The 288,358-nt window shown below is 42.8% G+C and overlaps 2 protein-coding genes across 7 annotated transcripts; one reads left to right on the forward strand and one right to left on the reverse strand.

Moving 5' to 3' along the window:
- The first annotated feature begins 41,445 nt into the window (after positions 1–41,445).
- On the forward strand, positions 41,446–205,119 carry TSPAN18 (tetraspanin 18). 6 transcript variants are annotated; one of them, XM_088669159.1, is made up of 13 exons: positions 41,513–41,755; positions 72,136–72,223; positions 118,847–118,930; positions 145,734–145,832; positions 166,845–166,922; positions 167,258–167,358; positions 174,779–174,871; positions 175,982–176,176; positions 178,648–178,722; positions 196,296–196,394; positions 197,837–198,016; positions 199,868–199,951; positions 201,105–205,119. In XM_088669159.1, the coding sequence occupies exons 7-13, from the start codon at positions 174,809–174,811 to the stop codon at positions 201,150–201,152; spliced, it is 744 nt and encodes a 247-aa protein (XP_088525285.1). In that variant the 5' UTR covers positions 41,513–41,755; positions 72,136–72,223; positions 118,847–118,930; positions 145,734–145,832; positions 166,845–166,922; positions 167,258–167,358; positions 174,779–174,808; the 3' UTR covers positions 201,153–205,119. The 6 variants fall into 6 exon arrangements, with proteins under 6 accessions (XP_034971777.1, XP_034971771.1, XP_034971785.1 ...); XM_035115886.3 differs by lacking the exon at positions 145,734–145,832 and having other exon boundaries at positions 41,446–41,755; XM_088669153.1 differs by lacking the exon at positions 167,258–167,358.
- A 3,115-nt stretch (positions 205,120–208,234) lies between these two features.
- On the reverse strand, positions 208,235–261,675 carry TP53I11 (tumor protein p53 inducible protein 11). The gene is made up of 7 exons (XM_035115860.3): positions 261,482–261,675; positions 224,052–224,215; positions 218,360–218,418; positions 215,992–216,040; positions 215,243–215,339; positions 212,218–212,319; positions 208,235–210,925 (listed from the first exon to the last, which is right to left on the reverse strand). The coding sequence occupies exons 2-7, from the start codon at positions 224,178–224,180 to the stop codon at positions 210,792–210,794; spliced, it is 570 nt and encodes a 189-aa protein (XP_034971751.1). The 5' UTR covers positions 224,181–224,215; positions 261,482–261,675; the 3' UTR covers positions 208,235–210,791.
- Between the last annotated feature and the right edge of the window lie 26,683 nt (positions 261,676–288,358).

Below are 288,358 nucleotides of genomic sequence, written 5' to 3' on the forward strand. Positions count from 1 at the left end.
AAGAAAAAAATATATGTTGAAACAAGTTCACTAGCTAAAAACCACAACTTTTGTTAGCTCTCCTCATTGAGGACTGGCAACTTGACTTGAACAAAACAACAGAGAACAAAGAAATCATGCAGTTGCTCTGTATCCACCTTCAGACTAATCTAATATGGGAGAAAATTACAACAATAAAAAACCATGAAAGAAGCTAGATTAAAAAAATTAGACATGTTAACCAATTTTAATACCACCAAAGACTAAATAGGAAAATTACAGCCAACAATCATATTCAACACTGCTGAAACATTACCTAGAAGAAAAACATGTTATTTAGCATTAAAATAAATTCCCTTCATGTATTTTCCTGGAAGTTAGAGGAATCAGGACCTGCTCTTTAAACACCAGTTACAGCATCCTAAAATATCATACATCATATCAATAGAAGAAGTTATCAAACATTTATCAGCAAATAAAAGATTAAGAACCAAAATTCTGAAGATAACGCTAGAGTAAATAGTTACTGTGGGTAAAAAACATCATTAACCCATAACTTTGTCACTGGAGATTCCTTTTAAGAAGAAACCACAATCCGAGGGTGCTTGAGCATGTGCAGAGAGTAAATCTATGAAATGAGAACAAAGAACCAACATCTCACACACAAAGAAGAGGAACTTAAATGCATGTCCCAGTCTGATAACATCTCACTCAGTGCTAGGAGAAAAGAATAATTAAGTCTTTGAGGAAAAACATTAACCATTAATTTTTGATGCTGGGATTCCTTAGAAATGAAATTTAAGTCAGAGAACATTTAGGCATTCTGAAAAGAAAAAATTTGTAAAAAAAAAACCAATCCTCAATTTTTCTCTCACCCACATATAGATAGAAAAAAGATTTAAACTAAATACATAGAGCAGAATTGAGCCTATAAATTTACTCTCATGCTCATGTCTGCATATCTAAACATAAAAATACATGAAGCTAAACAATACTGCTATCAAGAGATAAGTATTAAAACTCAAAACCAATTCACTGCATGTATGTTATGTAGAATTTACTTCAATGCAGCAAAAATAACAAATTTCCATTTTTCCAGTCTGGTTGCTGGTAAGCAGATATTTTAAAACCAACTGAAAACTAAAGAATTAAAACTTTAACAAGCGTTTCTAACAAAGAGAGTTCTGGTTAGCTGGGAAATAAAAACCATCCACTAGCAAAACTTTTCTGGTAGCCAAACAAAAAAATTTGCCTCAAGGAAAGACATGCAAATTTAAATCTTCCCTTCAATCTGGTTCATATGCAGCAATTTCAAAAGATCTTCTACTAACTGAAACACGGCAGAGCTGCTCTGGAAAAAAGATTTTCCCTAAACTGCTTTGAAAAGTACTAAACTCAAAAATTTCCTGCAGAAACCTTTTTACCATGCATGACAAGTTTTGATGCTTACTGGAAGCAGGAAAAGAGTCTCCAGCATATTTTGTAACAACCAAAAAGTGTTGTTGTGGAGTATCAAACAATTCCTGCCAGCCATCTTCAACAATGCATGTTTGCTCATTCAAGACAGGAAAAAAATCATTGGCCTTGCTTACATTAACAGAGATTGGCAACTCAGTGAAATCAGGGCTAGAGAGCTTTCTCAGTGGAGGTCTGCTCTCATTTGCATCCAAACAACTATCATCAGCAGCAACTTGCTGCTCTCTTTCAGTCAAAATCAATGGAATAACAGGCAACTCTTGAGATTTTACCATGACTATTTGCTCATTTGGAAGGTTAGCCATTAAAGGCAGAACATCCAAAGTTACCTCACCATCACCTTCCTTTAAATCCTGACTAACCATCTGTTGCACTGCCATTTGTGGTACCTCAGAATGAGAACCCACAGAATAAGAAGGTGACATTACTTCTAAACCAGACCCAGGCAACAGGGAGCTGGCAGAAGGCAGGGGCGCTGGAGGAGCTGAAGCTGCCTTTAAAACAAAGTCTCCCCCAAAACCTGGAGGCTGCGAAGGGGGCAAAATTCTTGGAGATGCTGAGGAAGCATCTTGAAGCTGAAGCAATGGATTAGCCACTCTAGCTACAGCTGATCGGCATAGTTTCCACGTATGTAGGATTTGAACAGAAGGTCGGTCAGATTTACTCAAAACCAAACCCACTTTGTCCCATTTTTCTAAATCTAGGGTACCTTCCTCAGGGAAGAAGGACGCAACATGAGAAATCTCATGCAATAACTGGTCAATCAGTGGGGACATCACCTGATTGTGACCATGAGGACTTAACAAAAAGAGCAAATCTCTTTTATGTTTTTTCTGCAAAATACTTAGATCCCCCCCCATTCTTACCTATTTTCTGTGCGCACAGGTTCTGTCCAAGGTTCCGGACGATAAGAATCTTTCAGTCTAAAAGCACTCTATTTGCAGATAGAGTCAAACAGCACCTAGGGGAGCTTTGTTAAGCCCAAAATCAGAAGAGCGATCATTTACCTGATCCTCTTTTCATGGATGCCTCAGAGAAGCTGCATTGGCATTCCAATTGCCTCAGAGAAGGCACCAAAATGTGGCAAAACCACATTGGAAATAAGACAAAGGAACAGAGCTCTTGACCAGCAAGTAGCCTGAGAGAGAGAAGGAAAGGAATGAATCTCTCTTCCTTCCTCTCCAGGCCATTTTTATTATAATTAAGGTGACACCAAGATTCAAATGCTCCAATAAGATTCTAGTACAGTGAATAATTAACAGAGACTATCCTGAAATCCTACCCCCTTCTCACATTCCCCTGATTAACACTACAAAGCATGTGAACAGGAGCAGAAGCAGGAAATTGTAAAAGCAGTAAACACACACAGGAATCTGTGAAAGATAGTAGAGTAGATCTACATCAAAGACACTTTGGGAGGATGTTGGCAGAGAGGAATGCAGAATGCCCTTTTGGTCAACCACCAAATGTTTATGGCAGCTGGAAGACAAACAGGTACAGATGCCTGGTCTTTTGAACCCAGCTTGGAAACGTGATTCCAGCACCAAGAGTAATGGAATTTAGCAAGGAATTTAATTCTCAGAAATCAGAATCCCTCAACCCAGGCAGAAAAAGTCTGTCCGAAGAACCCTTGGTTCTAGACCTCCTTCTCAACCACCACTTGGTTAAGTTTTCCTGATTTCCTACATTAAATTCCTAAAAGAGAACACTACAAATGGGGTGCAGTCTAAATGGACCGAGGGACCTATATATACCTATGCATGTGACCCAGAGCTTCCTCTTTCAGCGTGTGCATCGGAACACCTGCCCACCTCTCCCTATATTTAGGGCATTTCCTTGCTATGCCATTGTGTGTTGTCTGTTGTTGGGACAGGGGCACGGCAGGAATTTCCCCACTTGGCTGATTGGCTGTCGCCATTTGGGTTTCGCCTGCCACGTAGCAAATCGTCACAACTTGTAAGGTTGCGGAAAGGCACTGGTTCATGTGATAGGGGTGGGAGAAGGGTCTCGCCATCCCTATGTGAAGGGTATTCTGTTAAAGGAATCCAGGGACTCAACTTGGTTTGGTCAACCCCCGAGAGGGGGTTGTGCCCGTGCCCGAGTCCAGGGGAGCATCTGGGGGAGTGGACATAGTCTGTTCCTGGGCTTTCTACCTACCTCAGGTGTTCACCCTTGGCTGACCTATGATAGAGCTCTGGGTCAGTGCTACCTGCAAGGGTGTAGGCAGCTAGTCGAATCAGAGCCTATGCAACCACTCACTTTTTGTAATCAAAAAAGTTGTGGCCTAAATTCTGCCAAAAACCAAAACTAAAATTTGAGTCAAATGTGTGTTTATTTAGGGGGGAGGTCTCTGGGTCTGAACATGCAACTATTTTTTCATGGCTTTATGAACCTCCATGGAAGCACTGCTAAAGGATGGTACTGTATTTCCTTTCTTTCTTTCCTTTCTTTTAAAAAAAGGTGTTTGAAAATGTTAGCTCCATCACCAGGCAATGGGTTCAACTCTCCTCACAGTTAGTACATACCGTAGGTAGGTTTAGATGTAGAACTGAAACACAAAAATTGCCGGATGACTGATTGGCAGTAGTACGGTAGCAGCCATTATGGCTTGCACTTAGAAGGGTTTTCATGGGGTGATGTTAGATCTATGGTGTCAGAGAGTATGGCAGGTTGCTCCTTCTTTTGGAAAAATTAACACAACAATTAAGGGTGGCCTGTGGGCAGACAAAGGACATTTTCAAATCAGTTTGGTTCCCGTTTATTAACTTTGCTAATATAGTAGAACACAGTTGCTCACTGCTGTCAGCATATGCTTGCCTTTGGGCATACCAACTGATTTTTGCTACTCTTTGATATCATTATGCACCTAAATGGAAGAAAAAGGGACTATATATATGTTAGCAGTACAGCTGTGCTGAACTCTGAGAAAATGTATTGCACTTGCTTTCCATTTACTTGCAACTTAACCTTAATTGTCTGTATGCTTATGGTGCTTCCCTCCCAATTATAGTAAAATAGGGAAGATGTAATGGAACTGAAATTAAGGACAAAGGGGAGCTCTTTCTGGGTGAACAATTCCGAGCCTCACTCTGGACACAGCTTTCATTTTCAATAAAGCTTTGTTGGAGGCATGTCTTGTGCTTTATCTTTTGCAACATAAACACTTACTTTCCCCATAATTTCAGCAGCAAAGTTGTGCTATATTATCACATGTAGATAATTTGTTCATTAGATGCAAGCTGGGATATTCACAAGTTTGGCTGCAAGTTGTTTTAAAATGTGGGGTTGGGGAGACAAAACCAAACAACTTGGGGGAATCCAATCATTCCAGAAAAAAATGGGATGGGCCCTCAAAAGTGGAAAATGGGCTAGGGCAGGTAGGAAGACATATTTTTGCCATATACATCAAACACCCCACTTTTGTGCACCCACGTGAATCCACCATAACCACCACCAACTGCTTCTGCATTCACTGTCACCCCACATGTTAGAAAGAAGATCAGACTCAGCCTTTGACCACTCCTGAACGTGAGGAAAGGGGCAGAGGGAGAGATAAAATGTGTGTGAAAGGATAATCAATCACCATTAAGTGATCTCGAGCATACAGTCTTACACCGAAGATGTTTAAAGAGAGACAAACTTGGCCATCTGCCACTCAGCACTAGGAATGGGTATCTCTCAGCAAAAATAAGGACGCACTGAGAAATTTGTTGTTCCATTTGGCATGCTTCTATACACTTCTGCTGTGCAGGGGGATGCTTCCTCTGGTGTGCCCCCCCCCCCATGCTGAAGCAAGCTTGCTGCACTTGGCCTTATAAGTACATTTGCTGAGGTTGTATGCTTGTAATCCTAGAAGCAGAACAAGAGTCATTTAAAGTCGGAGAAATGAGATTTTTCACTGTGACTAACAAGAGGCAGAAGACAATAAGTATTTTAGTGTTGCATAGACTAGCTGTTTTCTTGTGACATGACCCTTCACAGGCAACAGCCTACTTCCAACAGACACACAAAGGAGGGTGTTGATCCAAATTCACAGAAAGGGCAAACACTCTGGATGTTGACAGAAGGACTGGGGTTTGGGGTCATGAAATCCCCCATGTATAAACAGAAAATACTATTGTAAAAGTTAAATATTCCAGGAGTGGTATTAAATCCAGCCACGCCTGGAATATTTAATCATAAAGACGGGAACACACATTTTAGCTAGAATTATCAGCTCCTTATTTGAAGACACTGCCCACACTCTTAAGTTGTTGTTGTTTAGTCATTAAGTCATGTCTGACTCTTCGTGACCCCATGGACCAGAGCACGCCAGGCACTCCTGTCTTCCACTGCCTCCCGCAGTTTGGTCAGACTCATGTTGGTAGCTTCGAGAACACTGTCCAACCATCTCGTCCTCTGCCGTCCCCTTCTCCTAGTGCCCTCAATCTTTCCCAACATCAGGGTCTTTTCCAAGTATTCTTCTCTTCTCATGAGGTGGCCAAAGTGTTGGAGCCTCAGCTTCATGATCTGTCCTTCCAGTGAGCACTCAGGGCTGATTTCCTTAAGAATGGATAGGTTTGATCTTCTTGCAGTCCATGAGCCTCTCAAGAGTCTCCTCCAGCACCATAATTCAAAAGCATCAATTCTTCGGCGATCAGCCTTATTTATGGTCCAGCTCTCACTTCCATGCATCACTACTGGGAAAACCATAGCTTTAACTATACGGATCTTTGTCAACAAGGTGATGTCTCTGCTTTTTAAGATGCTGTCTAGGACACTCTACAACCCTATACACGTTCACCTGAGAGTTTATTCCTTTGAAGTTGATGGAGGTTTGAGAATTGTGCAGCTGCAGGTTGCAGTCACAGGTAATCTCACCCTGATCTTCCATATATGTCCATTCAGCCCCTGTGTTCTCTAAGCTGTACTGTCAGAAATGAACCAGTGCATCCATTTTCAAATGAGGGTTATACGAGTTCTGAATGGAACCTCAGCTGCTGAATCTGGCTGCTGAATTTTGAACCAGTTGAAGTTTCTGAGTCCTAATCAAGGGCACCCCAAAGTGCATTGGAATAATTAAGTCTGGAAGTTACTAGAGAATGGGGTACACTTATCTAGCCATCTCTATCCAAAAGGAGCCACAGCTGAGGATCCATGGCTGGAAATAGGCACTCTTGGTGCCCGAGGCCATCTGAGCCTACTGTTGGACCCAGAAGTACCCCCAAGCTGTGGGGCTGCTCCTTCCAGGGGCACTTCAACTGTTAAGATGAAACAGGGAGATAGAACTGGGTGTTATTAGCATATTGTTGTCACCCTGCTCCAAGTTTCTTGATGGCAACTCCTAGTTGTCTTTAGGTAGATGTTCAATAGCATGGGAAACAAGATGGAACCCTGTGGAATACCGCAGGACAGCTCCCATGGTGCCAAATAGTGCCCCCAGTAACTACTTTCTGAAAATGAACTGGAGGTAGAAGCAGAACCACTGAAGGACAAGGCACCCAATCCCCTCCCCCCTGAGCTGCTCCAGAAGTATACTGTGGTCAACACTATCAAAAGCCACAGAGATGTCAAGGAGAACAAGCAGTGTTGCCCTGCCCCCCACTCAGTGCCACCAGCTGGGGCAACCCTGCAGCAGACAGGAAAGAAAAATCAAGAAAGGAAACAGCTTGAGGAACAGTGATTGGCATCTTGTTTCATGTTTTGATTGAAGGTCTAAACACCATCCATCTCTAGTCAAGGACTAAGCAACCCTGTCTTTGGCCTCTCTGTCTCCCACACAATCAGACTCTCAATTCTCTGAAGGAGGCCGGTCTGTTGCACTCCCATTGTGTGCATGTCTCCATTTGTTTAGCCTTTTTAAACATTTCAGCAATCACAAAAACACACAGAGGTTTCCGGGTTTCCCCCTTTTTCAGTCCTGGCAGGACATTCAGTGGAAGGAAAGATAGCAACAAATGTGGGAGTGAGAGAGACTTTCTTGAACCAGGGCTTTGCTGCCTTGACTTTAAACACTAGAAGAATGGGAGGAAGCAGCCTCAGAGACCATAGAAGGTAAACGTCTATTAATAGCGCATTTTATGTGATCCCAAGGCATTGTTGAGAGAGCAAGGAATTCCTACGAGCAAAGTTGAATCTTAAGGTCTTTTCATTTCAGATTTTATCAGCACTGACCAGCCAGCAGGCAGAATTCCTCACTGCTTGTGCCTCCTGCCTTAAGGCTGTTCCAGGCTTGCTTGCATGGGACATGAATTGGTTCTCATTCGAGACACCTGCCATGCACATCTGTGCAACATGATTTGCTCTGACAGTATCCAGAGTGTTGGGGGAGCTGAAAATTGGCCCCCTGCTGCCTTTAACCCGAAAGCCCTATATGGCTTGGAGCATGGGTGTCTGAAGGACTCCTACTTCAACATAAATCTGCCTGATAGATCAAGATCTCAGGCCTTTCCCTGGGTGCCCCCTGTCACCAGAGATTAGGTAATGGGCGTCAACAACCACCAAATGTAATGATCTTTAGGCACTGGACAGAGGTCTTTTTATTTACTCTGACCTTTTAAAAAACCCTTTAACCCTTAATTCTGATGTTGCTTCCACTGGGTGATTTATTGTCTTCAACCTGCTTTGTTGTTTTAGCATTGTGTTGTATTCTTAAGATAAAGGGAGGAATACAGCATAGAGCTATGGCAAACATACTGTCCAGGCAAGCATTTCAGCTTGCCAAATGGAATGATCACCTTTCCTCCTCCTCCCCACTCTATACACAGAGGGCTTAGCCCTTTGAAGACCAAGCAGTGGGATACTTACAGAATCATAAGAGTTGGACGCAGGGGCATAGGAAGGCGGGGGCGATAGGGGCGCTCTGCCCTGGGCAGCGCGATCCCGAGGGCGCCATCGCGGCTGCCCCCCTGCCCGCACTGGGCGCCCACCCCCAGAACATGCACCACGCCCCTACAGGTGGCGCACCATGCCCCCAGAACGCACACCACGTCCCTACGGGCGGCGCGGCACACCCCCCCCCCCGAATACGTGTCACGTCCCTACGGGCAGCGTGCCACGCTCCCAGAATGCACGCCAGCCCCGCCCCCGCCTGCTCTCCGCCCCCGGTGCCAGAGCATGAAGCTCCGCCACTGGTTGGACAGGACCCTGAGGGTTATCTTGTTCAACCCCCTGCAATGCAGGAATCTCGGTTAAAGCATCCATGACAGATGGGCATCCAACCTCTGCATCAAAACCTCAGAGGAAGGAGAGTCCAACACTTTCCGAGGGAGTCCGTTCCACCGTTGAGCAGCTCTTACTGTAAAAAAAGTTCTTCCTGATGTTTTGTTGGAATCTCCTTTCCTGTAACTTGAATGCATCGGTTTGGGTCCTACCTTCCAGAGCAGGAAAAAACAAGCTCGTTTCATCTCCCACATGACACCCTTTTAGGTATTAGAAGATGGCTATCATATCTCCTCTCAGTCTCCTGTAAACATACCCAACTCCTTCAATCGTTCCTCATAAGGCTTGGTTTCCAGACCTTTGATCATCTTGGTCATGCTCCTTGTGTGCATCCTTACTGCACAAGTGATTCCTTATATGAAATACTTACGATGGCCATGTGTCCACATAGTTCAGCATTGTCTATGGCATCCAGATGATGTTAGACTGTGATTCCCATAAGCCCTAACCACTGGCTATGCTGGCTTCTGTATAGCAGCATGTTGGCTAGCTCTGGTTTACAATGACAACCCTGACTTCACAGTAGGACTAGAAGGGTCCAGGTCTACCTGGATATGTCAGGAATTGAGAATGGAACCATTAGCATTGAAAACAAGTGTCCCCAGCACACCTGTATGTGAGTGGAGAAAGTGGAAAGCATTTGGTGTAGCATTTATTGATGCTGATGCTGCAAAGTGAGGGACGGCTACAAGTTTTGTCCTAGTTCTTAATCTTGATGTTATCTTTTATTAACAGTTGCTCTCTGGATGAAGCTAAATGTGCAATGACATGCATGTGGCAGAACGCCTCAATTTTGAACAACTCCCATAGTCACAGAGGCCTTTCAGTCTTCCTGCATTAGCATAGTTACATTTAAAGGCAGCCTACTTCCCCTCAACCTATGGAGTAATGCACTGTATAATTTAAGGGGAAGCAACACTGCAGAAGATAAACTTCCATGTTAAAAAAAAAAAAGCAGGAGGAGGAGGAGAGGTAAAAGGGTCTAGCAAGAAAAGCTTTTAACTAGCTAAAGAAATAAGAGAAGCCGCAAACTCCTTGGACTGTTCTCAATCTGAACCAGCTGTGGTATTTAGAACTGAATTTCACCATGTAAGCAAAACAGTAAAATGGCACACTTGCACACATGCCACATCTATGCCAGATCTCCATCTGACAGACTCTTTTCATCCACCCCATTGGGCCTTGTAGCTTATTGTGCCCCAAGAGTGGAGTGGCAAGGCCTGTGTGTGCTTTAAAATGGAATTTTGTGCTGAGCAACGTCTTGTCAGTTTATGAAGGAGCGTCTCCACCCTCATCGTTCAGCCCAGACACTGAAGTCCAGCGCCGAGGGCTTGGCGGTTCCCACACTGCGAGAAGTGAGGTTACAGGGAACCAGGCAGAGGGCCTTCTTGGTAATGGTGCCCACCCTGTGGAACACCCTCCCAGCAGATGTCAAATAAACAACTATCTGACTTTTAGAAGAGATCTGAAAGCAGCCCTGTTTAAGGAAGTTTTAATGTTTGGTGTTTTACCATGTTTTTAATACTCTGTTGGGAGCCGCCCAGAGTGGCTGAGGAAACCCCGCCAGATGGGTGGGGTATAAATAATAAATTATTATTTTTTATTATTGTGCTGAAGTCTGTCAGTTCTAGGCAAGGAGTTACACAAGGTGGTGAAGCCACATCCTTTCCCATTGAGTATCCAGGCTTCTGAGGGCTCAGCTTGAACCAGGGTCCTTAGCTCCAACAGTCAGTTCCTGAGCTGCCAAGACATGCCAAAAGGACTCTGCCTTCCAGTCCTGGGCCTCTTAGTCCTGGGTTGTAGTTCAGTTGTAGGGCATGTACTTGGCACACAAAATATCCCAGGCTCAATCCCTGGTGTCTCCAGGTAGGGCTGGGAAAGAGAATTGTCTGAAGCCCTGGAAAGCTTCTGCCACTCAGTGTCAACACTAAGGACCTAGTCGTCAGATTTGGTATAAGGCAGCTTCCCAAAAAGAACCCACACAAAAAATCATATGACAGTAATGTAGAAATTGGGATAGTTCCACCGTGAATCAGGGCTTCTTCCCCACTCACTTGGAAAGTGAAATAGCATCCTACATTGTCCAATAGTAATAACATCTTTCCCTTAAAATGATGCCAGATAAAGACTAGGTTGTAATCAAAGCTCAAAAATTAAAATCTGGGGAAAAAACCAAAGAAGAGTCCTTAGTAAGGAGAAGTTCTTCATTGGCTAAAAAGATGCTCTAATTGCCTATGTTGCTGTGCTTTAATATTCTCAATGTTAATAGTTCACTATTGTCTACAATGATTGGCAGCAACTCTCCAGGATTTCCGACAGCAACTCTCTCTACCTGGAGATGCTAGGAATTGAACCTGGGATCTTCTGCATGCAAAGGAGATGCTCTGTCAATGAGCTACAGTTCTTCTCCTCTAGCATCAGCTTGTTACGAAGGCCACACATTTGCTAGTCCAAAAGAATGCTTTCGTTACTAACATATACCTGTGTTTAAAAAACTTGTGTTGAATTAGCTGCCCAGAAGTTGAAGAATGAAAGAAGAAGAGGAGTTTGGATTTGATATCCCACTTTTTCACTCCCAAAGGAGTCTCAAAGTGGCTAACATTCTCCTTTCCCTTCCTCCCCCACAACAAAGACTCTGTGAGGTGAGTGGGGCTGAGAGACTTCAAAGAAGTGTGACTAGCCCAAGGTCACCCAGCAGCTGCGTGTGGAGGAGAGGAGACACGAACCCAGTCACCAGATTACGAGTCTACCACTCTTAACCACTACACCACACTGGCTCTCAACTCTGTCCCCAAATTGAGGTACATTCAGATGTGGGGGTTAGTTTTCCTGGTTATAATGGTGGCACTGCTGTCCCAGTTTCTAACATTCCTTTCATACTGCATTACCTGTTGCATTATGGGAAGGTGGCAATTTGTTCAATATGCCGCCATGTCATGTCAAATTTCATTCACACCAAGTGGGCCGTGTGTGACACAACAAAGGACCACCCCACCACCCTTTTGTGTGTGTGTGTGTGTGTGCTCTTCTCTTCCCCAATTATCCCCCCATGAAAATGGTGGAAAATAACTGCTTGCCAGGATGCCACCCCAAATTTCTTCCCACAGTTTTCTAGGTTAGCAGGGTTGTAAATAGATTTCTTCTGGAAGCAATGAACATGGACATTAAACTTCCACTAGGTTTCTGGAAGTGGCTTTTTTATTGTGTGAAAGATCACAGAAAACATGAAACAAAAAATGCTGGGGAAGTGGAATTAAGGGCTATCTGAATGCAACCTTGCTTTCTTGGGGGTAATTCTTCCTTATCACAGGTGACCAGGCTAGTGGCTATTTAAGTGCCTATATTGTTCTCAGATGTCCAGTTAATTCCACGTTTAAGCTAGAGTTGGCATGGACTATGTCTGTATTCACAGTGATGGATCATCAATTTTTAAACTGAGGTTTAAAGTAGTACCTCCCTCCCTCCAGATCAGTTCAGTCAACTGCCAGAGATAGTCACAAATGCATCATAACTTTTCATATCTTGTAATTCTCCTTCAGACAGTATTGTTCCCCTGTTTTCCAGAAACCATTGCACAGACAAAAAGAGAGTCTGGATTACTGGCCAAGTGTTGAACAGGAAGAAAAATCAGCAGGTCTATTGTTCATATTATTGATATTGTCTTAGAGTGATGGAGTAAATACAGCAGAATCAGCCCTGTAATTCTGGAGCAATCAAAACAGTCATTAAGTCTCAGTAAAGTTGAGTGACTCATCCTGTTCTGTAAATATTTGCGGATAATGATTCTCCTGTCAATTCCAGCTTATTCTAAATATAGCAATTACAGAGATTCACTGGGGAGGTGAGGGCTTTATCTCTCACAGGGTGTCCTCCATTGGAAATTAGTTTCCCAAAATTTGTTGTTGAAGACTGTTTTCCTAAGACACTGTGGCTTTCATGGTCCCTTGTGTTCATTATGTTAGTGCAGTAAGTGATTGGCCCATTCTAAATCCATCAGAGCAGTACATACAAGTCTGTTAAATGGGAAATTGTTCTGAATGATGCCCGGAATTAAGAAGCCACCCTAGTTGCTAATTTCCCTCCAGATGCTGTGGAATCCAACTCCCACCAGCCCCAGCCAGCATGGCCAGTGGTCAGGGTTGATATGAGTTGTATCTGAAGGACCACAGGATAGCCACGCCGCTTGAGTCTTTTGCCCTATACCAACAACAAACACTAAACTTTGTTGTTGTTGTTGTTGTTGTTGTTGTTGTTGTTGTTGTTGTTGTTGTTGTTGTTGTTTCAATTTATATACCAGCCAGGGTGGTTGAAATGCACTAGATGTTGGTCATGCCATTTAGCTAAATTCCATTTTTTAAAATTAGCAGCCCAGGCACTCAGATATCAAAATCAGCTAAATGCAAGGCAGCTCCCTGATTTATTCTCTCTGGCAGGTGTTCCCTTTCGAATTTGGACAAATACTTGCAATGGCTTTGCGCCTAGGAAGCTCTGTGGATGTACACCTCCACTCTCTGGAGCACCAGATGGTGACTTTGGCTGGTATGCTTTGCACAGAGCTTGGCTGCCTCTTGAGCTTCTTAACCCTTTACTTTAACTCATCAAATTTGCTTCTGAGTGCCTTTTACTTTCGATTAGGTCAACTGAGAAAGAGCAGGGGCACTTCCAGGCCGTCATTGGTTTTTCTTTTGGGGGGGGGGGTGTTCAATGGCAAATTTGAACAAGGCAAATACTGGCAAATTTACCTTGCACAATTAAATTTTGTTTGATACTCTTATGCAATGAACCTGCTTCCCCCCAAATTTGGACTCTGTGATAAGGAAAGAGATGGGGAAATGCACTGGAAAGTATCATAGAATCATAGAGTTGGAAGAGACCGCAAGGGTCATCCAGTCCAACCCCCTGCCAAGCAGGAAACACCATCAAAGCATTCTTGACATATGCCTGTCAAGCCTCTGCTTAAAGACCTCCAAAGAAGGAGACTCCACCACACTTCTTGGTAGCAAATTTCACTGCCGAACAGCTCTTACTGTGAGGAAGTTCTTCCTAATGTTTAGGTGGAATCATCTAGTGTCCCTGCAAACAAATCAGGACGAATGCTCCTTAAGCAGGACACCTGGAAGCACTCTGAATCTTAAAGCCACTGGCTTTTCCAAAGTTCCCTTTTTCCAGCTCTGGACCTCCAATCCTTTGCATGCTTCAGATTTTTTTTTTTAGGTTTTCCTTGCGAGAAAAGGGAAAACTTGACAGCTATGCTGTTTTGTGGCATCTCAAGGGATTTATTTATTTATGATTCCTAAAGTATATTATTGTTTGTTTTACCTAATGGACCAGCCCTACCATTAGGCAAAGTGGGGTGGTTGCCTCAGGCAGCTGTATTCGGGTTGACATGGGAAAACACAGGAATTGTTAGTTTGTAAAAATTATTGTGATTGGATTCTCAGACTCAGGAAGATACATTTATGGGACTTTCTGCCTCAGGTGCCAAAAGAAATTTCTCAGTAGCATTGAGTACTATGCAGCTGACAGCAACACAAACATTTTTTGTTCATCCTTGGGCAACAAAGTGTTTCGGGCTACTTCTCTGCTTTATAACAAGTAAAACAGAGCTGCATGCACCCTTAACAAATGATAGTTCCAAGGATTCTTTCAAGAGAGAGTAATGTGATGTAAATGTGCTTTAAATGTATGCTGTGTACGCAGCCCCTTGTTTTCACCCTGAGGGCTCAAAGTCTAAATACATAAGAAAAGATGGAGGCTGAGAGGGTTTCTTCTGATTTTTGATTTGCTGAAAAGCACCGGTTTGGGGACTGGGGAGATACGTAAGCACAGAATTAACTCTTCTATACACCAGGCCATCAAATAGGAGCAGGCACTTCAGGGTATAAAAGTTTCCAAGAGTGAAGAAGCATTTGAGTTACCTGTTCATCCCTTGATCATCAAACCCTCTAGTGGGCTTATGTGTTTCCATATATTGTGTAATAATTTTGTTGTTGCTGCTGATCTTCACCATCACATTGTCTTTGGGATGAGAATTGAGAGTGGAAGCTTTCATCGCACCCTACCCCCAAGACTACACCACAATGTGTAAATACACCAAATACCACAAAATGGCAGATTTCCAGTAACTTCATTCCAAGGAAACCCAAACCTGAGGAAGTGCTGGAGCCTCACAACCCAGAGAATTGAGGCATACATAATAACACTGTTTTAAAAGCAGCAAGCATGGTTTAAAAGTACTTTCACTCTGATCAGTATACCCCGCCTCCCGGTTGCTGTTCTGGGTTGAATTTGTTAAGCATGTTTCTCTGCCCAAGCTGACTGGTGTATGGTTAAATCAGGCATTCATTTGATTGTCTTGCAGTTCATAGTTTGTTCTCTTTTGTGTCTCGTGCACACATTTGTTCACACACCCTTTACCATGTCCAACACACTGTCGTTTCTAGCACTGTACCTTCATTCACTTTTCTCCTCAAATAGGTTTTTAATGTCCGTACTTTAAGGAAAGGTTTACTTTGATCTATCTGCCTTCTTATTCCTGTTTTTTACATGCTGTTTGTTCATGATATAGGCACTAATATGAGCAGCAGCATGGGACGCAGGTGGCGCTGTGGGTTAAACCACAGAGCCTAGGGCTTGCCGATCAGAAGGTCGGCGGTTCGAATCCCCACGACAGGGTGAGCTCCCGTTGCTCAGTCCCAGCTCCTGCCAACCTAGCAGTTCGAAAGCATGTCCAAGTGCAAGTAGATAAATAGGTACCACTCCGGCAGGAAGGTAAACGGCATTCCTGTGCGCTACTCTGGTTTGCCAAAAGCGGCTTAGTTATGCTGGCCACATGACCTGGAAGCTGTACGCCGGCTCCCTCGGCCAATAACGCGAGATGAGCGCTGCAACCCCAGAGTCGGTCACGACTGGACCTAATGGTCAGGGGTCCCTTTACCTTTATGAGCAGCAGCATTTGGAAACTTCCAGATATTCTGGATCTTCTTGATATATTGGGGTTGCAAGGGGGGGGTGGAGAACAAATTGAATGAAAAATATGAACTCCAGAGCAGATGGCCCCCAGCACAGTCGCAATTGTGTTGGGTTAGTGCTGTCTAAAAATCAAGGGCTTCAAATAGAAGTAAAAAAGGGGGGAACATAATTGCTCCTCTGGTAGTGATCCAAAAGAAGTCCCTCTTATGGTAAACTCAACCAGGAGCTGATGTTAACACCACCCCTATGAAGACACCTGAATGGAGCCCATATGCTGAAAATGAAATATCCCAGGTTGTTCTAGGACATATGTACAGGTTAGTCATGTTGAATATTTTAAAAAACTTGGTGGGGAAAATACTTGCTGGTAATTTATTAACTGGAGCAAGAATGCATCTTGGAAGAAAAGAAGTAATAAGAATTGAAATAAGACATTAAAAAAAGACAGAAGTGGAAGAAAATACTGATAATGTGCAAATTGAAGGCCATTGTCAAGTCACAGCAGGGCAGTGATAATTGCAATGGCTTATTTTGTGGATAAAAAAATTAATCAAACATTGGCATAGAAAACTCCTTTAGGAAAGAAATTCTCACGAATTTCTCTCACATCTGAAGAAGTGTGCATGCACACGAAAGCTCATACCAAAATAAAAACTTACCGGTAGTTGGTCTTTAAGGTGCTACTGAAGGAATTTTTTTAGTTAATATCTTGACCCTCCTCCATGAAAATAATGGTTTACTTGACCGTTTTCCTATGCATTTCCCAGGCATCCTATTTTCATCTTCTTTTCAATTAATTGAAGTTCTTTCGCTTTACCAGATTTCTAGCAAGCCAGTTTATCGGCACCAGCTGCCCCCAACCTGGTGCCCTCCAGATGTTTGGGGTTACAGCTTCCACAGCACATTTCTTTAAACTGCATCACTATTACTAAAAGGATATTATATTTGTTTCATTCAAAGCTGCATAGATCGAACTCACTGGAGATCTTCCCTCTGACTGCTTTCATTAAAGCACAAGAGATGAGGCAAGGGGAAATACCTTTCTGTTCCTTCCAACTTTTGTTTCAAGGACTTTCAAGTTCTATAAGCTTGAAGAGTCCCATTTAAGTCTCTTGCTTTCACTCTCTCTGTGTTAAGCATCAAGAAAAACAACTAGCCCATTTTCTGAAATGTGTGAGCTCTCTGAATGCAAAGATGCTGCTTGTCAAAACCCAACATTTTAATTCTGATTAAAATTTTGGTTGACCCTATGTATGTTTTATCATGCTTTGAGAGGCTAGGTGCAAATGAATGGACTATTGTTCCAGATACAGAAAGACTGCACCAGGAAACATTTTCGAGTGCTATCCAAACAGCGCTGGATTTAGGGCTGTGCAGGCAGTTCCACAGCACAGGGTGCCACGCCAGCAGGTATAATAATGATGATGATGATGATGATAAAATAAAAATATCCATAAAAAGCAATTGTACCAAAAGGAATTGTGGTGAAAATAAGAAATATTGTGGTGGTGGTGAGATTTTGCTTTTGCTCAGGATGCCGTATTACCAAAGTCCACCCCAATCAAACATTAGTTTTACGCTAGTACAAAAATAGGCTGCTCATTCAAGGTGAAACATCTGATTTTCACCAATCTACCCTACCTACTGTAGCCCCCACAACAGCTTCTGAGAGTTAGGGGACCCTCTAGAACAGTTTAGGATATGGTGAGGAGGGCTACAATAGAAAGGGGCTATGACAAAGTCAGGATCCTTGCCGTGCACAACCAGAAACACTTTCAGCTAGCACAATGCCACCCTTAAATGTAACCCATTGTATTATTTGTCTGTTACCTACATCCTGACAATCCTATAATTAGCAAAAATACAGAACAAGATACATACATATGAGAAGGGACTCCAACTCAACTGCAATTCATGTTTTGCGTATGGGACCCTTTGTTTAATCAATTAAGTGCATTATTGAGAAGGGACTCCAACTCAATGGCAACTCATGTTTTGCATATGGGACCCTTTGTTTCATCGATTAAGTGCATCATTGTGAGTTTGGTAATTAATCAGCATCTCAGACTGGGACTGGAACAAGTCTAGCTACCTTCCTAACATCGCAGTGAACATAGCTGTGAAGTGATTGGGGAATACTTGAAGTGGTTTATTCAAGCCTGATTAAAGCCATTTTGAGATTTCTCTTGTCAAGGAGGCACCAGCATCACTGACTATTATTAACTACTTGAAGCTCTTTCTTTGCTGTGATGGGAAGGGGAAGATACAAAATGAAGCAGCTCTTCCATCCAACTGAAGTGGAGAAAATCAGAGATCAGAGACAGAAGGCATTGCTCCGAAAGAATGGTGCATGGAAGTAATGGGCCCACCTCTTAGACTGGTGTCTTTCCGCTTCCCTCTTGATGGGTTCACTTGAGTTTCCCCCTCATTGTTGGGGAATAAAACCACCTGCTACCCCCAAAATTCTTTACTGACAACCAGTAAATCTAGATTTTACATTCTCTTCGAGATAGGTGACATATAACCACCTAAGCAAACTAAGCATGTGTTGCTATTCAACTTTACCTTTGGCAAGAGGAGTAAAACACGTCTGGTATCTTCTACAATGATCCATTTGCTTGCTGAAAACCAGCAAAATTTTATGCAAGAGCTCTAAAGCACTTGCCAGTGAATGAAGAGCTGTATATTTCTATAATCCAGCCATGTTAGAATCCACTTACTTTCTCTCCATGACAAAACTTGTTTGATTTTCACCAGGAAATAACACTTAGGTAGGCAAGAGAGATTCTGGACAATAACTGTAGATGATTTCAACATTCAGGTAGAGGCTGCCATTGGATCAGCTCAGGATTGAATGGTAGTGTTTAGATGGGTCCTTGCACTATGATTCCCCCCCCCCTTTCTAACCAATATTTTGTTGTTGTTCTTACTGATACTTTTACTGATTTTATTATAATCTTGTATGTTGTGTATTGCCTTCTTATGCTTGTATGAAAGTGAAGATTCCGAATACTTCAATAAATAAAAATAAAACTGTAGTGAGGATAAAATGGGCAGGGAGAGAAGGGAACCATGGATGCCACCCTGAGCTCACAAAGAGAAAACATTATGTTCCTCACAGATATTTCCAGTAAGCAATCTGTATCCTGGAGTGCAGAAGCTACAATGTGCATTTACCTCAGGGTGGGAGAAAGGTGAACAATACCTCGGATCCTTCTTCCTTCCTGACCATTGTTCCATTTTTAATTTTCCTTTTAGAACCTGATTGTTATTACACACATATTGAAGGGGGGGGGAGAGGGTTAGCAAAATCCCTGGGAATTTTTCTCTGAAATCTACCACCTCATCATCAAATACACTCTTTCTCTTTAGATGATCTCTGGAGGTTTGGCCAGAATAGTGTGTAATATTCAGGATGCTGAATTACTATGTGACATCTTCTCTTGACTTACTATTAGGGATGGAGAAAAAAAATCAACTGAATTCATATTTAATGGTGAGCCTCCATTAAATGCTGGTGAATTTTCATGATTTTTTATTTATTTATTGCAAACCGATGTAGAAATGTGGAGACTCAACTTAAAATATTGGAAAAATGAGAAAGTGGGAGAAACCAAAATTGATAGCCTTCCCTTCTTACTATTATGTTAACCAGAGGGAAGAGTAGACAGGACTCCTGTACCTTTCATAGTTAAGTGGAATGCCTTTTCTTGTGAAAAAGGCATTAAGGGGGGGGTGAGATACCACCTGACATTATGTTGCACGGCTACACAGCTAAGAGGAGATCTTTATTAAGCTGTTCACAGTCCTCTTGGGATTTTATCACCCTGAATTGTTTTGGTGGCTTCTGAAAACTTGACAGCCTCACTGTGTACTTATTATCCTTAATAAACATGTTAATATCCTTAATATCCTTAATAAACATGTTAATTAGCACCAGTCCCAGTGCAGATCCTGGGGGGCGGGGGGGGGGCGGGAATCTAGACAGGTTTCTTTCCTTTTAAACACATTGCCTAAATTGTTTATCATAATGTCATCAGCACTCTTTACGGGAAGTGAGCCGACTTTAAAATTTAGATTTTTTAAATCACATATATATGAATAATGATTAGTGCATTAATTAGCAACTCACATTTCAGCCCTACATTGATTGCCCCTGCTTGTTGTGATCCAGCCCCCGAAAATGCTAACACGGTTCAGAAAAGGATGATTTATGCTTCCTGTCAAATCCCATCACACTACAGAACTGATAAATACTGATAAAAACTGACTAATACTGATAAATACTGGCACGGATATAAGGAAAGCACAAGGGAATAGTGATAGACTGCAGTCCTAAGCATACTTTAATTTGCTGGGTGGCTCTGCAACAGAATGGCAGATTATTCAAGCATAAAAGCAATCTGTCCCTTCTGGTTTCTCTCTGTTTCTGATTTCCCCCCCACTCTTAAATTCCTTTGCCACATTTTCACATCAGTTTGTGACTTGCTTTTTTTTTAATGTTCTTATTAAAATTCATCTGCATTTTGGTGCTTTCTCCTGATATGCATAGTTTACATGCATTTTTGTATAATATACACATTTTTTCAAAGAAATTTGTCCCCATTTTTGTGACTATTATTCACCCCAATATATGCATTTTAATGCACGCTTTTGTATATGCATTATTTTTACCCATCGCTTGGCTGAAGAACTGCATTGCAAAATTCAGAGGTGTGAAAATTTTGAAGGATGACTGCTTCAGTTTGTGGATTTCCCCCCAGAAAGTGTAAATCAGGTAGCTTTGCCCTTAAATGCAAACTGAATTGGCTTTCTCCCCACATCCCTACAGCATGCTGCTGGAAGTCTTTCCATGGGCTCAAGGCCTGCAACTGCATGAATGAGGCCAGCTGCAGGGGTGTTTGCATTGAACTGCATCCTAAAAATTGATGACCCATAAACATAACACCAGCCCATAGAAAAGGGCCTCTCATAGCATTGCTACAATATTTAATCATCTGCCTTAATGTTTAAGAAGGAACTCAATCATCTGCCTTATTGTGTCGCACACTGTCTTGGAAGATATGAGACTACACATTGACTTGTTCAGGGAGCTAATGAAGACTAATCTGAGTATAACTACACTAGGTGCAGTACTAAAGGTGAAGTGAATCATTGGTATTCCTTTCATCTCAGTCTATGTGAGCAACGGAGTCCATTAATTTCCTAGGACCTTGCTGATTCCTAATTCTCACTGATGGTTTAAACTGAAGAGTTCTCCACACACTGCTTTGGCAATTGCTCCTAAAATGTATAGTGACCCCAACTAAGAAAAAGTGGAAACAGCTGGGGGTAGCTATCAGGAGATACCAGGACTGAGAGTTTGCCCTTGTCTTCCTGTGTTTGCTTGACCTACTTACTACCTCCTCTTAGGACCTTCAGCTAATGGAAGTTACTTCCCTGAGTAGGAATGGGGGGAAACCCACAGCAGCATCACTTCTGAAACCTTAGAAACTATGCTTCCCATGCTGGCCTCACATTGGTTCCTGTTTGCAGGTTGGGAAGCAGAACGAGCTAAAATGGTGACACGCCCACAGAAGTAAGTGTCCGCAAAAGACTGGTGCTAACTTGGCAGGCAGTCTTCATGATAAAGTGGTTGGAAAGAGAATTTGTTCCTGCCGTGTCTGAGCTGTTGACTGGTATATGAAATATCCTCTCTTCCCCTGGAGCCCCCATTCCCATAAAGGCAGTGACATATTAGCTAAGAGGAAGCAATGAATCGCAGATCCATTGTTTGTATTGAACATAGCACTAGGGTCTGCGGCAGCCAGGTCTCTGGGACTTGAGGTTTCTTCTTCTGCTTAGCTGGAAGGATTAATGCAGTGTCCCTGTGGGGGTTCTGCTTCAATTCTCAGCTCCATCATCTCTCTAATTTCTTCCATTTGTGTTTGTGCAAGGCTGCATGTCAGCCCAGGTCGGCAGGTGGCATAATGACCTCTTGGTTTACCAGATGTTGCAGGAATGAACTAAGCAGACAGCCGTATGGAGAATGTAAACATCCAGTAACCTGGACAGTCTAACTTTCTGCTGTGAGCGAAAGAGTATCGCTTTTTCATTCTTCTCCCTCTCCCCTCCCGCTTTGTGTGATGTGAGTTGAATTCTTGACACAGTGACATAGTGAAAAGTAGGAAAGCTTGCGATTCACAGGTAATCCCTGTACATTTCTTAAAGGGTTTAAAGCTTAATGTCAACCTGGTGCCCTTTGGATGTTTTGGAGTGTGGCTCCCATCAGCTCAAGGGGCTAATGGAAACTGTGGTCCAAATATCCAGAGGGCACCAGGTTGGTGAAAGTGGCTTGAGAAGGAACAACAAACACATTATTCCAGAGCAGGCATCCCCAAACTTCGGCCCTCCAGATGTTTTGGACTACAATTCCCATCTTCTCCATCCTGGTCCTGTTAGCTAGGGATCATGGGAGTTGTAGGCCAAAACATCTGGAGGGCCGAAGTTTGGGGATGCCTGTTCCAGAGTATTTATAAATGTGCTATTTTTGGAAGGCGGGTGAGGATGAGGTACAAATACTGAGATACAAATTGGGTATGTGTAAGTTATGGACTTCTTGATTAGAGATTGCACAAGCAGTCTTGTAAATATTCTCAGTGTTCCTATTCAATCACTCTGAAAATTGTAGCTCTGTCAGGAGATTAGGGATCTCCTATCAACTCTCCCTTAACAAACTACAGTTCTCAGACTTCTTTGAAGGAGGCTAGGAGTATTTAAAGTGATATGATACTGCTTTAAATGTAAAATGCATTTAGGGCCTAGCGTTCAACTGCGCGTCTAGTAATCTTCTGTACGTAGGATGGTGTGGAGAAGCCATTTCCTCTTCCACCTTGGGCAGCAAAATGTCTTGGACCAGCCAGTTATGTTTGCTGCTATAATCAATGCTTTTAAAAGGAAGGAAGGGAGGAAAAGTTTAGATCAGGGATAGGAAACTTGTGGCCCTCCAAGTTCTATTGGATTCCAACTCCTGTTGGCCTCAGCTAGCATGCCCAGAGGTCAGGGATGCTGAGAATTTGTAGTCCAGTGATATCTGGACAGCCAATACCCCAGTTTAGGTACCTAGAAGGAGCTGATTGCTTGGAATAAAAACTCTGTGTTCAGTGTAACCAGTTACCAAACTCTGAGTACAAACAATCTCTATCATGTCCTGCTTGTGAGTCATTATGGAACTTGATAGACCTTGGCCTCTTGCAACAAGGCAGCTCATATGCTTTTAAACGAACAATGCAAAACATTAACACAGACGAGAGACACAACAGCCTAGACACCATAGTGGCAAGATGAATACTGGGCATGAGAGCAAAAGCTAAGCTATACTCATTCGTTTTGTGTGTGGGGGGGGGAGGAATCAATAGAGAAATCCTTTCATTTGTCTGCTGGAAATTGCCGCAGGCTAATTTATAGGGCGAAATCAGCAGCACTGCCACGTGGTTCTGAGGGAGGATGTTTTATCTGTCCCAGTAACCCCCCCCCCTCTTAAATATCCTGACTAGCTTCAGGCAAGGCCAGCTTCCCCTACATAGACAACATAGAGCAAGCTTGGCATCTTGTCCTACAGGAGAGAAGCAGTGTGAGGAATCGCAGGGAGTCCCTAATTGCTTCTCCATAATGGAAAGACATGATTGCTTTGACAGGGTCTGGGACTGAATATGGCAAAATTAGCCCCCCTCCCTGCCCTCATGAAGCTGGCTGGAGATATCTCACATTGGCCCTTGCAATTTGAAAAAGAGAGAAATAGAAATGGAGAAGCAGGGTGCTGTGTATGCAAGTGACAATTGACTGCATCAGAAGTTGGTTGTCATTCCTTAAATTAGGTCATCTTTATGGGCAGCACTAAAGAGTAAGGCAGATCCCTCCAAAACGGGCCAAATTTTTCATAGGTCGCTTCTGCTCTTTGTTCAAGAATGACTTAAAGATGCATGCTAGTTGGGATAGAATGTCATATGGTATCAACAAGACTTGGAGCAATTGGGTTGCCACACAGGGGCTAAATACTCTCTTGATTTGATAGATTTTTGTCTTGCAAAGGAAATCCCAGGAAGCAGTAACCTACTGCATTTTGAGGATTACAGAATTGCAGTCGCAGCCATTGTAAAATCAGATGGGGATGGTTTTTCAAAAGCAATACTTCAAAACGTGGCACTTTTCAACACAAAATAAGGGATATTTCTAAAGGTGTGTTATAATTTCACAGAAGATCAGAAATATATGAGCCCCGCCTTCTATACTGGTACAGTCCCTGATTGTCTCTGATGTGTTATTCACAGAGCATCTGTGCAGAATAAGGGTCCATCTGTATCTGGCATCAGTGATGCTGGAGTTTGTTCAATGACAGATTCTCTGGCCACTTATTTTCTTAATTTTGCAAAAGCAAGTAGAAAGGGTTTGAGGGAGATCTCAGAAGTCCATAGCGCTAATCCTTGTCTTCTTCTGCCTTGAAGGTCACTGCCCCAGTGTCTATAGCCTTCCTGCTACTGTCCCATGTGCAAACCTGGCACCCCTCCCATGTTATATATTGAATTATATGTATACTAAATGAGCTGTCTTTTCTCTCTGTTTGCTTTTAATGCATACAGTATTTCAATGGCAAACCAAAATATTTCGTAAAAGTGGGGAGGGTGGGTGCTGTTCTCTCTAACCCGTTCTCTTCTTTCCCCACCTTTTCTGGCCTTCCTGAAGTTTCCTGGACAGGTGTCCTCTTTATAGGTTACTTGCCTATAGAGGGTAAGCATGTTGAATGGGCATTTGGGGCTGCACATTTCACCAAGCTGCTCCTCCATGAACAGAGAAAGCTCCCCGCTGCAGACATTATGCTCAACATGACAGCTCCAAAATCATAAGAACACAAGAAAAGCCTGCTGGATCAGGCCAATGGCCCACCTCATTCAGCAACTTGTTCTCACAGTGGCCAAGCAGATGTCTACTCCTACATGTGGAGACATACTGTCTCCAGCAGTGGAGACACAGCCTTGCCATTGATAGCCTCATCTTCCATGAATTTGTCTAATTCTTTTTTTAAGCCATCCCTCTTGGTGGTCATCACTACCTTGCGTGGAAGTGAATTGCATAGCTATGTGCATTTGACAATTGTATTTGACAATTATCGTGTGCTTCAGAATTCCTGGAATCCTAGAATTGTAGAGTTGGAAGGGACCCTGAGGGTCATCTCACCCAACCCTCTGCAATGCAGGAATCTCAATTAAAGCATCCATGACAGATGGCCATCCAGCCTCTGTTTAAAAACATCAAAGGGAGGGGAGTCCCCAATCTCCCGAGGGAGAATGTTCCACTATCAAACTGCTCTTACCATTAGAAAGTTCTTCCTGATGTTTAAATGGAATCTCCTTTCTTGTAACTTGAACCCGTTGGTTGAGGTCCTACCCTCCAGAACAAGAGAAAACAAGCTTGCTCCATCTTCCACATGACAGCCCTTAAGATATTTGAAGATGGCTATCATAGCTCCTCCTCTTTACCAAGCTAAATATACCCAACTTCCTCAATTGTTCCTCCTAAGACATGGTTCCCAGACCCTTGATCATCTTGATCGCCCTACTCTGTACATGTTCCAGCTTATCAATATCCTTCTTCTTTCCAAAGGAAGTTGTCAGTAAAAAGATCAATTATTTCAACAGTTGAAAATGTGTATCATCTGCATCAGGTGATTCAGATCCCTGCCTGTGGAGATTCTCTGGGACTGGCAGTGCCAGTTCATTGTTCACTGAGGCAGATGGAGTGGAATAACTTTTTCATTTTCTTACATATTGTGGGTGCAGCAATACAGAACAAGTACTGTACTGGGATGTCACCCCCCCCCCCAAAAAAAAATTGTGAGTCCATTAGATGTCTCTGTTTATGGGAGGCATTGGTGGCACAGTCCCTGAATGGTGGCCTGCGGCAAAGTTTCCATGTCCACAATAGGCATCCACTGCTTCTGGTCACGTCCACACCATATATTTAAAGCACTCTTATACCACTTTAACAGTCATGACTTCCCCCAAAGAAGCCTGGCAACTGTAGTTTGTTAAGGATGTTGACCTCACAGGCCAAGTGTATGATCCCTTTTTATTACATTCCAGTGCACTCATTTTTTTATATTATACTTCTCCGTATTGTTGTATGCCTCTCTGAGTCCTTTGTGGTATAAGGCAACAAATAAAGAAACAGGATGATGATGATGATGATTGCTGGAGAATCCAAATGCAATGAAGATCTCTTTTGTTCGCCAAGCTCTGGATGTCTTTTGCTTCTTTTCTGCTACATCCATTCGGACCATCATGATCTTTTGACTCAAGCACATCTTTGCTGCAGTGCCTCCCTCCCACCAACACAATCTCCACCCTGGATTCCTGGAACATTCTTACTGCATGCTGTCAAAAGTCAAAACATCATTTGCACAACTGGGAGAAATTCCAAACTACAACCGCACAAGTAGAGCAATAGTCACAAAGACAAAAATGTACACACACAAAACAGAGACTTACCCAAACATCTCGGAGCCTGCAATCTGTTGCTTGCTTTCAGAGATGAGTAAGACTGTCAACTAATTTTTATTTTGTAGCTGTATTAATTTAAGGTCCATCAGTTCAAGTCTACAGGGAGATGTGGATTTGTCGCTGAGCACTGCTGCTAAAAGTGAATTATTTATTGAGAAATGCTGAGGAAGATTTGTCTTAGAACTTAGCTCTGGGTTGGTGGCCTGCCTACTGCTTAAAAGCTTCTTCCTAACTCATTCTATATGCCGTGCCCATTCTTCTGACTGCCTGGGGCAGAGCATTTCAGAAACTTGGGAGAGGAAATATAGATCTAGATATAGTTCACAAAGTTAATCTTGTGTAGAAAAGCAGCCATGTAATACTGTATTTTGTATTATATGTTGTGTTGTCCCCTGGGTGTAATTAAAATTCAAGTGAAGATTATATTATATGTGCCTTTATGCACACAAAACCACACACACACATATATGAAATTTTATTTCAAATTCTTCTTGCTATTCCTTCCTCCTTCCTACCCTGCTGCTTCTTCTCTCAAGGGGCCATTAGGCTTCACTCTTAATAGCTTGCCTCCCTCCTTCCTCTGTAGGCCTCGTTGCACAGACGACTCTGCTTTTACTGACCAATGAAGGGTGAAGCCTCTTCAGTGAGCCCTCAGATAGAGGCTGCAATTTTCACTGGCTCAAAGCAACGAGGAAAGCTTCTCCTTGGCCTGATGCACTTGGGTCCAGTGTGATGATGAAGAGTTCATTTCCTGCATGGTTTTGTCCCTTACTGTTACACAATGGGATCTCTCTAGGAAAAGATCAGGCTGTACGCCAAAAGATGGTTGTACGCCAATAAGCTTTGGTCCTATATTCATCCTGATTTCCATGTGGTCTGGTCTTGCTGCTAATCGGTTGGTCGCCCCACACATTTCAATGCATTTCCCCATCACTTTCTAAGCCTTTAAAGTTTTTGGTGTTTTTTTTGTAAGCGGATTTGTTTATCCACTTTAACTGTGCTAACCTGAAGTTCTGGTGTGCAGTTTAATTTCTCCTGCAAAATAGTGACAACCTGGAAGCATCCTGTGTCCCTCAAACCCATCTTAAAATGACACGTGCTGTTCCTATTTGTGAATGTCCAGTGACAAGTGACTGACTGCTTTAGGAAATAGAATGTGGGATTAGCTAGAACCGAGTTTGATCCAGCAAGGCGGTTTTTAATATTCTTCTCTGATGCAGCTTAGCTCAAGTTTCAAATTTCCAGTGCGGCTATTCTGCTTTCTGACAGGCTTATGGTGGCATCCCATGAGAATCTTGATTGCCAGTTTGTGAAACACTCAGAGTGGCTTAAGCAGTAAACTTAAGAGTTGGTAAGGAGTAAACCGTGCACAAATCTAGATGGAGTCCATAAGACAGTTGGATGGTATGTCTCCTTCTGGCAACTCCTGCAGCCAAGCTCTGTGCCAAATGTATTGCTCTGCTTTCCTTTGGGTCACATCAGTGAGGCCAAGAAGGGGGTGTTTTTGTCTGGGTAACCCAGGACTTCCATACACACTGCACAGGTTTGCACCGGGGGGGGGGGTCACTTCAATTCTGCTAACACAGTGGTTAGACTTCACCCCCTTAAGCACACTCCATTGTCTCTAGAGACAGACAGATACCAACAACAAAAGCGGGGCTTCACTGTTTTATTCTTTTGGCTTCCATAGATTACACAAGAAGTTGCCTTATTCTAAGCTGGACCATGTCCATTTTGCTCAATACTGTTTATGATGACTTTCAACAGCTCCCTAGATTTTGGATAGGGGTGTTTCCCTGCTGTCCTTTGAGATGCTAGGGATTGAACCTGGAACTTCCTGCATGCAAATTATGTGCACTGATGTATGGCTCATCCATCTCCTAAGGCTTTTAGAGATGTTTATTGTTGATGTTATAGTCTGTTTGCTGGGTATTTTTCTTTTAGTAAACCAGAGCATCTTCCAACATATGAAAAGTGGCATAAAAATGTGCTGAACAAAGAATATGCTTTTGTCTATGTCAGTATCTCATCTGTACCACTGTTTATAAACACATAGACTGTAAACGAGACAAGGCAAATGAACAAAATAGTGCTACCTCTAACAGACACAAGGAAGGATGCAGTTCATATAGTGTGGGTTTTTGGGTTTTTTTTTGCAAATCTGTCTGTGGTTGGCTTGAGGCCTCCTACTGATGCTTCCATTCAAGTTGGCTGCCACCCATGGTGTTCTGTGAGTCTTGAAACTACAGGAGCAAAGAGGGTTGCTCTGATTTCCACATGAAGGTTAAAAGTAACCATAGCAACCTGGCAATAGTGGGAATGAAACACATCAAAGGCGGTGACAAGATCCCCAGAGCTATGGTTTTCCAGATACCAAAACCGATGTACGGTCCCCTGAATTTTCCTGTCATGAACCCTTTAAGAACTGTATACTCAGTTATTTCAGGGCCCAGGAAAGAACCATACTCTATCACAGAAAAGCGGCTGTTCTCTCATTCTTCATATCAACTCAAACACTGCAAAATAGGCATGACAGATGTCAAGGGATGACTGGCCAGCAGGAAATGGGGCAAATCAGAACAACCATCCAGGACTACATGCCAGTGATTATTTCCAGGGTTTGTGTTTAGGTCCAAACCACAAGGAAAACAAATCATGCTGTTTGCCAACCTTCTTCCCCTTGGTATCAGTGGCAGGTCTAGCCAGCCTTGGGCACCACCTGCATTATACATTTAAAGCAGTACTACACCACATTCATTTAAGAATCCCCTCCAAATACTTTTCCATGATCACACCCCTCTCATTACATAAAGCTATATCTCACACGTCCCTTAACTATTTACTTGATCTAGGTAGGCTGTTGGCCTGATCCAGCTGGGCTTTTCTTATGCTATTAGGCTTCCCACTGGAAGGCTCCCTATTTCTTAGCAAGTGTCGAGGGACTGGGACCAACATCGGCACAAATGGCCACGTTGACATAAATGGCTGGGGCAGAATCTCGGTGCTTTTAAGATGAGACCTGAAGTTTTTCAACAGCTTTTTTCACCACAGCAGCTCTCATTTTCCCTGTGGGTAACAGAGTGCTTTGAGCTTTTATTTAATGTCGTTTACTGTCAAAAACAGCTGTGGGGGGGGGACTTGAAAGTGTCTAACAAAATGCAATTTGGTTTGAAGCTTTTGAATGAGAGGTAGATTTAAAAGATATGCTTCTTCTTTTTTTCTAAATGGGGTAGAAGTTACTCTAACGCTTTAAAGGTCAGCAACAATGGGATATTTTGTTGTCCTTTCATGGGATTGATGCCAACATAATGCCAGAATATGGAAAAGGAAATTGTCTTATAGCAATGGCACTACATTGCGGATGAGAAGTTGACATCCCTAGTGGTCCTTATCCTAGTCCATCCGTAGTAATCTTGACTTCATTAATATTTATAGATTTAATAGCTCAGCTGTGTTACATCAGGAGCACACATAACCTTGCTGTATATAGGATTAGGAAGTAGGTGATTATATGGGGTGACAAAGGGGGAGTGCCACTGCTTTCCTGGCTTCTAAACATAGTGAGTTGCTGGTGCTTTCTGGAGGGAGACTGGTGAGCTGACCAGTGCTCAGTGCCGTGCAGTGCATTGGAGCCAATCCATCCATCTTGCCATTATGCACCTGCACAATGCTGAGCTCCCCAAGCCTCACCCCTCACCGCGTTCCAGCAAGTGGAGAGTAGCGAAACCTCACCTTTGCTTCTGTACCAGCCACTACTGGAATTTGGAGCCTTTCTGGTCACTTTACATGACACCCTATGGATCTTGCTTCATGGGACTCTGGATGGGATAGATTACTCTGTTTCTAATATGTGTCATATTTGCACACATTCATTCATAAATCTATCTTTACAGGAATAGCTGCATGAAAATTTACACTTAAGTATGCAGTTAAACAGTACATTTTACCTTCAGGTATCCTGTAAGTATACAGGAAAACAAGTAACTGTTAATCTGAATCAGCATTGTTAATGGGAACTTGAACGGGCTTCCATGGTTGCCTTTTCATAAACTTCACCTTTTTGCAATCTTTACTAGGACTTGTAGATACTGACTGGTCTACATCACCAGAGATGGATGGTCACCATTTCTCTATACTTGCAGATTTTAGATCTTGAAAAGAGGTGGGATACATAAGTTTGAAGTATACCTGATGCATGGTAGTCAACTCGTAGGGGCTGAGTCGCTTCAGCCCCCCCACAATAAAATATTTGAGGGGCCTGCCCCCCAAGTTGATGGGCATTGCCATTCAAAAGGTGTGCTGTGTCATGTGATCGATTATGTGGGGCAGGGCTTACCTGGCCTCCCCCAAGATATTTTATTCAAGTTGGCACCTCTGAGTCCTGGTGCCTGTGTAGGTGACACAGGAGCTGTCTGGGGTTGCTCCAGGATGGGTCTTGTCATTTTAATTTAGACAATTTGAATTCCCCTTGAACAGGAGCATGCACATACGGTATTAAAAGTAGGACAGAAAGGAAGCTGCAGAGTCAATCATTTGTTTTTCTAAATTTTACACTCTTTTTCCACCTCTCGTTATTAAAACCAACTGGGTTAGCCTGTAGTATAATTATTTAATAATTTTCTAGTGAGGAAACACAGAAACTACTTTTAAAGTCAGGGAAAAACAAGGGATAGGCTTCTAACTGAATGAAAATCTATTATTCTTTTTAAGTTCAGCCTATATAAGATGCAGACTGTTCCCTGGGTTTCAGTGTTTCAGGATCAAGACATGATGGTCAGGCAGGTGATAAAGGATCTGTGTATCTTTCTGCTTTGGATGGAGCGAATATGAGCAGAGGAGAGAACATTGTTTACAGTCGTACCTTGGTTCTCGAACGGAATCTGTTCCAGAAGTCTGTTCGACTTTTGAATACCAAGGCGTGGCTTCCGATTGGCTACAGGAGCTTCCTGCACTCAATCAAAAGTTGCAGAAGCTGCATCGGATGTTCGGGTTCCAAAGAACGTTTGCAAACTGGAACACTCACTTCTGGGTTTGCGGCATTCGGGAGCCAAAACTTTTGAGTCACAAGGCATTCATCAACCAAGGTATGAATGTATATGAAAAAGCCTAGGATGATTTTCAGGATTCACTCATGCCCAATGTATTAATTTTCTTTATAGTATTAATACAGATAAAAATTGTTTCTGCAGCCCTGTACTGATTTAATTATCTCCTTGTGGTGTTGTTTATACTTTTTATTGTTGTGCCATTTTATTTTTGCTGTTGTAAACTACCTCATGTTGACTTTGCAGAGAAGGGTGGGACATACATTTTATTATAAATCATTCCCAATTTGTTACTCTGATCTGCACAGTGAACGATGAAGTGCTTCAGAAATTTCTAGAGATTAATTGTTATGCCACTCTTGTAATGCTACATTGTTTCCTTTGCTTAGGTCTCAAATCTTCTCTCTTTGTTTCTGGGACATCCGTTTCTTTGTCAGATGCTTTCATCTCACTAGTTCCCAACTTCAAAAGGAAGGAAAAGGAAAAACTAGGGGCAAGATTATTTCATGAAAATATAGAAACACACATAGCTATCTTTATTACTGTTGCTGATATGTCATGCTTTTAGCACTAGATCTTCAAAAATAGTTGCTGCAGAATCCATAACTATAAATTTAGCTTTTAACCTGCATGTTTACCTCCTGGTGAAGAAATTCTTCACACATGCAGGGAGAGGCTCAGTGGTAGAGGATTTGCTTTGCATGCAGAACATCCTAGGTTTGATTCCTCTCATCTCTAGGTAGTGCTCGGTGAGAGCCCTTTCTAAAATCCTGGAGAGCCACTGCCAGTCAATGTAGACCTGAGCTTTCCAAACTTTTCTTGTTGGTGACACACTTTTTAGACCCGCATCATTTCATGACACAGTAATTCAGTTTTACTAGCAAGACAGAGGTTAAACTAATCCCTTTCCAGCCCCGGGAGGAGCACAGGGAGTGTTTGCGCGACACAGCTACATACTGCAGCTGACACACTAACATGTCACGACACACAGTTTGGAAAGCTCTGGTGTAGACTAATGGTCTGATTCAGTATAAAGCAGCTTCCTAAATATGTTTAGACACATGGGAGCAATTTTAGCTACTGGAAAGAAATGGAATGGCATGCAGCACCATCTGAGATAATTCCTTCCTGCAATAATACTAGCTTAACAGAGCAATCTTCTACTTGCATTATAACAGGATTGGAGACCAGGTGGGAAAGAGGAAAACAAGAAAATTAAAACTGGCATAAGAATAACAAACATTACTCTGGAATGTCTACCTCAGTCCACCAACCTATGTTTTGTGAAGTAGCAGCAACACATTAACATCAAGGGGGGTGGGCACTGGGGCTGTCAATGGGACTGCCAAATCCTATCACCTCTCTGTTGATGTAACTCCAGCATAGGATTGCATCCGAAGAGCTCCCAAAGCCATCCCTAAAAGCTAGGATTGTCAACCATGTGGGAATGTTCAGGGTGGCACAAGAGGATATATTGTTTATTAATATCCTTCCTAACTTGCGGTAGCAAGTTCTTTTATGTAGCAGAGTTACATTCCCCCTTTTATATGCACAGCAGATAGCTGGTTGCAGGCTCGTGTAAGCCTCTCACTAATATATAATTCAATCTGTCTCAGATTGAATTGTAAATTCCCTTGAATCCCTCTTAAAAGAATAAAGACGTAACAATCTTATTCAAAGTCAATAAAAGAAGTTTACTCACATCAGTTCACAGTTGGATTCCTGAAAGCAGACTTGGCTACAAATATTTACATGTGGATCTGCCCCATATGGGGGAACAATCCCAGTGTGCAGAGCTAGCAGAGCAGTCCTAGTTAGAAACTGGTCAAACAAAGAAGGAAGTCAAAAAGAGAGGGGTGTGCTGCGTGACTCATCCTTTTGATACCTGGACAGGTTAGGTCATGCCCACCTTCTATCACATGCAAAAGGAAGGATGTTCCAGCCAGGAGGAAGAGGAAGTTTTGACTGGCTGGACCAAACATTCCCTCACATGTCTTCTCTAGCATTACAAGGAATGTAACTGCCTCTCATAGATCACATCCCACAAACCATCCATTATTTTACTGGTCCAACAAGTACAGCTCCATCCTGGCAAGTAATCAGCATCAAGGTTTAACAAAATTCAGAAGCAGCCTGGCAAAGTATTGCTAACAATCTAGTGTTGAAATTAGTAAATTTTAGATCCTGGACTTAATAGTTTCATGAGAGTCTTCCTCTTTAGAGTCTTACTTTACTTACTGCAAAACATGGTAAGCTGGTCCTGTTGTGTCTGGGGGTTCTCCAGCTCATTCTGCTGAGTGGACCCTAGAAGTCCTGGCCTGATGGCCCCTCTGCATTGATCTCACTAGGCGCTGATTCTGCCTCTGACCTACCCGGTTGCATTCCAGCCCCAGCCCCAGGCAAGGAAGGCAGTATTGTATACTGTGTTTTGTATTAACTCTGTACTAAGGAATGATGAGAACAAGGTTGAGAGCACACAAAGTGCGCCTGAAGAATCACTATGGCTATCTTAAGCTCAGATAAAACAGTATTAGGAAAAAGTTTATGTGAGACTTGTGAGATTCAACATACACATACTGTATAACTATAAGCGATTTAGTCTCAGATTCTCTCCAGCTGAACCTGGGAAAACAGAGCAAGAGGAGGGTGTCATCAAGGTTTAATTGCAAATGTAATAGAATGGAGTTTTTAACAGCCTCCCTGCAACTTGTATATCAGGCACACTTCACTCTGATTTCCCGGAGTCTCTGATCTTTCTGCCAGGATCTGGATAAACTGTGTAGATTACTAATCAGCACAGCTACAGACAGGGCTGCTGGCACTTTGAAAATTAGGTCACTTAAGTGTTGCTTTAATGTGCGTTTAGATTCGCAATTTAAAGGACTCGCCTTTGAAAGACTGGGTTCAATTTTGAAGGAGGCATATCTAGGCGCTTCATGAAAATCGCAGCATAGATGTAAGCATAATGTTAACATAGTTGCTTTCCAAAGAACACAGATTGGTCCTGGATCACACATATTTCTGGGAAAAGGCAAGCATTTAGGTTCCAGCAAACAGCAGCACCCGGGGTGCTTCTTTTTGCCAATCTGCCCAGGCACTGGACTGTGTTAACTGCAAGTGTGTGGAAAGGAACTGGAGCCAAACTACTCTCTGCTGTCAGGTCACATGATTCTTGGTCTCTTTAGAAAAGACATGAGTGGAAATAGCAGAGGGAAATAAAAAGGGCAGAGAAGATGAATTTAACAGTATGGGAAATGGTGGAAGGGGGAAGCACAGTAAGCAGTGGCCACAAAATAAGAAGAGGCGAGAAGGGGGGTGGGGATAGTACATCATATTCACACAGCAAAATGCATCCCTAAGAGAGCCACCAGAAATGAACAATTACATTTATCATCTATTTTACTCATGCTTTTTTTTCCTGAGGAGGGATTAATTAATTAATGGGCAGCGATTATTCATGTAATCAGAATATCATATAAACAGAAAGGAAAGTAGTGGTTGTAGAACTGAGAATTCAATGGGCTTTCAAAAATCGTGAAGAGGAGGACATGAGTGATTTGTGATGGAAAAATTAGCACTATGGAGCATCTCTCTTTATAGTGGTCAATTATTTTTAAGGCACAGAATTTGTAATTGCAAAGAAAGAAAGAAAAAAATATATATGGTAAAATATAATTTCTCTCAAATCACAGTTTTTCATACTTTTCGATTTGTAGGGAGCTATACAAAACCATTTTTATCTTTAGCTGCTGTCTTTTTTGTTTCAATTTGCCTTCTAAAATTAACCTGTGGCCCACCAGATGTTGTTGGCCATGCTGGCTGGATCTGATGGGAGTAGGAGTCCAGCAATGTCTGGGCAGCCACAGGTTCCCCACCCCTATTTGTTACAGAATGAATGGGATCTCTCTGCAGCCAAACATGCCCTGGTGGAAGATCCCAATGCAGTAGCGGCAGCCTTAGTTAACCTACCAAGACTCTGGCCTGATGAGCCTAATGGAAGGCAACTTGGCAGCTGGGTGTAAATGAGGAAAGGGGGAGATAAAAGAATTGGAGGCCAGAAAGGAGGAAAGACAGGAAAACAGATTAGGCCAAACCAAGAAAAGGAGAAGAGCAACCAGGAGAAGGAGAAGCACTGGCTCTTAGGGCAGGGAGAGGAGGCACTTCATAGGAAGAAGGAACTAATCCCAGTGTGAGACCAAGCAATGGGTGAGTTTCTTCCAGAAGGCACTCCAACTAGGGACGAGCTGGTGGGTTTCTGGAGAGCTCCTGGGCTGGAGCTCATGCCCAAAACACATGCAGACATAGGTTGTTATTTGTAAATAAGAAAGAGTATTTATTCAGGCCAGTAAATGGTACAGGCTTTTGTTGTTTAGTCATGTCTGACTCTTTGTGACAGTTTGGTCAAACTCATGTTCGTAGCTTCAAGAAAAACCGCCCAACCATCTCGTCCTCTGTCGTCCCCTTCTCTTAGTGCCCTCCATCTTTCCCAACATCAGGGTCTTTTCCAAGGATTCTTCTCTTCTCATGAGGTTGCCAAAGTATTGGAGCCTCAGCTTCACGATCTGTCCTTCCAGTGAGCACTCAGGGCTGATTTCCTTCAGAATGGATAGGTTTGATCTTCTTGCAGTCCATGGGACTCTCAAGAGTCTCCTCCAGCACCATAATTCAAAAGCATCAATTCTTCGGCGATCAGCCTTCTTTATGGTCCAGCTCTCACTTCCATACATCACTACTGGGAAGACCATAGCTTTAACTATACGGACCTTTGTCGGCAAGGTGATGTCTCTGCTTATTAAGATGCTGTCTAGGTTTGTCATTGCTTTTCTTCCAAGAAGCAGGTGTCTTTTAATTTCGTGACTGCTGTCACCAGACATAAGGTTCAGGAGTCATGATTCAGGAGTTCAGGAATCAGGCAAGATGTTCAGAACTGGGGAAAGAACCTACTTACATTGACTGTAATAATTAGCCAAGTGAAAAGTATCAATGGTACAGCTATAGAAGACATTGGTATAATTCAGGCCTACTTATGTTGTATGCTGCTCAGTGTAAAGTCCCCTCTTCTTCCCTGGGTGGGGTTTCCCACGATTTCGTGGTTTGCCTAAGGAGCCAAAATGCAGACTGGCCCTGAAACGCCTGTTCATTGTTCTAGAAATTCAGTCACTGGCATTTTTGCTATGGACCCAGTGTAGAAACTAGCTATATAAAATAGGAGCACCTGATTTCCGTGTGGTACAAGAATTAAGTATTCACATAAGTGTCGTTTGTGTATGTTTATCCTGAAAACATAAGACAATTATGTTGATTTTATATGAATCTGTAATCAGGGGGGAAATAACATATGGTAAACTGTACTCAGTAAAACTTCACTGAGCTCAATGTGACTTTATTTGACTGTGATGCTGTATTAGGCAGTATTGTGTTTTGGGTAGAAATGTTAAAAACTGAATGTATTCATGCATTGGAAAACAGAACCTCACCCTACATTTCAGCAGTTTAATACACTTCTATAATAAATCATGCTAAGCCCTAATACCACCTTATCTATAACTTTCCCCCAACACCTACTGTCAAAATAAATTGCTACCAATACTAGGAACTTAAGACTCTCAATCTTTTTGGATTATTAAAGTGCCGCAAAAACTTTTGGAGAGCAACTTAGTATGGGTAGGAAGGGTTATTGAAGCACAAAGTTGTAGCATTCTGAGTCTGCATGTGCCATGCAGGGCTGGTTTTCTGGGGAAGCCCATGGACAAGATGCTCTCAGTGGGTCTCCCTCTATGACTGCACCGGCCTCCTCACCATGCATGCCTCTCCTTTATGGGCCCAATCTACTCTATCTCTTTGCAGCTTTGATACTGTTGGTCACAGTATTCTTCTGGAGTGTTTCAGGAAGGTGGGGTTTGGGGGCACTGCATTTCAGTGGCTCCGATCCTACCTCTAGGAAAGTAGTTATGGGAGGCTACTGTTCAAGGGACGTGTGTGGCGGTGGCATTGTGGTCTAAACCACAGAGCCAAGGGCTTGCTGATCAGAAGGTCGGCGGTTCAAATCCCCGCAACGGGGTGAGCTCCCATTGTTCGGTCCCAGCTCCTGCCCACCTAGCAGTTCGAAAGCACATCAAAATGCAAGTAGATAAATAGATACCGCTCTGGTGGAATGGTAAATGGCATTTCCATGTGCTGCTCTGGTTCGCCAGAAGCTGCTTAGTCATGCTGTCTGCAAACAAATGCCGGCTCCCTCAGCCTATAGAGTGAGATGAGCACACAACCCGAGTCATGCATGACTGGACCTAACCGTCACGGGTACCTTTACCTTTTTACTGTTCAAGACCATGGGAGTTGCCCTGTGCTCAACAATAATTTTTACCCAGGGGGGAGGGAAAGGCTTGCTACTGCTCCTTCTTCTTACTTCTCTCACTGCAGGTGAACAGGCAAGGAACAACAATAGGGGCAGTGGCTGAAGAAACTGGCAATTGGACCCCTACTGGGGTGTAGATCTTAGCAGATGCCAGTTCCCTAGTACCATCACTGTATCTAAGAAAAGGGGATCTTATAACCATACCATTGTAATGGATGTTCCTTTGTGTCCTTGTACAATGAGTGAGCACTTCCCGGTTTCATCTATGCGGTCTACCTTGGACCAGCTTTGAGTTTGAGATGTTGCATGCAATCAGCACAAGCAGTGACGAAAGAGGTATGCTGATTTTTTTTGGGGGGGGGGCAAAGTGTTGAAACTTCATGGAATTCCCTGCTAGTGCTATACAGCCACAATAATCCCTTCCAGCCTTAAAACTGCTGACAGCTATAGCAATTTGTGCACATTGACTGATCTGCAACTTGTAGCCCTGTTCCCAGCACCTTTGGTTTCTTTCCTCCCACACTGCTTGGCATAGTGATTGATAATACACACAGATTTTTATGGGAAGCCAAACATTATTGCACATTCCTGTAAGCAAAGTACTAAATAATACACCCCACAGCAGGAAGAATCTGGAAACTCAATGTATGAAAGCTTCATGAGGGTGGGTGGGTGAAGTTATATGATGAACGAGCTTGGGCTAATACTCCCCCCCCAAAGTCTCTTCTCATTTTGGTTGCATCTGGATGCCAGATCGAATTTGCACAAGTAAGGGTAGTGTGGAGTTGCACTGCCCAAGCCTGTCAAGTGAACCTAATTTGAACCTAAATTTTAAGTTGCCCTCTGCCCCTTATTACTCTCGCAGTCTCTTGATTCTCACCATGTGGTTCTTTTGGCTTTCCCTGCAATAGTGTCTATTACAGATGGTGCTGCCTGCAAAACATTGCAGTGAAAGGGGTCTATACTCAGCTGCTTCCCATGCTCAGATCATTGCAGAACATGCAGATCTTTCAATCAACAAGCCCTTCCCTTGAACAAAATCCCACAGTACCCCATATAGTTTCTCTTAACTGCATTGTTCTGTAGGAAATCCTTATTATATGGCAGTATATTCCTGTTTGTCCCTCATGGTAGAGAATGTCCAGGTGATTTTCCTGAGAGGTCATGAGGTGATTTGGGGGCAGCATATTGGGGGCAGCATATTGGGAAGATGGGAAAAGGAGGCACGTGCTGGTTGGGCAGATTCCTTGTGTAGGAATTAAATTTTAGGAAACTTTAATTAGCTACCAGAGTTTGATCAGGAAGAGCCTAGGAAAATTATCTGTCACCTCTTTACTATTCATTGGAGCTTGGTCACTTGATGAACTTACAGTGCAGTCAGAACAAATAGGATTATGATTGGAACAGGTTTTATTGCAGTTGTAAGATAAATACACACAACTTTGCACAAGTATTAAAAGACTGCAATCATACAAGCATATAAAGAAGAAACAAGAAACATTTCTTACATAGTAGAGATGGTGATCTGTCAGCCCAGGATCCCATATTCTCCAACTCATAGCACAGAGTGTTGGTGGTCCAGGTCCAAAAGAATCATGCCTGCCCACAAGCTTATATTCTTACTCATTTTATATGACCTTTGGATTCCATATAAGGTGGTCCACCTCAAATGCAGAACCACACTAGCTCTCTAACTACTGTACTCCATTTCTCCACATGTGACTTTTACTTACACCCCAGCATTCTGGTAGCCTTTCCCACCATGAGCTCATCCTGGTTACGTATTCACCTGATCTTGTTGATAACTTCAAAATTGTACTACTTCCCTTTTCATGCCAACCCAAAATAGCTGAGGTCCAGAAATCTAGATGTTCTGGTCAAAAACCACAACATTAGAGCATCCTCGTGTGCTCCATGTAGATCTTGAGAGCAAAAAGAGTTTCTCAAGTATCGTAGCCTATGTTCCTCTTTTCTTACATGCCACTGTCACTTCCTTTTTCTTATTTTTAAAACAATAAGATGTCATATTCTAATGTCAGCTTGGTACTTTTCCACAGACAAATGACCTGCTAACCTGGATACTTGGTCATGCAACCTTGGACTTCCTCTTAGCTAATGTCTTAGAGGCACTTCTGAGTTTTTGGTAGCAAACATTAAATTTGGTGGTCTAACTTTCTCCTTCACTGTTTTTGTCACAACTCGGCATTTAATGTGGGTAACCAGTTAAAAACACATTTACTACCTTTGATAAGCACTCTGAAGTGCCAACAGTGTGAGTTATCTGGCCAACTGACTCCTGTTGCTGGGCAGCTCAGGTGGATTGCTTAGTTTGATGTTCTTGGGTCTGGGGAGCTCAACCAGTTGAATACTAAGCGGAAAGGGGGGTGAGTGGATCAATGGGTACCGTTTCCACTCATCTTCATGGTGAGTGGGCAATGGAGGCTTCGCACCATTCTGCCAAGGGATACTGGTAATCAAGCCAGGATTGTGTTGCTCGGATTAAGAAGGAGAGGGCTTTACCCATCCAGTATTATCAATTGTTCGGTTGCTTGCTTGAAGGTTTTATTTCCCTGTAGATCCATATTCAAGTTGTAGTTAATAAAGTTGTGACCTTTCTACCATAATTTTGTCGCATGTGTCTTCACTCCTGGGTGTGCAGGCAAAATTTGCACAAAGGTTACACGATGTCACTGTTTATTGAGCATCTGTTCCGATCTGCATGGAAGTTATATGATGTTACTATCACCACACACTTTTCTCCTGTCAATTTGTTGACCGCAAAAATTATGTTGTTTGGGAAGAGGGAAGGGATCTGTAGTGCCAAATTCACTTCAAATGTTCAGCTAAAATTGCCAGTATATCAAAATACTAAAAATAGACAATTTTGAAGTGGACTTTTGGGTCTCGCCAGACTAGTGTCTTTTATGGGTGTATTCTGCAACATCTTATTGATGCATAATAGTACATTCATGATAGATTTATCCTGAATGCATCCACACATAATTCCACTTTAACAGTTGTTCCACAATATTTCTCTGATGTTACCAGATTGTGACCATCTGGAGGGTCGCTCTTGCACTACAGTGCAACCAAAATCAGACAAAACCCCCCAACAACTGCAGAACAATTGTGGTATAAAAAGTTACAGGGTCCCAGTGGGAAGCTATAGGATGTACACTGATTGAAATTTTGGCAGGCACAAGCAATATCGAATGACCAGTGAGAGGAGCACAGGCAGAAGAAACACCATAATGTTTCATCTGCCTTCATCTGCCCAACTGCAACAAAACATGTCTCACCCCATCAGACTCTATAGCCACTATAACTCCCCATCAGTTTGACTTCACCCAAGACAGACGGGTGCCAACAACCAGCATGAGCACAATCATGAATGAGCTATACATAAAAAGTACACCTGGAGGTGCCCAAATGGCTTTTTTGTGGGTAGGTGTTGAGGAACCTCTAAAGCGTCCTCTGGGATACTACAGTGTACCCCCAACAATATGCAAGGTGCCCCCCGGCCCCCGCTCGGTGTTTCCAATTCCCTCTTTTCCCAACTGCCACTTCATAGATCTGGAAGGAGAGCTAAAAGTTTTCCGAGGGCAGGAGGCAGCCGAAGTCAAGAGCAGGGAACTTCATCAAGCTCTCCAGGAGGTCAAGCAACTGGTTGCAGGGCAAAGCCAAACCAAACCAAAGGGGTCCGAGGATATGCAAGAACCCAGGGCAGAAGGCGCGTGTGTGACCGAAGAGCCGAGAGACGCGCCTGCTCCTCTGCACAGCGAGGGAACAATGCAGCGCGAGGAAGGGAAGGCACGGCGGCTGGGAGGGAAAGGGATGGCGGCAGGGGAGGGGGGAGATAGGGAGGGGGCATGGGCTGGGAGGTGGAGCCGCGGCTGGCTGGAGCTGGCGACTCCAGCTCTCCCGGCTGCTGCGGGCAAAGGGATCTCTGCACACGCAGCGAGGGAACGTCGAGCGGCGGCTGCAGCGTCGGAACTAGCCGCACAGCCTCGCGCCACCTCGAGCGCCGGGGAAGCTCGGGCTGCAACTTGGGCGCCGCCTGAGAAGAGGCGCTGCTGCTGCCGCCGCCGCCGGCCTCTCGGCTCCTCGGAAAGTTACCACAGCTGCTCTGAAGAAGCTGCCGACGCGGAGGAAGGCGAGCCAGCGCGGCTGGGCTGCCTCCCGCTGCTCCGAGGGTAAGCCCGGGACTCCCGCTTGGCCCCGCCTCGAGCGCCTCGGCTCCGCGTGGCGGCGTCCGCGACTCGACTCCCCTCCCCACCCCAACCCGCGTCCCGAAAGCGCCCCCTTGGGAAGCCTCTACACGGCTGCAGGGCCGGTTTTGCCTCAGCTGCTGCTGCCCCGCCATTCAGCCTCCTCTCCGGCTCTGGGTCTTACAGCACCCCCCAGGGGGTTGAAGAAGCCCTCATTTAAATGCCCATAGAGTTCCGGTAGCTTTATTGCTCACCGCCAAATGGTGTTTTGGGTGCTACTGTTCGTCTCAGCTAGTCAGTCTCACTCACTCACTCACTCACTCACTCACTCACTCACTCACTCACTCACTCACTCAGGGTTTTGGCTCTTCATTAAACATCTTCAATTCCACACACACAGACACATCTACACAGGATCCCCCTTCGCCAGTGGACCATAGCATTCTGGTCATGTTAGTACTGGGGGTGCTGTAGTCCTGGCTCTGAGGCTTTGGGCACCCTCTAAATAATGGGGTGCTTTCCCCTGACTTGGCCTCCCTTGAGTTACACTCTTCCCCCTTCAAATGCCCTGCACTGCTGCTCTCCCTCAAGGGCTGCTTCCTTGATTCAGTTCCCTTCAGTGTCCCTGGATGACTCGCATCTCTTGCAAAACTTCCCCAGATGTGAAGTTTGGTGCTGTGCCCTCCTAAGTCCTGCTTTGGGGCTTCTGCTCCTTTCAGTGCTCCCTTCTTCTTTTTTGCTCATGTCCATCATGAGGGTGTTCATCCATCTTGAACTCATGCTGGTCTTCCTTGTACCTTCTTTAGTCCTGTTGTTTATTTATTTTTAAAGAAGGGGTGGAGCAGGCTGTACAGTTCGTTCCATCTCATCCATCCCAACAAAATGAGGAGGATGTTTTCAACCTGTGCTAGGTGGGAAGGTGAGGAATGTGCTACTGTCCTTCCCAGACAGTGAGTGTTGGGGGTGGGGGGAAGCAACATAATGCTCTATTTCTTGTCCTTTTGCATAGAAGGGAAGCTTTAGGAGGTGTTGAATTACTGGACCATGCTGGGTCTCTCTCTCTCTCTCTCTCCCCACCCCCAACTCAAGTGTACGTGCCTTCTTTCCAGTTAGCGTCCTTTGCCTGTGTTTGATGATAACAGAAAAGATGTGCTGAAAGGTTTTAGGTAATCCAAGCCAAACTAAACTTGCAGATCATAGTAAAACATTTCCTCAAGACGACTATCTCAGTGGGTGATCGCCTGTCTCAAATTCATATCTGTGCTTAACTTAGTGTTATCATCAAAGATCAGTTTAGTGGGTTGTCTCCTTTAATCCTCTCACTTTGCATTGCTTTGTTATTTTGCAAGAGAAGTAGCTGTATACAGAGTTTTCTTATAGATTTACCAGGAGGATTTTGAACCTTTTGTTAATAAATATTCCTACTCTTAGTTCTGGGCACACTGTAACTTGGGAAATTTCCAATGATCCAGGCGGCTCAGTTGCCTAAATATCTGATACAAGTCATGTACCAAATGTGTTGTTTATCTTTTGATAATATGCAAGAAATAACTAAAAAAAACACTGATCTGTGCAGCAACCAAAGCATTGTTTTAGCAAAGTATCCAGCTGACACTGCCTTATTTTAGTAAAATGTTATTCTAGTGCGATACATTTGTTTAAAGCTGGAATTTTTATTATCAGCTGTAGTTCTCAAAACATTTCCTCTTTCTTTTAGCATATTGATTGTTCTCCTTTTAACTCTTGGAATCTGTTCTGATTCTACTGTATCTCATTGCATTTGTCATGATATCGCAATATTCTGAAACAATGTACTATTATTCTTGGCACCTGCCACTGAGGTTAGGGGAACAGGCAAAGGTTAAACATCTGGAAAAATTCGTTATAAGATTTGTTGGGCAGTGGAGCAGTTTCTTACTTGGGGGGGTGTATTCTATATCTTGCCTGAGAGCTTATTCAAACATGAAGAAACAGGCTTGGCTGAACCACTTCAGGCTGCAGGTGTCTATAAATTTGAATGATCCCATATATGAAAAAGAGACCGTACACATGCCAAGGTTAGTATGCTGGAGAAAAGGAAGTTAGTCTAGTTTTCGCCCTTGTGGAGTAGCTTCCCATGTATGAGGAAAATTGTTTAAAATTAAAATAGGAGCGTACTGACACCTTTGAATCTTTCAATTAGTCCAAAGTGGTACAGTCCAGGAAGGGCATCCCTGTTACCTGCTACTAGGAAATGGCTGCAGAATTATTGAAATATTGTACTTTGGGAAGATGTTCATTTTCCATCCTTAGAGATTTTTAAAAGCTATGTTGGACTGACATCTCTCTGGGAGGTTGTCAGTTCTAGGGTACTTTGCCATCTGATGGTATTTCTCACTTGACAACTCATGGAAACGTATAAATATGTGATTCTGCTTTATAATACATTATTTTCTTGCTAGACTGAACATGTTTCATCATCTGGCAAATGGCTTTGAAATGAATGGTCATTGATACAGACTTGGATGACTTTTAAATGCCTTCCTGGATATTTATAATCTTATCAACCCTGTGCACACACAACACTTAATAATGATTAATGCTAACTATAGTTGATGTTGATACAACTACAGATGAAACTATGGTTTTGCAGGCAGAGCTTAACCATTCCCCAGCAGGGACATATAGGGAGAAATCTACTACACACCTTGCAAGCAGAGAAGCTGGAGAGAGAAAAACTTTCTTCACTATGGTTTGCTTGATGCAGATGTACCGGTAATCCTTAACTGTTGTTGTTGTTTAGTCGTTTAGTCGTGTCCGACTCTTCGTGACCCCATGGACCATAGCACGCCAGGCACTCCTGTCTTCTACTGCCTCCCGCAGTTTGCCAAACTCATGTTCGTAGCTTCGAGAACACTGTCCAACCATCTCGTCCTCTGTCGTCCCCTTCTCCTTGTGCCCTCAATCTTTCCCAACATCAGGGTCTTTTTCAGGGAGTCTTCTCTTCTCATGAGGTGGCCAAAGTATTGGAGCCTCAGCTTCACGATCTGTCCTTCCAGTGAGCATAGAATAGAATCATAGAATCGTAGAGTTGGAAGAGACCACAAGGGCCATCCAGTCCAACCCCCTGCCGAGCAGGAAACACCATCAAAGCACTCAGGGCTGATTTCCTTCAGAATAGATAGGTTTGATCTTCTCGCAGTCCATGGGACTCTCAAGAGTCTCCTCCAGCACCATAATTCAAAAGCATCAATTCTTCGGCGATCAGCCTTTAGTTTGGAAACCTATGTAAAAATAGGATTTCACATCTGGTTTGCAGCTGCCCAGTCCAGACAAAATGGGAAATCATGGGTTCCCACTATAAATGAGCTTTGGCAAACACTGGGCTTTTACACTGTCCCCCACCTCTCTTTTGTTCATCAGAGGAGACTGTAAGTTTCCTTTTCTAATTCTAAAGGAACTACAGTTATGTGTAAATTCCAGATGTGGAGAATTGTGATTTTTTTTTTTGGAAATTCTAATTAGTGAGAACAAGCATGAAGCTATGGTTTGATCTTGGTTTGATCATTCTTGCTAACTATAATTTAATGTATACTTTATAATCTAGGAGTGGGCGAATCATTCATTTTTCTTTCTTTCACAGATTGCATTTCCTTGGGTATAATCTGTCAGGGGCCAGTGGCAAGTGGGGCCAGAACTAAAAATGGCAAGGCCACCCACCGTCCCCTCTCTCCCTTTCTTTTCCCTCCCTCCCTTCTTCCTTCCTCATCCAGCTGCCTGCCAGGGGAAGGACAGTTCACTCTTATTAGAGTCCCGAACTCATCACTTGCTGGGGGCTTTCCCCCACACCTTCCATTGCTCTGTGCATCATGGCTTCCGTCCTTCCTGGTTTTCTCCTCCCATTCTCGTTTTCTCCCTCCCATGAAGTTCGCACAAGGACCACCTGTGGTTCTTGAGCTGCAGGTTTTCCACCCCTGCTTTAAAGAAACCACAGTGGCCCCCCCCATTTTTTTTAGATGTTATGCAAAACTCTGGTAAAAGCTACTGATCTTCCTTACGTGTGCAAATGAGCAGAGGGCAGAGGAGCATAAAAGCCCACAGCTCATTCATATAGAGTTGTTGCAATAATCAGGTCCTAATTGGTCCCAAGGTAGTCACATGATGGTCTGACAGATCCTAGGGCAGCTCGGCCCCTCTCCACATCATTTTTTCAGGGCTTATTGCTGGTTGCTACCTGTGGAGAGCGGCTGACAACATCACTTTCTCCCTCCTCTTTGGTGGGCAGAAGGGGGAGCTTGATGTCAACAGAGGGCAATAGGGCTGGGTAGAGCACGGGTGTCAAACCCAAGGTCCGCGGGCCTAATCCGGCCCGCCAGACCTCGTCATGTGGCCCGCGTGGCCACCAGCCTTCACCCCCGCTGCCGCCACTAGCGCTCGGCCCACGGCCGGATCGGGCCCCGCCGCCTCCGCTAGCGGCCTACTGCCTCCTTCAGCGCTTGGCCCATGGCCGGATCGGGCCCCTCCTCCAGTGCTAGCGGCCTCTCGCCGCCTCCAGCGCTCGGCCTATGGCCGGATCGGGCCCCTCCTCCAGCGCTAGCGGCCTCCCGTCGCCTCCAGCACCCGGCCTACGGCCAGATCGAGCCCTGCCTCCGCCGCTAGCGGCCTCCCGCCGCCTCTGGCACTCTGGCTACGGCCAGATCGGGCCCTGCCTCCGCCGCTAGCGGCCTCCCGCCACCTCCATCACTCGGCCTACGGCCGGATCGGGCCCCGCCTCCAGAGCTAGCGGCCTCCCACCGCCTCCAGAGCTCGGCCTACGGCCAGATCGGGCCCCGCCTCCAGCACAGGCAGCCTCCCGCCACCTCCATCGCTCGGCCTACGGCCGGATCGGGCCCTGCCTCCACCGCTAGCGGCCTCCCGCAGCCTCTGGCACTCGAGCTATGGCCGGATCGGGCCCTGCCTCCGTCGCTAGCGGCTTCCCGCCGCCGCCACTAGCCGGCCTCCCACCAGATCGCCGCCTCCCCCACTCGGCCTATGGCCGGATCAGGCCCCCGCCACTACCACTAACCTGCCGCCTCGCCGCCACCCACCCGCACTCCCTGCACAAAAAGGTAATGTTGCTGTGCATGCCTTTAAAGTCTTTTTTAAAAAAATAATTTTTATTGATTTTAATATAGACAAAACAGAACAAAACATAATATATATACTCCATCCTTCTTCCCTCCCCCCCCACAAGTCCACTTCTGCCACCAGTAGACCCCATGGGCATTGAGAGTCAAAGGTGGTCCATTTTAAAGCTGGGTTTGTCCTCCCCCCTCCTCCCCCCTGACCCCCCCCCCTGATACCTCTTTTAAAGGGTATTTTTCCTACAGATACAATCGGCCCTTTGAGGGTGACCAAAAATTCTGATGCGGCCCCCGATGAATTTGAGTTTGACACCCCTGGGGTAGAGAAACACCACAGCTCAGTCCAACCCTGCTACACACACCCCAGTCCAGTGCAAAGTGGAGGGATTGGATTGTGTCCCTAAGGATGAAAGCAAACTTGCATTGCTGTAAATAAGAACTTTCAAATCTTTCTGCTGGAAACTGTACATTTTGCTGTAGAGATCTACTTTCTCCTTGGATTTCCTCAGAGTGCTTGTGCGTCCTTGATGATTATTCAAAATTTTGATGGTCCCTAGAAGGCAGTTAATATTTTAGTATTTATTGCAGCTAAAGTGCTGTTTATGTTGTACATTGCTGACGTACTATACAACAGAATTACTTTAAAATAGAAAAGCTATTTAATAGAAATGAAATGGGTGATTTGTACTGAACAGCACAATTACTATAAAATGGAACAGCTATTTAACAGAAATGAAATGGGTGAGGGCGAGGAGAAATCCTGATTTTCTAAGATGTTGCACTTTAAACTTTCGATTTTGGTGGAATGTCTCCAGTTCTCAGAAAATTCAAGCCCGGGCTGAATGTTCTTGCCTATATTTTCCACTTGAGGGGGAATAATTTATTGTCAAATGATTTTTGGCATTTCCAACAGATATAATGAAAGACCCAAGAAGTGGATAAAGAACAGGGCTCTACTGCTGTCACTTAGAGCCAGAGCTGTGTGAATGGGAAATGCATCCAGTTTCTTGATCTGCCTTTTATTACCAATGAGTTTTCCTGCCATTAGCTTCATTCCACCAACCCCAGTGGGCACCAGTCCTCCACTTGCATGAGCCCCTTCAGTTGATATAAAGTGATACACAATGAAAGAACTAGAACAGACAGGAGGAAACATCTCTTGGTATATTCGCACACACTCATATGCAGTGGCTATACGTCAATTTGCTTGGGGGATTGTTTAGAGGGTGGCTGTGGGCAGAAGAAGAGGCTCCTGCAAAGTAGCAGGGTAGTAAGAGTCTTCGGTTTGTTACAAGGTCACTTGGCTCTACCGTATGCAGCCAATAGCATTCCATATATCGACTGATGCAGTGACGTATGATATTCCTAAATTTCAGGTGAGGCATTCAAACCTCATGAGTCATATCATCATGCCATGTTTGGAGTGACAATTCTCTGTAAAGCATGGCATAAGTATATCACCGCATTTGAGGGAAGGATCTTAAACAGAACATAGCTCACAACAATTAAAGATTGGGGGGGGCACCAAAATAATCTGGAGAAAGGTCATTGGGAGAGAATTAAAATATTTCAGTTAAAATCAAATATGGCAGCTGAAGACCTCCTATGTCCCACTCATTTTTGTCATGATTGTATTTTAAAATGCCACGAGTAAAATACACCGTACTGTATATTCCCGTCTATAAGACGCCCCCTTGTATAAGACGCCTATTTTGGGGGCCTCAAAATTTAGAAAATAGGGAGATTGAGCTTTTGGGGAGGATTATTTGGGGGGAATGCCGAAAATCACTCACCTGCCAGAATGCTCATGCTGCAGCTACCTGATCGCCGCCATTAATCATGCTGGTGGCGATCGGGGAGCTGATAGGTGGTTTCTGCGACACAAGCGGAACCAAAAGGTTGTGGTGGGGGAAGATTGATTGACTGGTTCCCCGCGTCCCCTGACAGAGACCCCAAGCGATTTTCATGCGCTCCTTGCAGAGAGGCCAAAGTTTGGGAGGAAGGCACAAGCCTGAACGGCACAACAGCAGTAAGCAGGCTCCTTTGCCCTGCCCAGGACAGGCGGGGTGCTGTCCCTTTAAGGAGGAGGGTGTCTGGCAAGGTGGTGGCTGGCTGTTTTGCATTCTCTCGCCAGGCCTGATCAGCCGCCTCCCTTCGCCGGGATCCGGCGGCCAGTTGGGCTGCCAGCCGTGGGAAGCTGGCGCAGCCCCTCCATGGCCATGCTCCGGCTAGAGCGGCCATGCACTCTGCCCTGGCGGGCTGCTGCAGGTAGCCGCTTCCCTGGAGGCAGAGCTCCTGCTGGAAACCTGCAGCAGCCTGCCGACGTTCTGGCGGGTGAGTGATTTTTGGGATCCCCCCCCCACAAAAAGCAAGCTGCGAATGCTGGAAATCGCTCACCTGCCAGAACGAAGCGTGAGCCTGAGTTTTTAAGCGGCAAATGGTCGCTTGATTGTTGGGGGGGGATCCCCCCTCAGCACTACCAGTGTATAAGACAAGCCTAAAATTTGAACCTCATTTTTGGGTCAAAAAATTCGTCTTATACATGGAAAAATACAGTAACTTATAAAGAGCATACAAGGGCTGGTTCTAAGAGCCTCCTGTTTTTCTCTGCCTCTCTTACGACGTCTTTATCCCAGGATGATATCATGTTTGGCTTGTTGCTTAGTGTTACAATTTTTGGGTTAGGGAGAAGAGATTGGAGGGGGGAATAATTGAGGCATGCTTATGAAACTGCTGATCAGTCCTAAACTTCCTGCCAAGTTCTGTATCTGTATATGTTTAATTGAAAACATGATTTAATACACTTTGCTTTACCTCTATTTTAAGCATCTGAAAAGGTACCGTATGAATGGAAAGGAGTGAAGCAGCTGAAAACAAGAGTAACACCTGCCTCTGTTATTTTAGTTCACTTGTTTTCTTTTGGGCTACTTGATTAGACAGTTTGGATTGTTACATTTTAACATCCTGCAACAAACCTTCTGTTTAGTCTTCCCTGCTGAATTGTAATTGTATTAGATCGATAAGGTGTCCCCCCCCCCCTTGCTCAACTACTATAGGAGGTGAGTAGATAGCTGAGTCATGTGTGCTGACCCAGAAAAACTGTCTGCGGAAGCAGACAAACGCCGGCTCCCTCGGCCTTTAAAGCGAGATGAGCGCCACAACCCCAGAGTCATTCGCGACTGGACTTCATTGTCAGGGGTCCCTTTATCTTTACCTAGATAGCCGAGAAGGATTTAAAATAGGGTTATTCCATGGAACTGGTCCTAGTAAACAGATGATGATAGTTGGGTTATGTATTTTTGTAGCTTAGTTCTGCCATTCAGGTCTGCCAATTTACAGTTTTTCATGCATCAGAAAAAACGGGCTGTCTGGTTTTCCATCATCCTATTCCTTAGAAAGCTTCTGGGTCCTTAGTCCTGCCAAAATTAGCTTGGATCAACTTACCAAGTGTGTCCATGTTTTTTCCAGGATGTATAGTGGATATGTGGGAACTGAAGTCACTCTGTGCTTTTAACTACATCAGTAAGCTATGCAGTATCTGTGTTTTGATCATTCTTGAGATGATTTTATCGGGTATTGTGGATGTGAAACTTGCACCTCTCCATGCCTGTTAAAAGCTGACTATTTACATTATTTATGCATGAATTGTAACTGTGGTGAGGTTTTGGAACTTTGTAGATTTGAGTTCATTTTAGGATATGATTGTGGCTGCATATAAGATCTCTGTGTTTGCAGTTTGCACACTATGCATGTAAATGCGCATGTAGAGCCAAAAGCAATTCCCATGTGTGTAAGTTATCTGCTGTAAGTCCCCTGCTGGAACAACAGGATGAAAAAATGAAATAGCACTTTGTATGGTTATTTCTATCAATGAATGTCTTCCTTTCCTTCTCTCATCAGCTTAATATTTAAGCATTCACATTGCCTTGTTGTGTGGTATTGGGTTCTTTAATGGTTAAACCTAGTATGGCTTTCATTGTGGTAGTACTTCACTTGGTATGATAAAAGAACATGCTCTACCCGCCCTTCCTCTCCTCCCAGTTACTGGCACTTGGATGGATGACATTTCACCAGCAAATACTTGCCCAATTTAAAAACACGTACACACACAGTTCGAAGACCATATGTGCAGATAATGAGTTTAAGCTGATAAATAGCTAACAGATTTCTATCAAATAAAGATCTCTCTACCAAGAATATCTATTTTACTTCAGAATAAATAATCAGATTTGTCTATTTTATTTAATTTTCTCTAGTCCTGCCTTCTCTCAACTTGTTGTAGGAAAACTGGCAGAGCCACATTGGACAGTCATGGTTGACAGAGCACTGCTGGTTCTCCTCCATAGAAAGGATTGCAATTAGAGGTTTAACTATCCATCAGAAGAAAAACTGATCAATAGAAAAATATATCAGTCCAGTTTAGGGGGTAAATGCACCCCAACAAAGCCATAAAAATAAAATACCTGCTGGATGGCATGGCATTAAGCATGACACATTAACACAATCTGCAGATTAAAAAAGGAAATGAAACCTTTTCAGTAAAACAGTATAGTTGCAAATAAGTAACCAGGTTAAATAATAATAATAATAATAATAATAATAATAATAATAATAATAATAATAATATTCATAAATGTACAAGAATGGTGTCTGAGGGCTAATTGACCTTGCAGGTTCTTAAAAACATAAAGCAGCATATTGTGCCATTAACATTCAACAGTTGTATAAAGCATAACAGTGCAATAATTATAGGTTGTTGACTTCGTCACCAGTAACTAAGAGTTACGAATTAAGCGTTATGAATTACTTGAAACAGCTGTGGCAACAACATAACTTAAAGCCATTGCACATGCTGCCTGAGTAGTCTAGGTACACATTTCAAAATTGTATGAGTTGGACAGTTGCATGAGCGTGTTGTTGCTGATATACAAGCCTTCTCGGTTCTGGGGCTATCTGTCCCAATATCCCAGGCAATGTCCCTAAACACATACCAGAGTTTGATCAACAATAAACCAAGGTCTGCTAGAAAGAGATGATACTTGGCTGGGCACTCAACCAGCACCACAAACACATGTTTTGCCACATTTTGTGCTTTTAGATGGCATGTACTGCCTTCAACTATATGATACTAATTCATCTGTTGTAATATTCTTACATTGTATAAACTATAAAGAGCCTTTTGTGGAGTCACTTTGATTCCTGCAGCCTTAAGATTTTTCAGTTTTCCAAGTCGTTCCATCAGGTTTTTTTTCTTCTTTGAACTAATTTTAGGATAGAATCTCCCTAAACTCAGTATAGCAATTCACAACTCACTTTTTTCAGTGCTATCACAGTACATTTGAACTCACGGGCTAATGGTGGGGTTACATATTATTGCAGTGAGTCATTTGGAGGGCACCAAATTGGGAAGGCTACTCTAGACCAGGGGTCAGCAAAATTTTTTAGCCTCAGGCTATTCCACTGTCCCTCAGACCTTGTGGCAAGCCAGAGAAGCGGCACTGGGGGTGGGGAGCTGGAAGAAGAGGCGAGGGGGGCAAGTAGTCCTCCTCACCCCCACCCCACCCCAGCCACTGTGCTTACCTTCCCAAGGACTGCTGCCACCAATGCTGCCGCCGCCGCTGCTTCTCATGGGTACTAGGCAGAGGGAGCTCATCCGCTCCACTCTCTGGCCCACAGGAGCACCAGGGTGGGGGGCGGTGGCAGTGGCGGAGGGAAGATGAGCAGTGCGAAAGGGCTGGCTCCGGAGAGGGGCTGCTTAAAATGGTGCTCAGCCAGCTCAGCCCAGCCCCCTTCCTCCTCTAGTTAGGGTGGGGAGAAGCCAGGAGGAGGAAGGGAGGAGGCGCCACCATGGTGTGTGTGAGGGAGGGGGGGAATGGAATGGTGCAGGGGGAAAAATAGTGCAGCTCAAACGAACAGAATCCCCATGCTGATCCATGGACAGTCCGTGGGCCGGATCCTGAAGGCAATTGGGCCTGATCCAGCCCCCGGGACTTAGTTTGCCGACCCCTGCTCTAGACCATAACAAGTCTCATGCTTTATAGCACTCCCTGGACTCTGTATAAGTCCAACGTATTTTCTGTTTCATAAGGCAAGTACCGGTATGTATTTTAGAAGATCTGCATCTTTTTAAAAGGAAAGTAAAAACTTCCTGTTTAGGTATACAGTGGTGCCTTGGTTTTTGAGAATCTCAGAAGCCAAACGTTTCGGTTTTCGAATGCCGAAAAACCAGAAGTAATTGCTTCCATTTTCAAACGCTCCTTGGAAGTCGGACGGCTTCTGCTGCGTGTTTTTCCATTTTTCCAATTGAACCTGCAGCCAGCCCTTTGCGCCTCGGTTTTTGAACGTTTCGTAAGTTAAACTGTCTTCTGGAACGGATTACATTTGAGAACTGAGGTACCACTGTATTCTTTTTAAAGTTGATGTTTTATCTGAATGGTGTTAAGCTTTTCTTTTTTTCTTTTTAATGGCACCAAAGAGGTCTTGAGCTAACCCAGCTAGATCTATTTGAACATGCACTGATCCTGCTGAATTTATAGGTGGTAATCTGTTAGCACTCAGCCTCTGAGTACATTTTCCCAAACGGCCTCAGCCACTTAAGAATAACAAGACGGAGCTGATAATCTTCATCTAAGGAAGACAACCAGTATGTACATTGGCCACGAAGCCAATAGCACATTTTAATTTCTGTTCTTTGCCACAGAACACATATGTTACAGCTTAAACTGAGATACCCTGAGAGAGTCACATTTCAGGAACTGGCATGCTGCCATTCTGTAAGCTTAGTATATTCCCCACAATAAGAATATTATGTAGATACATTCAGGCAGTGCAGCGTCTTTACTATTCATTTCTAAAATTATTTTGGCACTTAACTGTCATACATCAAAACCCTTTCATAAAAAGCAAGTCCATAATAACTGTAAGAAGATATAAGGGCGTGTGAGTGTGAGGAGGACAGTTTTAAATTCTGCAGATAAACCAGGACTGTAAAAATGTTGTGTATGGCAATAGGAACAAAACAGCCCTGCTTAAAACTGGGCATTATGCCACGTCAACTGCAGACCACTGCCTTTATTTCCAATATTCAGGCATGAGTGCCGCTGCTTATTTAGTCAAAATGGCAGCACACAGACACAAGATAGGGAGGTTTCTGCATGCTTGGGGGAATCCCAAAGTTTGCAGAAGTATGCAAATTCTTCAGAGAAAACACCCTGGGGGGTGGGGATGGGGATGAACCCACCTAAAGTCAAGTGAGGACTGAGCATGTTCATAGCCATGGAATGCTGCTGAGTGAGGGGTGGGGAAAACAGTAATGGGCAGAACAAGGAATGAATGGTATAGCTCTGAAGAAGGCATGGCTGAAATCCTGAACAGGAGCACTATGCAATATTCTGTTGCAGGGCCCACATGTACATTCTAGTGCAAAATGGACATTCTGCAGAAATCGTCAAAGCCTTGGTTTCATGTATTTTTTACTCTGCCATGTGTTAGGATTTATGATAGCAAGCAAATTACTTCAGCTTTTTGCAGTTTGCCTTATTTAGCTACATGGGGCTTCATAACATTAAAAACACCCAAGCCTTTCATGTGGGTTTAAATGAGTCTACAGTGTATATTATTGGCTAAAAACTGGCTTCAAACTAAAATAACATTTCCAGGGGATCTTCTGTTCTTTGATACAGTGGTGCCTCGACTTACGAATTCAATCTGTTCCGAAGGCACCTTTGTAGGTCGAAAAATACGTAAGTCGGAAAGCGCCATTTCTCATAGGAATGCATTGGAAACGGAAAAATTCGTAAGTCGAAGCAACCCCATCTAAAAATTCGTAAGTCGAAAAAACCCTATCTAAAACTGCCGCAGTTTCCGTTCGGATGTCGAAAAATTTGTAATTGTGCGGCCATTTGCCCCATTCGTAAGTCGAAAAATTCGGTTGTCGAGTCGTTCGTAAGTCGAGGTACCACTGTATTAGCTGCTGGGATGTGCACTTCTTAGTCCATAGTAAAGTGAAGGAATCAGCAATGGAATGTTGATAAACTGTACAGTTTCTATTTTTTAAAAAAGAATAACATGAAAGGTCATCATGTTATTGAAAAACCTCTTGCAGATAAGAGGTGCTGTATGTTCTATAAACAGGAAAACTGTAGCAAGGCAGTCAGGGACACTGAGCGCTGGAAGGCTTAATGGGAAGATGATCTAGACATAAGAGGCCCGAGGGGAAATGAATTGAAGGGGGCATTTGAATTAACAGGCTCAAAAAGAAAAATAGGCTAATGAGGAACCTTACATAGGGCCAGAACAGTGTGATTTGAGGTTTCCAGTTCCTATCTGCCTTAATGGAGGCAGCCCCCACGACATCGCAGGGATCAAAGAATGATAGAGGATAAATCATCATTGGAAATTCCTCCCAGGGAAGAGAGGAACGGACTTCACCATTCAGTCTGTTTCAGTACCTGGCTCTCACTCTGGCATGAAATGTAGAGGGCAGGGAGGTGCTGAGTGTAAAAGCACTTCACCTGGCGAAAACCCTCCTATGCCACCATTAAGAAGCGGCTGTTCTCCTATTAACTGTATTTTTAATTTTAATTCGCTTTAAAGTCAGGCACGCTCCATGAGAAGATGTCATCAAAATTGCGGAATTATCCAGCGGCATTGGGCAGTGGATAGCGGAGAGGGGAGCCTCTGGTTTCCTTTTTCCTTTGAGTTTCTTTATTAATGATTTGGCAACTGTCTCCAGACGCTAAATTTTAAAGATTAAAAAATGAGGTTGGATTGCAGCATGGAATAAAACTTATCTCTATTATTATTATTATTATCATCATCATCATCATCATCATTATGCAATTTAGTGAGCTAGACTCTTCAACCGCTGACTAGTGTTGCTTATTTGTTCTTGCAAATTATTAAGTTTTTATAGTTTTTGATCATTTTATTACACAAATTTTTAATGTAAACTGCTTTGAGAATATAGGTTGAGAAGTGGTATATCAGTGTTGTTAAAATCACTCTGCATAAGCTACAATTGCACAACAATTCTGGAGCAAGGAAAATATGCTTTGGGAGTGCTTTAAGTAGCATAGAAAATTTGCCCATGCCAAATGGTTATCTAAAAGCATTTGTTAAACTAGAGGTCATTTGTTTCTTGTTTTTAAAAGTACAGTGTACTTTTTCTCTTAGATCTTTTCCTCGTAATAACACTGTACTGACTTACAAATCAGTTTCTAAACTAAAGCCAGCTTGGAGGATTGCCCCTCTTTAGAAAGTCACTTTTAATGTTCAAGCAAAATTGAGATGTCATTCTTAGGTAGATTCCTTATCTTAAATTGTTGCAGATGGTTCCCATTGTCAAAAGAAATGGGTGACTATGGCATATTAGCCTGGTAGCAGACCATCGTTTTTAAGATAGTTGGAAGTGAATTCAGAGAGGCTTCATTTCCTGTAATGTGAGCACAAGCTTACATGTTTCTTCTGTCCCGCAGCTCTGGTAATAAAACAGATTCGGTGGGTTTTTGAAAGCGTAGAGTAACTTATGTAGAAAATAATTGGATATACATTTCTGGACAATCCTGCTGTTATATCAGCAATCCACTAATTTGGCATATTGTAGCTGGGATCTTATGCACTTCCAGCTGCAAAGTTGAAAGGAAAACAACAGAGAATATAGTGACGCTGGTGGACATTAGCTCAGCATCCACAACAGCTGGAGAAAATATTGTACATCAGAATGTATTGGTGACACACAGACATGAGCTATGCATAGAAAGGACTGGGGGTATGGAAGGGTAATAGAGGAATACATTCCAAGTTCATCCAATCCCCTCCATGCCCCAAACACACGCAACACAGCCAGTAGACACAATCTTCACCCACCTTTGTCCCAATCACTGATGCATTCCAGTCATCCCTACAGGTGGGATTCAAATCCCCTTATAATACAAACACACACTGCCTACTTTTGATAAGCAGACACACAGGGAAGGAAGAGCTGATAGTCCAATCTGATGCTTAGCCAGCTCTGCCGCTCACTAGGGAGAAGGCATGTTTGGAGTAAAATCCAGGAAAAGGCTTCCTGTTCTATCTGGAGAACAATGATCCTCTGAGGAGAAATGTTTTTTGTTAGGAAAGAGCAAAGGAAGACAGTAGGCTAAGCAACAATGGCAATTGCAGTTGAGCTGTCACAGGGGAAAAGCATGTGACCCCCCCTTTGATAGTTTACCAGGATAATGAAAAATGGGAAAGGGGAAGAGTCAAATCCCACCAGAGGAAATTAAAACAAAACTCTCATTTTGCAAGCCCAGCCAGCAATGAACTAGGGCTGCCATACGCCCAGACTGACATATCCAGAAGCTGTCCGTCGAAAATAGTGTTCAGGTGGTATTTCAAAAAATTGGTGAAAATATTCAGGAAAACCCAGGTGGATGGCAACCCATGTCGGAAGTGTTATTTTTATGGTGAATTTCCTTTAAAAACAGTGGAATCTCGCTTTTCGAACGTAATCCGTTCCAGAAGAATGTTTGACTTCCAAAAACCAAAAATCAAAGGGCTGTTGGCAATTTCAATGGGGGTAAAAGAGAAGCATGCCTCGGAAGCCATTTGAGTTCCACAAAACATTCGAAAACTGGAACACTTACTTCTGGGTTTTTGGCATTCGGGAGCCAAGATGTGACTGTAGCTCAAAAACTTCAATTGGGGGGGGGGATTTTGCAACAACTAACAACTTTGCCAAAAAAAAGTTCAACAACTTTAACCCTAAATGAACACAATGTGACAAAGACAACAAGAGAACACACTCACAGAGCAGCTCTGTGAAAGCAGCCATGAAAGCAGTGATGGGCACACATTTGGGGGCATCTGTAATCACCTTGTAGCACAGACCAAAACTTTAAACATAAGAAGTTGTTGTTGTTTAGTCATTTAGTCATGTCCGACTCTTCATGACCTCATGGACCAGAGCACGCCAGGCACTCCTGTCTTCCACTGCCTCCCGCATAAGAAGTAAGTAAGAAGTAAGAACTGCATATGCTGATAGGGCCTCGGGGAACAGCACAGGTTTTGGATGCATGAGGATCCACAGCTTAAATGTAGTATATTAGCTAAAAAAGGAAGGAGCACACTACAGTTCAGTGGCACAGCTATTTACAGGGAGTGGTTCATGGACCAATAACCTCATGAAGCTAATTGTTTTGCTCTTTTGTGCCTCAATATGCTTTTTGCTCTGCCCAGCATGCTTCATCTCACCCAAGAACATCCCTCTCATGTTCCATTTGCTTGGCTCTTCCTCCTGCTTACTGCAGGAGTCCTTATTATTAGTGCTCTCCTGAAACATTCTCCCACTTTATTTTAATCAGTTACTGAGAATATAATTTGTGTTCAAAAGTTATCAAAGGGGAGACAATTTCTTTGTGAAATTTTCATGAGTGGGGTGCAAGGTTGTGCTTCGCTTCCCTTTCAAGGAGGCTAGGGTGTGTTTGCGAGCATGCTTTCTACAAGTCCAGATGCTTGCCTTTCCCGAAAACCCCACAACATCCTTGGTTGGGCTTTCCTGGAAGACAAGAAGGCTTGGAGGCTGCCAACTCTGTTCCTTAATTATTATTATTTTAAATGCAAAGCCTTCTTTACTTGTAAAGAAATCAGTGTAGAAATACTTTTTTAAAGGTAAAAAAAAATTGCTTCCCTTAAAAATATGTTGAGTGCTTCATGTGATAGCTCCTCCCATGGGACCATTTCAGATTAGCAAGTACAGGATATATACTTTAATTCCAACGTGCATGTTTTCACACACCAACAGGAACCAGGGGAATTGTGTGCTGTTATTACTCTTACTAGAACCCATGTGGCTAGAATATTGTCAAGATGCAGATCCTGAGTCTAGTAGGGCATGGCCTGGATCCCTCTCTTTTGGTCCTATTCTGAGGCAGCTGAGGTAACTGGCAAATGGAGGTGGGAAGGACTATTGCTTGCTAATTCCTTACTAACATGACCAGCAGATTTCAAACAAGCAAAAGGGGGGAAAGGGTGGGGGGAGAAGAGCACAATGAAGGCGTAAAGTTCTTCCTTGTATGCAAGTCTGATCAATATAAAACCAGAGTCATGTAGACCTGTGAGCACAATCTCTCATCTGAGTTGTTGTTGTTGTTGTTTATTAAGCGCTCTCAATCATAACCTGATAACTGCCATTTGTCCAGATTTTAATTTGTCTGAATTAATTTTAATTTCTATTTTAATTAATTGATGCCTCTTTTTATATATACTGTGTTATTGATATGATGTTAGCCGCTCTGAGCCTGGCTCCGGCCAGGAAGGGCAGGGTACAAATAAAATTTATTATTATTATATTTATTATTATTATTATTCATTTGTGACTCACCTTCCACGTATGTGTTCCAAGGTGATTTGCAGACATATCCTTAAAAACAGCTAAAATAATTTTAAAAACGGTACAAGAACAACAGAGCATAGATTTAAAAAACAACACAAAGTTAACAACTAAGGCAGAGATCTTTTCATCTAGGTATAAAAGCTTGTCCTATCCAGCTGGGTTGCCTGGCAGGATTTATATACACCGTAGGTATGCCTACAAAGCCAGTGGAGTCTGAAGTGTAGGTGTTTATGACATCAGGCCTTGCAGCCCAGGAAGCATGGTTAGAATTGCTTCAGAAACTGGTTGTGAGTATGCCTGTTGGCATTTTTTTAAGAGAAAGAGATGCAGATTTGTTTGTTTGTTTGTTTGGGTATACTGCCCTTCTTCCGTATATCTCAAGGTGGTTCACAACAAATACAATATAAAAACACAAAATACATAATAAAAACAAGAACAGCTCCCCCTTCCCCTGCACAAACCAATAAACTCACCTCCCGCCACCTCCTCCCACAAACACGTTTATAAAAGGGGTATAACTTGTTAATCCACTGGTTGAAGAATTATTGTTTAAATCACATGATCAAAATCAATTAATGTTCCACAGCATTTTTGGATGATTTTTTTAAAAATGGGCACTAGCATATTGAATTTTGTTTCTTGAGTCAGAACATTTAAAACATCATTCCAATAATATTCCAAGTTAGTAGCCTAGATAATTTTTTCCTAGGCAGATCATGGCTGTAAGTGTACTAGTGAGTGCTTTGCCAATTAAATATGATACTTTTCCTTTCAAGTTGTATGACGGGGCATTCCAGTTGTGAGTGATGTAGTCTCAGGAGATTGAGAAGCATCAGTTTGTCTGAGTCTGAGAGGATTAAATGTTTTCCTCACAGTAGTGAAGAAAGGATCATAAGCTTTCAAGGCTTCTGTTTGGGAAACATTATGGTGTACTGGGAAGGATGAAAGCGGGGGATGCAGCAGAAATAACTTATTTCTAAGAACATTTTTCTAACATTTCATCTGTAGGTAAATACTGGTTAATTTCTGGTCTGGTCTAGTTAATGCTATTCTAAATTACTTCACAGTCCTTATTTTTATTAACCTAGGTTTTGTTGCGGGATTGTTTTGGTTTTTACAACCTGCCTTATAGCCGTATTTTTCCTCACATCAATCATGCATTATCAGAAGTTCTTTCATTCAGTGGTCCAGCTGTGGGCATCTGCAGGAATGTTCCATGAACAGTAATACTGCATTTACATTTCATTATTTATTAATAACCAAATGAACATAACTAGCATCAGAGAACTGATCTACCATTTTCGGTAGATCTGGTGATTGAGCAGCACTGAGGACTGAGTACACCTGGTCTCTGATAAAGGGGTCTATTGTTTCTCAACAGGTTTGGTAGACATATTGTTCATGAACAGATCTGACATACAAACCATTGTCCCACCACCCACAGCTAAAATCCTAATTTATTTTCTCCGACTCCCTCCAGCTCTTAATTGCACTGTGCTACAATCCGCTTTAAAGCGCCTATATTTTTCTTATCATAGTCTTAAATCCAGGCCCTTTTTTCAGCTGGAACTTGCCGGACCTCTCAGGTGGGTGACATTGCTATTATAAGAAAAGGATACATTAGTATACATGTAATATATAAGGTTATAATTATTAGTCAACACTGTCTTCAGGTTCAGTCATGATTACAGTCAAAAGCTGTCCTCTTCCTAAACCAAATTTCTACACCTCTAGCCAGAAAATATGCTGTCTGTTCCCATCATGTTATATGAGCAATACTGTACTCAGCGCATTTAAACAATGTTAAGTATTCTGGGATGCGGGTGGTCTAAACCACAGAGCCTAGGGCTTGCCGATCAGAAGGTTGGCGATTCGAATCACCGTGACGGGGTGAGCTCCCATTGCTCGGTCCCTGCTCCTGCCAACCTAGCACGTCAAAGTGCAAAGTTTCAAGTCTTTTTCTTTAAATATACTGTATGGTATGTGTCTCTGTGGGTAAAGGTAAAGGTAAAGGTACCCCTGACAATAAGTTCCAGTCGTGACCGACTCTGGGGTTGCGGTGCTCATCTCACATTATTGGCCGAGGGAGCCGGCGTACAGCTTCCAGGTCATGTGGCCAGCATGACAAAGCCGCTTCTGGCGAACCAGAGCAGCACATCGAAACACCGTTTACCTTCCCGCTTGAAGCAGTACCTATTTATCTACTTGCACTTTGATGTGCTTTCGAACTGCTAGGTTGGCAGGAGCTGGGACCAAGCAACGGGAACTCACCCTGTTGCAGGGATTCGAACCACCAACCTTCTGATCAGGAAGCCCTAGGCTCTGTGGTTTAACCCACAGCACCACCTGTATGTACACATACACATATAGCCTTACATTGCAGCCACATTCAGTCTCTGCTCAACAGCTGAATTCACATAGATAGCTCATTACCTTTGGTGACTGGCCACATGGCCCAAGCAAACTTGTTGTACACTCATTATCATGTGGAATTATTGGGACAGAGCAAGGCTGGCTTTATTACCTGAACACTCTCCATTGACAGCTGACTTGCTGTCCAGATGCAGCCACCATATGGTTCTGCAACGCCTAGATCCACCTTAACAATATTTCTTCAGTATGAAAGGCTAAGCAGGGTTTTGAATCCAAAGAGAAGGGGAGAGTTCATCTTGAAGCAGTAGCGAGGCATGTGCAGCTGCAAAAAGATCAATGGCAATAACTAGGTTGGAAAAAGGGGCCTTAGGAAATGAACTATACCAGCCGATGTTGATAGGGGAGGAAGAATGTGCCTTCGGAACCTAATAGGGTGGGGTATGTTTAGGTATGGACAGGAAAGGCAAGCCTGTAAGCTGTCTCTTCTCATTTGCTTTTACGGCTGCTGCTTAGAAGAATCACTTAAGCAGCCCAGGAAAATTCATCTGACAACTGATGATGTTTGTGTCTAGACCACAGAAATTGGCTAGGGGTCTGTAAAATGAAAGTGGGAAATTAGTTCTTGGAACTGGATAAGGCTTGTGTTTGTGATGTGGGGAAAAGAGTTGAGGCATAGTTTAGTTTGGTTATAGCATTGTACTCTTTTGGGACTTCTGATTTTACAATGCAGCTTGCTTTTTTGCAGCAGCAGGAGGATAAAAATGAGATCTGTTCATTTATTATGATTATTGGGTTAAATTAAATTGTGTAGTCTCTTTCCACTGCACCCCCCCCTCCAATTTATGTAAGACTGGAAGGAAAGAATTAACTTTTTGTTTTCCAATATATGGTTTTGCTCAAGTAGTATGTTTAACTGAAGAGGCCTTACCCTACATCTCAGGGTAACCCTGAGAGTCATTGAATTGTTTTAATGATTCATGGGATCATTCACCCCAACCTCTGGTTTAAATGGCAGCCATTGCTGTGGCCAACTCTAAAGGTTTTAGTTGGCTCAAATGGATTCTTTCACATATAGTTTGTAATAAACCCGAAGCTGTACTGTGCACACTGGGCTTTTACTTGAGCTGTGCTTGGATCAAAATTCCACACACCCCTTTTTGGAACGATGAACAAAATATGCCTGGTGGTTTTAAATTGCAGATTATAGGGGCTAAAACAAAACAGTCCTTTTAAAGACAAAGTATTTCAAGCTGTTGCTATGTAATTGAGTTAAGTAATAGCAATTCCAGTTTCTCTGTGGCAAAGTACAGTATATATAAAATATAGTTTGCTTTTGTTTTCAGAGTTTTTGTCTTCACTTTTTTCTATTTTTCTTGTCTTGATTTCAGTACATAGTTCACAAACCCACATTTTGAAGTTTCATTTTATGCCACTATCTCCCTCTCCACTTTGTGGAACAAGCATGTATGTGAAAAACAGGCCCTGTGGACCCACCCCTCCTGCAAATATTTGACAGATTGTGAAAACGAACAGCATATATTGGCTGGTGTTATCTGCCACACCAGACTCTCGTTTGCTCACATTGCAAAGGTGTCTGGCAAGCATGGGACAAAAAGCAGAATTCTGAAGGTTGGTTTTCTACCCGTAAACCACCCTCTTAACTTTAGGTTATTAGTCCTGCAAAATCTCAGTTCACTGGCTCAAGCAACACATAGCTGCCAAGTTTTCCCTTTTCTCGCGAGGAAGCCTATTCAGCATAAGGGAATTTCCCTTAAAAAAAGGCAACTCTCCAGCTCTCTTCCTATAGTCAGTATAACTGATGTAGGGAGAGTTCACTGATACCCTGTGCCTAGGGGCCCCCAGAAACCTGAAGCCAGTCCTGGCTGTATGCTTCACTGAGCTCTCTCTCTCTCTCTCTCTCTCTCTCTCTCTCTCTCTCTCTCTCTCTCTGCTTTAAAGGGGGACTATTCCACTTTATGTCCTTTGGACTTATGCAGCATATTGTTGTCATGTTTTTCTTCTAAGGCCTAATGATGTTTATGCATTGTTGATGTTAAGTATGGAGCATGTCTGGATAGGAGATTGCCTGGAAGCCCCATGTATCCCACTGACTTTCCTGGGTTTCCCCAAAGAAAAGTGGGATACATTTGTGATAACTGGTTATACATTTTGAGTATTGCTTCATCTTTTAGAAGGAACTGTTCATTTTCTATTCTTATCTGTCTTCCTGGCTCTCAGCATCTCTCTTTCTCTCTTTACAGTTCAGAATTATGACTTGTAGTAAAAGTAGAATCTGTCTAGACTTTGAATTGCTTAGTAAGGAGGTGGTGAAACAGATGCATCAATTGTAAGCTGATGATACAGTAATTTTCTGGCTCATCCAATAACTCTCTAAATGCATTTCAAAGAGGATTCAATTTATTAGCAGCCTTTGTTGCTAGGTATAAACCCCTGGACGTAAATCAAAGCATGGCTGGAAGTAATGAAATGGCACAGTACAGCTAGGCAAATGTCTGAGTAGGGATTGGAAGCTGTTGTGTCCTACCCATAGAAGAGAACCCCATCATTGGAGTCAGTGTTTTAGAAGATCTATCACCTGTGATGTAGTGCCTGCCCCCTTATTTAGAAATTGTCAGTTTATGGGGCCATTTGTTTTTCTTCATCCATGGTGACTTACTTTCTTGATAGAATGTGGAGAGGGTAAAGGAGGCATCTGAATGAATCCCAGCCTGACTTCTAATTTTTGTGCACTGTTACAAATGCTTCAAAATTATTGAAGTGACACACTAGGCGGGAAGCTTGGCCAGTGACTGAATACTCTGATGATTACTTCATACCCTCCTGCAGTCAGGCTGCGCCAGCTAAAAAACAACAACAGCAAAGTCCCAGAAGTGACTGTGATGCTCAGCCCCCAAGCAGGATCTGCACTGCTCACTGGATGAAGGTGAACTGTGCAGCCTTTTTTTGAACATCAGGGAAAGAGCCAGGTGTTGCAATGAAAAAGTCCCTTAAGGAAAGCCACATTGTTGGCTGTGCCACAGATGTGCTGCATGTGTTTTGTGCTTGCTTCCAAATCTCTTTGCCTCTTCTATTGGGTGAAGTCCAGTTCTCAGAGATGGTGCAGCTTTTCTCATCCCCTGTTGGCCACGTTGACAGGCTTGCATTGCACAGAAGGTAAAGGTAAAGGACCCCTGACAGTTAAGTCCAGTCACGAATGACTGGGGTTGCGACACTCATCTCGCTTTACTGGCCGAGGGAGCCAACGTTTGTCCGCAGACAGTTTTTCTGGGTCATGTGGCCAGCATGACTAAGCTGCTTCTGGCGAAACCAGAGCAGCGCATGGAAACGCCGTTTACCTTCCCACCAGAGCAGTACCTATTTATCTACTTGCACTTTGACGTGCTTTCGAACTGCTAGGTTGGCAGGAGCAGGAGCTGAGCAACGGGAGCTCACCCCATCATGGGGATTCGAACTGCCAACCTTCCGATCGGAGGGCCACTGAGGTGGCCAGTCTGAAAACTGGTTGGGGCTCATAGCTTTACAGTACCTGCAAAGCAGGAAGCTCAACTCTGGGAGCATGTGGGGCAGCAGAAGGGTAATAGGAGCAATGTGTAGTAGATCACACCCTTCAGCCTGCATTTCATTGTGCATACACCTCCATAAGCTGCAAGCTGTAAGGAGAGGTAACCACAGAGAGGGCAAGGACTCCTGTGCATGCCAGGAGCCTTAATCTGCTTCCCAATATGTAAGAGGGAAAATAGAATCGTAGAATTGTAAAGTTGGAAGGGGCCCTGAGGATTATCTAGTCCAACCCCCTGCAATGCAGGAATATGCAGCTGTCCCATACAGGGATCAAACCTGCAACCTTGGCATTATCAGCACCACATCCTAACCAACTGATATACTAAGCCTTAAATGGCTGACTAGGTCAGATTTTTCTCTATTGAAGTGAAAAGGCAGTATGTGGATAAGGAAGATTGAATATTCTCTAACAAAAATCAAAAGCCTGTGTGAAGAGTCAAGTGTGTTTCTGTATACACATGCCTGTAACTAACCCTTCCCTAAAGCTGTGTAATCCCCTCCCCTTTTGCATTCTGGCTGCTACCTAAAGGAGTGCCTCCTTCAGAGTCATAGGCAGGGACAATTACCAGTATCTGGGTCTCTCCCAGTAAGCGGAATTGCTACAAACTTGGCTTGGTATCATATTGAGTGGAGGGTTCTTCACTTAGAACCTTAGCAATGTGCGGGGCAGACAGGAACCAGAGATCATCTGACCCTTTCAGGCATGGTTGACCGCTTTTGAACATCCATTCCTATCTGCCTTTCCTTATGGGACTAGGGGAATACAATCAGACTTAACTGTACTGTAGATTTATTTTCTGACCTAATGGTGGAAAACTTAGTCCTCTATTTGTTGTATTATGCTTGTTTACTTAGTCAAGACACTGCTTGACAGAGGTGCTATGATGGAGTGTTCTTTAATAAGCCAGTCTTGAACTTTAATTTGCTGAAAGCTGTTTTGGGAGCTGTGCTCCATGGGGTACTGGGAGGGTTATGGGAGCTGAGTGGGCCAGTGGTACACATAATTTCCCAGATGCTGGATGCAGTGCTGTGAACTAGTTACGAGTGATAAAAGAGGGGTGTATACCTGGCAGTGTAAGGGGTGACGTTTTTCAATAAATTAGTGTGATGTTAAGTTGTGACTGACCACCCTGCAAATTTGGTGTATTCCTGGACAGAAAGCCGAGGGTAACTGCTTGGTAAGAAGGAGCATGTTCTTTTCTCATAACATTATGCATCTTACTTCTCTGTTTCCATCAAGGAACATAGGGAGATGCCTTCTATTGTGTCAGATCAGTAATGCCTACACTGAATGGCAGCAGTTCATCAGCTTTTGAGGGGGAGGGCTTTGGCCAAGGTGGTATTGTCAGAAGAATAAATATGTGCAACCCAATTGTATGCATGCATATTTACTTGGAATAATGCTCAATTGAATTTGGCCGAAGACTGTAGCTGAAACTGTTTCAAAGCATGCACCAGGCACAGGAACCACAATAATGTTCTCTAATTGTTATCTTCTGTATTTTTTGCAATCTGGTTTCTAAGGCTGTTGTTTATTTCTCCAGACAACTATGTTGGCTGCATAGTAATACTGCAACTTTCCCTTCAAGTCAATAGCAGACATTATGGGCTTCATGAATTTCTATAGATGATCAAGCTGTTAATAAAGACATATGTGGCAAGTGTTTTTGCTCTAAAGGAAGGCACCTTTTTCTGGAACTTTGCACATGAGGGACCTGAGACTTCCAGCCATAGCAGCCCCCTGGAGCATTATGTGTGTTTATAAAGGTATTAAGGAATAGAACGCTTGATAGCTGCCTCAAGCTGAGAAGGAAAGGCTGTAAGAGGAGGATTAATCTTAGGGCAATGAATTTTAAAGACTTACTTCTTTTATGTGTTGTGGAAAGCTATCAAAATGCTAATGGTCTGCTGCCTTAACCTTCAACAGACACTTTTTATTTCTTAATATGTTCAGTGTTTTGTAAACAACTAATTTAATGGTGGACTGTTGGGAAGATATTGGTTCCCTTGTACACATCATGGCATTAGTCATATTTGGAAGGTTTCTGCTGCTGTTTTCATCAACTACAAAGCCAGTGGAAATGGGTGGGTGGTTTTTTTTTTATGAGTTGGATGTGGTTGCCTACTTGTCACACTGATGCTGCCTTGTCTAGTCTCATGTCATGCCATTATTCTGGTTGTAGCTGCTTTGGCGTGTTCTTGGGCAGCAGCATATTGGTTTTGTGAGCTTCCAAGACACCATGACCAAATTTTCCATTGATTTACAATACTTTTACATAAATTCTGCAATAGTTTGAGTGTGAGGAGGAGGCTGAAAGATTCATCTGGAGCAATATGGACACCTACTCTTATATACATGTGGAAGGCATAGAACTAATCCATTTTAAAATAACAGTTTTATTTCCGCAGCTCCTGCTGCCGCTGCAGCCCAAACAGAAATGGTGGCAGCGTCTGCTGCGTGCTCCAAGGGCGCATCGACCTGGGAGCTGCTGAGGCGCTGCACCGCCGTGGGCTATTGTTGCAGCCGCCAGGAGTGGCCCATGTGCAGCCCTCGGAGTCGGGGCCAGTGGGGTTGGGCACACCGTCGGGTCGCGGCCGGCAGGAGCAGTAAGTGGCACCGCCGCCAGGGCTGGGCTGGGCTGGTTAGGGGCGCGGCTCCTGCGCTGCCCTCACGCTGGAGCTCGAGGAAGGGAGGGAGAAACGGAGAGGAGGAGGAAGCCGCTTCCCTGTCTCCATTGCTCCTCCTTTCCCTTTGTGTGGGTCCCTTCCTCCCAGCGGCATCGCTAGCCTTTATGCGCGCGACGGACGCCACGCCCCCCGGCGGGGTGCCTTCTGATTTGCCGCCCTGGGCAGCCAGAAGGCTAGCGATGCCGCTGCGCCTTGCTGAGCTGCTTCAGGCTCTTCTTGCGGGACCCCGACATGTCTCCAGCTCAGCTGCAGCCACCGTGAAGCAGGACAATTTTTATTTTTATTTTGCTTCTGGGGGGCAGCTGCCCCCCCTGCCCCATGCTGGGTACGCCCATGCCCACTTCTCCAAAAGTTCAGACTTTTGGTGATAAGGAAAGGGATGGGAGAGTGTGGCATAACATATGCTTTGATGCAACTAACCCCTCAGCAAACAGATTGGGATGCATGATCAATAAATAGGTTGTCTAGAAGCACCCCTCCTTGCTTAAGTGTGCCCTGGACTTTTGGAGAGACTTAAAATAATTAGTTGAAGGGAAATGCACAGCTAATGTGGAACTTTCTGACTGACAACTTCATTAACACTAGGCAACATTTGCACCTCTCTGATCCCTAATCATCTGAAATATTAAAAATATCTTTCTGAGAGTTAAAAGTAGCAAAGATAGATATCTAATGAAGCTAACAGCTGACTTAAGCATGTTGTTTACTCTCCTACAAGTTTATTACTTGTATAGTTCCATGAACTTTTGGGCAGCTAGCTATTCTGAACCAGGTTCTGTTTGCTATCTTTTATTAAAAATATCACCATGCACTTGGCTGTTTGGAGATGCTTCATGATACGTTTGTTTAAAAGAGATTTTGGCTACCATGTCATAGCCGTGTGGATGGTTTGGGTTGTTTTATTTTATGTTTTGTATTTGATCAAAAACTTTGTATCTCAGTGGTCTAAGTCAATATTTTGGATACTTTGGATCCAATATTTTGGATGCTTTCTGTTGGCTAATATATGCAAGATAATTGACCATTTTGTTTATTTTGTTTCTACTTACTGAAATGAAATTTATTATTATTATTATTATTATTATTATTATTATTATTATTATTTCTAAAACAAGGGGTGGGGAAAGAGATTTTGCTATATTGCATTTTGTAGGCAACATTGCGCTTCAGTCATCTTTGAGATATCAACATCAGTCAGATTCTGGTAATAAATATCTGAGACAGACATCCCATTACCCTTCTGTGAAATATTCTGGAACAATGGAGCTGCCTGTACTTACATGCATGACTACCGAGACATTTTTTGTTTTTTGTCTCTGTGGGGTGTTCTGTTACATAGAACTGCAGGCTTGAGGGTTGCAGTCACCATTGGGCCCTCCAGTGAGTATTTAAAAGTTATTTTTACCACTGAACAGTATCTTTATAGCAGCTACTTTCATCTTTTTCTGCTGCTCCAGTCACCACTCTTTGTTTTCTCACTTTTGATCGTTCTACTCTCAGAAAAGTTAAAAGGATGTTGTGTAATTTTGCTCCAAGGTTTGTGGCAATCCAGGGTAGGGAGAAAGAGAGATTATACAAAGCTTGGTCCTGGGGATCAAGTGGGTATATTTAAAGCACAACTATGGGAACAAAGGTTCTTAGAATAATGTGGTCTGTTCAGATTTGTTGTCCTTGAGGATGAGAGCTGCAAAATGTGTAAAGCTTTGATTGGTTCCATGTCTCTTGGTGAAAAAGGCTTGCCCTTAACTTGGTTTGGCATTTCCCCCTCCCAAATATACCACTACACAGGCAATCTTTCTGTGGGGCTGTTCTTTGCCAGATTTGACCTGGGCAACTTTGTGTTCATGTTGTTGTTGTTGTTGTTGTTGTTGTTGTTGTTGTTGTTGTTGTTGTTGTTGTGTTTTGTTTTAAAAAACATATGAGCTGGATAAACCACCAGCCACAACCAAGGATTTGTATGAGATTACAAATAACTGATACAGTAAGGACTGGCTGGCAGTAGCAGGGAATGCAATTTACACTGAGACTGAAGAAGTAACGACCAGCGAGCAGAGTGTTGGGTTTAGAGGAGAATTTAAATTGTGGGCAAGGCCTAAATGCAATTCATAGCCTTGGGCTTTTTCAGCTTTAGAACTTCATAAAATAAGAATACCATGGGCTTAATTTGCAAGATTGCCACAAAAAAACTATGAGGGTGTTATATGTTCTCTGAGCCATAGGAATAGTGTGAATTAAAAATCCTTAGCCTTGTAGAACTAAGAGTTTTCCCCCCATCACAGAATCACTCTTTGGAGTTGATAATGTCACTGAACTCTTGCTTCCAGGGATGAGTTTCCAAGAAAAACCATTACAGTACAGTATAAGCTAGGCAGGGCTTGCCCATGTCAAATGGTTGGGGGAAAAGTCAAATTCAAACTATGGACGTGTAGTGGGCAAAATATATATATTTTAATATGCATACATGTTGGCATCCGTCTGTCTCAAAAGACAATGGAGTGCGCCTCCGGGGGATGGTCAAACTGCTGGAGAATCACAGTGCCTGCTGTGGCTGCAGAGACCAGTAACTTGTAAATGCTACCTCCTGCATTGCTGTTGCAGCACTTAAGTGACCTCCTCTGGGCAGTGTGTATGGAGGTTCACATGATGAGGAGTGGGGGAGCTATCCTGGGATAGTGCAGAAGCTGGTTATCACAGTACAGTTTATCTTTATTCACCAGCTTTCCTGAAAGCATGACTTATATCTTCCATTATTCATTTCTTACAAAAGCAAACTTACTCTCTTGCCTTATGCCCTGCTCGGTCTGCCTCAAAACCTGGGATTGCTGCAGTTTGTTGCCATCTTCTCTTTGCATTGCTCTAGCAGCCACAGTCAGGATTTATTTCTCACACATGCCAGAGGTTTAGCATCTAGCATTTATGACATGGATCATGGCATACAGTGGAATATGGGTGCAGTCAAAATTCATATGCGCTTGGCTTTTCCTAAATAATGTAGATTTGATTCAATGGGAATTAGGATTAATACTGGATTTAAGTTTCTCATAGCTGGCTGGCAATAACCTAATCTTCTTAAGGGTTGCAGGCAGGCAACATTTCTCTGAATGCGTTTAACATTTTCAAAACCGATAAGAAAATGAAATTTGATACTGAGGGACTTTAACCCTAGAGCCATTGGAAATGCAGCACTTTACACTGCTATCTTTAAGGCAGTCTCTTAATTTCCTTAATATATGACATTCACCTAGGTTCCTATACTGGGTTCCTAGTATGCACTTAACAGTAATATTTGTTCACTTTACTTCGTTGAAGCATAGTGCCTGTGATGACTTTCAGAATCTGAATGGATTACATTTTTCAACTTGACAAAACGTAATCTTCAGATGCAGAGAAATGCTTGCATCAGGGCAGTGAATGCCTGGATGTTAGTCTCTTTGATTGGTGGTTTCTGTAGCTCCTGGGATTGTTAATGGCCCTTAGTAAAGAAAGATGGTTCCGTGTGAATCTGTATCTGGCATGCAGACACAATGAGTAAAACAATTCAGTTCTACTCTTTTAGTTTTTCTAAAGTTTCTCAGTTTGGTCTTGATCCATTTGGTAATGGCTTGGAGACTGTGCCTAGTCAACAGGGTCTGAGGGCTAGCGTGAAAAGCATCCTGGATTAAAGTTATTATTTTTAAAAGTTTACAGAATTTTGCTTCAGAAATACAGTACCATGCAGGGTTTGACTCTTTAGATATATCATATGTACAATACAAGTATTTCTGTGTGCATAATTCTACATGTAACTAGTCAGATTTTTGAAGGAAAAGCTAATAATACACAGGCAGCTTGGACATTAGTGGACACTCAGTGCAAGAGGTGTTCCAGTGTGGGCAAAGCTCAATTCTGCATTTAATTCCATTCAAAACAGATTACTCCTCCATGAGGAAGAGTAGAAGAGGAACTGGACTACCTCAGTTATTTTAGCAAATAAATAAAGTAACAACTTGATTAAGATTTGAGAGGTACCAACTTCCAGTATACTCCTGGTGTTAATCTGACTCGGTCTCTATGCTGCCAGCATCCACTCCTTGTTTAATATGACCAGGAAAGTGCAAATCATGTCCAGTTGATTTGGATTCAAGCAGAGGGTGCCCCAAGCAAAGCTTGGTCTGGGAAGAAAAAGCACATTTGGAGCTGTTGATTAAAGCAGAGGAAATCTAATCACATCGTTTCTTTCTCTCTCTTTTTATCCTGATCCACAGAAATTAATTGTGAGAAAAGATCGAGGGGGAAATAGGAAGATAACTGCAATTCCAGTGGAAGGAAAGGAAGTCATCACCAGGACACAAGGTTTGCCTATCTTAATTTACAGCAGTTATCTTCAACTGGTCCAGACTTGAGACCCACCTCAGACACCCAACTTACAACATGGGACCAACTTTCACATTTTCATCAGGCCTGAAATCCAGTGTACAGAAAATTAATCTGCAGAACATCCATTTCCCTTAGGTAGCAGTTGTCTTTTGTTAGATGCTGTAGTTCTCCTACTCTGGGCAGATTCTCCTACTCTGAAGCAAAACATTTCCCCCTTTCATTTTGCGATGCCTTTCCATTTTATGTTTTCGTTTTATCAATAACTAAATAAAAACTGGCTAGTTTTATCTCCAAATTCACACGGAGATATTAAGGTTATAGTCATGTGAACTTACTTGAGAGTAAGTTCTGTTAAAATAGAGGGGGAGGGGAAGAAGCCACACCAAGGCTTGCCCCACCCTTCTTCCCCCCATTGCAACTGCTAAGCCCTTTTTCACACACACCCAAATTCTGAAGCACCCAGCTTCTCTTTTTCTTCAGCCTCATCTGTACCTAGGCTATCACTTTCTCTCGTATTCCCACACTGCTTCCTTCCCTCTACTTTTCTGCCAACCCCTTGCCCAAAAAACCTTGCAAGGCTCCCTATGTGAAAAAGAGGCTCCCCTGAACATGTGCAGAATGTCTTTCTCTCCCCCCACTGATCTTTATATTCTCAATTTTCCTTCTCCATGCCCTCCCCTAGGATTCCCCTTTTGGCACACACTCACCATTTGCCTGTTTGGGGTTCTTCTTTCCCCAGTTCCTCCTTTGGTACATGCCCATTAGTCCCCCTCCATGATTGTATGTCCTTGGTACAGCCCACTTTCCCTTCTCCCTCCCCTTCTGGTAAACCCTACTTCCCACCCACCTCTAAAGACCTATGATTTAGAGGATTCAGTTTTATTTGTTCGAAGAGCTAGGCTGGATCTAGACACATCAAAGAAGCATTTCAGTTAGACGTGTTGTAAATTTAAACAGGGAAAACAGGTAGAGAAAAACGGGATTCCATAGTGCCGTCTGGTGGCACAATGTTATATCACATATACAATGCATATAAATCACTTTTTCTTTACCAATTTAGCTGAGTCCCTAGTTAGCACTCACCAGGAGTAGTGTACTTGTGATTCTGACATGCTTTTGGGGCTACAATCTCAACTGAGTAGAAAAATGTTTCAGTGATTAAAGTTCTGAGATCTGGTAACCTAGACATATATTTCCCATTTGGAAATTGATCAGGCACGTTCACTGTGTATAATTCATAGATGGATTTTATATTAATTTCACGGGATGGATTAGGATGTGAACAAGTCAATGCTGTGTAAGTAGTGCACATTTTTTCCAGAAAGTGTCACCTAATCAATACCAAACAAATTAGAATTCAGCTTCCCTATTGATCCAGTAATAAATTATTATAATGAAAACCTTTCAGGAAATAAAACATTTTTTGGTCAAGTTTTAGACTCAAACTACAATACTATGTTGAATGAAGAAAAAGATGGATTACAAGCAAGATACCTAAAGATTCCACTACTGTTTTCCATTGGAACAATTGGTTAATAACTATGTGACACAGCAGACACAGCATTTGTTGATTTTTGTTGCTGCTAATAGGCTGTGGGCAAAATGGACACAACATTGTATTGTGGAGCAGAGAATTGTGGAGTATTTTCAAAATAAATTGAGGATAATTCTTGATGTACCTAGATGTTTCCATATTTATTTCTGGTGACCAGAAACTGATAAAATATCTAGCAAGTCTATTATCCTTAGCAGAACTTTCAGTTACTGGCTTAGGCTGCAATCCAGCACCTGCCCCTCTCCTCCTTACATCAGGCTGTGTGCGGTTTGGATTGAGCAGGGACACCCCTCCAATTCTGTCTCAGACACACAGTGTCTGCCTGCCCAGCTCTCCTGCAGAACATGTACGGAGATGGAAGGCCTGCTGATGGTATCCCTGTCAGTGGAATCTGGTGGAAAGTCATAACATGGGGCATTCCAACAGAGGGGATGTCATCAGTGGGCCGGCCGGGGATCTGCTGGATTCTGAGCTGGTCTCACAGCTAGTGCTGGCCTGGAGATGGCACAAGGATCAAGCCTGATCTGCTTCTCCCCACCTGTGGCTGCCTTGAGCAGCCAGGCTGTGAATGCAGTGGAGGCTCAGTTGCTCTGCAGAGTCTTAGTGGGGGCAGCAGCAGCAGCAGCAGCAGCAGCAGGGAGTTAGGATTGCTCTGCCAAGGGGCTTTTACATTCAAATACTAGATTAGCTAAACTGTTTCTTGGAGCAAATGGGAGTTAAGTTGTTAAAAGGTTCAAATTGGCTCCAAAGTGTAGTTCATGAAGCATTATGGCTTTTCTTTGGAGGTTTCTCACCCTTTGAACCCTCTTCCAAGCAAACAGATTTTCAGTATTCAGGTTTGTAATGTCTGTTTTTATGTGCCATCGCAAGCCCCTTAGTATGCAGTGATGTAGGGGGAATTTTCTGCAAGATGTTCTGCTCAGGGTAGTCAATCACTATACAATTATTATCATAAAGAAACTCCCCCCCCCCCAATAGGTTTCTACTTTTGTTTCTTACACCTGCGCAAGAAACCTATTTACTTCATAACTTCATTGTGCAAGCAAATAGCAAGTGACTACTTATTTTTGGCTTCTTCTTTTCTTGAGTGAATATGCTGACTATACCGGTAACACATATGGGTTAGAACAATGCTGAATATATGCCTTTTTGTTAGAAAAACAGAAATGACCTAATGTTCTGTATTTGCTCTCCACCTACAATGATTAAATATAAATTTGAAGCTTATTACTAGTCCTGCTCTTAGAAATGCCTTAATTCATCTAATGATGCAACAGGTGCCAACTGCAGTTTTAGAATGACATTTTCTTTCTTTTTGTGTTTTACTTATTTGTTCCCAATACTTATGGACCACTTTTCACCATATTATTTATTATTACCATTACCATTATTATTATTATTACTATTAATTAAATTTATATACTGCCCTTCATCAAAAGATCTCATAGATGGTCACACTGCACTTTACAGAACAATTTTATATTTATTTATGGCGTTTCTACCCCAGCTTTTTCTCCAAGGAGTATGTGGTTCACCCCTCTCCTCAGTTAACCTGTGAGGTAGGTTAAGAGGCAGTGACTGGCCCAGTGTCACCCAGTGAGCTTTGTGGCAGAGTTGGGATTGGAACCCTGGTCTCTCAGGTCCTATTCTAACACTCGAGCTCGATACCGCACTGTCTCCCAATTAATAAAGTAATCAATCAATGCAAATAATATGGTGTTTAAAATATAAAATGCAGGTAGAAGCATAAGTTGAATAAATAGGCAAAGCTAAAGGTCAAAGTATGTATATGTCTGACTTGTATGTTTGGCAAACATTTTCTTTTGGCCTTGCTTTAATTAACAATATTGCTCATACTGTGATTATTTTGAAACTGCTGGCCTGACCACACCACCTAGTTGTTTCTTTTCATCCTTAAAAAGATAAAATACTTATTCAGGATATAATTAGCTTGTTTCTCATTTTTTTAAATAATCCCAGAATGGGTAACAAAAAGTAAAGGCACCTAGTTTTTTAAAAACACCTTTAAAAATACTTCAAATGACATCATAAAAACAGCAGAATGAGACAGGCTAAGAAATCTAAGACCCCAGCAGCAACAGAAAAGCCCAATGGTTGGTAAAACAGAGGAATGCAGAACCACCCAAAATGTCGAGGCAAATGGACTTGGCACACAAAACCTAATAGTGAGGATGTCAGGTGAGTCTCCCTGGGGGGAGAGTATTTTCTGTGAATGAGTCGCCACCACTAAAAGGCCCTTTCGGTGGTCTCTGCTCTGCAGGCAGGGACACTTGGAGAAGAGGAAAATGCTTTATCACTTCAGACTCTGCCCTCGTGGCAGTGATTCTGCACAAGATGTACCTTATTATTCATTTTTGTACTGCTTACAAAATTCTCAAATTCACCTCTTGAGGTAAAAACTCCAGTTTGTCTGAACTGAAGAAAATTGGTTTTCTGCTGGCTCCTTGCGACAGTGTGACTCTTAGCAGTAGTGGAAAGGATTTGCCTTGGTAGCTTCGAAAGTTTCACCCAATCTCCTGCCATCTCAGTAGCATGATAAATAAGCAAGACATTATAGCTATTGTGAATATTCTTTTTAAAATGTAATTGCTATTCCACATTTTGTTTTTTGCTGTGAGCCATGGCTGAAACAATAATGAATGACTGGCTGATTGGCCTGTCTGGTTGAGGCTGATGGGAATTGAAGTCCAACATCTTTCCCAGGTTTGGTCAAGGGCCAATCACAGACAATTTTAGGATTATGTTCTGTGAACATTAGATTTGGGAGCTAGAAATAGGTTTTTCTCATGTTTCTATGTCTTTAGGTTTATTTTCTTACTGTTTACACCTGACAAGTGTGCGATTTGAAGCAAAACCTTCAATATAAAAGATGCAGTCAGTGAACCCATGTGCTTAGTTTGCAGAAAACTTTCTTCTCTCTTGATAAAAACTCTTCTGCTTCCCACAGCAAATGCTTAAGGCACCACAGGAAGTGTTATCATTATCGCAGAGTGTGGAGATTTCATTGTTCTTTTACTCAGGGAAAAGGACGAGAGACAGGAGAATGAGAGGAAACTTGTAAACTTCTTAATTGCCTTTCTGGATATGATTTCAGTGGAGCAGGGTAAAGGGAGAGTATGGTTTTCCTGCAACAAATCAGATATCAGAATAACTCTCTCTCTCTCTCTCTCTCTCTCTCTCTCTCTCTCTCTCTCTCTCTCTCTCACACACACACACACACACACACACACACACACACACACACACACAATATCCCTTTGTTTCACAAATTACAACAGCATCCTTTTGAATTCATCTAGATGCATACAGTTAGTTTTTGTTGAATACATCTTCATAAAGAAGGGGGTTCTTAGTCATTTTTCTAAAACTCATATTTCCTTTGGTTCAATAGTCCTTACCTCAAGTTTGGAACCTCTTATCTATATACCCTCTGCTTCTACCTCTCCTTCCCTGCCCAGTGAGCTGCTGGTGGAAGAACAGCTTGTTCTTTCCAAAGTTCTGAACTGTTTGTAGAGGTTTTTCTCTCTCTGCTTCCACCTTCCTTTGTTGAGCTTGTGTGGAGCGGTTGTTGGGGAAGGGTCGCAGCCCATTAGCAGAGCATTTGCTTTTCATGCAGAAGGTTCCATTCCCAACATCTACAAGAAGGGCTAGGAGCATCCCCTGTCTAAAACCTTAGGGAGCCACTGCCAATTAGTGTACACAATTCTGAGTTAGGGTTAGATGGTATAAGGCTGCTTCCTAATGTTTCCTGATTGTAAGCTTCCTGTGTTCACCTAGAATTTCTATTTTATGTTGCTCCTTCAGTATTTCTCCTCTAAAACTGCCTTGCAAACTGGCTGTTTTTTTTTAGAAAAAATCCCATTAATTTCGTTGTTATGAAGTAGCCTGGTATGTGGATACAATTGCAGATTTAGTGGGAAATGCATTCTTCCAGGACACTAACATGGTTCCCACCTCACAGTAAGGCAAACTGTGGCTTGCCATGAATGAGCCAAGTGTGCCGGTGAATGCTGCTTAAATTGCACCCACCCCACTCCTCCCTGTCCCAAGCTAGGAGGGACAACCCAGAGTGCTGGCTTAGCATTATGTGCAACCCAGCACTCAGGGTTTGCTTTGCTCCAAACAGTCAAAAGGAAGCCAAGAACAAACCCAAGGCTTCCTCTCATACTTTGGAGAGAAACTAAGTGGTACGTAAGTACCAATATTTATACCATAACAAATGTATATGTGATAAAATACCTGAGGAAATTTGTTTCTAGTTGCTACTTTAATTAAAAATGACATAACGAGCATGAGATAAGCATCTCAGTGGTTGCTTTTTACTCCCACCCCCTGGAGATAATTTAACTAGGAAATGTAGCATGATTGGCAGTTCTTGCAGACTTCAAAGACCCAACAATCAGGGGCTTCACAGGAATACTACATCTGTTTAAAGGAAAGTTGAAGGAAGGAGCATTTTCACCCATCAAATTACTTCAGAAAACACCTTGTTTGACAGTGCCTAAGTTTGCTTTGCCTCTAAGCATTTCAATAGCAAGGACAGATGTATCTTATGACACTGAGGCAGTGATCTAAGGGTAGAGGAATGGAATGCAGGATGCAAGATCCCCCCCCCTGCCTTCAAAATTTATGTTAGACACTAGGCAAAATCCTCCTGTCGCTTATTTCTGAGTAGGGAGTTCCTGCAAAGGTTTTAGTTAAATTAGTTGTTTAAGAATTGTGGGTCTCTAACTTTATTTTATCTTCTGATACAGACTTCTTAGACAAAAAAAAACACCACTGAAACGTAAATGCTTTCTGCTGTGTACGTCTAGGGCAGTGGTTCCTAAACTCTCCCCTCCCACTTGAAAACTGCTGATGGTTTTGGCAGACCACTTAATGATTTTTTTCTCCTGCCTTTTGTAGCAGTTGCAATGTGCTGTGCTAGATGCTGCATGATCTTTAATTGTATTTTCATTGCTGCTTTTATTTCTTACATATTGTCTTTTATTGCATGTTTAATTCAAATTCAGATACAACAAAATACAATATAAAAATTAATGGAACAATAAAAGTTAATTAAAAATCAATATGAATATTTAAAGCAATGGATGTGCCATCTCCTGCCTTCAATCACAAATCCACAGACCACCTGAATTACAGACTGCAGTTTGGGAACCCATGACCTAGGCTGTTTTTGTTCACTAATGCTGCCTGAATCATAGCTGCCAAGTTTTCCCTTTTCTCGCGAGGAAGCCTATTCAGCATAAGGGAATTTCCCTTAAAAAAAGGGATAACTTGGCAGCTATGCCTGAATGCTTTCCTGTACTTGTCCACAGAGGGCTTTTTATTAGTTATCAGAGAAACTGCTCCTGCAGTGACCCAGAAACAAGTGGACAGAGCTGAACAGGCTTAAACTAAGTGCAGTTAGTTTACCATTCTTTGGAAAGATTAGATTCATGAAGACCTCAATATCAGTGTTCCTACCGGTAAGTGAGTACATGGTTGGCTTGGATATGCAGACATAAGTTCAGTGCCTAACTCAGAGAACATTGACTGATTTAGGACAAGCTCCTTCTCCTCAGCTTCACTGCCCTGTTGATAAAATAAAAATACTGCCTTCTTCCTTCACAGGGCTTTATGAACTTAAGTAAGAGAAGGGTTGTAAATAAAGAGTAGGTGTCCTCAGACTAGCAATGACAAACCTAGACAGCATCTTAAAAAGCAGAGACATCACCTTGCCGACAAAGGTCCGTATAGTTAAAGCTATGGTTTTCCCAGTAGCAATGTATGGAAGTGAGAGCTGGACCATAAAGAAGGCTGATCGCCGAAGAATTGATGCTTTTGAATTATGGTGCTGGAGGAGACTCTTGAGAGTCCCATGGACTGCAAGAAGATCAAACCTATCCATTCTGAAGGAAATCAGCCCTGAGTGCTCCCTGGAAGGACAGATCGTGAAGCTGAGGCTCCAATACTTTGGCCACCTCATGAGAAGAGAAGAATCCTTGGAAAAGACCCTGATGTTGGGAAAGATTGAGGGCACTAGGAGAAGGGGATGACAGAAGACAAGATGGTTGGACAGTGTTCTCGAAGCTACAAACATGAGTTTGACCAAACTGCGGGAGGCAGTGCAAGACAGGAGTGCCTGGCGTGCTATGGTCCATGGGGTCACGAAGAGTCGGACACGACTAAACGACTAAACAACAACAAGTCCTCAGACTATGTGAATAATTGTCTCCTTCTGAATTGTTGCATGCTTTTTCAACTCTTGAGGACCAAACTTTTTTTTGTCACATAGTTTAGTGCTGCATAGCTGTCATTTTAAAACACTAAATTGCCATTCTGGAGGAAAGTGAGTCGTATCAGGACTGGGGCATGTGCTGGGCAATAGATATTGGTCATAATATTGAAATGACAAAAGTCATTGTGGATTGTTGATATGAAATTTACTGTATATTATGGGATAAAAGAAAACTATATGAAAATGATGTATAGATGGTATCTGACTCCTAGTAAATTAGCAAAAACGTTAAGTCAGAATCAGATGCCTGTTGGGAGTGTAAGGAGAAAGAGGGTACCTTTTCTCATATGTGGTGGTCTTGCAAGGTACCAAAAGCATACTGTGAAATGATATATAATGATTGGAAAAAAATGCGGAAAATAACATTTGTAAAAAACAACAACCCCTAGTTCTTTTAGGAATAATAGGTTCAGAGGTACCCATAGAACAAAGGAAATCGTTTATGTATGTTTCCACGGCTGCTCGAACATTATATGCCCAGAGATGGAAAGAAGAAACAGTTCCAACTAAGGAAGATTGACACCAAAAACTGATGGAGTATGCATAAATGGCAAAACTTACTGGAAGATTAAGAAATCAAGAAGAGAGATGTTTTAATATAGAATGGGGAAAATTTATTGACTATCTGAAGAATTATTGTAAACAACTTACGGTAAATCGCTAGCAGGACTGATGTGAAAAACGTGCAGCGAGAATAACCTAAACAGAACATAAAGGACAAGTAGTAAATAGATATGAACAGTGGGGAAAGATATAAGTAACTGCAGAAGGTTTTTTTTTTTTAGGATTGGATGTCTTAATTGGATGTGTAAATTTAGATTTGTGATTCATCTGTAAAATGTGAAAATGAAAAATAAAATATGAAATAGCACTGGGGCATGTGGGGGGGGGCGACAGGAAGCTTGGATCCCTTCCGCCTGTCTCAGTTCCGATCAGAATTGGACACACCCCACACAAACACAGCTTGCTATTTGTAGTGGTAGGGAAAGATTCAATTGAGGGTTTCTTCCTACTGTGAAAAGCAAGTGTGGAAGGGGTGGGTTGAAAACTGATGGTGATTGGAATCATGCTCTGAGCTAAGCATTGAACCTTTGTCCCCCGCCCCCAAGTCTGGTCCCAATCCAGCTCAATTGCAGCAGCCAGCTGTTTGTTTGAGCAATGCAATGACAAATGCCATGTCTAGTTTTGCGCTCAGTATTTCTGAAAAGGCATCATTTTTCTAGTTTCATTCCTCTGAAAAGGAATCGCTTTTCTAGTTTCATTCCCCTGCCCTAGAAACCCTTACTTTCCAAGTTCCGGACTGCAGAATCCGGGACCGGCAGCCATTTTACACCGGAAGTTGCGTTGATGTAACTTCCGGTGTTGCTTTGCCCTTCTATGGGCACCCAAAATGGCCGCCGCCGGCTTCAAAAGTCGCTTGTACGCATGTCAGGAAGTGTGCCGACGCAACTTCCGGTGTCGCTTCGCCCATCTATGGGCACCAAAATGGCCGCCGCCAACACCGGAAGTCACGTCTATGCACTTCTGGACATGCGTAGGTGCGACTTTTGAAGCTGGCGGCTGCCATTTTTGGTGCCCATAGAAGGGCAAATCGGAAAGAAAAAAATGGTCGCCGGCAGGAGAAAATAATGGAGAAAAACGGGAGACGAAGTGATACGGGGGACCACCGGGAAAAGGTAAGAAAAAAGGGGTTTTCCCGGGGAAAACGGGAGACTTGGCAGCTATGGAAACCCCTGATAATTGTATTTCTGTGAGGAGGGGGGATGCTAGGGATCTCTGAGATTGTAGCACCCTCATCAAACTACAGTCCCTAAATAATAATAATAATTGTATTTATAAACAGGTGTGAGGGGAGTGTTATCTGTCTTGTCAGTGTTACAGTTATGCAGGCAAGTTATACAGCTTGGAGCCCACCAAACTTTGCAACCAGCTTGGTTCAGGGCTTGAAAAGCATTTGCTGCAATCATGATTTGCAGTGGAATAAGCTTGTAAATAAATAAGAGGGAGCACCCTGTCTCCTGCTCTTGCTAAGCTGTTTAGGTTTCATCTGAATAAATGTTTACTCTAGCCATATAAGTCTGGTGCTAATGAACCTAAATTCAAAATGCAAGGGATTCTGCTGAATGACTAATCCAAAGGGGCTCTAGATTCCTTCCTCTCAATAAATAAATAAAGCCCCATATATTAAAAAGTTTCTGGCTAAATAAATAACTGCTGTTTGTTCAAACAAGTGAAGCAGAATAGTAATAGCAGGCTTTTTTGTTTTTTTTAAAAAAGTTGTGCTTGCTTTGTTAATGTATTTTAATAGGATTCTTCAATAAGATATGATGCAAAGCTCATGATAATTATTAATTCACTAGACAGTCAGACTGCTGCAAGAACAAAATGCACCTCTGTCTTCTGGCCTTCCTGATTGGCAAGGGCGAGATGTAATGTTTCTTTTGCACTTGTCATAGTCAAAGGTTGCAGTTGTAGTTAGACCTGATTTTAGGGGTGCAAATTCAAGCAAGTATTTGTATTTCTGAAAAGCTGGCGCTTCTTAAACTAACAGACACGTAGCCAGACACCTTTAGATCTGTAGAATATTTTTCTTTTATTAACTCTGATCATAGCTGCCAAGTCTCCCGCTGGAAAATGCGGGATCAGCAGCGGCGCAGCACCGGAAGTTGCTTCTACGCATGTCTGGACATGCGTAGAAGCAACTTCCGGTGCCGCTCTGCCCGATTTTCGGTGCCCAGGCATCGGCGGAGCGGCACCGGAAGTCGCTTCTACTTCCAGTGCTGCACTACCCATGTCTGGGCACCGGAAATCAGGCGGCGCCAGGACCCAAAATGGAGCCTCCCTGGCAGGTAGGAAATCTGGGGGATTTACGGGATTTTTTCCAATCCGGGCTGCCAGCGGAAACGGTTTAAAATACGGGGGTTTCCCACGAAAAACGGGAGACTTGGCAGCTATGACTCTGACCAAAAGTTAAATGGGCATAACAATAAAAGTTCCTGCCTATGATGTCAAAGGCGTTGTTTCCCAGAAATACAAATAAGGGTATACTTTTTGTAACATCATCCAGGAAAATGGATATGCGAGACACCTAGAAATCAAAGCCATCAGAGCCCCATAACTTCCAAAGTCCTCAAAGAGAAGAGTAATAGATCTACCAGTATGTGTGCAGACTGAATTCCCATGCTCTCCAGTTAAAAGATATTGGATGGCTTACCTTAGATTTTGTGGAGACCCTTTTAGAGAGAGAGAAAAACATTTGTATCTGGACTTATTCCAATTTCAAAAAGTAAAATATAACAAGATAATACTGAAAAAGTTCCCAAACAGCATAAGTTTAGGTGTATAATGCCATCTTTTTAAAGTAGTGTTATCTGGTTTCTGAAATGCAGTCAACATCTGAGGCCTTTCTTCGGGTTTCCCATCCATGAGAGGTCTGGATGGTGTCAACATGAGAGCAGGCCTTTTTTCCGGTTGCTCCCCATTTGTGGAATGCTCTCCACAAGGAGGCTCACCTTTCACATATCTTTAGGCACCAGGTGAAAATGTTCCTCTGTAACCAGGCCTTTGGGTGATTAAACAGTCTATGACCTTTTAAATATATTTGTGGGAGGAGATTGTTGGGTTTTGTTTTGTTTCTTTATTTGTTTTGCTATTATTTATTATTTATGTGTTTTCTCTTTTCACTTTCAGAGGTCATCATTTTTTATATATTTTTATGCGGTAAAGTGCCCAGTGATCATCAGATGAAGTGCAGCATATAAATTTAAATAATATTAATAAATTGATAGTTGTTGTTGTTTAGTCGTTTAGTCGTGTCCGACTCTTCGTGACCCCATGGACCATAGCACGCCAGGCACTCCTGTCTTCCACTGCCTCCCGCAGTTTGGTCAAACTCATGTTCGTAGCTTCGAGAACACTGTCCAACCATCTCGTCCTCTGTCGTCCCCTTCTCCTAGTGCCCTCCATCTTTCCCAACATCAAGGTCTTTTCCAAGTATTCTTCTCTTCTCATGAGGTGGCCAGAGTATTGGAGCCTCAGCTTCACGATCTGTCCTTCCAGGGAGCATTCAGGGCTGATTTCCTTAAGAATGGATAGGTTTGATCTTCTTGCAGTCCATGGGACTCTCAAGAGTCTCCTCCAGCACCATAATTCAAAAGCATCAATTGAATTATGGTGCTGGAGGAGACTCTTGAGAGTCCCATGGACTGCAAGAAGATCAAACCTATCCATTCTTAAGGAAATCAGCCCTGAGTGCTCTCTGGAAGGACAGATCGTGAAGCTGAGGCTCCAATACTTTGGCCACCTCATGAGAAGAGAAGAATCCTTGGAAAAGACCTTGATGTTGGGAAAGATGGAGGGCACTAGGAGGGCACTAGGAGATGATAGTAGGGTGATGAATTTTCCACACTGCACTCTTTCTGCAGTAGTCCATTGAAATATTTAAACATTTCCAGCTGTTGCTGTTATAATGCACTTTCCACCTCTTATATCAGAAGTCAGTTGTCTTCTGGCTGCATTTATAAAAAGGTATTTTTGGCAGTTGTTAGTCCTTAATGTTCTTCCATATTTTAATTATAAATGCATGCATATTAAAATAACATTATTATATATCCATCTGAAAGTGTAGCACTCATTCTTTCTCTCAACCAACTTTTGTATCAAAGGTCTGGCTCTCTCCTTTCTTAACAATAGCTATTTAAAAACGAAGTCTTGCTAATTGCTTTTTTGCTTCTGCTGTTGTAGCGATTCCAAACTCTTCCCAAGGTGATTGCCTCTCTTTCCTGTGGTGCAGGCTAGGTATTAATGTGGTTTGCTAAATAACTACAGGTTGAGTTACTAAAGCCATTTATAGTATAAAATCAGCTATTTTTTTCATAGTCATTAATTTCATTTTAATAATTGACTGGCTTGCAAATTATGTAAACCTTTCCTTAAAGTGTCTAGCAGTCCTTTCTTTGTATGGAGCTTTACACAAATTATCTATTAATTTTCCATTTAACCTCTCTGCTACTGAGGGGATAGTACTAGAGTCTATTGTCTGTGCAATCCTATATATGTGTATTCAGAAGTAAATCTCAATGAGTCCAATGGAGATAACTCTCAGCTAAGTAAGTCCCGGATTGAAATATAAATACTGTAAATCTCATCCATAAGCCTGGTTGCTTGGACTAGGCTGGGGCTTCTAAATTCCACCAGTTCCTACATATCTACTCTTGATTTTTTTTGGAGGTGAAGGGTCAGCAAAATAGTCAAGTGGCACACTTAAGAAAGCCAGGGTTAGAATCTTCATTTCCCCCAAATTCTGTCTTATTTCACTCGGCTTTTAATTTGAGAGTGTTCTATAGAGTGAGTAGAAAAGTTGCACAATCAGCTACTGTATGGACCTGAATATAAGCCTCGCTTTTCCCTCAAATTCCAATCATGAAAAGTTAAAGTGCAGCTTATATTCATGACTTTATGGTATGCTGCCAGGAGCGCAGGAAAGTGGTGTCTGCCCCATGCATAGTCCCCTGTCCTCTTCCCCAAGGCTGGGAAGGGGGAGAGCGAGGAAGAGGAAAGACACCCCCCCCCCGGCCCAATATGCAGCCAGGAGCAGCAAGGAATGGAATGGCTTATATTCAGGTGTGGTCCCCCCCCCCAATTTTAAAGGTGCAGCTTATATTCGGGTGCGGCTTATTATATTTGGGCCAATATGTGAACTATTTGTTGCTGCTTGTACCGCTTCAGTTAGCATTGGGGGAATCAGATGTTTGCCGTTCATCCACACTATTTTTTTAAAAAAGTTTTTGCACAAGTATAAAAAGTTTGTACTCTAGCTTTCTTCCTGGAATGCTAGTTTTGTATATGGCATCAATTTTTAAATGGGCATGCATTTGAGAGGGCTGTCTCCACTGGTAATCTGAAGTGATCCAGTCGTCATTTGAGGCTGCTGTTCATGTATTGCAGCTCTCAGAAAGGTTGCTGATAGTTCAACTGTCAGAGGAGCCAGGACCTCCAAATCCTTATGTACCTGACTTCTAACACTTAAAAAGTCATGTCCCAGAACCCTTGAAATATAAAGTTAGAAGGTTTTGGTTAGGGTACTCTGGTTTAAAAGTTATGGAATCATAGAATTCACCCTCTGTTTTAATGATTTGATTTAAAACATGATATCTTACAGGTACAGCATTCCACGGGGTTTTCTTTCTTTCTGACTTCTCTTTAAAAAAATGAAAATATATGTCTCCACACACCCTTAGTAAAATAAACGCATGTGCAGGGCTTCACAAATGATCATAGTTTCTTCTAAATTGAGATATAGCCCAGTGCAGGAAAAATATGGAATACGAAGCTGTCCATATCTTTGATTTCTTCCTGTACAGTTATAAGAAATAGGTTCTGATTCATGTAACCTTTTAACACTCAATACCAGAGTTGTTATAAAAGAGACAGAGAGGAATGAATACACATGAGCAGTCAGTTTGCTACATTCTTTGAAGCTGCATTGAAATTTCTCAGTGGCACAGTTCTAACAGCACAATTGTGCGAAAACTGAGCAGAAGTATAGTAGTCTGCAAGTGGCTGGAGATACTTTCATTGCTTCTGCCAGCATCTGTACAAAGATTTACCAGACTCTGTTAGTGAATGAACAGAAGGGTTATCAGAGACTTCTCAGGACTAAAGTGTCACTAGGGACTTCCTCCATGCATTTGAGGAGAAATGTGACATTAGTGAGACATTCGTCTGTCAGGAGTGATCTGAGAGTGTGTCTCTCTGTTTCTCCTGGCTTCAGAAACTTTCCTGCCCCCCACCCCCTTGGGCAGTGAGAGAGATTTAGAGATCATCAAATGTTTTTCATCTTGCCGGGAACAATTCTGTTTAGTGAAGAGGATGAATGACCAAGTTGCAGTGGCAGCAGAAGCCATCAGTCTTGCGAAATAATAATTCGCAGAGGCGCTGTGTCTAAGATTTATTTGCAAGGTCTGCTTCTTATCCAGAAGGGAAATGCAACAGTTGTAAAGCCTGCAAATGAAAGAATGAGAGGAAGGGGAAAATGTGCATTAAGAGGTCTGGTCGTTTCATCCAGAGAGACAAAGGGGGGGGGTAGAAGAAAGGAAAAGTGGGAGAGACAAGATGAGCCCAGGCTTATAGAAGAGGCTCCTAGCTGGGTTTAAGCAAATAGTGTGGGAAGGCATGTGTTTGTTGGAATGTGATTGAACTGATCGTAGTATCCAAAAACCTAAGGTGGACGGAACTCCTCCAAATCAGATTGCTGTTTATGTCTTCATTCAATGATGCAGCCATTACTTGAATCCTCCCCGTGCTCTACAGGTTGTTTATCTGTTATTGGGAGTGGTATGGCTGTAGGAGCCGAGCTTCCCCTTGGCTCTTGACTATTGGCAGCAGGTGGGCAAAATAGCACCTGCACACAACAGGATCAACGGTGTGTTGGTGGATAGTTAACTTCCTTCACCTGGTGCTGACACAGCCATTCTCTGTTACTTGCACCTTCCCCCTGATTATCGGCTTACCCAGTGGTGACTGTGTAGCTGGGTGCTCCCTGCTTAGAGCTCCAAAAATACAGGGCATTTCGTTTTGAGGATTTAAGATGGCAGCTCCCTGTCCTTCTCAATTTGAGTAGGTTGGAGATGGTGGGTATTCAATTACATTTTGCAATCTGGCATCTACTTCAAGTGGCTCAGTGTGGCCAGATCTGGAACAGGCTTATGAGTGCTTACCCTTTGGGAGCGTTTACCAAGCTGTTTCATGACATGCAACATTGCATACAGTAATGGCAAATTATAGTTGGACAATAATGGCATCAGGTTATTGACAAGTAGGTAGCCCTGTCCACCTGTTATAATAGCCCATGAGAAGTGGGGTCCTGCTGGCTGGATCCTGCTCCCCCATCCCTGTATTCATGCATAACCCCCCTTTCAAGAAGGTCTAGGCATTGTGAGGGTGAGAAAAGTATACAAGGCCATAGTCTTTATTCTGGACTTCCTGTACCCAAATACTCTAGCCACCAAACCATCTTAATTTCCTCCCCAAGAACACTTTTTCACAATCACTTTTATGTCATTGAAATAGCTAGCATACACTTGCAGCAAACTGTTGATACCATTTCTAGTTTTTCAAGCATTTTAGTACAGCTTTTCACTGACAATGGAAATTAGAAATTGGAAACAAGGTCAATGGTCTCACATACTTGTTTCTTTCATACAAATTCAGCTGTGTATGAAAAGCATCGGCGCCTTTTGCAGAAGTAACAGATTCACCAGTAATTTTTCATTCACTGTTTATTGTTAAATCCCTAGGGACTAGGCCATGCCAAATGGCTTGCTGTTTGGGAAACTGAATGAGGAAGAATGCACACAGCTCTTTTGACATGTACAGATGCAAATATAATTCAGCCTGTGGGTAGAAAAGTTGGGAAGTGAAAAAACAAACTGTATAATATCTCCTTTCCATGCTGAAAGCCAAATATGCCCAGAGGAGTTATCTTTAATACAAACAGAGAATGCCAATAGCTTAGATTTGGACATTGGGAGGTTAGAATTTACAAACTGCTGTCCAATCCTTATAATTTCTGGTTCTGCTTACAAACTCATTTCTTTTCTCTTAAATTCCAGTACTAGGAGAATGTATGTTAGCTGGAAAGCTATAAAGCTCCGTTCACTCCATTTCATGTGACACTAAGCAGATCCTATTGTGACACTTCAGTAAGCTTCAACTTGAAATTCCTCTGATCTAACTACTCACTGAGTTGCCTGAGTAATGATTACTTATCTCTGGGAGACTCGTACACCCTGGATATTTAAAGATTATTTGTTGTTCCAAGATGTAGGAATTTGGAAGCATGGGGATTAAATTTATTTGAAGTCAGTGGCGTGTGGTTGCCTCTTAAACTCTGGGTTTGCCTGCTGTTCCACATCATCTGAAATGTTTCATTTTTCTGTATATCTTTCAAGGTGTTTGGTTGTATTGCAGAGTATAGTAGCTAATTATAAGCCAATTGCTTGCTCGGGTTGAGGAGATCCTATCAGGATTGTCTGGGATCAAAAGCACTAGTATCCTGGTGCCATTTGAGCTTTCAGAGTAGAGGACAGTTACGACAACTAGAAATTTGAGGAGGGTGTGAGGAGAAAGAGACAAGTCCTCAGAAATATTATATATATATATTTGGAAGGATATTTTGGACTTTTCCAAAAGATCCTTCCAAAACCGGCGAGGGCAACGCCAAATCTCAGGCGAGAGTAAAGGCCCTTTTGATGGAACTGGGTGTGTGGAGAGTGCAGCTGGATGGGACACAGCTGTGGGCAGCTTGAGGAAGCTCCAGCCACCTTTTTGCATGCCCATAAAAAGCAAGCATAGTGAGAGAACATGACTTTCACCCCACCATCAACCTAACAATGAACCAATCTATGCAAGAAATAATTTTTTTGGACACTACTATAAAAATACAGGATGGACGTATAGACACCACCTTATACAGAAAACCAACTGACTGACAAACATATCTACATGCTTCTAGCTACCATCCCAAACACACCAAACAATCCATCGTATACAGCCAGGCCCTACGTTACAACCGCATCTGTTCCAACTCTACAGACAGAGAATCTCACCTAAGAGATCTACAGCAAACCTTTAACTAAAATATCCACCGGATGAAGTTAAACAACAGATCAACAGAGCTAGACTGATACCTAGAGAGAACCTGCTGCAAGACAGACCCAAAAATGAAAATAACAGAACACCACTAGTCATCACATACAGCTCCCAAGTTAAAACAGTACAACGCGGGGGTGCTCTGAGGGGGGAGGAGGGGGTGGAGGGAAACCCAGACACAAAAATGGATCTCCTTTGGAAGGCCGCATCTCACGGGCTCCTCTCGTGGCAGGAGGGGACCCGTGGTGATGGGGCAAGAAGAAGGAGGAGGATAAAGTGATATTTTAAGGAAAAGATTTTGAGTTAAGATTAGAAAATCCACCATAATTTATATTAAGATACTAAGAATACCAGGAAGAAGAGATTTGAGGAAGTCACAAATACAATGTTAAGAAATAAGATTTGAAAAATTTATTTGTTTGTTTTATATGTGTGTCTTTTGTCTTTGTTTATACTAAAATTAATAAAAACTATTAAAAAAATAAAACAGTACAACGCATCATCAGAGATCTACAGCCTCTCCTGGACAATGACAGCTCCCTTTCTCAAGCTCTGGGAGGAAGACCTTTCATTGCCTACAGACAGCCACCCAATCTTAAACAACTCCTCACCCACAATAATACAACCACCAGACTTAACATGGACACTGGTACCAGAGCCTGCAATAAACCCAGATGCCAACTTTGCTGCCACATACACCCGGACAACACCATTACTGGCCCCAACAACATCCAACATACCATCTCAGGACTATTTAATTGCTCATCTTCTAACATTGTGTATGCCATCAAATGCCAACAGTGCCCTTCAGCTCTCTATATTGGACAAACAGGCCAAACCCTACGCCAAAGGATAAATGGACATAAATCTGACATCAGGAACCAGAAGACAGAAAAACCAGTAGGAGAACACTTCAATCTCCCAGGACATTCTATACAAGATCTCAAAGTAGCTGTCTTACTACAAAAGAATTTCAGAAATAGACTGGAAAGAGAAGTTGCTGAATTACAACTTATCACCAAGCTCAAAACCATGGAGGGACCTGGTTTGAACAGAGACATTGGATTCTTATCTCATTATACATGATAAAGCGATCTACAGCCATCTCAACCCTTGCTTTTTAATGCAAAACCATTTGCAGTCGTTTTCGGTCATCAACAGCTATCAGTCAGTCAATCACCCACTTCCACCACCCTTCTGAGTGATACCCCTCCCCTCCCCACCCCTTCTCTACATAAGCGCCTGGGGACTCCTATTTCAGTGTATCTGAAGAAGTGTGCATGCACACGAAAGCTCATACCAAAATAAAAACTTAGTTGGTCTTAAGGTGCTACTGAAGGAATTTTTTTATTTTACTTGAGAGACCATGGTTATGTCAGCAGTTTCCAGAAACATTATTTGTTGCAGCATTTTCTGGGTAAGCTGTTTCTTTGAACGCTGCCACTCAGGAAGGGTGGAGTCTCCTGGATCAGAGCCAGGAGGCTGAGACAGAAAGAATTACATACATTTACTTCACTATATTCATTATTAATTTGTATTAGTGTAGCACTTGTATATGTTAGTGTTTATTTTCCATTTGTTGTTTAAGTTGTCTGATGTTGCTTTAGTTTTCTGTACAGTCATACCTTGGGTTAAGTGCGCTTCAGGTTGAGTACTTTCAAGTTAAGTACTCTGTGGATCCGTCTGGAATGGATTAATCCACTTTCCATTACTTTCAATGGGAAAGTTCGCTTCAGCTTAAGTACGCCTCAGGTTAAGTATGGACTTCCAGAACCAATTAAGTACTTAACCTTAGAGATTTTTATTTATTAAGTGGCATAGAAATGGTGGAGGAGTTGTTAAGAGCTAAGCAAGAGCTTAATACAGAACTGGTTGTGTGACTGTACAGGTGGCTGTTTGAATAACTAAGTAAGTAGCTTGTTTTTACTTCAGTGGGGTTGCTGTGCGGTACTACATATAGGAAAATATCAAGATGACTGGACATAGAACAGGCCTTAGCAAAGCCTTTCCAAAGGAGGTGCATGCCCTAACCTGGACATAAGTCTGGAGAGTTGGGCAAACATAGGGGTCTGCCACTAGATAGCAGCAGGGCAAACATCTGGCACAGGAACCCTTTTAGAAAAGAAGCCTGCATAGACCTGAGGCATATGTTTTCAATAACTGAACTGAAAAATATTTAAAAAGAAGTAGCTGTGTCCTCATCCCATTTTTGGGATACAGTAGAGGCTGGTCATTCTGCTCAAATAATGGAACTTCATTGCAGATAAAACACATTTCAGTGAATGAATGTGGACCAAAGGGGCTCCCCGTGTATCACTGAAGGCTTTATGGAGAAACAAATATGAAACTACAGTATTCTCCATTTTTATCAGGTAGTTCTCCTGGTATACAGACATTGAGAATTACATGTTTCCAAGAATTAGGGCCGTTATTACATGGCAGGTGCTGCTAATAATTTCCTGCAACATGTGAGGTGAGTTGTACTTTGATTTGTTTTTCTTTTCCAAATGCTCCACAGCTGTGGCAATGTTTTGCTGAAAAAGACTTGAGACTAATTGCCTCATATTTTTAATTAATAACTGATGGATTTTGTCAGTCAAAAAGCCTCTAGAACATCAGTCTGGATCCTTAGTGATTTAAAACCTGGAAGTCCTACTTCTAATTAAGAAGCAGGCTATTGGAAACCTATTCCATTATGATTAATTATGGCTACATATTGCTTCTTCCTGTTTTTTCTCACAATGCCTAGAAACTAACACTTTTTATGAAAGAGGATATGAAATGTTATGTTATAATGTGGTATTTGGGTATATTTGTCCCCTTTTCTCCTTCCAAGTCCATCGGTTTGAGCATTTTGTGGAAGTGGATTAGTACCCACCAAGGAAGGCAACAACAGTCTTCTGCAGAATAGATGGCTTCAAAATACCCCCCTCCTTTTTTCCTTTGACTGCTGCATGTCTTCACGGACTTGAGGCAGGCTCCTAGACTTCAGAGTAGAGGATACTGTGTCTTTAAGCTGTACAGTTCTGAAATGTTATGACAGAGCATCTCACAGGGGGATGCGGTTTCCATGGCAACCCCACACTGTAAGATAAGCAAGCAGCTTTTTTTTTTTAAAAAAAAAGGTTCAGGAGTAGAGCAAGAGTGAGGTGATCTGTCAGCAGGCAATACTTGGAACAGAGAAAGCCATTTCTATTAATCCTACGGCCCCAACTGCTTTTTGTTTTAATTAGTGGACATTATTAAGACTTGAAGGAGTGGGTGCCTTTTACTATGAACATTTTTGTTTAAAAAAAGTCTTGGCAAGAATCTCCTCAGTTAAAGGAATAGGGTTGGTGGAAGGAACAGTGCTTGCTCCTCCTGTAAACATGCATCTTTAGTGAGATTCAGGGAAACGGCAACCTATCTGGGGCTCCGGTAGTATTCCTTGGCTGTATACAGGAATTCCATATGGAACAGAGTGATCTCATGCTGCAGCTTCTGTGTCCACGCCATCCCAGGATGCTCCCATGTTGCAGAAATTCCCTCTCTGACTTTCCTAGAAATTGAGATGCCATTGGAAAAATATTCTTGGGTTCAGTCATTGTTCTCCAAATTACTATAGGCCGCTATCTTGTACAGTGGTACCTTGGTTCTCAAACTTAATCCATTCCAGAAGTCGGTTCCCAAACCAAGGTGTGCCTTCCCATAGAAAGTAATGCAAAACAGATTAATACGTTCCAGACTTTTAAAAACAACCCCTAAAATGGCAATTTAACATGAATTTTACTATCTAATGAGACCACTGGCCCATAAAAAGAAAGCAGTAATCAATGTACTGTACTACAAAATAAATAAGACAGTATTGTAGATGATAAAAATAAAATATAATTCTTACTTGTACTGATGATAGTCATTCTTTGGATGGGGGGCTTTTATCCATTTCAGCAGTCACAATCAATCAATCAATCATTCAATCAATCAACCAACCAACCAATCAGTAGCTGAACTGGGTTCCACACAGTAACAAAAATAAATTAACCGAAAAAGCCTCAAAAACAAAAATGCAAAATAAATAGCAAAAACAAAAGCGCCAAACTTAATCCGTTCTGGAAGTCCGTTTGACTTCAGAAATGTTCGAAAACCAAGGCGCAGCTTCTGATTGGTGCAGGTGTCCTGGAAACAATAGCCGACAGCCGCATCAGACTTTCAGCTTCTGAAGAAAGTTTGAAAACCGAAACGCTTACTTCCGGGTTTTCGTCGTTTGAGAACCAAGGCATTTGAGATCCAAGGTACCACTGTAAATGTAGCTGCTTGGGAGTGAGAAAGGGTGAGGCAGATAGGTAAAAGAGGCCCTTGTGGTATGTTAATACCCTGGAGTGATTTACTCTCAAGATGAAAGGCCATTGGCAAAATTAGAGAAATCCTTCAGCAGCAGTTAATGTGCCAGTCTAAGATGAAACTGTTACTGGTGTCTTGTAAACACTGCTTGTGTAGGAGTTCTGTTACAGGCAATGTTTTGACAAGATTTGCTACTGTCAAACATTCCTGTGTGTCAGCAGAAGAAATCAGTGTATTAAAAGCAGCAATATACTGTTTTTCGCAACCATTTTCTGAATCTTTTCAGGTATTGAGGAGCTTGTCATGTTCAATGTAAATTAATAATAATACTTAAAATGAATTGAGCAGCTGAGGAAATGTTTTGGCCAAAAATATGTTACACACAAATATTCCCATAAAGCCAGCCATTTGCCACAAACACAAAAAAGCAAACTCATGGCAATATATTACAAATGTTTCTGAGCAGATAGGGGATTGGAGAGAGAGAAAGCATGAATTCATGCTCATGCATTTCACTTCAGGAGAGATGTTCAATACTCACTTTGCACATTATGGAAGTGTGAGTGGGTTAAACACAAGCCAGTTGCTTTTGTTCCCTCATGTTCTCTCTTGTGCAGAGCTAAGTCCATGTCACTTAACACATTACAATTATTTCCTGATGTTCTGATCATTCCCGTATGGTAGTATGATTGCAACACTGTCCAGGCCATGTGACACACATCTCTTGACCCAGTTCACATCCCATTCTAGATTTTGGGTGGGTTCTGATGTAATGTTCCCATAGGGGTTTGAAATAAAAATAAATCATAAGCCTCCACATGCCTGTCTCATCTTTACTCCTCCTCTTGAATGCCCAATTTCGGAGATTTCATGGTGCATTAAAACAGATTTCACCTGCGATATTCAGTTAGAAAAACTGTTTTTTGTGCTTCCTGCAAACCAAAATTGATCCTCATTTCATATATGATGGGAAACAGTGGTTTATCTAAACAGGGAATCTCCTCAAAAGCAGGGTACTCAAGAAGAGGAAGAAGTGTTTGCACAATTGTTCATTCCCACTCTAAGCCACCATGGTTTGTTGGCCTGAGAACTGAGCCTTATGTGTTAAAATATTCATTGTATGGCTGCAGCCACTGAAAACTTTCTCCTTGCCCCAGCTAAAAAGAAGTTAAAATCCTAGATTAGCATAACATGGTTGCTGACTGCATGCTGTGTGTACTCAGCGGCTGTATGGCAAGTGTACCATAATAGCAACACAGAGGCAAACAACTGCGTGTGAAGACTTAAGAAATAACAGTTACCAAAGTGGGTAAAAGCTTTGAATGGATTTGTTTTACTATTTTAGGATGGGGGTGGCTAATCAGCAGCCTGTACCTGCCTCCAAACATTTTCATGTGGTCACTTCCTGGAGATGAGTGCCTGTGTAGTGCTTCGAAACCCTCCTTATTATTGGGAGAGATTGTATCTGAACCGTCTGACACAAGCAAAGTGGGGGGGGGTGATGTAACAGAGCCAGCCAAGGGAAGTGGTGACATCAAAACAGCATGAGCTGAAGGAGGGAGCAGAGTTGCCCTCCATTATGGGCCTTTGTTATTCCTGTAGATATGGTTGGTGTGTTGTATCAGTTAACTTGGGTGGGTTCAGATCCCTGCTCAGTGAAAAAGAAAGGCTGACCTTATGTTAAAACAAAATAAAAAAATTCATTCCAGTAGCACCTTAGAGACCAACTAAGTTTGTCATTGGTATGAGCTTTCATGTGCATGCACACTTCTTCAGATACCTTAGGTTAGTCACTCATGACATCTTCAAATAACCTTACCTCGCAGAGTTGCTTTGAGTAGAAATGTGAGACGACTGTGACTGCTGCTCTGAGTTCCCAAGAGAAGGCGTGAAATTACGGTAGCAGTAAATTAATAGGCCAAACTCTGTTCATGGATGTATTTTGAACAGGGTGTCCAGCTCTCCCCGTTTCGTCATCCACATGTCTTTGGTTATTAGTATGCTTGCCCACACTTGGAGTTCTTACATTTTGAATTGATGTGTTATGTAGCTTACAGCCAGGTCTTTATTAATAACTCAGAGCTAAAAAAATACATCTTGGTCTGGCCCTTTGTTCTACAGCACATAAGCATTAGAGAGACAAAACTGCCCTGAGCTGGTCTCAGCCAATTAGGATCAGAAGAGTTTAGTCCATTTGCCCATAGCGTGTAATGGGAATGTGCAGCTGGGTAGCATTAGGCTCTGCTCTCATTATCACTCATGCTGTTTCCAAGGTCTCATCCCTATATTTTTTATTGATTCTTGCTGAGAAATCATCACCATAATCAGCTGGGTCTTTTGTTTTTGCTTTCCTATCCTCTTCCTTTTTTATTCTAGGGGGTAATGAATTATTTGTGCATTCGAACTGCTTCTCTCTAGGTAAATCACATTACCTGCATTTAGCTATTATTGTCAATACACCACACATATGTCTGACACTATTTCTGTATTTTCTGTGTGCCCTCCACATAGCTGCTAGGTTCATTTATAGTGAATTAAAGATTTTTTTAAAACTGCCAATAGAAGTGAAACGAAACTGGGAAAATTATCTTGTTTATCCTACAGGCAGATCACATCCTAAATTGCTTTAGACAAAGCCTTCTGGAAAAGTTTGGATAAAGTAGATAAATGTGAGGCATGTGCTGCAGTTTTTGTCTTCCTTTGGATTTCTCTGCTGATTCGGTTATCTATCTGTACATGCTTGCCACTGGCTATACCATTATCTTCAAAAATAACCCAATACATTTTGCCCGTCGCATCAAAATAACCTGGTTTTTGATTATAAACTCTTTAGATAGATAATACACTTCATATATTTTGTATATGTATTATACAGCAAAAAGTATTACCTTACAATATATTGTAGACAATTAAAGTGGTCCAAAGGGTCACTCAGTGCATCAATAATGCACAAAAAACTAGTATGCCAATTATGTTATATCATCTCTAGAGGCTGTGAACTAATTGCTCAAGATCTGTGAGTGAATTTTGGCCATGCCCACTGCAAAAATAAAACATTTTTTAAAATCACATGCTTGTTGGCATCATAAGCAAATAGATAAGTTTGAAATCTGCGGGCAATTCAGCCATTTTGGCCAGAGATACTGAGATTGAATTTCTTTTACTATGGTTTCACATTGCACAGCATGTAAAAGGGGAGGAAGTTCCTTTTATTTCCCCTCCCCCCCCAGAGCTGGGCTGGAGGGAAAGGCTATTTTCTGCAAGGCATAGAAATAGCCCCAAGCAGCAATACAACCTAGGGTTTCTCAGGACGTTCATTCTGACTGGTAGCAACTGATCATGATTCTTCTTTTTTTAAAGTAACCCTTACAAAATGAAGGTCTACCAGCAGGAAAGGATTCCTTCCAACTCTTATCACAAATAAAAAAATTAAATAAAGAGTGGAATTTGGGGTCTTGACTCTTGTATTCTCTTGCTATTCAATCGATATGAATTCCAAATTGGCCTTATCTTTCAGTAACCTAGGTTTAGTAGGCAGTTTTGTCAGAGTTGTACATATTCAGGATCTTGTAAGCTTGTGCTATCCAAGAGTGAGAGGTTCTTTCTATGCCACATTCAAATCACACATGTAAGGCACATAACTTTCTTTTAGCTCTTGCTGAACTACTATTCCCACTACCCTTAACAAACTACAGTTCCCAGCTTCTTTGGGGTAAGCCATGTGCATGGGTGTGACCCTAGTCCAGTGATGGGCAACCTTTTGAGCTTGGTGTGTCAAAATTCGCTAAAAAACAGAGCATAACTTGGGTGGTGTGTTACTTCGAGAAAAAAACCATAATTTCGCGATATTTATAGTTTAAATAACAAAAAGGTATAATTGTAATATATAACTGTATTTAATAAACCAAAAACTAATTATTTAATCAAACCAAAAAACCCTTATTTATCACAAAGTGCCCAGAGTTGTTGAGCTTTTGGGGGGGAGCTGCTAACTAAAGTTTTGGAGGTTTTTTTGGGGGGGTGCAAAAGTTGCTTTGCTTTTGGGGGATGGCCCAAAGCTGCTGTGCTTTTTGGGGGGGGGAAAGAGAACAGAAATAAATGATGAATAATACCTTCGCTGGAACACGCAGCACCGACATAGTCTGCCAAAGCACCAAAAAACTAGCACAGAATGGGTTAAAAAATGAACGCTGTTACACCCAATCAGTCTGCCAAAGCGCCGGGAAAAAACAGCACAGAAAGGGTTAAAAACCCAATCTCTGGCTACCAGCAACAGCGGGGACAAGCTGTAGCGGAGACAAGCTCTAGTGGAGACAAGCTGTAGGGGGAGCGGGAGAACAAATGGGGGGGAACCAACAACAACAGTGTGAATGGGCCGATGGGGCGCGTGCCAGCAGTGAGGGCTCTGTGTGTCACATCTGACACGCGTGTCATAGGTTCGCCATCACTGCCCTAGTCTCATTATTGCAGCTGCAACAATGGTCAGTGTGAAATGAAGTGATTTGAGAAACCTGATGCTCTTGTCAAATTCTTGTGTTCTCTCTCTCCTGCCTACCATGTTCTGCTGTAATAACTCTGGCTTCAAAGACACGCAGGAAATGTTTGGTTAGTTTTCCACCCTTATTTTTAGAATACTGAATTATAGCTTGGAAGAAATAGATGCTTTGTGCCAGGTATTTTGTCTCTGAATCCTCCAACTTTAATTTGCCAAAAATATATATGCCGAAGTAATTGAAAGTCATTTGTTCCAGTTGCTGAACATCTGTGGGCCTTTTAAATTCGAGACAGTTATGTTCAAGAGCCATAATCTTAATTTCAGCCTAGTTACCCAAAATCTCCTGAACAAATGACTATGACCCTTGGTGTGTGCTAAAAGAACCACAGTTCTAGATATCACATATGAGTTTTGTATATATGAATCTGAGGTGTTGAAGAACCTGTGTTCAAGTGTTTTCTAATTCTGAAACCCCTGAACAGTCATTTTTATGAATCTTTACTAGGAATAGATTATTCTGTATTCAGTAGATGAATGCAAGGCATGTGCTGCAGTATTTGTAGTCCTCTTAGTTTCTCTGCCAATTCTGGTATCTATCTGGACATGCTCAACACTGGCTGTAGCATTCTCTTCCTCTGAAATAGCTCAGTTGGATAGAGCATGGTGATGATAATGCCGGTGTTTCAGGTTCAGTCCCCATATGGGACAGCTGCATATTCCTGCACTGCAGGCAGTTGGACTAGATCAGGCACCCCCAAATTTAGGCCCTCCAGATGTTATAGACTACAATTCCCATCTTCCCCGACCACTGGTCCTGTTAGCTAGGGATCATGGGAGTTGTAGGCCAAAACATCTGGAGGGCCGCAGTTTGGGGATGCCTGGACTAGATGATTGTCAGGGTCCTTTCCAACTCCACAACTCCATGATTCCTTCAGGAACTGCCTTCTTGACCATTGGACCCCACTATTGTTCTTGTCCACTCAATCCATCAGAGCCTGTCTTCACATGCAGAGGATGTCCCTAACTCACGGGGTGTTTGATACCCATCAGCCACCATCACCTGGCTAAGCTGGCCAGGCAAAGCTGTTCCTGGGGTGTGGTCATTGTCACATGCTGAAAGCTTCTAGGAGCCACAGGTGAGAACTGCGTGCAGGGTGGGGACCAAAGGTGGACAAACTATCCCATAAGGAGCATGACGTGTCCCCCATCAGAGGTACTACCTCTCCCCTAACACCCCATACATCCCACAACCATTCAGCATCTCCTTTATTCTGCACATAATACTAGGAGAGTCAAATCTTGTGGGAAGGGAAGTATTGCCTTATCTGCTGGCCACTTGGTTTCCATTAAGTGTGTTTGGTTTGGCTAGAAAGTTTAAATCAACATGAATCGATCACTACAGTGGTACCTCGGGATACGAACTTAATTCATTCCAGAAGTCCATTTTTAACCCGAAGCGTTCTTAACCCGAGGCGCGCATTGCCTATAGGCCTCCTGCGGCCCCGGAAGAGGAATTATGTTTGTATCCAGGAGCAAAGTTTGCAACCCAGGACCTACTTCTGGGTTTGTAACCTGAAGTGTTCATAACCCAAAGCATTCGTAACCCGAGGTATCACTGTACACAAGAGAACAGAACGCATCTAGGAAAGGATACAACCCTCATAAACTATGGTTGTTCAGGAGTTAATTTTGTTGCTGCTTACAAACAATCTGGGACAACTACACAAGCCCCATCATGCATTCCTTGGTGGGCTGTATTTGCGTTTGTAAAGATTGCCCTATTTACATATCACAGATGCATGCTTTCCCCTTGGGGCATATATGCCTTTCCTAGGTTTCTATGTAAAGGGAAGGCTGTTCTTCTGTTAATTACAGAAGAGATGCTTCATCTAATAAGTGCATGCCTCACAGGTGTAGGAAATCCCAGCTCCAAATGCTTCATAATGAACTGAGATGGGATTGCGAGTATTTGTAGTGCGGATACTTGTCTCTCGATAAAATGAATATTGGTAGCCACCTTCGTCTCTTGTTTTTTCTTTCCTTTTTAATCTCTCTACGTTGGGAAAACTTGTTTGTGAAAAAAATCTCAGTGGTTTCTCTCTCTCTTGTTGCTGTCCTGATTCAACTACTTACAATGACCCTCCAGATGACTTGTTTATTGAATATTCATCCTGATTTCCTTGCACAAAGCTTACTTGGAGCTTGGATTTATCTGGCCTTTATTGAGTATTAATTCTCATTTGTTTGTGGAGCAGAGGAGGAGGAAGAAAACTTTCTCTTTCCCCACCTTACTGTAACATATATGGTTAAAGGGATCTGGTTTGGATCCATGGGAAAGAGTAAACATACCTGGCCCCCCCCCCCCCCAGAAAAAAACCCTGTTTTGTATTAGGTTTTTATGGTGATGTTTGTTTCTGCCTTTTGTTACTGCTTTTCATTTTCTTTCTTCTCCTTTAACTAATGGAAAATTAGGTCAGGTTGATGTCAGCCTTCTTTTAAGCAGATAATACTTAAACTATTATTCTGAAATCTTTGCTTGTTGGTTACTGTGATAATGTTTGCTTCTTTCCAGTTCTCTTGAGGCTGTTGCAACTCAATTGCATTAGTGTCAACTTGTATTGAACTTACCTCAGTTAAGATTGTAGTAGACCCAATAGTTTCTTTTCTCATTACATGGCTTAACTGAGTTTATTAATCACTTAGCATATGCTTTCTGGACTCAGTTCCTACTGCACTATCTCCCTTTGTAGCTACCATATACAGTACTCTGTTTTCTCTCCAAACCCAACTTCTCCCTCCTTTTAATTTTTTTGAAATAATAGTTACAGTTTCTGGCAAGGTTTTGCATGAATCTAGGTTAAGAAGCACTTGAAACTGGGTTTATTTAGTTACCAGTGCAATTTGATCAGTTGTTCTTATATCTCTTGGGTGGCAGAACTGTATCTGCTGTCGACATCCGCAGAAAACAAAATTACTGCTAGTGTGTATATCTGAGCTAGGCTCCATAACATCAGGTGATTTTCTTGAGGATCTTCTCTGGAAGCATATAAAACAGCTTGTGGCGTTGTTTGTTTGTTTGTTTGTTATTTGAGCATGATTGAACTGCAGTGGAAAGCATGCCAATTTTTGTGCTTACACCCATTCTCACTGGATGTTGCGTTCCTTTCCATAGTGCAAACTGGAGATACAGAGTTTGAAAACTTTGGAGTCACTTGTAAGGTAATGACTGGTTTATTTGTGAGTGTTCATTCCTAGTGACTTCTCCTATTCCCTGCTGAATAGCACAGTCCGATCCCACAAGATGTGGTAGACTCTCCTTCCTTGGAGGTTTTTGAAGCAGGGATTGGATGGCCAACAGTCATGCATTATTTAGTTGAGATTCTTGCATTGCCAGGGGTTGGATTATCTGGCCCTTGGGGTCCCTTCCAACTCTACAGTTCTATGATCTATCAAGGTCCATTTAGTTTCACATGTGTGTCTTGAGCAGGGACTGCTGGTTGGTTTTTATACAACTTCCGACTCTTACCAGTTTTAAGATCTACTATCTGTAAACTCTGTAAACAGGTGTGCCTGGCATGCTTTGGTGCATGGGGTCACGAGGAGTCGGACACAATGACTAAACAATCTGTAAACTCCAGTTTGATCTCTGGTTTTCAGGTAGCAAAATGTGAAGTGTGAAAGAGACAAAAGAGGTAATTTGACAGAAATGAAAAGACCAGATGTGATTATGTGAGAGGTTAACTCTGGAAAAGAGTCCATTCCATGTCATGGGTCTCATACTCTTGTATGAGTTCCTAATCTGAATTTACAAAGGTATGACATGTAAGGCTGTTTACTAGACCTTTCCTATATGCATATTTAACAAATGAAGGCAGATTTCTGTTTTAAATTTTTGTCTTCTATCTCTCTACGTCATGGCTGTTTTGAACTGTAAAATTATATGCTACTACATAGAGAAAGGTGTGTGGCATGTGTGGAGACCTAACCTTTTAAAATACTTCTTTTGCCGAGATTGAGCTCAAGAGGCTAATTCCTCCTTGTGTTAAGGTACATGACTGAGTAATTAATATCCAGCCCTGACATTTATGAAGTTCACTATCTCTAAACAATCGGGAATTTCTTATCAAATGAAAAACGTTTGGCCCTGATATGGGTGTGTCTTCTTGAATAAAGAGAGAGAGAAGAAAATATTTTCTGGTTTAGAACTGTAAATGTGTTGGCACTGGAATTTCATTATCATGAGTTTCTTGCTTCCTATTATTTTCAGTAAAGCAAGAGTTTAAATACAGGCTTTATTTTACATGTGGATAGTGGGTAGGTTTTCTGAAGTTAGTTCATATGCTCAACGGTCAGTATTTGCTAAAATACTTGTCTGATTCAAGGCTTGTGTCATAGATTGCTGAACAGTCCAAGTGACATTTTGTTTGTGGAGCCCATAAATAAGATAAGGCACTATACATTTAAAGCATCATCATACCACTTTAAACAGACTTGGCTTCCCCCCAAAGAACCCTGTGAAATGTAGTTTGTTGAGGGTTCTGAGAATTGTTACAATACCTCTGATCCCCTCACAAAGTTACAATTCTCATATAGTTTCAACAATCCCTCTTCTCAGGGGTACTCTGGGAATTCTAGCTTGGAGTAGGGGTTTTCTAGCAACTCTCAGCTCCCTTAACAAACTACAGTTCCCAGGATTATTGGGAGAAGAGATCTGACTGTTTAAAATGGTATGATGCTGCCTTAAATGTGCAGTACAGATAGGGCCCAATTGATTCTGGAATCAAATTCTAGCAACAGCTAATAAACTCCTAGGGGAAATTATGTCCTGATCCTGATATCTTTTTGTTGTTGTTGTTTAGTCGTTTAGTCGTGTCCGACTCTTCATGACCCCATGGACCTTAAGGTCAGTTAGTGAAGGATACAGAGACACTACGGGCTGGATTCAACTAATGATTCCTGCTAATGGAAGCCCACTAGTGCCACAGGGCTCCCCCCTTTCCCCCCTGCACTCCTGCCCCCCCTCATTGGCTCAGGGGCTTCAGGAAAACCCCAGAACAGCATAGGGAGGGAGGAGGGATAGAATGATTGCCATAGCATTATGTTGAATTTATCCCTTCTTTTCCGCGTGATCCTAGCATCTAGGTAAAGGTAAAGGGACCCCTGACCATTAGGTCCATTCGCAGACGACTCTGGAGTTGCGGTGCTCATCTTGCTTTTACTGGCCGAGGGAGTCAGCGTACAGCTTCCGGGTCATGTGGCCAGCATGATTAAGCCACTTCTGGCGAACCAGAGCAGCGCACGGAAACAACATTTACCTTCCTGCTGGAGCGGTATCTATTTGTGGTTTAGACCACAGCGCCACCCGGGTCAGATCATAGCATCTAGAGACTTGCAAATGCTAAGTATTGGAAAGCATATGTGATAACAAGATTAAAGGATCTGTATGTTAAATTATAGGAAATAGCAACTCAAAACAAATTAACCTAGGTCATTTGAGTGAGGAGCAACATAGAAAGGGAGTGGGGCTCAGATGGGTGGGAATATGAATGTTTAACTGTTCTTTCAATCTTTTATATTAAGAGTTGCTTAAGCCATTCCTTGTTTTCATGACAACTTTATATCAGATTCTCATTTCATCTTCCTGCATTGCTTAAAAAATTAAAGCGGTGAGGTCTACTCTCTTGTCATTTCAGAAAACATGCTATAGTTTTTTTTTGAAGCAGAGCAGTCTGTAACAGTTAATATAATAGCAGGTGGTTTTTGCTTATGTACAGCTTCTCCTTTGCACACACATGTTCGTGATTAAAAGCAGGTTTGTAGGTGCTGCTTTGTAGAATTATACTCTTGTTAGGCCAAAGCAGTCTAGGATTTCAGTCACATCCCCCTCTGCCTCTTCCCCCATTTTCATGCTAGATTGAGTTTGGTCTGTATTGAATTTGGTTCATCATTGCTGCCAACATTTGAAAGTGCAAGTGTTTCAATCAGACGCAGAAGTGTATTTGTTGACTTAGTTAAAGCATGAACAGTGAGAAATGGGACGGGTAATTTCCATGGGATATTCAGTGCCTTTTTACAGCAATACAAGGAAATGTTTTGGAACAGATAGTTCAGCAGTTGGTCTGTGAGCACACAGGAAACATAGCACACATAAGAAATTTGTACCATTAGACCCGGTCCCTTAGTCCATCACTCTCAGTATTGTCTACAGTGGCTCTCTAAGTTTTCAGGTGAATGAAGAGGTGAGGAGTGGGGCAGGCATCACCTCCGCCCAACTGCACATTGAAGCTGCTTGCCAGGGTCTTCTATTTTCTGAGTGGCTACTAAAGCTGCTTCCTGCTGCAGTCATTTCAGGTGTGGGAATCTGTCCATTTCTCCAGGTCAGGAAGGCTGGAGCTCAGAGCTGTCTGAGCAAGTTTTTCCATGTGCTTCCCCCAGTGTAAAATAATAATGTGTAGATGTTCTAGCCAAATTCTGGGCTGCAGTATTCTACCCTAACTACAATTTCTGAACCAGCCTCAAGGGTAGCCCCACATAGAACATATTACAATAGTTCGGTCTATGGAAATAAGCAGCACAAGGCAGGCACTGCAGTAAATTAAAAGGCTGTCATATGATTATTCTGAAAAATCTATGAATAAAGGGGCAGAAGCGGTGATATTCCTATGCGTTTTGTGGCTCATGGGCAACCACGAAACAGCAGTATTGCAAAATAACACTAATGTGGTTTGGACCTGATAAATAATATTACAGAAACAATAACAGAATATCTACAATGTTGTGCCTGGTATTCTGATTAAGTTGCTGTCTTCTAGTCATGACATTGAGTTTCGGTTTCTTTTTTTCTCTTTAATATTTTATTACACAAATGAAAATACAAAAGAGATAATACACATACATTCATATAACAGAAAATAATCAAAAAATAATAATGCGCTTACATTCCTACCTGTCAATCATATACATAATTATATGTTTCGGTTTCTTGGGATGTCATGTCATGACACAACGCAGAGAGAGGCTCATTGCATGAACATTCATCACATCTCCCAGTGTGGTTGATTAGGTTAGGTTAATTGAACTTACATATCACCTCCTACAACAAAAGACTCAAAGGGACGTAAAGTGAATAAAATTACAATAAAAATATACAAGCATATTAAAAACATTCAGAAGAAAAGTATCCAATCATTGGTAAAAGTAAAGGTAAAGGGACCCCTGACCATTAGGTCCAGTCGTGACTGACTCAGGGGTTGCGGCGCTCATCTCACGTTATTGGCCGAGGGAGCCGGCGTACAGCTTCCAGGTCATGTGGCCAGCATAACAAAGCCGCTTCTGGCGAACCAGAGCAGCACACGGAAACACCGTTTACCTTCCCGCTGTAGCAGTACCTATTTATCTACTTGCACTTTGACGTGCTATTCGAACTGCTAGGTTGGCAGAAGGTGGGACCGAGCAATGGGAGCACCCGGTCGCAGAGATTCGAACCGCCGACCTTCTGATCGGCAAGCCCTAGGCTCTGTGGTTTAACCCACAGCGCCACCTGCGTCCAAATGCCAGGAAAAGAAAAACATATTTGCTTGCCACTGATATGACAACATTTGGCACCAGGTAGACCATGGAAGAACATTCCATGGACAGGAAGCTGCTACAGAAAAGGCCTATTCTCTTGTTGGCACCCTCTGGAGCTGCCTCTGAGGTGACATACAGTGAAGGGCCTTACATGACAATCTCAGGGTCTTGGTTCATTTGAGGAAATGTGGTCCTTTAAGTATAGGGGTTCTCAGCCATGTAAGGCTTCACTAGTTTAAACCATTACTTTGAACTTGGCTCAGACTCAAATTGGAGATGGCTTTCATCAGCATAAATAGTTGCTTTGATGATGCAACAAGCAGAGGAATAAAGAAAGAGACAATTTGCTTCAAATTCTGTGAATACTATTTAAGCATCAGATACAAACATTTAAAATTCATGGGTTTTGTATGAAATATTTTAAAATATTAGATAATATGGGTCAGAAAGGAATGGAGACATTAAAATATGTAAACACTCCTGTGTGAATACATTTGGCTGAGTCTGGCTAGTGGAGTCCTATTCTTTCACCGTCTCAGTGCAAGACGTATGCTAGTGAATGGCTTGGGAGGAGAGATTTTGCTAACCTTTCAAGAGTTGTGTCAATTTGGTTTAATCATCCAGTAGCAAAAGGAGACTGAAAGAATCCACAAGGGAATAAAGTCCAAAGCAGAAAGAATACTACACGCTTGGATTAAGTACAATCCCTGTTAATCTCTCTCTCTCTGTCTACATAATATAAAGGTTATTAACCTGACGGCAAAAGAACCCACTGGGAAATTCAATACCGTGTGGAGAGGATTATCACATTTTGAAAAGAATGTATGATAGTGACCATGACATAATAAATGCATTAGGTGCCTCTTTATATCTTTGGGGAGTTGTACAGAAGCACCAATCACTCTGCACAAGGGAGGGGTAAAGGGGCTCAGTTTGGATGTTTAAAGATCAGGCAGGAAGTGAGAGCTCAAAGTCACTAATGAAAGCAGCTTATATGTTTTCATTATTCATTTTGCTTCCTTAAAGAGGCCAACTGGGAGTTAGATTAACAGAAAGAATTGTTCTAGCATCTTCAAATTTCCACTGTGCAGAGTCATCTGGGGATGAGAGGAATTCGTTTCTAAATCTATTTCACTATTCCTTCCCTACCAACTTTTAATTTTTGTTCCCATTTTGGCTAGGACTCCAGGTGAGCTCGTGACCTTAACCTGAAGTTCCATACTATATGGGGCTCAAGGGGAACCAAGGGTCTTAGCTGTGTCTGGGCTCCCACTTCATATTAGCTGTTTCCATGGATGTTAGCAGAAAAAAGAACCACACCTTCTGGTTTAAACCTAGCGAATGGAAGTCCTAAGGAATAACCCATTCAGTCCTGGTGCAAAGGGCAATCTTGTAGTTTACAGAATGCCCCCTGAATAAGAGTTCCATCTTGCCTAGTTTCCCCATTTCTGTCTATAGCTTTAACTAAATAATTGCCTGTCCAACGTGTGTTTACACTGCCTATTTTTGTAATAAAACACCCATATAAGTATTGAATAAACCCTGGCTTGTTTTCTCATTGCTTCTCCTGAAAACAGAATGTTTTGCTGTGGCATGCTGTGACTATAGATAAGAAGTCCCAGCATGTGTTTCTTGAGTGTATGTGTGCACTGCAGTGGTATCACAAGTAAACAAGGACATGTGGTAACAATATGGACAAAATAAAGGTGTCATGGGAAGGAATGCTGGTGTATTTGGTAGAAATAGAATCCTAAGGTTGGAGCCTTAGAGTGTTGGTAAGACAGCAATATTTGAGGTACAGTAGGACATATAGATTAATCTTGAAGTCATAGTTTTGAATTAGGTGCTTGGCACAAGCATTTTCAGCTTACTTCCAGCATATCCCTATAACTTGTGCAAGTTTTTTGTGGCTACAATTTAAAGAACAGATCAAGGGGAATTAAGTGTGCCAGCTCTACAGTACCTTCAAAACTTTAAGCATTCAATATATATAATCAAGGGTCCTGAGTGTGGATTCACCCCTCAAATGTGGGAGAATATGGAGGAAAGATAGCAAGAGGTTGCTTTGAGGCTCATTTTCTCAACTCTTTACTAAAGGATGAGTGGCACTTGCTTGTCATGGTTTTGGAAAGCGAAGGTACATTGTGAAATACAGCATACTAAGAAACTTGACACACCGGATAATTTGCTAAACATTCAGTTGTCATGTGTTGCAAGATCTTCAGAACTTAAACCTCTCTTGTATGGTGGCCCATTATTTGTGGTCTTGATGGAATTATGGCAATTCTTTTTGCTTTAGTTTTACCATCTGTGTGAGAATGCTACTTGAGAAACTAAACAGCACACTTGTTTTTCTGGGTAAGCTATGGCTGGAACACTTTCGGAAGGAACCAACACTTGGTTTCAGGGAGTCTGAAAATGTTCTTCTGACAGTACCCTTGGGACTGGTGAGACAGCCTTTTTAGAAAGTTTTGAAGAGGGATTCAGTGGAAAGTTTTCAACTAGATATTATATAGCAGATGGGTAGCAAATCCAGAGTGAAGGAAAGAATAAAAGTTACAAGGAAGGAAACTCAAGACAATTTCTCTTGCTGTGAAGGAAAAACAGCTTAATTGTGTCTCCCTGAATCTTCTAATCCTGTTCTACAAGTGTGGGAAGTCATCTGTGAGATGATGTCCCTCTTTGGTCCTGAAGATTTCTATTTAAATAAAACCTCAAAGGAGAAGACCATTGTCTGAGTCACCTTTGGTTGGTGACCCCAACAGGAAGAGAGAAATCTATCCCAAATGTGCAGCTAAGCACACAGTGTAATATGATTACTCTTAACTAGTGTGGCCATGTGAGAGCCCTTTCCAATCCACTGGGATCTGCATTCGCAGAGCAGTAGTTGCATACTCTCCCTGGTCCTTTTCAATTATTTCCCCTTTCTTTCAATTCCAGAGGCATTAGTCTCATGATTCAAAACTTATATCCTTGTGAAGAGCTATGTAATCCATTCTTCCCAAAACATTTTTTCCCACTAGTTGGTACAGGTTAAGGGGAGGGTGTCAACCATGGGAAGGAAATGAATAATCAGTGGTTGTTGTTGTTTTAAGCAACTTAGGGTAAGGTTTCCTGCCTGGTTCTTCATGGCTATTACGTTACCTCTGAACGCAATATTACACTTAAGATTACAAGCCAGATCCAACAAAAAAAGTTGCTGTTGCTTAACTTTGCTTTAAAAATATTATGTGAGGTTACTATATCTTGGTCTTCTCCCAACCCCCCAACCCCCCCATAAAAAGCTTCATATAAACCTAATTAATCTCAAAAATATAAAGATAAAATGTTCATGCACAGGATGAATGGATCCTTTAAACAGGAAATTGGAATGGATCTTCCCTATTGGTAGATTATTGTGCTAATGGATCTTGAAAGGAAACAGACCACCATTTTTTCCATGCTCTCATAAATTAAGCCCATGTTGTTTACTCGGCAGATCTGAGATAGATCTGTCGAGTGAGCAGATCCCCTGTGTAGCAGGAAACTTGAAATTTCAGTCAAGTCAGGGAATATAAAGCTTTTTGGATAAAAACAAAGCACAGGAATCACTCGCAAGGCTGCATCATTATGAAAACAAAGAAGTTCATGAACCAAACAAATCCAAGCCAATGAGGTTACAGTTCCCCTTGAAGTAACTCCAGCTTCTTCCTTGAGAAACTAAAAACATTCAGTCTGGAGGAAAATTGGTGTTTTGCCATTCTTTTTCGCGTTCAGCAACAGGATGTCTAGAACAGGATACTTTAGCAAAATGTGAAGAAAAAAATTCCTTTCAGCGTCTTTCCAAAAGTAGTGTTTAACACAAAACCTTACATTCAGAGTGCTGACCTTTGAGTCAATTGCTGCCAGTTCAGATAAATTAACAGTACCAGCATTGATGCCACATAATCTATAATCAAAATAGGATTAAAGTTGCAATCCTGTATATACTTACCTAGGAGTGGGCTCCATTAAAACCAATGAGTTTTACTGTGGAACAGACTTTTATAGGATCACACTGGTAAGTTTTCCCCTTCCATCATGAATCTTAGAACGTCAGGGTGTGGGGAGAAAGCAGGGTATTGACATCAATGTAAGATACTGAAAGTATTTTAACAAAAAACTCCAACAAGACAAAAGATGGATGGCATAATAGTATTGTCAGCAGAAAAATTGGATTGTTTCCAAATGCAAAGGCAAGTATTGTTCGTTATGAACAGCTGCACAGGACTCACAAAGCCACAGCCTAAGTACGTATATTGCTTTTAGCAGAAAATATAGTTGCTTTGAAAATTAGCATTTTGAACAAAATTAGGAAAACAGATTTATTCAGTCTGAATTGTAACAGCCTCATGAGAAGTTTTAATTGATAGATGTGCAGTGAGCAAAAGCAAGATTTGGTGTGAGATGTTGTATTGTTACCATTGCAAGTAAAAAGTAAGAAAAAAACCCCCAAGAAACCTCAGGGCTCTATAGCTTCTTGGGGGGGGGGTAGAATCTGATTTGGAAACTACCATTGGAACCCATAGTTAAGATGTAAGCAGATGGAATAGGAAAAAATTGGTAGAGTTGAGGTTTTTTCATGGAATGAAACAAGAATATTTATCTTACATGGTGCCTTTGGAAATGGTTTCCCTTTCTACTTGGCATTCACATTTTGTGCACTGACCACAAAATTCATTAGCCTGAAGCTGTGAACCCTTTTGTGGTGGCAGTGAGCCAAGGAGCCAAGTCCTAGATGCCTGGAACTTGATGATAATGCCAAGACACACAATATGCAATAGCTGTGTTTATTGTGGTCATGAGTGTATAGATTGCATCCAAGTGGTTGGAATTTAATTTCACCAGCTTTGACTCTTCATTTCTAGGGGATTTTGGGACAGCTCTCAATGCTTCTTCAGAAATGCTTACTGATGTCTGTAGGCTCGCTTGTGATTAGCTCTTCTTCAAATATCATTGCTAAGTCTTTCAAAATTATTATTCTTTTATTTTAAAGTAAAATAAGTACATTTTTAGGGATATATTCCTTGTGGTTGAAAACTGGAGATTGTTTACCGAAAAAGTAATATGCAGGAGATGGGGATCAGGGATATATACTCCCTGGACTGAACTTTGCATTTGAGACAAAGTGAGTCAGGAGCCACAAGTTTAGAAAGCCCTCCTGCTTGCATACCAGCTCATTTTTCACTTTCATGCCTCTTCAGCTACTGAAGAAGCAAATTCGCAGGCTGGATATTTTTTGTAAAGGTTTCTAAGATGTTGAAAAAATGCTTATTGTTCTACCGAAGTTGTAGAATTTAAATCTCTGTTAAAGTAAACTCTCTTCTTAGGTATTCACACATCAGTCCAGAAATCCGCAAGTGTGGTTGCAGTTTTTAAGGCTCTTCCAAATGTAGCTTCATTCAATACCCAATCTATTGCTGTAATTTGCACAAACTTCAGCAGAGATTTTAAGCACAGAGCTTGGAATTGCAATTTGCAGGTGTTGTCAAAGTCAGGAAGAGTTGGTTGTACAAGATCAAAATGCATACTTTATCTGTACAGGGTTAGAAACCTGAAATAATCACAGAGGATAGATGTGAGAGTGGGAACAAAAAAGAGTTGGAGAACATTGAAAAATTAAGACTATACAACAATTGGGTACTGGATATTCATTGAGTGACATCACTTAAATGTGAGGTTTTCTTTGCTTTGCCTTATGATCTGAAGGAATTCTTTGCACCTGCCCTGAGACAATGAAAGCAAAAAAGGAAAGAGATGTATAGAAAATGTTTCGGGCAGGACTGGGGAAGCTCTGACAGTCCAGATGTTGCTTAACTACAGTTGCCACTAGGCTTAGCAAAGATAATGGTAAAAAATGATGAGAGTTGTACTTCAGCCACATCTGGAGGGATAAAGGTTTCCCACACCCAATTTATGCTGTTCACTGATCTACCATTTGTTACTGATTATTAATCATTTGGGATTGAGTTAGTCAATTACAGTGGCACCTCTACTTAAGAATTTAATGCGTTCTGAACACACATTCGTAAGTCGAAAAAAAATGTAAGTTGAATCCCATAGGAATGCATTGGGAGAAAAAAATTGTAAGTCAAAGCAACCCTATCTAAAAATTCGTAAGTAGAAAAAATCCTATCTAAACCACATCCAAGATGGCGGACGGAGCTCCGTTCGTAAGTAGAAACATTTGTAAGTACCACTGTAATTGGTTTTTAATGTGAACAAATATACATATCAACATAGGTTTATTCAACAGATGAGATGATTTTTAAAAAAATAGTGTCCAGTTGGACAATACAGTGGTACCTCTACTTATGAATAACTCTACTTACGAATGGAGCTCTGTCCGCCATCTTGGATGGGGTTTAGATAGGATTTTTTTCTACTTACGAATTTTTAGATAGGGTTGCTTTGACTTACGAATTTTTTCGACTTACGAATGTGTGTTCGGAACACATTAAATTCGTAAGTAGTGGTACCACTATATATCATATTTTGTATTATCATTCCTCATGACCAGGCATCCCCAAACTTTGGCCCTCCAGATGTTTTGGACTACAATTCCCACCTTCCCGACCACTGGTCCTGTTAGCTAGGGATCATGGGAGTTGTAGGCCAAAACATCTGGAGGGCCACAGTTTGAGGATGCCTGCTCATGACAGTAGCACAGAAGAACCAAAATAGCTTCAAAACATTTCCTCCAGGCCAAATTTCCATGGGTTGGATTTTCGTATAAAAAATGCTGAAGTGTGTGTGTGTGTGTGTGTTTGTGGTTTTTTTTAAAAGGAAACGAAATAGTTCTAGGTCTGCACTAGAATAATAAGTGTGATCTTAACTCACAGTCCCTCCAATTAAAATTAGCCTCTACCAATTAATCAGCTAAAGGTTAGTTAATCTACTAGTTCAGCCAATTAAAATTTACAGCCACGGCCATTGCATACTAATATTATGATAAGCCTTGGCTTCCCAGACAAGCAAAAGGAAATTTCATCAAAAATGAAAGGTTTATATGGAGACAATTGTGTTCGCTGTTTATATAGCTTAGACTGGGGGGGGGGGAGAGAGAAGAAGCAGCACCAATGCTGGTCTAAGGAAAAGCAATGCAAAGTGATTTGGAACTTTGTCATTCATTATACAGAGACTCTGTTATGGAACCTGCCTCTTCAGATAGCATAATTCTATCACTCTGGAAGTGCTGTCAATTTCTCCCCTCCTCCATTCCATCTTTGGGGCCAGGAGGGTGTTAGGATTAATGAGAGGCAGCGATCGAAGAAAAATATCCCATTATCCCTACCCTTTGGCAAGCATGGATAATTAGTGGAACCTTTTGCAAGAAATATCATTTGTTTCAATGTAATTGCAAAATAATTATCTCATATGGTAGGAGTATTAACTGTGTTGATTGATAACATGCAGGTGATAGATGAAACATCTGCTTCAGGAAGACCTGAGCCACAACACAGTTTTAATTGGTCAGGTCAGCATTAATGTCCTGCAATTAAGTGTATCAAGCACTGCATTGAATGTTGGAAGTGCTTGTCATACACACTCTTGTTGATGTGACATGAGGAAAATGGATTCTCCTGGGAGGCTTCTGCTTGGAAGATGAGAATCTTTCATATCTGCCCTTTTCAAAGAATTTGTGATTGGACTTTTGAGCCTTTCTAATTAATTATATAGACTGTGATGCATATCTAATAGAATTTCTGAAGGAAACATTGGGCAGAGAAAGGGGAGTGGGAGGAAGAGAAGATTCTTCATGGAGTTGCTCATCTTTATTGAGGAATTGCTTAGACTCGCTCATGCTCTGACTCTTCTTGACAGAATGAGGCCTCTTTGGGTTTGTGGAGGTATATCATTGACTGAGAAATGGCAAGTATTCCTGTTCTGTCCCAGCTGGGCATTGTGTTACATATATTGATATATTGCTCCCTAATTGCTATGTTTAGAACTCCTTTCATTTTCACTATGTAGACTGCTGGCAACTGATCAACTCTTGCCATCTGATACCTTGCGTTGATTAATTGTACTATATCTAGCTGTAAGCTGCCTTGAGTCCCTGTCAGGGAAAAGGATAGGATTTAAATAAATATAATAAGAATAATAGTTTATATGTTTAGACCAGTTTCCTCAGAAGAAAGCCTTATTCTCTGTTGCTCTGAGTCGCAGCCCGTAGGGCCTGTCCTCTCATTGTCTTTTATCACCACCACCACCACCACTTATTAATTTATATATCTCTTAAAGCTAAGATGATTTCTAAGCAGTCTATAAAGCATAAAAACCAGGAAGAGAATAAAAAGGGCAGCATATTCTCTTTTATATGTCAGCCACCAGGGTGGTCAAAACCATTTCCAAATCATAACCAGACCTGAAGTTAAACCAAAATGGATACAAATAATTAGCATCCCCAAAGACTGTCCAGAGTTTCATATTGTTTTATTTGTGTCTGTCTTAATCTCCATCACATGGGAGCTCTTCAGATTTGTTGTGAATGATTCTCACAAGTGCTCTTGAGAAAGGGTAGCTAATCTGTTGCCTGCCCCTGATGTTATTGGACAGGATCTCCCATCATCCTTGTTGTTGTTTAGTCGTTTAGTCATGTCCGACTCTTCGTGACCCCATGGACCAGAGCACGCCAGGCACTCCTGTCTTCCACTGCCTCCCACAGTTTGGTCAGACTCATGTTGGTGGCTCTTAACCACTGCAAATTGCTCTGCTTCTAGTCTGTGTGTGACTTCCTTTATTCCGCATTACTAGCCTGATAGAAAGATAATTCGTTAGCTACTTAATCATAATCCTTTTCTCTTGTTAAAGAAGGCCTCCCTTTATGGACACAGAACTGTGTTTGACTTTGCTTAGGAGACTTTATCGAGATTTATAGCACAGGTTTAAAGAACGTGTACTTTTCCTAAGAAGACTACAGTGCCTTCAGCTTTAGTTGTGTAAAAGGTGTGGTACCTTTGTCCTTACTATGTGCACAGATTTGTCTACCCCAGTACTGGAAGCTGCTTTCCAATGGAATTTACCTGGCTGGTCAAACACAGACCATTAACTTTAAACGTCTTAAGGTCCCCCCTTTTTTTACTTGAATGCCACTGAATTCTCCATACGACCATATAAGCTCTGAGCAAGCCTCACCCACAAATCTAAAAAAAGCGTGTTATCATGGGACCAGTCATAATGGGAAAATGTCTCCCAAATATTATTTTCCCCATGGAAACAGGATCATATGAGTTTACTAGTATGCAAATTGCTAGTTTATGAAATGCTTCATGTTTAGGCTGTGAAATGTTAGATGCTGGCATAGTTCATAGTAACCATGGTTTGCCAGTATATTAGACTCAGGAAAATTATGACTGCTTCCAATCATAGTGTGACTACAAAGTGGGAAAAAAGGAACACAGCCCTAGTCACGTGTCACTTGCATGTAACAGCCTCCACATGATTGGGATACCCAGTTGTGCAGTTCTGCTGGTTGTGCAGTGGCTCTACATGTAAGCAAGAGGCTGAATGCTGGGCTTTCTCTTCAGACTGTTCCAGAAAATGTGATGTGGACCCCAGCAGATGCCACGCTAAAATGCAGCTCTGCTCCAAGTAATCACTGTAACCTCAAAATAGCTCCTGCTATGCTCTGTGTAATGTGTGAATAAGACTAGTTTAAAGTGGGTTTCTGATCATTGTAGTTACTCCACACCAGAAAGTGAAGGAGGGAAGTTTCACATGTGGGGAGAGGGAGATGAAGCCATGATCACTTTCCTGACAGCAAAATCATGGTTTGACTGCAATGTCTCAGCTGAGCGGCTGCTGAAGTAAATTACTTCACTGCCATAAATATGAATACTTCATTCAGCAGGGCAGTCTCGAGCAGGTCGGGCGCCCTGGCGCTGAGGGGCGGAGATCGCTCCGGTGCCCCCGCCCTCACAGGGCGCAGCATGGTTTCCGTGCGGCTTCGTCGCGCAGCACCCCGCCTACCGGCCCGGCCCGACACCCTAGCGCACCGCACCACCGAGACTCTACCTAGAGCCGGCCCTGTCATTCAGTAAATATGAAGCCTTTGTTTAGCAAATGTGAAACAGGCATACCTGTCAAGTACTGGTATGTGATGAAGCTGTGTGCAACTAGCACCTCAAAATTCTTCATCCTGTTAGTGAGTAGAGAAATTGGCGGGTGGGGTGTCCCCCATTTTCTCTAGGGATAGAATATAATCTTTTTTTAAAAAAAAATTTTATTGAAACAAATTTAACAAAACAATTTATCAATCAATATACCCAATTACGGTACATTTTCCCCCTTTTATTCCCCCACCCCATCCCTCCCTCTCCCACCCTCCAAGGACTTCCCTCAGCTCCCCTCTCTGGTTTGTTTTTACATATTGTTCTCTGCATGTTGTAAAATTGTACATATCATTACCTTATCTATCATCTGTTCTACTAATAAATTTGTGGATGTTCATTCAAAACCTGCCAAGGAGTCCAAATCCTTTTGTTTTCAGTATAGAATATACTCTTGAACAATTTCTTTGTAGTAGTGTTCATCTTTATTTGCATCAGCGACTAGCCATAGCTATAAAATACAATTTTATAAAGTACAATGAACTGAAGATAGAGGTACAAACTTAACTATACAAAATACATTTTAGAGTGTTCCTCATTAGCAGTGGCTTCAGGACTTCTTAACCTGTTCCCTTACCAACATTGAAGGTTACCTGTTGTTATTCCTCAGAAGCTACCTTGACTTTAAATAACTAACTGTGTATTAGGCAGGCACCCCAAAATCACCATGCTTCATGGACTTTAATTTTATTTAGTCACCTACTGATTCCCCCCCCTCACCCCTGAAATCTGGAATGGCATCCCTGCTGTCTGTTCCACACAGTTTGTCAGGTCAAACCTCTCATGTATGGCTTCACCTTAGCCATAGTAGAACTAGTAAGCTATGTCTGTAAATACACATATCAAACAGCAAGCATTCTGCTATTTTAACACACACAAAGCTGAAATTATGATTCCTAGTGGATTTATCTCAGAGCCTGTCAAATTAGTGTCGCGTCTGTAGCTGTATTTAGCTTCATTTGATCTACTGAGATGTATGTACACTGTGGCTGATGTAAAATGAACCAGTTCAGCATTATTTTTACATTTCTTTATTGCTGCTCATGACTCACAAGAAGCTCAATTTAAGTGTTAAGTCCCATTCCATTCTATCGCTGCCTGTTGCATGTGACTGTATTTATAGACACAATTGCTGTGCTAAGAGTTTGGTTGTCATCCTGACTGGAATATTGTAGGAAAAAAACCAATATAGTCTGCAATAGTATCTAAGAGAGTATGGGACCACAGTTATTGTTAATGAATGAGGAGGTGCAAATGAACAATGGCTGTTTTTGTTTTGAGTCACCTCCAGGAACCATCTGTAGCATATAGCTGGAGTTCACATGCATGACAACCTGGAGGATAAATTATGAATCACACTAGGTGTCACAGGCCTAAGAGTGCTGTAGGCTTGGTTTCTACTTCTTCAACCAATGACACTTAAAAAAATAATAATACAGCATGTTCAATAATTATTTATACACACACTTAGTTTTTTGCCCTGTGGAAGGTTAGGGTGGCATCACAAACACACCCATATGAATATAGATGTGAATGACTGACCTTGGGAGTTTTCTTGATTCTAATCAAGTAGAGGTAAGAGGAACAAGGAAAGGTCTTGGTAGCCCAGACAACAAGTCCTGATTTTTTTTCTTGAGAGAGTCCAAGATAGGAATTACACCCACACTCTTGGAAATGGGTGGAACAAAACTCATGAAAATAGAGAAGTGAGCAATGATTTATTGGCCATTATTAAAGGCTGTAAAAACTCACTTTTACAACTTCTGACTACTATACTGGTCAGAATATAATAGATGGTATGTAACATAAACTTTCTCCTCTGAGTGCTTGCCTTGCTATTCAGAAAGTTCCATTAGTGACCCTAATTACAGTGGTGCATCAGTTAAAAGAGTGACAGACTATGGACAGTTTTATATATAAAAAAGCATTGTTCCTTCTTAATGGAAAGGAAAAATGCCCACTGTCACTGAATTCACTCTCTCTCTCTCTCTCTCTCTCCACCCCACCACCAAATGAATATTTCTGGGGAGAGTCTTTCACGTCTTTCCCTTGCTGCCTAATGCCGAGAGTGAGTGAGCAAACCATCCTTTTAGGCAGGACTTTTTTTTCTGGGGGAACTCTTAGGAACTCAGTTCCAGCACCCATTCTTTTAGAAAAATAGCACTGCTTTCAGTCCCTCCCAAGGACAGTTTTCTTGTTGATGGTTGTTTCTGGGAGATGTGCAGGCAAAAATAGTTAAAAGGGTTCACTCAGTTCACAGCAGTGGACCCTCCTAGGTCCCTGGCATTGGCTTCATCGAATTGCATGCTGGTGTTGTATCTATGACTTTATTCAGACAACCTCCAAACTATGATTTGGAGGATTAAGAACTATCCAGTTCCTTTCTTTGTCACTCTCTTTATATGTTGTGCTTAATGTTACTTCCTGGTCTAATCAAACCATAGTTTAACATTACCAGCAAACTGCACTTTGAGTAAACTCTGCAAACTAGAAGAGGAAGATGTTGAACTGGGAAGACCTAATATTCTTCTGGCTTTTGGACATTCTAATGTATTCTCTTACTACTTACTCCCTGCAGGTCCGTGAATGCACATGTTGCTGTAGGTTGCTGGTGTTGCATCCTCCTGTTCAAGCCTGATAGCCCCCACTAAACAAAACTAAGGTAAGGAATGGCAAGGGAGTGTGTGCCTATTATTATTATTATTATTATTATTATTATTATTATTATTATTATTATTATTATTATACCCTGCTGTCACCATCTGCAGTGGTCATACCGTGTTTTCCCCTTTTTAAGACACCGTCTTATAACTTTTTTTCCTCAAAAAAAACCACGGTGTCTTATTTTCAGGGGATGTCTTAAGGCTTGGTGCTCTGTGCAATCACACATGACACTTTCTGGCACATGCAGATACAGATCAGCTGTAGCGCTGAAATCAGCTGTTCCTGGTTCAGGTGTAGCGCGCGCCTAGCGAAGTCAGCCCTGAGAAGGGAAAATGGCATTTAAAAATGCCGTTTGAAGTGATTTTAGCCTGTCGCCCAGAACCGGCTGCTGCAGCGCGGAGCGCCCAGCAGCGCCCGGGGGGAGCGCCCAGCAACACGGACAGAGCGCTCAGCAGCACCAGGAGGAGCGTCCCACCGTGCCAGGCGGCAGGGTGGCAGGCCTCCTTGGCATGGCGAGGAAGAGACGAGGCCGCTGGCTCGGGCGCTCCTGAGTCCTGACCCCAGCCGCTTCTACGCGGCAGCAGCAAAAGAGCCATGCGGCCACATGGAGAGGCTAGCGCCCGAGCGGGAGATGCGATCTCTGCAAAGCTCTGCACTCACTTCATCCGCCCGACGGGAAAGCGAAGTGGGGAAGAGAAAAAGAGAAAAAACCGAAGCGGCTCTTTTTCTCTTCCCCACTTCACTTTCCCGTCGGGCGGATGAAGTGAGTGCAGAGCTTTGCAGAGATCGCGTCTCCCGCTCGGCCACATGGAGAGGCGAGCGCCTGAGCGGGAGACGCGCTCTCTGCAAAGCTCTGCACTCACTTCATCCGCCCGACGGGAAAGCGAAGTGGGGAAGAGAAAAAGAGCCGCTTCGGTTTTTTCTCTTTTTCTCTTCCCCACTTCGCTTTCCCGTCGGGCAGATGAAGTGAGTGCAGAGCTTTGCAGAGAGCGCGTCTCCCGCTCGGGCGCTCACCTCTCCATGTGGCCGCACGGCTCTTTTGCTGCTGCCGCGTAGAAGCGGCTGGGGTCAGGACTCAGGAGCGCCCGAGCCAGCGGCCTCGTCTCTTCCTCGCCATGCCAAGGAGGCCTGCCACCCCGCCGCCTGGCACGGTGGGACGCTCCTCCTGGTGCTGCTGAGCGCTCCGTCCGTGTTGCTGGGCGCTCCGCCCGGCGCTGCTGCGCGCTGCAGCAGCCGGTTCCAGGCGGCGGGGAGGCAAGCTGAAATCACTTCAAACGGCGTTTTTAAACGCCATTTTACCTCCTGGTTCCAGGCCCCCAGTTGGCAGGCATGGGGGTATGTCTTATTTTCAGGGTATGTCTTATATTTCTCAAATGCTTAAAATTGTTGCCCTGGCTTACTTTTTGACTACGTATTAAAAAAGGGGAAACACGGTAGAACCCAAGACAAACTACTAGCACCTAATGGTATCCTCTGCCATGCATTGCAGAGGCTTCTTTGAAACAATGGGGATTTCTGCCTCTTTTGCTTTGAGAGGATATCCCACATTCTAATAAGATAAATCTGACAGATTTTTTTAAAGCTTGAATTTCTGCAATTGCAACTAATACAAGATGGGAAGGATTCCAGTTCTTGCTGTGTTGTACTGCACCTTCACATCCACATTGTAAAGCACCCTGTGAACTTCGAATGACCCCAAATCCTTGGTAAATGAATCAGATAATGTAGGGTCGCTGCTCGAGTGTAGTTTGTGACTATCCTAAAAGATGATCCAGTGCAGTTGAAGATACTGCGGAAAATTCCAGGGAAATTAGTAAAGCTTCATTTATCTATACTGCTTTTTATCATTTGTTCTGTTCTCTCTCTCTCTCTCTCTCTCTCTCTCTCTCTCTCTCTCTCTCTCTCTCTGCCTCTCTCTCTCTGCTTTTGGTGCTTCCTCCTATGGTAATTATACATGTACATGAGAAGTCTTCATTCACATGAACAAGATGGCTGCATTATTTGTTCCTTGTTTTTCCCTGGAGTTTTCTGCTGGGTACTTTCTCTGTAGATAAACATAGTATTTGCTCCCAGTGTGGAAACATTAACACTTCTGTTTTCACCTGCAAGAGAGAGATGCTGCAATCTGATGTTTACATGAAGCTACAGATGCTTCTGCATAGAATTTTTAATAGACGGTTCAGTGTTAAAACTCTAGTCCTTTTAATATGCAAGCCCAGCTTAAAATGCCTGAAGGAAGGGCCATATCACTAGACACTAAACAGAGTATTTTCTGGCGCTCTCTCACTGGAGACGCTGGAGCAGTTTTATCTTTAGCAGAGAGTAAAATCTCATTCACTTTCATTTTTATCTATGATAGCTGGCTTTTTAAAGCTGGTGTTTTCACATCTTTTTCTACATTGTTAAAAAATATTTGTGCCTGTTCATATGCTGGTTTCAGGTGAATGCTAAAGGAACTTGGCAAGAGAGGCATTTAGCCACAGAAAAAGGAGGCAACTTTAGAAGTTTAGAAAGGTCCATTATGCCCTACTGATTTGTTCAGTAAAGAGTCCAGGAGCTTGTCTGGAAATGTCACTGATAACGCTGGAAAATGTGGGAGAGTTGGGCACATACTAAAATAGCTTTGGATGGATCAAAGCCCTCTGATCCTGATTGCTGTTTGGTCCTGACGCTCTCTAAACCACAGTTAGAAGCTGACGTAATGTTCCTTTTATGTAACTACATATGACACCAAATATTCCACTGAAGGAGAGCTGACAGCATAGTACATATTGGAACCTTGGCTCGTTCCCTTGCATTGGAATATATGGCATACATTTTATAGTTACATCTGCATCACAGTGGTTGCGAATTTCATCTTGACATATCTTACCATGGAAGAGAGGGCAGGAAACAATCTATTCCTTGAAGAGGCAGTTATATATTTATTCATGTAGCATATGTAAGGGTTGGCCAGATAGACCACCTGTGTGTCTGATAAAAAAGTCTGTAGAACCTCAACAGATTCTTCTCATTCTACTTTGAGTTGCCATCTTGTGCACTGGGCACTTTCAAGCAGGTATGCATAGGGTTTATATAAAAATTGGAAACTTCTTATGGGCTTCTGTAGGAAGGCAAACTGTTTACACAGGTTTATGAATTTTATATGAGCTCAATAGATAAATGTGCAAAGTGAGTTGGGTCTTAACAGCAGATTAAACATACATTTGTTGAGTTCAAATTAGCAACTTTTAATAAGTGAAAATAAGACCCTCCTGGGACTATAGAAAAGATTAACCAAGCCATGTCAGTGAATGCCTGCTTGAGTAAGCTATAAGTAATAGAAAGCATTATGGCTCAGGTTCTCTATTAAGAGCAAGTACAAAGCTCGCACAGTCAACTTTCTGACATTGTGCTATCTTGTGTGGATCGATCTTTAAATTTCTGCTTGTGTTAAGATGATCAGCAAATAGCAGGATGGATGAACCAAGTAACCTGGTGTGACATTTCTTCTTTTTACCTGTCTCCCATTCTGACATACAGAAGCAACCAGCATTTTCTGCAGTAGTGGATGCTGCCAGTTTGGAATGAATTGAAAGTTGCACACTGAAAGTTGCTGAGTCTGAAATTGGAATCATGAGAATATTTGATTCCACACTCCCGTTTCCACTAGGGACTGCAAATTAAGATAGGATGGGTGTTTCATAATAATGAAATGTTTCATAATAACGAAATTGAACCCTGTTCCTAGCACTGGTGAGTGCTAGAATATTCACTGGCATGTCAGACAAAATGCTTTGTCTGCTACAGGATACATGACAGGGAGGAATAGATGGGTATAAGTCAGGTTATTGCATTGATCCATCTTTTTTCACAAACATGCCTGCCTCTTGTTCAGTTCTGGTGGTGAAAAGTCCAGCATATGAGTCAAAGATGTACAAAATATGTGTTGGCTTTGAAGCGGTTAATAATAATAATAATAATAATAATAATAATAATAATAATAATAATAATATTTATACCCCACCCATATGGCTGGGTTTCCCCAGCCACTCTGGTCGACCTCCAACTGAATATTAAAATACAATACAGTGGTACCTCGGTTTATGAACACAATTGGTTCCGGAAGTCTGTTCATAAACTGAAGCGAACTTTCCCATTGAAAGTAATGGAAAGTGGATTAATCCGTTCCAGATGGGTCTGCAGAGTACTCAACCTGAAGCGTACTTAACCCGAAGCATGGGTGTAATTGGTTCCAGAAGTCTGTTCATAAACTGAAACATTCATAAACTGAAGCGAACTTTCCCATTGAAAGTAATGGAAAGTGAATTAATCCATTCCAGATGGGTCCGAAAATTCATAAACCGAGGTGTTCGTAAACCGAGGTTCCACTGTAATCTATTAAACATTAAAAGCTTCCCTAAACAGGGCTGCCTTCAATAAATAAATCCATTACTACCCCTCAGAATGTGGTTCTGCCAAACCTCCACACCCTGCTACCAGAAGGTGGATAGTGTTAATCTAAATAGATGTAACTAAATATCTTGCAAACACAGGAAGCCAGCCATTATTATTTTTAAGTACTGAAAATTGTCCTCTCCACCCCCACCTTTCTTTATCTTAATCTACGATTTGAGATAGAAGCTCTTAAATGGTGCAGCTTGGTATCTGATGTCAATGCCAGCTGCCTAATTGCCTGAACGTTCTGTACCATCTTACCTGGATATGAGGGGTCTTGCTCCACCAGTATGAATCAGCCCATCCTGCGTCTTTCTGCCACTTCCCTTGCCTTTGAAGCCAGGCTGCTGAAGTGTTTGAACACAGCGTTGAAATCATTAAATTCAGTGACATTTTAACCACAGTTGCTTGTCTAGCCTGAAATAAGCAATTTGAAAGGCGGAGAAGGACTTAGGGTGTCGGAAAAGGAGATAGTTAAATCAATGGAGGCCAAGGACTTTTACATTCAAAGTGGTGGTCATGGAGAGGGCTGTTGAGGCAGTAGCTGCTGGGGGAAAATATCCCTTTCATTGGTGTGTGTTTTTTGTTTTTGTTTTAATCCCAGCATACAAATATTAATGGTTAGCTGTAAAGAAATCCTTCACTAAAAAAATATTATCTAGTTATATGAGACTAAACCTAAACTGTGTAGTCTGAGGCTATGCAGAGAGAATACCAAATCAAAAACTGGTGATGAGAGTGAGCTTCAGGCTAGTGCACTTGCTTCTCACCTTCCCCCTCCTTTTTTCTCCTTACACACTGAGAACAGGAATTTCTGTTCTGTGTTTTCAGCAAGCCATAGTTTGCTATTTCATCCAAGCCTCATAAACATACGCTTTGTGCAAACCATATACAAAGTTTTTAATTCCCACTCTATCCAGACACTTATCTGTTACTTCACGAGGTGTGACCTCCTCTTTTTCTTTTCTTATTATAACTGTCACAGTCACCGTGTTTAGTTCAGTAAATGTTTAGCATCCCATGTTCCCACCATATAGAAAAAGCACAATTGCGGAGTCATAGAGTTAGAGGGGGTCTTGCATAACCTGGACCAATTCCCTGCTTGATATAGGATACCCAGGACTCGAGCATTCCCAATAAATAGCTGCCTATCTTCTACTTGAACGCCTCCAGCAAGTGTCCACCCTTCTAGTTAATTGGTTCCATTATTCAACCACTCTTAGCGAGTTTCTCCAAATGTTCAACTGATATCTACCCTCTTGGGACTTAAACTCTAGCTAGATTAAATCTAGTCCAGGTGTCTTGGATAGCAGTGAACAGTTATTTGCCCTTTTCTAAGTAACAACCTATCAGATATTTCAGAAGGCTATAATGTCCAGCCTCCTCTTCTCCAGCATATATATATATATATATACACACAGTTCCATCAACTTTTTTCTACTGGACTTGTTTTTCATACAGCTAACCATATTTGTTGCGGTCCTCTCAACATTTTCCAAGCAGAACTGAATGCTGCTCCAGATGTGGCATCACTGGCTCAAGATAAATGTGGAAATATTAATTCCCATGACTTGGAAACTATGGTTCTGTTAATGTATTAGCTGAAAATTGCATTAACCTTTTTTGCAGCCTCATCACGTTTTTCACTCATGTTTCGCTTGTGATGGATTTTGTTCAAGCTACTGTATGTTGTAAAGGCATGGAACAATTAAAAAGCTACACTCCTAAATGAAGGGGGGGTGTTGCATGTTAAGATATAATGTCCAAAGGCAGCCAAATGAGAGGTTTTGCTAGATTAGGGACTCAGCTACATTTGCAAAGAAAAAGCGCTTTATATGTGTTGTTTATGCATTCTAACACTGTGACACCAGATGGCGCTGTGGAGTTCCGTTTTCACCAACCCGATTTCTCATACAAAGTTTGCAATGCATTTAACAGAAACGCTTCTTTAATATGTCTAGATCCAGCCTATGGAGCAAAGCACAGATGGCTGAGTATGGAGTATGGAGAGTTACCTAGGACTGCTCTCTTTCACCACACTCCCCCCCTTTTTAGAATGGGTGTTTGGGGGTGATTTTAACATTTCCCATCAGCTTTCAGAAGTGACATTGGCTGTTGCTAAAATATACCTCCACTTCCACTCAGTTATAAGTGCATTGCATAGACCACCTGCTCTAGATAATTTTGAAACCAGATATATTAATGTTATGTTTGTGGTGCTGGTAAAGGAATGTGCTGCTGGTAGTACCGGTACTAATGGAGGGCACATCCAGACTTCTGTTTATCCTGCCACTTTCCCCTGGGAAAATCCAATCTTTACCAATGAATTGAGCAAACATCATTCTGGAGCGAGGTTTTCCAGGGGAAAGAGTAGGGCAAAGACAAAAGCGCCTTAAAAGCATGGGAGAAGCGGAAAAGTGCTCATAGCATGCTTTCTAGGCACGGAACAGGTGGAAGTGTGGGCTCGCCCATAGGCATGCCACTTTTGCTGTCGGTTACAAGTTTTAACGAAGAGCTTCTTCCTCTTTGTCCATCTCAGCCAGCCTCCTCTGTTGCCACATCATTGCTTGTTCAAATGAAATTCTGGGCATGCCTTTCTTACAGTGTATTTTTCGTTTTCTTTTTAAAAAGAAATATAGGAAGGTGATACAATTTACAGCTAGGAAGATGCTTATCAGTAAAAGATAGTGTTTCCAACATGCAATCATTAATAAACTCCTGCTATATATGATTATCTCCTGTACAAATTACTTTGACAAGTGAAAATAGGCTTGCACAAAATGACAGATGGGGAGAGTAGAGCAGCCTTTCATCAAGGTGTGGATTCCTGGGGCAAGCTATAGAGCTGATGTCGCTCAAAGGAGATAATAAAGGCATTGGATTCCTTATTTTGATTGCTGCACAGGCTGCTGTCTTGTTCTTTTGTGAGTTTTAAACACCCCAAGTGGGAGAGGTGAGCTTGTCTCAATTACATCTTAAGATTTACTCTCGCTCTTTCACTTAGTGATTCTGCAGGAGACTGCAAAGGCGGGGTTTTTATATATCAAAATAAGGCTTGTGTCTGAGATATGGGAAGATTGATTCTCAGAAAGAGAGCGCTTAAATTCAAGATCTAACTCTTTAAATCTGCAGTGGTTTGCTGATTTGCTACCGGACTAGGTTCAAAGTGTTAGTATATAAAACCATTAACAACTTGGGACAAGTTTACCTATGACATCATCTTACCCTACATGTACTTGGCCTCTTTGATCGGTGGAAATGGCACTGCTCCAGGTGCCACATAGCACCCGCTCCACATCTGTAAATAATTTAGTGTGGCAGCACCTGCACTTTGGAACTCCCTGCCTATTGAGATCATGTAGGTGCCTTCATTGTATTCTTTTCTGGAGCCTGCTAAAAGCATTCCTGTTGAGACAAACCTACATGGATGCTTAGAAAGTTGAGGTAATTTGAATCTGTTTTAGAATAATAATAATAATAATAATAATAATAATAATAATAATAATAATAATAATAATACAGTAATATATTTATATCCCGCCCATCTGGCTGGGTTTCCCCAGCCACTCTGGGCGGCTGCCAACAGAAAAATAAAATACAGTAATCTATTAAACATTAAAAAGCCTCCCTAAACAGGGCTGCCTTCAGATGTCTTCTAAAAGTCTGGTAGATGTTGTTCTCTTTGACATCTGGTGGGAGGGCGTTCCACAGGGCAGGCGCCACTACCGAGAAGGCCCTCTGCCTAGTTCCCTGCAACTTGGCTTCTCGCAGTGAGGGAACTGCCAGTTACTATTTTATCTTTTGCAAACTGCTTTCATGTTTTGTTTTTGTTTTTGCAATCAAGTGGTGTGTACATTTTATGAAACAAACAAGAAATATATAAGTAATGAATACCAGTAGGACTAAAGCTTCACAAATCCAACAGTTCCAGGTCAGCAGAACTGTGATTTGGTGGTTGCCCTAATGCTAAGAAGATTTGAGCTTCGGTCATTAGGGATAATTAGATGGTGTGTTTTGCCATTTTACTTCGCTAGAAATTTGGAGTAAGTAAGTGTTGTATGGAACACTTCTGATAATAATGATGGAATGATCTTCTGATAATAATGGCTTCAGATTTTCTAACTTCCATGACATTTTGTCAACTCAGCCAGTGGACCAACAACTCAGTGCAAAATAACGTACAAGGGGCTTCAAAAGTCAAGGGACTCCCTTTGCTGGCACAACACAGGTAGAAAGCACTGTGTAGCTGCTATGCTTACATTGTGTCTTGGGTTGCATCTAAGTTACAAAGAGCACCTTTGCAGCTCTTCGATCCTAGTGCTGCTTTGGCAGAAAATGCATGATGTTATCTTCTTCTTGTTGTTGTTGTTTAGTCATTTAGTTGTGTCTGACTCTTCATGACCCCATGGACCAGAGCACGCCAGGCACTCCTGTCTTCCACTGCCTCCCGCAGTTTGGTCAAACTCATGTTCGTAGCTTCGAGAACACTGTCCAACCATCTCATCCTCTGCCATCCCCTTCTCCTTGTGCCCTCCATCTTTCCCAACATCAGGGTCTTTTCCAGGGAGTCTTCGCTTCTTATGAGATGGCCAAAGTATTGGAGCCTCAGCTTCAGGATCTGTCCTTCCGGTGAGCACTCAGGGCTGATTTCCTTAAGAATGGATAGGTTTTGTCAGAGGGCCTGGTATGGCTACTCTAGAGTAACGACTCCAGCATGGTCTTTTAAGGTTTTTATTAAGTGCTGATTATTTACAGTGTTCAGAGCAGTAAAAATGCATCCTTAAGGTGAGGTGTCTGAACTCCCGAATGGCGATTGGCGCGTTTTCTTCCAGCACCACAGCTTTGGCAGACCCAACCTCTTCCCCCTACGTTTGCGTCGCAATTCGGGAGTTGGGGGAATTGGCCTCCCCCCTGTGCGTCCAACTTCCTGTCCCACCTGCGGCCTGGGCTCCACAACCTTGCCGGAGCCTCGGACACCACTTCCTGACTCTCCGCTGGAGGCAGAGCTCTCCTTACTCTCTCCCGCGCTTGGGGATGGGCTGGAACTTAAGATGGGAGGGACTTCCCTGTATCCCTCGTCCCTCACATCCATCCCCCTCCCAGGCTCCTCTCCCCCCCTCCCTAGTGGCTCTCTGCTTGCTGGGGACGAGTGAAACCCCAAGAAGTCTGTGGCATCCGAGCCTGTGGGTGTAAAAATTTCCCCCCAATCCGGCGATCTTTCTCCTTCCCCCTGAGAAGACGGGAATCCCAAGAAGTCAGTGGCGTCAGAGCTGGTGGGAGTAAAAATGTTCTGCCAGTCCTCTCCTGCCTCTGACGTCGTTGACCTCGGTGAAACCCACACCTCTTCTTCCGTGTCCTCAAATTCCGCTTCCCATCTCCATGGAGAGCTGCTGCCTGCTATCCCTTCCTCCTGCCCCTCCCCCTCTCCCTCCCTTTCCATGTGCCAGGGCTTGGGCCTGTGGGGGAACAGGGCGTGGAACTCTTCCACTAAAAATTCCTCAGGTACTTCTGTGGCCGGTATCCACTCATTGTGGGACGGCGGAGTGTCCTCCCATGCTATCAGGTACTCCAGTCCTCTCACCCCTCTCCTTGAGTCTAAAATCTCAGTTGCCTCATTGAGCTGTCGGGCGTCTCCCGTCTCCCCCCCTCCCTCTGGAGGCTGATCGCTGTCCCTGAACCTGGTACTTTCCCTGTACGGCGACAGCAGCGATCTATGAAACACTGGGTGCACTCTCATGTCCTCCGGCAGTGCTAGCCTGAAGGCTACCGGGTTGACCTGTTGCGTGACCGTGAAGGGGCCCAGCCTCCTGGGTGCTAACTTCTTGCATCGCCCCCTGGTGGGAAGACCTTCCGAGGATAACCAAACCTTGTCCCCCACCCTGATGACCTCTCCCGGTCGCCTGTGGCGATCTGCCCCCTTCTTGTACGCTTCCTTGGCCCTCTCCAAGTGTTCTCTGAGTTGCTGGTGCACCGTCTCCAGGTCCTCTGCCCAATCCTCTGCCTGTGGGCCCTCTTCCTCCTCCTCCCCCTCCCTCTCCGGGAAAGATCTGAGGTCGCGCCCGTAGTTGGCCTTAAAGGGCGACACCCCTGTGGAGACGTGCACCGCATTGTTGTAGGCAAATTCTGCCAGTGGCAGGCGATCCACCCAGTCCGTTTGCCTCTGGCTGACGTAACATCTCAGGTACTGCTGCAGAATGGCGTTGACCCTCTCCGCCTGTCCATTGGTCTGCGGGTGCCTAGCCGTCGACAAGCTGACCTCCACCTGCAGGAGGTTCATGAGCCGCCGCCAGAACCTGGAAACAAATTGGCGGCCACGATCCGAAATAACTCTTAAAGGCAATCCATGCAGTCTGAATACGTGGTCAACAAACAGCTTGGCCGTCTCTTCTGCCGAGACCGCCCTGGCACACGGTATAAAATGGCACATTTTGGACATGAGGTCCACCACCACCAACACTGCGGTCTTGCCCCTGGACGACGGCAGGTCTGTGATGAAGTCCATGGACACTACTTCCCACGGCCTGTGCGGTGTGGCTAAGGGCTCCAGCAAACCTGCTGGTGGCGCTCTGACCACCTTTGCTCTCTGGCAGGTGTCACATCCCCTTACATAATCCCGAACATCCTCCCGCACCCCTGGCCACCAGAAGTGTCTCATGACTAGGTGAGTGGTTTTGTCCCTCCCAAAATGACCCGCCGTTGGGTTGTCGTGCATCTGCTTGAGGGCCTTACCTCTCAGCTGTTTGGTTGGCAGGTACAGGGCTCCCTTGTAAAAAAGCAAACCCCTCCTTTCTTCAAAGTCTTTGGCCTGCGCCCCCCCTCTCAGTTCTCTGAAGATGCGGGTGGCAAATTCATCAGCTGCTGTCAGTGCTGTGAGTTCTGCCTCGCTCACCACTGCTGCTCCGCAGGACCATGCTGATGGGGGGAAAATATGCCTGGGTGCTGGTGGCAACTCCTCCTCCATGTACTCTGGCTTGCGGGAGAGGGCATCCGCCCTGACATTCTGCTCTCCCGGGATGTAGTGGATGGAGAAGTTGAAGTTCGAGAAGAACTCTGCCCACCGTATCTGTCGCTGGTTGAGCACCCTGGCAGTTCTCCAGAACTCCAGGTTCTTGTGGTCTGTGCACACCTGGATGGGGTGCTTGGCGCCCACCAGGAAGTGTCGCCAGTGCTGGAACGCAGCGTGGATCGCGAGAAGTTCCCTGTCAAACACTGTGTAGTTGCGTTCCGGCTGGGTCAGCTTCCTGGAGAAGAAGGCACAGGGTCTCCACTCTCTGTTGGCGTCCAGTTGCAACAGAATCGCTCCCAGAGCCTTGTCCGAAGCATCTGTCTCCAGGCGTAGGGGCGCATCCTGCACCACGTGGAACAGGTGCTGGTCTGAAGCGAATACCCTCTTGAGGCTTTCGAACGCTGCTTGCGCCTCTGGTGTCCACCGGAACTTCTGCTTGCCTCTCAGGCAGTCGGTGATAGGAGCCGTGACGCGAGAGAAGTTCTTGATGAACTTCCTGTAGAAGTTCGCGAAGCCTAGTAGGCGTTGGGCATCTTTGCGCGTCCTGGGGCTGTGCCAGTCCAGGATGGCCTGCACCTTGTCCTTGTCCATCGCCAGCCCCTTGTCTGACAGCTTGTAGCCCAGGAAGTCCACTTCTTTGGTGTGAAACTTGCACTTCTCCAGCTTCACATACAGGTGGTTGTCCTTCAGGCGCTGCAACACCTCCCTGACATCCTTCACATGCTGCACTGGGTCATTGGAGTAGATAAGGATGTCATCCAGAAAGACCAAGCAGTTCTTGAAGAGGAGGGACCCCAGGACGTGGTGCATGAAGGCCTGGAAGCATGCTGAGCCCCCTTGCAACCCGAAGGGCATCACCAGATATTCAAAAGAGCCCAGAGGCGTGAACATCGTGGTTTTCCATTCATCACCCTCCCGGATCCTAATCAAGTTGTACGCCCCTCTTAGGTCGAGCTTGGTGAAGATCTTGCCCCTGCGTGCCGCTGTCAGGAGATCATCCACTCTGGGCATGGGGAAAGCCACTGGCTCTGTCACCGAATTCAGCCGTCTAAAATCCACCACAAGACGGCGCTGTTGCGTGTCTTTCTTGTCCACCCAGAAGACCGGGCTGCCCCCTGCTGCCTTACTTTCCCTGATGAACCCCCGCTTGAGGTTCTTGTCGATGAAAGCGCGCAGATCCTCCAGTTCCTGATCTGACATGGCGTATAGCTTGGCTGGGGGTATAGTTGCCCCTGGCACCAGGTTGATCTGGCAGTCAAAAGGCCTGTGTGGGGGTAGGTGGTCGGACTCTGCTTCGCTGAAGACCTCCTGCAGGTCCCAGTACGGCTTGGGTATTGCCTCACCCCCCTTGACGTGCATGGTGGCCACCGTGGCTATCGGAGGCCCCTCCCCTGGTTGGTGCTGCATGCAATGTTCCAGACAAAAGTCCGATCCAAAAGTGATGCATCTCTGGTGCCAACTTATGGAGGGGTCGTGGCGCGTCAGCCAGCTCATGCCCAAGACGATGGGGGGGTCTGAGATGGTTGTGACGTTGAAAGCCAGTGTCTCTGAGTGCCTTCCCACCGTCATTCTCATGGGGGGGGTTTGATGCGTGATGGCCCCTCCCAGCAGCTCTCTGCCGTCAATGGTGGCCACGTGCAGGGGAAAATCCAGCTGCAGAAGTTGGATCTGGTGCTCTTCCGCAAAGTTTCTCGAGAAGAAGTTGGCTGAGGCACCACTGTCAATTAAGGCGAGGACTGTCAGGGGATAGCCATTTGGGAGCGTGAGCGTGACTTCTAGAACCACTCCTGCTCTGGGAGGGGTGGGCTGGCTGTGCTCCTCTCTGTGCGGGTGGGCGGGCGGGGGCTGTTGTCTGCTGACTGTGCCTGGCTGCTCCCCCTTGTCTCCTGCAGCCAGGCTGTCTCGTTTCCCTGCGGTGGTGCTGCGTCAGCTGGGGAAGGTACAACCGTTCCCGCCTTTCCTTGCCACTCTCTGCGATGAGGGCAGTCTCTGACGCGATGCCGGGGGGAGTTGCAGAGAAAGCAATTCCCGCCTCTTCCCTCCTTGCGTCTTGGCGCCGCCGGGGTTTGAAAAGCCCGCGCGCGCGCTCCTCCGATCTCCATCGGTTCCGGCTCTGGGCTTGGCCTGGGCGGGTCTGGGGGCGGGCCCTGGGGTGGGGTTTGGTGATGTGGTCTGTCCTGGGAGCGTGGGAACCAAGGTTTTGCTGCGCGCGTCGCTTGTTTGTCATTCCATCTGGATTCCTGTCTCACCCCCACCGCTAGCGCCGCTTTGCTTAACTCATCCATAGTTCGCGGTTTGGGACCTCTTGCCAGCTCATCCTTAACGTCTGCGTGCAAACCCATGTAGAAGGCTGATTTCACTGGCTCACTTTGCAGATCCCACCCCAGTTTGTGCACCAGCATGGTGAATCTCGCCCAGTAGTCCCTAACTGTCGATTTTCCTTGTGTTAAGTTATGAAGCTCCTCTTTAGTGGCCTCCATTTCACTGTCACTAGCGTACATTATTTTTAAAGCTTCTAGAAATAATTTTGCGTTCTTCATGCAAGGATTTTTTTGCGCGATGAGCGGTCTTACCCATTCTCGGGCGGCCCCCGTCAAATGCTCTATGATAAAGGAGACTCTGTGCGCGTCATCTGGGAATTCTGCTGCATGCAATTCCAGCGCATAATTTATTTCTGTCTCGAATCCTAGGTACTCCCTAGGGTCGCCGCTAAACTTGGTGACTAGGCTCTGTCCCCTTCTCACTTGGACTAGCTGCGGCTGGGGCGCCCCCCCACCTCTAGCGGCTTTCTCCTCTTCCAACTTTTTCTGTAGGTCCAAAACCATCACCCTTAGCTGTTTCTCAGTCTCCTCTTTTGTCCTCACCTGGTCCACCAGCTTGTTCAGCTCCTCCTGCGCCCCTCGCGCTTCCTCCTGAGCGGCATGCAATTGCTGCTGTGCGTGCGCTGTGAGGTTCTGCAGCTCCTGCTTCGCTGCTTCGGCCTCCAGCCTCCAATGCTCAGCCTCTTGAGCGCTCATCGCTGCACTCCAAAGTAGCCAAAAAAAAGATTCGGGAGTTGCTGTCAGAGGGCCTGGTATGGCTACTCTAGAGTAACGACTCCAGCATGGTCTTTTAAGGTTTTTATTAAGTGCTGATTATTTACAGTGTTCAGAGCAGTAAAAATGCATCCTTAAGGTGAGGTGTCTGAACTCCCGAATGGCGATTGGCGCGTTTTCTTCCAGCACCACAGCTTTGGCAGACCCAACCTCTTCCCCCTACGTTTGCGTCGCAATTCGGGAGTTGGGGGAATTGGCCTCCCCCCTGTGCGTCCAACTTCCTGTCCCACCTGCGGCCTGGGCTCCACAACCTTGCCGGAGCCTCGGACACCACTTCCTGACTCTCCGCTGGAGGCAGAGCTCTCCTTACTCTCTCCCGCGCTTGGGGATGGGCTGGAACTTAAGATGGGAGGGACTTCCCTGTATCCCTCGTCCCTCACAGGTTTGATCTTCTTGCAGTCCATGGGACTCTCAAGAGTCTCCTCCAGCACCATAATTCAAAAGCATCAATTCTTCGGCAATCAGCCTTCTTCATGGTCCAGCTCTCACTTCCATACATCACTACTGGGAAAACCATAGCTTTAACTATATGGACCTTTGTTGGCAAGGTGATGTCTCTGCTTTTTAAGATGCTGTCTAGGTTTGTCATTGCTTTTCTCCCAAGAAGCAGGCGTCTTTTAATTTCGTGACTGCTGTCACCATCTGCAGTGATCAAGGAGCCCAAGAAATTAAAATCTCTCACTGACTCCATTTCTTTCCCTTCTATTTGCCAGGAGGTGATGGGACCAGTGGCCATGATCTTGGTTATTTTGATGTTGAGCTTCAGACCATATTTTGTGCTCTCCTCTTTCACCCTCATTAAAAGGTTCTTTAATTCCTCCTCACTTTCTGCCCTCAAGGTTGTGTCATCTGCATATCTGAGGTTGTTGATATTTCTTCCGGCAATCTTAATTCCATTTTGGGATTCATCTAGTCCAGCCTTTCGCATGATGAATTCTGCATATAAGTTAAATAAGCAGGGCGATTCTTTAGTCTAATTTATTTTCAACCTAAGGTTATAAGGAGATCTGTTTCATTGCTACTGGTTTTGTTCCTCCTGTTGCTGCTTACAGTAAGAAACTCCCACTCACAATGTGCTTATATAGTACTTATTAAACTGGTGATTTTTCCTCTTCTTTACCTTTACAGTGGTACCTCTGGTTAAGAACCTAATTCATTCCGGAGGTGCGTTCTTAACCTGAAACTGTTCTTAACCTGAAGCACCACTTTAGCTAATGGGAGCTCCTGCTGCCGCCGCTCAGCATAAGTACAATTTCTGTTCTCATCCAGAAGCAAAGTTCTTAACCCCAGGTACTATTTCTGGGTTAGCGGAGTCTGTAACCTGAAGTGTTTGTAATCCGAAGTACCACTGTACCTTTAACCAGCCCTAGGAGAAGGTTTGGCTTGAAGTGACTCCGCAGTCCCTAGACCAGGGGTCCCCAAACTACGGCCCCCGGGCCGGATGCGGCCCAATTGGCCTCCCAATCCGGCCCGCGACGACCCCCGCCGCCCGCTGCCGCCGCCTGCTCTTACGGCGTGCGGCGCGGCGACGATCTTCAAAATCGGCAAAAAATTGCCGAAAATCCTTTGTGCGCATGCATATGGGCCTCTCCCGACCCAGAAGAGGTCATTTCCAATGCACTTCCGGGTCGGGGAAGGCCCATACGCATGCGCACAAGCAATTTTCGGCGATTTTTCCCCGACCGCGTGCGTGTGCGCATGCGCACGGGCGCGCACTCCCCCGCCCTCCGGCCCGCTGCGCGCGCACTCCCCTACCCTCCGGCCCGCTGCGCGGTAAGTCTGGGGACCCCTGCCCTAGACCCTGCATGATACCTTGACAAGACAAAACAAAGGGTCAGGTCATTATTTGGAAACACAAGCTTTATTATAAAAGCAGTAAAAGTAAAGGGACCCCTGACCATTAGGTCCAGTCGTGACCGACTCTGGGGTGCGGCGCTCATCTCGCGTTATTGGCCGAGGGAGCCGGCATACAGCTTCCAGGTCATGTGGCCAGCATGACAAAGCCGCTTCTGGCAAACCAGAGCAGCACACGGAAACACCGTTTACCTTCCCGCTGTAGCAGTACCTATTTATCTTCTTGCACTTTGATGTGCTTTCGAACTGCTAGGTTGGCAGGAGCTGGGACCGAGCAATGGGAGCTCACCCTGTCGCGGGGATTCAAACCGCTGACCTTCTGATCAGCAAGCCTAGGCTCTGTGGTTTAACCCACAGCGCCACCCGCATCCCTCATAATTAGCACATAATTATCTCCCCACCCCCACCCCATCCTACCTACAAAGGCTAAGGAGTAATCCTGAATGGAGTCCCTATGATGGTTGGATGGTGCTTTGCCTTCTGGCAACCCCTGCAGCCAAGATGGTGCCAAATGTATTGACCTGCTTTCCTTTGGAGCACAGCAGTGACCCCAAGGGCTGGGGGGGGGGACTTGTTGTCTGGGCAGCTCAGGATCTCCCTACACACTGCCCAGGTGTGCACCCCAGGGTGCTGGTAATGCAGCAAAGAGGAGACCCCCAACCTTCCTGGCTGGACGTTTACAAAGCCTGGCTGGAAAGGTGTAGGAATTGGCACATAGTTAACCAACCCCCTTGTACAGTATTGCTCTAAGAAACACTGCAGCGAGGAGGGAAAGCGGGGTTCGTGAACATAAAGCTTCCATAAATAACAATTTTGAGGGGTGGAGAGATATTGGGAAATAAAAAATTCTAACTATACATTTTTCCTGAATTTCTGTGTGTGTGTGTGTGTGTGTGTGTGTGTGTGTGTGTGTGTGCGTGTGTGTGTTGTTTCCATTTGTCACAACATCTATGCATATTCCTTTGCACTAGGAAACAATAATGAAAAGACTCAAAATTAGCTTTCATCTATAATTGATTCCAAGTGTGTATATTAGTGGGGTTTATGTAGATCACCATGTGTAATTTCTGCCGCAGAAGGGGTTTCAAACGGAGCTTGTAGATGCCCCAACTTGTTCAAAACCAGAGACACTTGCATTCCTTCTTCTATAAAATACATACCATGTTTCTGCTAAGTGTTACCATATTGCTCTTAGTGCTTCAACATGTCTCCATGTGGGATTGTGTGGGGACAGATTTCTGAATGTGGCCACATGTTCAACAATTAGGACTGGGATAATGAGGAAATCCATTTGTATGAAAAAATGGTCACATGAGTGCTCCCCAAATATATTTAAATCTATATTCTAGAACAATGGAGTTGTGGATTATGCTGAAAATAAAGACAGTGCCACTGTTGTTCTAAGAACATTGCAGGAATTATTTTTCATGCTCTCAGATGTTGCAGGTCTCAACTCTTTAGCTGTTTTGTGAATATAACAAGTTTTACACTTAAGTTGCCATCTGTAGCCATTCACATAGAAATAAGTTCCATTGAGCTCAGCAGGACTATTCTATATGGGCCAGCCTTTGGAAGATGTTCAGAAACGTCAGGAGGTCCAAGATGCTGTGGCCAGATTGTTAACTGGATTGACATTTCTTCTGATTCAGTTATAAACCATGGGTTTTCCTGGGGGGAGCCATGAGCAAATGAAAAACAACTCGGACCCATGTATAGAACACCTGTGACAAGCAGAAGTGTGGATGAGCCCTTAGAGAACTTTTCTACCATCTGATCCTTTTTACTGAGGAAATAAAGCCTGGAAATGATAAGAATTGCATCTGGGACACTCTGCACAGAAAAGTAGGTGTTCTACCACTTGAACTATGGTTTAGGGGGAAAAACACAACCAAGGGAAGTTATTTTGAATACTCTAAAAAAATTGACTTTTCTGTACTCCCATTTCTCCTTACTTTCAAGGCCTAAGGCTACATTGACACCTGCTTTTTCAAACAGTGACCTGGCTTTACATTAACTCCAGCAATAATGTTTTGCTCTTTGTGTGGGCCGCATTGTTACTTCAGTTAAATTGTTGCTCTACTTGTCCTCTTACCTTCATGCTAAAATGCACAATAGCTTTCAGGTAATCCTTTCTTGTTGGGGAAATGGGTATGAAGGTCACTACTACTACCGTGTTTCCCCTTTTTTAATACGTAGTCAGAAAGTAAGCCATGGCAGGGTTTTTAACCATTTGAGAGCTATAAGACATACCCCGAAAATAAGCCATACTTCCGCACCAGCTAGCAGGACCCAGCATGCCGGCCGCGACAGGAGGAGGAAGCCTGCCGGGTCGGGTCAGTGCCCGGAAGCGGCGGTGGCTGCTGTAGTGCCAATAAAGCGTGCAGCAGTGCCGCACGGAGCACCAGCCAGAAGGACCCAGCTCCTGCAATGCTGGCCGTGGCAGGAGGAGGAAGCCTGCGGGGTCGGGTTGGTGCCTGGAAGCGGTGGCGGCTGCAGCGCTGACAAAGCGTGAAGCAGCGCTGCACGGAGCACCCAGGGCACGAGCGGCAGGAGGAAAGAGAGAGAGGCTCGTTGCTTGCGCACTTTAAGAGAAGCAGCCAAAACCGATCTCCACATTCCGAGCCTCCCTTTTGCTCGTGCGGGCATGTTAAAGCCCCGATCAGTTCACTCCCCACTTCTTCCTCGCCATCCCTCCCTTTCACGCGTTGCCTTGACCCCGCAGCCCCCCTCCCTGGCCATCTTCCCCTAAGTGCAGCGCTGCTTCGTGCTTTGTCAGCGCTGCAGCCGCACGCTCTCTGTGTGTGCACGCGTCTCTTTCTTTCTCTCCCTGTGCGTCCGTCTCTCTCTCTCTCTCTGTGTGTGCGCGCGTCTCTCTCTCTCTCTCTCCCCCGTGCGTCTCTCTCTCTGTGTGTGTGTTTGTGCGCGTCTCTTTCTTTCTCTCCCCGTGCATCCGTCTCTCTGTGTGTGTGTGTGTGCGCGCGCGCGTCTCTTTCTCTCTCTCCCCAGTGCGTCGCTGTGTGTGTGTGTGCGCGCGTCTCTTTCTTTCTCTCCCTGTGCATCCGTCTCTCTCTCTCTGTGTGTGCGCGCGCGTGTCTCTCTCTCTCTCCCCCCCCGTGCGTCTCTCTGTGTGTGTGTTTGTGCGCGTCTCTTTCTTTCTCTCCCCGTGCGCCTGTCTGTGTGTGTGTGTGTGTGCGCGCGTCTCTTTCTCTCCCCCGTGCGTCTCTCTGTGTGTGTTCGCGCGCGCGTCTCTTTCTTTCTCTCCCTGTGCGTGTCTCTCTCTCGGTGTGTGTGTGTGTGTGTGTGTTTGCGCGCGAGTCTCCCCCCCCCCAACAGAGAAAAGGTTCCGCTTCGGCTCGTCATTCAGCCGCGCGCGCGCACCAGGGGCATGGGCCCAAGCCTCGTCCCCCTCGCGCTTCCCTCACAAGCGTCTCAGAGCGGGACGGGTCACGGCCTCCCTCCTCATTCCCCAGCCGGCGTGAGAGAGCCCGGGGAGCAGCCTCTATACCTCCACGCGCACACACACCCGGCCGCCTCCAAAGCCATGGAAGCAGGAGGAGAAGCACCAGAAGCTGCTGAGGGAGATGAGCAGCCTCCTGCCCAACCGCAAGTGCTTCGACTGTAACCAACGCGGTCCTACCTACACCGACATGACGGTGGGCAGCTTCGTGTGTACCTCCTGCTCCGGCATCCTACAAGGTTTAAATCCACCTCACAAAGTCCCCCCCCCCCGTGTGCACATCTGTCTCCGAGGCAGGTGGCCATCCAGCCTCTGCTTAAAAGCCTCCATAGAAGGAAAGCCCTTGACTCAGGATGGGTAGGAGGGGAAAGGGAAAAAATAGAAGAGGCAGAAAATGGAAAAGACCATAACAGAGTGGCAGAACACCCTGTGCTCTGTATGCATAAGGATCCCAGGTTTAACCCCCAGGTACCCCCAAGTTTGAAATCCTGGAGAGCTGCTGCCAGCCTGGTTGACAGTAAAACCTGGATAGCTCAGTAGGCTAGAGTGTGGTGTTTATAATGTGCGCGGAAGAGAGCACCGAGTGTCCTGAGCCAGTGGGACCCAGTTGTACCAGCACTTTAAAAAAAAAAAAGACACCCCCTGAAAATAAGCCACCGTGTGTTTTTTTGAGGAAAAAAAGTTATAAGACGGTGTCTTTAAAAAGGGGAAACACGGTAAGTTATATTTGTGTTGAAGGATGGAAGCAACTATATTCTCCAGAGCTGTCTTCTCCAGTATAATCCCTTAAAGTTATTGAAACTGGCAAATTTTCAAGTAATGAAATTTGTTCAAGTGCACATATTACACTGTTCAAGTGCACATATTATACTGGCAATGAGTATGTCCAATGGTGAATCCATTGCAAATGAGTGGTAATCATTTAGTGACATAAAGGAAGTTCCAATGCATGTGAATAGTATAAGAGGCAGAAAAATATTGAGAAAGCAGGGCTATCTATAAAATGCTCTTTAATGTAAGTATGAGTTGTCAAATTGATAAACAGGCTTGTTTTATTCATCAGAAATGGATAAGGGAAGAGCTAGCTCAAGAAAAATGTAGAATTGTCAAATATCATCTTCTTATAATCTGGATCTCAAAGAAGTACCAAACATTTCATGAAACAGAATATTCCAAAAAGTATATTTGCATTCAGATGTGTCAAAATGAAGAGTTTGGTTAATTTCTTTGAAGTCAAAACAGAGAAAGTGATGTGCATATGTGTTTTAATTGAGAGAAAAAAATGAAGCCTTACATTGAAACAGAATGAAAATAAGAGATTTGTGACGTCAGTTTGAACTGATTTTTTTTTTTATGGCGATACATTTTTGAGAAGTAAATAGTTTCCTGGAATTCAACATTTTTCTATAGATACACCTAAAGAATTAATATTGTTCCTTTGAAGATGGGTAATGTAATCCAGCAATAGCAAGCTGCACATGGAAATGGGTTTCTATAGGCAGAGGAAATATAGCAAATGTGTAGAAGGCTGTTGTATGCTGCAAAGAAAACTGCATAAGGCAGTAGTGGCTTTTTTGCCTTTTTTGCATAGTAGTCTGAAGAAGCAATCATTTGTTTTAATGTGTGTTTGCGTGTATTGTTAATACAGTTAATATATGTGTGTGGTATTTGTTTGTTTTACAAAGAAGCATCTTTATATAGTTGCATTTTTAAAGGTTTATTTCTACAAGGTTCAGGGGAGGGGGGGGGGGACCAAAATCAACCCATGACAAAACCAGTGGAGAATACTATCTACCAGTTTTTTTCAGTAACTTATAACTTTCCAGTTGACTACCACACCTGTGCAGGTTCATCTTGAGTATTTTATATGTGTGTATGTAAATGATGCTCTACAACTGTGGAATCTTTAGTGATTTGTGGTTGGCAAAGCAGAGTTTGTTCCAGAAGCGCTGGAGGGTTCACTTTATTTCTGTGCTATCTGCAAACATCTCCCTTCCTTCAGAATTGCAGAAAGACTACTCCTACCATAGCTCATCCTAAAGGGGATTGAAAATACTTTGCGAGGCATTCAGCACAGCTGTTGCTTGGATACGGTGTGCCTTGTTCTGCCCCTTCCCCCCTCCAGCAGTGTATGCAAGAACTATCTGTGGCTGATTTAAGTGAATTGCACCTGCAGGCAGGAGCGTAAAACCCACCTGATGTAGCTTGTAAGCTTGGGGTTCCCTTTTATTCAGCAATTATTATCCCTCCCCGCACCCTTCCTCCCAGCTCTTCAAGACAAATGAGTGCCCTTGCTACTCTGTGCCATGTTTGAAAGATTCCTGTGAGGAGAAACACTTTTCTTTGCCTTGAAACCCAGACAGTGGTCTCCCTTGCATTAAGCCTTTTTATTTCAGATGCCATTTCTGAGGCTCCTGCTGCTGCCGGCAGCCACCCTAATTGCTGGAAAGCAAGCTTGCTCATGAGTGCGGTCAATCTGGCACCAGACCACAGCCTGAGAATCGCCCTTAGTCTGAGATACTGTCAGAACAATGCAAGGAAGAGATGCTGAATATTTAAAGCATAATGTTTTCCACTTAGATATGAAAACACTCTCTCCACTTCATGGGCTTGCAGTTGCAGATGACAGCAACCGTTTGGTGCATAAAATAATCAGATTTTGACTGATTTTTATCTGGCTCCTTCATTGGAAGAAACTTCCTTGCTTTTTTATAATGGGCTCATTTAGCAAATTTAGATTAAAGAAGGTTGTAGGTACACAACAAATGACTATTAACAAATTGAACTTGTAGATCAAATGAAGTATTTTAACTATAGGGGTGTAAGACTCTGAATCAGAGAAGTTGTGGTAGCAAAGATTTCACGAATTTAAGGAAATAATATGGCAGCTTTGTTGCCTGATACCAGGAATAATTTATTCCCACAGCCAGATCTTTATCCTCATTCCTTTTGCACAATGGAAGCTACTGTCAGTAGAGAGATAATACTGGAGAAAAACCCGATAAACCTTCTCTTCAGAAAGCACAGCTAATTATTTTTGTTTTTATTGATTCACATTTTAGTTTGGGAACCAGTTTTCTGATAAATGTGCATCCAGTGCTTTTTTCCCCTAGAAAAAAGGTGCCAGTACTCACTGCCCACAAATGGCCAGAGGAGGGAGAACCAAGCAGGCAAAGGGGGAAGGCACTCTGCACATGCTCAGGAAAGGAGGCAGCAGGACTCCAGGATCTTACAGAGCCTCGTGCCTCATCCCACAAGCCCAGGAAGCACTTTCCCAGTTTAGGGAACAAGGCTGAAATGCTCTGAAAGGGCTGGAGAGCCATGCCCTCTCTCAGCACAAGAAGGGACTGTGGCACTGGGGAGGGCAAGCAAAGCAGAGAGGCCATGGCAAAAAAAAGAGGTGTTGGTACGGCTTACAGGGGTGTACCCCCCTCAAAGAAAGCACACTGTGTATCACACCCACTCTTACTCTGATTGTAACTTGGTGAATTTCCTTTAGTCTACACTCTGCAAGTGGGCACTGTGAGGATTGGTTTATCACTTCATCTAGGGTGGCCCAATATGCCCTCCAGATGTGGTTCTCATCATCCCTGGCCATTGGCCATCCTAGCTGGGTCAATGATGCCACTTAAGGCGGTGGCATAATGCAAGGCAGAATCTTGCCAGATATCTTAGGAGACCAGCAGAACCATGAGGATACAGAAAGCATTTTGGATAGTGGCTTTAAAGATTACCAACCCAACAGAAGACATTGCAGATTAAATAGCAACACAGTTGTGTGATCTAAGTAACAGCTCCCCATCAGCAGTCTGACAGCAGCTGTAGTTTCCAAACAGTATCAAAAGACAGCCACAGCCCCATTTATATATCACACAGCAATAGTGGGTAGAATAAAAGCACCTGACATAATGGCTAGATATGCCTTCTTCAGTGTTTCCAGGGTGCGGCAGCCTTTTTTGGCAGTCTGTCCTTTTGAATGCCAAAAAAGGGCTTCCAATAGCATCCATTCTGTGAAGGGTAATGGCTGTGATAAAGTTTACTGTCCTCCACTTGATTGATCACTCCCTAAAGCCCTGATCTTGCCTAATTGTTGGTGAAAATGTGCTGTGGAATAAACCATAGTATCAAAAGCAAAATCACCAATGTGCTTTTATAACAAGTTTGTTAGGGCAGAGAGTATTTCTTCACATGTCAATAAAACACTTAGTGCACACAGGTTGTAGTTTCATATCACATTTGTGTCAGCAATCCGCCTGCCTCAACTTTAATGAGGCTGTATCTGCCAATATGTTTTCAAAGAGAGCATATTCTGCTACAATGTTTTAGTAAAGCATCTCTCCCACAGAGATCTTTCTTTCTTAAAAAGAGCTTTATCTAACATACAATAAAGTGAAATATCTGATTTAGACAGGTTGGAAAAGGAAGGTGCCAGTATTTGGAATCTGGCACGCTGATGCCTTTGTGACAGCTGCTGTAGCACAAGTGTTTGTCTGGAAAGCAGGGCTGAATTGTTTTTTGGAAAGTTATCCTCTTCCCTTTCCTTGCTATTAAATATAGGTAGTGCAAAGTTAAAATGTCCCATCCCTTGGTGAAAGGCCCATAGGAGATAATTAATCAGAAAGGAGGGGACACTGGGCAGCATATTACATTATCTAAAATACTACATTAAAAATAACCAAAATCTTAATGAAAATGCACAAACTCGCAGGCACCACCAAAATACTTATTTGCAATAGTTATAATGCATTCCCCCTCTTCCCTACTGCTGAGATGTTTCTGGTCAATCAGCTGGGTGTGGAGCAGGGTCATAGGAAGGGGGGGGGGTTAAGTCCCCTTATTTTTTATGTTTTTATTTTAGCCCTTCAAAGTTTATTTACTGTAACGGTAGCCCTTACAATCACCCTATAAAGGTGCAGGTAGGTAGCCGTGTTGGTCTGAGTCGAAGCAAAACAAAAAAAATTCCTTCAGTAGCACCTTAAAGACCAACTAAGTTTATATTTTGGTATGAGCTTTCGTGTGCATGCACACTTCTTCAGATACCTATAAAGGTGATTAGTATTACTATCCAATGGAAGCTGAGAAAGTGGCTTCCTTAAAGGCCACCCAGTGAATTTATGGCAAAAGGGAGATTCACTAGAGGTCATTAGCAGCTTGTCAAAACAGTTACCGTATGCCTGGAGTGAACTCTAAATTTTCACCCCAAATTTAGTCTGCAATCTCAAGTCATTGCATTCACATTACAACACCAGATACATATGTTGCCTGTCATGTCAAATAGACGATGAGAAAAAACTGCAGAGAAATGCAAAATTTGAATAGTTAAGTCCCCTTATGTGGAATCTCTCTCTCTCTCTCTCTTTCACACACACATGCACTGTTCAGCTGATTGGAGGCAAACCATTACTAGCAAGGGAAAGAGGGCATGACCTGGAGCGGTGCAGGCCAGAGGCAGCCCCCTGCTGCTGTCATAGAAGTTGACCAATAAGCAATGTTCATGTATGTTGTCCAACACCAAAAGAACCTAGGTCACATACAGTTCAAGCATAAACCACAAAAAACGCAACCTGCTGAGAAAATTACATACAATGTATATACAGTATATATATATACTTACATGAGAGAGCGGTGAGTGCCACTGCTATTTACTACATTGTTTACCCCTATGTGGAGATAAATTAGACATTGTATGTAATTTTCTCAGCAGGTTGTATTTTTTGTGGTTCATGTATGTTGTCGAACTATTTAAACAGTTCATATGGTGCTGATGTGAACTAAATTTCAAAGGCGGCGCTTTTTCTAATGTCTCAGGCGAAAGGTTGGACAGCAACTAAACACTGTCCACATTTAACAGAACTCCACAATATTGCCTGCACTCTGCTATTGCTAGTGTGCCTCCCTAGGCTTGTTCTAAGATTTGTCTGTCAGCATGCCTCTTCCTCCTGTAGCCTCCATGAATATCTCCTTCCACCCGTGTCTGACAGCTTCCCTATATGCCTGCTGTCTGGGTCCTCATCCCAGGCTCTAGCTGCAATAAGAGACTCCTGAGCACAGACTCTGATCTGTATTGACGCTGGCATTTTTGACAGACTGGAAAGGTTTCCCCTAGTGGTGTGTAAGGATTACACAGGAAAGAATTGCAGTGGGCTGTCACCTTGACTTGCTAGCTAGCTAGCTGCGGGTGGGTGGGTGGGTGTTCTAAGCCCTGCTGACAGAACCCATCTCTCCAGCATAGTGCAGGAAAGAGCTTTAGATTTTCTTTTTCCAAAATCCAGGGGATACTGAATCAAACAAAACCTTGTGAGTTATCCTTGAAAAATACTCAGCATATATACATATTTATTTTGGCTAAAAGACAAAAAAAAGAGAGAAGGCCATACAGTATAACTTTCCTTTATGTCCAACTTACGCTTTTTAAACCAACAAGCTAGCCATGAACTGGAAACTAGTATACGTGACCCATGAAAATATATGGTTCCCGAATTTGAGGCATAACTTAAGCATTAGCCTCTGGCCAGTAAAAGAAAATTCTTATGTTCTGCTTGATTGACTGTAACTAAATGATGTTATGGTCCTTCATAAGCAGAAGCAGTTTTCTGACTGACTATTGTTAGGTGGGGGGAAAGGGTCATAGTGAATCTGTACTGACTCATATCTCTTTGTGTGTGGAGCTAATGCAAGATGAGCACTATTAATTTCATTTAAAAGAAAATTTCTGCTTGGAGTTAAGAAAAATATAGTGAAATCATTATAATTTTGCTTTTATTTGCATTTAGCAGTGTTGTGTCTGAATATGCTTGAACTCAACCTATCATTTCAAAACTTCAGTAAATTATTTTCAATGGTCTTTTTTTTGGGGGGGGAGGTAAGGATGTGAAAAAGGTGTTTCATTGGGTTACCATTGCATTAATTTCCATGTGGTGTATCATTTGGGCTTTGCTCTGCTTTATTACAGAGGATTAAAAAATTTCCTCCACTGAAGAATATACGTGTGTTGTCCCTGGTCCTTACAATAACTGGACATAGGTGTTTTATTGCATAACTCAAAATTGAGGTGAGAACAGTTCCACTATGTTCAGATTCCTTTTATTGGAAGCATTTAAATTGTTGTTGTTGTTTAGTCGTTTAGTCGTGTCCGACTCTTCGTGACCCCATGGACCACAGCACGCCAGGCACTCCTGTCTTCCACTGCCTCCCACAGTTTGGTCAAACTCATTTAAATATCAGCATTGAAATGTAAAATAAAAAAATTCCTTCAGTAGCACCTTAAAGACCAACTAAGTTTATATTTTGGTATGAGCTTTCGTGTGCATGCATTGAAATGTGTTCTGAAGGAGAAGGTAATGAAGTAGCCACATGGGCTTTTCTGTAACAGATTGATGCAGCTGCATGTAATGATAGCTATCAAGTGATGAAAATCACTTTGGTGGTCCCAAGGAGAGCTGCAGCACTAACCTGTTTATTTTACCCCCTTGAGCCTGGAATGATTTAGGGTCCAGTTTTCCTAATAAACACCAGCCCTCAAAAATATTACTAGAATTTTATTCAAGAGCTCTGTGTCATATTTGGCAAAGAGTTTTCAACATCATAAGATTGCCCCCAAATAATACCTATATCTCATGCAGAGAACAACAGTGCTTTTGTCCTCTTCCCTGAGGCGTTACAATTACTTTCTCAACTTACCCCAGTTTGCAAGCCTGCTCAGCTCCAGAATTGCAAGAGCTTCATGGAAATTCTCTGTTTGTGATGGAATAAGAAAGCACGGAGATGGAGGGGGTGAGGGGGTAGTGAAACAGAGAAGCAGACTTTCTGCTAATAAGTGACCCCTGGCTAGAAGCTGTCTGTTAATGCTCTTAAATGAACTACTGCTGTGGAACTCAAGGCTGGAGCCAGAAGCCTAATAAAAGGTACATTATTACTGCTGTTCAGATAAAACCAGATAATTTTGCTGCTCTAATTCAAAGATTTAATGGTTTGTTAATAAAATATGATTTGGGAACACAAGAGCCTATCAACTGAGGAGGTTGTATAATGGCATTAATAAAGCTAATAGAAGTTGTTGCCGGAATCTTGTTTATTTCCCTGTTTGTTAATTGAAAAACAACTTTTCATATGTGCTGGGAAAAGCGCTGTTTATTTTTATGCCATTTTGTATTTCCATACATGTACATGGATGAAGAGCTATGTCAATATGGGTTGATGGAAAGATCAATAAGGTATGATGCAGGATATATATTGGTGTGATGCTGGCATTCCAATCCCTAAATAAAAAATTTGGAGATGTTGTATTAATTTTGAAGTACGTTCTGAGTACCGTATATGCCGGTGTATAAGGCAACTGGGTGTATAAGACGACCCCCTAATTTTCAAGTTAAAATATAGAGTTTGGGATATTCTCTATATTTTATGTACTTGCGATTTCTGGCACAGCAGGGACTCGCCGAGCGGCGCTGGAATCGCGTCTTCGCAGCCCATATCCAAAATGTCCGCAGCGCCAGAAATCGCTTCTGAGCATGTGCCCTCACTGCTTGGCGACTCCCTGGTTTAGCGCAGCATGCGGGGGACTTGCCAAGTGGGCAGTACCTGGTGTATAAGACGACTCCTGAATTTTGAGATGATTTTCCGGGGTTAAAAAGTAGTCTTATACACCGGAATATATGGTATGTTTCAGATTGTAGGCCTCAACTTGGCAAAGCTGAGCACCTCTCAGCAAGAGAGTTGATTTCAAGGCAAGTGGGATGAAATAGGTCACACAGTACATAAAGTACTGGCTATTTAACCTTGAGGATGCAAACATATCATCTATTCGTCCATCAGTATCCACACATAATGGCCATTGACATTAATTATAGACAGCTGTGCATGTAACTCCTCTTAACCCTAATTAGAGTAAATGGGAGAGATGCAATGGATGCTAATGGTACAAGAGACAGCCAAGTTTTCACTTTCGAGTTCAAAGAGCCAGTAGCTTCCCTTGTCACCTCTGACACCCTGTAATCACATAATCACCCACTGCACATGCACTCTTGACTCAGTTTGTTCTGTTGCACATGCATGAAGTGGTGTTATTTTGGGAAACAGAGCAAACAAGATTTTATACGTAATTTCAGTTGCCCTTATTAATGTCATTTTGTTGTATTTACTGCTTGTTAGATTGCATGCTGTACTCTTGAATCAGAACCAGTTAAGAAGTCATTAGCTACACGTTTGCTGCTGCTAAATTTTTTTACAGTGCTTTATTTGAACAGTAGATGAAGCAATGCACCCTTTATTGACATTTTATTAATACTGTCAGACTCACACGTACACACTGAGAGCATCCACTTTGCCCGGAAGATTGAGAAGGCCCCCAATTACAATCCACAGTGCCTGCAAAACGTATGTGGTGTTGGTTTTATCTAGCTACTATTAGCACATAATTGTATAGTGATATTCTTACTATGAACAACAAAGGCCCTTTCCCAGATCTCTCATCACTTTGTGAGTCAGTTTATTTCAGAAGTATAACAATTCCTGCACAAGTTTTTGAAGAATGCATATGCAGTTTAACACTATTGTAACTTGTCATAGAATCATAGAATCATAGAGTTGGAAGAGACCACAAGGGCCATCCAGTCCAACCCCCTGCCAAGCAGGAAACACCACCAAAGCATTCTTGACATATGCCTGTCAAGCCTCTGCTTAAAGACCTCCAAAGAAGGAGACTCCAAGCAGAGGCTTGTCATTGCAGTTTTGCCCTATATTATGCAGGAACAAATATTTCTATCATTATTCTATAATGTAGTAGTAGTAGTAATAATAATAATTTATTTAGACACCGCCCATCTGACTAGGTTGTCCCAACTACTGGGGGGGGGGGGGTTTGCAACAAATCAAAACATCAAACACAGTAAAACAGCAAACATTAAAAACTTCCCTATACAGAGCTGCCTTCAGATGTATTCTAAATGTCAAATATTTATTTATTTCCTTGACATCTGCAAGAAATGGTACTGCAAGATTAGGTAGTGTTTTTGCTTTCCCCTTTCCTGCTACCTATATTGCTATGTGTATTTCCAGGCTAATTGAAAACTGAACTAGATAAATATTTTAGCTGGTACTCATAGATACAGAAATAACTATAGACCAGCGTTTCAAATACATTAGTCCTTCTCATAATCTATTTGCAGTTCAAGACTGCTGAATTAATGACTTGGGCACTGTCCACCTGCTGATTCTCCCTGTAGACCACTGGCATCAGATGGTTAGTTTAAAAATCCAGTGGTTTGGTAATTTTCTTGCTTGTTTTGTTGGCCTTTATACACAGTGCAAGACCTACTTCAGTTGTCAGTTTAAGCCATGAAAAGAGCTGGTGTACCTTGTGAGCTATGGGTTCAACTTTCTTACACGTTCTCTATGCTGAAAACGTTATTGTTCCAATCCTTTCACTGAAAGAGCAAAGTGGTTTTTGTGCTTGTAATAGGATTAATTTGCTCTTCTTGAAACCTTTTTGAAATTTTAAAAAAACACTTGATTAACTGAAATGAAAAGCAGTGTTTATCTCAATCTGTTCTGTTAGCTTGTGCAGAACTGAGGTGGCTGGTGTGTTGTCCCTGCAGAATGAGAGCAATTCTTTTGTCTTTGCTTTTGATCTGAGAGGCAAAATGATGTGTGTTCCGATGTTATGTTTGTGTGTCTTTGCATTGTGCACGAACTAATTGAGAGGAAAGAACTAACCTGATTTATTTAATTTATTTAATGCTCTTAAGCTTTCATATTGGGAGAAAGCTGCGTTTCTGAAAGGAGGCACAAACCAAGCAATATCAGGCTGCAATACGTGCTGTCTAGATCTCTTGAGTGATCAGTGCAAGAGCACCACCGGCTTGCATTGCACTGGCAAGTTATGTTTACTGTCATTCAACTAGGAGGTGGAAAGTTCCCTCTTAAACTCCTGAGCAGCCCCCAAAAGCCTTTCCAGTCCTTCATAGGGCTCAGCTTTATTTTTAAAAACCCTCAGTTTTCTGCCATCATTGCCACTTATTTTAATACATCACTGGGGACACTAGCACCCCACATATAAAAGGAAACCTAGAGAGCCCCAGTAATGTGTTGGAGCAGAACTGTAGTAGCACATGACCAATCAACCATTGGTGAGTGGTGCGTAAAAAGACCAAAGGCACAGATTGTAATTATAATGAAAAATTGAAATGGATTTAAAGAAATCAGAATTGGCAAATGCTAAAAATTCATTTCTGCCATTTGCATCTGGTAATCTTTCCCCAGGACATCTGTGCATGAGTATTAAAGGGTGAGGGGATGGCCATCTATAGTTTGATGCAGCAAACAGAAGTAACATGGGTGTGTCATTGGGTTTGCAGCAAAAAGTGTAGAAATGCCCATAGAAGCAAGTTAATGAATGATCAGAATATTACCCAGGCTGTGCTCAACCGCAGTCCCAGTGCTATTCGGATCTATTAAAATACATATCCATGCACATGAAAACTGTTATGTGGCTTTGACACATTAAAAAAAAAGAGTTCATGAGAATCACCCCTCAATATACAGTAGTGCTTCTGGTTTTCAACTCAGAAAGAAATTGTAAGCTGTAAATTTTAAATGTATTCTTGTTATGGTATGGGAATGTGAAATGCCCTCTTGGGCAGATATTGTCAACTCCTCTGAGGTTAAGCCTTCCTTGCCCCAGGCAAATGTCCTTACTCTGGGGAAGAAACACCACAGTTGGGCTTTAAAATATTTCAAACAGGAAACTGTCTTAGGTTCCAAAGTGATCAATCTTCAGAATTATGCCAGTCTGGTTTAATAAACCTAAGCCTTTTCATTCTTTAAGCTATGAGAATTCCTCCGGGTTAAAGTACATATAAAACATGCAAAGTGTTTTGAAGAGTTTAACCTTTATTTATTTTTTAAAAAAATGCTTAACAAGTGAGGATCTTACATATCCTGCTTCTCTGTGAGTGACAAGAAGATTGTTTCATTGCTGTCTAACTTCTACTTAGAGTAGACCATGGAAACCAATAGACCTACATTAGCCACATCTATTAATTTCAAGGGATCTACAGTGATACCTCTACTTACGAATAACTCTACTTACGAATGTTTCTACTTACAAACGGAGCTCCGTCCGCCATCTTGGATGCGGTTTAGATAGGATTTTTTCTACTTACAAATTTTTAGATAGGGTTGCTTCAACTTACGAATTTTTTCTCCCAATGCATTCCTATGGGATTCAACTTACAATTTTTTTTTTGACTTACGAATGTGCGTTTGGAACGCATTAAATTCGTAAGTAGAGGTACCACTGTAGTCTGAGTAGGACTAGCAGTGGATACAACCTACCATTTTAAAAACACAGTAATGTCCTCTATAGTTCTTTCCAAATATTACTCACCTGATGAGGGAAAGTGTGCTCGGTGGGACCTTGGAGAGACATTTAGCCCTGCTCCAACTACTACTAACAGTAGTAGAACTACCTGCTCCAACTACTCTCAACATTGTTGAGAATAATGTCTGAACCGGGGTGGACCTCTGGGCAATTTAAGACCCCAGTTGCCAAGCATTCTAAGTTGGACATGGAGCCAGCAAACATAGATCATGAGTTCAGTAGAGAACCATATTTTAAATATGGTGGTGGTTGAGTTGGTATGGGCTTCACTGAGGTATTAGTTGATACAATTAATGTCCATAAACTATAGCACTGAAAGGGTTGGATCCAGACTTACTTAAGCCCCATTTATTTCAGTGGGACTAAAGCATGCCTACTAACTTAATATGGCACCTCTGCCATATTAATATTTGCAGCCTCTGTGTTTTTAAAATATCAGTAAACAATCAATAACAAAGTAATCAGATTTTTAAAGAAACATAGCTTTGTGGGCTCAACTGTACCTTATAAATTGTGATATGGGCTTTTAAGCAGAGATTGTGGTTTCCTCCTAGAACAAAACATGAAGGGTCTTTTCATGTTGCTGTTTGAATTCCCCAAAGAGGCTACATGAATTGATGCAGTGCACAGAATAGAGTGTTGCAACGTAGAGTTAATGACAGGACTGCTAAATGTAGGAAGCAAAAGCAATGGCCTGAATCAGCAAGTAAGTCAAGAGAGTTTTTTTTTATCATTTGAGATCCCAAACTTGGAGTTGATGGAGAAATAGGGGGGGGGGAACCCTCATGACCAAGCTTTTGCAACTAAGCAAAGCATCAGTGAAGAGCACGCTCCACTTTCGCCAGCTGTGATGTTCCCCTTAGAAACATTGCATCTCTTCATCCTTCAGTGCACTTGGGGCTCATCAAACTGACAGAGGGAAAATTGACTTTGTCAACTACACATGTTCAGCTGCAGTGAGTAAAAGCACTTAGAAGCTGAAATGGTCAAAGTGCAGCCTGCAGGTGACACGTGCCCCAGTTTTACAATACAGCTCAGCTAAAATGGGTGATTGGTTATAAATTGCGTACATTAGGAATCTTGAAAAATTATAGTAATCTATGGTTGTGAAAAATTGACAGCGCACAGCCTTTCATTCCTGTGATTTCTTATGTTTTGCCATTTATAGTAGCAACTCTTTTTGTTACCACTGTTTCTAAGGCTGTGGTGACATCAAAATGTGTAATAAAAATGTTGCTATATGACATGACACATATAGGACACACATACATATGTGTATGTTTGTGTAGTGGGCCAATTTGACTCAAAGTGCTTTGGACATGACACACTTTTTAAAAATCCAAACCAGAAGCCTCTCCTGGTAAAGTTGTTTCCTACTTGAACAGAGTCGGCCACAAAATTACACTAAACTCCTATTCTTCTATTTCCTTGCCATTTTCCTTTTGAAGGGGAAATGCAACATTATCTTTGTTGTGATTGAAGAAGAAATTCCTCCTTGACTTAAACAGGTGTAGAGTCAATAAAATATACTAGATTAAACGAATGACAACTGGTCTGATGGTCATTCCAAAAGCTTCAGAACTGGAGGATAGTTCTCTCCCCTTTTCCTGTACAGCTCCAATATTCTTCCAATTTTTCCAGAGGGTAACCCTCTCTGAACAGTCAGGCTTTGTCATATAGAGTTGCAGTGGGAGAGGGGAGATGAACCAAAACTAGGCAGAGAGATCTTGTACCAGCTGAGCTCCAAGTGGAGAAAGATTCCTCTGCCCAACTTCAGATGGTCCCTCCCCATTGTAGCCCCCATAGTAGAGGGGTAATGCCTGAAAGAGGTTTTTTGGGAGGTTCAGGGGCTTCAGTGAGAAGGAAAGAGAAATCTGTTTTTACAAACAACTCTGCATGCTTATATGTTGCAAGTTCAAGCAAGATTCCATCAAGAAACAAATTGTAACATAATGGATAACTTTCTCAACTAAATGCCATGATTGTTCTGACACTCCTGTGATAGGCCATGTGCACATTAGTGGCTTAGAACAAAGTGAGGTTGTTCTCCCCCCCCCCCAACCACACAAACACTTTCACTTTCACTTGCTGTACACACTAGAGAGGGGGCTATGGTGTCTTTGCCTGATGTGCAGTACCTGCTTTGTTTCCCTGTACATGCAAAAATATCCTCTTGCCTATTCATGGAAGCTGTCATCTGCACAGGTGCAATGGCTGTCTGAAATGTATGCATAACTGCAGCTTACGTTTTCACAACAGGTGGAAGCCAGTTAGAGGGGGAACATATTACACAGGATACAGGATACATATGGATTCTGGTGAATGTCCTGTGCACTCAACTTCAAATGGCTGCAGTGGAGCCAGAGTAAATGGTGATGTGTACACAGTGTCATAGACCTGCACCAGAGCTATTGTAAAGGAACGTGTCTCTATGGGAAGACTTGAGAGCCAGTGTGGTGTAGTGGTTAAGAGCGGTAGACTCGTAATCTCGGGAATCAAGTTCATGTCTCCGCTCCTCCACATGCAGCTGCTGGGTAACCTTGGGCTAGTCACACTTCTTTGAAGTCTCTCAGCCCCAATCACCTCTCAGAGTGTTTGTTGTGGGGGAGGAAGGGAAAGGAGAATGTTAGCCGTTTTGAGACTCCTTCTGGTAGTGTTAAAGCAGGATATCAAATCCAAACTCCTCCTCCTCCTCCTCCTCCTCCTCCTCCTCCTCCTCCTCCTCCTCCTCCTCCTCCTCCTCCTCTTCTTGTAAGGATTGGATCACTATCCTTACAGGAACAGAATCAAACAAGATGATGGCAGGGAAACAGATAGTTCTTTCTTTGTTTTGCAGGGCTGCTGGCTGCGCCCCTCTGAGTAAAGAAGAGTTAAGGTTCATTCAAACAATTAACTATATTGGCAAATTAAAGATTTCATTTTTAAGCCCAAATAAAGAAATATCCTATCAGGATAGACTTTTGTCCCAAGACAAAAGGCACATGCAAGCAGCCAATTGAACTTTAATTCTTGCTGAGCAAAGGATGTTTTCCTTTCTCAGACACTAATTGCCCCCCCCCCCAGTCTTGCCAGAGATTTTTCAAGAGTGAACCGCTTCATCAACAAAATTTAGGTCTAAAGGAAGCTGGCTTCTGCCAATGATTCTAGAGGGAGTATTGTCTTGTGGATGCAAGATGACACTGATCTATTACATTTCATCACATAAGTTACATGGCAGTCATGTGACAGTGTGGAGCAGGGGGAAACTAATGCCAGCACCCATGGGGAGCGGGTTACGTGTTCACTTGCATGTCTTTGTTGTCCTTTTTGTATGATTTTATGAAAATCCATAAAACACATTCAAAAATGAAAAGAAACCCAGACCAATGCCAGCACTCTTCCGTCAGCAATCAATATTGAAATCTCAAAGAAGTCAGTAGAGGCACAAGGGCTCTAAAAGCACTCAGGGTTAAATATATATTGACATTTTTAAAAGATTGTGTCGTTGTTGTCTTTTTTAAAAATGGAGTTTGCAGTTCTCTTCAAGAACTGTGGATCTGCCACTTAGCCTAACAAAAAAAGCATTTTTTCTTATGAAAAGAATTCTCTCTCTTTCTCTTTCTCTTTCTCTTTATATATGTAGGGTTATGAAAGCAGGACTGTCTTCAGAAGTTAATCAGCAATGCAGATTTCCCTTCTACTTCAGATCATGATTGTTACATTTAGTGAAAACCAATGAGAACTATTCTTATTTACTCATTTATTTGGCTCCAATATGTAAGAAGTGGGCATCTGCTTCAGACAAAGCCTGAACTGAAAACTGATGTGGATTTTTAAAAGAGCAATTTGGGCTTTGTGTGAGGTGAACAGAGTTGGTTCAGAGTTAACTGTACTGCTCCCAGAACCTCAGATCTGCCTTGGAGAGTCAGAAAACGTAGATAAGCAGTCTCTGATTGCTAAATAATTTCCTTACTCATGTTATTTTTAATGGCTTTTATATCTTATGGTGACTGTGTTTCGGGGTTTTGGCTATTTCTGTGGAATTCCATGATGGATTTTTTTTGGGGGGGGGGATTTTGTGGAAAAGAAAACTACTGTTCTAATAAATGGGCTGAGAATCCTCTTCATGAGAGTTGAAACTATCATCACTCATTTTGAAAAAAGAGATACACCTAGGAAGTTGGGTAATAGCAGTGATCTTCTTACGAGGCCTCCAGAAATCTTGAAAGTGTGAAACAGAATCCTAGAAAAACAATGTATGAGCATTTGAAGGTATATACAGTTTGTTCTCTTTAAGTAGTGCCACTCTGTTGCTGAAAATACATTATGAAGACCAAATAGAGCAGATGGCTCTTTGAGCCCTGAGGACTAAGCTTTGCAGAGGGATAATAACAAAGGGAGCCCTGTGTTCATTTTGACATTCACCACTGGATTTATGGAGGTCTAGTCTAGAGCTTTGTCATTCCACTTCATAAATGTGGTCAAGGCTCTTGTGGGAACAACTTAATTAGACCTCTTTCATTTCCTAATTCCTAGAAGCACAGAACTATGCTCAACTAGGCTTGATGATAACAAGAATCCCCGTTGATTTTGTGCTCCCAAAAGTGGAGACGAATTTGTTACCATGGTATTCTAAGATGCCTCCAAATTCCACAGCCCCTGTCAGCTGAATGGGCTCCCAGCAGCACATCTGAATTGCCATTGTGCAAGCAACAAAACAATGATCACAGATTTTCCCGCAAATACTACAATCAATAGGAACATCCCTTGCCTTTTAATATGCACTGAACGACTTCATTTGTAAGCTTATTACAACTTCAGTGAGAGACGCTGTTAGGCTGATCATTAGGTGTCTGTGAAAATAACAGAGGAAACTAGGATACGTTCCAAAATAAGCTCGCTCTCTTTTCATTTCAGGACCATTAACAAAAATTACTTTAAAGAACATTCGTACTTACTTTACTGCTGCAGTTGATGTGGAAGTACCTGGAACAAAACCACATGGAAAATGTAAAGAACTGAGATTCAAAATTATGAAAAGCAGGGAGTGTGCATGCAGAAAATGGCATGTTCTAAAAGCATCAAATTAGATTGATTAAGACTAATAATAATAAAAAATTATTATTTATACCCCGCCCATTTGGCTGGGTTTCCCCAGCCACTCTGGGCGGCTCCCAACAGAATATTAAAAACACGATAAAACACCAAACATTAAAAACTTCCCTAAACAGGGCTGCCTTCAGATGTCTTCTAAAAGTCAGGTAGTTGTTTATTTCCTTGACGTCTGATGGGAGGGTGTTCCACAGGGCAGGCACCACTACCAAGAAGGCCCTCTGCCTGGTTCCCTGTAACCTCACTTCTTGCAGTGAGGGAACTGCCAGAAGGCCCTCGGAGGAGGACCTCAGTGTCTGGGCTGAATGATGGGGGTGGAGATGCTCCTTCTCTGCCCCAGTAACACCTGTCATCCTCAAGGTATATCTTGAGCCCATGAGTTGTGAACTGGAAACAGTGACTTAAACTTTATGCATTCTTTCTCCTGTTGCACACAAAGGGTGTGTATGCTGAGTTTGCTTTCCGCCTTCTGTTAACTAAATAGGTAGCTGAAAAGTTTTTGTTTTTTTTTCCTTTGAGAAATCAGGTTGGGATATGGGAGTATGCAGGAACTCCTACACAATGAAAACAACTAGATAAATGAGACTTGTCTATTAACTTCAATTTTATTTTTTACTGAAAATTTCTAAAATAACTCTGAACTTTAGTCATGGTTATCAGGGTATTTCCCACATTGGCTAGAGCTGGGAATATCTGCAGTAAATGCTGCTGCTGCTGCTGGGAGTTATACCCTTCTAATTCATACCAGCTGACTAGAATCAATTTCAGTTGACTTTTTAAGACCTCAGTCACCACCTTTTCATTGTGGAGAAGGTTAAGAGGCCTGTTTACATTGACATTGATTCTTCCATGCTTGGATGTAAACAACCATAATTGTGCCTCCCATTTTGTTCAGATACTATTGATCACTTTCTGTATTGTTTGTGACCAGTCCTTCCTGATTCAAAGGGTTATTTGTAAATCTATCGCCCTTTTTATATTCATAGTAAAAACAAAAAATCATCTTGTTATGAATCCTTTCTCAAGCATTTGGCAATGAGTAATTTATTTGAGTGTATACTTTGAATCATTTCCAAACGTAAGCTCCATAGACATGTATGCATTAAGTTCTCTTCAGTTCCTTGGGACTTATGTCTGCGTAATTAAGTGCAGGATATCAGCCTTGAAGCACAAACTGTATCTATTCCTTCTTTCCCCAGTGCTATATACTCTCTCATCTAATTTTAGAATGCACACTCCATTTCATAAATGCAGTCAAGGCAGTTGCAAAATCAGCTTAATGAGCCACCCCGTTTTATTCCTTTGATGATAACTTTCTTACCTTCTGTCCATAAGCTGCAATATGTATACATGTTGGATGCTGATTTTAGCATCCATTAGGTGCTAAAATAAATACATAGTTGTTTTACTGTTATACTGTTTATTATTGTGCAGTTAGTGGTGGGACTGCTTCTAAATAACCATTGCAGTAACACTGTAAATTTGCAATATTACAGCTAATAATATTTATTGCAACTGAAATTCTGTCTGTGCCAGTCTTGTTATCCTCCTCATAGTTGCTGTGTTTCATTTCATTTAACCTTGCTTCTGAGAGGGTGTTAGAGTTTGGATTTGATATCCCGCTTTATCACTACCCTAAGGAGTCTCAAAGCAGCCAACAATCTCCTTTCCCTTCCTCCCCCACAACAAACACTCTGTGAGGTGAGTGAGGCTGAGGGACTTCAAAGAAGTGTGACTAGCCCAAGGTCACCCAGCAGCTGCATGTGCAAACGTCTACCGCGCTTAACCACTACACCACACTGGCACACATGCCTACTCAGGTACATTTGTGTCTGAACCCAATTCCACATCTAATTGCTGTTCCTTTAGGAGCAACTGATGTTTGAGAAATTATTCTAGTATTATGGAAGCCTCTTTGCTGTCCTCAGCTCTATTCTCCCTGGAGGGTAGACTACTATCAGTCCAGAAGAGCTGGTTTAGAAAACTAGTACCTCAGCCAAATTAACAGGAGCTAGTGTGTATCACTTAGAACCAGTGGTCTAGATCAGCAAAAGCTGTGGTCCTCCAGTTACTGCTGCACTACAACTCCTAAAATCCCTAACCATTATCCATGCTGGCTGGGGTTGATGGGAATTGGAGTCTAACAACATCTGGAGAGTCACAGGTTCCTCATCCGTGGTCTCGGTATTTGAGTGCCACAATAACTTTTGAAGGAAGGAAAGGCAGAGGAAAAACTTCAGGTCTTAACCAAGAAAAGGGAGTTTATTAGGAAAGAAACAAAAGAAACAACAATGCTTGGAACTATCAATAAAATCTTCAGCCTAGGTCATTGGTTGTTAAACAATCTGTGGCCTTTTAAATGTGTCAGGGGGTGTTACTATTTTGTTGTTGTTTATTATGCATTTTGTATTTTTATGTTGTAAACTGTCGTATGATCTTTGAATGAAGGGTGGTATATAAATTTAATAAATAATAGAAATTTATTATGTTAAGATGATTTGTTATAGCTACTGAAATTATTTGGGATAAGCTCCAGGCCTTAACACACAGTCCTGGCCATTCTAGTCCCCTTCTTCATTAGCTGCCTAGAATGAAAAGACAGAGAATCCTTTTATAAATACTTGATGCATGGAGAATATTATTTGTTTTTTTGTTTTGTTTTAAATACTTAAAAGTGTATTAGCTCACCCATTAACAAACACAGTGCTAAAGTACTGTCTCCATCTTTCTTGGCAATCTCTACTGCTTTTTGGATAATAATTACAAATGCATATAAATCCTCTTAATTTTTAAGTTTCCCATCATTACTAATTTACTTGGCATCCACCATAGTGATGCCAATTTCAGAAAACGCTTACTGATTTTATATGCAATGCATTCAGTGCTTTTGTTTGGTGGCCCAGGTGGTGTCCTGTCCAAAAAGTCTTTGTGCAGTTAGATTCTTGCATTTCCTCTTTCATTATATTTGTTGTTGTTGTTGTTGTTGTTGTCATAAGAATTGGCTGGGTCCGAGAAGTGTCCTATCCTGGGCATCCCCACCCCCACCCCCCAGTCTTCTGCAGCTATGTTGATATTAATGGAAAAACTTGGTTGGAATGGGTAACTTTAAAAAATCCTGACATCAGAAAATGAACTGGGGAATGCTGTTATGAAGTATTTTCCAATAAGCAATACATGGGTTTTTAGAGTAATCTTTAATTATCAGTTTTGACTTCAGGCCTCCAAAAATTCAGGATTAGGATTCAGGCCCTGATTCTCATTCGTGAAATAGCATTCTGGCATTTCCAGGAATACATTAGGAACTGTTTGAAGTTGTATGCTAATGTGATATTTCTTGTCAGCATAAAGTGTCTTCCATATAGATACATAACAGATCCATGGCCTTCTGAGTGACAACAAAATCAAAGCCAAGAATGTTTGGTTAGCTTGGCAAGAGTATCACTTTTCATCTTTGGAATTAATTTGAGTTTGGAAAACTGAGCTGCTATTAATAATAATTCTATACATAAAGAAATTAACATCTTGCTATTGAAGAGGGACACTCGGAGCACATTCCAAAGACGGAAGGGGGGGAGAAAACTTTTGAGAGTCTTTGGCTTTCCCACATTTTGTTTGGCAATTCTTCTGGGTTGCAAAAACTGCTTTTTGCAATTCCAACTCACAACCTCACAAATGACTCTAAGGAATGTTCAGCATATTAAGAGCAGGACTCATCAGTTACTAGTTAGCGTACAAAATTTCCCTGTGGAGTGCTGATGTTGTTGCCAAGGCAGCTAAACATACGAGGATAACTTTGTATTGATTTGTTCTAGTTGTATAAACGCTAATAGCCTCATGCTAACTGTAGAGAAACAGTGATGCCTTGTATTTTTTTTCTGTTTGTGGGGAGGATAATAGTGTCCCCGTTTCCCCAGAATTTTTATTTTTATTTTTATAAAATGGCAAAGATGTTGGAATCAGTTTATATAAACATAAGAAGACCCTGCCACATCAGTCCAGCGTTCCAAGCCCAACGTCTTGTTTCCAGTAGTGGGCCTCTAGATGTTCTAGGAAGTCTAGAAGTGGGACTAAGACATGAAGGCCATTGCTGTCCCAATGTTTGTCTCCGGACCCTGGTATTCCATCTCATAAACCATATGAGAAACAGCTAATGCCTTTTTGTGTTCCATGTTTTATAGGCGATAACATGATGTTCTAAATAAGAGCATGAAAGCTAAATGGAAGACTTGTGTGTTTTTTAAGGGTGCGATGTAATGGGTAACCCATTATAATTTAATTGGAATTGTTTGCATAGAGGCAATTGTTTTCATATATAACCTTTTTTTCTATGAAACTGTTTTGTATATGGTTGTTATTGTCTTGTGAAATCACTTGGAGAGGTTTCATAGGAAGCGATTCATAAATTAAACAAACTAATAAATAATGGGCATTTCAGGCAGATAAATTTGTGGCTCTGTAGCTTGTTTTTTTCACTTTAAAATAATTTATTCTCTCCTCCAGAGTCCTAATGTTCTGTAACTTATCAGATAACTCATTAAAATATTGAAACAAGTGCTTTGTGGAATGCAAGGTTACTGCAGTAACTGACCAGTTGAAAGTTGGGGAGGACTGCTGTCTGCTTTGAACAGACATCAGAAGTTGCATCCAACATTAGTCCTACTCAGAGGTGACTCATTGAAATCAATTGACATGCTGTCATGGGTCTGGGAGCCTTCGCAAGAAATACCTCGGCTCACTCCAAGATATATTTACAGTCTTTATTAATGTACATATTTACAAAGTACAGAGCATAGTCTCCTGCATCTAAATCTTCGTAGCTGATTCCGGAAGTGGAGATTTACGACTCCTCCTCCAGCATAAAAGCTTGGGAAGCCCCAAGCGCCTCCCCTGCTCTCTGCGTTTTAACCCTCTCCATTCCTGCACTGAGGGAACAGGCATTCCTTCTCCTTTGGTACCGGAACTGGAGTGCTGTTGATGCTCCTGACTAGCATCAAGGAGTGTCCTCTCCGCCTGAGTTCCTTCCGCTTGCTCCCCCTCTCCCTCTCCTGTCTCTTCCTGTGTTTCCTGCACACTAAGCTCTCCCCCCCTCCCTTGGCTCGGTTGCGTTCTCTGGCATCTCCATGACACATGCCCAACATAGTTTCAATGGGTCTGAGTAGGACTTAGTTGGACTTTTTGTACCAAATGTGCCGCAAGAGTACTTTGACATGAAACTCGCTAACTAGGCTTTGGGAAAGAGGTGGGAGGACTCTAGGACCCTGTCAGAGCCTTCACGCCTCCTTCCCAAAGCCCAACGCCTTACTTACCCAGCTTTGGGAAGGCAGTGCAAGGGCTGGGGGAGGGGTGTAAAATGTTGCTGTGGGCCACCAAAATGCCCTTGAGTGCTGCAGTCTTCCCTTTGGGATGCTGCCTTTTCTAATGAAAGAAGCAAAACAAGAATCTTCTGAAGTTAAAATATGCTGGGCAGATCCAGGAGGGAAGAACTGGAGGGAGCTAATTTTGCTTAGAACCATGTGCAAAGCTAGTGGGTTGTTTAATATTAACAAGGAGCTGGTGGGGTTAGTATTTTAAGGTTTCAATGTGCTTCTAGGGACCTTGCAAAGAAAGCTACGCTGAGCAGTTAAACGCAGTCAGGCAATGCAATAAGTTCCCTTAGCTTCTACATTACAAGCCAAATAAGTTGTTCCTGGCAAATGGGCCCTTTGTTGCAGGAGCATTAGCAACTAAAGAGAAGTTGGATTGACTGTAATTTAGTATATAGATCCCTGACCTTATGCAGTCCCTTCTCCAGTGTTCTTTGGGGACCAACTGCAGTCACACAGTTCACTTTGGAATCTAATTGAATTTACACACGGTAATGTAGTCTTGTCACAGCAATTTTGTGGTGTAGTCACTACAGAATTCCTGCTCAGTTACTTTATATGTGTACAAAAACTACAATTAAAAAGCTACGTAACGTGTAGAACTGGCAACCTCCCAAGAGCTTCTCAGAGCTGTGGGTTGTATCAATTGGCTCAGTGCGCTTCTTAATACCAGTTGCTGGGAACACATGGGCAGAAGGCAGTTGCGCTCATGTCCTCCTTGCAGGCTTCCCACAGACATGTGTTTGGCTACTGTGAGAATAGGATGGTGGACTAGACAGACCATTGGCCTAATCCAGCAGGTACTTCTCATTTTACCCTTCAGAAGCAATGCATGGAGCAGGGAGAATTGCCAAAAAATAACTCCCCTGTCCATTCCACTGAAAGAAGCTTCTGATTGGTTGGAAGACCTCTGAAAACACCTAGAACCATTCAGGAACATAGTACTTTGCAGCAGGTTCAGGGGGAACTGTCCTTGCCCACAAAGTATAATTTCCCAAATCACCCCAGCTCTTCCTCTCCTCCAAAACAAATCTGCCTTCTAAATTATATCGGGGTGGGAAGATTCTTTTCATTGTCTGAAAGACGGTCACAACCTGTCCTACTTGCTGGTAAGGAAGTGGAGAGCTGTATGTACACCACTACTCTAAAGGTTAAGATTTTAAATGATTTGTAAAATATAATTTGTGTGAGAGCGGGAAACCATCAGTGCAGGCACTGGAAACAAGTTAGGAATAGGAGGCAGATGTTTGGAATGTAAAAAAGAATCATCAGTCTGAGCCTTGATTCACCCTGTTTAGCAACTTCACATCTGAAAGAGATTAAATGAAACTTTGCCTATGTCCTTGCTTAGCAAGGACGAGACTTTTGATAAGACTTTACATCAGAAAGACACATTTTTCAAAGACAAGGCCAATACCTAGAGCCAAAGAGTCGTCACACAGAAACAGGCAAAAGCCTCAGTCCCTTCATACTTGTGTTTGTTAATTCAAATGCACACTTTTTTAAAAAATACAATTTAAATTGGTTGGTATCAGTTGGCTATGATCCAAATTGCAGGTAACTGCGGTATATTGTCAGACATACAACATTTTTAAAAGAGTGAACAAGGGAGGCTGAAGATTGTCTTTAGACCCTTCCAAAGGCATTCATGATAAATAGGTTTTGCAAACCAATGAACCCAGCAAACCAATACCCCTTCCAGGCACCAGGCTGGGAGGTGTGAGGTTGGATTGAGTAGGTATCCGCTGGCCAAGTCAGCCTTCTGCCAACCACCGCCAATGGAATAACGCACAGAGCAGGCCGAGTCGCTTTGCCAGCTGTGAATAGGGAAGTGGCCCTGCTGCTCTACAAAGCCTCACCAGTCAGCACCTGGTGTTTGGATTGCAGGCCAAATATTATTATTATCATTATCATTATCATTATTATTATCTGTTGTTTTGTTGTTTTGTTTGTTTGTTTGTTTGTTACAAAAGTAGTTTGGGGGATTTGGGTTTAAAGACAGCCTGAGAGAGAGTCTGAATGAGTAAGAGGAGGTCAAATGCTGGTTCCGAGCCAAGAGAGAGAATGTCACTGGGGTTAATAGTTGTGGGGGAGGCCTGATCACCTTGGCATCTCCTGCAACATCTTGTGTTTCCACTTGAGATTGTAATTAAGGAAAGCAACAGAGTTGACAATTAGGAAAAGTAGTTTGGTTCGTTCCAATGACCAAATCATAGTTCTTTGTTTTAAAAGAAGTCAATCCTTTTGGCAAAACTTTCTCCTCAGCTTGATCCTCAGAGAGAGAGTAATTGATCTTGTGCACCATCATCGGATGATTCCTATCATCTCCTCAGCTGACACAGCACCTGCTGCTTGGTGCAGCACCGAAGTTTCTTCCTCTCAGAAGTGCAGTAAATCCTTCAAAATATTGTGAGCTAAGAGAAAACATTTTTTCACTCCCACATGCACCTCTGAGTACTGGCAGCAATATAATTATAGGCACTTTCTCTCTCATACACAGCAGGAATAAGAATCATATCAGTCTCTTTATATCCCTAATAGTAGGTTTATGTGAAGCAGTTACATCTCTGTAGGAAAAAATTAACCTATTTTTTAAGCAGCACCTTTTTCTGTGCTTGTGAAGTTGCAGTAAATGAAACTTGATTCAGCCAATTAAACAAGGAAACTTAAAAGTCTTGAGTTGTGTAAACAAAAGGAGATTAGTGAGGTGGGTCACTTCTTTACTGGGAATATCTCCTTAGAATCATAGAATTGGAAGGGATCCCAAGGGTCATCTAGTCCAACCCCCTGCAGTAATCGCAACTAAAGCATCCAACCTCTTGTGGGAGTGTTCCACTGTCGAACAGCTCTTACCATCAGAAAGCTCTTCCTGTTGTTCAGTTGGAATCTCCTTTCTTGTAGCTTGAAGCCATTAACAAGCCCTAGCAATCCTTAACAAGCCCTACTACAACTGATGGGAGTTGTAGAAGACCAGAGTCAGGGCAGGTTTGTTTTTCTGTTTTATCTGCATGACTTCCTTCAATGCTTTAATTGCTTTTTCATAAATAGCTTGTGCAGTCTGCACTTACCCCTTGAATAGGAAATATTCTACACTTCTAGGTTGTTGTTAAAGTCAGTGTCTTTTTAGAGAAACATTTTACAATATACTTCACCTTGGCTGTTTTGTTGCCACTTTTCTTAACTCTGGGTCTGTGTATGCAGAATATTTTATTCTGGAATCCATGGAGACTTGAGTACTACTTTTTCTACACCTGTTTTTATTATTATTATTATTATTATTATTATTATTATTATTATTATTATTGCCTCTGAAAAGTGATTCTTGAGAAACTTCTATACAGGAAAGTTCATTGAAGATTCATTCTGCAATACAGTACTCCATACTGTATCCATTTGAAATTGGAGGAAAACAGATGTAGGTGGTTCTGGCAATGAGGGAGGGGGCCGGGTTGTATCCACACAAATAATGTTGGTGGGCATATACGGAGATCACAATCACACTTCTTCATTTGCTGGGGGCATGTGCAAGGAGGAAAAGGTGTGGAAACCTAATCAAGGGGAGAGTTTAACTACACCCACCTTTGTGGGCAGCAGGATTTAAAACCAGTCTATATTGAAAGCAGCATGTTGAGGATGAGCATGAATGATTCTGGATTGAGGAAAGCGACATTTTTGTGCTATAGATAGGTATGCGGCTTTATAGAAAAGAACAAAACGGGCAGAGAAGTGACTTTTGACATCAATTGTTATTCATGAAGCAATAAATAATCCATAACATGCTAAACTATGAATATTTAGACCACCCAAATCAAGAGGAAGGTTAGTATGTAGGCAACCTACAAGAGCTTGTAGTCTTTGGTTGCTTCTTCATTCGAATGTAGATAGTTCCCTGCCTTATTTCTTTGGAGTAGGAAAGCTTGCTTCAAACCATTCATAGCACCAGCAGCTTCATTACCTCCTTATACATTTTCTTCCCTAATTTTTTAGTTCTTTTTTTAAAAAAAGACGTAAAAACATCCCAGCAAAACTATCCATTTCAAAAATGCATTTTAGAAATTAATTCAACCTAAAACAAACCAACACAGCCAGTGTTCTTGAAAGGAGGGAGTTTGGACACATAGGAACTGCGAAAGAGCAAGCACCACAATAAACCAAGGCATAAACAATTGCAGCTTAGACATATCTGCATACTCCTTTTGAAACCCCCATTGATTTCAATGGAACTTGCACAGAAGATACCTGGTGGGTTGTGCTGGAAAACTATAAATATCCTTTGACATTTGAAATGAATGAACCCTTTCTCTCTGCGATCGCTTTTTATCCAAACATCAAATATTCAGGCTCTGTTATGCCTCCCTGCACCCCAGCCCACAGATCAACTTTTCAGATGCTGATATAGGACCCGATCATGGCTTCCAGATATTTATGGACATCCTAGTTTTAAGCTTATAAAGCATCTAGGACATAATGTTTTCAGACATAATGAGATAGGATCACAAATTGTCTTAATAGATTGCTTGCAGCCAAACAGTGCAGATTTAGAACAATCACATAGTTAAAAGGTAAATTAATAATAATTGGTATATGATTAGTTTTATGATTATGTCATTACTGGAACCACTCCAAGCAATGCCTAAGTAATTTACGTTTTGCAAATTTAGTTGAAAACTACCGTAAGTATAGTTGGTTAGATGAGACAAATGAAGGTGAAAATGTAATTATTATAAAACATGCATGAGTATATGCTTCTCTATACATGTATAGCTTCCATTCATTTCTCGTGAATTGTGCTTGTTTTATAGTGTTTGCCACTTATGTAGAGTTTCTAATATTTAACATGTTTTACAATCTCAGATATATGAAGTTCTCAAGCATTTTAATAGTGTGTGCATAACACAAATTCCTGGTAGACTACAACTTGTATTTGTAAAGCTATTTATGTCTCTTTCAATTTCCGAGTAAATGGGTAGGTTCTTGCGAAATGTCAAAATGTGGCTTGGGATGTATGTCAGAAGGAACATGAACCAACCCAAAGGTTGATGAGCCGGGTTATGAGGAGTAGGATGCTTCAGTGGGTGCTAAAAGCTTTTCATTAGTGCTAATGTACACCAATTTAAGCATGCAATTAGACTAAGTGTATTCATCAGGGTGGTGTGTTTTAATAAATGGTTTATTTAATGTGATTGTGTTTTATTGACTTGTGCATTAATTGAATATTTCTTTCTTATAGGACAAGCTTGGCCAATAAAATATACATGGGACGTATAAAACATTAAAGGTTGAAAGAAACATTCCAAGAGCTGAGTAGGTGAGAGTTTTGAATTGTCAAAGAGTGTTTTCTTATTTCCTCCCCTAACAGTAAGTGAACTGTTTCCCGTTAAGCAAGTATCCCCACAAAAGCCATAATTCCTACAGGAGCATTATGAGGAAAACACTGTACAGATAGATGTGTTACTTTCCAAGTGGTTTTGCTGTCATCAACGTGTTATCCAGTGGTGGGTTAGAAAGACACACACACCCCGATGTGGAATTTGTTAATTTTGTTCAAACAAGAATGCTAGTCTCAAAGGGCTATCAGAATTAGCAGCCTGAGAAATGGCGAAGGTCTCATGATTCTAACTAACACGTACCTGGCTTTTACAGACTTGACTTTCATCGTGAAGCAATACCTTCCTAATGTTGGACCATAGACCATTGCTGTGAAGTAGATGAAATACAATTTCCTGCTGAATCAAATTATCAGGGTATGAGCAAGAGTGCTTTCACTCACTCACACACTTTATATTATTATTATTATCATCATCATCATGTTCTGTCTCCTAAGGCCCACTTTAACCTAAGGCAGGCATAGGCAAACTCCAGCCCTCCAGATGTTTGGGACTACAATTCCCATCATCCCTGATGACTGGTCCTGTTAGCTAGGGATGGTGTGAATTGTAGTCCCAAACACCTGGAGGGCCAGAGTTTGCCTATGCCTGACCTAAGAGATATAATGATAAAGAAGGAAAATGTTTTTCATTATACCTTGTGCTGCATTTGCATAGTCTTCATAGGAACGTCACGCTCCTGTGTTGAAAGAGGGAGCACCTTCATTTCCCCCCTGCTGTATATTTCTGCAGAATAGAAGTCATAACATCTTGTATGAAGTCGGGGTGAACAATATCTAAGTTGGTCTTTATATTCAGTAGCTGCTCTGGGAGCAATACATGGTGGTGTGGATGCAGAGATGAAAACTGCTTTCTGGGACCCTTTCCCCTACACCTAGTGCAATGTGAGCTCAAGGCAGTATCTGGCCCATCAATATCCAATTTCTCCAAAAAGTTGAAACTGCAGTGGAGAAAATATTTGGAGTATTGCATTCATGACACATCATAAGCACAACCATAGAGGCCTAGTTAGAATCATGGGAATAGGGTAGGGTGCAAGTGGGTTGAAATTGATTACATTTGGGGATTGTGTTTGCTGGATGCTTCTGGAAATAAAGTATGTGTGAATTGCCTCCATCTGTCTCCCTGAAGACCTAATTGACTGACTGACTTTGGGAGGAGGAGGTAGAAGGACAAGAAAGCATACTTTGATCCCATTTTAATTGGTGTAAAATCATTCTAATTCAAATGACCATTGTTACATCAAGCTGTAGTCTTCAGTTATTTTCTACTGAAAAACACAACTTTCATTAGTGTCTAGCAACCACAGGTACATAGATCATAGATCAGGAATCCCCAGACTTTGGCTGTCATAGATCCTCAGTTGTTGGGTTTTTTTTGGGGGGGGGAGGGCTAAAGCAACGAACTGTTTTGCTTTGCCTAGGTCAGTGGTTCCCAACAGGTGGTCCGCGGACCCCCAGGGGTCCGCGAGCTATGCCAGAGGGGTCCGCAAGATGCTATTAGAATAAAAAATATATTAAATATATTTCGTATGATAACAGATTTTTTGTTTTGGCCGCTTCCTGCATGAGCAGAGTCTAGCGCAAAACTAGAATTAGATAGAGGCAGTAGTTCTGCTGTATGCCGTTAGGTGGCGCTTTACAAACACTACTGTTTTGCAAAGAGGCAGCGCGTGCATTCTACTAATGCTCACCTCCCCAAGATGCTTTGTGCGCGTCGGCTTCATTTGTGCGCTACTGTGCAGGTACCCTGTCTTCTCCATTCCCCTCCCTCCTCCCTGGCGCGTGCTGCCTCTTTGCAAAACAGTAGTGTTTGTAAACAAAGCGTTGTTTTTCGCGGAAGCTACAGTTCGCGTAGTTAAAAATGGACCGTTGGTTAAAAAGTGGTTCATTTCATTAAGAACTGAAAATTAAAACTAACTGTATACTGATGGAGTACTCCATTGTAACTGTAAAAAACGTATAAATATAAAAGACTCTTAATTTGGCTCTCACTTTTTAATTTTAGGATTAGGAATTAATGGGGGTCCTTGTCACAATAGCGGCTCGATGAGGGGTCCTCGAGAAAATTTTGTTGGGAACCCCTGGCCTAGGTAAAGGAGTGGTGGTGTAGAGATCACATGAGCCTGGTCATGTGGTGAGAAACATTACCATAGTTCAGTTCCAACAACTAGACTACCTGGACCAGAACTATGAATACCAATTTTACCATTTATGCTCTCCCCTGGAATCAATCTATGTAAAGCATATTGATGACTTAGGTTTATAGCAATTAACTCAGAGATTTAATAACTGATTTGAAAAGTTAAGAGAGGCCTAGGTGTGGGTAAAGGAGAGAGAAAGGAGTACACGGCCCTTGCACATTGTTGGTTTGCACAAATATGAAAACCTCAATACTTATCCCTTGAAACGTGTATGCATTATTTTGGCATCTTGTCATGGAGAGGACTTCCTATGTCTGCTTTGGTAAATCTATAGGACCTTTGTATTGCTGTTGCTTACTGAACCTTCGCAAAATACCATTGTTGTTTAATGAGCGGGAAATACAGTAGACCATTTTTACCTTTTGTTTCATAGCAGTGTAAGGTTTGGCTGTGATCTTTCTTTGCAGAACTGTTCCATGTGTAAAGCCAGGTGGATCTGAGACCCTCCTGTAGCAGCTTATTGAGAGCCAAAAAGCAGCACCAGCTCTTGGGGGCCTGATGCTTTAGGCAAACTGGAAAACATCCACCTGTCATAGCTCTGTCAGCAAACAGTTTGGATGCCTTAGGCAACTTCCTGGTTTAGTGAATCTCAGTGGTCCTCACTAGTCTGAGTAACACAGTTCCACCTCTGGGAAATATTTAATCTGCTGCAGCAAAAACAACAAAAGAGTTTTATGGCAACTTAAATTCTACTTATTGTGGCATAAGCATTGGTCTAAAACCCGCTTTATCAGATACAGTCAGATATAATTCATGCATAGCACTTTACACAGCAGAAAGAGCCATATCCCTTTGGTTCTTTTCGTTCCACTAGCTTTCCTTCATGCCTATTGTAACGATGTTCTGCTTCAAACTAAGTGCTCCATCTCCCCAATGTTTCATATTAGGTTGTCCCATAGAGATTATGGTTGATTTCAAATTGACTTTAGGTTAAAATAATAATAATAATAATAATAATAATAATAATAATAATAAAGATTTTATTGGCATCAATACAAATCTCAAACTTGAATGGCTTTAGAGAGAGAAGATTTAACAAATTCATGGAAGATGTTATGAATGGCTACTGGCATGCCTCTGAATACTAGATTGTCCTGTGAAACAACAGCAGGAGAAGACTATTGGTTCCAGGCCCTGCTTGTGGGATTCTAAGTGGCAAAATTGCTTAACAGACATTGCTTGCACAACCACTTTCACTGCAGTTTCTGTATACATTATTTAAAACAGCCTTTACCCCACCTTGATTCCCCAGATGTTGTTGAACCACAGTTCCCATCAGCCCCAGTCAGCATGGCCAATAGTTGGGGATGATGGAAAGTATAGTCCAGTAGCATCTGAGGAAAAGGACTTTTAATAGAGCTGCCTTATTAAACAATCTTAGTCAATTAATTATTAGTTTAATTAAATCTAAACATATGTACATATTAATTAAATAGCTACAATGGATTTGTTGTTTTTAATGAATCAAAACATGTTGCAGAATGCATGATCTTGTAAGAGGCTCTCCATTCTGTGCATAAGAAACGAGGAATGTCTCTTCACAACGTCGTAGTGGGTGTCTCTTCAGTCTGTTGGCTTTAACAGTGCATTCCTAAATGTCAACGTTCTCTCACTTTCCCCCTCTCCCCATGATTCTTGAAAATACTTCCGGCTTCATTCTCTCAACACTTTATTAAAGCTTCTGTTCCTCCAAGTCTATAATGATGAGCCATTCTATTGGGAGTCACAAAGGATGCTTTTGAGCCTTGTGAGAGTGGAGACATACAGCAGCATCTGTCTCCATTTCTCTTCCTTGTCCCTGAAGCCTTCACACTCAAGGAGAAATCTTGTTGGAATAGTTTGCTTTCCATAAAAACAACCCTTTGTTTTTCCACATGCACTCGAGGTGGGTTTCCGTAATGCAGTAATGCGTGCAGTAAGAAAATTCTCTAGTGTAGCAAAGAAGTATCACTGTCTTTTCCATACAGCATGCAGAGAATGCTGTAGAGTTCAACGCAATTCGTGGCTCCCTGCCACTTTCTTCCCAGCAAAGACATATTCTTTCTGGAAAGGGAAAAGGGCCTTTGTGTTTGTGAGCAGCTGTGGTGCTGTGTTCACCTGTCTGCTTCCAAAATCCCTGGTCTCTCCCTGCTCTATTTCTTACCCCCCCAACCCCCAATGCATGCACACAAACACACAAGGGTCAAGTCTAATTTTCAAACTAGTTAGATGCTGTGCATCAAACAAAATACTGTGTGGAGCTGTACTGTTTACCTGCGGCTTCCTCCACCTACCCACCACTGTGCCTCTTCCCATGCAGTGAGCATTTCTTCCTGCCAAAGGCTTCGTCAAGAAGCATAACTAAAGCAGATCAGTTACCATGGTCACACAGAGAAGAGCTGTGGTGCTGATATACAGCAGCTCCAAATTCTTTGGATTAGGAAAAATAACGAGAGTGAAGGGAAAGGATTTATCACTCAGCCTGTGAAAAATTCTCTGCAACCCCTTAGACAATTTGTGTATTTGCTTTTTAGCAGGATTGGATGTATTTTTCTATCACAGCATGCAAAATTTTGGAGTTACAAAGAGCTGGAGTGCCCGAGAGCCACTCTTCCAGCTTTGGGCATTCTTTGCCAAGCCAAAGGGACACTTGTTTTTTGTTTTGTTTATAAAATGATCTCCCATCTTTCCAAGTCTTCCAACAAAACAAAAGCAAAGAGTAGCTTTAAATAACAACCTCTTAACTAATAAGAAATAACACTGAAGATGAGGACCGCTAGAAAACCACATGGAAGGGGAAAGCTTTGTTTTAAAAACAAAACAAAACAAGAATTGTAAATATTTGGACCTTATTGGGGTGTCATAAATTATCTTGGGATAATTGCAGTATGAACACATGAAAAAGAGTTTCCCTAGCTGCAAATGTGTGCTTTAGGGTATTTTAAACCATTATATCCCACCTAATTTTCCATAGAAAGTAAGAATGGCTAACAAATCAGAAGCAAAACAATATACAGGAGAACACTCCCCAAATTAAGCCCACTCACAAAATCAAAATAGAACTAAGAACATAGAATGGTACCAAACAGCAATAAAAATAAATGCAAAACTATGGGAAGAATCCGAGAACAGCGGGACCAAAAGTTCATCAAGGACTGGACCAAATTTGTAAATTATTTGAAAGACAATTGTACTCAATTAAATACGTTGGTAGGATTGCAAGCAGCTTTGTAAGGAAAGGTACAAAAACCACTGCAGATAAGAATAAGAATGTATGATGTTTTAATGTTTTTGATTTTAAAGCAATGGATAAATAGTGAAAATGCCGAAATTTGAAATGAAAGATAGAAAACCATAAGGAAGGTTTGAAGGAAGTCAGGGCCCCAAAAAGCAAAAATGTATAAGAGGAGATATTGCAATGGAAAGTATTATTGTAAAACTAATAAAAATGATATGAAAATAAATAAATAAATGCAAAACTAAGCTAGCAAAGATAATAGTCATCCAAAGACCCTTTTAAAGAGCCACATCTTTATGAACCACCCTAAAGCAATACAATAGGGGGAACCTGACTCACTTCGCTTAACAAGGTATTTGATAGGGAAGGCACCATAACAGAAAAAGCCCTAGTCCCAGCAGGGCCTCAGATAATGGATGGAGCATCCAGAGAGGAACATACAGAAAAAGAAAGTCATTAGGGTACCCAGGTGCCAAGCCAGTAAGTTGTTTTAAAGGTTAACACCAGCACCTTGACTTGAGCCAGGAAGCTAATTGGCAACCAGTGCAGATCACATAGCACCAGTGTGATGGAATCAAATTGTGTTATATTCCAATTTGCAGGCTTTCTATACTTTTCTGGTCGTGCACATTTGGAATATTTCACAACACTTAAAGAATTGCTTAAAGAATCGCTTTTTAAATAAAACAATGTTTAAAAAAGCCCCACATCATTTGCTGCTGATGCTATCATGCCGCTCTCAGAAAGCTGCTGTGCTGTGGTTAAGAATCAGAATTATTAGTTAGAACTTGGGAGTCCTTTGTTCAAATGTCAATTCAATTGCCTGTTCATTAGCTGGCCTTAGGCAAGCTTACCATCTCCCCTGCCATCTGTAATATGGGAATACAGCACTAGTTTATCTTACACGGTTGTAAGTTAGAATTTATTACATTATTTGACACTTTGGAAAATGGCTGTTAGGTATAAATCTGGCAAATATTTCCTTGTATCCGTAATCGTTTTAAGTGATTCCATGTACATTGAACTAATACATATGCAGGGATTTCCACCCCCACCCAGGGTAGGTTATCAACTTTTCCCCAGTATCGGTCATCCAAGGGAATGTAAATGGGAAGTTATACTCTAACGTGCCTTTTTTGCTTGGAGTGAGCAGGAAGCTTTATATCAAAATCAGGTTTTATATTGTAGATCTTTAGGTGGGCAACTATTCCTTCCTAGGTGTTTTTTGTATGCTTGAAAAGAATGGCTTTAGGTGCCATAGGAAGAACATGTGGGTAGTATCTCAGCATTTGTTCATGTAGACAAATCTACACACTTCTCTCATAACACCGTAGAATGTTGCATTATTATGATCTTTTACATGTTTTGGAAATTTGTCCGTTGTCTATGCATTTGGACAACTTTTAAGATATCATAAGCAAATTTTGCATGATGGTTCCTGAGATCAATGAGCAAGTGTTTGGATAAAATTGGGTGCCATTTTGTATCAAGGTGGCAGACTAAACCTTTCAAATGCAAAAAGAAAAAAAAGTTTCTTAGAATTCCCAAACAATGCCAAATATGAGGCTGCCAGTACTAACTAAAGATTGAACTTTCTCCTCAAGCAACTAACTATATCAGTATAGGAGAGAGAGGTTAGATTGCAGGTCACAGGGTAGCATCTGTGTGAGCTTGTATGCTTGACTATTCCTTCCTGGCTTTTGATCTGCCAGACCTTCCAAATTTTACTGTTGTTCCTCAAATATATCCTAATCTGTTTTCATTCCCTGCACAGTATTTGGGTGTAAAGCACGTATACATTATGCTAAACTTAAGGTGATAAACAGGGATAGAAGCATGACAGAAAGCCATTTTCCAAGTTTAGTCATTGCTCCTCCCTTGCTGTTCTGTGCCTAAGACTGAACCAAAAACTGAACCAGCAACATTTCGGCAAAGAGACCTTAAGGAGAATACTGGAATAGTGTTCCATCTGTCAGGACAAAATTAGCCTAACTCTTCCATCCAATTCTGATTTGTTTCACTACACATATTCAGCTTTGCATAGTGCTTAGAGATTGCTGGAGAGCTTTATCATTCATGAAACGATGAATCTTTGGTTTTTAACTTTGGAACAAGATGGTGAGTCATTTAGCCTTTTCTCATTAACCTTTCATTCCAAGTCCTGACGCACGAGGGAGAAAATGGGATGGCAATTGGAGGTGATCATTACTGCCTATTAACCTATGTTATCCTACCTCATTGAGATATGAAATTTGTACTCTCTGTGTAATGAATTCCACAGGGGCTTGAAAGAAAGATTCTAGAAAGGCTACATCGACAAGTGAAGGGAGTGCTAAAGGGTTGTTGGTGTTTTGCAGGATTAATTGGATTGTGTAGCCTGTACAACCATGGAAGGAGATTGTTTGAGCTGCATGAAGTATCTGATGTTTGTCTTCAATTTCTTCATATTTGTAAGTATCCTTGGATTTTCCGTCACATACCACCACTTTCATATCTCTGCTTGTGAGGTCAGTGCTATTGTGATAGACTTGCTTCAATACAGAATTGCCCTTCAGTTTCATATATAACAGCATCTGAAACATACGTAACACCTCTCATAAGCTGCCAGGATGCTTAACACCCTATGGCTTGGTATCACTGATAAGGGGAGTGGATACTGTTCTTCTAACAATTAGTAAGACCTGTGAACAGATCTCTAGACCAGACTTTGAAGCGTTTATCCAATCACTGGGTAAATTGGCACTGTATATTTTATTAAAGTATGGAATATAATTCCATTATGTCTTAGAACTACTTCTTCCAGCAACCCTAAAGTTGCATAAAGAGCATGCTAACCCTTTTGTTGATCATTTCGAAGCTAAACTAACACTATTAGAATGGTCAACGTAGCAATAGTAACAATAAACCAGTGTCATATGGTGTCAAGAGTTTCATGCTATGAAGAAAATTGCTGAAGTTCAGCTTCCTGTGATGGTTGTGTTTTTTGTTGAAGAACGCACCTCTGGAAACACACCTAGAATAATAATAATATATTGTGTATCTGTATGGTTTGTATAGTACAGGTGAATCATTTTGGCGGGCAGGGGAAGCTTATTATGTAAGATTTAATAACATGGGATAAAGAATGTATTATACAAGTAAGGGACAATCTAGCAGCTCTGCCAAGCCCATTTTTATATCTCAAAATGAATGAAAGCTTTGCAAAGATGGGGCCTATGTCTCTGATGTCCCCGAGGTTGTCCTATTGCTTCTTCCATGGATTCTACACAGGAAATAACCAGAGGAGCTGAGCTATAAAGAAAAATAGGTGCTTCCTTGCTATAAGTAGCCCAAATAATGAAGTGTGTGTGTGTGTGTGTGTGTGTGTGTGTGTGTGTGTGTATTGGTGGGGAAAATTGTAGGCAATGCACACTGTGAAAAAAAGTAAGCTTCCACAGCAGAAAGCTAGCTTAGTCATGCAGCTATTGTGTTGGTTAGATCTCTTAGCGGGGATGAACTCACTGGAGGGAATCTAGAAAGGAATTGAATGTCTTTATCTGAAATATTTCCCGTTTTGGCAGCTGGGTGGTACATCTCTACTGGGAGTTGGAATATGGGTCATAGTGGATCCTACAGGATTCCGAGAGATAGTGGCTAGTAATCCTCTGCTCTTCACGGGGGCATACATCATGGTGGCGATGGGAGCAATGCTATTTCTGCTGGGGTTCCTTGGCTGCTGTGGAGCCATCCGTGAGAACAAATGCCTCCTTCTCTTTGTAAGTACTGTTGGCTCTTTCATATGTGGTTTTCTTCTGTATCTGTCTGCATGGTGTGGTTAGATGATTAGGTAATATCGGTACAGATTGTTTTGTACATCCAACTGATTGCAAACTGCAGTTTTATTGCGCTAGGCATAGGCCATGGCATCATTCAGAAAAATAACAAAAGGAAAAACAGCAATAACCATAAAAATCATCAGGCACCACACATACAATATAAACTATGGTCACAACTACTAAGATTGTTTGTTGCATAAAATAGAATAGCAGAGGATTCTCTAGTGTGCCAAATTAAATCTGAATCCCCTTTGCAGTTGACCGCTATTTTATCTAGTTCTTTCCTCCTGATCTTCTTAGCTGCCAACGCATAGAGTGCTACTTTATAACTTACAAAGTCATCAGTATCTCTCAGCAGCCATTTCACCCTTTCCACCCTATTCAAGTGAGTGCCATTCGGAAACAGGGGTTTTATGAATCGGTCTCTTGGATCTATATATAAGGGTACTGCAATAAATAGTGGCACAGGTCCTCCACACAGGGTTGCTCACAAGGACAAAGTCTTTCTTCATAATGTACTTTGCTGTAGCGTCCACCCAACGCATCGATTGGCATCGATTGGAATCGTAATTCTGTAAAACCTATTCTAAGCATGGCAAGTGGGAGCTTTGACAGGTAACTGGCCCGGGTATGCTCCGTTTTTATAAGTGGGAACCATGGCAAGCTCTTGGTGGAAGCCATCATGGTTAGACCCCTTTCTGCATCGGACCTAAAGAGACAATCTCTTAAGTGCCTCTTGTCCATCTACATAGTCACCTGAAAATCTTGTAATTGGTATTGGGACAAGAGGTGTTGGATACCGTCCTTCCAACATATTTTCATATTTCTTCAGGAAGTTCAAATGAAGTGGCTGTTAACTGTAGCTGGTGTTGTGGGAGAAGTGCTACTTTCATGGACTGATCAAAATCCAAGTCCTCATATGAAGTTTTCAAAAATAGATGAGCCAGAGGCTTCCTGAGAGATTTTTTGCAGTGATACATAATGAATGCCTAAAGCTTTTAGCTCAAGTGTAAACTCAAGGCAAGCATACAGCATGGATAAGAGACAAGAGAGAAACATGCATCCCAGGGGAAGTTCTCAAGCTTCTTTCTGCATAGAGATTATTTTTCATGTTATATTTTTATAAGGAATGTTGCAGTTGAATTGGATATGTTGCATCAAGCATCAGGCTGTGTCGTGCTTCACAGCCCCCAAAGCTGTTGTTCTAGCAGTTGATCTTTGCAAGGTTGTGTTAAAAAAAAAAACACTGCACACTGCTTGGAAGACTTAGAAATGAGCTTGCTGCAAAATACCCCTAAAGCAATTTCACTTGCTGCTTGATAAAATAGTGGGGTCTGTGGTGTATATTTGAATTTTGGAAGGCTACAAAAGAGTATAAATCAGTCTTGGTGTACCCACAAGAAATTCTTTTGTATTATGAATCTGTCCCTTCCTCTCTCTCTCTCCGCCCACATTGCAACAAAGGTAGGGGGGGGGAGAGAACTCAGTATTGCTTGATCTAATTTTTAGTGAGGACCAAACTGGCCCCAGTGGGAACTTTCCTCTCATTCTAAATAGCAGGTTCAGGTGATTAATGCACTCATCCCCCTGGCTGCAGTCCCAGTCCTGTTCCCCCAAGCCAGCAGCTAGACAAGGGCAGACTACGTGATGAGTTTCATGTTTAGCTTGATCCTCAAAACATTCCAGTAGGCAAGTCACGGTATTATTTGCAGATACAGATGAGGAGATGAGGCTGAGAAAGTCTTCTCCCATACCTTTGGATAATGAAGCTGCGGGTGGTCTTTTTCTCCGTGTGAGAGTGTGGTTATTGTTATTGTTTGTTACTATGTTATGTTTTGTGTGTTTCTTTATTGTAAACCGCCCCGTGGTCCTTGGATGAAGGACAGTATAGACATTTCATAAATAATAGTAATAATTTGCCCAGTGACTCTGGGGCAGAAACTCTATGTCAGGCATCCCCAAACTGTGACCCTCCAGATGTTTTGGCCTACAACTCCCATGATCCCTATCTAACAGGACCAGTGGTTGGGGAAGATAGGAATTGTAGTCCAAAACATCTGGAGGGCTGAAGTTTGGGGATGCCTGGTCTATGTCAAAGTGATGGGGGCAGAGAGGCCAGAGAGCAGGGGATTTTAAGTCAGTTGGTATGATCAACAGTGAATCCATCTGATCAGCTGAATGGTTTGTAAAGTAGAGCCTTGCAGTTTTGCTGTCTGGCATGTCCCTGGATGTTTTGTTGATCTATGGATTTAGCAGATTTCTTATGGTGTAGCTGTAGATTTCCTTTGCATGCTGAGGACAAATTCCTCACTCAGCTCGATTTATCGTTTTGATTATTTTGAGAGATTCTGTCCCAGCTGTTTGCTGTAGATATACAGTGATTTGTCTGCCTTTCTCTTTCTCTCTTTCAGTTCTTCATGTTTATTTTGCTAATCTTCCTGGCAGAACTCTCAGCTGCGATCCTGGCTTTTATCTTTAGAGAAAATGTAAGTATTACAATGTCAGCATGGCACCCTGCAGATTTTGGTTCAGGTGGACTTCAAGTTAGAAGGTTATAAGCTTGCTGAGTTGATATCTGTTAGTATGGCAGTGGGGCCATCATTCCCATTATTACTCCTGGTCTGAACAGTATGCAGTCACTTGTTGAATGCAAGCAAAAGAAACTTGTGTCAAGTAGATGGTTTATGTGTAGAGGAGATAACATGCTCCCCAAAGGTTTCCAGAGTTAAGGAGCTTATGCAGGCTCATACTTAAAAAAAATTCATCCTCATTAAAATTGAATTAGCTTTAGTTTCATAGATCAGAGACAAAATTAATAGTTCGAGAGGTTAAAGGCACATAGCTCACAGCAGGACAGAAAGAGGTAAATTCATCATAAGTTATTTCATTGTGCCAGGATGAGGAATCTGTAATATGTATGTTTTTCCAAGACTGCAGTGCAATGCTTATCTTTCCAGTACCACCTGTACTGAAAACACAGCTTTAAATCAGCTCAGATAGACCACACATTCCTTTAACAAAACTGCTATCATATTTAGACTGTCATTTTTCTCTTCTCTAGGGGATGGACTAAGCTGATGCCCCATCACAAGTCCATTCCATCTTTATTTGTGTGAGTTTTTCAAAAGAATGCACACAAAAATCTACATTTGAAATGTATGCATTTCTTATGTAAAACACACACTTTTTACTTGTATGTATTTTCAATGCATGTTCCTCATAAAATATGTATTATGTATGCATATTGTCCATTAAACCCATATTTTTGTGCATACCTTCTGCTTACCAAAACTGAATTGCAAAATCCAACTGCAAGCAAGTTCAGGAGTGCAAATTTACCCACAGTTCTCTGTGATGCAAAACAAAATACAAAAAGACAACTACACATTCCTAAACAAAGGGATTGGTGGGTTTTGCTTTTACATTTGTGTGGGGGGGTCCTCAGTTGGGGGTGGGAGACTTGGAGCAATGACCAAAGCTTCCTAGGAACACCCACTTCCTTAGGAACTCTCCTGTAAGTGTTGACTTGCAAAATAGGCAGACATGAGATACTTCTCCTTTTTTAGCTTTCACCTGTTTTCTTGTTGCAGTTGTGAACACAGGAAACCCACATTTACACCTTACATAGCCTAAGTTAGCTGGGGTGTCCTGTGTGACTTCTGTTGCTTTTGTCCATTGTTCTATTTGGCCATTTCAATTTCCTGCAACATTTTTACTTTGCTTTTGTATTTTGCTTTGCATTTATTTGGCTGTTTTCTGGCACAAATCTGCAGAACTCATTTCTCTCTCTGTGTGTGTGGTGTTTTTTTAAAGAAGAGCTAAAGATAGAGACATTTAGCAAATAAACCTGTGTGAATGGCAGAAAAACAAAGTATTCACTAATAGGGTGAGAATGAGAATGACACAAAGGAGCCTGTGGACAGAAACTTTGGCATAGTAACTCAATGCTCTATAAACACAGGGCTTGCTTTTAATTCCCCCTGTGTTTAAGGAAGTACCGGTAGGTGGTTTGATTTTAAAAAAAACATTGCAAGCCCCAAGAGCCCATTGTGTTCTGCAGTAAGCTGCAGTGTAAGCTTCCAAGAGGCATTTTGGTTCACTGCTGTGGGAGCTTGAATAATGGTGTGTCTGAAACATATACCTTTCACTTGAGGTACAAGAAAACGTAAGATTTCCCCTGCCCATGTAGAAACATACATATACCTGCATATATAATTTTATTTGGATGCCACCTTTCCACAGTTCAAACCATGCTCAAGGTTGCTTACCACATGAAAAAAATACATAACTACAACATAACAAAAGTAGTCATAATAAACATTTTTTAAAAAAATGCACAACTCAACCAAACCATTTCCACATAAATCACAAGGGCTAAAATAAAGATACAAAAATGAACAGCGATAACCCCCCAACCACAACACCCTCTTCCAAACAAGACCCTAGCCTAAGAGTCTGTACAGCAACCTCAGCTTTTGTAGTTGGAGTCAGTCAGGACCCCGTCAGGGCAGATGGGAAAAGGCCTGTGTGAGTATTAAACTTTCCATTCTAGTCACTCTTCATTTTTCTCTGCCCTTTCTGATATCAACTGTATGATTCGCAGTGTTACCAATGAGCTCATTCTTCTGTTACTTTATTCTGCCCATATCACCTCTCCCTGCCTCCCTCTTAGATTCTTTCCTTCCAAGATACTGTACAAGTTTTGGCCCATCTCTCTCAAGGACTTTGCAAATTCTGCAGCTCCCTGTTGCTAATTTATTGCTTTCTTAACACCCTTTGTGATGGCTAAATAATTGTTACTAACAATAATGACACATACTGTAGTAACATTATTACTAAGCTTTCTACCATCAGTTTGGTGCTTTTTTAATATATGCAGATTTAGGAAGTTGTTGTTGCAGGTTTATGTGACTGATTAAACACATAAATTTGGAAAGGCTCAGTTGTAAAGCAACTACAGAAAGTCCCAGTTTCAATCCTTGGAATCTCTAGGTAGAAGTAGACATTCCTGCTTGAAACCCTGAAAAGTTGCTGGTCTGACTCAGTGTAAGGCAGCTTCCTATGTTTCTATGGACTGTGGAAGTGAATTGCACACATTACTTACGTTGTACAGTGGTCACAATGAAATCCAGGCTGAAATCCAGTAGCTTGATCTTGTGCAAAAAAAATCAAAAAAAATTCCTTCAGTAGCACCTTAAAGACCAACTAAGTTTTTATTTTGGTATGAGCTTTCGTGTGCATGCACACTTCTTCAGATACACGAAAGCTCATACCAAAATAAAAACTTAGTTGGTCTTTAAGGTGCTACTGAAGGAATTTTTTTTTTATTTTACTTCGATCCAGACCAACACGGCTACCTACCTGTAACCAAAAAAAATCAAGATTGTGGTGGTGTATCTCCAACAGGGCTCAGATCTGTATCTTTATTTCATTTTGCAGTTGGAACCCACTTCCAGTATTCAATACTTCTAATTGTTTGTCAGAACAGCCCTGAGAACCTTGGACCTACTCCCCACCCACAAATATTCCCAGTTCTTTGTTCCATCTGGCAAGTTGTCTCTTGATGTCCATAATCTCTCCTGTCCTCCAGCTGTGCATTGCTCTGAGGCTTCTCTTGACCCTCCAGAGCAGGCATCCCCAAACTTCGGCCCTCCAGATGTTTTGGACTACAATTCCCATCTTCCCCGACCACTGGTCCTGTTAGCTAGGGATCATGGGAGTTGTAGGCCAAAACATCTGGAGGGCCGCAGTTTGGGGATGCCTGCTCCAGAGCATATTTGGGGAGGACATGGAAAGAAAGGCGCTCATTGCACTAGTGCGAATCATTGAGCTGGCTTCTGCTAGCACAACAATTTAGTTGAACAAGAACCCTAGGGGCTTTTTTACTCCAAAGTGGAGTTCACATTCTATTGCTTATATCCTCTTGTGTTTGGGTGCCAATGCTATCAGGGACATGTGTTATTACCTCTGTTTCCATGGGTTTATTTCCTTAAACAATACAGTGGTACCTCAGGTTATAGAGACTCCGGTTACAAACTCAGCTAACCAGGAAGTGGTTGCTCCAGGTTAGGAACTTTGCCCCAGGATAAGAATGGAAATCGTGCACCAGCAGCACAGCGGCAGCAGGAGGCTGAGGCCCCATTAACGAAAGTGTGCCTCAGGCATAGCTGCCAAGTTATCCCTTTTTTAAAGGGATTTTCCCTTATGCTGAATAGGCTTCCTCGCGAGAAAAGGGAAAACTTGGCAGCTATGGCCTCAGGTTAAGAACTGTTTCAGGTTAAGAACAGACCTCTGGAACGAATTAAGTTCTTAACCCGAGGTACCACTGTATGTACTTTGCTTTGTGACTTAGAGAAAAACGTATTTCCTTTCCTTTCAAGATCTTCAAGATCTTTACCTGTAGTAATATATTGCAGTATTTCAGTTGGTTGCTCCCGTTAATGAATCTGTTGAAAGCAGAACAATCTTCTTCTTCTTCTTCTTCTTCTTCTTCTTCTTCTTCTTCTTCTTCTTCTTCTTCTTCTTTAAAGCGTTTTAATGGTTTGACAGGACTAATTGTAGTTTGTGTTTTATACAGAAGAAATTAATGAGGGAGCAAGTATAGAGTAACCTTGCAGCAGACTTAACAAGGATTTAACATCAGTTTAATTTTTCCCAAAGAGACTATGTTTTCACCATTATTATTATTTTTAAAAAAGACCTCAAAATAAGTAAAGAAATGAGGTTTAGAAAGTCAATGCTGAAAAAGTCATAGCTGTCCAAAGGTTAGAAGGAAATAATGTCTCTCTTCTCAGCTGGTATTCCCTGCAATTGAACAGAAGGGAAAGAACTGCACTTTGTAAGGAGTTTTAGATACCCTATTTCAAGTAGAACAGGCAGGGAGAAAGCGTAATTTTGTCTTGGTGGCAACAGCTATTGATCTATAAATAGCGACCACTTCCTGGGGATCTGTTGGGGTCTGGTCAATACAGCTCTTGTTTTCTGAATTTGTTGACTTCTTTCAGGACAGCGCAAATAGAAGACCTCACACATAGTAGAGGGAAACCACACACTTGCACAAGCTGTTACGCTACACATTTAGGTATCACCAGTCCAGGTGTGCATGTTTTTTCTTTCTGTGTGCCTATGAACAATGGGGATATGCTTTCCTGTGATTGTACAGTGTTTTTGAGCATGTTGCAGCATTAAGGGAGGGAAACCAAAAGAATAGACTATGGGTGTGGCTGTGCAAACTACCCTAAGTTTTCAACATATGCCTGTACTTGGCTGGGTGGGTGTGACACTTTATGACTGCAAGGAGCCTCACTGAGCATTCTGAGAAGCATATTCTAGAATTGTTGTATTTTTCTTTTTTTAAAAAAAAATATTTTATTAATTTTCCAATTAAAACCAATTATATCACATTCATTATTTCAAATTATACACATATATATATCAATCAAACCGAATGTTATGCCAAATCGTCTAAAGAGTTTTTTATTTGGGTTCCCATGCTTCAAGAAATTGGGGATTCCTCGCAACCGTCCACTGCCATCTTTTTTCTAAAGTTCAAATCGTCCTCCAAGTTCATAATAATCCAGATCTTCCCCTTACAGTCACATAGATGTTTTCCACTTTCAACCGATTGTTTCCCAGCTGCTGAGATAAATATCAAACGAGGTTTCACAAATGTTCTTTCTCCTGTGTGGGTTAATCAGTCCAGCCTCCCCATAAATCTTCTTAGTCTGGAGCTCCCTGTTGCGTCGAAGCAGCGCCATCTTAAAAAGCTCAAATCACTTTCGTTTTCTCTCATAGCCATGAAGATTAACGATCTTTATAAAATTTACAGCTTTTCCAGGCAGAAGACCCAAACATCAAACCATAAACTCTTGGTAAATTAATGGATCTCCTTGCCCTATAGCTGAACTTAGCTTCAGGTCGCTGCTCCAATTCAAAGTGCGTCACAGCTCATAAATCCTCCGAACGCGTCCAGGACTTCTTCCGTCCGACTAGGGGGGGGGCTTTTCTCATCGGCAACTCCACATCTTTAAAAAATATGCTCAGTAACAACAGTTTATAAAGTTCAACTCACACAGTCTTTTGCTTCTCTTTCACTCCAAACAAGCCAGGACATCGCGTCTGGGAAGGTACGAAGTAACTCATATGAAGAAAAATAAAACTCCATTCCCTTATCGCTCCGTCCCCATCAATCCTTCTTCCAGATGATATACAGCCTTTAACTCCTCTCCCTCAGCAGCATAGATTTCTCAGCAGTAAACAGCGCTTCTTCCCCTCCTTCTGAAGTATGTCCATAGATTTAAGCCTAATTATCTTCTTTAACCATGGAAATCCCCGCCATGCAGATTAGCGTCCGGGAGTCCTGGCCCTCGTAAGTGCTTTTCAGCCCAAGCTCCCCCCCACTCCATAAACAGTCGGAGTGGGTCTGGGGGCATCGCGGGCCAGCGGCCCCTCTCCGTAACCCCCGGAGAGGGTAGGGGGTTGCCATTTACTCCCCTAGCAACCGCCAAATTCCTTACGAAGGTCAGAGGGATGGAAAACAGGTCCGCCATTCCTGCCGGCGGAAACCGGAACCTCGAATTGTTGTATTTTTCAATGGCTATTGGGGCACACTTGCTGGTCTTTCTGATATTAGCACTGTGGCCAAAGCATCTTCTGCCACTTTGCAAGGGACTATGGAACGCACCACTTAGATCACATAGTCTCCACTGACTCCCCTAAATGTATTGCTGCCCCAAGTAGCCTCTTGTGTTCCCATTGTAGTTGAGCCAGCCCAATCTGCCATATTAGCAGGGATGCTAGCAGGACAAGTAGGACCAGGGCCGTCTTAAGCATATCTGGTGCCCTGGTGCCATGGTGCGAACTTTGTCTCCGCCGCCCCCCCCCCATTTCCGAGCGCGGCTGTCTGTGGGCGTGGCGCGCAGCCCGGCGCCCCCCTCGCAGCCTAGCGGCCTGGCGCACTGCGCCACCCAGCCTTGCCTTAGGGCCAGCCCTGAGTAGGACATGTGCTGCCCATGCTATTCTTAAAGGTATAGTCTATTATATATCTCTTCTGTACATTTAGGATAAAATTGCCAGGGTAGTTTATAATAAAAACAGTATCATAAAAATACATAACATATAATTCAGAAGCAATAAAAGAATCAAATAAGTGCATATCCTTAGAGGGTGAAGCACAGAGATATAAATAGGTCTTTATAGGTAAAGGACCCCTGACCGTTAGGCCCAGCCACAAACAACTCTGGGGTTGCAGTGCTCATCTCGCTTTACTGGCCGAGGGAGCTGACATTTGTCCACAGACAGTTTTTCCGGGTCTTGTGGCCAGCATGACTAAGCCACTTCTGGCGAAACCAGAGCAGCGCACAGAAACGCCGTTTACCTTCCTGCTGGAGTGGTACCTATTTATCTACTTGCAACTGCGTGCTTTTGAACTGCTAGGTTGGCAGGAGCTGGGACCGAACAACGGGCGCTCACCCCATCGCAGGGATTCAAACCACCAACCTTCCGATCGGCAAGCCCTAGGCGCAGTGGTTTAGACCACAGCACCACCCAAAATATCGGTCTTTTCTTTGCTATAAATAGGGTACCATATGCACAGGCTGCATTCAGGTAGGGGGAACCTGGAGAAGAGACTCTGCAGAAGGTTGCATATGATCATAGGAAGCTATCTCATACAGAGTAAGACTCTTGGTCCATGTATCTCAGTATCGTCTACAGTTTAGAATCTATACTGACTGGCAGCAGCTTTCTGGGATTTCAGACAGGGGAGTCTTTTTGGAAATGCTGGGGATTGAACCAGAAACCTATCACATGCAAAGCTGTGGCCTTTCCCCATCAGATGTTGTGGACTACAACTACCATCAGCTCCAGCCAGCATGGCCAGTGGTTGGGGTTGATAGGAGTAGTAGTTCACAACATCTGGAGGGAACCACATGAGCTATCCCTGACCTAGTGACAATACCTTGGTGCACAATGCTTCCTTAAAAACCAGCATAAACCTGTGAGGTGCGAAGGTTTGTTTGGCAGGCAGGGGTGGCCGATTGGCCCAGAATTACCACCTGAACACAGCTGTGTGCCATGTGCACCATCCCTTTGGTTCAGTGTCAATTGTGTGGTGTTGCTACATCAACTAACTGGGTGGATAAATATTCCATAAGATAAATATTTGGAGTGTAATAATGTTTTGGCCTACTGTTACTGAGGCCAAAATATGGTGATGGAGGTAGAAAGTTGAAGGTAATTAGTTGTGCTGAAGTAACAGATCAGAGTGAAAGGATATTGAATATCCTGGCAAGTGTAGAAATTATTTCTTTGAGTGCTGCACCGTTCAGTGTAGATGCAGCCGCACTTCCTTATTAGCTTATTGGCTTGTGAGGTGGTATTATGGTTAATGCTCTGCATAGCCCATCTCCCTCTTGAGACAGATGTAATTGATAGACGCTTCACTGTCTGCCTTATGGTGCACACAACTTTTCCTTGTACAACATCTTGTGTCCAAAGCTCTCGCAACACTATATGGGGTTAAATTATATAGTTAGAGGTAAATAATTAATAGCAGAGGGAAAGGAAGAAATTAAGTACCAACAACAAGGCTTAAGAGAGATGTTATCTGCTGAGATTTGAAATAGGGCAGATTGCAGTGAAGCAGACAGGCAAGGATTCGGTTTCAAATGGCTGAAGCTGTGAGAGGAGAAGATCCTTCCCTTGAATAAAGCTCGGAGGGCTGGAGAAGAGAACTGAGAGGGGAGCAACGAGGGAGAGTCAGCAACAGTTGAGAAGAGTTCACAGTTTAGAGCAGGCATCCCCAAACTGCGGCCCTCCAGATGTTTTGGCCTACAACTCCCATGATCCCTAGCTAACAGGACCAGTGGTCAGGGATGATGGGAATTGTAGTCCAAAACATCTGGAGGGCCGAAGTTTGGGGATGCCTGGTTTAGAGGTTTAAAACAATGTTAAAAACAAACTGGTTTTCAAAGTGAAAGAGCAAAAACCACCTTGAGTCTTATTAAAAATGAAATGAATGGTGAGGCTGAAGACTTGTGATTGTTGATTCACCACCAACACCAACTGTATCTGAAGAAGTGTGCATGCACACGAAAGCTCATACCAAAATAAAAACTTAGTTGGTCTTTAAGGTGCTACTGAAGGAATTTTTTTTATTTTACCAACACCACAGAAAGTGATGTTTTCTCCTCTAAATAGATCACGGGCAAGTCCCATAGTAAGAGACATGTGAAAGGTTGTTCTCTTACAAGTGACAGCACTACAACAATTGCTGCTAGGTGCTATTTGCCACGTGTGAGGCTCATCTAGTAGCAGCTGGAGGCTGTTTTTCCCTCAATAACTTCCATAGCTTACTAAAATACCTCATTAGGAAGATCAGCATATTAAGGTGGTGGGTGTGCTCTCAATTGGAAGAAGATAAACAAGCTTTGTAGTAGCTGTGGAAGGATCCATTCTTCCTACTCTGCTTAGATCAGTCTGGATCCTTTTGAGAGAAATGACCTTCCCCACATCATGTGCCAAGTGTTGCCTTTCAGAAAGCTCACAGTAATACCGGTAGCTATATGCCAGGGTGATGCTTCTCCCAATTCATTTCAGCTTTCATATCAGTAGCAATACCTGCTGAATAACTTTTCTGCTGTTTAACAATTGTTGTTGTTGTTGTTTAGTCGTTTAGTCGTGTCCGACTCTTCGTGACCCCATGGACCATAGCACGCCAGGCACTCCTGTCTTGCACTGCCTCCTGCAGTTTGGTCAGACTCATGTTCGTAGCTTCGAGAACACTGTCCAACCATCTTGTCCTCTGTCGTCCCCTTCTCCTAGTGCCCTCAATCTTTCCCAACATCAGGGTCTTTTCCAAGTATTCTTCTCTTCTCATGAGGTGGCCAAAGTATTGGAGCCTCAGCTTCACGATCTGTCCTTCCAGGGTGCACTCAGGGCTGATTTCCTTAAGAATGGATAGGTTTGATCTTCTTGCAGTCCATGGGACTCTCAAGAGTCTCCTCCAGCACCATAATTCAAAAGCATCAATTCTTCGGCGATCAGCCTTCTTTATGGTCCAGCTCTCACTTCCATACATCACTACTGGGAAAACCATAGCTTTAACTATACGGACCTTTGTCGGCAAGGTGATGTCTCTGCTTTTTAAGATGCTGTCTAGGTTTGTCATTGCTTTTCTCCCAAGAAGCAGGCGTCTTTTAATTTTGTGACTGCTGTCACCATCTGCAGTGATCAAGGAGCCCAAGAAAGTAAAATCTCTCACTGCCTCCATTTCTTCCCCTTCTATTTGCCAGGAGGTGATGGGACCAGTGGCCATGATCTTGGTTTTTTTGATGTTGAGCTTCAGACCATATTTTGCGCTCTCCTCTTTCACCCTCATTAAAAGGTTCTTTAATTCCTCCTCGCTTTCTGCCATCAAGGTTGTGTCATCTGCATATCTGAGGTTGTTGATATTTCTTCCAGCAATCTTAATTCCGGTTTGGGATTCATCTAGTCCAGCCTTTCGCATGATGAATTCTGCATATAAGTTAAATAAGCAGGGAGACAATATACAACTTTGTCGTACTCCTTTCCCAATTTTGAACCAATCAGTTGTTCCATATCCAGTTCTAACTGTAGCTTCTTGTCCCACAAAGAGATTTCTCAGGAGACAGATGAGGTGATCAGGCACTCCCATTTCTTTAAGAACTTGCCATAGTTTGCTGTGGTCGACACAGTCAAAGGCTTTTGCATAGTCAATGAAGCAGAAGTAGACGTTTTTCTGGAACTCTCTAGCTTTCTCCATAATCCAGCGCATGTTTGCTATTTGGTCTCTGGTTCCTCTGCCCTTTCGATATCCAGCTTGCACTTCTGGGAGTTCTCGGTCCACATACTGCCTAAGCCTGCCTTGTAGAATTTTAAGCATAACCTTGCTAGCGTGTGAAATGAGCGCAATTGTGCGGTAGTTGGAGCATTCTTTGGCACTGCCCTTCTTTGGAATTGGGATGTAGACTGATCTTCTCCAATCCTCTGGCCATTGCTGAGTTTTCCAAACTTGCTGGCATATTGGGTGTAGCACCTTAACAGCATCATCTTTTAAAATTTTAAACAGTTCAGCTGGAATATCATCACTTCCACTGGCCTTGTTATTAGCAGTGCTTTCTAAGGCCCATTTGACTTCACTCTCCAAGATGCTTAACAATTATACTCCTTTCCCAATTTTGAACCAATCAGTTGTTCCATATCCAGTTCCATATCCTCGTTTAACAATTATACGAGGTCAAGTTCATATTGGGACTGGCAGCAGTTCTTTTTTTCTTGTCATTTCAAAATTTACCTGTTCTTATAGTTGGGAGAGAAGCTGCTTTCTTTATCACCTCCTCTCTTCACCCCCTTCCTTCCTTCTATAATATAGGAGCATCCCAAGCACAAGGGGAGTTTTGGGATGGGGAGGAAATGAGAAGATGGGGAGGGAGATTTTTCTCCCTGCTACAGCAGCAGGCAGTTAAGGAGGTGGGTGGAGGATCCTATTTTCTCCCTGGGCCCCCAAGCAGTTCTTTTTCAGCTCAGTTTGCATACCAATCTCGAGGGAGGTCTGCTTGGAATAAAAGTACACAATCCAAGAGTGCCAAATTTGTATGCTGACATAGGTAATTATGAGACTCACAGCATCACTACAGAATGCTGCATCTATTAATTCAAGTACAGTGGTACCTCTACTTACAAATTTAATGCGTTCCAAATGCACATTCGTAAGTCGGAAAAAATTGTAAGTAGAATCCCATAGGACTGCATTGGGAGAAAAAATTCGTAAGTTGAAGCAACCCTATCTAAAAATTCGTAAGTAGAAAAAATCCTATCTAAACCGCATCCAAGATGGCGGACGGAGCTCCATTCGTAAGTAGAAACATTCGTAAGTAGAGTTACTCGTAAGTAGAGGTACCACTGTATTTTTATGCAGTGAGGACAGGACACAGAGAAACCTTCGCAGCCTAACACAAACCTCTAATAAAGGAGAGAAACAGTGCTTGGTCAGTGCTACTGGTTTTAGACTGCTTTGTTTTATGGATTTCTTTTAACACTGAAAATAAGCCGTGTGACTTTTGTTATTAACTGCCTACCCCCCACCCCCCCCACCCCCACCTTTGTCCAGATACTTGGAATAAAGCAAAATGTTATAGTAGTGAAAGGAAGGAGTTTCTTTTCTGGCCAATAAGCACAATCCCAGTGCTGTGCTTTGTTTTAGGTCAAATCTCATAAAAATCACAAACACAAACCTCAAACATTTCCTTTGGGATCACGCCTGTCAAAATAAAGGTTTCACTTTATATTCAAATGACTCTTTTGTTTCAGAACTGGTCAAAGGAAGCCAATTGGGACTATTACCAACTGTAATATTAGTTTCAAAGTCTGCACTTAGGAAACAGACAAGCATCAATAAAAAGTCTGGGCGGCTGTCTCCGCAGGATGGGAGCCTGGGCGGGTAAATTATGCAAAAGAAGGGAAGGGAAACACAATGCTGGAGCACATGGAGTGGCACCTTCTAACCCTGAGGCCCCTGACGGTGCCGCATTATTTCCCCGGGGAGAATCTCCATCCGGCATGACTAATAGGCATTTCCACTCGAAGGGAACCTGGCCTCTTCACATTGGAGTTGCTGGAGGTGTAGCTTCAACAAGCCCTCTGCAAGTTCTGTGAGGTCTGCAGGATTTCCATTAATTTTAGTAATAAAGTTCCAGGGAAAACAATATAAAAAGTAAAATGACCCCCCCCAGTGTGTTGGTAGCACATGTTGTATTACTGAGAACTTGTTAAGTCTTAACTGTAAAGTGCTCGTTCTGCTTAAATGCTGAAGAAGCGTCAGAATGCTATATGTGTGCATGTGTTTTCACCTACCTGGTTAAAATTTGTTCTGCTATACTTCTGGCATGACTAAGGGCTCATCCACACTTTGAACTGCTGCTTCCCCCCAGGAAAACCTGTGGTTTAGCGCTGAATCAGAACAGACAAGTTTTCTGCAGATTGCCCTTGGTTCCGATTTAGCACCAAAGACTGAGTTTGCCATGGGAAAGTGGCAGGACTAAGGCAATAATGCTTGGACCCGTGCCTAGAAGCCACAAGACAAGCCGAAAACCCATTGGGTCCTTGCTTGTACAGGACAAACGGATCTGTGAATGAGCGCTAAGAGGGATCTAGAAAGATGGTTCTAGCAGTGACCACGGAGGGTACTCTTATGTTCAAGCAGCTTTCAGCAAATTGCCATCATTTCAATTGAGATTCTTCTCAGTGTATTCCCAGCCTTTATAGGAGGGAAGTGGCCTGAACTGGTATTCAATTTTCTGTTTTTTTGGGGGGGTTTTTGCAGTTGTCATTCACCATGACAGTTGAAGATGCAATTAACAAACGGTTATGAGCATTGAACATGTACAGAGTTCTTTTTAAAATGCTTTTTAAAGAATTTTTTATGTTTTTATCTTCTTTGGGGTGGTAGGTGGGAGGGATTTTTAGTTGGGTGTGGGAATCTGTTAAATTTTAGTGTATTTGTAATTTTTATTGTTTTTGGTTTTATTGTTTTATTGTGTTTGGGGTGGTAGGTGGGAGGGATTTTTAGTTGGGTGTGGGAATCTGTTAAATTTTAGTGTATTTGTAATTTTTATTGTTTTTGGTTTTATTGTTGTCTTTTTTGTGTTCTTCTTTTGTTGAGTTCTTTGCTGTTTTTTACAGAGGTTTTATTTTGTTTTTAAGGGGAGGGGTCAGGGCTGCCCGGGAGGGGGTCGCAGCAAGCAAAATGGCTGGGGCAGATTCCACAGGGGGGGTGCACTGGAACAACCGATCTCAGTGGTCACGGGTAGGAGGAGGAGTTACGCTAAGACCAGACCATGTCATTACCGAGGAGGCAGACTTATTCGTTGTCTGAGGACTATCCCTGCCTCCAGGTCTGGTCCTGACCGGACGGATATTGGAATAGGCAAGGGATACCCACATGACCTGAAGGTGCTGCTGTGCAATGCCAGGTCGATGATGAATAAGACCACCGCCATTCACGACCTGATTGTGGATGGAGGATTTGACCTGGCATGTGTGACAGAGACCTGGTTGGAGGAAGCCGATGGGCCCGTTCTTGGCGCTGCTTGCCCACCAGGTTTCTCTTATGCACAGCAACCCAGGCCATCTGGGCGGGGAGAGGGGGTTGCAGTGATTTTTAGGAAGTCATTAGTTTGCACCAGGCGTCCTATTGGGAAGACCCAGTTCTCTGAGTGCATGTTCTGGAAGTTGGGCAATAGAGGCAGTACAGGATTCCTTTTGGTGTACCGACCTCCCCGCTGCACCAAGGATTCCCTGCCCGAGCTGCTTCAGGTCGTGTCGGATGTGCTCCTGGAGACACCTAGCTTGGTTGTCTTAGGGGATTTTAACATCCATGCCGACACGACCTTACAAGGAGCCGCTCGGGACTTCGTGGAAAGCATGGCCACCATGGGGCTGTCCCTGAATAAGTCTGGCCCAACTCATAGCCGCGGACATGCCTTGGACTTGGTGTTTACCTCTATGGATGTTGGTGATCTGACATTAAGTAAAAGCGAAACAAAAGAAGTGCCATGGTCAGATCACTTTCTGGTGCAACTGGACTTCTCCGCAACCCTTCCCCTCTGCAGGGAGGTGGGACCGATTCGGATGGTCCGCCCCCGCTACTTAATGGATCCAATTGGCTTCCAAAGAGTGGTAGGGGATGTTTTATCCCATGTCGATGGCCTTTCAGCTGATTCCCTGGTGGCCCGCTGGAATGCGGAATTAACCAGCGCTATTGACTGTCTGGCTCCGAAGCGCCCTCTCAGATTGCATGGAGCCCGGACAGCCCCGTGGTTTTCCCCGGCGCTGAGGGCAATGAAACAGTCGTTGAGACGGCTAGAGCGCCGGTGGCGGAAAACTCATTTTGAATCAGACCGGACACGGGCTAGAGCTCAACTTCGAGCCTACCAAGTGGCAATGGCGATGGCAAAGAGGACCTTCTTCACCGTCTCCATCGCATCTGCAGAAAACAGCAGCAGGAGACTCTTCCAGGTGGTTCGCAATTTAGCGGAACCACCTGCTCCATCCGGGCCCAGTACGGGCCACATGATCTCCTGCAATGATTTTGCAAAGTTTTTTGCAGATAAAGTCGCTCAGATTCGGGAAGAGGTAGACTCCACCGTGGGAGCAGGGCCGGGGCGGGGGAGTGCTAGAGTCCTGTCTAGTCAAGTTTTGTGGGATCAATTTCAATCTGTTACCTCCGAGGATGTGGACAGGCTGCTTAGACGAATGAAACCAACCACCTGTCTCCTTGATCCTTGCCCATCCTGGCTTATAAAAGCTAGCCAGGAAGGGCTGGGCGATGGGCTTCGCGGGTTGGTAAATGCTTCTCTCCATGAGGGAGCCTTCCCAGACCCGCTGAAAGAGGCGGTTATTAAACCGCTTCTTAAAAAACCATCTTTAGAGCCGGTCAATATGGCCAACTATCGCCCAGTCTCAAATCTTCCATTCTTGGGCAAGGTGATTGAGCGAGTGGTTGCGGAACAACTCCAGGCACGCCTGGAAGAAGCGGACCATTTGGATCCCTTCCAGTCAGGATTCAGGCCTCATCATGGGACTGAAACTGCCTTGGTCGCACTGGTTGATGATCTCCGGCGGGCTAGGGACAAAGGTAAGAGCTGTTTCCTTGTTCTGCTGGATCTCTCAGCGGCTTTTGACACCATCGACCATAACATCCTTCTGGACCGTCTAGAGGGCTTGGGAGCTGGGGGCACTGTCATGCAGTGGTTCCGCTCCTTCCTCCTGGGCCGTGTTCAGAAAGTGGTGGTGGGGGATGAGTGTTCAGACCCCTGGGCTCTCACTTGTGGGGTGCCTCAGGGTTCTGTCCTCTCCCCCATGCTTTTTAACATCTATATGCAGCCGCTGGGAGAGATCATCAGGGGGTTTGGGCTGGGTGTCCATCAGTATGCTGATGATACCCAGCTCTACCTCTCTTTTAAATCAGAACCAGTGAAGGCGGTGAAGGTCCTGTGTGAGTGCTTGGAGGCGGTTGGAGGATGGATGGCGGCTAACAGACTGAGATTGAATCCTGACAAGACAGAAGTACTGTTTGTGGGGGACAGGAGGCGGGCGGGTGTGGAGGACTCCCTGGTCCTGAATGGGGTAACTGTGCCCCTGAAAGACCAGGTGCGCAGCCTGGGAGTCATTTTAGACTCACAGCTGTCCATGGAGGCACAGGTCAACTCCGTGTCCAGGGCAGCTGTTTATCAGCTCCATCTGGTACGCAGGCTGAGTCCCTACCTGCCCACTGACTGTCTCTCCAGAGTGGTGCATGCTCTAGTTATCTCTCGCTTGGACTACTGCAATGCGATCTACGTGGGGCTACCTTTGAAGGTGACCCGGAAACTACAACTAATCCAGAATGCGGCAGCTAGACTGGTGACTGGGAGCGGCCGCCGAGATCACATAACACCGGTCCTAAAAGACCTACATTGGCTCCCAGTACGTTTCCGAGCACAATTCAAAGTGTTGGTGTTGACCTTTAAAGCCCTAAACGGCCTCGGTCCGGTATACCTGAAGGAGCGTCTCCACCCCCATCATTCTGCCCGGACACTGAGGTCCAGCTCCGAGGGCCTTCTGGCGGTTCCCTCATTACGAGAAGCCAAGTTACAGGGAACCAGGCAGAGGGCCTTCTCGGTAGTGGCACCCACCCTGTGGAATGCCCTCCCACTAGAGGTCAAAGAGAACAATTACCAGACCTTTAGAAGGCATCTCAAGGCAGCCCTGTTTAGGGAAGCTTTTAATGTTTGATGGATTTCTGTATTTTAGAATTTCTGTTTTTTTGGAAGCCGCCCAGAGTGGCTGGGGGAACCCGGCCAGATGGGCGGGGTATAAATAATAAATTATTATTATTATTATTATTATTATTATTATTATTATTATTATTATTATTACAGTGTTAAAGTATAATTACTGACTGTAAAACTGGAGAAGCAGTGGAATGAGACAACACTGGGGTTGTTCACACACAGAGCTAAACCATGGTGTAGCACTACATGAATGAGGCTCGGCAAGCCTGAGCTAAGCATAGAGTTCACACCCTTGCCCCTTTTCTCTCCTCCTCCTGAGTGGCTGGAAGGAATGCTTCTGTCTAGTTCAGATGTACTTTTAAAGTTCATTTACAGTTTTGACCAGGCCTTCTGGTTCAAATGCGACACCAAAGCTGAGATTACTTTAAACTGAAACGAAACTTGACAGACATCTCCCTCTTGGCTTTGGAGGAAGAGATGGGAGTGCATGAAAAAAGTACAGTATTTCTCCAGGGTTTCCCAACATTACCTGGGATCTTTGCATGCAGAGCATAAGCTCCACCACTGAACTGAAGTCTTTTCTCTCAAATTATTAGGTGGGAGGAGTGAGTAAACTTCAAGGGAATACAAAGCCCCCTCATGCCATGGCGTTTTCTATCCCAGCTCAGAATAAAGGATATAGATCACCTATCAATTTATTAGCAAGCATCTCTTGTGCTGGCTATGTTTAGCCTGGAGAAGAGAAGGTCAAGGGGTGATATGATAGCCATGTTCAAATACTGTATATAAAAGGATGTCATATAGAAGAGGGTGAAAGGCTGTTTTCTGCTGCTCCAGAGAAGCGGACACGGACTAATGGATTCAAGCTACAAGAAAGAAGATTCCACCTAAACATTAGGAAGAACAGTAAGAGCTGTTCGACAGTGGAATTTGCTGCCAAGGAGTGTGGTGGAGTCTCCTTCTTTGGAGGTCTTTAAGCGGAGACTTGACAGCCATCTGTCAGGAATGCTTTGATGGTGTTTCTTGCTTGGCAGGGGGTTGGACTGGATGGCCCTTGTGGTCTCTTCCAACTCTATGATTCTATCCGAGACCCATGTGGAATTAGCACCCCATCTCAGTCACAAAAATTAAGACGACCTTGTAAGGTTAATCTATGATGTGCTCAGAGCATTGGCAGCATCTAAGCACTGCTAGCCACTATATTTCTGCACTTTGAATAACAGGCATGAATCATTTCTCGTTTTGCTTCATTCTATATGTTGCAGTTGACCAGAGAGTTTTTTACAAAGGAACTGAAGAAGCACTATCAAGGCAACAATGACTCCGACGTCTTCTCTTCCACCTGGAACTCGGTCATGATCACAGTGAGTAGTAGCTTGCCTAGTGCATCACTGCAGATGGACCCTGAGCCCTAATGAATTATCACTAGTCACCTTTAAGTAGCCTTACAAAGCCTAGACAGATATGTATGGTATGTAATACAATGGCCAAGACGTAAAATGTAATGACTCCCATCCATTTGTTGGGGAGAAAACGGATGGCAGACAAAATGCCACTCCCAATTTCTTCACAAACAGCTGGTTGGTATTTCTGGTTTCTTTTACACGTGTGCAGCTGCATCAGCCTAGTGGATTGTCTGCAATCAAGCCTGATTCCATGCCCTATCTCAGGGGTAAGGAATGTGGCTCTTGAGACACCATTGGGCTTCAACTCCCATAAGACCCAGCCAGCATGGCTAATGGCCAGGGATTATGGGAATTGTAGTCCAGCAACACCTGGAGGGCAACAGGTGGCCCACCCCTGCTCTTCCTGGATCCTGGTGAATTTGAAATGCTTTTCTAATAGTCCTCTGCAACTGATGTGACAATAGGTTGTGATGGCTTTCATTTTAGCATTATATTATTAAGAAGACAGGGAGACTAACCATAATGCTTGTCCATTAGTTCTGAAGATCGTCAAATATTAATCTCATCCTCCCATCAGTCAGGCACCAACAGTATTTAATTACTTAAAATAAAAATAAACCGAGGGTCCTTCTGTACATTACATTTGGCTGTGCCAAAGGAGCATCGGCTACAGGAAGATTTGGGCAGATAGGCAGGCAGGAGAGGATGTTTTATTCTACTGGATAAATCACATTGACCACTATCCATAAAACTAATTACAACAACGAGAAACATTTTCATTCTGTGTTAAGGCAAGGGTTGTAGTTTTCCTTTCTATCTGTCTTAAACTCCCAGGGAAGCTGTTCCACTGTTTTAAAAGCAATATTGAGATGTGTGTATATTCTGTGTCAAGGCAACCTACATTCTGCACCAAGAGAGGCTGAATTATGCAGTAGAAGCCATGTGGATTTTACATCCACGTTTGCTCATTTTGCAGAATGACTTTTTCTTGCTTAATTATGAGAAAGAGCAAATAACTATCCAGGGCACTAAAGACTGAGCACTGGAAACTCCCCTGAGCCAACTTTGATCTTTGAAGATTGCGCCATATGTTACACCCACAGTTTCAAGCTTGCCTTCGCAATCCTAATGGCTAGTCACAAGCGTTTTTGAAAAGGGTGGGTGGAGAGGAAAGGAGGGGGGGGGATGAAGCATGGAAAGCTTTGAGAGAATCTAGAATTGTGTGTTGTTTGTATGTCCGCAGAAGCCACACAGCATGCCATACTGAATCCATTTGAATAGGGATGGTTCCTATGCATCTTCTGTCATTCAAGTTTCATATTATTTTCAAGGGCTCTGTGATGCCTCCTATGCTGCAGAGAGACAGTATCAACTATTTAATCACCTTTCCTCTCTGCTAGTTTGGCTGCTGTGGTGTCAATGGTCCAGAAGATTTTGAAACGGGACCTCATCTTCGTCCCCTGTATTCACACGATGCAATTCCTGAAGCTTGTTGCCGACGGGAGCTCCAATCTCGTAATGGAGCATTCATCAACAAAGAAGAGTGTCTCAGGGGTAATGATATGTATCAAAACCAACAGGTAAGGGCAACCCAGAAATGGGATTTTAAACTCTTGGGGGCAAAACGTATGGTGTGTGCGGCCCTCCAGATGTTTTGGCCTACAACTCCTATGATCCCTAGCTAACAGGACCAGTGGTCAGGGATGATGGGAAATGTAGTCCAAAACATCTGGAGGGCCAAAGTTTGGGGATGCCTGGTGTAGACTTTGCCCTTTTCTTTTTCACTCTGGAACAAAAGTGTTCAATGATCTTTCGTGATACTTTCCACAGTCCTTCAGTGTGATTTACTGTTGCCCACATTTTTCAGATGAGGAACTGAGATTGAGAGATGGCAGAAGTAGTGAAGGCAGTCCCTGCTCAGCTCTTTTGGGCAGCTTATTTGTTCCAATAGTTGCAAGGAATATCCTCTTCTTTCTAGTGCCATCTAGGCAAAATCTCTGCTGTTCAAGTTCAGCAGAAGCACAGAGGCTAAGTGATCCATGTAATAATGTACAAGGGGAGAGTGAGTAGTCCTGTGGGCAGGTGTGGTGTGTGTGGTGAGCAAGAGATTATTTTGGAGTAAAGTGCCAAAACATGAGGAAACATGGGCAGGAAATGGAGGGACCCAGAATGGTTGATACAGCTTGGCAACTTGCAGAACCAAGAGTGATGCCATTGGCTTGAGGAGTCAGCATTATCGGCATGTAATTTTGTTAAGTTACCTACCCTGATTTGATATTGTAAACTATATCCAAGGCAAGCTGGAGTAGATGCAGGCAGAGCAATCCAAACACAGTCTAGTGGGGCAGGTGTGTGGATGGAATAGAGATGTCCCTCCTCTCAACTCTGGTGACTAAACCAGCCTGCTGCCAAACATGCTGGGTGGGCAGGATGCCCACTAACATTTCCCCCACCAATGGTGGCCAGCGGTAAGTCCCTACATGTTCTGAGGGCAGGGAGAGGGTGGTGCTGAGTTGGACCTTAAGATGTGGTCTTACAGCTGCCACGCATTGGGCCTGGCCTGAACCTAAGAGATGCACCACCCCAGAGCTGGCAAAGGGATCAGGCCCTGCCACCCTGCCTATGTTTTGCTGTTGTTGCTGAGGCTGTGGATACAGGGGTGGCCCAACCTCTGCAGAGCCCTGGTGGTGCACCCTTAAAAGGAATAGATTGTGCAAAATGTTTGAAAACTTGAGATCTTGCCAAGCCAGAGGGACGACGTGAACTTCTTCTAAAGGTGGCAAGTTTTGTGATTTTCATTGCCATAGAATGGAGATGTTGCAGTTCCGCTTCATCACCATCAACATCATGATTTATTTACACCCCACCCATCTGGATGGGTTTCCCCAGCCACTCTGGGCAGCTCCCAGACGGAATATTAAAAACCACAATAAAACATCCAACATTAAAAACGTCCCTAAACAGGGCTGCCTTCAGGATGGTAAAAGTCAGGATGGGAGCACCTCAGAAAACACATACTAGTTGGTCTAGACTCATTCAATATTGTAAAACTAATTAATGACTGTGTCTGGAATTCAAGAACTTGCATTTCCAGAGCTGGGTTGAAAAAGGAAATTCAAGTCCGCTTGTTGAACTCTTTTCCTTTGCAATGCAATGTGTTTGTTCATCTGTTTACATATCTATGCATCCTGTAGAACAAATGGGGTCTCTGTAGTTCTATTTCTGTCAGCCTTGCTGTAACTCCTGGATTATGCTTAGCTGATCAGCTTTTGTGTCCCTATGGGCTATGCTGTCAAAATGAACTTTTAATGGACGCTCCTTTCTCCAGGGATGCCTAAATAGGGACCTGTCATTTTATGTCTTACTAGGTCATCAAAAATGACCCCTGAAACACTTTGACTATGAGTTCATGGCAGTTTCTTCCTTCCTAGGGCTGCTACACTGTGATACTTAACTCTTTTGAAACGTACGTGTACCTTGCAGGAGCTCTTGCCATCGGCGTATTAGCCATCGAGGTATAGTGGAGGTTTCATTATTACTTTTTAAAAGAATTTGCATTCCTTTTAATTGTAAATTAAACCTGAAAGCAGTTTGAGTTGGTACGCTAAACACCATAAATCATGTGGTTTCATTTTTGTAGGCTTCCCACCACATCTTCCTGTCTAATTTAGTTGTATATTATCTGTAGTAGTTTAAAAGTGGAAGAATTTATTTGAAGGGAGAAAATATAATCAGACACTGCCCTCTGCTGTTGGGCATAGTGTAAACAATAGATGCATCAGACATGACGAACTTGCTCATTCTGAATTTGCATCAAAAATGAATTCAAGGGGTTTTATTTACCCAAAATTGTAAAATCAAAATAAATATATTTACTTATTAATTTTGAAAGTTATTCATATGTTTGATAGTATGCCAGCAAAGAGGACTTTTAAATGTATTTTTTTAATAAGCCAGTGATATTGGCCAATGCTGTACAGTTCAACAGAACAATAAAAGGATATTGACTGCTTGTATATAATGCTAAAGCCAAGCTCTGTGGCTTGCTTTAAATTCCATATGCTAAGTAATGTGCTGACACACACAACATTATTATTATTATTATTATACCCCACCCATCTGCCTGGGTTTCCGCAGCCACTCTGGGCAGCTTACAACTTGAATAATCTCACTTCATCCCTCCATTAGCTCTGATTGGGAAATAAACCACAGACGGGCTGAATTAACATTGCAACCATGCTAATGTTCCATGGTTTGTTTCTCCCAAACCAACCATGATTGGGAAGTCAAGAGCAAACCAAGTTTGTTTATGGTTGGTTTGGAGGCAGAGAAATCACATGGACAGCTTTAGATGCAAAACTAAGCCAACTGTTCCATAGTTTGTCCCTTTTTCCAGCTAGGGGAGCTGAGCAGGTGCACTTAAACTGCAAGTGCACATTAGTTCAAACAAACCCTACAGCTTGGCTTAATGTTACATGTCTACACATCTGTGTTGTGTTCAGAATTCCCCAGTTAGGGGGCTCTTTTGGGGGCCCAAAGCATATTTGACTTTGTGCCCTTCAAGCTTATTTTGTGCTGTGCTTGCTTTGAGCGCTGGACCACAGCTGAGACTGGTCAAGGCTTTCTATTTTAACTGGCTGTTTTGTCTCATTTCTAACTTCTTCTCAGCTGTTTGCCATGATCTTTGCCATGTGCCTCTTCCGGGGGATCCAGTAGAAAGCTTTCCATGACCAGCTGAGCATATTCCGACTACACGCTTTGAAGAAAGGAAAGAGAGAAGATGAACTTTTGTTTTTCGCTAACAAAGTGGGGGGGGAAGGACTGTAATATATGAATGACCAAAAGGATTGTACTTCAGGGGCTGGAACTTTGAGGTGCTGTGCACTATGTTGTCGTTTCCCAGGACCGTCATTCATCAGAAGCCACACACTCTGGGTTGCACTAGGGGCCTACAAGACAGGAAGGGAGTGAGTTCTGGTGGTCTCCATGAAGCAGGATGCCGCGTGGGACTCACATCTTTAACATGATTGTGCTACATCAATTGGTGAGAAAGTGAAGGATCCACCCCACCCCCCCAAAATATAAGTAGGATCTGGATTCAGCATCCAAAGGGAACTGCTCAGCCAAAGCATTGTGACGTACACAGGTCAGGCCAGTTTTAAACAACAGTCCTCAGTCAAGATGGGCAGAAAACTATCACCTGAAATATCAAGATGCTTCAAGCTTTCTTGTGTCGCAAGGAATTGATAAGTTCCTTCACCTGGAAACATACAGGAGGAGCTGAGCCTGATGTGTTGGACAATAGCAGAAGAGGCATCCTTTTCAAGTCCAGGCGGAGGATGGAATGAAATCAGAAGTTTAATGCATACCTTTTCTTTGTCCTAATGGATTTTCCGTTCAGTATTCTGTGGGGGGGGGGGGGAGAGAGACTAAGGCAGTTCTACAGCAGACTCCCTCACCGTTTTTTAATTAAAAAAAAGTGTTCTCATCTGTAATTGTTGGTGCTGTCTCCCTTAAGGAGAAATAATTATTTGTTTTGTTTTTAAAGCTTCTGAATGTTTTGTCACCACCATGTTGCGTGCAAATTATGTTGCCTAGTTTGGCCTTTTGTAGCAAATGATTAGCTTCTTGTCTTCATGTTTCAGTGTGTGCCTTTCAGCTGTGTGGAAAAAAAATATCTCCCAAACGGCAATGGAAGCAGTTGTCCTTTGCACAGTTTCATTTGTGACTCTTTTACATTGCTTATGTTCTGAGCAATTCTCACTCAGTACTTCCCATGAGTTAAGAAAAGTGTGGTGTAGTTGTTAAGAGCGGTAGACTTGTAATCTGGTGAACTGGGTTCTTGTCCCCGCTCCTCCACATGCAGCTGCTGGGTGACCTTGGGCTAGTCACACTTCTCTGAAGTCTCTCAGCCTCACTTACCTCACAAAGTGTTTGTTGTGGGAGAGGAAGGGAAAGGAGAATGTTAGCCACTTTGAGACTCCTTCGGGTAGTGATAAAGTGGGATATCAAATCCAAAAACCTAAATGGAATGGTATATGCTCTGACCTGAATCTCTCCCATCTTTGCTGCCAGAGATGCAGGTGAGTTGTTAAGACCATAATGAAAGTAATATGCTGAACAAGTGGCTTATGGAGACACCAACTGGCAAAGGAATATATGCGGCACCCAGAAGCAGCAGTAGGCAACTGGCAAAAGGACTGGGATATGGTGATACCACATAGCGTGAGAGTTTGAGAAAGGCAACTAGTGAGGTATACTGGGAAGCACATCGATGAGCATTTATCTCAGAAACAGTGGAGCTTGCCCCACTTGAGGCAAGCAATGAGAAAATGCTTTAAAAATATATATAATGAATCTCTGCCTAACAAATGACTTCAAATGCTGACTTGAATCTTCGTGTGATCCTTGACAATCTCTCCCATAAAAGGTATGGTTTTCATTTGAATTTAGTTAAATTCTGCAAGTTGTAGAGTGAGGAAAATGCGCAGCACAACTGAAAACAAATGGACGTAACAGTGTTGTTTGCTCCAGCTGGCACCAGCTACCCAGAAACCCTTTAAGGATTTGTCTCCTCTGACGTTTAAAGTGAGCATGGTCAGCATGGCAATCATGGCAGACAAGGCAAAAACTTCTTAAGCTATACCCAGGAAGAGGGTGCAGTGCCAAGTGGGCGAGACCACTGCTCCCGACCTCTCACTTGGGTCTGAAGAGGAGATTGTGAGCATTTTTCGCTGAACACTTTTTGCAGTCCTCCCTACCCTCTGGAACGGTGTGTTTTCAACATTTCTAATCACCAAGAGGGCTGAATGTTCAACTGAGCATGCTTACAATCCCTGCTCCAGAGTTATTTTCTCACTGTGGAAAGAAGTTCGGGATGAAGCAACGTGCACAACCCCACACCCTCTCTGTCATTGAGCTTAAGGACACCTGCAGAGAGCTTATGGCAACTTGAGTCTAGTTTCCAGACATCACTGTCCTCTTTTAAAAATTCCATTGCTGTGGCCTGTGTTCTCCCTTACGGAGACATTTTCTATCTCTTGCTAGCAATTGGTTTTCTCTTGCCTGCTTTCTTCATCTTCCCTGTTTCTTTAAAGCAGTCATCTGCACAGCCGTCATTTTTGGTAAAGATAGCACGAACAGCTTCAGAGCATTGTGGAAACTGTTGCTGAGATGGTCCCTGCCTAGCTAGTACTTCAGTAGTATCTGTGGCAACTGCAGATCACCACTAAGGGCTCACCCAGACTTCCTTTTGTGCTGCTTTTCTAGGCATAGCTCTGCACTTTAAAGCTCTGTGTCAGAACACTTTATTATTATTATTTTTCTCTAGTGCTTTCCCTGTGAAAACCTGCTCTTTACAGCTGAAACAGAGCAAACAGCAATCTGCTAAAAACCTGAATTGCCATTTGTTCTGAAGCAGAAGAAAGAGTGGGGAAACCAGGTCAAAGAAAAAAAAGCTTGAAAGTATGGATTTGTGCCTACAAAGCACAGGGCAAAAGGTCAGTGTGAATGAGCCCCAACACTGGGAAGGAACCATTTGAGGGAGTAAGGAGAGTGTTGTGTTCATTTTCTTGAACACAAGACTTCAAATAAAAAATATTTGCACTTTCATGGTGTAAAAGGAACAATCCTTTATCTGTTTGATTTTGCGGCTCTTGGGGAACCCAGCCATAGCCCCCTCCTGCAGGTTATTTACTTGTTATCTGGGCTGTGTTATGGAAAAGAACTCTATTAGCCAAATCTCTAAACACACTTGGAGGAAGCTCTGTTGACTCCATTGCAACTGACTTCCTCATTTTAGCATTGCGGGGTTAGTTAGGCTGCAAGCCTGAATACCAGTGGCGTGCAGTAAAACATTTTCGCGGGGGAATGTTTAGGGCCAGAAGCACCAGCTTGCAAGGGCAATTGGAGGGACCGATGTCCTGATGTCACTGTGAGCATCACACCGTCCTCCCTAAGCTGCGCAGAAGCTCCCTGGGCTTCAGGAAGAATGCTACCAGGGAAACATTTAGGGGACTAACCCAGTCACCCTAGTCCACACAACTGCTGAATACTTGGATGTTAATTAACTTCCCATTTGAAACATGAACTTCCAAGAAATTGAAAGCCTAACACTGGATTCTCAGTGCTGTTCAAGCAGAGACCAGCACTGACTGGGTCCATCTAGCTCAGGCATCCCCAAACTGCGGCTCTCCAGATGTTTTGGCCTACAACTCCCATGATCCCTAGCTAAGAGGGCCAGTGGTCAGGGATGATGGGAATTGTAGTCCAAAACATATGGAGGGCCGAAGTGACTGTGAGCAGTTGAGGTCTTGCACAACTCCTAAGCTTTGAAATGGAACTTGCAAAGAGAGAGAGCTTCACCCTCAAGTTTATGTCTGTAATCTGATTTTGTGAACCTAGATCCACTCGGTCCCGTCCCCCCCATCTGTTGTCACTGTTGCAAGTGCCTGGGAAATGGGCCACTTGAAGTAAATGTTGAAATCTATTTTAAATGTTCCTTTTATTAGAAACCTAGAACTAATTTAACTTGTATTCCCTATTGTAATGCTTTTTTATATTGAAAGGGTTTTTGTAACATAAAACAGAACACTACGCTGAAGCAATTCTGCAGTTTCGATGTGCATTTCTTTAGGAAAATAAAAATAAAAAGACAAAAATAAAGACACTATGATACCAAAAATGGCTTCACTTTTTACATTTTAAAAAACACACCTGCTATCTCTTTCTCACAGGAGTGATAAAGCCTTCCTAAAGCCCAAACAGCGAACACTAGTTCTAGCTAGGAGGATCTATATCAATCATGAAAAATGCAGGTATTTTCCAAACCTCTGCTGACTTTCAAGAAGCCTTTTTGATTTTCAGGGGTGACGTCTAGATGCAGTATGTTCCAGGAGGCATTAAAGTCAGGTTGCTCACTGGGTAAGATGCTTTGAGCATATTACACTGAGCCTGGCCTGACTGTACTGGCTGTTGGTTAGTTTCCGGGCCTAATTGGTTTTGACCTATAAAGCCTTAAATGTCTCAGGACCGCAATACCTCAAGAACCGCTTCTCCCCAGATATACCAATCTGGACTTCATGGTCCAGATGTACCTCCCCCATGAGAGGTCTGGAGGGTGGCACCACAGCAATTGGCCTTTTCGGGGGGGGGGGCTTCCTGTCAGTGGAATACTCACCCCAAGGATGCTTGCTTGGCACCTTCATTATGTATCTTTAGGCAGCAGGTGAAAATATTTGTCTTCAACCAACCCTTAAGGCTGATTAACTTTATTTGGCTTGTTTTTCCTTTTATTATGTATTTTCTCTTTTCTCTCTGTAGTTTTAATGTAAACCACCCAGTGATCTTCAGCTGAAGGGCAGTATCCAAATTTAATAGCTAATGAACTAAACTAATAAAGTCCACAATGGAACCTTTTTTTTTCAATGAATCCGGGGACACTTTTCAACTTCCTACTAAATAGGTGGATTTTGTCAAGGGACTGATTTGTAAATCCGGGGACCATCCCCGGGAAACGGGGATGTCTGGTAACCTTAACTTTAGGGCTGCACAATTAGTGGATTAAAGAATTCTGTTGCCCTAGTGAATCCACCCCTCTTTTTAAAAAAAAAAAAAAAAACCACCCCACTTTTTGTTGTTTGGCAAGTGGCATGGTAATGCCTTGGAAAGGGTGGGATGACTGACTGACCGACCAATGGGGAAGATGTGTACATTCACCAAACAGATCACCTCAAAAGCTTCATTAGCTTTGGAAATAGTTTAGGTACTTCTGTTACTTTGCAAGCACTGCTTTGCTAATCTGTTCCTATTGTAATAGGAATGCAGCTGGGCTACTGTCGCCATTCCTTATTTACCTGCTCCTGGTCATCAGTCCTGTTGAACTTCATCAGGCTTATTTCTGAGATACGTCGCAGGATTGCACTGTAAGTAACTATGTAGAAGACATTCAGAATGCAGGGAGTTTTAACAGGTACAAGGTGAATTATGAATAATATTTGGTTGGGAATCCCCCTCCCTCCCACAGATATATATACCTGGATGCAAGCGTTTCCAGGTACAGGATTCATAACAAAGGCTCTGTGATAAGCCATTTGTAAATTTGGACCTATGCCTCAAAAAAATTGTGCGCAGTGTTAGAAAGTCATGATTGATTTTGAGAAAGGTAGCATGAACACTAACCATGTGCATTTTATGTATAGGATAACTGGTGAAATGAGACTTGTGACATGCAAGCAGTATGTGGCTGCAGCTGCTTTTGGTCTCTGTCTTGAGCATCCAGTCTTAGCAGTGGTAGGCTGTTGTTGCTAATGTAAGACTAGCTATCAACATAGGTTTGATGCAACTGGCATCCACCTCAAATGCTGCATGGCAGCAGAGGTTAAAAGCCACATTACTAGAGCGAGTCCCACAATCCCATATAACGTCTTTTTTGTTCTCACTCTTGTTTGCAAAAGAGTGCAGAAATTTTTTAACGGGGTCAGCTGTTGAGGTGTGGGTTGGGAAAGAGGAACACACCCCTCTTGCTGAAGCAGGTGGGAGAATACTTCAACTGAGGCACCCACTGAGGTAGAATGAAATAAACTAGATATGCAGCTGAATGGACAAAGAAATGCCCTGTTCATTAATGGCATTAGCATGGGGATTGGGGAGGGGTTTGTTGCTGTAGATAGTCATCATTCAGTATGGAATACCAGCTAGACATGCTGTGAAATAGTGCCCCCCCCAGTACTGGGCAAAGCAGTGACCACTGGTCTGGGGAAATGTCCCCACCCTGCTTTTGTTGGTTGGGGACATGGCACTACATGATTCCCACATGGCTGAGATCATGTAGGGAAGAAGTCCTTTCAAGCTTTAAAAAAGCACTAAAGCTACAACCGATCAGAGGAACAATAGCAGGGAACAGATGTGGAAACCATGCAAGTGAAACCACATTTCTGCAAACGATTAAAAGTCCCCCCCACCAAAAAAAACCCCCACAAAAAACCCACTTTAGTAGCAGCAAATTAATCCTCACAGGGCGAAGCTATACAAAAGTTAATAAAAGGGAGTTTATAGGAGATCCCAGATTGAGAGAGCTGCTACCATTCAAGGGAGATAGAGCACATTAAGGGAGCTCCTTGCATCCCGTGCCTGAGTCACAGTGGATTCAAAGTAGCTACCTTCCTTGTATGCAAAGTCTTTTAACACGTCTGGGATTGCTTTGGCTGCTTTTCTTTGAAATACAGTAGAGATCAAGGCCAGTTGCATGATGGAGGAAGGTAGCATGCAGCTATGAAAAGCAACAGGTTTCCATGAGCAACAGGATTCCACAGGGGGATCTCTTGTGTCAAGGTGGCCTCATGTAAATAATGTGCTCTACTACTGAGCAATGGCCTCTTCTATTCTGTATGAAACTCATATCCATGTCTGCTGCAGCCACAAATACAAGAACATGCCTAAGGTAATAGCCCTACAAGGCCAGGTATCCACTATCGGTGTGACTTGTTGACTATCTCAAGGTGAATTTTGGTCAAAGGGTCAAGTGAAAGCAGATGTGACTTTACTGCTGATTTTGTTTTGTTTTTCAAATGCCAATTGTATCAACAATTGGGACCGGAAAGTAGACAGAAAAGTTGCAATTTAGAAGCAGTTATGGTCCCTCCTTCCCCCATCCCCCCATCTCAACTCATGATTTTTGGACATCAGGTGAAAGAAACTCCAAAAAGGCTCCTCTTTCTGCAGTCCAGTCATCTTCAAAATAGGCCCAGCCCGAGTCCCAGACCCTCCTTGATGCAAAATGCTCAAAGCCAGGCAGCAACTGCTGAAAACCATACTTATTTCACATAGTGTACATACAGACGAAAGAACTGAGAGTGACACTTAAAACTAGCATTAACAAAATTGCTCAGGTTGGAGGAGTTAAACCTCACGCTGCACCACTAGGCACCATTACCCTGGGGTTCTAAAGTCTACACTTGCATGATCAACATGGATATTCAGTTCAAATAGTCTTTGAGGACCCACTTGATGCGGCCTCAAACTGCAACACTCATGGTAGTCCAAGTTCATGCAGACGTTTGATGCCAAAAGAAGGTAAAGGAAGTCTTCGGGAGACCACTGCAGCCAAAAGACGGTGCATGTTGCCAACAGTCCATGAAGGGTCCCTGTGACTTTCTGAGTACATTTTCTTCTTGTTGCTGAAGGTGTGAGGATGTTGTCTCAGTCTCAAAAGGGTAAAGTGTGTGCTGTTCCCATGCAGGTACTGCAGTCCTGGCACAAAGGTGGAGACACAGGCACCTATCCTAGATTTGCTGCAGCCACTTCAAAATGGCTGGTCGACACACCTGTCCTGACAAACAGCCTTTAAATCCACAACCAATACAGAATTCCTCCTGTCTCAGTTCAAGGGGAGTACAAAATGCAAAGACTATACTGTGAGGTGTATCTATGGAGGACTGAGATTTGAAACTTCATTGCATTTATCAAAAGCTTTAAAAATGGGAAAATGCTAGAGCAGAGCCCAAACTAATAAATAAGACTGTGGTCTGTAGGAGGATGGTAAACACTTCCTAATTATATTTGAAATCCCAACGAGGGTAGGGGGTGAGGGGAAGAGAAGGAGAGATTTCAAACTTTGGTCTGTTTGCCTATTTGGGAAAGATTCATTGGCACACCGAGAGAAACATCCTTCAACATCAAAACTATACTAGTCTCTCCAACATCATTATTCACACTGAGATTGAGGCAGGAGATATCAATGAAATATATTCATTGCTTTAATTTTGGTTAAGAATGAAATGCTAATAGTCGGAATGCCTCAGATGTTTGGGATGGCAAACATTACACAGGCCACCAGACATGGAGACCACCACAGATCCCACTCTCTAGCACAGCCAGTGAGTTCAGGAGACTTTGCAGCCCTATGGCAGCCTCTTCCTCCCACCAAGCAGGCACCTGATGTGCAAACATGCCTCTGGGCCCAGACTCATATCCGTAACTCACAATATGGTAAAAGTAAGCAATTCAGTTGGGGTAGAACCCTGTGGAAAGTGACAGAGGAACCAGATGTACACAGCCTCTTGCACTGCTAATCTATTTCACAGAAGGCTAGAAGGACCACCACAATCGGGGAGTGGGGGGGGGGAGGCTAATACACGTCATTCCAGCATATGCACTGAACTAGTCTAGCAAGTACATGCAACCACTTTTGTATCATGGCCTTTTCCTGCAGTTTTCTTGGTTACTCAATTTAGGAATGTGTTCCCACAAAAGTATAGTATAGTATTTTCCTTTTGAAAAACCCTGGGCCTTCCAGATGTGGCTGGACTACAACTTACACTATCCCTCACGGTTGACCATGCTGGCAGAGGCTGGCTGCAGCTGAAGCTCCAACATAATCTGGAGGGCCACGTCTTGCCCACTTCTGTTCAAGTGTATTACTGTGTGTTGCCATTTTTTTTGTAAACAAGAGATTGTGTGAACTCACGGTTTCCTTATTGGTCCCTTGCCCCATTTCCTTTCTAACAGACTCCATCCAGAATCATCTGAAGGCATTTTTTGTAACATTTAGAACTAAAAAGGCCAACAGAATAAACCAACAGGAAGAGTGGTGGTAGGGTTGGGGGGCGGGGAGATACCCCACAAAACAAAGAGGCAGCAATAGCCAAATCTGATATTTTTTCAAGAACTCCTTCAAAAATCAGCCGGAATCATTTTTTAAAATTACTACAGCAAATGCTCTTTTTTTTAAAAAAAAAGAATAGGTTGCATTCATAACAAGGACATCACTACCTAAGGAATCTCTTCAGGTTACTGACTTCCAACGTCCTAGAAGATAAGGAAAATATGGCCCTTTTGAGCCCTTTATATGGCAAGTCCCCAGCACACATTTCAACCGAAGGGAATGCTACCAAAAGCCCCAACAGCAGATTGCCAGTTGCAGAGAAAAGATTCCCAATTCGTCCCCTGTACACAGGAGCTGATATCACTTTCTTTGCCCTTTGAATGTCGTTTTGAAATGATGCTGTTTCCGCGAGTGTATATTTTGATCATGTATCACTGCCTAGATTCACAGAGGAGAATGGCTACAAATAGCTAATCTTGCCCACCCACATCCCTGAATCTCCTGCCTTATCTCTGTTTTCCTGGCCTCTTCCCATGGAGTCATCTTGAACTCTCCTCTTCCACCTCCAGTGTGGTGGCAACAACAGCACTGGATTTATTTATACATTGATGCATGCCGTAAGGAAGTCTGGTGGTTGTTTTTTTAAAAAAAGAAAAAAGAAAGAGAGAAAAAAAGCCCCACAAAAATGAGCAAAAGGAATGCAGAAATTATGACAGCCCCCTCTCTGCACCAGCCCTCAGCAGTCGTAGAAGTTAGACTTTCTTGGGTCTGCGTCCAAGTTGGTAATAATAATAAAAGCTGATAAGTACAAAGAGGACCCGACTGATGAGGAGCAGTGTGGCTCCCGTGGACCCCCGGCCGCTCTCAACCAGGGTGATGCTGGTGACTGAAAGAGAGAGAAAAGGAGGTTGGAAGAAAAGAAAGACACGTTTTCAACTCCGTTGCCTACCCCCTAGAACACCTCTTGAGAAAACAGGAAAAGGTCACTTCGTGCCTACTCTAGCAGAACCTGGATGCTTCGGTTGCAGTTAGAACCGCAGTTTGTTGCTCCTATGAAGCAGTGTCTATTTGGCTCTGAGTGCTGCTGCCCTCAGGCCCTGCTTGCAGGCTTCCCAAAGGTATCTGGTTGGCTGCTGTGAGAGCAGGATGCCGGCGGCTGAATCCAGCAGGCTCTTCCTACCTTCTTGACTTTAACTTAACAGAGAAACAGAGCTGGGGTGCTTGTTTTTGGTGAGAGATGGGTGCTGGAGTGGTTAAGACCTTGCTGAATGACACCATCCCACTTCACATGAGCTACTGATGCCACAGAAAGGCATTTTGTGGCATGGGTTCCCTGCAGCAGCAGCCTTAAGAGTGCAACCTATGACACATGTTTTCAACATGTTTCCCCTTTAAAAAATCAGGCATGCAACCGAAGCAGCCACGAGATTTTACTTGGTACTCAAGGGCTAAGTTGCGATCTGTTGCACTCTGGCAAGTAGAATCTAATTACATTCCAGAAAATTCAGGTTCCACAATTAAACTGAATTTAGCACCCTTACTTCCCCCTCCCTCCCTGAAAGTACCGTTTGCATCATGTGAATCCCAATTTGTTTTGTTTCCACATGCTTCCATGGCACAGTTTTATTGGTTTTGCATTGTATTTTTGTTTTAAATAACTTCTAAATGACACAGCTGAGAAGACCAAGAAAACCAACTGGGAAAAGGCTTGCAATTCAGAAAAGTCTTAATGCAGAGCCATCCAAGGAGAGACATGTCAGTAGCATTCACCGTTCCCCGTTTTTGCTTGTTACAGGATCTCTAACCTGGGTCCTTGGTATGCATGTGTCTGAATACACCCCATCTTTTGTGTGTTATGACTGAGGGTTAGAGTGCTAAGTTGAGCTATGGCTTCACTTCTATTTCTACCCACCTCTTTCTACGGTTTCTCTCTTCTGAAGGACAAGAAATATTCCAGCTTCACAATATTAATTTTTAGGAACAAAAGCTTTGAACTTTCATGTTTGGTCTGAATGTTTAGTCCTTGTATGCTTGCATTCTCCTTTTGCAAAGAAAGGCCTGTGTGTCTTGGGCCTGACCAACCTCAGCATGACACCGCACACCGTGTATTGAAGTTTCCCTTCTACAGTGAAAGCAAAGGGAGAGCACATGCCTGTGACCATAAAGAGGCATATTTACCCAAGAACTGTACTCCAAAGTAACATGCTTCTGTCAGCAGAGTCCAACGCATTATGATCTTCTCAGCTGTGTACAAGGCATTCCACATGATGAGGGAGATACCTAAAGGTGATTGGAGGGAAAGGGATGACAGAGAGAAAGGGGAGGTGTCATCTACTGAAGCCACATGTAGAAAGACATCGCCCTCTAAGAGATGCTGTTGATACAAACACAGTATACCTGAAGGAGCATCTCCACCCCCATCGTTCAACCCGGACACTGAGGTCCAGTGCCAAGGGCCTTCTGGCAGTTCCTTCACTGTGAGAAGCCAAATTAAAGGGAACCAGGCAGAAGGCCTTCTTGGTAGTGGCGCCCGCCCTGTGGAATGTCCTCCCATCAGATCTCAAAGAAATTAACAACTACCTGATGTTTAGAAGACATCTGAAGGCAGCCCTGTTTAGGGAAGTTTTTAATGACTGGTGTTTTAATGTATTTTTAATCTTTTGTTGGAAGCCGCCCAGGGTGGCTGGGGAAACCCAGCCAGATGGGCAGGGTATGTATGTATGTATGTATGTATGTATGTATGTATGTATGTATGAATAAATAAATTCTTTTAAAAATCTTGCTTTATGGGAAAAGCTCTTAAAACTGACATAACAATATCAAATCATAAAGTGATATGAAAGTTTTGAAATAAGATTTAAGTTTCCAAAGCTTGCCTGGCATCTGTTATGATCATGTGCATTTTACACCCAGAAACAGAAACACACACACACCATTTCCTCTTGAACTCTCCTGTCATAGAGGACCTTCTCTCATCAATAGGAGCACCACACATGCAATGCCAAAGGCAAAGAAAGGAAGCCAACCCCTCCCTACCCTTAATGATACTGGCAGATGCGTTAGTCCACTTCCACCAGAACATTTCTAGCCCTGTTGCAACCTTTCATTTTCTGCAACCCATGGAAGAGGTACAAGAACCAAAAGCAGCCTGGCAAAAAGGTCTAGGGAAGATAACGCTGGCTGTATCTCATTGGGAGCAGTAATCTGCTTGCATATTTCAAAAACAAGAGTACCAAGGCAAAGATAATGCCCTACACTACCTGCTGAGGAAGAGCAAGTTGCACTAGCTATTCCTGTCCCCTTCTTTGGCTCCATACACATTAAAAGACAGAGGAGTTTTTACCTGTTCAACTCTAGGCAAGAGGAAATACTCAAATATGATGGTATGGGGAGGGGAAAGTACTGGGAGATGGAAACTCAGAAAGGGAGGCTGTACAGCAGCCCTGGTGAAAACAAAGAACACGCAAGCAAAGTTTGCTGCAAGGTGAAGTTGCTTAAATGATCCATCTTTAAATGGGTCACATATCTAAAGGGCTAAGATGCGACTTTAAGCAGTAATGGCTTCCCACAAATGATTCTGGGAGATGTAGTCCGTTTAAGGCTCAGAGAGCTGTTAGGAGAGCCCTATTCCTATCAGAGAACTACAATTCCCAGAGTTCCCTGTGAAAAGGGATTGACTGTTAAACCACTCTGGAAATTGTAGCTCTGGGAGTGGAATAGGAGTTTTAGCACCCTTAACAAACAGCAGCTCTTAGAATCTTTTTTTTAAAAAAAAGGGGAGAGCATGACTTTAAAATTGTGGCATAGTGCTTTTTTACATGAGTGCTGTGAATGTAGCCACTGAGGAACACAAAACTGCTGCATGTCCACTTGCTACCACTAGGTGATGCTACAGGCTTACAGGATAAGTCAATAAAGAATTTTCCAGCTGCGCTAGAATTGCCTCTGACTACCAGACACAAGCCTGTAGTTATAAGAAGAATGCATTGCCCTACTTCTTACATAGTTGTGCCCAGCACAAGCTGGCTTTGTCTCAAAATATCTTCCAGAAAAAGCAACAGGAATGTGGCGCTATGGATACTGCAATAGTTCCTAAAGCAGCTAGCCATATAGCAGGTAATGCTTCTCCACCGGCAGGGGCGGGGCGGGGAGAGAGATCCCCTGAACTTAGAAAACTAGCTGACTTTTGCTGGCATCCATCTGTCTCACGATGCAGTGGAGGAGTGTGCCTTTAGGGGTATAAGGAAATACTAGCTGGCTTCTCCCTAAACCTAGTTTTCCAGATATATAAAGTTTGTTGTTTTATGGAGAAATATTCAATGGTGCTTGTTAACACCCACCTACACTGTAGAGGGTTCAATCTAGAAACAAATTTACAACCTCTTCCAGTGCTCATTTCAGAATAGCTTTTGGTATCTATTGTTTGGGAGCAAAGCCACCACAGCCAATCATTTTACTATTCCAGCTCCACAGGCGCACAACATGACATCGCAGCTCAGCTTACTGGCACAATTGCTACAAGTTTATGAAATTTACGGTAACCCCATTGTTTTGCCACAGCATTGAAGTGACCAGCTGCTGTAGTGACCAGGACACGATGATTTCCCCTTCACATGCCACAAGACTTAACAGCCAGCTGACACAATTCTCCCCCCCCCCCCCGCCCCTTGCAGTATTTGCCACCTAAGATAGTTACCAAACTCTTATCTATTGGTAGGGCTAGCCTTGCCAGTCAAAATATTGTGGATTCACCCAATGTTGCTGGCTATCTCAACAGTTAATCTGAATATCTTCAGAGATATCAGGCTCTTTACCTTTTCAAAGGGGAGCTGGTGGTCACACCATATTTCACACCTGCTCCATGGAAGTACAGTCATACCTCAGGTTAAGTATGCTTCAGGTTGAGTACTTTCGATTTAAGTACTCCGCAGACCTGTCTGAAACAGATTAATCCACTTTCCATTACTTTCAATGGGAAAGTTCGCTTCAGGTTAAGTACGCTTCAGGTTAAGTACAGACTTCCAGAACCAATTAAGTACTTAACCCAAGGTACCACTGTAAACTGTGTGTATTGTAGTGGCATGGCATAACCCCCACCCCAGGAAATCCAGCCCCACTTCTGTAGCTAACATCACAGCTAACATCACAACCCAGCTAACATCACAAGATGAGCGACCAGTTAGCCGAGCAGCAATCCACTCACTTAGTAAGGCTCCTCCATACAGACGGATAGGTGTCTTACTGTTGACTGACTCTTCCTCAAAGACAGCATCGTAGAGCTGTTCAGGAAAGGCGAGAGCCTACAGGAAAGAAACAAACTTCAACGGAGAAAGCTTATGGTGCTTCACCCTGCTTCACTCAGAAAAATTGTCCTCAACTGAAGGGAGAGATGAGCATGCATGGCTTGGGGAAGTATAAATGTGTGCAGATGGATGCTGGAGCCCTGGTTAGGATGAGGAGCAGCGCAGCCACCCATTGCAAGTGTAAAGGCCAGTGAGGTGCTTACAGCAAGAAAGAGAAGAAAGGGAAATGCTCATTTTAGGGTACCAAGTATGACTGGTTTATAGACTAGGATGAATAAATTCGTCAATTTTAGATGCTCATTTCCCCCCATCTTAATTTCGCTTCTCCACCCTTCAGCATCAACATGTGATTTTTTAAAAATGTCCTCATAAAAAAATTGTCTGCATTTCATTGCACATTTCTCCTAAATGTGCACATTTCAGCAAACACTTTTCCTGAACAGAATGTATTTTGTATGTTGTTTTCACTCATGTATCCATTTTTATGCACGCTTTCCCCCAATACATGCATCGAATTCAGAAAACTACAAGTGTCAAAGGAAAGCTGCATTTTGGTTTGTATGCTATTCCATAAAGTACAACATGTAAAACTGAACCAAATTCCCACCCCAGCTCAACTTGAGACTCCACCTTAGAGCAGGCCACTTACCATGATGGCAACCCCAGAAAACATGACAGCTGTCACAAACTGCCAAACCCTGCAAGAAAAGTCAAATGGGAACGTGTAAGCTTTTAACAGTGTAAAGACAACGTTCTCCCCCAGTCAGTTTTATATACAAAGTTTTATGTGCTTTTTTTTCTCTAAGGAAAGACATGAGGACAGGAATGGGGGGAAGGAATGACCTGTGGCCCTCCAGATGATGTTGGATGGCAATGCCCATCATCCCTGGCCTTGCTGGAGGGGTTTCCCAATCCTGAATTAAGATCCTCTCTGTTGACTGAAGTTACAAAGAGTCTGTAAAAGTAAACCCGGGGGGGGGGGGGATGACTGGACTTGTCTTAAACAATTTCACATTTGTGAAGGCTACAATGTTGGTAGTGGGATGCGGGTGGCGCTGTGGGTTAAACCACAGGGCCTAGGGCTTGCCGATCAGAAGGTTGGCGGTTCGAATCCCCGTGGTGGGGTCAGCTCCCGTTGCTTGGTCCCTGCTCTTGCCAACCTAGCAGTTCGAAAGTACGTCAAAGTGCAAGTAGATAAATAGGTACTGCTCAAAGCGGGAAGGTAAACGGCGTTTCCGTGCGCTGCTCTGGTTCACCAGAAGCAACTTAGTCATGCTGGCCACATGACCTGGAAGCTGTACGCTGGCTCCCTCGGCCAATAACACGAGATGAGCACCGCAACCCCAGAGTCGGTCACGACTGGACCTAATGGTCAGGGGTCCATTTACCTTTGCCTTTACAAATGTTGGCACAACCCATTGAGAGGGGCAGGAGATTGACTGTCCCCTCATAAAAAGAAAGGCCTTGTGTCCTGGCTGTGAACTGATTGTCCATCACGCAAGACTATGGCAAGGTATTCAGTAGTTGGGAGAGATACTCTTTTGAGAGTAGCCGTATGCCAGTTAATTAGTGAATATTAGATTGTTCGTTACAATTATTTTTAGCTTCAACGCCAGGCCCATTAGCAAAGCTCCTCCATTGGTTGGATCTATTTCAAGAGGAAAGGCCAGAATGATGCCAACATTAAAAATAATGATAAAAATAATAATACTAATAACAATGCTTTGCCTTTCAACTCATGAGCATAACATTGCAAGCAATTACACATACTATGGCCACTGTGGGTGGCATTTTATGAGCAGAGGTATTTTTGCCTGCTCTGAATCTTCACAGCTTGGTTAGCTTTGGAACTCAGGACCCCTTTCTCTACAACAGTCGTTTCTCAGATGCTGTTGAGACTCCCATAACCCCCTAACCATTGCCTATGCCAGCTGGGGGTCACTGACCAACAACATCTGGGTGGTCAGGTTTGGGAAAGGCTTTTTTATACTGCTTTGTTTACAGTTTTATTTTATGTTCAAACAGTAACATCCTTGAGAGAGCTAATTTGGCCTTGTGGGCCAATATCCATGTGAGAGTTGCTCATGAGAATGAGAGGTGCGAACTATCCTAGGCGCATCAGCAAAAACTTCCCAGCCTTTCAAAGACACCCCTGCAACTTTGACCTACACACAATTAGGGTTTCTATAGGCTGTATTCAGACAGGCCTACTCCATTTGGACAGCTACAAATGTAGGTATGGATCACATCTTGAAGCACCACCCAAACTGCCCCTCTGCTTTCAGGAAACAGATGGCTTACTTTTCCCACAGGCCCTCAATTTAGTGTCCTTTAAAAGTGCTCACAGATGTATAAAATCTGCATCAAATATTCTGAGCTAGGACATCACTGCAATTGCAAGAAGTATGTTCTTCCAGAAACTGCTCTCTAGAAGCCCAGAATTTATTGTAAGAGGGTTCTTGCACCCATAAGCAGAACTAGGAAATTCTATTCCCTCTTCTGAACCCCTAAACCTTACAGCCATTCTTCCATGTTCCAAAGCATTCATCTTTAAAAGTTACTGTGGCAGCACTGAAAATCCAGTTCTGAAATGCACTAAACAGAGAAATATCCCGAGTTTCCAAATGAACTTTGTGAAGAATGTTCAGTTGGTTAATACCTGGCACACAAAAAACTCAGGTGAGGGACACAGTACTGCTTTGGTGAAACATAAGCATTTGCTTCCCGCATCTTGTACTGGCAGCTGCCTGCTCCTCTTGGAAATTCCACAGGTGGCCCCCCTGTACCTTTAAAATCTATGGTGCAAGGAGATAGGTGCCAAATGCAACAACCTACAATATACTTCACACCAAGTGGGAAACATTCTCCACTCAAGTCTCTGCTATTCTTAAAGCCATTAACAACAATGAAGAAACAGCTTATATGCAGAGGTTCAGTGGCAATATTGTAGCCCTTCCTTCAGCTCATTTTGCCCTTGGCTAGTAGTCTGAGCACAGAGATTCTGCCTGCAAACTTACCTGAGCCCTAAGGGTTCCTTCACAGCAAACTTGATTTCATTGCCCAAGACTTGGCTGATCTGAAATTCAAAGGAAAGAGTAAGGTAACTGACTCAGACTCAGCCTGCAAAAACATTGTCTGGAGGGGGTAGGGGTGGTATAGAATCCTAGACTTACCACCCACATATTTTCCTACAGAGAATGAAGTGCAATATATACTTTGCTCTCCAGATCTCAATTTGCAGAATTAGTCTGCAATGATTATAAGAACCACAGGGTGGGTGAAATTATGGCAGCTTAAATATTTTTCTGACATTTTGAACCAGAGATTGGAAGCCTGTGGCTCCCCAGATATTGTTAGACTATAACCACCATCGTTCCTGACCATTAGCCATGCTGGCTCTGAACACATGGGCAGTTTCTATAGTCTGTCATAGGCCACACACTGTGAGTGACTCAAACCACTCATCTGCAATGTCTGCAGACTCCAGAATTGTGCATAGCATTGGTAACACAGCACAGACTACAAGCTCTCCTTAGGATCTGAACTGTCACTAAGCAATAGCGTAGGCAAAGCCACTATAAAGTAAAGGGGCAGACCATTTCAACTCTAGAAAGTCTAGGTTTGAGCAGGGAACAAACATCCATACCTTCTGTTTGAAGCAGATGAAGCTGCCTTCTAATCAGACCACCAGTCAATTTAGCTGCTTGACTTCACAACGCTCTGGTTAGGGCTGATGGCGTTTTTAATCTAAAACATCCAATTGGTGAAGGCTGGTCTATGCTAACTGGCAGTGGCCCTCCAGGAATCTTTCCCAGCCCCACCTGGAGATGACGTTTGCATGCAATACATGCATTCGACCACTGCATGTTGGGGCATGCTTGGGTTGTGCAGGTTAAGGACCTGAGAGCCAGAACATAAAAGGCAGTGGTTGGTCACTGTGATAAGAGAATGCTAGAATAGATAGACCTTTGGCCTGATGCAGCAGGGTTCCCCTTTGTCCTTCAGATGAACCATACAAAAAGAGCAGAAAGCTGTAGACAACCAAAGAAAGTGGGGAGAGTTGGATTCTTTACTAATACACAGCTTTGGTTCTAAGAAGGTGAGAGGGCTAACGATTAAAATTTTGAATCCAGCAGTAGAGAGAAACTGAAACTGGAAAGGTGATGTTCAGCACCTTCTCAAGAGTCCCATTCAGTCTTTACTAGATGCAAAAGTAAAGAACAAAAGCCCTTCTTTGATTTTATTTTTTGTAAGTAAAAGGTGAACAGTGAAGTTAAAGGTGAGGTATTTTTTACCCTGTTGTAGAGATACTCCATCCTGCATAGTGAAGGGTCAGCAGGATGATGGGGACTGTAGTCCAGCAACATCTAGGAAGACCAAAAGTCAGCCACCCCAATACTAAAGAATGGATCACAGCTGCAAAGTCTCTAGATACTCAACAAGAAGTACAAGTCACAGGAAAGAGAGGGGCCCTTTTAGAAGGAAATGAGTACAAAGAGAATTTAAACAGGCTTTGGTTGCTTCCTGCCCATCTCCAGCTTCTCATTGCCAGCTGGGGAGAAAAATACGGTTTGCACATGCCATTCTTTGTTATTTCCTGCATATTAAGTGACACAAAGGGAGATATGAAAATTGGCAAGCTGTGTGCACAGCAGAGAGAGAAAACTTAGCATCGCTTCCTCTGGTTCATCTCCTGAAACTGCAAGGAGGGGCCAAGACGACACAGCTGATTTGTGGTGGTGAGGTGGGCTGAGAGAAGGATTAGTACTTCTAAAGTGTAATGAGGAAAATGTGCACTTTCTCCAGGCCTGGTCTTTGACATGGTGCTGAGTTTCCTCTTCAAGCTAATGCATGCAAATACTTTTCATGAGATAGAGTCAGACCAAGTTGACTGTCAATTTCAATAAATCTTACAACTCTCATGTTTGTGAGGAGGAGACTTGTAGTCTGGAGACACATTTAGTTTAGTGCATGGCTGTGTAGCAAGGTTGACTCAGGTGGACTTTCCCAGAACAATAGCAAGTTCAAGATGGCCATGCCTAGGGTTTTGCAAAATTTAATACAGCTCTAACTCCAGGCTCTAGGGAAGTAAAACAACCCTTTTTGCCTAAAGCTACTTTTAGAGCTTTAGAGCTGCATGCTCTGAGTGTTAATAGTTAGGGTCCAAGTTTTCTTTTAAAGCTCATAGTCCTCAGAGATGTTTTGAAAGCATGATGGGGGGAGGGGAGAGAATGGCAAGAAAACATGAAAATCCAAAAAGTGCTAAATTATTTCTCCAGAAGCTGCCATGACGTCTACATCCATATATGAGGAATTTTACACACACACGCCGCTTCCAGGACAACTTGTCTCCTTAAACGTATTTATTAAGAGGCAGAACCAATTTTAGAATAGGTTACTGCGTTATCTACCATCTGTACGACTAAAAGGTAACAGCTTAAAAAGTCACAGAATAGCTGCCATTATAAATAAGTTGCTTAGCAACCGCTGGGATTCAGTGACAAAAAGGTCAATCCATTAATAAAAAAAGCCGTTTGTAAAAAGCAGAGTGCACACAGAGCAATGGGCATGAGTCACGTGGGCACATGAGCCCTCAAATCCCCTGCCTTACCAAAGTCACCAGAGAACTCTCCTGACATGGCAAAGTTGACTGAAAGCTGCAGCAGAAGCAGAGAACTACATGCTGCTATGAATAGAGAAGAGGGAGATCCCAGGCAGAACCATATGATGGAGATTCCATACACTTCTATCTCCGATCCTCTGGCGGCACTGATACAAAGCATACTAACGCAAATGCCCAGTGGCGGAGGAAGCCGCTCGGGCACCCGGAGCGGCAAACATGATGTGCACCTAGGGGCGGGGCGTCGCTACGTAGTGCGCATGTGCAGCATTGCTACGTACGATGCATGCACCATATGTAGCGACGCCACACATGTGCGCTACATAGCGGTTTGCCGGTGGCAGCGCTCCAACACCGTTCAGGCAGTGCCAGGATCCTCTTTTCGCGGCTGCAGCCGCGAATGGAGGATCCTCCACATACAACTACGGCAACATGATGGCGGCTCATGCCGCCGCAGTGGGGCACCCCCTTGTCACCCACAGAGATGTGGCACTGGGAGTGCACAGCCCCCCCCCCATTGTGACGCCACTGCAAACGCCTTCCTACCGTTGTGCAAAACTCCAGAGCTGAGTTTGCATTGCATTAAACAATCGGTATTTTTGAGTTTTTCCCTAAGAGTTATGGCTCTACATATTTTTGTAAACAAGCAAAGTTAAAAAGAAGAAGAGCCCAAGCAAGAGTGCCTCAGAACTTTCCCTTTGGGGTCCTGTTAACGCACATTCGTTCAATGATTAATCAACACCAGCAACTTCTTGCTGACTTCTAGGCTGTTACAGTTTCCTTCTATTTTCCCCCTCATTTGTTTCTTTTACAACTTTCTTTCAAGGTCCTAACAGCCTTAGGATAAGTGCTTAAAAGAGAAATAAAATTCTAGTACGCAGTCTGTGCACTGGAAGTCATTAGCAAACAGGACACCCACACTCCCTTCAATTTGGAAGACGTAATACCTGCATTTTTTCTGCACATACCTTTCCAGTTTTGTTTCTTCTCTAGCCTGCTTAACTTACCAAAAAGTTACATCTGCTACTTCAGGTGATGTGTTTGGATCCTATCTGTAACCTAAGGGTAGTCAACATGCAAGATCTTTCTAGGCCACAACTTCCAACCACCCACCAGATCGTTGACCAAAGACATGTGCGCCTGGAGGAATTTAGGCTTGCCAAAGGACTGGGGTGTGTGTGTCCTGGATAAAGAAAGAGAATTCAAACCAGGGATATAAGCCTACACCACAAAAAGGAAGGGAAGGAAGCAAACCAGCACTAACTTCTTGTTAATTTCACCACAGTCATCAAGTGGAAATCCCATCCTCTCTGGCTGCCTTTGGTTTGTGCAATGTTTCAGGAGGTGTCAGTTAGGTAGATATTTGCCTTTAAGTGCAAACTGAACCGAATTTCTCCTGCATCCCTAGTTCTAGCAGGGGATAGATTTTAAAACAGCACCCCCATTATTCCTGGGCCATCAGACAATGAGAGCCCCTACTGGCTCTCACTACATATTCCGAAGTTGTTTTTGCATTCCTAAATGTTGCACCCAAGAGCAGAAACTGCAGTCAAATCTACACTATACATCTTTATATTGGTTTTATATAAATTTTATCACAGATTCCCTGCAAATAATTGTAATTTGTTGAGGCTCTTGAGAGCCCTCAGCTCAACATCTCCAGCCTCCCACACAGAACTGCAGCACCTAGGGGGAAATTAATGGATATTACACCAGTTCAAGTCTGTATTGTAGTTATGGCTTGTGCACAAAGTGGTAAAGAACAAAAAACTGTCTCTCAACACACAAAAGAGCTTTGATAGCTCGAGAGGATATATTAAGCTCCTAACTTGAGCCCGTGACAAATTACACACTTTTTGCAGAACGGCTTTTGGACAGTCTGCATTTTGAAGCACAGCTTTGATCTGGGATATGTGGGAAATGCCCAGAGAGAAAAAATTGGTTTTGCAGATGCAGGAAAAAGAAGAAGTGATGATGTATGGCTGCAGCACTGAAGGAAAAGAACACAAGAAGATCCATGCTGGATCTGGCCAAAGGCTTACCTAAACCCATCACTCTTTTCTTACAGTGACGAACCACATACTTGTAGAATGAGGACTGTCTATGCAGAAGGTATATAGGAATCAAACTTCTCTGTTCATGAATAGAAACACTTTACAGAGAATATTCCTACATCTACAAAGAGACATCTCTAATGAGGTGAGAACAGCAGCTTTAACTAGCCACCCCCATAGGCCTTGTAATTCAACCCACGGCTGTGAATCTATCATCTCCTGCACTATATTTCGCAATTAATTGAGAGAAACAAGAGCTCTGTTTGTCGGGTACAACACACAACTGTTGTACAACTGATTAGAAAACAGGCTGAACAAGATAATAATTGTAGGGCAAACTGAACAAAAGTCTGGAATATCAAATTCCTTCATCTCTCCTCTGCTTGGCTTCCTATATAGCCTTATCACTGCTGATACTTTTGAGTAGCTGCAATTATTTCTTAGCTTAAACAAAAGGTCTCCCCCCTTTGCTACTAACTTTAGCATGAAGTATTAGTCATTCCATGGAGCAATAACCTGCCTTAGGGCTGAGAAGGATCCTAAAGACCTCAAACTATCACCCACACAATTAAGCTGGAGGTCTTTAGGATCCTTCTCAGCCCTAAGGCAGGTTATTGCTCCATAATCATTCCATGGAGAAATCATTCCATGGAGAAATAACCTGCCTTAGGGCTTGTTACAGGTAGGTAGCCGTGTTGATCTGACATAGTAAAAAAAAAAAATTCCTTCCAGTATCACCTTAGAGACCAACTAAGTTTGTCATACGTATGAGCTTTCATATCTGAAGAAGTGTGCATGCACACGAAAGCTCATACCTATGACAAACTTAGTCTCTAAGGTGCTACTGGAAGGAATCCCCCCCCCCCGACTGCCTTAGGGCTGAGAAGGATCCTAAAGACCTCCAACTTAATTGTGGGTGATAGTTTGTTAAAGGTCTTCCCACTGGGCAGTAACCAGAATTGCAGTCCTTTGCTGAATGCCAACCTCCCCAACTGTCAGATAGCCAGAGCAGTGTGAAAACTGAAATGTTGTTACCTTTGACCTATGAACTTCTCCATCATCATCCTCCCCCCCAACCCCTAGGATCTTCCGTGTCTTCAGGCGGCTCACAAGGTCTGTCTGGCTGTGCTTCTTCATCAGAGGGGGAGGTTGCTTGGTTGCCATGGTGACTCACAGGTAGTCGCTGGCTTGGGCAGAAGCTGAAATGAGAAAGGTTAGAGGTTAGAGAAAAGCAGGGTCAAATCCAGCCACAAATTCAAGGAGGAGATACACTTGGTTTTAAAGCAAAAATGATTTGACACAATGATGTATTGCATCCCAAACCAACTGTGTTTTTTGGCCATGGAAGAATTGGCATTTATTCAGTCCTATGCTTACAAAATGTAGAGATCCTCCTCAATTTATCTTATGTATGTGGGGATGAACCTGTGGGTTTAGATGCTTAGCCAGTTGGATAGGTGCATCCTTATTTACAAAACACACAGTAACTAAACGCTTGTTCCACTGCTAACGTCACCTTCTTCCAAGCTCACAACATCAAATGGGGCTCTACCCCAAGTTTACCCTATAAACACTCTTGTAAGTCAGGCTAGACAGAGAGAGGTTGGCTGGCCAAGGTCAACCAGTAAGATTCATGATAAAGTACAAGAAACTACAAGAAAGAAGATTCCACTTCAACATTAGGAAGAACTTTCTGACAGTAAGAGCTGTTCGGCAGTGGAATTTGCTACCAAGGAGTGTGGTGGAGTCTCCTTCTTTGGAGGTCTCTAAGCAGAGGCTTGACAGGCATATGTCAAGAATGCTTTGATGGTGTTTCCTGCTTGGCAGGGGGTTGGACTGGATGGCCCTTGTGGTCTCTTCCAACTCTATGATTCTAAGTAGGAATTGAAACCAAGGTTCCCTGTTCCTGTTTTGAGCAGTGGGAAATGGCTGACGCCCATACGATCGGATCCCAGCCATGCCAGTAATTCAGGGCTGATATGGGGGTAATTAGCCCTGGCAGACTCCCCAGGATGGGAGAGGACTGTCTCGAAGACCCACAGATTGTCCAAGATTGCTAGCCTGCATCAAGGTGCAGGCAGCAGGACACTGGGTCAGAGCACGGTACAGCTGGCACTCTCCGAAGCCACTCTCATAGCGGGGAATATATGTTTGATAAAATAATCACATTTGGACAATAAACAGACATAGTCTGGACCGAAGAAGACTGAGAAAAAACCTGCAGATTTGTACAGTCCCTGGCTCGGATTTCAAAGCTTGGACTTCAAAGAGATTCTCATCATGATGTTTTGGATTACGGAGGTACTGGTATGCTCTTTTTTCTTCATTCAACTTTGAAGTCATCTTATTTTACTTGTTATATTGTACCATATTGCACTGTTTTAATTTGGTTTTTGTAGTAAATTTTTTGGATTATGTGCAATGCTTTATCTGAGTGGATGTGGTAACCGAGCAATTTCATTGTTCCCGCAAGGGGACAATGACAATAAAGATTTATCTTATCTTATCAATACTTACAATTGGCTTTCTATGCCAAGCCTCAGTAAGAAACCTAAGTTATTTTGAGGAGTAGAGATGGACTCCTATATATAATGAAACATTCAATCATGCAGCTTTATTTGGGTTGAAAGACTTGATAAAGAAGAAACAAAATGACGCTTATTGATATGACGCAGCACAGAAAAATGTGAGTTCCTCCCTGTTTTGAAGGAAGTGGGAGATGTTTGTTGGCTGACTTTGTAGTGATTTGAGACAATATTTTGGAATAACATTCAGAGCATCTGTTTGCGGAATTTCTTCATTAAGTGCAAGTGAGAGGGCTAAATGGATGTTCAGCAGCCCCCTTCCTAAGGCCCAGGAGGGGGGAATGTGTGGTCTCCGAAAGCTGATTGATCATCAAATGATTTATATCTGTGGAATACAGTTTATTTACATTGCAATACGCAAACAGCATGTCTAACATCAAAAGACAGATTCGGACAACAGCCTGGATGGGAGCAACATAACAGTTTAACAACATGGGAGTTGCTGCATCATTAAGCTCTAAATGAAGACTCGGATAATAGCCTGGATTGGAAGATTGGAATGGAGTCAGAAAAGCTGCGCTGGCAAACAGATAGTTGGAAAAATACGTATTTACAAATAAAGCTGTACTCAATGGACATAAGGATATTTGACTTTTGACATGATTGAGGCTCGCACAGCCAGGGACAGAGAACTTTGAGTGTTAAAATCGGAATGTGGAAAATAGGAGAACAACAACAAGGAGACAGGAACGAGATACGGAAGATTCTTCAAGAGGTCCAGACTATGGGAAGCTCAGAAAAAATTATTAATTAATAATTGGGATTACAATTTGGTCTTTTTTGTTTTATTTTGTTGTTTTTAATTGGATTATGATTATATGTTGATTGGCTGTTTTTATTGGAAAATTAATAAAAATGATTTAAAAAAAGAAAGAAAATAAACCAAGGTTCCCCCCACCTCAGTCATTGTCTGCCTCTCTGACTAGTTCACCACACTGATCACCCTGCTGAGAACACTGGGCAGCAGAGCAGAAGCAGCCCTGAAACCTACCCAGTTCCTCTCCTTGTGGGTTGATATTTTTGAGAATTTGCAATTCCTTCCAGTTCCAAAGCCAAACACGGCTGGAATGGAAATTCACCGAAGGCAGCTGCAGAATAAACTTTATTCTCACAGCATCTCCCAGATAAACTTCTGCTCTATATGCTTTTATCTCATTAATTATAGCTGGTAGGAGAGCTTTGTTATCAGCCATGAGTCTGCCTTCGTTTCGGCTGGCAGAAAAGTGGGGAAGCTTGTTAATTCAGGAGGGGGGGCGGTTATACTAGGATAGTCATTTCTAGTTCTATTAAAAAGGCAAGAATGTGATTTCATTTAGTCATGCTAGTGTGTGCTCCTATGGCCAAGGCTGAGAAAGAGATAGCACAAGTTAGGAGGAGGAGGAGATGCGGTGGTGGTGGTAGCAGCAGCAGGAGGAGTCCATTTGCAAGACACCTACAAGATACAGTGGTGGTGCAAGAAGAAGAAAAATCAGGGAAGAACCCAGCACACTTTACAGAAGGGGAAACTTTGCCCTACATGCTAGATCAGGCATCCCCAAACTTCGGCCCTCCAGATGTTTTGGACTACAATTCCCATCATCCCTGACCACTGGTCCTCTTAGCTAGGGATTATGGGAGTTGTAGGCCAAAACATCTGGAGGGCCGCAGTTAGGGGGTGCCTGTGCTAGATTCCTGGAAGACAAGTAACAACATATAGCATGTTTCACGTTGGTGCTCTCGTCCAAAAATCATATTTTCTCAGAATATGTCCTATTGATTTTTATGGAGTTGGCCTTCAAGTAAACATGCTCAACATGCAATGCTTCTTCTGAAAACTCACATTTTTGATTCAGTTATAATCGGTATGCTGAAAGTGCTTCTCTTCCTTGTAACCCCAGGGATCCACACAATGTGGTCAGGCACAGCTACTTGAGGATGCAAGAGTATGCAGGAGTTCTTACAGCCTATGGCAAGAGGGCACTAAAAGCCACATCAAACCAGCCATCCTCATTTCAGACATTTTTTTTCCCCTCCCGTGGTTCTCACACGCAGTCTCAAATAATAAGAAACCCTTCCTGGGCAGGCAGGGAGGGAGGCTTTCAGTGCTGGGATCAAGTTAGAAGTGGACTTTGTTGTTCTGGAAATGTGTGCATCTCTAGCATAATAAACCAGCTGTTCTAGGTTAAATAACATGTCCAATTCCTGCACACCTTTAAAAAAAAAAGAACATCCCATCCACTTCCTATTAAAATACGGTAGTTCTAGAGCAGGGAAGGGGTGGCCCTCTAGATGTTGTGGAACTATAGCTCCCATTATCCCTCATCAGGACTGATCATCATCACCAGGACTGATGGGAGCTGGAGCCCAAAAACATCAAGAGCCACAAAGTCCCCAGCCCTGCTCTAGAGTTCATTGCCTTCTGGTATTTTCTTTTAAATTATACTGCCAAGCTTTGCCGTTGTTTAATATGTGTTGCTGGTTTCTTTTTGCAGTGTTCATCACAAGGCTGACTCCCCTTGGGCATTTTGGAATTTGATGTAGTGCAGTAAACTAGGACAACAAGAGATTTAGCCAATAGGATGGAAAGAAGATCAATGTGCCCAATACATATACAGTTCCCTTTTCTAAAGATAGCTCATGCGATCTCAAAACACGCTTGACATACTAAATAACAGCAGAAGTGCTGGTATTAGGTCTACACAAATTGTATTCTAGATAGCTAGTTTATCGATTTTTGTTAGGTGAAAAGAGAGACCGGAAGTAAGTGCATAAGTATAATGAATCTGATCCAAGTATCAAAGCAAAGCCAAAATGCTAAAATGCTCTAAAGCAGGCATCCCCAAACTTCGGCCCTCCAGATGTTTTGGCCTACAATTCCCACGATCCCTAGCTAATAGGACCAGTGGTCGGGGAAGATGGGAATTGTAGTCCAAAACATCTGGAGGGCCGAAGTTTGGGGGTGCCTGCTCTAAAGCATGAATAGGGAACTGGTAGGCCTCCAGACGTTGGGCTTTGACTCCCATCAATCCAACCCAGCATGGCCATTGTTTTAGTTAAATACATTGTTTAAATTGTTATTAAGGAAATGATTATTTTTCTCCTTCCAATAAAGTACAGCAGAAAAGTTGTCCAAATATAAACAGTTAACTTATTAAACCTCACAATAATTTCATAATTATATGTCTATGTATTTCTAATAGTATAACCAAATCAGTAATTTTTGATATAACTGTAAAAACTACTCTGAAAATCTATTATTCCAAAAATGAAACCTTCATCTGGTTGTAAATATTAAGATTGAAATGTAAGGTGGATGACTGGCTTCCCAAATTGACCAGACAAAATCTCAGGCAGTTGAACAAATTTATTATTGGTTTGTCGGCAAAACAATATGGAGCAGTAGGGAAAAAACCATTCCTCATTCTGCCCAACCCATGGGCATACACAGAGTGCTTTTATAACAAAACTTACCCACCCCCACCCCCTCAGAATGTAGCTTCTACAGGATATGCTCTTGTGGTTTATGCTAGACAGGATGGAACAAAAGTGTGGCTTAGCTAGAATTTCTTAGAAGTGCTGTGTGTGTCTCTTTGTGCAAAATGTTGCTCTTGTGCTGACACAGAGAAAGAGAGAATTCTACTGGCTGCATAACATGGATTCCCTCTGGTTACTTAGGGCCTGTGCGGCCTGACCAGGATTATTCTGGCCCTGGTCATTGCCACCCTATAATACCAGCAAGAATGAGCCTTTCTGTAAAAGAAAAGAAAATATTTAAATTAAGTCTTACTGACTAGTGATTTAAACTGATTTGATTTAAATCAAATCCACCCTGATCCTAGTTATACCTGACTAAGATGGAGCTGCAAAGGGCCTTGCTTGCTTTTTCATCTCAGCAGGAGAGACACACCAAGACGTCTCCCCTACCAAGGGAAGGGGAGGAGGAAGGAGGAGGAAGTGAGGTCAGCCACTCTCAGAGCATCATTCTAGCACCTGATGTAAGGTCAGCACAGATTAGGTCAGAAAGTAGTGTCTAAGAAAGTTGGATGTTCCTCTCCCTGTGCTCTCTTACCCATGCAGACACGTCAGCCTGCAGTGCAAGCCAAGAGGCATATCAACATTTCCAGCACAACCTTCCTCTAACATACCTAGAAGTATCGTGGCAATGCTCAAAGAATTGGCTCATTTCCTGCTGTGAAAAGAAAAAACTTTTATAAAAATTCTAGAACAACACAAACTATGAACAAAAGCTGTTGGGCTTGTTTCACAACAACATATACAAAAGGCAAAGTTGAAACTCTAATTTTTTAAACTTTCAGCTCAGAATTGTTGTTGTTGTTGTTATATTTATTTACATGCTGCCTTTTTTTCTTAACTGGGGTTCAAGGTGGCTTACAGATCAAACAGAAAAAAGTTAAAACATAGAAAAGATAGTCACTAAAAAGCCATTTAGCACTAACAGAATTAAAACAATATTTAAAGGATCTATTAAAAATACAGACAACAGCAGCAACAAACATCACAGCACTTGCCCTTTCCAGTCAGTTCCTAAAGGCCTGATGTAATAAAGAGCTCTCCACCTGCTGGTAGAAGGACAAGAAGAAGTGTGGGGTTGTGGGATGAAAAGAAGGAAGGAAGGAAAGTTTTGGAGGGATTGATTAAAGGAGTTGTTGAATGCTAAAGGAAGCACAGGTGTCTCGAGCAGCAGAGGCATAACCAGTGCTTTTATTCTATTAAAAAAAAATGTTTAGGGGTACTCTCATTTTAACTCAAGAAAACCACCAATAGCATTTTACCCAAATACAACCAAGTTAGCAAACTCCTTGATTTAGCACACACACACAAACCTGTACCACAATTGAGTTCTAGCTGGCGACCCAACAAATCAGTACTAAAATATTCTCATCATACCTATATGAGTTCCAGGTGTTGCTTGCACTGCAGAGGCATGCTAAACAAAGCTCAGTCTAGCAGCTGCCTTGGTAGTTGAGTAGTTGTGTAGAACAGTGTTTCTCAACCAGTGTGCCTCCAGATGTTTTGGGACTACAACTCCCATCATTCCTGACCACTGGTCTTGCTAGCTAGGGATGATGGGAGTTGTAGTCCCAAAACATCTGGAGGCACACTGGTTGAGAAACACTGGTGTAAAAAAGCCTCTGGAGGCCATGAGCAGATATTCTGAGTCTGCTTTTAACATCCATTTATGAACCAAACACACCCTGAGGAAAACTCTGGGAAGGTCTTCTTCACAACTTCAACTGCTGCTCTAGAGGAGTGATGCTTCCAGATTTATAGTCAACAAGTTCAAATTGCTTGGAGTGCGGCATGAGACGTTTGTGTATGGGACTACTGACTCAATCTCTAGCACAGATTAATGAGCATTAAATTCATGCTCAAGGTGCCCAACTCTTGATCTCTAAACGAGGAGTGCTGAATGATATATTTTCCTCACAGGCCAATATTTTTTCCATTTGAATGCATCATTGATTAGACTAGATGGAGGCATTTTGTTAGACTGACCAGAGTGTGTACCCAGAATGTGTATCCAAAGAGTTTTGTTTTGTTTTGTTTTGTTTCTTCTTACTCCCACTGAAATACGCATTTTGCTGCAGGACCCGATTCTGCCATTCCTCTTCAATACGACAGATTGTAGGGAATTTTTCTAAAGTTGCTGGAGCAGAACAACAGCTGAGAGCCGTCAAGCCCCATCAACGCAGGCATTTAGTAAAGCCGTGAAGCCTCATTTGTTTTCATGGTTTAAATGGTTGCTGTTAAAATTATTTTGCTTGAAGCTGGTCTTACGTGGATAATTTTTGTAGCTGGATGGTGTGCACTTCTGGTTTTTTATTAATTTCATTGGAGATTGTAACAGTAATTGCGTTTCACAATGTAAGCCACCTTGGGAAGATTTCTTGCCTTTAGAGGATTTCTTATCCTTCAGAGGTGGCCCCCATGCTTCCCATGCTGATCATGTCAGTGAAACCCACAGAGACACTGACCCTTTACCAGACCTTGGGAAGCTGGGCTAAGCAAGAATGGGGAGGAGACAGAATGCACTGTATAGCACAACCATAGCTGCCAAGTTCTCCCTTATGCTGAATAGGCTTCCTCGTGAGAAAAGGGAAAACTTGGCAGCTATGAGCACAACTGTACAGAGACATGAGAAGGCAAGGCATGGCTGTGGCTTTCTTGCCATTGTTAAGAATCCAGCTTCAGTTGTGTGATCTGCAAACTCTGATTGGGAATCACAGGCTTCTTCATTTCTAATCTAACTCTCTCCTGGATAACCCCCCCCCCCGGAGACAATTTGCTCTGTTAATATTTCATTTTATTTAGATAGTTAGCGGGTCGGTCACCCCCATACATTTATAGTTACCTGCCGTTCATAGAGTTTCAGTTCCTTCTCTTTGTTTTATGCAAAGGCAAGCACAGGGTCAAAACAAAACAAATATATGCAGCCCCCCACGATCTTGTGGAAGATCCAGACTCCATGGAAATTAAAGGTTGGAGGAATAAAGCACCATGTGGTGGCTGCTCTGGATAAACATGTTATTTCCACAAACTTGCCTTTCAGGCAAACTTTGAACCATCTAGAAAAATCATATGCCCTCTGAGCAAGTCTGAAGAACTTTTACTAATACATAGCTGCCAAGTTATCCCTTTTTTTAAGGGATTTTCCCTTATGCTGAATAGGCTTCCTCGCGAGAAAAGGGAAAACTTGGCAGCTATGCTAATAGGGTTGCCAGACTCAATAGTGGACAGGACTTCTGTGCCTTTAATTGCCCTGCTCTCTTTTGAGTCTGGAAACCTTAAAGAGAAACCAGCAGACCCTTTGTTTAATTTCCAAGCAAAGGGTCATCTGGTTTCTCTTTAAGGTTTCCAGACTCAAAAGAGAGCAGGGCGATTAAAGGCACAGAAGTCCTGTCCACTATTGAGTCTGGCAACCCTATTTACTAAGCCTCACACATCTCTACACGACAGGGAAGGAAGAAGCCTACTAACGTATTCAGGTGGAGCAAAGCTGTGCTTGACTCTTTTTGTCATCCCACATCACCCCCAACACTTTCATGGGACAGTTGCAATCATCCTAGGATGAAATACCATGCCAACTGCCCTATGAGACCCAAATCTCAATATTAGCTCCACCAAAGATTCTGACTCATGATTGAACCATGAGATACTCAAAACAGATTTCCTGAGAGTCCCAACAGGAAAAAGTCAATAACAGCTGCTGAGAATAGCTGGATAATTTGCTTAGCCAAATATAGAGAAATTTAACATGGTGTCATCTTCATGTTACAGAAGAGTTAGGAACAGGCTGTACTGTATTAAGTTGCCATAGAATTAAAAGCAACCCTGTTAGAATCGTACTTGTGCAAAGCCGCCTTGAGTCTTGGTCTGGCGAAATGGCAGGATATAAATAATACAGTATCTATATCATCAGCATCATTGGTGGACAGGAGACCCATAGCCACTACCTGCTCCTGAGTTGTATTTCTGACAATCCAGGACCCTGGCAAATCATCACTAATGTTCCTCTTCAACCCCCGCTACAGCAAGTCTGACCAAGCTTAGCCCTGCAGTCAAGAGTGGTGGACAAGGTACTACCTTTAGAAACTGTTCCTCTTCAGAGTAAGTGTTCCTTTTGCACCTTATTACTTTAACTATGACAGCAAGCCCTTAACTTGGGACCACTTTACCCGTGAGATTGCCTGTGCTATCTGACGTTTAGAAGACATCTGAAGACAGCCCTGTTTAGGGAAGTTTTTAAGGATTGATGTTTCTAGAAATGTGAGCCTCCCAGAGTGGCTGGGGAAACCCAGTCTGATAGGCGGGGTATAAAACAAGGTTTTGAGACAAGCCGACCCAGGCATGTAAAATGTTGATGCATGTTTTGGTTTATTGCTGGGTTTTTTTTTAAAAAAAGTTTTAAATCATTGTTTTTAACTGTTTTTGCTGCTTATTTTATTCTCTTTGTAACCCATTTTAAGGGTTGTGTGGTGGTGGTGGTGGTGGTTTTTTGAACAATCAAGCAGTGTATACATTTTATAAAATAAAAAGAAAACAAAATATAGAGACACCTCAGTACCCCCAAGTCTACTCTTTCAGCTTAAAAAAAAACCTAATCATTTTGGAGCCCCCAAGATTAGCTTCCAAACAGAAATACAGCCAATTGGGAGTCCACAAATCTTGGCTGGCCACTTGTGGGATCCTCTGGCACACAGAAATCACTTGTGTGAAGGTAGGGATTGGTTTCACCCCTGGCTGAAAGACATTCAAATGTTGAAAGAATCTATCACATAAAATGAAAGACTGACAAACTTGGGCAAGTACCCAGAGATTCCTTTACTTTGGGCCAAACTCTTGAGACTCCAAAACTTTGAGATCTTCCTCACTTCTGAGGGAGTCCAAGCAGGGCATTTGGTGAGACATCCCCTTCCCTCTCCCCTCCTAAGCTCTCCTGCCAAGTGAAAGTTCTCCATGGACTATGAGAAATGCAGGGGAGGGGTTTTCTGCTGCTGCTCCTCAAAGGCTGTTGTCAGGAAGAGGTCCAATGTCCACAGCTTGAAATCTTCAGTCTGCAGCTATCAAAAGAGAGCTTGGTGCTTACTGAATTCCACCCGGCCTCTCCTGCAAAGCAGGGGCGGGGTGGGGTGCTTTTATTTCTGGCCTGAGAGATGCTGCTGCTTGCTATGAGTTTCTCAAGTTAAGCAAATGAACCATAAACTGGCCGCCTAGGCCCTTTAGGGCAATGTTAAGCTTTAGGATCCACATTTTGCTTTCAGTTTGAATGCAACATTATTATTTAATTTCTTCAAAAGGCACATTAAAACACAGTTTCAATATTTCATATACCCCAATTAAACTGTTCAAATGTTTTGGCAAAACATTAATTAAGATGCCGATTTTGAAATGTATTTCCCTTTTTGTTTCAGAAAACAAATCTGTACTGCAGTCCTTCGATTCTGCTATTTCAAATACAAAGAGTTTCCAAGGCTATTCTATTTACCAAAGTTTCTATTGATCAGTGTTCATTTTCATTATGCACTGTTGTTTTATGTAGTACTATTAGTTTTAGAATGCTTTGTGATTTTTACTGTTTGTTGAAATCTGCCTTGGAGTCTTTAGATTAGAAAAGATAAATAAAATAGACAATGCAAAAGCTACTAGTTTCATCTTTCTCTAGTTTCGGGTTTTATTTTTGTGGTGGGGAGTGGCAGAGAAGAAGGGAGAAGAGGATTCTGATCTCATGACTCCACTTTCCTTCATCATTTGTTCTGCTGAAAACCATTGCTAATTCAAAAATGATTTGCCACAATGCTGCCAGGAGACTTCCACAATGGATATAAGAGGAATAAAATAAATAATAAGAGCCATGAAAATATAAATACTTAAAAGGCAAAGCTTTTTATTTTGCAGTGACTATGTGCCTGCAAAAAGCTGCAGAACTCAGCATCAGCAAAATCATTCTCTCAAGGTACTGTGAATTCAGCAGCTTTACAGTCACACAAGTACAGCGTGGAAAAGGTTTGTGCATTCCAAACTAAGCAGTAGTTATACCAGAACATCTACCGGTACTTAAAATATTCCAAATCATTGATTGGACTCTTACTGGGACCCTTTGTGCTTTGCAAACATGAAGGTTCTAGGTAAGATGCCTGTTATTTCCAGTTTTGTTCGGCTGCTGCTTTTCTTGTTTTTTAAAAAGAGCAAGTTAGCAAGTGGTAGATTTCTGCTGGAGAACTGCACCCAGTCAGTACAGAAAATACAGAGAAATTTTCTGGCCAAGTATAGGCAGCTTCCTATATTCCCTATAAGATTTCCTGCCCCACCCCTGGCTCGTCCACCAAGAAAAACAACCTGTGTGTAGGTCAGTCAGTTTGTGTTTATATAAAACCTAAATATATTCATCAATAGCTGAGTATATAGAACAACCTCCTCAATGAACTTCACCCGATGACAGCATTTTCAGTTGGTGCCAGAAGAGAGACAATCTTTCTTTTCCTCCAGCCCTTTTGAATATTTCAACTGTACAGTCATATGACGGCCAATGGGATTGAATTGTAAATTTTATTATGTTTTTGTTGGCTTGATATACAGTAATTGTAAATGCTTTGACCTATCCTATGGGTCTATATATGGAATGTTTGTGTTGGAGCAGGGAAGGGCATCTGGAAGCCTCTGGGGGCTGTATGGGGCCTCTGAGCCGTGAGTTGCTTACATGTGCTTTACGTGAAGATTGTGAAGTTGATGAAACTGACCTACACTTCTGTTTTGTGCTGAAATTCTAGAGCAGGGTTTCCCAAACTTGGGTCTTCCATCTGTTGTTGTTGTTGTTGTTGTTGTTGTTGTGTGTTTTTTAGACTACAACTGCCATCATCCCTAGCTAGCAGGACCAGTGGTCAGGGATGATGGAACTTGTAGTGCAAGAACAGATAGAGACCCAAGTTTGGGAAACCCTGCTCTAGAGGGAGCTTTAGTGCAGAGATGACCAACACTTAATGGCACACTACATCAGGGTGTGTGTGTGTGTGTGGCACTGGCACCGCCGCTATGTTTCATTTTCAGCTGCTGTTAATCCTTTGTTTCTAGTTTCTTCTTTTCAGATTCTCTTCAGCAGAGACAAACTACAAACCCTACAACTTCTAAACAGTTGTGACAACTGTTACCAGAAGCAAAATCTGGGTCAGGTGCCATATACTTGACAGCTGCTGGTTCCCTAATCAGTTAACATCTAATAAAATTCATATTTATTAAATTCATACTTTATACACAACACAGATATAAACATTTTTTTTATTTTTTTGAATGTGCCCCTTAAATTCTGCTTATGGGGGAGAGAGAGGCATACTTGATGGTTGGCTTCCCTTCAGAGCCACAGCCTGGCCTCAGGATGGGAGATACTTTGAGTTCCAATTAATGTTTTAGTTTGAGAGCTCCCATGAGAATCATTACTGCCACACCTTCCTTTTATTCTTTGATGGCACGGTATTGTTGAAAGGGGGTTGTTGTTGTTTTTTATTTTAGTTTAAGCTATTATTTTCTAAGTCAACACCATACATGCAACTCACAGAAATTCAGCCAGGGACAAGTTATTCAGAAAAGATTAGCGTCAGATTAAGTCCACTGCAAAGACAGAATAGACTCGAGTGTTGTATAATGTGGGGGGTTGACATTACTTGTCCTGCAGTTTCATTCCCCCCACATATTATGGGAAACTGAAGATTACTCTGCATTCATCTCTTCCACTGAGACTTCTGGTGTTTTGATGGTCACAGAAAGTGGAGCCAAACCCAGATGGAAAGATAATAAGAATGGAATGAGAATTCAGCCTTTTGAAGTAATTGCACCTAGTATTTCAATTGCTCCAGTGAGCCCTGCTGATGCAGATTAACCTCACGTATGCCTAGTGTGGATCTGCAATGCAAACTTGGCACATCTAGCCTGAACCATAATAATGGCATCCCTGGAAATAAAAAGAATCTGACAGAAAGCTGACAGGAGCACTTCATTTCCAAAAAAAAAAAAAAAGTACCCCACCAGAGATTGACAGTGGGGAACTGTCAACTCTTGGGGCAGGGGAAGGTGTGTGTGTGTAAAAGAAATTTAATGAAATCCCTCCTTCAAGTTGCTATTTGCTTCCCATACGTATATGCTTCTTATTCCATTTTTATCTTTAAAAAAAAGAACCAATACTTCTTCCTGATCCCAGGGACCATGCAAGCAGTAATGAAGATGTTATCACGCAACCTGATCTGGTTACACGAGTTTCCCAAAAGCTACGTTAGTACGTTTCCTGTCCTAATGTAATGGGTCAAAGGTTTCTGTCCATTTCACAGTCCATTCAAAACAATTACTGAAACAGAGAAGCATTTCATGTGCAGGAAGTGGGGGAGAATGAGTTTTTTTTAATTCCCTCCCTGCTCTTCCATTCAAGGCAGTCTTACCTGCCAGCATTATAGACCTGTTCTTCTAATATGCAAAACAGTTCTCTCATTCTAGGTTTTTATGAGTATTTATTTATATGATTTTTTTAACCTGGCCTTTGTCCCAGGGTGGGCTATAACAATAGAGTTTATAGTTATAAAAAAGATAAAATCATTACACTTATAAAATAAATTAAAAACCATTTCCAGGTGGAACAAAACAGGATAAATGTAGAAAAAGGTGGGTCCAAAGACAGTGTAAACAGGTGTATCTTCAGTATACAGCAAAAGCTGTACAATGAATAAGCTAAATGCACCTCAGAGGGTGGGGGTAGCGGAGCTCCACTATGGTATTTAAGGGCTAGCATTGGATGGCTGGGGGCAGAAGCATTTCAGGTTACTGTATGTGGGTTCTCAAGCTGTGGTGTAATCGCACACATGTTTCAGGCAGACGGCCCATTTCCATTTTTTAAATAAATTGTATAACCTGTAATTTTTAACAATATGTTTACCTTTCCCAAATGGAAGGATTTTAAGTGTATATGCAAAAATAATTAAATAAAATATATTACTGACAGTAGTCTTAGGACATTCAATCCTAATGTGCAACATGTGAGACATGGAAGTTTTGTTGTTTTTGTTGTTTAGTCGTTTAGTCGTGTCTGACTCTTTGTGACCCCATGGACCATAGCACGCCAGGCACTCCTGTCTTCTGCTGCCTCCTGCAGTTTGGTCAAACTCAGGTTTTTAGCTTCGAGAACACTGTCCAACCATGGAAGTTTACCTCATGCCAAAAAGCAAACAAACCAAATGACTTTCTAGCCTCCTCAAAGCCAAGACAGAATGTCAGGCTGGAAATTCTATTGCCTATTCAAGCTTGAATTAGAGCAGGAGGGGCAATTCCATAACTCTGCTCTTGAGGTGCAAGCTTACAGTCACGATCTTAGGTAGCACAGACTGCAGCCAGACTGGACAGGTTTCCAGGGACACAAGGTTGGCAGACAGTCCATGGCTGCAGGCAGGGGTGGTGAAACTGGATGCAGACATCTGTCCCTCAAAGTCTACTTGTTTCAAAACTTACTGCGTTGAGAGTCCTCAGCTTTTAAATAAAAATTGGTTTCTCTCTTCATGGAAAAATGAAACATCTCAATTATTTTATTAGGCTCCCTAGGTGTCTGCTATAATTAAACACAACACCCACGCTGTTACATGGCTGGTAATTGCACCCTGCAAGGAAGCGACAAGACTTCCAAATGTACAGAAGGCGTCTGCATTCTGTCTTGAAAATAAGGGCATGGGGAAGAGCAAACATTTCTGTTGTACTTATCTGATGGGTTATGTTTTCTGCTTCATGCTAAGCAGGCTGTGCTGTGCCACATATTCCCTGTGGTCTGCCATGGGGCTCAGTCTCTACTATATAGGCACTCAACTTTCGGAGGATGTAAAAGGCATGCACAGCCTTACCAGGGTGCATATAGCTTCCATGCATTTTGTGACATCTGCTTTAGTAACAGGAGACCTTCCGCGAGAAATAAAGTGGATAATGAGTTTAGAGTTGCCAGTCATAATTAGAGAGTCCCCACACTATACATATACAGCTGTGGTCAGCAGAGAAGGGAAGGAGGTGTACCTCCCCCTTCTCCCCAGTACCTAGAACACTGTCACATCATCATTCCAGGCCCCAGTAGCCCTGGAACAAGTACAGTAATTTTATCCAGAACACCCAGCATCAGGCACCATGGGAAAGTTTTGTATCCCGTGTTGGCTGGCATGTTCCTGTTGAGAGTGTTTCAAGCACCAGAGAATACCAGGAAGAAGGGGAGGGAGGGGGGGAGGGAGACAACTATCCCACCACGGGGGGGGGGGTGTACGGTATATGCTATCACAGTTTCTGCTTCACTAACTCCAGTGAAGGACAGTGCATGAAAGCAGCCTGTTCCACTGTTGAACAGCCCTTACCAAATGGCTATTAGATGCTTCTTCTGATGTATAGCTGGAATCTGTTTTCCTGACATTTTTACCCATTGGTTCTAGTCCAGCTGCCCTCTGGATCAACAGAAAACAAGCCTGCTCCATATTCTCTAGAGATATTTTGAAAACTGCTGTCATATCCCCACCACCTTCTTCTTCTTTTCTGCTGGCTAAACATACCCAGCTTTTCCATTCCTCATACAACTCAGCTCCCACCCCTCACCATCCTGGGTACTCTCCTCTCGACACATGCCAGTTTAACCAATCAGCATCCTCCTAAAAATGTGGCATCCTAAAAAAGGACACAGCACTCCAGGTGCAGCCTGATAAACACAGAATTGAATGGAACTATTATTACTCCCTGTGATCTGGACACTGTACTTCACTTTATGCATTAAGGCTGCATTAGCTGTTTAAGTGGCCACATTGCATTGCTGCCCTGTGTTCAGTGTATGAGTTTATCAGTTAAGACACTTCACATGCAAAGCTGCTGATCCATGTGTCCCTCCACTTTCCATACCTTTGATGCTCTGCTTTCTATGACAGTAAATCCATTTTAGGCACCTGAACAGGGCTTACTGAATGCAATTGGGGGGGGGGGTCCTGCTGCTTCTCCTCCCCAATGCAAGAGGGCAAAAGTAGATACAACACCATTCGCAACAATTAAAACCTGATCCCATTGGAATCTGCCACGGAATGTTTAAATGCTTGTTCTCCTGCTGCAATCCCAATCTGCATTCCATACCTGCTGCTTATTCTTATGCCAGCACTCAACTGCTAACTGTGTGGATGGGATCACTTCAAGTTTAGCATTACAATGTCACAGGAGTTTCCTGTTGTTGTTGTTTAGTCGTTTAGTCGTGTCCGACTCTTCGTGACCCCATGGACCATAGCACGCCAGGCACTCCTGTCTTGCACTGCCTCCCGCAGTTTGGTCAAACTCATGTTCGTAGCTTCGAGAACACTGTCCAACCATCTCGTCCTCTGTCGTCCCCTTCTCCTAGTGCCCTCCATCTTTCCCAACATCAGGGTCTTTTCCAAGGATTCTTCTCTTCTCATGAGGTGGCCAAAGTATTGGAGCCTCAGCTTCACGATCTGTCCTTCCAGGGAGCACTCAGGGCTGATTTCCTTAAGAATGGATAGGTTTGATCTTCTAGCAGTCCATGGGACTCTCAAGAGTCTCCTCCAGCACCATAATTCAAAAGCATCAATTCTTCGACGATCAGCCTTCTTTATGGTCCAGCTCTCACTTCCATACATCACTACTGGGAAAACCATAGCTTTAACTATACGGACCTTTGTCGGCAAAGTGATGTCTCTGCTTTTTAAGATGCTGTCTAGGTTTGTCATTGCTTTTCTCCCAAGAAGCAGGCGTCTTTTAATTTCGTGACTGCTGTCACCATCTGCAGTGATCAAGGAGCCCAAGAAAGTAAAATCTCTCACTGCCTCCATTTCTTCCCCTTCTATTTGCCAGGAGGTGATGGGACCAGTGGCCATGATCTTGGTTTTTTTGATGTTGAGCTTCAGACCATATTTTGCGCTCTCCTCTTTCACCCTCATTAAAAGGTTCTTTAATTCCTCCTCGCTTTCTGCCATCAAGGTTGTGTCATCTGCATATCTGAGGTTGTTGATATTTCTTCCGGCAATCTTAATTCCGGCTTGGGATTCATCTAGTCCAGCCTTTCGCATGATGAATTCTGCATATAAGTTAAATAAGCAGGGAGACAATATACAACCTTGTCGTACTCCTTTCCCAATTTTGAACCAATCAGTTGTTCCATATCCAGTTCTAACTGTAGCTTCTTGTCCCACATAGAGATTTCTCAGGAGACAGATGAGGTGATCAGGCACTCCCATTTCTTTAAGAACTTGCCATAGTTTGCTGTGGTCGACACAGTCAAAGGCTTTTGCATAGTCAATGAAGCAGAAGTAGACGTTTTTCTGGAACTCTCTAGCTTTCTCCATAATCCAGCGCATGTTTGCTATTTGGTCTCTGGTTCCTCTGCCCTTTCGAAATCCAGCTTGCACTTCTGGGAGTTCTCGGTCCACATACTGCCTAAGCCTGCCTTGTAGAATTTTAAGCATAACCTTGCTAGCGTGTGAAATGAGCGCAATTGTGCGGTAGTTGGAGCATTCTTTGGCACTGCCCTTCTTTGGAATTGGGATGTAGACTGATCTTCTCCAATCCTCTGGCCATTGCTGAGTTTTCCAAACTTGCTGGCATATTGGGTGTAGCACCTTAACAGCATCATCTTTTAAAATTTTAAATAGTTCAGCTGGAATATCATCACTTCCACTGGCCTTGTTATTAGCAGTGCTTTCTAAGGCCCATTTGACTTCACTCTCCAAGATGTCTGGCTCAAGGTCAGCAACCACACTACCTGGGGTGTACGAGACCTCCATATCTTTCTGGTATAATTCCTCTGTGTATTCCTGCCACCTCTTCTTGATGTCTTCTGCTTCTGTTAGGTCCTTACCACTTTTGTCCTTGATTATGGTAATCTTTGTACGAAATGTTCCTTTCATATCTCCAATTTTCTTGAACAGATCTCTGGTTTTCCCCATTCTATTGTTTTCCTCTATTTCTTTGCATTGCTCAGGAGTTTCCTACTTGCAAAATAATAGATGTAGAAAGTGAGAAGGAGCCTGCCATCACAATACTGCACTTTTCCCTCATTGAGCCTGTTCAGATACCTGAGGCCCACTTGAAATGGCTAAAAATTTCGGAAACAATTTAATAATTATCATTCTTAAAATATACATACTGCCATTCATTCGAAGATCTCGGGGCAGTTCACAAGATAAAAAATTATAAGCAAGGTAAAGGTAAAGGACCCCTGACCGTTAAGTCCAGTTGTGGACGACTCTGGGGTTGCGGCGCTCATCTTGCTTTACTGGCCAAGGGAGCTGATATTTGTCCGCAGGCAGTTTTTCCGTGTCATGTGGCCAGCATGACTAAGCTGCTTCTGGTGAAACCCGAGCACCGCACGGAAATGCTGTTTACCTTCCTGCCGGAGTGGTACCTATTTATCTACTTGCACTTTGACGTGCTTTCGAACTGTTAGGTTGGCAGGAGCTGGGACCGAGCAATGGGAGCTCACCCCATCGCGGGGATTTGAACCGCCGACCTTCTGATTGGCAAGTTCTAGGCTTAGTGGTTTAGACCACAGCGCCACCTGCATCCCTTTTTGCCAGCCTACATTTAATATACATATAAACAGAATATACGAGGCACTTTTTACAAAGTGTACATGTCAACGGGTAGACGTCTTGAAAAGAAAAGTCAGGCAATAACTTGGGGGGGGGCTCCACTCCTGAGGGGACCAGGTCCTCCTCAGTCATCAAGCAACCCTCAGATACCTGTGGCTAAATTACTCAGACTAAGGGCCAGAGATGCAGAGTTCCGCATGACATTTCAGGGGCTTGTCACATGGCATGACATCACACGTGTGACACATTGGGGGTGGGCTCAACCCATCCAAAAAACTGTAGGGGGCAAGGGGGGGACTGAGTTGTCCTCAGCCATATAGAGTTGGTGCCTATGCTAAGGGCTTGTCCACACTTGATTTTTTTTTTCCAGATTGATGTTTGCTTTGATTTAGAGCTAAGGAGTGGGTTTCCCCTGGGAAAGGAGTGGGGCAAGGGGAAAACCACTTGGATTTGTGCCTAGAAAGTGCAGGTCAAGCAGAAAACCACTCTGACTTGCGCCTTCCTGGCATGGAGCAAGTGGAAGCGTCCTAATCCACTTTATGATATTGAAATGATACACCTGTGTTTGCCTCACTCTGATTTTTCCTACAGTTCCACCAATACCTTTCTGTTATAGAGCACATATCAAGAGGTACCAGTTGCAATTGGCTAGTTTGGCAGTTTCAGTCATAAAGTTCTATTTATTAAGTAAAATGCTCAGTTCCCTTCCATTCTTCTCTGATAATGTGGCAGTTCTTAGCTTCAAGTGGACTGCTTCAATTTGTCATTGCAGCAACCATGACTCAGACGACAACACTTTCCAGTCTCAAAGCTCCACTGCAATCCAGTGAATAATAGATTGGGCTGCTGAACATCTCATGGATACCTGCCTGCCTGCCTGCCTGCCTGCCTGCCTGCCTGCCTGCCTGCCTGCCTGCCTGCCTGCCTGCCTGCCTGCCTGCCTGCCTGCCCCAAGCCGGGACCATCTCCCTTCATAGAAATCTCTGCAGCAATGCTGCTATCACAGTTTCGTTTGCTCAACCACAAATTGTAGACTGAATAAGAAAATGTTTACAAGAAAACTTTGGGCTTGATTACAGCTCAGAGGCATCAGAGACAAATGTTACAAAAGAAAGCAGGATTGATAAAAACATTCCAAAAGCTCCGTTCTACTAAGAGTCGACAACAAATACATACATTTCCCTGATAGATCTGGGGCTGTATAAATTAACATTTCAGCTCAAAGGAGAATTAGAGGAGAAACAAAAAATAGCATGAGTGTTGTGGAATGTTTTTCCTGCTGAAATATGGGTGCAAGTAGATAAATAGGTACCACTCTGGCGGGAAGGTAAATGGCGTTTCCATGTGCTGCTCTGGTTCGCCAGAAGCTGCTTGGTCATGCTGGCCACATGACCTGGAAGCTGTATGCCTGCTCCCTCGGCCAATAGAGCGAGATGAGCGCCACAACCCCAGAGTCGGTCACGACTGGACTTAATTGTCAGGGGTCCCTTTACCTTTACCCTGGTGCTGGCATTCTTGAAGGCACTCCCATTTCAACAAGCATTGAAATGACTTGAGCATCCTGCTTTGATTGTTGTTTTCAACTGTTTTAACCATCACACTGTTTAAATGGGCTTGTTTATTTTATAGTGTTATGTGGGGACAGATTTCCCTAACTAAAAGTCCTGGGTACCATATTCACACAAACAATGTAATCTCTAGATTTAGTAAATGTAGGAGATTACTAAATGCTTGAAGTTTTCACCCAGATGTGAGAAGCTTAGCAGTGCAAAAATGGAGGCTGAATCAGTTTCCTTGCCAGGAATCGCCTGGGGAGAAGAACCATCATGCAGTATAAAAGGAAGGTAATGGGTGACTGGCAAAAAAAAAACAGTTCTCTTGTGCTGGGCAACAGAGGAATGTGAGCCCCTCCTTTCATGAGTGGCAGGTGAGCAGAGACAAAGGTCAGGTTTAGGATTTCATTGTTTGATTATGTAAACTGGGAGAGGGAGTTCCAGGTGGACAGTGGCATAGGTGGAAGGGAAAATTGCCTTGGTTTTCACCTATTAGACCCTATTGTGCCATTTTGATTTTGTATTAGAGACATTTCAGATTAGGGCTGTATTTGAACTTTCAGAACTTGGCTCAAATTGCACCCATATTGTTTTGAGGTAGAAGCGTTTGGCAGCAAACAAAACTACAGTCACAGCAAGACATGCTTGCTATATAAATACCAAACTACATTTAGATTTTGTTCTCTGAATCTCTCTCACTCTCTGATCTCATCATAAGATTGAACTGCAAGAGTCTGGGTGATTTAAATTCTGTGCCTCCTCCACTAATGCAGTAACATCACTCTCCCTCTCCCATCTGTAGAAACTACGCACACACGGCATGATGAAGCACTATGATCCACAAAAGCAGAGCACATGGGGATAGCCTCATACAACAGCAGTGCTTTTTATTATTAAAAGGCTGCCAAAACTAAGCATTGTTGGTGGCAGCTGAACACTTAAAAAGCAAAAGCAAAAAATAAAAAAATGCAGCTTTGACATCACATTCAGATGTGGTGTATATTTTGTACATGCTTTACGCAACAGATGTACTGGTACATGTTTTTTTAATTTACCTATTCTGTTTTTCTCCAAGACTGCTCCTCTGGTTCAGAAATTCACCTGCGTTTTTCTGCCTATCAGCAACACATTATATCCAGTTACTTATTACCAAACTTAAAACCATGGAGAGACCTGGTTTGAATAGAGTCATTGGATTCTTATCTCATCATACACGATAAAGTTATTTTTAGCCATCTCATCCCTTGTTTTTTCCTGTAAGACCAATCAGTTGTTAACAGGTTTACCACACACCTATCAGGCAATCACTCATTCCAACCACCCTTCTGAGTAATACCCCTCCCCACCCTCTCACTATATATAAGGGTCTGGTGACTTCTGTTTCAGTGTATCTGAAGAAGTGTGCATGCACACGAAAGCTCATACCAATGACAAACTTAGTTGGTCTCTAAGGCGCTACTGGAAGGAATTTTTTTGTTTGTTTGTTTCGACATTATATCCAGACCAGTAAAAATGCTTTATTGACAAGATGTACTTTAGATGACATGTGTGCATGTTTAGAATTCTCATGCTACCTTCTTCAGTTTAGAAAAGGAGAGTGAACTCTGTTTCAGTATCACAGAACTGTGTCGATCCAAAGGTCATCTAATTTGACCCTCTGCACTAAAGCAGAATTCTCTGTATCTGGAATTCTGTCAAATTAAAATAGCCTGCTTGTAAATAGAGCCACTAAACGTGGATAACAAATGAAACTACTGTACAGACATTACCTTTATCAGAGTGTGGCATCATCTTTAGACTCACAAGGTGAATTGACCCATAAAACAAAATCAGATGGAAACATTCAGATGGTTACATTATCTTCATTATTAGGCTGTGCACTGACTGTGTACTTCCAAAAGTTCAACTCAAATAAGGGCATTTCAGTCAAGGTTTTCACATGCCCAGGTTGGATGGAGCAGTTAACAAGGTGTTTTGAGTTTAATTGGGGGCTCCCAAAACCCCCTCCCTGAGTAATATTGTGGGCTCAGGTGGGCTCAGGTGCCTCCAAAGCACTGCATTTTAAAAGTGGCCACTAGGGATGCAGGAGAAATTGGATTCAGTTCTCATTTAAAGCTGATTTTATCAAATTGTTACTTTCTGAAACTATGTAAGAACTGAAACATAGTGATACTAATTTGCTATTTTGTTTTCCAACCATCTATGAGAATAACATACAAAAGTGAATTATATTAGGAGAAATTCCTTGCAAACATGTTTATATTAGCCAATCCATCCCAAAACAGTAAAATCTATCCTTGCGGGAGAACCAATGAAGGTATTATTCTGACATTTGGCAGACTTTGTTGCCTCCAGAGAGGCAATATTCAACTATGTCCTACTCAGAGTAGACCCACTGAAATCAATGAACCTAAGTTAACCATGTACATTAACTTCAACAGGTCTACTCCAAGTATGACTAGTGCTGAATACAACCCAAGGTTTCTTTGGGGGGGAAGGAGGAGATGATGCATGTGTACCAGCAGTCTTCTGGACACAAAAAAGAGATTTCTGAAGCCAGGGCAAGTGATGTACGGGGGGCGGGGGGCACAAGGAATGAAAGAGGGTCAGGACATAGCTAAGGAACCTGGACTCTGACGGGTCAAAGAAAAATGACCATATGTCCGAGTTTGTGCATTTCCCAAAAGTCACATACGTATATCACTTTTAAGAGCCAAATTATATAATCCAAACCAATATATAAGATAGAGATTTATGAGAAAAGTCGTGTCTGCATCTGCCTGACTGATACTGACCAAGTCTTGTCTGTGCACCCACAGTTTGTGGTGAGCCAACCCTATACTGAGAGTCAGGCGGTCTACGGCTGTGACTCTGTGTCTAAAAACAAACAAACAAACTTAATGAACTTATGCTGCAGAACTTTGTTTTTAACAAGACTGATCTTTCACTGTTAAGTGTAATTCACTTGTACTTAATCTGTTTGTGCATGAAGAAGAAAAAGAAAAAAATGCAAGAGAGTGTGTGTGTATTAAAATGCCTGTCAGTTGCTGAGTAAAAAACAAAGTTACAGTACTTGGGTGGGGAGAAAAGGAGTCTACCAGGTGCTAATCCTGTAACTGACAGAGCAATCAGTGGTGTCAAACATGATCCTTTACTCTAGTTTACAGCCTTATAGTGTTCCTGATGGCTGTCTGCAAAATCCTGGCATGTTCTGAAGATTCTCAAAGAAGTGTTATACTTTCTGTACTGTCTCTCTCACTCTCATAATGATAGTTTATTACTTGTACCCCACCCATCTGACACACACAGACCATCTTGAAATATGGAACTAGATGTGCTACTGAGCCTTCCCAGCTGATGAGCACCTTGTCCCTGAAAGCTATGCCATTGCCACTGTATCTTTATGACATCATGTTGGTTTCTATGGCTACAAGCTCATTCCAGACAAATTATTATTAGTTTTAGGTGTAGAATTCCCCTGCTTGCATAAGAAAGAAAAAGAATACAATTAGAAGTAATGAAGATTTTCAGAAGAGCAAGAATTATGTAAAAGATAAAATATGACAACAGTCAGAGGAAAGGAGGAGGGCAGGGAGGCAGATGAAGTAGTGTTTCATAATACACGGTGATTAGGAAGGAGCAGGAAAGAAATGGAATTGCTTCAGAGGAACTACCCTGTTTCTCATATTTTAAGACATACCCATAAAATAAGCCATAGCAGGATTTTAAGCATTCAAGGAATATAAGCCATACCCCGAAAATAAGACATAGTGATAGGCGCAGCAGCAATGCCGGCCGCGGCAGGAGGAGGAGGAAAAAAATAAGACATCCCTTGAAAATAAGCCATAGTGTGTTTTTTTGAGGAAAAAATAAATATAAGACATGTCTTATAATATGAGAAACACGGTACTAGGCAGGTGTTTAATGGGGTCTTATGGTGTAGGTGAACATTTCTATGCAAAACAGAAAAATTAGACCAGTATTCAAAAGATGAGGAAGAAACGGCATGCAGCAATGCTCTTTTGATTTGACAAGAGCATCACTTGGATGCCCCCGAAACAACATGGAAGGACTGGAGCACAATTTTGTCACAATTTAGGCTTCAAAGCATTGAGGCTAAAGTCTCTTGCTTTTTGTCATGCTGAGAGCAACTCATTTAGCTCCCACACTACTTTCTTCAAAGATCACAGATACCCATCCCAGAGAGAGATCACCCCTTTGCACAGTCATGTTTCCTATCCACTCATGAACACATGGTATGAAAGGCCAATGGGCATATATTCCAGTTCCCCATCAACCACATGGAGATTTTTATTTTCAGAATATCAGCAAAAGACTGTAGTTGCATGCCATACAATGTACCGGTATTAGGAGAACACAAAGCAAGTAAATAAATTGTTCCTTGTGGGAAATAACCTTTATGCTCCACGTAGAGAGATGAGCAGGTTTAACAGGCATTGAACCAATTGGAGCAGGGGTTGGCAAACTAAGGCCCACGGGCTGGATCAGGCCCAATTGCCTTCAGGATGCAGACTGTCTGTGGATTGGCATGGGGATTCTGTTCATTCGGGCTGCACCATTTTTTCCTGCACCATTCCATTCCCCCCCACACACACACACATACCGCGGCGGCCGCGGCGCCTCCTCCCTCCCTCCTCCTGGCTTTTCCCCGCCCTGCCTAGAGGAGGAAGGGGGCCGGGCTGAGCTGGCAGAGCTAGAAATGACTACAGTATTTTAATAAGTACATTCAACCCTTTAATAAAAATATTATTTCAGAGAAGCTTAGAAAACTTTTTTCCTTTAAAAGCCACCTTTCTTCTGAGCAACTCACAGAGGTGTAAAGGGTTCTCCCACCACCCATTTTAACCTGACAACCCTGTGACTTAGTAGGTTAGTTTGAGAGATCACCTAGCAAGCATCATGGCTTGACAGAGATTTGGACCCAAGTCTTCTTAATCCAACATTCTAACCCTAGGGTAGCCAAAACAGTCCCTCCAGATGTTGCTGGACTACAAACACCATAATTCCTGACCATCATCTACGCTGGCAGTGGAACATGGGAGTTTGAAGTCCAAGAGTATCTAGAGGGTACCGTGTTTGCACCGCCTGCTCTAACTACTACCTCACAACAAAACAATGAAATAAGAAACCCAGGAGAGATGTGTTTTGTTGCTGGTGAAGTCATGAAATAACCGAATGTTAAAAGCTAAAGGGGGAAATGCCAATTATGCTACCGTAGCATCAAGAATTTTAAAAAGCCAGAAAATTTTAAAACAGCTTTAAAAGTATTTTGAAGTGCCCTAGCCCTGGGTTAGCAAACATCATGTTCCTGCACTGCAACCATCATCCTTGACCACCGGCCATGCTGGCTGACTACTGCTCTGTCAGTTCTTTATTTATATTTAAAATCCTACCAACTTTAATCCTTTCATTTATTCATTTTGATGAAGTTGGAAATTTCCACCAGCAATATTTATTCACTTAACTCCAGGAGCAGATATGCAGGTTCCACACAGAACTATACTTTTGACCCAATGTATGGCTTATGTCTTCTGCTGCCTACATTCTCAGAAGGTCTTTTGAAATTGTAACCCCCTAATTCCATTACTACCATCTGCTTTTGTCTGCACCCCAATTAGGGGCAAGGACTTAGGCTCAGGGACCAAATGGGGCTCTCCAAGTGAAACTGGCCCTTGAGACTCTTCCCAGGCTGTGCCTGTCTCCAGTCCTGTCTGACAGCCTCTTCAGATGCTTTTGCCTGGCTGGAATGTTTCTCTGAACTGAGCCAATACATGTTGATTTCCTGTATAGGGATGTGCATGTGGGAAGTATTATGACTGTTGTGTAGCTGGAATACAACTTACTGCACAAAAGGTAAGAGTCACACCTGTTGCTCCATTCACTTTTACCTCTGACACTATTGATTGCCACAAAAGAAGAAGTCCTGAGAAGGTTGTCTACAAGTAAATGCAGCACTCAGGCTGAAAAGGGTTTCCCATCTCTGCCACACGCGTAATTTAGTTAAAAAAAAAAATCAGATAAAATTACTTTTTGGCAGACTATGGGCCAATACTTGGATTTTCATCAAATTCTTATTCCGTATATAGTGTAGCTCTTGTGAAACTGGGCAAAGATCTAAATCAGACCTCAAGGACAAAGTCTGGGTGCCCTTCAGTTGTTAAGCATCTCCCATAGCAACTTATGTTGCAAATATATATATATATACAGACTTCTTGGGAAACGGAAGCTGCAAACTTCTGGCTATCACTAACTAAAGTGCTTGAGCTGTCATCAGCTCTAGTTCTAGAATGATTTATTTGGAGTAGGGTTGCCAAATCCTATAGTAAGTTCATTTAAGGTAATGAACTTTAAGTTAGTCGTTGCCATCAATGTCAATGAGTCTACTCTGTGTATGATCGACACTGGATACAACCCTGAATCTTGACACATGGTCCTTCTTTCCAAAGAGTATAAACCCAAATAACAAAGCCATAGTTACTTCCAAAATGTGAGGAATATCCAACACGATATTATTGCAGTCACAGAAGTGTGTAGTGTTCATAACTGCATTGCTTATATTCTTAATCAACATGTGTTTATATTTGCTTGTTTTAACATAGCAGAGGCAACAAAACAGGCAGTTCTTTTGTGCAGTATGCAAGTTATCACTTACATAGCAAGACATCTTTCCTTTCCGTTTCCATCTACTTCTCAACCTCATGTTTCCTATAAATATTCCAGAGCAATTTCCCAATCCCTGTCTGACTACCCCAGGAGGTTGTTAAGTAGCTACTGCATCCTTCCTGATTCTATGTATTCATGCAACACTTCGTTCAAATTGCCAGTGCAAATTGCCCCAACCCAACTGGCTTTTTCACGAGGCTTGTTTCCTCCAATTTTAATTATAAAATGTCCCCAAGCTTTCCTTATCAGAAGGGCACGGCTCTAGGGCCAAGGATATTCAGATTTTCAAATTCAGCTCTAGGTGAAAGTTATGATAAGGTAAACTTCCTTGTTGTTTGTTTGTTTGTTTGTTTGTTTGTTTGTTTGTTTGTTTTTAGTTCTCTTAACCAAGACATGCCTGGACACCATGGAGACTGATATGCAGTCTTTTGGCCCTGAATACAGCTCTGGAAAACAAGACGACAAGTGCAATCGACAGAATGTTTACTGGAAAGTAACTTGCATTGACTTCATTGGGGATTTATTCCAAACCTAAGGCTGCAATCCTATAACCACATACTTAGAAGAAAGTCCACTGAACTCAATAAGGCTTGCTTCTGAGTTGACATGCATAGGTTTGCACTATTGCCTTTTAGAACCCAATAAGCATAGCGGCACGAATCATGTCTCTCTTTTTAAAAGAAAAGTCTGGTTTTTGTACTGAGTTAGGTTTTTAATTTTTTTAATATAAACCATTTTTTCCTCTTTTATTGTATTACTGTGCATACAGATTTGCAACCTTCTATAGGTATTGTAGGTTTAGAGAAGAAAGTGGCTAACCTGTGGCCCTCCAGATGTTGTTGGACTCCCAACTCTCATCATCCCTGACTGCTGGCCATTCTGGCTGGGGCTGATGGGAGTTGGAATCCAACATCTGGAGGGCCATGGATGTTCCAACCCTTCTCAATACCTACCAAGACTCCGTGCACTAGCACTAATGACAAGCTGATAACTTTGGATTTTTTAAATATCAGAACTTAAGCACCTCCATATGCCTGAATGGAAGTTATAGTGTTAACATTTAGCACCCACTTGGAGCCTTACTAATACTGGGGTGAGTATTCTTCACGGGGTAGGGAGATGAAATGCTGGCTGTGCACGAGGAATGCGAGTAGATCAACTGGGGTGAAGTGAGATGACTAAACACTGAAATGAACTGTGACAAGTGTGCTGATGTCAATTCAGCCACAGAACGGCAGCTCCAGCAACACAGCATACACCTCAGGGCTATGGTGGTTCATTGATTTAAGTTTCTGCTTGCAGGCGAAAGTTGCCAGAAGCAGGCTTGCCAATACTGTGCAACTGCCTGGAGACCTGCAAATTTCCTTGGAGACCTCCTAGCTTCGGCTTGCCTTGTGTCATTAGGCTCTGTTTGTACGACTTGACAGCTTTACAGTATGAAAAATTTGTGTGGCTTGTGAAAACTCCCTTGTTCCCTTGACAGTCACTGAAACACAGCTCACTACCCGCAGAGGTCCTCCACTCCACTGCTCTGGGTCACAGAGTTTAATGCACCTTTTTATTTTTAACAGGATAAAAAGACTTCACTGGGTTTAGCTACAGAACAGACAGCAGTGAGAGGAATTGCACCTGATCTCTGTCTCTTAGTTTAGAGCACCTTAAGACAACTTTCTTTGGCGACCTGTTCACAATACTAAATTTAAAAATCAACAAACTACTTCTGTGGATTTTTCTCTACTGGTACTTGTTCTATTTGACAGCATACGAACTGAGAGCATGAATATGAATTAAGGTTGAATGGGTGGTAGAAGCACAGTATAAAACTATTTCAGCCAGAGAGTGTTATTTTGACCACCACCACAGCGTGTAACGGTTAACCCTTCCATTCCAACACGTCAGGACAGAATGAAAATTGCATCCTCCCTGCTCATCAGCCATATCAGCACATATTAGCTGAAAGAAGTCCATCTTCTTCCCAAGCATGTCTTGCAGGATGAGGTTTAACCCCCACTCCCCACCCAGTGTGCCATTATTATTATTATTATTATTATTATTATTATTATTATTATTATTATTATTATTACCTATCTTTTTCCCTGACAGGGACTCAAGATAGCTTACAACTAAAATAAAGGTAAAGGTAAAGGGACCCCTGACCATTAGGTCCAGTCACGGACAACTCTGGGGTTTCGGCACTCATCTCACGTTATCGGCCGAGGGAGCTGGCATACAGCTTCCAGGTCATGTGGCCAGCATGACTAAGCCGCTTCTGGCGAACCAGAGCAGCACACAGAAACACCATTTACCTTCCTGCTGGAGTGGTACCTATTTATGTACTTGCACTTTGACATGCTTTCGAACTGCTAGGTTGGCAGGAGCAGGGACTGAACAATGGGAGCTCACCCCGTTGCGGGGATTCGAACCACCAACCTTCTGATCGGCAAGCTCTAGGCTCTGTAGTTTAACCCACAGCACCACCCGCATCCCTACAACTAAAATAGAAACAGCTAAAACATTGGGGGGGGAATAATTAGAAAACCATAAAATGTTTACAAGAATAATTATGCTCTATTAAAACATACAGATAATTACAACAGAAACATCGCAGCACGAGCCCTTTCCTTAAAAGAAATTCCCATGATGGGGATGAAAAATGGCCTGATTGGCTGAAGATCCGGAATAATGTGTTTTATATCTCTGGCCTGTTTTGTGTCAGGTCAGATGTGCATTGTAGCCAGGGGAAGAGTACTGGGAGCAGAATTAAAACTACAGTCCAGAGTTTCCCCCATCTGCAATACATACACAATGAAAAATTCCCAGGAAATGAAAAAACAACAACACTCCTTTAAAGAAACTCCTCCCCCAGATACATAAACTTCCTTCAATGAAAAGAATGGGAGAACCTAAAGCAATATATGGTGAAAATTGAAGGGAAGTGGGTCATATAGTAAACACATATTTTTTAATAAAACAATACACTTTACCATTGGGGTTGTGCCATTTCATTCAAAGTTGAACTGTGAATCTATTTTAAAATCCCTTCCTCCAATTTGCCTCTCAAAACCCAGAACACTAGAATTGACCCTGGTAAATAAGCACCACTGTAGGAAAATGGAATACATAATTTGGTTCCTGGTCAGAGACCATCCAGAGCTCATCTTTCCTAAGCATCCAGCAATCTGCGATACAAAGTCTGTGGACTACAGGGAGTCCTGGGCCAATGAGCTTCTCTCAGTTCAATTAAAATGTGACATCTGCTTACGGGTGTTATGTTTAAACAGAAGAGCCATGTGATGCTTCCTTAACCTCTTTATAAGAATTTTTTCCCCAAGGAATGGTTGGAAAATCCAGCCTTGTTTCTTCTGCTAACCTTTCAAACTGATTGCAAGAGATACAGATTACAGGTCTGTATTTAAAAATGTTTAAAAACATAAAAAATAAAAAGGAGATTTCTAAAAAAATAACATTCCCATGGTTCAAGCGTCACTAGACATTTCCCATTTGCCTTTAATCCCCAAATAGAACACCAACACAGTTTTAGTGATTCCCACCCCCCACCCCCCCATCTGAAATTATATGCCATCTGACTCAAAATGCATCATGTCACGGGAGGCATCTCAGAACACATTTCTCAGAAAGCATTCTTTGAATACCGCAAGAAGAGCCATAAGGAGAACCAGAATGCCATAGTGCTTATAAGTTGAGTGTTGAGTGTGGTATGGCAAATGAAGTGCCAGAGTTGGACCAGATATATTTTAGCTCAGGGTCACCCAGTGTCCTTCATAGCTGACCAGTGTCATGCAGTCACCACTTTCTCAGCCTAACCAACCTTTTACAGAGACAATAGGGCTGCCCTTGCATATTATCCTGAGTTCCTTAAAGGAAATGCAAGACACTTGGGTGGGGGTGGGGTGTAAATCAGTTCGGGGCTAAATAGAGATTTGGATCCAAGTCTTCAAGCATCAATTCATACATACATATTCAGAGCTCCTTGCATGTGGCAATAGTAACTTGGAAACAGGGAATAGTAGGTTTCAAATTGCTATCCTACACTGCCCTGAAAAAGGAAAGAGAAAGCAAGGAGATCGTTAACGGTGGACCTCCAGACACTAGTGGACGGTAACTTCCATCATCCTTGACCATCAGCCATGCTGGCAGGAGCTAATGCTGAGTCCAGCAGTATCTGGAAGGCCACAGCTTCCCCAGCTCTGAAATAAATAAAAAGCTAAACTAGTAAGCATGTTTTGAACTATAGTGGATTCAACATATAGGTCAAGCATAATGTTCTGGTGTATATTTAACCAAAAAGAAAGAAAAGGTCTCTTGTTTTAGAACAGTGTAACCAGAACATGCTGTGGGCTAAGTTTATTTTTCCTTGGCAAGCTCTTAAGCACAACTTGCTTGCACAGCACTCCCCTCCCCACCCTCCCTCCCACATCTGCCTATTCAGATTGTGCGCTGCTTACTAGCTGCGGATATTCTGTAAGTATAATAAGCTGCATTGCAATGCTAAACATTTTAAAGATTTAAAGAAAAGGAAATGGAAATTCTCTGCACACAGCAGCAGAGAATAACCATTAGAAACACATGGGAGTATGCTTCTTTGACAAAAACTGGCACAATAAAATATAGTGAAGTGCATGTGTGTAAAAATTGACTAATAAAATAAAACTGGCTCAAGATTTGAAGCTGGACTGAAAAGAAATATTTTCTTCAGGCATGTCTGCAAGGATCATGGACAGAGCACTCCAACATAGTCTTTCAAGTCGCAGAGTATCCGCAGTCGTCTGCACAGCTTGTTATTTTGGAGTTAAGCTGGGAAGTCACAGATAGGACACTTCCATATCCAATTTTGCATTAGCACCTTGAAACAGATGTGCAGAAAGTTGCCCTAGAAATCTCCTAACCTTCAGAGTCACCACCTGGCTTTATTGCAAGTGGGGTTGGTAAGAGACTACATCCTTTCTTTGTAACTTTTTTGTAAGCAACTTTGTTATTCCGTGGTTAAAGGGGTGGGGGATAAGTTCCTGAAGAAAGATACTTTAACGTGTTGTTACAATGGAAGGATGAGCTTCCTTTTGAGACATGTACATCAGGGATGTGGAACCTGAGATCCTACAGTCTTCCAGGACTCCCTATCACATCCCTGAGACTCTCCCAAGTCATGTCCATTCTGTAGTCCACATCTCAAAATGGCTCTGCTCTGCACCTTCCAGAGGCTGGAATGTGTCCTTGAATTGTGATAATGATTTGTTTGCCTAAATTGAAGAGAGAGGTGTGTGTATATAGAAACCTCTCAGTTGTGCAAAGCATGCAAAGAAGTGTGCATGCACACGAAAGCTCATACCAATGACAAACTTAGTTGGTCTCTAAGGTGCTACTAGAAGCAATTTTTTTTTAATTTTGTTTCAAGAATGGCATTGTTTGCCCTGCCCACTTTTGATCTGACCCACGCCCACCATGTGGGCTCCAGAAGGTCCCCTATGAGGAAATGCTGAAAAAGGTCCCCTGCTCCTCATACAAGCAAATGCCATAATATTGTTGTGGCGTGTCATACTCGCCCTCACCAGAAGCCATGTAGTTTCACTTTAGTTTTGTGAGAGTATAATGTTGAGTTGGGGATGGACTGCAGGGAAATTCTGGGACTCAAATAAGTGAGAGAGAATGGATGGAATGGCATGTGCTCTGGTAGAAAAGGCAGGCGGGACTTTTGAAGACACAAAGAAAGTAGGAGACTGCAACATCCTGGAAAAGGAAGACTGCCACACACCAATGCTACAAAACAACAACAATATGATGTGAGAACTAAACACAGGGCTTTATCTCATAAAGTTTTCCCAAAACAAGGCTTTTCATATGCTGTGCCATCATCCAACTCACTCTGCTGGTTGTGCCAAAATTATCAGCCTTCTCTGTCCAGTATATTTCTATCAGCTATCACTCCTCTTCAAATCTATGTTCTTTCCCTCCCGTCAGGTCCACGACACTAAAAGCAATTTCTGAACCAATCCCTCAATCAAGATCTAGCAGGACAACAACACATGCTCTTATGAAATAAAGCTATTTCTCTCTCTCTCTCCTGCCCACTGCTTGATGTAATCTTCCTCAATATACAGCACTTTTTAACAGGCTCTGTGTTAACTACGTTAAGGCACATCATCAAATTAAATTAAATACAAGTTAATAATCAAGACTGATCTTGCAACAATGCCAACTGAGGAAAAAATCCAGCTTGTTTGGATAAACTGTGACACCTCTCTTTGGTTTTAAAATGGCAGGTGTGCAAATGGAAATATCCACAGATGGGACTTAGAAGAGTAGACTAAGATTTTCACCCAATCATGATTCTTTCACATAAGATAGAAATCATAAGCTAGATATGGATGCATAGACAGTTATCAACCTACCAGGAAATGGGAGTAGGCCGGTGATTGATTAGGTTCTTATCTTTTATCTATTTGCTGCATGCAGGCAATTCTTCAACAAGTAACTCTAGTGCAATGCTAATCAAATAATCTTCTAAGGCACTTTCGCATCACCTTTTTAAAATGGAAGGCTATGAACTGTGCCCCCAACAGGCTCACTGTTAGCTATCTCACTTTTTTTCTACTGAATAATAAAATAAGAATCTAACAAAGTGATATACAGTATAGTATAAAACGGGGGTGACTTTCCAAAAGTCATTAAACTGCAATTCCCATAATCTCTGACCACTGGCCATGTTGATTGGGGCTGATGGGAGTCCAACACCACCTAGATGGCCACAGGCTCCCCATCTCTTACATAAAACAGAGTAGGCATCCCCAAACTTCAGCCCTCCAGATGTTTTGGACTACAATTCCCATCTTCCCTGGCCACTGGTCCTGTTAGCTAGGGATCATGGGAGTTGTAGGCCAAAACATCTGGAGGGCCGCAGTTTGGGGATGCCTGAAACAGAGTAAACAAGAAACAGGCTTACAATCTTCAAATATGTACACATTATGGTTTACTCTGGTTTCAATGGCTTCCCACCATTGCAGCTTGAAGCTGAGCACGTTAGCCACAAATGTGCATCCTGTAGTTTCTTGAGAAATGCTCCTGTCTGATGTGTTTCCCCTCTAACCAGCTTTCATCCAACTTGAAGATGAAAACAACTATTAAGCTGAGGTGTGTATAGTTCAGACAGCTGTTGTACATGTGCAGACGACAGGGCTTGCCAGCATGGAGAAACAAATTAGGTAATGCATACCAGGTGCATATAGAAATTGCAAATGTGACTTGAGATGCTGGGAGGGAGAAAACAGCCTTTGCTGCATTTTAAGCCACTAAAGTGCACATACTCTTCTATTGGATTAGATGACCCTTGTGGTTTCTTCCAACTCTACAATTCTATGACTCTATGGCAATGGCTATTCGGCAATATTAGAGCAGAGACTGACAAATTTCAGCCATCCAGTTCTGTGTTCACTGTTCAGCTGTAGTCTGTAATGAGCTTTCTACATCCCATTTCAGTCTCCAGTATGTAAACACGAAATATGTGTGCATCTTCTTCATATACATTAAAAGCACCTTTAACACCTCTTAGTATTGTGTGCTCAACTGTGGGTCTTTTGTATTGTAGCACCCCAGTTTGTGGAAGTCCCTCCCAGGAGAAGTTTAGTTGGCCTTCTCATTAAAGCAACATATGAGCTGCTAAGATCTTATTCTGCTACAGCTCCAGTATGGGGATAAAATTCCATCCCTATACTAAATTGTTCTGTTCTGCTCTTGGTTTAAAATGTATGAAATTGATTTTTATTTCCAACTATTTTTACTGTGTTTTCTGTAACTTACTTATTCTGCTAGTAGCTCTGAGTTTATTTTAGAAAGAAGTGCTTTTCTAAACAGAAGAATAGCCTTTTAAAATAAAATATCCTTTGTTTGAAACCCAAGTTTTTCATTTACAGTACAGAGGAAGAAATAGCCTCTGCTGTCATTCAGGACACTCTTGTGATGAGAGTTGCAATTCAAATCCACTTCTGGAGAACACCAGGATGATGAAGGCTGGACTAAAGCTGGACTGTCCCACTGTTTAGGAACTACAACTAAACTGATACAGGATAAGATGCCGCCTGCCTTGTGATGGTTGTGGGTAGGTGATGCAGCTGATATCTGCAATGGTTCCTAGTTCATTTACAGACCTAATTCAAAGTGCTGGTTTTTATGGTCTGGGTCTCATGTGCCCAGGGAGTGCCTTTTACCAAAAGACTCTGCTCTAGATTCCATCTGTTGGGGTGGTAAGTGTGCTATCTACCCGAACAAAGCACAATACCTTTTTGTGGCTGTTTCAGAGTTACGGGATGTGCCCCCCGCCAATAGTGTCAGGAGTAGAAGAAGGCATTACTCCATCAGGCTTCTGGGATTCTTTGTTTTTATATGGTTTTCAAACTGGATCTCATATATTTGGGGGGGTAGGGCAAGCCACTTTCTGAAAATATTTGTTGAAAAGTGGTCATGAAACATTGTAAACAAAGAGCACTTTTAGTGCTGCCTGGAAAGATTCCTTGTATTTTGCAATCATCTGTCCTATTTTTGCAGGTTGTATAATAATATCAACAAGACTGCTAAGAATTTGAATACATTAAGTGTTTTTAGTGGCTGCAGTGAGAGCATTCTATGAAGCAGAACAAACTTTTCACCATCATGTTTGTCACAAACAAGGGAAAAGGCAAAGATCATAGCAGCAGGACAAATTTGAACTGCTTCTCAACTCATTCTCTTAATGGTACAGAAGGATGTTTTTGCATGACTACTGTAGCTTAGAGGGTTCTAGATTCCTTCACATGTGCAGGGACTCCCATTGTCCACAAACTGAACTTTAAAATTAAGTACATACATTGCCAGGCAACAAATAAAGTTAGGGTTGCCATATTTCAAAAAGAGAAAATCTGGACACAAATCCCGGCTATGTTCAGGAAATTCCGGACATATGGCAGCCCTAGATAAGCAACATTAGTGAAACCCCCACTTACTGAGGCTACAGAACAGCTGGGCAGCCTGCAGTGCTCTAGCTCTCATTAGCCTATAAGTCTCACCAACCCTTCCCATTAGTCATTCTGGCTGGGGCTGATGGGAGTTCTGAGTCCAACAAAAGGAGGACCACAGGTTCACTACCCTGCCTTAGATCCAGTAGCAAAGGGCACCAAGAAAAACTTTGCATTAGTAAAATCAAATGGATCTTGCAAAATGACAAAAGATAGCCGGCTACATTCCTCAGGCAAGGCAGAGAACATTATTAAGAGAGCAGATGTGAATTCTCAAATACTCTGCTCTGAGGAGCCCAACCAGCAGATATTTATATATATATATATAAACCAGCTGAAAGGAATGGGGTGGGTGTGTTCCTTTCAGTTTTAGAAAGCTGGATGACATGTTGAGAGGTCTGGCTGTGCAGCACTGCTGTTGCTCTTACAATTGCTTCAGGGGGAAAGCACAGGGAGGAAACAGACAAAGGAATCCCACCCTCCCTTCCCTCCTAGCTGTTGATACAGTTCCTTGCACAATGAAGATGCCCCTGAAGGTGCTGCATGAAGCACAAAGCCATACAGTATGCATGCATTCAGAGACATGTTTACACTCATGCAATGCTTAAATTGAAGGGGAAGGAAGGGGTGGGCGGGGCAACGCCCCTTGGGTATTGGTGGGTTTTGGTTTGCTTTTTGTTTTAAGAAGGGGGGGGTGACAGCACAATGTGGGTAATATAAAGAGAAATCAGGGGTGTGGCTTGCAGGTGTTCACACCCATACCAACCAATAATTCAGGGTACTATGTGCCAGCGCCTTCATTTTCTTAATCCTTTTTTGTGGCAAATCCATCCACGTATATTTAAATACCTTGTCTGCCCCCTCCCTCTCCCCGCTCCACCACAAAAAATATCAAATTCAGCATTCTTGATTGGGTTGAATGATGTAAAAAGAAACAAATAGCCACAAACTTGTGAGCAATTTCTGCAGCATTTCATAACGCAGCCCACAAGGCTCTTAAAACAAAGAGGTGTCAAGAAATGTTCAGTGTTACAACTGGCTCCCCTCCCTCCTTTTTTCAAGCCTTATTAACAGGAAGTGGCTTTCTCTACCAAACTACCGGTATACAACTGATTTTTATTTTTTTGGCTCTTCGCCAAACTCCAGAGAGGCAACACCAACGCTGGGGGAAGGAGCGGGGGCTCATGAGGAGCAATTAAATATTAGTAGTAGTAGTAGTAGTAGTAGTAGTAGTAATGGGCTGGGCTGCCTCATCCACTATCCCAACATGTAAAGGAGCAAAAAAAAAAAAGTCGTGGGACAGTCTTCACCCGTCCGTGCCACTGAATGCAAGCGGGCTTACTTTCTTCGCAAGTTTGTTTCGCCCCGGGATACACCAGCTGCTCCCGGAACCCGTCTATGACCCCCCGACGACCCCCGCCGCTCCCCGGGGCAGTTTCTGCCAGCAGCTATTCTTAGCTAGCGAGGCCACCGGGGGCTTTTCTGAGGGGAGAAAGCCCCAGACGGGGAAGCTGGCAGCCTGCCTCGCGAAAAGTCAACGCGCCGAAAACAACTCACAGTTTTAAAGCATGTTCCGCCCACAGAAAAGGTCGCTGGCTCCAGAGAGCAGCTGCTGCTGCCGCTGCAGAAGAAGAAGAAGCAGAAGAAGAAAAAGAAGAGTAACAATCCGCACAGCCGGCCTACGGGAGGCGGTCACATCTCCGAGGGTCCCTCGCAGAGCCGCCGCCAGAGACAGGCGAGCCGGCACAATCAGCCACTTTTGCACAACCTGCGCGTTTTTTCCCGCAAGCCGCGGAGGACGCCTTAGCCCCGCCTCCGTATTACCATATACAATCAATCACACATCGCGCGGCTAGGCAAAGGACGGCCCCGCCCACACGCCCCGCCGCTTTGTTGCCGCTCGCCCACACGCTGCGCCGCTGAGCTGGAGAGCGACACCTGCAGGGAGCGAGAGGCGGCGCAGGGAGCAGACTTAAGCGCCTCCTGGAGAGGACCTATTGTTTTTACAGTGAATTAAAGGTTGCACGACGCGAGCATCTCGCCCCCACACCCCCGTAGTCCCCTGGCAAGCACGAGCGCGCGTATCCTCGACGGCAGGTTTGACGGGTTGGTTTACGAATTCGGGTTAACATGCCCCAACGAGAGGAGAAACTTCGGGTGTTTAAGTTTAGAGCCGAGTTATTAGGTCCCTTTTATGGTCGGGCTGCATTTCATTTTGCGGTGTCAAACCTGTGGAAGAAACCCCAGAAGGATTTTCTTTTTAACCTGTGTATGTGCAATGGGAATTTGTACCCTTAAATGCCTGGCTGCTGTGCATTTGCCATCGAGTCAGGTGCTTTTCAGGCGCGCCACCAAAAAACAACAACCAGACCTCACAACCATCCCGACCCTCAAAAGGGGAAATCCCCACCCGCGGGATTCGCAGGCCTGAGAAATTCAGCTCCCCCAGTAGAATACAAAAAGGTCGCCAAGCAAATCTCACAACAAACATAAGTGAAATGCATTATACTAGCAACACAGCCACTCAAAAAACCCAACAACTTTAAAGCATAATACAGAGGCAGATTTGGGGGAACGCAACCCGTTCACCCACACTGGGTGCTGCAAGGGGCACCACAACAATGATGAACAATGGAAGGTGAGAGGCAGGGGGTGCGGATTCTAGCATTGCACAGGGTGCCACTGGAATTTTAAAGCCCAAAGTCTGCCACTGATAATAAAATAATAATATTCACACACACCAAAAAAGCCCCACCAGTCCAGAAAAGCCACAGAAACCTTTGGGAAAGAAAAATAAATAATGTTGGAAGTCGTCAAAATACATTAAAGGCATGGTGTCTCTGTCAGGGATGGGTCTGGGGCATGTGGCAACAATATATTGTAATTTTTAATATCCTCATCTACAGTTGCCATGTCCTCATCCTAGTCCTCCAAGTCACGAAGGACAATGCTACTGTTCCTTCCAGAATCAATGCCCTTTCACTGTCAAAGGAGTAAGGTGGAAAAGCGGACAAAGTTGGAAGCACAGCAGCTGCTGCTTTTCTTAGAGCAGGTGTGGAGATGCTTTGGCCTCCTTATGTTGCTGAACTAACTACAAGTCCCATCATGCCTGGTCATGCTTGCTAGGGCTGATGGGAGTTACAGTTTAGCAACAGCTGGAGGGCCAAAGATTCGCAACACCTGCCTTAAAGCATTTTTAAAAATGAGTGGAGAATGTTTGGTCCTCCAGATTTTGGACTCCTACCTAACTTCTTTGAATTTAAATATCACTTTGAGTGTTCAAGGCACTGTGTATGCGGTGATGATTAAATCCGCACTGTAAGGTTGCATTAAAAATTTTTTTTGTATGCTTCTAAACTTGTTGAAAGCCACCTTGACATTGACTGCTATTAGGCCAGGCATCCCCAAACTGCGGCCCTCCAGGTTTTTGGCCTACAACTCCCATGATCCCTAGCTAACAGGACCAGTGGTCAGGGATGATGGGAATTGTAGTCCAAAACATCTGGAGGGCCAAAGTTTGGGGATGCCTGTATTAGGCAATGAACCAATTAAATAAATAATAACTATTATCCCCATATTTCAGAGGGGGGATTGCACCTGGTGGTTTAATTAAGACCACTTGTTCGTTCAAAGCTTGGGTTTCAGCTCACAACTGACACTTAGGTTGTGGACACATTATTAACGGAAAACACAGGGATCAAAGCTGCTTTGGTTTGGGCTGGTGGGGAATATCAAAACACAGCCTTTCTTAAGAAATGACAGAATACATACAGAAAGGAGATGGATTATATATAGCTAACATTGTGTGCACACTGCTTCCCAAACCAATGGTGGGATGGATCCAGTGCTGGATGCAGAGTAAACTGAAGTGTGTATCTTACTATGCAATCCTGTGTGTGTACTTTGAAGCAAGCAGCATTGGGTTCAGTGGGACTGGCTCCCAAGTAAGCATGCATAGGATTGCAGGTTGCACTTACCTGGGGTAAAGTGTCATTTAACTTAATAGGGCTTACTTCTGAGTAGACATGCATTAGAATGCTGCTGTTAGCCAATATGTCAGCACATTGAGTTCACGGTAAAGGAGATTTTACCATGGGAAGTTCTAGCTTACAGCACCCACACAATGTGACACTAGCTTTCAGAGAATTCAATTTAACTGTTCCTATGAAAGTCATGAAAATGTTATTTCTTGATAGTCTTTACTTTGGAAATATTTTCTTTCTTTCTTTCTTTCTTTCTTTCTTTCTTTCTTTTTTGGTCACTCTCTCTAAATTCTTAAATGTGAAGGGACTGACAGGTGTCAGCTAGCATGAGAAGAGGTGAATTTAGATGAGCACATTGCATCTGAAATCCCAGCAGAATTCAGGCAGCCTCCAGAGAAACATACAACCCCATTGTTCCGTTCCCAGCCTTTAATTAACATGGAAATTGGTTTGGTGTTTTTTTTTTAACGTCTCTGATCATGGATTATTTATGATTCCAGATAAGCCAGCCATGAACAAAGAAATGTATCTAAAGCACTAACAACATAAAGGGGGGGGGGATAAAGGAACGTAAAGAACATATGCATTCTTTGTTTCATTTTTTTGTTACTGTTAAAAATAAAACAAGGCAAACACGTGAACATAATCATAATCTTTTCTCAGAGGAATTGATTAAAGGTCAACTGACTGAAGGTTTTTCTTTGTCAAACAAACCTTATGTGCTATGGGCAGGTGAACCACATAATGTGGAATCTATGAGTCGCCTGATGCTGTTGGACTAGAACAGGGGTCAGCAAACTTTTTCAGCAGGGGGCCAGTCCACTGTCCCTCAGACCTTGTGGGGGGCCGGACTATATTTTGAAGAAAAAAAATGAATGAATTCCTGTGCCCCACAAATAACCCAGAGATGTATTTTAAATAAACGGACACATTCTACTCATGTAAAAACACACTGATTCCCGGACCGTCCGCGGGCCGGATTGAGAAGGCGATTGGGCTGTATCTGGCCCCAGGGCCTTAGTTTGCTTACCCATGGAACTACCACTGCCCCTCACCATTGGTCACGGTGGCTGGGGGTGAGGTGAGCTAGGGTCTGACAGCATCTGGTGTCCTCCAATTTTCCCACCACTGGCATAGGTCAAACAGTATCAGGGACATCACTATATATTGTATAACAGGTCAGAATAGAGAAAACTGCTGCCTTTTCACATAAGTGGGAATGTACTGAGGGTACCCTTTATTAGTCACATCCATGTGTTGTGCCATTTCAGAACACATGCTCATTTTTTGTTCCTGTGCATGCTTTCAGACATATTTCTCCACTTAATGAAGAATTACATCCACCTCACTTGAGGGATCATAGCTACAAAACCCCTACCTATATTAACATGGACTGCAGCTTTTCAGGCCTCTGAGCATATGCAGAGTATATTTGTCTCACTTTTCAATAACCAAGTCAGGTGCCCCTCCAGCAAATCACTAGTTGAATGTATCATCTGGGCCTTTATTTTAGGTAAATTGTATCTGGCAACATTGATTTCTTCCTGAAAGGCAAGCTTCTCTATTGTCATTTTACTGAAGTCTCCCGTTTTATGCATCTTTTATATTTCTGTCAAACACAGCCAGCAGTACTGCTGTAGAAGCAATTGCACTTCATGAAGCCCCAAGCAAAACAAAACAAAACCAAACCAGCTTCCTTCTATTCTGCAGGCATAGAATCATCCCTTCTTTTGCTACTCTTTAGCTCCCCAGCTATGTTCAAAATGGTGGTTAAGCTGCAAATACCTTCTGCTAGTAAAAAAAGAAAGAAAGAAAAGAAAGCAAAGAGAAAAGGTAAAATTACATATTTGATCCATAGCTGCCAAGTTATCCCTTTTTTTAAGGGATTTCCCCTTATGCTGAATAGGCTTCCTCGCGAGAAAAGGAAAAACTTGGCAGCTATGATTTGATCATCAACAACAAAAGGGCAGAACTCACAGGTGGGACTGGCAACAGAATGTTGTTATACAGTCAAACCTCTGTTGTCGAATGTAACTCCTATGCCCCATAGAAGACCGTTCGACTTCCAAAACGTTCAACAACTGAAAACTGAAAGCAGAAGCCTCAATGTAATAGGGAAACTCAAAACGGAAGCTGCGTAGCACATTCGACTTCTGAAAATCGTTTGAAAGCCAGAGCAGTTTCTTTCTGGTTTTCAGCGTTCGGGAGCCGAAATGTTCCAAAACGGAGGCACTCGGGAACTGAGGTTTGACTGTACTTTGGCTGATGATACTCCATTTCATTTAGGATGCGGGTAGCGCTGTGGGTTAAACCACTGAGCCTAGGGCTTGCCGATCAGAAGGTCGGCAGTTCGAATCCCCGCGACAGAGTGAGCGCCCGTTGCTCGGTCCCTGCTCCTGCCAACCTAGCAATTCGAAAGCACGTCAAAGTGCAAATAGATACTGCTCAAAATCACCCTCGTGAAGTGAAGCTACGTGCCGACAGTGGATTCCTCCTTTCAAGTAAGGATTATAAATTGGAACCTGTCAGCAAAAAGTTGTATTTGGAATATAAAATCAAGAATTGGCTACAGGGGGTAATTTAAAAAGGAAGTCGATTGCCCCCTTTTGAGAGACTGTGATGCAATGAGTTAACCCTAAGCTGATAAAGTGGGATGCCTTCAATTTACTAGAAAGTGGACTTAAAAACCCTCCTCGGTAGCAGGCACAGGGGAGAGGTTTGAATTAAGTGGAAGTTCCTGCAAAAAATGTGGTATTGCTAAAAGAAAGTCCCTCTGGAAGCTGGACCCGGGTTCCCGGATGGGTCAGTGAATGGTGTTTAGAATATTGTAACAATAAAGAACTTGCTTTAAAAGTATTGGAAAATTTTTGATTAAGACTTTAGAAGTTATGTGGGGGGAAATGTTTTTAAAGGAAGAATTTATCCAGTTTGGACTTAAAAATGGTGCTGGCCACATGACCTGGAAGCTGTACGCCAGCTCCCTTGGCCAATAATGTGAGATGAGCGCCGCAACCCCAGAGTTGGGCACGACTGAACCTAATGGTCAGGGGTCCCTTTACCTTTAATGTTCCATGGGGGGGGGGTGCACAAACTTGGCTTTCCCCAAACCTACTGATTTGAGCAACAGCACTCACTTCTGAACATCAGAAATAGAAACAGTTATTTCTTTATCAGGATGGAAGTTTACCAATCTTGGCAGGTGTGAGCCTTTTTACGTGAGTTGTACAGAACTTTTTCTTCAGGCAGCGCGTATTTTACAAAGTGTTTCTGGAAGATGTCACAGCACTTAACCTAGTCTGCAGTCTGTCTCAGTCTGAAAATGACAGAAGAAAAACTTATTGCAACAGATTAATTCAGAACTGTGCTTTTTAAATGCATTCTAGGCTTTCGTGAACAGATTTTTGTCTGGGCAGCTCTCCAAACTGTTTACATAAAATACCAGTACATAATATAATAATAAATCGACCCTTGGCAACAACAAGACTGAGGGGAGGGGAAATGTAAAAGTTTCTTTTTTAAAATGAAAGATCAGTACAATATTCACTTCTACCAAAGGACTCCAATTATTTTTGAAGCAAACTTTCATCAGAGAAGTATCACACCCATGCCAAAGCAAGTGCATTAATTTTAACCAGGCTTATTATCAGGTTAAGCATGGCCTGAGAATCCCAGTTTGGAAATAAAAAAGACCTTGCAGTTATTCAAATCTGGGTGCTTCCAGGCACGTGTTTATTGGGGGGTTGGTACTCATCCTACATATAAATGCTTTGCAGCATCCACATGCACCTTCAAAAAGGAGCAGACGGCTACTAACTAGAACATTTTTTAAAAAAGTTTTTGTTTCTCTTCCGAAGTAGGAGTTTAGTTGAAATATAGGGAAATCAACTTTACATAACTTGTTGTAAACTAATGGACGGCATATTTTCCTTTTTAACTATTGTGAAGTATTACAGTATATCTATATTTAAAATAGTATCCTCCCCTTCAAGATATACCCCACATTTCTACCCCAAAGTAGACCAAGTAGACCAAAGTATACTACCACCAAGTGAGAACATTAACAACATTGAACTGAGATAGCATTATGTGCATGAGAATGGAAGGGAGTGTAACACAAAGCATCGTCAGCAGGTGATTTGCCTTTGAATGTGATCTGATTCACCCTCTCATTTTTGTTAAAAAGTCATAAAAAGGACCCCTGACAGTTAAGCCCAGTCGCAAACAACTCTGGGGTTGTGGTGCTCATCTTGCTCTATAGGCCGAGGGAGCCAGCGTTTGTCAGCAGACAGCTTCCGGGTCATGTGGCCAGCATGACTAAGCTGCTTCTGGCGAACCAGAGCAGCGCACGGAAACGCCGTTTACCTTCCCGCCGGAGCAGTACCTATTTATCTACTTGCACTTTGACGTGCTTTTGAACGGAGTCCCTGGCAGGAGCAGGGACCAAGCAATGGGAGCTCACCCTGTCGCGGGGATTCGAACTGCCAACCTTTCGATCAGCAACCCCTAGGCTCAGTGATTTAGACCACAGTGCCACTGCATAATCCCATTTGGGTGAGAGAGCAGAATACATTCTTCTCATGCACTTGTTGGGATGGATCTAAAATGTTTCCAGCTCCTGGGAATTAACAGGTTGTCTCCCTGCCACCCTACTGTCAAGTGTCATTATTCTAAATTTCTTCAAAAAATGTGTGTGCATGCCTGAAAATAATTTACCTGCCAAAGCATTTGGTATGAAAAATGTCCAGGCTCCAAATGAACTCAGGTTCCTAAAGATTAATCACATAGCAAATAGGAAAACTGTTAAGAAGGAGCAGCCATGTCAGGCTGATGGAGCAAAAACATGAAAGAGTATTGCAGCATCACCACAACTGAAAAAATTATTGTGGCCTCAGTTTTTCTGAGCCACCATCCATATCATCAGATGCATGAAGTGGTCATTAAGTGGGAAAAGATATGTTTCCTGAATACAGAGAGAAGATGTTTTCAATTTATTTATTCATTTCAAATTAAGGCTGAAAGCTCAAACATCATAAAAGCCAGGTATGGTTGTGTCATAAATGAATATATATTTTAATTACTATAATTGTTATCATTATCATTTTTACAGCAGGTCTCCAAGGTTGTCAGAGCAACACATCCAAGCATATCCAGAAGTCTCGGTTGCTCGGTTGCTCTCGAGAAGGCAACGAACTTAAGGATGAGACCTCTGCCACTTTCTCTCTTGCCGCTGTTTTCTCTATGTCAAGGTTAGACAGTCTAGTGCCCTTTAGATGTTTTGGACTCCAACTCGCATCATCCTTGGCCCAGCTGAGGCTGATGGGAGTTGGAGTCAAATATATCTGTAGGGTACCACTTTGGCTATCCTTGCTGTGCTCCCTCCAAATGTAAGTTTCTGGTGTGGAGGTGGCTGGGGGGGGGGTGGGCTAGAGGAAGAGAACTATGGGGAAAACTCCAAGTTTTATCTGAGACACAAAGTCAATTATCACCAAGCAAATTGGTCGTGATTCTTCTGTCAGTGGCCAAAATGGATACTGGACAAAAAAGACAAATAGGATTCATTTATAAACTAGAACTGAATCAATATCAGAAAAAGGAATGAATGTTTATTTATGAACTGATACTCTCTCTCTCTCTCTCTCTCTCTCTCTCTCTCTCTGTCAGGGGCGTAGCCAGGATGAAAATCAGGGGGGCCAAGGGGCGGGGAGCAAGGGGCGGGGCCAGGGGCGGGGCCAGGGGTGGGGCCAAGGGGCGGGGGCGGGGCCACATCGGAGCAGCCCGAAATCGGGCTGCTCCGACTCCCTCCTCCCCCTCCGCGATCGGAAGGGATGAGGGGGAGCCAGGATCAGCCCGAAATCGGGCTGCTCCGACTCCCTCCTCCCCCTCCGCGATCGGAAGGGACGAGGGGGAGCCAGGATCAGCCCGAAATCGGGCTGCTCCGACTCCCTCCTCCCCCTCCGCAATCGCTGGGGCAGGTGGAGGGAAAGCCCCAGAGCCGCTCAAAGCGGTTGCCTGGCTTTCCCTCCGCCCGCCCCACAGCCAGCCGGCTAGAAGGGACGTCTCCCTTCTCCCTTGCTGGCTGTGGGGCGGAGGGAGGGAAAGCCAGCCAAACGCTTTGCGCGGCTCTGGTGCTTTCCCGCCGCCCGCCCCACAGCCAGCCAGGGAGAAGGGAGACGGCACCGGGCGGGCAGTGGGGCAGACTGGCCAGTGGCCCTGCTTCTAGGGGGGGCAATTGCCCCCTCCTGCCCCCCTCTGCCTACGCCCATGCTCTCTGTGTGTGTGTGTGTGTGTGTGTGTGTGTGTGTTGAACATAGGTGATTCCTATGGCTCTATATTAGCATATATGAATGGAATTAGCTTCTGTTTCTCATTAATACAGTTAGGAAGGCTACTGTGGTATTGATATTCAGGTAATTTACAAAGACGGTCCTATTTCAGCATTTTAAGGTAATTTTATGTTTTTAGGGTACATTTTAATCATTCCTGTTCTTTAAATGTTTCCCGCCAGCATTTTATGTGCAATGCTTAGAAATTTTGAATTTATGTGGTATATAAATACCTGCGATAGATAGATGAGAGAAAGATACTGTATATAGATAGAGAAATAGGAAGCTGGTAGTTTGAAAGAAAACATCCTTTGCTAACATTCTTCAGATGCTGGGTGGTGGAACCAGGGCCAGCTCATCCATGAGGCAAGGTGAAGTAACCGCCTCAGGCAGCAGGAACCAGCGGGACAGCAGATCCTGTTGTTGATCTTTGTTCCCCACCCCCCTGTTCCTGATACTGCACTGTATAGGTCTTCCTTCACCTCTCCTTCCTTGGCAAGGGGTGGGTGTGTGCCATTTTGGGGTCCATCTTATGTGCCAAAATGTATTGGTTGGGACTTTATTTTCATATGGAATGAAAAGGGAATAAAAAGTGAAAAAATGGACAGCTTACATATGCTAAAAGGTTCATCCACAAGACAAGGTAGACCTAAACAAAAAGCCCTTTGTGTAAGTTCTTGACAATAGTCGTGTTGGATGAATGCGGTAATAGCTGCTCCTACTGACTGTTCAGTAGAATTGGAAATGTAATGGTAACAACAATAATAGGGGTAATTTAGAAGCGCACAGTTCAACACAGGAATGGTATCTTAATTTTTTGCGTATAACAAAACAACACAAACAATGCTTCCCTCAAGAACTGTTTTGCAACTCAATTCCACAGGGCAGACGATCGACTTCTTATCTTGTATTTGCAGGAGCAAAAATGCTCAGGATTTGGATCCTCTTAATTTGGATCCCAGGGAGTTTCCACCTGTGGTGCAGTCTTTCCAAAGGAATTGGTTCCCTTCAATGCAAAACATAAAGAGGCATTTGGGTAATTCTCAAATTATTAAGGCAGGACCCCCCCCAATGAAACCTGCAAGCCTTTCCCAACCCCAATTTCAGCCAAATCTTCAGCCGCTTCTCTCAGTCGCCTTCTTAACATAGTAGGGTTCCAGCCAAATGTATGCCCTGGGAGTTGCGACATCAGGTCTTTGGGATACTTGTAAAATGGCGGGCAGCTTACAAAGGGTAACACTGCAAACTGCCTGCCAGTTTAAATTTCAGTATAACCTGAAACCAGGTGGAAATCCTGATTGATCATGATAGCGAAGCTGAGGCAGAATATAAACAAGGCATGGACCAGACGAGATCCGAGGTTTTGGAAATCAGGAGTGTGAATTGGATATAAGATTAAATAAGGAGTTACAACTGAAAGCAACAAGGGATATTTGAGTTTCAGCATCCCACCCTGTAACTGGAGCTGTCACCTTGTAACTGGAGCTGTCTTGTATAGGCTAACATTTGTATGAAGTGCAGCCTTCAGGGAACTTCTGACATTCTTTGTTCACAGAACTTAGGGGGGATTCATACCTGACAAAATCAAAAAGAGAATTACTGAATGGCATAGCTTTCTAGACTTTGCCCTCAATAGGTGCATCATGAATGCAATAGGTCTTTTAGGTTTTCCCAGCATGGGATATATTCAGCGTGTTATGATTTTAAAAAAAAGAAATCTTTCCCAATAGGTATTCATCTTCACACACAACCACTGTAGGTGAGGATAATGCCCTTTTAGTGAGCACCCACAGTCCTGAACATGCTTTCTGTTTGTGTTTAATCCTCATCTAATCCCTTTAAAAACAAAAACAAAAAACTAAAACAAAAAACTGTGCAAAAGATGATGAAGACATCATGCAGTCTCTCTGTGATTCCTGCAGAGACTAGCAAGAGAGCAACACAGAATTTTGTATAATACTTCACTCATTCGACTGTTTCCACCTTGGAGTTCTTTATTCCAACTCTGCCAGAGCTGGGTTTTCTATCGTCCACCGTCCAATAGTAGCATTTTTCACCCCTTTCCAGTGATGAAATGGGGGAGGCATCGCCTTGAAGGAATTATTAATGTGGCACTATTTTCTTTCTTATTCTTGAGCCCTTGAGAAGCCCAGACAAAGATGGATGCTTTTGTTTGTTCGCCGTACAAATGCCTCTTGATTGCCTTGGGTTTCAGAGTGACTCTTAATTGGGGCATTCAATTGATTAAAGATTTTTAGCTGGCTAATTACCTGGCATTTAACTGATAGATTAATTTATTGATGACGTTTAAGTAACTGGACATACTGCAAAGCTTCCATCAGTGTGCCTTGGAGGAAAAGGAGGCATTGTCTTAGTGGAAGATGAACAAGACGTGATAATAAGCAAAAGCTAGCATTCATTGCTAGAAGGAAAAGACACTGGAAGGTTCCGGTTTCCGCCTGCAGGAATGGCGGACCTGTTTTCCATCTCTCTGACCTTTGTAAGGAATTTGGCGGTTGCTAGGGGAGTAAATGGCAACCCCCTACCCTCTCCGGGGGTTACGGAGAGGGGCCGCTGGCCCGCGATGCCCCCAGACCCACTCCGACTGTTTTTGGAGTGGGGGGAGCTTGGGCTGAGCACTTACAAGGGCCAGGACTCCCGGACGCTAATCTGCATGGCGGGGATTTCCATGGTTAAAGAAGATAATTAGGCTTAAATCTATGGACATACTTCAGAAGGAGGGAAAGAAGCGCTGTTTACTGCTGAGAAATTTATGCTGCCGAGTGAGAGGAGTCAAAGATTGTACTGCATCTGGAAGAAGGATTGATGGGGACGGAGCGATAAGGGGAGTGAGTTTTTATTTTTTTTTCTTCATATTGTTGCCTCGTACCTTCCCGGACGCGATGTCCTGGCTTGTTTGGAGTGAAAGAGAAGCAAAAGACTGTGTGAGTTGAACCTTATAACTGTTGTTACTGAGCATATTTTTTTTAAAGATGTGGAGTTGCCGATGAGAAAAGCCCCCCCCTAGTCGGACGGAAGGAGTTCTGAATGCGTTCGGAGGATTTATGAGCTGTGACGCACTTTAAATTGGAGCAGCGACCTGAAGCTAAGTTCAGCTATAGGGCAAGGAGATCCATTAATTTACCAAGAGTCTATGGTTTGATGTTTGGGTCTCCTGCCTGGAAAAGCTGTAAATTCTATAATGATCGTAAATTTTCATGCCCATGAGAGGAAAGCGAAAGTGATTTGAGCTTTTTAAGATGGCGCTACTTCGAATTGCTTCAACGCAACAGGAGCTCCATTAAGAAGATTTATGGGGAGGCTGGACTGATTAACTCACACAGGAGAAAGAACATCTGTGAGACTTTGTTTGATATTTATATCAGCAGCTGGGAAACAATCGTGAAAGTGGAAAACATCTTTGTGACTGTAAGGGGAAGATCTGGATTATTATGAACTTGAAGGACGATTTGAACTTTAGAAAAAAGACGGCAGTGGACAGTTGCGAGGAATTCCCAATTTCTTGAAGCATGGGAACCCAAATAAAAAATTCTTTATATGATTTGGCATAACATTCGGTCTGATTGATATATATATGTGTATAATTTGAAATATTGAATGTGATATAATTGGTTTTAATTGGAAAATTAATAAAAATATTTTTTAAAAAAAAAAGAAAAGAAGGAAAAGACACTGGAAACATTTCCTCTCTTTTTCATCATGAATACTTTATCGAGCTTTGACAATGGCATATCCCAGCTCTGTCAGTGAGATCATTGGAAGGAGAGCTGCTAGTTATCCCCTGTGCTGCAGAGGCCTTTCTGGCCTCCACTAGAAGTTGGGGATTTGCTGTCACCAGTCACATGCTGTGGAATAGTCGTCCAGCAATGGACGAATCATGTTTGAGCTTCAGGAATCTCTTGGAAACCCAAGTATGTTGACAGGCCTATGCAGTTGTCCAATATTTCCCCAGTCGTTTTAATAACTGCCTCACCTTGCCTCATATGTGGGCTAGCCCTGATCACATGTTCTCTAGTGTAACTTACTAAAATGCCATTAACAAACGAATAAATCCCAAGATCTATCAATATTGTTGGAGATGCAAGTGTATCGGACCCTGACGTTGATGGAGCAGGATCTACTTCAGTTGCCTATGATTCTGACTCTTAGATCTGGCCTTTCAGAATGGCTTTTTGTTCTGTGTCAGCTCTGGATACAAACTGGAAGGAAAAGCCATTGTCAGTTTTCTTTTGCACCAAGAAAGAGAGAAAGGAGCTGGTGTATGCACACCGCCGACATGGTGGCAGACCTTGAACAACCCTACATCCCTAAAGTTACTGCCTGTTGTGCCCTTAACTAATTAATCTGGGGTTGGATTTTAATTTGTGGCCACAACAATGTGTAATTAAAAAAAGCTTTCAGCAATCCTCTTAACACCGCTCAGTAGACCTTGGGTGAACAGCTGAATCTTACAACTCAGTGGATTTCCAACGTGTCCATTTTCCAATTAAACATTCAAGGAATTCCTGATTGCATTCAGATACATCAATGGCATGCAGTGCTGCAGCTACTGGTGTTTCTGCTGCACTCCCTCATTTATATGTCTCACCCTATAATTTCTCTCATATTAGTAGACTTTACTGCAGTATCTCAGCCACCTAATGTTCAGATCTACCACTCAAATGAGATTGTGCAATTTTAAGCAGTGTCTGTCACAGTACATGGTGCTCTCGGAAGTGTAGGCCCACCTCTCCTTCCCTGCTAGAGCCAGCACTTAAAAGAAAAAGAAAAAAGGGCTTCCTGCACTACTCAGACACTTCCAGACATCCAGCCCTGCTTGATGTTTCCACAAGAACACTTGCCTTGTTGCGAGACACAGCCTTGATTTTAAGGGAAGAGAAGAAAGGCAGGGCAGTCTTGTGCTTGCCAGTGCCAAACCCAGACACCTTGCTACCTGAGGCAAAGTTCAAGATGCAGCAGTCTGGTTTAGGGAACACAGGACTGGGACTTCAGCTGCAGCATCCTCTGCCTAGGAAGCCATTTCGCTCTGTCTAATGATAGGGCCGGCCCTGGTGTACAGTATATCTTCCAAGTCTCCCTCTACAAAGAATGGGCTCGTTCAGATTTTGTGATTCTGCGGATACAGACAGTTCTGCTAAACTGAAAGATGCAGGGACTCAAAGCTGTGTAAGAAATCACACCTGTGCTAGCAATTTCTTCCAGAAATTCTATCCACCCAGCCCTAGTAGATAGGATTCCTGACCTTTTAATTTAAAATAATACAGATAATTCAGACCCATACACAGGTGAAGGAGAGAATGCATGGTAGGAGGAGGACTCAGATCCAACCCAGGTGCCTCTCAGATCAGTGCTGGAACTTCCTTTGAGTCTGTCAGTACCAGAGCACTAACAATCAGATCTCTGGCTAAAGTCATTTTGTTGGCAACAAAATGGCACTTCCCCATTCCATGTATGGACTGAAGGTTGAATTGTGTGTCGACATGGGTGTTGGGACAACATTCTCCACCGCACTTCAGGGCAGCGCTAGGGCAGGCTGTGTGGCACACAGGGCTCTGCTCTCCAGTGGCTTACTGCCATTTCTTACCCCTCAGCATCTGCTGCATGAGGCAGCTATATCAATCTGCCCAATGATAAGGCCGGACCTTGAATGTTCAGATTCAGTTCAGGGATACCTCCCAAGGAATCTGCGATTATGAAAACACTTTGTGTGGTCTAGCTTGTGACTGAAGCCCTGAAAACCATGTCGCTCACTCAATGTTGGCTTGCTGACAATGCTGCTAGGCCCTACCCCAGCTTGTGAATCAAAACGCGTAGCTGAATATCAGCGATTTCAAGCAGAAATCATACAGAGAAGTGTTGCTCTAGCTTGGCTGTATGAACCCAGTTTGGCTGTATGAACCCAGCTGAAATCGATAGCAAGCTTCTCCAGTGAGAAGGAAGCAATAGAGAATGTTCTATGTTTTGAATATAACTTTAGAACAGAAGCAGGGCTGTGTGGAAGAGGTGCAAGTGGAAGGTTTGCAGAAAATATTAACACACATCCATTCATATTCTAGCTAACATGTACTGGAACTGAGGTCTGGCTTAAATTAAATATCATCTGTCATAAAATCTGATTTTTTTAGAATCTCAGGTTCCAACTCCCCAAACCAAAAAAAGTGAGTAATTTTCTTCTTCTGTATATGAAGGCAGGCACTGTATGTAGCCTTCCAGCCCAATTTGCAGAGGTGCATATACCGTAAAATCCTTATGCACACATCCCTATCTTGACCTAGACTTGCTAACTTGATGCCTAACATTTCCCCACTGAAGTGTTTTTAGGGATTTTTGAAATGAAATGGAAAGCAATGTCCTGGAGTCTGGAGGCAGGCATTCTCACATTAGTTAAAAATAGCAAAAACAAACACAGCACAAATTTAAATAATGGCTTCGTGCAGATAGTTAATACTTTATCCTGGCCAATAAATGCCTGACTTCCAAAGCAATGAATCTGTTCACACATTACTGAAAACACTTTTCTACATGCTCTTGAAGTTTAAAACTGTGATGTACAGATGGTATTGTTCATGTGGACACTTTGATCCCTCCGAGGGCTTTCAATTAGGTGATATTTGGATGTAGAAATCCGCCTGAAGCCAAACGTGTTGCATGTCTTGAAAATGTATGGGGAGTGTGGAATCCTCAGAAATTTTATATTTATATGCCATTGTGCTTGCTAACCATTCTCTCTCTTTTTTTAATGTTCAACATTTCGACTCACATTTTAATTATGTGGCCTTGTTCTATTCCTCAGACAATACAGCTGTCACCTTGAGGGCTTCGTTGCCTGTCCACACACACCTTTTGCCACAGGAAACGCTGATGTGCACGAGAAGCGTGACCTGCATAAGTCATTGGTAGGTGAGCTGTAGTCCAATGTGCTACAGAACAAGTCAAACATCAGGTTGTAATTGTGAAATGATGCTGGCATATATAGGACACCAACACTGGCTCTGCAACGTAGTTATTTTACTAGCTCACTGCTCCAGGTGCTAAACAGCAAAAAGGAAGGACTTGGCTACCAGCTGAAAACAAAATGTATCACAAGTGTGGCTATCTTATTTTTGTGATCCTGAATAAACCAGGGACATAGGGAGCTGCCTTACACTGAGTCAGACTAAGTCCATGTAGTACAGTACAGTCGTACCTTGGGTTTCAAACACCTTAGTTCTTGAACATTTTGGCTCCCGAACGCCACAACCCCGGAAGTGACTGTTCCGATTTGTGAACTATGTTTGGAAGCCAAACATCCAACAGGGCTTTTGTGGCTTACAATTGGCTACAGGAGCTTCCTGCAGCCAACCAGAAGCCGCACTTTGGCTTCCGAACGTTTTGGAAGTCAAACAGACTTCCAGAATGGATTCCGTTCGACTTCCAAGGTATGACTGCATTGTCTACATGGCTTGGCAGTGGCTCATCGGGGTTTCAGGCAGGAAAGTCTCATAACCATATGTGGAGTTTGAACCTGAGACCTTCCAGGTGCTCTGTCACTGAGCTACAATACCATAGGAAGACTATAAATGTGACACCGAAACAAAGAAAGCCTTCTTCCCAGTTGCCACCTACTTACCTTCACAGGTAAGTGAAGGTACCGTAGCTCGGTGGCACCTCTTCTGGCTTTCAGGCAGGAAAGTTTCTCAGTCTGACCTGGAGATGCCAGGGATTGAACCTATGACCCTCCACATGCAAAGCAGATGCTCTGCCACTTTGCTACAGCCCTTCTCTAAGAAATAGCAGGTTTCTGGTGCATCTTCTTTCGGATGTTTTCCTGTTGGTGGTCCACTTCTGTCAGAATCCACCTCAAAGTGCTTACAAAGCAGTCCTACACAGATTTACTCAGAAGCAATCCCCATTGAGTTCAATGGGGTTTGCTTAGAAGCATAGAATCTTAGAGTTGGAAGGGACCCCTAGAGTCATTAGTCCAACCCCCTGCAATGCAGGAATCTCATCCTTGACAGAGGGATTAAAAACCTCCAATGCAGAAGAGTCCACAACCTGCCGAGGGAGTCTGTTATTATTGTATGAATATTTGTCGCCAACATGTTGCTCAGAGTGTCTGAGGCAACCCAGTCAGATGGGTGGGGCACAAATGTTGTTGTTGCTGTTGTTGTTGTCGTCTTCAGAACATTCTTCCCAGGTAAGTGGCTACAGGAATGTACAGGAAGAAGTAGAAAAATGAGACTGATTAGAAATTCAATCATGTTGGATAATCGTGTTGAAGTCCCTAATCTATCCTATTTTCCCATTTCTAGAAGTGGCCTTAAATGTGAGGCTGCAGTGAGCAGTGAGCATGCCCTTTTTTTGTAGTGTAAACAGCAGTAGGTTCAAAGGGGCTGGGAGAGTTAAAGTTTAACCCTCACCTTCCACTGGAGTCCCAGCAAAAATTGCCACACAAAGTTCTTGTTTGTATTGGGAAGGAGCCTCCTATCCCCACCCCTCACCCCTGCCAGGCTTACCTCCTTATGCAAACTTCAGTTTCAAGGAAGTGATTTCCAGCAGAAGGACTGTGGTGGGTGGGGTGAGAGAGTTGAAACTTAACCATTAAAGGAGGTAGAGAAGGGCACTTTAATGCCCTCCTCACCCCCCCCCCCAAAGCCCACTTGCTTGTAAAATGCTTGTACGTAATTAACGCCACATCCAGTTTGGTCCTACGTCGAATTATTCAGTCTACCACATGTGGTCTCCTGGCAGCATATTTCAAATGGGTGAATTTAGGCTCCCAAAGATCACCTTCACTGGCAGGTGACTGTAGTTCCAGAGGGTTTCTGGTTCACCCCCCTCCCCCAGATTTATTACTTCATCATGGATTCCCAGTAGCCAACACTGAATTCATTTGGAAATGCAAGAAGAAACACCTTCAAGCAAAGAGTACCGGTTGCTGGAGCACAGATTCATAGAGCTGCCCTTTCCTCCGGTGTTATATTTCAGCTAGTAGGTGCAAAATGTCAGCATTGATATGAAAGGGACTTGTAATTTGTCTTGAAAATGAAATACTGAAAAGTTTGCACACGACCCCATTTTGAACAGATGGAAACAGTAGCTCAGTTGGGGCATACAAGCCCAAAACACTGTTGTAGGACAGCAACAATGCAGTATGTGACCCATCATAATTTTGGGTGCTAATTTTCTTTTGACACTGGAGAATTCTATGAGCAGAGCAATCCCAAGATGGGGAGGAAGTTTGGATCCCCCATGATATACATGACTGCAGTGGAGGCCTATTTAGCAAGGCTCTGCCTGACTGGAATAGACCTTTGGGAGGGTATCACTCGCATAACCTAAGCCCTCAAATACATTCTGGGCGTTAAGACTGGTCTATTACAGCACCCGGCTGCAGAACTTGCTCCCAGGAGTGTTTTTTTGAATTTTTTGAATTCCTCCAGAGTCCTTTTCTGAAAAAAACGACACGTTTGAAAGTGAAAGTATAATTAAGGTTTCTATTAGAAGAATCTAATTGATATGTGACTTGTAGGGTAGCCTCTTGAAGGCTTCCAGTCTTAGGAAAAGATATATGGAGCTAGTTTACTGTTTCAGATACTCTTGAGTTTTCAGCACATAAACTTACTGACCTATTGGTTTTTTTCCTACAGTATATTTAGTTTCTTTTTTGTAGAGCAAATACATGTAAAACTTTGTCTATCATGTATTACACCTTTTTTTGAACACGAGTAGAAGCCCCATAAAATATTTCCCAGTGCAACATGGAAACATCAGGGAAAGCCCAGGTGGAAAGAACACACATGAGCTGTGATTCCTGCCTTGCAGGGGGGTTGGACTAGATCAGGCATCCCCAAACTCGGCCCTCCAGCTGTTTTGGGACTACAACTCCCATCATCCCTAGCTAACAGGACCAGTGGTCAGGGATGGAGGGAATTGTAGTCCTAAAAATCTGGAGAGCCGAGTTTGGGGATGCCTAGACTAGATGCTCCTTTGGGTACCCTCTCTGACTCTACAATTCTATGATTCTATGAGGACATTGTGCATTGGGATTGTGTGTGCCTCCCTGTCCACACTTGAAACACTTGCATGTTCAGGCAAATGCCTGAACATGCATTTCCTAAATATGCACACCTTTCCTAACTGGAATTACTCTGAGATTTTGCGCCAACATGATTTTGGGGTGTCAGCCTCAGATCTTCATGGCCTGGCTCACTGGTAAATGCCTGTGCATCTCTTGTTTTCATATTCTCTCTTCAATCCCATTTGTCCTCTCCTAAGAGGTCCCTACTGTTTCATTCACTCCCCAGTCTAATAAGGAGAATTTTATTTTGTTTAACAGGAATCAATATGGGAGGGGAAAGTGCTAAACAGTGTGTTGAACTGTGTGTGCTTCATCTGTTGGAAAACAGGAAAAGAAGGATTACTCATAAAGATCTAAGATTTTACAACTGAATAAACAAAAACACCCATTCTTTCTCAGTCTGACACTTAGTACAGTATCCAGCTAAGTCCCTTCCTCATTCCAGTCTGAGAAAGGTTAAACAACAAGGTCCTTCACAGTTATTGAAAGCATTGAGAGTATAAAGACAACACAGTTTGGAGAAAATATGCCAGGTTGCCAAATGCCAAGGACCTGTGATCAAGCATTTCCTCCAATAAATTTTCCAGTGCTTCTGTAGCCTAAGAGTACATGCTGTTAGTGCCTTGAAATGGGAGATGTTTGCCCAGTCTAACCTGGAAGAGCTGTAGTTCAGCAGTACATGGGGCCAACCCTATTGTTATGTCGACAGAGACAGTCACTTCAGGCAGTAAGGAAAGCAGTGGCACCTGGGGTTCTCAGATAATTATGTTGTAAATGGATCTGAAAGCAGATCTAACACAACCTTTCAAGCACTTTCACAGACCTTGGAGTTAGCTTCTCTCTCTCCCTTCCACCTCCTTCTCCACACCACAGCCAGAAATAGAAAGCAATTTGCCAACGGAGAAATGTATAACCCTGATGCGAGAGAGGAAGATCGGTATGGGCTGTCTCCCCCCCCCCCACATGCCTTAAGATGCTTCTCTGCGCATATGAGCATCATCAACATAATAAGCATAAAAAGCTCAGTTGGAATTTAACGTCAGGCAGTAATGTATTAATTAAGATCATTGTTGTCTTTCTTGGATTAGAATATCCTCCCTACCCTGCACTGGATAACCATATGAATAGTTGTTATTTTTTCATATTTTGCAATTTTGTGTGTGCAAAGGATATATCATGCAAGGGAAACCAGATTGCCTGAAAGAGCTTATAAAGTGAATTTCCCCCTCAGAGAAAACTGCCAACATTCCTTGCAAGGAACAAGTGATGCAGAAGAAACCCCGAGCTTACTAAGAGAAAGGACACCCTGCTTTACCTCTTCGTGTGGTTTTGCTTAATGTGAGTTTGCTGTCATTTTTAATCCACTGGGAGCTGGTGAATCCAACAGAAATAAAACTTCTCATTTAAACCTTTCCATAGTTAAGGTTCTGATCTCATCAGTTTAATAGTTGAATCAAAGCAGCTGTGCAACTAATATACATCCAAGCTACAAAAGTAGCTGCTAGCATTCAAAGATCCCTTTGTAGAATCCTGAAATGTTTTCTGAGGACAGTACTTACCCAGACAGCAACTAAAGACCTCTCCAACCTCAGGAAATGGCAGCTGTCAACAAACTTGAATATTGCATCCAACAAGGCACTAAAAATAATGCCTCAAAACCCAAAGGAAACTACTTAGCCTGGTACAGAATGACCTGTCAACCAAGCAATATAGTTAAATGTTTATTATAATGCACTTCTCTTGTGATGGCTGAAGGAAAATGCCAGGGGGGGGGGGAATCTGCAGAGCCAGTTTAGTAGGCAGAATAGATAGCATACTCTGAATATGCTTATCTAGATCATGATAATGCAGAATAATGGGTTGAAACACACCCACATTTACCATTTACCCTGCACTTTCTAGGCACAGGTCCACACTTTAAAGTGCCGTGTTCGAGTGCTTTCCTTTTTTTCCTTTTTTTATCCTGGCAATTTCCCTGCAAAAGCTCGCTCTTAATGCTGAATTGGAACAAACAGCAATTCAGTAAAGAGTGGAGGATTTTTTTAAAAGGGGGGGGGAGAAAGCACCATGGCTAAAAAATTTTTTTTGAAAAAAGTGCTCACAGTGCTTTAAAGTGTGACTAGTGCCCAGGAACATGGCACAAAAGAAAGTTTGGACGAGCCCTTAATCATGTTGTAGCAGATGTGCAAGTCTCAGAACAGGAAGTACTGTATTATAGCATCAATGATTGAAGAAGGAAGCCTACCTGCTGGGATGTGACGAGAGAGGAATACATCTGTCAATTTTGTTTTTGCTCAGTTCCTTCTTTTTCCATTCTTAAGTTTAGTTCTCAAATTTTGTTTTAAAAAGTGAAACTCCATCAGCATCTTAGTGCAATTTTCTCCTAATACACCCATTTTTTCAATGCAATTTTTGCAAAGCAATATAATGTACTTTTGTATTTTTTTACTAATATATGCATTTTATGCACATTTTGTTTGTATGCGTATGTATGTATGTATGTATGTATGTATGTATGTATGTATGTATGTATATGCACTTTTGTACTCGATATTTGGCTGGAGAACTGCATTGCAAAATTTGAAGAAGTGCAAATTCCAAAGGATGGCTGAGTTTCCGTTAGGTAGGGTTGTCTTTAAATGAAAATGGAATTGAATTCCTCTTCCATCCCTAGATGTGTCTAGCACATAATAAATGTCAATTTTTGCTGTTAGGTCCCCTTAGCCCAAAGTTTGGAGACTGTTGGACCAGAGCAGGAGAAAACAAGCATGCTTCCATGTCACTCTTCCATGTGACAGCCCTTTAGATATTAGAAGATGGCTATCGTATCTCCTCTCAGTCTCCTCTTTTCAAGGCTAAACATACCCAGCTCCTTCAACTGTTTCTCATAAGGTATGGTTTCCAGACCCTTGATCATCTTGGTTGCCCTCCTCTGCACACATTCCAGCTTGTCCAAATCCTTCTTAAATGGTAGTACACTAGCAATTCCTTCATCAATTTTTGGTGGCTGATGGTGGAGCTGCTAAAATGTTGTACCTGACACTATCTTGTCTTTCCAAGCAAAACAGAATGTCATGAAGATTCAGCTCACCTTCAGATGAGCTGCTTATTGAGCATCCATCCTGATTTGGTTTCCCAAAGCTTAAGCAGAGGTTAGACTATATTTAGACTATATCCAGACTTGATTAAGCATCCATTCTGATTTGCTTGTGGCAAGGTTATAATAGAATGAGCTTTCTTCCACATTTGCTTGCATGGTGTTTGCATGACTCCCTATTAATTGTTCAGTCATCCCATCCTTTTCAGTGTGTTTATGCACCACTTTCCTAACTGCGAAAAGTCTGTTTCCTCCCAATAAGTGGATTTGTTGTGCCAAGGCAGTGGAGTACTTTAACCCACTTTAATTGCACAAGGCTAAAGTTCCAGTATCTGCTTGAATCCATCTCACAAAACACGGACAGTCAAGAGACTTTTTTTAAAAAAAATCCACGCTGCCTTTCTGAGTTATAAATAATTCTGTTAGTGCTCTTATAATTTTTTAATGATGAAAAATTCTCTTTGCCAGCTCCCATATTTTCCAGCATGTTGAGCTGCTTGTATGTTTTGCCACTCTACTAAACTTGTTTTCAGTCCCATTAGGATAAATAAAGGCTTTCTGCATCTGGCCTCTTGTTGTCTCTGGGTATGTTCTGTCAAATGAAATGTGTTTGATAATCCAAGAGCAAGAGGAACTATTCCAATAGGCCCCTCTGTTTTAACAGAGGACACAGAAGAGCAACAGCAGCACAATCCTATCCACATCTCCTCACAAATAAATTCAAATGACGTCAATGAAACTTATTCTGAGGTAATTCTGTATAGGATTGTTGACTATGAGGTCAGAGATCTAAAAAAAAAGAAAGAAGCACAATCAATGATAGGCCACCATGAAAATATTTTCAGAAGGGAAAATAAAATATGTGAGAGGAATCATTTCATTTTAATAGTTTCACAAGCTTCTCTTCTGCTGAGCCGAAAGGTTTTATTTGCCCTAGTTAATTTTAAAATATCTCTCAAAGTGCAGGAAATCTCCAGAGACATTGCATCAAAAGAAACTAGAAAACAACCCAACAGAGGTCAAATTCAAATACAGACCAAAGAAGAAGGAAATTGTCCTCTGTATGTAATCCAGAGCAATTTCCACCAGGGTTTATGTGAGGCATTTAAGTAAATGAATTTCATACAGTTCCGGGCCTGATAAACCAAAATAAAAACTGACAAATTGCTAGCTCCAGATGGTGCCCACCTGAGAGTTCTCAAAGAATTCAAATGTGAAATTGTTGATCTTCCAACAAAAATATATAATTTGTCCCTCAGATCAGCCTCTGTACCTGAGTACTGGAAAGTGCCCAATGTACCACCAATCGTAAAAAAAGAAAGAGGGGGGAATGTGATCCTGCTAATTATAGGCTGGTTAGCTAAACATCTGCCCCAGGAAACTGCCTTATTAAAATAGCCAAGCATATTCAGAGGCAAAAATGGATAGAACCAAAGGCAAAAGAAGTCTGAGCAACAAATGTGATTTTTTATCTTTGTGCAATTAGCTACATTACACAAAAGCCAGAGGATTCACATGCATACATCACTATGCTGTGAGGAAGAAAATACCTACCCAGCATTCTTTGCCTGCCGATTCCCTGTACTCAACATAACCAATGGTTGATGTAAGGGGGAGGGATTACAGAGAACCCCCCCCCCCCACTCACCCGAAGCAGCCCGTCTCCAAGCAGTCATGAAAGCGCGGGGTCTGAAGGGGTGAGTCAGGAGACGGAGAAGGAGTGCCAGGGCTCTGGCAGCATTGGAGAGCCCCTGCTCCACAGGCAGGAAGAGAGAGAGGCGGGAAGGGTGGACAGGCAGAAGGCAGACCGTAGACCCTTTCCCCCGACATTGAGGAGGAGGAGAAAGGGGAGGAGATTCACTGTCCCGAGGCTTTTATGTTGGTCAAAGTTGCGAAAAGGGGCAGTGCCGGATTCTGATTTGGAATGAGGAGACGTGAAACCAGCAGCTCGTTACACTGTAAATAATGTGCCAGGCTTGATCAAGAAAAACACAGTTTTACTTCCCACTCAAGAATGGAAAGCTACAACAAACCACCAACATGGAAAGCTGGTTTTCCACACACACCAGGCTGGACCCCAGGGGAGACCTTTTATACCTGTTCAACAGAACTAAAGGGCATTAGCCCTGCAGGCAGGAAGAAAGATGTGGGGAGTTTCTCATCAATCCACATCTGTCATCTCTCTTCTTTAAGGACACTCATCTCACTACAAGCTGTAAATCTCCCCTTTCTAGGAATTGGAGCTTATCTACTCATACACACAGGGCCCAATTTAGGTTTGATGAGGCCCGAAGCCACTGAAGGTAATGGGGCCCTTTATATGTCCAGCTGTCCTTTATCAACAACAAATTGTCGCTGTTTTTTGTGTTGAATATATGCTATATATGGTAATTTATAGGCACCCTATATATAGAAATGAGCAAACCAGTGATATTTTAGGGAGCAGGCGGGGGCCATTACTTACATCATTGGAGCCTACACAATACAAAACACTGTTGCTGTATGTAGGTTTTATTTTATTTGATTCTTTATCTTATATTTTGGAAATGTACATTCAGGTTTTTTTCCCCTTTAATTTTTTTGGGCCCCCCAAGAGAGTGGGGCCCTAAGCTATAGTTTGTTTAGCTTATACGTAAATCCGTTACTGCATACACACACATCTCTGCATTCTCCTTCCTGGTCAGCAAGAAGCAGGATCACAGTTCAAGAGCGCATTCCAGCTGGGACAAGGCCCTTGAGGATAACACAGAAGGGGGCTGCTGAGGGTCATGGCCTGGGGGTGGGAGAGTACGGAGGATGATGTCTGGAGGCCTGAGGTTTCTCACCTCTACCGCGGGTCTCTTGTAGCAGAACTAGGGTGGACTCAAGCCCCGACAACTGGATATAAAAGCAATACATGGCCACCCCTGGCTTTCTCGTCTTGTCTTTTTGCTGCGGCCTACTTCAGGTGGCTGATGCCCAATGGAAGCCTCTTCCCTGATGGTTTCAACAAGGGCAACACCGAGACCAAGAAGGAGGAAGCTGCAGGCAGTGCACCTCTGGGACTGGTTGTAAACAAGAAGGCAGACAGGTGAGGGCTGAGGCCAGGTAAAGTTAGTGCCCCATTCACCCGCATGGACCAGCCTCTACTGGCCATACAATATAAGGTCTGTTCCTTTCTCTTCAAGAATCAATTTTCATAACAAAACGTGCCATCTGGCAAACCAGGATATGACCTTCTATAGGACTTAGAGGAACCTCTGGGAATCAACAACGGGCTCATTAGGTTAATTTAAACTAGTCCAAGAACAGATGGGAGTGTCAAGTGGCATCAGGGCATGTTATCAGCTGTTTGTCTGAATAACATAAAAGGATATTACTCAGGGGCCCTAAAAAAAAGAAGACAGTGAAGTCAGGTAGTCAAGGAGACAACCAGCAGGAAATTAAAATGGGTTCCTTGCGGGAACTATGGGTTGCAATTGAGAGGTGATTCAAATTAATAATTAAGAACTTCCAGGAAGGAAGGATAGTCTAAAAAATAATAAGTCCTGGCTGACTTTCTAACTCTTCTCTTATATTTTGCAATATAATTACAAGGTATGTCTTTCTTGTGGTTGATATCTTGGTCTTTCAAAGGAAAGGAAAGAGGTACCCCCCCATGCTCCTCAGCTCTAGAAATTAAGATATTTCTTCTCCTATTCATGCTAGTCTTTCTGCCCCCAAAACATGGACCAGTGCTTTATTTATTTATAATTTTATACAACTTATACCCCTCTTTTCTGTATAAAATAAACTCAAAGTGGCTTTTAAAAAAAGATAAGATGCATAAAACACAATACAAAACAGTTCAAATTACAGACAGTACAATCTTATACCTGAATATTCAAAATTAAGTCCCATTTAATTCAGAGGAGCTTACTCTCAGGTAAGTGGGTGTAGAATTACAGCCTTTATCAATTTTATACCTACTACGTCCAAGATAATCTTTTCATATTGGGCTACTTGTGTCAGAATTGGCATATTGAATAGAATAGTCTGGAGAGCATACTCAGTTCTCCCAGGGCACTGGTTAAACAAGCGCTATTCTTCCTACCAACCAATATTTCTCAAGTACTGTAGCTTAAAATATATATAAATGTACAATAAAGAAGACAATTAAATAAATTTCAACACCAAGTATATTAGAAACAATTCAGCTTCAACTGTCAGCTTAAATAATAAATATTCATTAAGTTTATACACTGCCCTCCATCCAAAGATCTTAGGGTGGTTCACATGATAAATAAACACAGAAGCAGTTTAAGCCCCAAATAACTGAGTAAACAATAATATTTTAAACTGGCTTTGAAAATTTGTAAGAGAAAGTGACAGGTAGATGTGGAGGAGCCCCAAAGATGAGATACCACCACAGAGAAGGCCCTGTCATTTCACAGGTTGGATTCTTCCAAAGCCAGGCCTCAAATGAAGCTCTGAAGAACCAGCCTAATTCATATGGGAGTGTCTGGGCCATTTAAAACTGCCTTGGTCAGGTCTAGCACCTTAAATTGTGCCCTGAAAAGGAACTAAAGGAACCATTAAAGTTCTTTGTTCTGCATTCCTTCCTTCCTGTCTTAACTTTTCAACAGTTTCACAGCTGTATTCTGGACTAATTATGATTTCTAAACAGCATTCACAGGGAGAAATAAAAAACATTTTATTAATGGAAGGAAAGAAGAAACTAATAACCCAATGCCTGAACTAGAAACTGTCACTGGGGCAATTAAGAAAGGCTATTACAAGAGGAAATCAGTAGGCTTCCCTCATTAGGATAGGAAACAATAAAATGGGTCAAATCTACAAGGGGAAAACTTTTAATTAACATTGCTGGGAACCAGTGATAAATGGGACTTATGAGTAAGCATTGCAGGAGGGTTCTTAGCCATGGGGAAAGGATTTAAAGCAATCAGATATGCTGGTCTCAGAGAGCATTAT

Source organism: Zootoca vivipara, chromosome 1 (genome assembly GCF_965207765.1).
Source record: "Zootoca vivipara chromosome 1, rZooViv2.hap1.1, whole genome shotgun sequence".
Lineage (NCBI taxonomy): Eukaryota > Metazoa > Chordata > Lepidosauria > Squamata > Lacertidae > Zootoca > Zootoca vivipara.

What these genes read in the sequence shown, in the direction of transcription:
- TSPAN18 (XM_035115886.3), top strand. Translation starts at nt 174,809, where the DNA reads ATGGAAGGAGATTGTTTGAGCTGCATGAAGTATCTGATGTTTGTCTTC. An exon ending in GGAACTCGGTCATGATCACA is followed by an intron (nt 196,395 to 197,836) that starts GTGAGTAGTAGC and finishes CCTCTCTGCTAG; the next exon opens with TTTGGCTGCTGTGGTGTCAA. An exon ending in TCGGCGTATTAGCCATCGAG is followed by an intron (nt 199,952 to 201,104) that starts GTATAGTGGAGG and finishes ACTTCTTCTCAG; the next exon opens with CTGTTTGCCATGATCTTTGC.
- TP53I11 (XM_035115860.3), bottom strand. Translation starts at nt 224,180, where the DNA reads ATGGCAACCAAGCAACCTCCCCCTCTGATGAAGAAGCACAGCCAGACA. An exon ending in GAGAAGTTCATAGGTCAAAG is followed by an intron (nt 218,419 to 224,051) that starts GTAACAACATTT and finishes TTTGAATTTCAG; the next exon opens with ATCAGCCAAGTCTTGGGCAA. An exon ending in CTTTGGAGTACAGTTCTTGG is followed by an intron (nt 210,926 to 212,217) that starts GTAAATATGCCT and finishes TCTCTCTTTCAG; the next exon opens with TCACCAGCATCACCCTGGTT.